Consider the following 238,570-nt stretch of genomic DNA (forward strand, 5'->3'; position numbering starts at 1 on the left):
AGACCTGAATCCAATTGAGCACATCTGGGACATCATGTCTCGTTCCATCCACCAATGCCATGTTGCACCACAGACTGTCCAGGAGTTAGGGGATGCTTTAGTCCAGGTGTGGGAGGATATCCCTCAGGAGACCATCTGCCACCTCATCAGGAGCATGCCCAGGCATTGGAGGGAGGTCATACAGGCACGTGGAGGCCACACACACTACTGAGCCTCATTTTGACTTGTTTTAAGGACATTACATCAAAGTTGGATCAGCCTGTAGTGTTTTTTTCCACTTTAATTTTGAGCGTAACTCCAAATCCAGACCTCCATGGGTTGCTAAATTTGATTTCCATTGATATTTTTTCTGTGATTTTGTTGTCAGCATATTCAACTATGTAATGAACAAAGTATTTAATAAGTATATTTCATTCATTCAGATCTAGGATGTCTTCTTTTTGTGTTTCCCTTTATTTTTTGAGCAGTGTATTATCCCTTTTTCCTCAGAACCAGGGGTGGGATTCTACAGGTTTGCACCTATTCACTAGAACCGGTTGTTAACATTCTAAGCAGTTCGGAGAACCAGTTGTTAGAAGAAATTACTGGCCTAATCCTGTAAGGAAGGCAGGAAGGAAACATTCTGGTGTTGCTTTCAGAAACTGCCTCTCCATTAACTCTTATTACATTCTTGGCAGGACTAGACTTCCTATCTCAGGAACGTCTCTGGAGTCTTTTTCCCCTCCTTTGCTGGTACTTTGCTTGTGTGGAGTGACCATTCAAAGTTACAATGGCACTGAAAAAAGTGACTTATTACTGTTTTTCACACTTACGACTGTTGCAGCATCCCCACAGTCATGAGAGGCCAGGCAAGGAGATGCGTGCCTTGACGTGAGTGATATTGAGTTGGGCAACCAGTCACATGACCACCAAGCCATGCCCACCAACTAAGCCACACCCACAGAACCGGTTGTTAAAAATTTTGAATCCCACCCCTGCTCAGAACTAAAAATCATTCTCAGTTAATTTGAGAATAATTTGAGGCAGTCCTGGCGAAAAACCACTGTGAGAACTATGCAATGTAAGGATAGTTTTAAGCATTGCTAAAAATGTCTCTTGCTAAAACTAATTAATACATTAACTAATTAATGTATATATTGTTGGAAGTTAAAACCCACCCCTCTCGTCGGAAAATGAAATATTTTAGGATATACTAAAAAGGCAGAATATTTCCAGAAAAAAGAGAAGTAGAAACTCAGAAGCAGAAACTCATCTCAGAAGCAGAAGCTTACCCTCACTTTTGTTAATAGGTGGGCAATTAAGGCCTGGGCCAAAGTATTCTCCATAACAAAGCCCTCTACCCATCTCACCACCTGGCCTGGGAAGATTGTATCAGCCAGCACTCAGGTGAAGCCATGTGGTCTAGACAAAGCCTACAAAGTTAGCTAAAAAACCCGCCCTAGGAGTCTGACAGCCAATGGGATACATTTCTTACACAGGAACAGGAAACACTAAGCTGGGGCCCAACAGAAGGCATATAACTAAGGGTCTCTCAGCATCTTGGCCCTTCTTTTCCTTCACCCAACATCTTCAAGCATGTGATCTTACTTTTCACTTTGGAGCTCCAAGCCATGTCGTTCTGTCCACCATTAAACCATCTTTCTAAACAGCCGCCATGTTTCCAGTGTCTTTTTCCCCACTTGAAACTGAACCCAGAAGGATATTTCTTCCAACAATATATATATACTGATGCTGTGGGCTGCTAAAATACACATATTCATTTTCTAACATTCTGTAATTTAACTACTTTTCCTTTCAATAAATCTGACTGGTGAAACACTGTAAGAATCTAAGTTTCTTGGTTGTGAATGACTGCTTGGTTCTTGACACTTTTTTCTGACAGGTAGTTTGCTGCTACTTACAATATAACTAATTTTATGATATGGAATGTGGAGTACAGCAACAGATAACAATACCATCAAAATGGTAATTCAGCTCCAGTTTTAGTTTATAATCTCATACTGAATTCCTCTTAATTGCTTATTTTAGTATGTATGCATTGTATTATTTACTAGGGATTTCAATGTTGTTGTCCTGTCTGCATTTTTTTAGTTCTTGTAGAATTGTTTTTAATTACTAGTAATTGGCTATAACAAAGAATTGTTTTAACTCATTCATTTATATGACACAATGTAGTTTGTATATTCTCACTTCCAAGTACTTATCCTTAAAAAGTACCGTATATCTGCTTTTTTTTTTCCTCCCAGAATTGAGTTGCAAAAAAAGAAAAGAAAATGTGATGTCAAATGTGATAAAATCAAATTATATTTGAAAGCATCGTTGATAAATGAAATAGAAATGCAAGGAAATAATTTTAAAAGTCCACAATTGCAATTTCAGGATGACCTTAGATTGATGAACAGTTAATATTTGGCTGTGCTGATCTATTGGTAATTCATGATGACTATCCTTTTATAAGAACTATTTAAAAATAACAAAAATGTCATCCATTAATTTTCAGATACCCTTGTTCCCAGAAAATGGATTAAATGCCTTCCACTAACCATTCAGAATTTCTGTCCAGTGAGAAAAAATGTTTATAGCAGTAGCATCTATGTAATTGAAAAAAGAAATCCACTAAATTTATGAAACAAAGAAAAATAAAATAATAGGGCCAATCTAAGTTTTTTTTGCTATTTGCAGTAAAACACAAGACCTTTTCACTAAAAATTCTATATTGAATATCAATTGAATCTTGAAATAGGCCCTGAGTATTTGTACAATTATTCTCACAGACTTTTCCCATTGTCAAGACAAGTTATTTGCTTTTCTGGGAAATGCTTTAATTCCTTGTCTAATTTATTACTGCAAAATAAAATGTGGCAGCTAGACTTCTCATTAAATAAAAACTTTCTTTAAGGTTCTATTGTGATGCCAGCCTGCATTCACAAGGATGCCAGTGTGTTCCTCCAACTGGGGATAGACTTTCCCCTGTCTCATAATCAGGATACAAAAAAAAAAAAAGTGGAAAAAGCACCTTGGAGGTGTAGTCCAAACCCCTAATCAAGCAGGACATCATATAACAGGGGTGTCAAACTCAAGGCCTGCAGGCCAGATCCAGCCCATGGAGTGCTTAGATCTGGCCCACAGGGCTGCCTTGGAAACAGCGAAGGCCCCTGGTGCCTCTGCCAGCGAAAACAGAGCTCGGAAGGGCTGCATGCAGTCCTCCCGAGCTCCGTTTTTGTTGGCAGAGAGCTGCAGGAGGATACCCCCATCCCCATTTGGGCCACCACAGGCACCTCTGAAATGAGTGGTGTCGAGCTGGCCAAGCCCCCTGGCCATGCCCCCTGGCCACATCCCCCAAGCCCCCCAAGGTCAAACACAACTCTGATGTGGCCCTCAATAAAATCGAGTTTGACACCCATGCCATATAACATTCAGCATTGGGGAAGACACAACTTTTATCACATAAAAACCAAGCGAGATGCCTCAGTCCTCCCTCTCATAAAGAAAAGTTCTGTTCTTTTAAAACAAGAGAAAGAACTCCAGAGAAATGGAGAAAAAAAGTTCTGAGCTGACTTATACTCTCTCCCGAACAGTTGTGATAAATGGCTGGAATTAAGCCCAGAGGTCCAAGAAAAAAGAAATAGAGAACTTTGCTTCTGGATTTAAATTATGTCTAAGAAATCGGTTAATGGTTAGGCAGAAGCTGCTTTATAGCTTAATTTATTTTTTGTGTGCTTCTTAAATCTTATATTCTTTATACCTCTCTATATAAAAAGTAATAAAGATGATCTTCAGAGAGATAAGCCAAATCTATTAACCAAGAGACTTGGGGAAAACATGGTTTACGCACAAAAGATTTAGGCACGCACTCCCTAATTCACATGGGGGGTGGGGGGGGTGGCTGGAAATAACGCACAGTCAGATTATAGCCAATATTAATAAAAGTAATGTTAGCCTTTGTATGAATTAAATTTCTTGATTTGGTCTGCATGGTTAGGCTGACAGGGTATAAATTGAGCTATTGTACCTACTTTAGTCTTTTATGCATATATCAGATTTTTCCTGGGGATTCTTCCTTTCTTCCAAATCTCTTAAAATGGTAATTTGTCTCTGAGCTCTGTAAAACTCAGAACCTGGAATAATTGTAACAAATTGGTGCCATCTTTTGATCTTTTTAAAAACTTTTTAGGCTAACCCATTTGCCAGCTGCTCTATATTGTTAATTAAGCAGTTGTACAATCTTGCAACACTACACGTTTACTTTATATATTTCTCTGTTGCAATATCACCCAATGATCCAATGATACCATACCTGCCAGGTAACACGTGTAAAGCTATGATTGGTCAACATAGTGAGGCAGGTAACAAAACAACCAACAACATGTGTAAAGCTATGATTGGTCAACATAAGTATTACCTTATATGGTCAGTATGCCTTATATGGTCAGTTTCCTTATATGGTCAAATATGCAAATACATAGCCTTATATGGTCAAATGTACCCAAAAGGAATGTTTCCTCACACACCCTAAACCCCACCCTAAACTTGCACAATAAAAGAGAGGGGCAAAGTTTGCTCTGGGCTTCCTCTCCCAAGAACATGCCTTTGTGTCCTTGTCTTCATTGCCTCTGCGAGAGAAGCCCGTCTGGGCAGTCAGTCCAGGCGTGGGCTACCAGCTGACTCCTCATCCCTGCAGTGGGACCAGCAACTCATCAACTGGTGGCTACCAGCTGACTCCTCATCCCGGCACTGGGACCAGCAACTCATCAACTGGTGGCTACCAGCTGACTCCTCATCCCGGCACTGGGACCAGCAACTCATCATTTCTCTTTCTTTTTCTCTTAAATAATGTTTCATTTTTCTTTATTTCTTGTGAAATGGGTATAATTCCAAATAGTGTAGGGGAGAGGGCTGATCCCTTTAGTCACAAACCTTGACAGAAAATGGCAAGATATTTCAATCAAATAACAGATATTTCACTATTATCTTTTTATTTGCAAGAATGCTCTCTCTTATACTCACTATATAAGGGCACTATATAAGCCCCCCGGAAAATAAATAATATTAGAGGGAAGTATCAAAACCACTATCCTGGGGCATGAGGTCAGGCCAAGATATGAAGCTTCAGAAAGTTTCTGGGAGTGAGTTTACTGCTCAGATTTGCTTGGTTCAGGCTCTGTTTTAAACGATAAATGCAATATTGTGTTTAACTTATAGAGCCAATAATTAGAATAAGAACATAAAATAAAGTAATCCACAAAAGTTTAGGAATTACTTAAAACATTATGAGGTGTTTAGCTATTGTCATTTTATAACATTTGCAATCATACTCTGCTTTCTTTTTATCAGCGATCAACTCAGATTGGTCTTACAAAATAAAAGCTTCTGTTCTGAAACAAAAGTTAACCAAAAGGTAGTTTTTTTCCCCTGAAATGAACTTTAAAGATATGTTTTAAATGATAAATAATTTTTCCTGCAAATGAAAATTCCTTTCCTAGGCATAAATTCTCACGCACTCTGAAGTTTGCCTTTTTGTCCTGAAGTCATCTTATTCCCCATTAATGAGAATAGATGAGCTCCTTAGCAAAATACAGAGATGTGCTTTGTGTTGCCGCTATGATTGATATTACAGCAGCTCCAATCCTATAAATGAGAAAGAGTGATGGGAAAAGTGCCTGCATTGTCCTTTTTGTTATAGATAGGTCTAATTTCTAGCACTATTTGCTCGCAGAATTGCAAGTAAGAGACACCTTTGCTAAACTGAAGCAGCTAAATCTTATGCTATAATGTAAATCCCTGTGCTTCGATGGAGCTGGGGACTTCTATTTTGTTTGTGAAAATTTGCTCCTTCTCACCTTTTAATAGTAGCAATTACCTTTCCAAAATAATTTACATTTTAAAGATTTTATTATTAACCTGTTTATACATTCCACTGCTCCCTGCTCCTCCATTCTCCCCGCTCTCCCCATTGTTAACTTACCATTTTGGGTTTAACTCTTTGTTCTCTTTCTTTTCTTTACCAGGTTGATGTTGCTGGTATCTTAGTAACAGTTAGAACTCCTTAGAACCTTTGGGTTTTTTCAAAGTAAATGTTCTATTGTCTCATGAGAAATGACCAACGTATTTATCTTTACCATATTCTGCATATTCTCGAGGGCCAAGATCATGAAGTGCAGTCAGTTATATCTATATTGAAAGTCTAAATGGTAAAGATTATATGGAAAAATGTGTTACCTTTATATCATTTATTTGTTCAATTTCTATGGCCACCCATCTCAGTCAATGACTCACGGGTAGAACTGCTGTTATTTTTAACTGTAGTTCTGAAGCACTACGTTAGTTGAGGGGTGAACTGGAATACACTACTTGAGACCTATAGGACAAATTACCTATGTGTCAAACTCTTTAGAGTCAACTACACTTCAAAACAAAATTTCAGCAGCATGGAATCATAATTGAATGTACTGTATGTGCATCTATATACAAACAGGGTGGGGCATTGATCAGAATAGTATACTTGTCATTTTGCAGATTTTGACTATATTCTGACTCCTGCAGCTTTTCTAACCTCATTTATTAAAAAAGAAATGAGATTTTCTTCATTTCTAGGTTCCTTCTTATCTATGAATTTGCTATGACAAAGCTTTTCTTCTTTTTTTTTGGTAATGATCCTTTGATGAACTAGAAAGCTAGATATCTATTTTCCAGATGACAGAAAAAACTGCAGATATTCTGAATTTTTCCAAGCCATCCCCTTTTTTTGAGGTGCTAAGAAGGCCATAATAACATGGCAGTCAATGATGGTACAGCTCCAAAGTGAATTTGACCTGTAGTGTTTGATTATCTTTATCAGGTAAATAATTTGGGGTGCTAGAAAAAAATACTAGTAGCATTTTTACAGTCTGGAATAGATAAATTAAAAACAACAGGTTCAAAAGGTAGTACTAAACTATTGAGCAAAATCTTTTTTTAACCAAATGTTAACATTTTGCAAAGTGAGCTGACATTTTCTCAGGTTTTCTATGAAATTTTCTCTTATTAACTGATGTTTTTGGAATCTTTACCTCTGATTTTTAAACATTATACATCACACAATGGAGAGTACTCAACATTCTGCCTGAGAATTCTGAGAAACCAGAATCTGTAATTTGCCTTTGAGGCAAAGTATAACCTGAAAGCTATATAAGTAAATGGAAAAATGAATGAAACAAAGTTCACCTAGGTCATGGTACTGGTCCATTTTTAATTAAGTACCAATTAGAAGTAAAGCCACAACCTGAAATTACCATATAAGTGTAAATACCAGTGGGAGGAGGATTTGTTTTCTGGAATAACGAGGAGAATGGGAAAAAGTTTTTTGAAGTTCAAAAGTTTAGCTTTTGAACTTACATAATAAATTGGGTATAAGTTCTGTGAAGTCCACTCCTACCCCTCTCCTGTCACTTTAGTTTAAAGGACACAGCAAAACACTGAAAGACCATGATCTGCAGTTTAGGGTATAAATTTATCCAGTTTTATTATTAGAGATCCATGTGGCTTCTCATAGCACAGTGATGGATTGCTTTTTTTTCTTGTCTACATAGTGTTAGCCTTGCCATTGATCACATCTTGAAACCTGCAGGGTACACTATACTACACTAAAGTATGACCAACTTGAGTCATTTGGATGAGTAAATGAAAGTGGATACAGATAGTTCTCAACCTATGACCATAATGGAGATTGCCCATTATGGTTGCAATTTTTGCTTTCTTTACCATTATGGTTGTAATGACAACCATTAAGTGGCTTGCTTAATGACCTCCATCCTCTGCTCTCCCTGATGCCACCATTAGATAAACATTTGGCAAGCATGGAATACTTGCTAGGTGAGGGAAGGTTGGCAGGCCTGCCATCTAACTGGGTCCATAAAGGAGGCAGATAAGTAGTAAAAAGCTTTGCAAAGGCAAAAATTGCCCAGCCAAGGGAAAGAACCCAGCTAGATTAGGGCCTAGCACCACATTCCAATGGCAGTGAGGCTTCCAAGCAAACTACCATGCTTGACTGATGAAGCCATTCTTGTGGACTGGGCCTCTACCCCGATCAGCTGGCCTTTGGGAGACTGTAAACTTCTTCTGGTTCTTGCTAGCTTTGGGGATGTCAATCGCCTGCATGCAAAACCTTCCCCAAACCTTTCCTTTAATTAATCCTCTCCCAGCCCCAAAAATCCATATTTTTCAGTAAAGAAAGCAAAAAGCTGGGAGGGATAGACTTCTTAACCTCCACCACTGAATTAAGTGCTGAAACCAAATTCTCTACCTCTGCCCTCCATCACTTTTAATCCCTTCATTTGCTAAATTTATTGCATGCCTAGAAAGATGATGATAAAATATGTAAGTTACTCACCTTGATGAGTCACTGCCAGGCTGAAGACAGAGGAAAGTTAGCAAGCAAGCAAAGAAAATTTTTCTGCAGCTTTGAGGAGCTAAAGAAAAAGTTCAGCTCTAAAGGGAAAGAAGCTACAGCACAAATGTGCACCAAACAGTCACAGCAGAAACTGGGCTCTAAAGGCAGTCAGACAGGCAGTAAAAAAGCAAAACAATTATTAAGTTAGCTAGCAAGAGTCAGTAGAGGTTTTCCATCTCCCACGGGCCAACTGACTGGGGCAAAAAGTTCCAAAAGCAGCCACCATTTCTGCAAGGAAAGGACTACCTCTATGTTGGCTGCCTTGAGTTACTTGTAAAAACAATAAAGGCAGGATATAAATAGACAAACCAAGGCACAGAGGATGTTGACAGAAAAAGGTAGGCCTCAGTTTGTGAATACTTTTTAGGGAAGATAACAGATGCTGCTACCTTCTGAAGACCTCTCTAAGCCTTACAAACAAAAGTATTTATCGTAATTGAAATGTCAGTTATTTTCTAGAACATAAATCCCTCTATGCACAAGGCTTTCTTCGAAGGTCAAGCAGGAGAAGTGGAGACGGAAAGCCAGGTGTAGACTAGGTCTAGATTTCAGGACACTGCCCAATGATAAGGGAACTTCATGAGGGGAATTGATACTGGGCTCTCACCCCAGAAGGGCTCTTGCTTGGCCAAACCATTTCAGAAATAGCAACAGCCAGTAGCGTCTCTTAAGCCCATTTGAGCCTAGCTGTGTCTGGACTTATTACAGATGAACTTTGCTGGTTTTTAATGTATCCAAATGCTCCTTTCGATCATTCTGCCTTGCTGTATGGTTGTCTGACATAGGAACTATTTCTGGTCTGGGTAAAAGGGGCTCTTGATCAAAATCAATTTGTCAGGTCTCGGGTAGACTTCTTTCCATCTTTTTGCTGGGCCATGAGAGCATGGGCTAAGCTTCCTGCTCTTCTTCATTTGAGGATGGTACCTGAGAAGAGATCATCCCAGAACGATTTTTTAAAATCTCTCACTCCATGTAATCAAAGTAAAAAAAAATGAAAAATTGGTTTTACCACTACTGCTTTGATTTCCTTTCAAATAAAATATGAAAAATGGGCTTATTTGGTATTTATGGAAGACTTGCTTTTAAAAGTGGGGGTGAGACTGTTGCGTGGTTAAACTCACTGCCGCCAAAGACCGAATTTCTAGTTCAAGATCCTCCCGGATTTTTCACATCTAGGTAAGGTGCTAGGCTGTTCCTGCGTGTCCAAACGGGAATTGGCAATCGCATCTTTCTCGGACTGTATTTTTGTTCTAGCACGGAAAACAGAAAAGGCGCGGTTGGACGTCACCCGGTTCTCTATAGCCTGAAGTCGCGGCCGGCGAGCAAGATTGAGACGGAGGGGCAGGGCCCAGGACTAGAGGGCGGGGCGTCGCGAGAAGCTGCAAGGAGCCTCTTCTGGAGAGCCGGCTGGCGGGAGCTGAAAGCAGAGTCGTCAGAGCTGCAGGCGTCGAGGCAATTTCTCCGCTGCTTCGGCTCTGGCTTCGCTTCCAGCCGTTTCTCGTTCCCGAAAGTATAGCCGAGCGTCGAAAAACTCCGCACGAGGCTCGGTAACTCCCGGGCGGGCAGCGCGCACCATGAGTGCCAGTTGCAGCAGCTACGTGAACGCCGATAAAGTGCTGGTGGGCTCCTTCAGCTGTCCGCGGGAAGACGGCGAGGCTGACGCGATCTATTGCTGCGGCTTCCAGGATATCAAGTATTGTTGCGACGACCCGAACAGCTTTTTCCCTTATGAGCACAACTACATGTGGTGGCTCAGGTGAGAGTAGGAGAGCGTTTTCCGGCTTGTCCTAACCCAGAAGGTACATCAGTTGAGGCAATGGGGGTGGGGGTGGGGGTTAATGGTTGCTGCTGCTTTAAGATCACGATCCGAACCATCGGGGAATAAAGATGATATTGTTATGCACTCTGCACATGCTCAGGAGGGAGACATTACCTTTGGATCTAGAGTGGACCCCAGAGGGTGCGCTCTACCACCAATGCAAACGTGGGGGTTGCTGATCTCAGTTGCAGAAGGAACAGTGGGTGACAGATCTAATGTTACTGTGTAAAGCAACAAATATAGGGGATCACCCAATCCTCCCTATTCCTGAGGTCAGCTTGGCTTGCCTTTCTGGACCGGTTGGATTCCCATCATCCCAACTCACTAATGAGAATTCTAATTGCAGATAACAGTCATAATCTAACACATTGTGATGCCTGGAGAAGGATTAGGCTTTCTGATCTGATTGCCATGGTTGTTTGGAAATTACTTGAAATAGCTAAATTTTCCTTTTACAGTCTCAGGATGCAAATAGTTTTCAGAAAGTATGGTGAAGTGAAAGGTATCTGGAACAGCATAACATAACAAAACCTAAGATAATTTAATGTAGAATAATTATCCTTTTCCTCTAGAGTTGGAATGTAAGCTTTAAAAAGCCAATGAAACCTGAATATTAACAAGATAGCTAAGGAAATCAGTAATAATCACAGAACAGATAGTTCTGATGTGAAACCATTCCATTTGGAGACAAATATTGTAATGGAGTGCTTGGTACTCTCTGAGCTTAGTCATTTGCTTGCAGACATTTCATTACCCAACTTAGTAATATCATCAATACTAGAATTCATAATGTCACCTCACCTGACATAATAATGAAAAGTTTATAAGCAAATGACCAACAAGCTCAGAGAGCACACAGGACTCCAAAGTTCTTCCCTGAGCTATATCTCTTCTGTTGAACATATTACACTTTTTGGTTCTTCTGTGCTCGAACACCTAAAGGTGATTTATAATTACTCTAGGCAATGCAATGAATAGTTACTTAGAAGACTGCTAATTATAGTATATGGAAAACTGCTTAATTTCAGGACTTGTTCCAGTACTCTAAAAGCAAGAGATCTGATTTAGCTCAATCTGAGAGTAAGTCTGGTGTCATTTAGTAAATGATCAGAATGAGATTCAGAATAACCGAAGCACCTTGTCTCCTGTCATAGATCACCAGAAATACAAATTTGCCTTTTTGTTTTTCCAATCAAGAGGGATAGAATTTTCCTGCAAAGTGGATAGTTATGAAGATATACAATACAGCAAATTTCTTAAGACACTCTTGTAGGGGTTTGGCAAATATATTTTATCAAAAAATATTAAAAAGTCAACAGTTTATAAAATTGATATGAGTACAAGGTGATGCTATCAAACATACTGTCAGCTGTGCATATCGTTTGTGACTAGTTTGGATTAACCAACACAGTCATCTAGCAACCTTGCAAATGTCATGATTAAAGTCAAGAAGTGCAGCACAGCAAATCAGCAAGCCAGCATGATTGATCAGAAGTTTCATTTTAGTGTTTCACTTACACTGTAAAAGAATCAGACATTCTATTCTGCCCTAGCCTGTTATCTGGGAAAATGTGACCATTTCACTTAAGGAGAGGAAAGTCTCTACTTTTCATTGGACAGTTTTCTGATGGTGAATTATTAACTTAGAGGTCTTTATGTGAGTATGTATATATATTAAAAAAATAGAATCAAAGGCAAAAATGGGGAAAAATTAAATAGTCCAATTCTTTGCCCATAATTTCCCTCAGTTGCCCACAATTTCTACAGATCAGTTTATTAAATGTCACTGGTTTTATCTAAAGCAGATAAAAAGTGCATTTCTTTTTATTGTATTTTTTTTCAAAACAATTCTTACAGACGACTAAAGAAAAAAAAAAGCCTCTGTAGGAAACATATCACTTGCACAACTCATAATTCTAATCTAATATATTTAATTTGGCATTGAAGATATGCTTGGTAAAAATAATTCAGAGTCACAACTCTTTCATTCCCCCAAAAGTTCATAATACACTATAGTTTTGCTGGCTTTAAATGATACATATTAATTTTCCCAAGGAGCCTTTCTTTTTAAAAGCAGCCTTATTCCCAACTGACTTGCCCAAATATTGTTGAGAGATTTATCTTTATTGAACAATTCTGAACCCAGCCTTTTACTTGGCTTGAGGGTGTACCAGTCAACAACACAGAATATAGACTCATAAAGCAAGATTCTTGAATAATTGTGGCTCAAATTGTTTTGAATAACAGTAGCCTCTTTTTTGCTTCATGTAAGCACCTTTTATTAAATCTTAAGTAAACCTTCAGCCCAGTTCTCCCTCTAAAGCATTCTGTGATTATACAGAAGCCTAATCACATCAATAGAAATCTGCTTTCTCCATTTGGGCTTCTTTTTCCACAGTTCTAACTTTTTTTTATCTTGATTGCCTTTTTTCATACACATTAACTCAAGACCTTGTTGATGATCCAAACTCTGTCAAGGATCTTGGAGTACTCATTTCTAATGATCTAAGTGCTAGAGCCCACTGTAACTGCATAGCCAAAAAGGCATTAAGAGTTGCTAACCTAATCTTATGTAGCTTTTTCTCTGGTAATACACTAATAACTAGAGCATACAAAACATTTGCTAGACCAATACGCGAATAAAGCTCATCAGTCTGGAACCCACATTACTTATATGTTATTAACACAGTTGAGAAAGTCCAGAAATATTTTACAAGAAGAGTTCTCCACTTCTCTACTCATTGCAGAATACCTTATGCCACCAGACTCAAAATTCTAGACCTAGAAAAGCTAGAACTATGCCACCTTCGGTCCAATCTAAGTATAGTATATAAAATCATACATTGCAATGTCCTACCAGTTAATGAATACTTCAGCTTCAACCATAACAACACAAGAGCAAACAATAGATACAAACTCAAGGTTCATCGCACCAAACTTGATTGCAGGAAATATGACTTCAGCAACAGAGTGGTCAATGTCTGGAATACTCTACCTGACTCTGGTTTTTTTCCTCAAACCCCAAAAACTTTAACCTTAGACTGTCTACTATTGACCTCACCCTTTTCCTAAGAGGTCTGTAGGGGGCGTGCATAAGCGCACCAACGTGCCTACCTTCCCTGTCCTATTGTTTCTTTTCTTTTCTTTTCTTTTTTTCTTTTTCTTATATGTATCCATGTATTCATAACTATATTTTTACTTATACCTATTATCTTGTAAGCAATTGACAAAAATAAATAAATAAAATAAAATAAAATAAATTCTAGGAAATACAAAAACTGGGTTGCTTCCACCTGAGAAATTTGCATCAGATCCATGCACATATAATTTCATTCACAGCCATTTATTCCTGATCACTCTTTTAGAAAAGTGCTATCCGGCCATAATCAGAATATTGGGAGATCAACTGAAAGTCAAGACCATTTGAATTCATTTGAGCAAAATATTTTTGCAAAACTTTCATGAATTTTGACAGATGCCTCAGGAATTAAGGGAGCTTTGTATCTTATTTATTTATTTTATTTATTTGTTTGATTTGTCAATTGCTTACAAGATACAGGTATAATAATAATCATCATCATCATCATCATCATCATCATTATCATCTTATGCACACCTCTTAGACATTTAAGTGAAGCAAGAAGGAGTGAAATGAGCAAGTTTCTTTAAAAGAATATTAATAAGAGTGATTAAATGGATGCTTTCCTGCTGGCAGGTAACAAAACTGGATGCAGAACACAGTGTCCAGTTTTGGTTGCCACAGTGTAAAAAAAAAAAGGATATTAAGACTTTAGAAATAGTGCAGAGAAGAGCAACAAAGATGCTTAGGAGACTGGCGGTTAAAACATAAAGAACTGTTGCTGGAACTGGGTATGTCTAGGAATGACATGACTAAGGGTGACATGATAGTTGTGTTCCAATATCTAAGGGGTTGCTACAAAGAAGAGGGAGTCAACTTATTCTCCAAAACACCTGACGGCGGGACAAGAAGCAATGGATGGAAACCAATAAAGGAGAGAAGCAACCTAGAACTAAGGAGAAAGTTCTTGACAGGACAATTAATCAGTGGAACAAATTGCCCCCAGAAGTTGTGAATGCTCCAACACTGGAAGTTTTTAAGAAGAGATTGGACAACCATTTGTCTGAAGTAGTATAAGGCTTCCTGCCTGAGCAAAGGAATGGACTATAAGACCTCCAAGGTCCCTTCCAACTCTGTTATTCTGTTATTTAGGGGAGGAGAGGGAAACAAATGTGGAAAAATTCATCTATCCCTGTCTTAATATGCTTTTTACACAGTAAATAAGGACAGCATCATTTCATAACATAATATCACCAACAGGTATAAATGGCACCAACATCATTTTCTAATTGTTTAAGGGTTTATGGATAACCCTTTAAATTTAGTCATGAGGAAAAATCCAGTCATATTTCTTCAGAAATGGGAATGATTTAGAATTTTGAGTGTTATCATATTGACAGCTCCTTGAATTGTAATAGTTTCTTGAAATTTTCAGCTGGAAACACTGAAGCTGTTTGGAGCATGACATAGAATTATGGGAGGAGCTGTGTAGAAATGATTATAATGAATTAAAACAAGTAAACATACTTCAGGTAAAAATGCTTTGCCTTACTCTGGCTTGGCTGTGGAACTTTAACTCGCCCTCCCTTGCAGCTCCTAAAAAGAAATGCAGATTAAGGGTGCTTTGTATTTTCCTCTTAGTCATTCAGGTGAAGCAAAGAAGGTGAAATGGGGCAAGATTATTTTTTACAAAAATTCCCTTTTCTTCTAAACAACCAATGTTGCTGTTTAAGATTCCCTCTGTTTTCTTTTCCTTTTTGTATGGTGTATAGGAGAGCATTTTTTTCACTGCATTGCTAAGCAAGTGAGGCAGTGATTTTTGTTCCTTTGAATTTCTCAATCAGCAGGTGTGAAAAATGATTTGGGAATTGAAGAAGTGAGGGTGTATTGCCCTCAAACCGGAATTATATTGTAAGAAAAGCAATGACACTAAAGCAACAGATTGGGACAGTTTATTCTTTACTACACCCCTCCCAAGATTCTGGTAACTGCACCTAGTGTAACTAAGGAGCCCTTTCTTTTCTCCCAGGGATAAAATTGGAAAGAAATCTGGTAAAACAATACTGTTTATGAGAAGGATAAAATCAGACTTCGATCGTGATTGAGTTTGAAAATGGGCTGAATCTAGCAAGGGGTAGATTTCAGTGGTAAATCAGAATGCTCCTGGCTGTTCCATTCCACTCCCTCTCTCCCACATTTCCTGGTCATTGACAATAATCTTAGTAGATCTACAGAATGAGTTAGAATAATTCCATTACATTGGATAGCTGGAAGAAACCCGACAGGTAATAAAAAGCTATTTGGGTACTAATTGCACTATTGCAGGCAAATTTGCAAAGCGTGACTACAAATATGTATGAATGTAGGTCACCCTGGCTGGATCTTTCTTTGCCATAAATTCAGTGAGAGAATGGAGTCGGAGACATCAGGGTTGTGTCTCATTTTTGTATGTTTTGAATTTGCCATGCTGAAAATCTCATGAGAAGAAGGAATACTGGAACAACTGTCACATTTAATGAGGAAAGGCAGAGTTTATGCAGAATTTTAACCAAAGATTCCATGATTACCTGAGTTTAGAATTTCTTCCTTTGAATCCATTATGTAACAACTTCATGAGCAACCCAACAGTATCCTTGTGAATTTTAGCCCATGGTATTTTATGATCAGCATAAAAACAATGTCCATTCTTGCAGGGTCACTGGCAAATGTTTTAGTCTAGTGCAGGTATGTCAAACTCAAGGCCTGCAGGCCATATGTTCAGGTGGGTGTATGCAGCCCTCCCAAGCTCCGTTTTCGGCTGTGCCGGCCTCCTGCAGCTCTATGCCAGCATAAACGGAGCTCTGGAGAGCTGTGTGTGGGCTGCAGGATGTCAAGCTGGCCACGCCTACCCCAGCCATGCCCACTCGGCCTCCCAGGGTCAAACACAACCCTGATGCAGCCCTCAATGAAATCAAGATTGACACCCCTGGTCTACTGCTAAAAGAAAGTGATCCAAAAGTCTAAAGAGGAAATTGGGCATGCTGATCTCAGGAAATTGATTTCAAGGCAAAGATTAAAAAGATCAGGGGTTGGTGGACTATCCTAATCAAGCAGAAAGTCAGCCTTTGCCAGGAAGAGTACAAGAACTCTATATGGCTTGTCTTTAGTTTAAAGTTGCTCACTGGGGAGGTTCAAACCTAGGTAGTTTTTTTTAGTGGATCAGCCAATTTCTCTGGTCTGAGAAGCCTTTCTACCTGCTGTTATCTGACCTGATCTATAAATCTTACCCAAATAATTTCATTCACCTGCATATTGTCCTGTAATGCAGGTAGTAAATTATCTGGATTTGTTTTTCCATTGTTTACCCTTTGCTAGCTTAGAGCAGTAATTCCCAATCCGTGATTTGAAGATGGAATGTGATCAATGAAGTGAATGCTAATAGTCCTTAATTTAGACATTAGAGTCTTTAAATATATATTTAATGGTAAAAAGTTTAAGTTTTCAAGTGCTGCATCTCATGAAGTTGTCTTTGTTGTCTAAATTGCATAAGATTTCTGATAGGAAGATCACAATCTTATGAGACATAGCAATCTCCTAGAGTTCTGGTCATTTATAATATGTACAGTATAAACAAATAATATTTATTGTTATTTAATTTTGAGATCACATACCAATTCCAGGTTTATCTGATATTTTTAAGAAACGATGACAAATATGTTTCCATAAAGTGGAAAATTTTGCCTTAGATTGTGTCAGCAAAACATGTAATTCATTCACATTTTCTGTAGTTCTTGATATGTTGCTGGATTATCTGCCTGAGATGATAACTGGGACACATTTTTAATTTAAGGAGGTTTTTTAATCTATAAATTGGGCAAATCCAGTAGATATTGCTAAGGGACCAAGGTCGGCAGAGTTGTGGTTTGTTTTTGTTTTTTTCTGTCTTATCTGTAGGTTCTCTATTTTCTCCATTATGATTTAACATCTATGTAAAATAGTGGGCAGATTTGTGTGGATGTCTGCAATAAAGTACCATCAGTTTTATTTCTTGTTTACATCATTTGCTGAAAATTTCAGAGATATGTAGAATGCTGAGACATTGGAGTAAACTTTGTACACAGTAGTTGGGATTCCTAATGCCATTTTCAAGTGCTCTTCAACAATAAAACAAACTTTTTTGAAAAATAGATCACATCATTTCATTCATATTGTGGAGAATTTAAGTTTTCAATTCATCTTGCCTGTTATGAACCTTGTAAAGTTATTAATACTATGCTCTTAGGCACTGTGGTTTTTAATTTTGATGAATGGAAACTGTCCAGTGGAACAATATGTAACTTGCTCAGATACAAACTAGACTTGTGAGGTAATCGTACGTGTCATATGATTTACTTGCCCTGTTACGAAGTCAGAAATCTAACCCATACAAAAAAGAAGCATGACGTAAAATCAATATTCCCTGCTTTTCATCATTTCTATGGGGTTTTTTTTGTGCTATGTTTATATGTTTTCCTCCCAAGCGTGGATTGCTCTTGAGAGCAACAAAATAAAAGTGAATGGGTTGTATTCTTCTTCTCGTGACTATTTCTTTTGGTATATAAGTAAACTGTCATCTTGATATATATCCAAACAGGGGACTTCAGAGATATACAGTTCCACCACCTTTATTAGTTTGGCCCATGGATGCAATAGAAATGATGAGATTTTGCATTCAGATTTTCATTTGATTATGATTCCATTGACAAAGTGATGTAAATTATTCTTAGCTTCATTTCTGCTCAGAATTCTACCAACCACATCACTGGGATTTATAAAGAAAACGCATAAAAGATAATCACCACTTTGTCACACCTGTGATACACCAAATCAAAGTTAGAAGTCTCTCTAGACTTATTGAGCAATGCTACTTTCTATTTTCAATTGATTTATCTTGCTTTAGTTTACTATCGATTCTTTGCAAAGTTTAAGGATGTGTATGCAAAAGGGAATCCTTTGCCTATTTGAGATGCTTCAAGAGGGTACAGACATTTCCTCCCTTTATCCAATTATCTGTTGACAGGAGACAAAGATTTAAGAAGGACTTCACTTAAATTGATTTTCCTGGATTTAATTCCATGAGTTTCAAAGAAACGGCTCTTGATTTATACATGTTTAGCCAAGAGCAACATCAAATGCAGTAATTCAAGGAAATACAATAAAAGCAGCACCTTAGATGATGTTTGCTCTACAAGCCTAGTCCAGTCAGAGAAGGCATAATTCAGCTTCTATGAGAACAGTCAAGGGAAATCTATGTCCCCATAGTGCCTAAACATCTGTCTTTTCCCATTAAATATATGCAGTAATGATGCTTTTCAAAGGTTTTGACAATGTCCTTAAATTCATCAGCTCAATGCTCTTTCTTTTTTAGTATTGGAGCGCTTATTGGCTTGTCAGTTGCAGCAATGGTCTTACTGGCCTTTCTCATCACTGTGTGTGTCCTCTGTTACTTGTTTATCAGCAAAAAGCCACACAACAAACTGGATACAGGCTTAACCTTGAGCTTAGAAGCAACAGGTAAGATCTCCCTGTTCTGTGGAGAAAATCCACATATTTCTTCAATTAAAATCATTCAGTGGTTAATCAGTTTTCCATTTCATTTGGATTTTAAAGGGTTTCAACACCCACATGTTTGTTCATGAAAGCACCCAAAGAAGCTTGCAATATTCCAAACAAAGATGCAACATGTGAAACAAACATTAAATTTCAGTAAAATTAAAAATCAATCAACAATTAAAAGCTTAGTAAAATAGACTGTCTTTACTATTTTTCTAAATATTGGTAGAGTAGGAACTAAATGCACCTCCAGAGATAGCATTTCATAGCCAGGAAGCTTCCCTGCTGAATTAAATACAGTTCCTCTGAGCCTCCCCAAAGCAGATGGAATGAAGCAACAAATACGCTTCTTGTAATTGTAGAATATCTTCTCAGTCTGTCATGTTATAGATATTGCAGGGATTGCAAGACTCAGAATTGCCAGCCAGGATGGGAGTTGCAGTCCCAGTGAGTCTGTAGGGCATCATATTGCAGAAGCTTACTGCAGGGAACCAAATTAAAGGCACGGCCAATCATTTAGAAATTTCCAGAAATATCTGACAGGAGAACATGGATCCAATGGTAATTTTCATCCAGTGTCTAAACTTCCCTTTTTAGGGCTCTGGGTGAAGCAGATTATCTGGACACTTTTCAGTCTGGGTTCAGGATGGTGGGACAGCATTGAAAAGACATTGGTCATGCTTGTAGATGTCCTTTGAAGCACTCAGGATAGGAGTGACACAACCATTCTGGTTCTCCTGGATCTTTCAGCTTTCAGTACCATCAACCTTGGTATCTTTCTGGAATGTTGAGGGTTGGAACCACTGCTGCTTTCCTTCCCATGAAAGTCCACTTAGAGTTTGTTACACACAGTCTGAGAGTCCTTCAGGACAGGTGCTTTTTTGCAAACTTTAAGTGGGCTTTCATGTGTTTTATACTAGCCACTCTGCTATAAAGCCCAAATTGACAGAGGGCTGCATTGATGGTTGTCCTTCTGGAACTCTCTCCCATCTCCACACAGGATCTCTGGAGCTCAGTCAGATTGACCATTGGGTTCTTGGTCACCTCTCTTACTAAGGCCCTTCTCCCCTGGTTGCTCAGTTTGATTGGGTGACCAGCTCTTAGAAGAGTCCTGGTTACACCAAACTTATTCCATTTGAGAATTATGGAAGCCACTGTGCTCTTAGGAACCTTCAATGCACAAAAAAAAATATTTTAGCTTTCCCCAGATCTGTGCCTTACAATAATCCTATCTCTGAGCTATGCAGGCAGTTTCTTTGACCTCATGGCTTTTGTTCTGCTACAGTGTGCGTTGTCAAATGTGACACCTTCTATAGAGAGGTGTGTGCCTTTCCAAATCATGTCCAGTTTAATTTACCATAGGGTCAACTCATTCAACCTGTAGAAACATACCAGCAATGATCAAGAGAAATGGGAGGCACCAGAGCTAAATTTCATGTGTTGTTGCAAAGAGCCTGAAAACTTATGCCAATGTGATATTTCAGGGTTTTTTTTAATTTTTAATAAATTTACAGACATTCTAAAAGTTTGTTTTCACTTTGTCATTATGAGATACTGGTTGTAGATCATTGAGAAAAAAATGAATTTAAACATTTGTAGAATGAGACTGCAGCATAACAAAATTGACAAAAGTAAAGGGAATCTGAATATTTTCTGAATGCACTGTAAATCTCTTATTGTATACTGCCTTTATTGACTCATTTACCGTTATCTTTTAAATTATCTTCTATGACGGTTACTATTTTGCCATACATGAATATTACTTTTGATATTGATCTGCTATCTGCTTGTTCATTGTAGCGAGCAACTAGACTTTCATAAAAGCCTGTCCTCTCTTTGCTAGTGAATGAACACTTCTTAGATACTTAGGCATTTTGAAGCAGGGGATGATCTAGATAAATTATGGTACTCAAGATGTGGGCTTCCTCCTAAAATGCTTGGTTGTTTTTGCACACTAACCATGTACCAAAAATTGTAGAAGCACAGATCTGGAAGGATAAGGGAATATATTTATCGCTTTGAAAATTAGACACAAGTTTCCATCCATAACCCCAAATGACTTGATGTGGCTTCAGCTGTAAACAGTTTTAGAAATGTCTGACTATGGTAGGTCATTATCTCACTTTGTTGCAACTAAAGCTTGTTTAAATTATTGAATTATGGAAAATTCCCAGAAGTTTCTACTTCACAATTTTCTACATTGTGATAAATTATATTTTATGATAGAAGCCAGAAATTAATTATAAAAACAGATTCTTGATTTTGTTGCCAATGGTAGGTATCTAAAACTAGGCTTCAAGGAATTAAATAATTGTTTTTTTAGACTGTACAAAGAAGATAAAATTTCCTAACACCAAATTGATCAGAAAGGAAGATTTATTAACTTCTGTTTTGTTTGAAAGATTATTTGAGAACTGTTTTCAAGGCTTTATTGCTATAATTTCTCCTGCATTTGCAGGACATACCTAATAAAATAAATTATATAGACCTTATTTATGTACTAAAAAGTAGTAAAATTTACTTGGAACTTTTTTCTCAATATTCTTATATTCATGCAAATTTTCTGCCCGTAGCTTAAAGCTACAATCCTAAACATACTTACCTAAGTCTCATAGAAAAAGAAATTATTTCTGAATAGAGATCATGGGAATTTTCTTCTTTGATGCCCTTCTTTCTCTGTGTCCTAATCAGTCATTTGTCACTGTGAAAGAAATGCATTGATTAATTTTACTACTATTATATGTAATTCTGTGTAATGGTTTAAATCTATTTATTTTTCACTTTGTGAATTGTATCATTTGTTGCAGAATTATCGACTCATAGATTTGGGAGGAGTCAATTAGATGAAGTTCAGGAATCCAAATCATAACATTCCTGACAAACTGCTGGCTAGCCTTTTTTAGATTGTGAAGGGAAATCCACCACTTCTTAGGGTAACAGTTGGAAAGCTCTTATTTTAAAGAAATCTTTCCTAAATATCCAATTGCAATCCGTCTTTCAATCGCATGCATTCATTGTTTTGTGTTCTGCATTCTGGAGCAATTATGAATAGATCTGTCTGTGTGACTCCTTAAACTATGGCAGTCAAGCTGGAAATATTACTGGGGAGAAGACAGCTCAGGAGGAATTATTGCTTCTCATAATTTGGAAACTGTATTTATGTTGATGTACCCTGATAATGCATTTTCCTTTTTCGCAGCCACGTTATATTGCTGACTCATTTATACTGTAGTTTGCAATTGAACTACAATTCTAAGAACATTTTAAAGCACTATTGTCAAACTTGATGATATCTTCCATCATGTACTTGTGCAATTGATTTCTGTTTCTTATATGAAGTACCTTTCATTTGTCTCTGTTAAATTTTATTCCCACTTCTCAATGACAAATTGAAACGAAGAGGCATCTATCAAGAATATTTTCAATTTTATTTCTGTTTTTCAGTGTTATCATCCAAATATTTTTGTGATGGTATAAATCTAATAAAATTTTCCTCTACCACATCATCCAAATAAATCTTTCCAAGTATACAAGACTTAAGACAATCTTGGACTAGATAACTCATTTGAGTTTGATGAAGAACCATTAATTTTCAAGTCAGTTATGCTTTAATTGTCATGTAATCCCATCCAATCTGTTTAGTAATCAGAACATCATAGAATATTTTGTGAAATACTTGGTTGAAATCAAAGTATATCTACAGCATGGAAATATTCTACAGTATTAGGGAAGTTACCCAACCAATGAATGAGCTAAATTTGGTGTAGCACAATTTATTATTCAGAACTCCATGCTGATGTTTTTGTCACATTATTTTCCAAGTGTTTAGATCAATCTCTTTACAATCTTCTCTAGAATCTTCTCACTTATTGATGTCAGATAGATTTAGATTCTACTTCATTATAATCTTTTTTCTCCCTTTTGAAGATTTGGAAATCTTCCTGTCTGCCTCTTCAGTTATGCTCCAGATTTTCTCAAAGATAATATATATATTGCATTGCACTTGTGCTAATGTATAGAAAGTTAGATCAAATTTCTTGAGAGTGAGCTATTTGAAAAACAGGATCAACGTATAATTTATAGAAAGTAAATAATTATTAATATCAGAAGAGTTGTCATACTAAAAATATTAATCCTGACTCAGGCTATTAAGAAACACATTACTTTAGTCAAGATCATTAGATCATGAAGTAAGAAAGAAATCAGGCTGGCTTACATCAAATTCAATAATATTAGAAAACCACTGAGAAATATTTTCATTTTTCTGTGCATGTGTGATGCAGAATGTGCTCTTATTGCTTGTGTACCAGAGCCAGTATATAACTACTATCAATTATTGGGATTTTAAAACATCAGGCTTTAAGTTTTATTTCTGGATAAAGATTGATAACTAATAATTGATACAACTGGAACATTTTGAAGGAATTATCATTTCTCAACATCTTGTGTGTCAGGAATTAGTGATCAGAGCTGGAATGCAAATGAGTTCATTCAGTCTCTCTAGAAAAGAGTTTTTTTTAACAAATTTAAGGTTGTGGAACCTGTTGATAAAACCCCAAAAATCTTAGAATTCCTGATCACGAAGCCAAGCTCCAATAACAGAAAAGTGGGTCCATCTAAGAGTTTGTTTTGCCCTTGGTCTCTGATCAAATTGAAACACCCTAGTATAAGTCAAAAAAGTTTTCCAGTGTTTGCTGAGTTACTATTCTTATCAAGTTCCCCAGCTCTGGCCTAGCTACTTGCCTATTTTTTCTAAATATTTTAGTCTGTTTATGAAATGTTGATACTTACAAAGATCTGATTTATTCCAGTTCATCTGAGAAATTGTATTTGTATTGTTGTCTTTCAGGCAGAGAAATTAGAAGAAATTCTTCAAGTTGAAGAAAGATATATGGAACAGTTCAACTGAGTTCTGCAAGCAGTTAGGTACAGTGCTCTTTCTATGTATTAACTAGCTGAGATTTGCTTTTGACCCAGGAAAGATGGCATGATCATCCTAAAAATGATACAGTGGGAGGGGATGTTGCAGGAAGAGGATAACGTCAAAAGTTGGATTGTATCATAAGCTTCATTCTTTTTGTATGTACTTGATACTGCATGCTTGTATAAGGCTGCATTGCTTATGTTTCAGTGGTGCAACTTGATCTTCAGCAGTTTGATAATGTCCAAATTAGCACTTCAGCCTTTAATAGTGTAATTACAGTAGGGACATATTTGATTCCTTTTGTTATATTTAAAAAAATGAAATTGCCAGTATGTTCTATTGCTGGTATTTTAAAGAAGAGATTGGATGACCATTTGTCTGAAATGATATAGGGGCTCCTACTGGAGCAGAGAGTTAGATTAGAAAATCTACAAGGTCCCTTCCAAATCTGTTATTCTGTTGTCCTGAGTTGGCAGCAAACAAGTGGATGGATGGATGGATGGATGAAAAGAAAAAGAAAGGAAGGAAGGAAGGCATTACACTTTCCCATGACTTGGAAAACCATCCCTAGCTATTTAAAGATGCTTGATCTTATCCCCATGATCTAGCTTTAACTTTTTGACTTTCTTACAAAAACTATGGTCTTCATTTTATTAATCTATAGCAAATGAGCCTTACAAAAGAGAATCAAAGCCTTTGTCACCTTCCTTAATTATATTGGGATCCAAAGTACAATAGCCATGTAATCTATGCTTAACAAGATTGCTTTCTGTTTATATGCCAACCTTAGGTGTTGCATTTTATTAGTGTTATGCAGCATATTTTAAAAAATTAACATTCAGGCCCAGCTGTCTGCATCACACAGTTGTGATTCAGAGATAGGAAGGTTTAGCCTTTAGAGGGAAGCAGTGCAACTAACCACTGATCCACGTGGACAGAAGATTACTTTTCTAGTGGCATGACTTCGTATCTGAGCTTGGATTTTTCAAAGAAAGGAACACAACCTTGTAGATTGTTCTATAAGGATTTGAAATTTTAAAAAACGACAAGCACTTTTTCTAACAGAAAAACCTGTTCCCGGTCTGTTTTTCAGTTCCTAGCCAAAAATGAAATATGCTGCTTTATGGTCAGATGTTAAATGTTGTGCAATTTCAATCTCTTGCTTTCCTTAACCTTCCCTGCCTGAGTGACCTCCAGATGCTTTGGATTACAGTTTCCTTATTTCCTAACTTAATACAGCATTGACCATGCAAATCAGAACCATGCTAAAGAAGCTTACACTGGAACCAATTGAAACAGGACTGTATCAGATCCATTATGGAAAAATGCCTCTGGTGATATGTGGAGGAATAGAAACTAACTTTTTGTATTCATTTCTGTGAGAACTAAAAACTATATAGGAAAAGAAGACCTTGAATCTTGATTTGCTTCATTTCTGTTCCATTTTGTAACAACAAAGCATCATCGTGGTTATACATTGAGAATATATCTTATATCTAGTGCTACTCAGAAGACTATATCATTCTCCCTCTCAAGATGTTTATTTTGTTGTGGAATACTAGCAGACTAACTAGCCTACCATCCCTGAATAGCATTGATTCACGATTCCCAAGAAAAAGGCAGAATACTTTCTTTCTTCCTTTATCTGCTTGTTTCATTCAAATTAAGACTCAAGTAGATGCAGTGAGGGAATCTGTGAAAAGACTTAATATTTCTGTAGTCTATATATGGTAAACTTCAGTTGTCATAATTCTTACCCATCTGCAAGGCAGCCCATGGGGAAGGTGGTTCGGGGGGAGGGATGTTTAGCAAAAAAAATTTTATTTTTTGTTACAACAAAAATCAATGTATGAACAGTGTGCTTCCATAGTGTCTTACATTTTGATACAAATATGACAATATTCCTTTTACTTAATATAGTTGACAATTTTTCAAATTTGATATTAATACATATAATTATTAAATTATCAATCTTAATTATTCAATATTACAGTATGTTTTTTTATATCAATCTCTATATTCTTAACCTCCCCTTTTACTACCAATTATATATTAATAATCATACTTTCAGTGTTTATCTAATTATATAATTCTAATAGCATTTCACAAATTTATATTAAATTATAAATTTCTATTATCTATCCCCGTATTAATTTCTGAGTATGCCACTAATATATTTAAAAAAGAAAAATTCCCCTTTCTAGTCACATTTTAATACAAATTCAATAACATTCATCATTGTTACATTTCACAATTTATACAGTTCTAATAATACCATTATATTTTCATTAAATTTCACCTTTCATTGTCTTGTATAATACTTCACAATGTTTTTCTTTTTTTTTCTTTTTTTTAAACCATCATTTCTTACTTGCATTAAAGCTTTGGTTTTTCGCTTCTTAGCTTGTCTCCCATATTCTTCTCTCATATTTTCATTTCTTTCTATTTTGCTTTCTTCATGAGAATTTTGCATCAGTTCAGTGCCATCTCTGGACTTATCTGATCATCCAAAGTTGGCTGTTTTTGAGAGCTGCATTGGTTATGAGAGCTGAAAGCTGAAGCTGTTGCAATTTCTTTGAAACATACCTAATATTTTTGTTGACATTTTGTGACACTGTGAAGCTTATCCATGATCCATTTTCCAATTGGCTTTTACAGGAGACAGTTGGTAGTATAGATTCCGCTTTTTTTTTTTTAACAAAGACTTCCTCTGTTTGTGATGTACTTGTGCTTCAGGTAAAGAAGATTGGCTTTAAATTGGTTTGGAAGGATTAGGGAAATGACAACGATTCTGGTGTATAAATGCTGTCTCATCTCAGAAAACTATCAGTCCTATAGGTATCCTTTTAATAAAAAAGAACCCCACAAGAATCTTAATCATGATTTTCCTACATTACACATGATTTGGTCCAGCTGGATTTGTTAATCATATTCGGTGTTTCATCCAGAATTATTTTGTTGATCATTGTTGAGGGTAGGTGGAAATGTGGTAGAAAATGCACGAAGCCATTACTCTAAATAGTTAATTCAGCACCCTCTGCCTTATGATCTACAGGGAGACCATAATTCGCTAAATTTTCAGATAGCCTGCTAATCCTAGAGCATTTGGAGGATACTGGACAAAATGAGGGCAGGACTAAAAGTGTTTCTGGATAAAAAAACATATGGTTCTAAGCCCCTTTCAACCAGTTTATTTCAGTAGGGTTAATGATGAAGTCTCACAGTATTTGTACTTCCTTCATAACACTCTTGTGATTTTTTTTTTAAAAATCCTTGTATGCTCTCCTAAACTCTTTGAAGGAAATATGGTTTGTGTATATGTTTATTGTGCTTTGCGTTTTTTTCCTAGCAAAGAAGTCCATTTGTCCAAAGGCACCAGCAAAGTATTTCAGAAATGAAGGCATTCTCTAACTTCAGACTAGACGGTGAGAATTCAATGCAAAAAGAATGCCAGCATATGTATTCCCATGTGTATGTGTTTGTGTACTCTCTTCTTGTTTTCTTGCCATGCTAATTGTTACTTATGCTCAGAGCCAACCTAAATGTATGCCCGGAAATATAACATACTTATCACTATTAATTTAGAATTTTAGGCCCTAATCTTGTAATCCTGAAAAGGCCTATATATTGTTGTACACAGGAAAAGCTAGAATCTTAACTATTTTTAATAATCTGGTTTTAAATAAGTGATAAAAAAATACTAAACAAAATCATACTGTATGTGTCATTACTTCTGGATCAAAATGTGATGGTGGTTCTTGGATTTATATATTCTGTTGTAAAAAACTACAGATTTGTTTCCTCACGGTTCCAATTCTTTGTAATAAATAAGCAAGCCTAGGCAAAACTAGTTGGGGGCCATTAAGGCAGGCAATTTGTGGAGATCTTCTGCCAATAACGCCTCAGTGATAAATTATATTATTAGACAGTTGAATTAGGATGTTAATCAGATTTGATTCTATTTCATCTACATTTTTAAAAAAAAACTACATTTGCATTTACTCATTTGGCAAAGTTTAAATGTAACATGAAGTCCTGTGGATGTTATACAATACACAGATACTACCACCACCACCCAAAAAATTTACACATCACAATAATTAAGAAAATCATCTTATTTCTTTTCTGGTATTAATTAAATAAAAACAAAGACAGCTAAAATACTTGTTATCAATAAACTTGTTATCAATAATGAGGAGTCTGATAGCATCTTGTCAGACTAACAAATTTTATTACAAAGCATGACTTCCAATTTTTGGCTCTTGTAGACTGACAACATGGTACTTGACTGCAATGCCTCTTGTTAGCAAAGTTATTAACAGAACATAGAATAAAATAAAATAATTATAAAACTATATACACAAACCAGTCCTTGAGAAGGAAAAGGTAATCAAGATGCATAAAAAATGCTTTCGCTCAGCATTAGATCTGTAAAGGCTCCACATTTATAATGTTCAGATTTTTCCCTGAGAACTGTGGCAAACAAGCCCATACTTACTATTTCATATGAGAAAGTTGCCAAAGTAAGAATTATTCAAAAACAGGAATTCTCTTGGGCTCTCCATGCATTTTATATCCTGCAGAATCTTCTACTGGTGTCTTGCTTGATGGATCTGCTGCATAGACATTGTGGAGATTGTTGTATATTTCCAAAGCCTTTTCTCCTATGTAGTAGATCATCCCAGCACTTTTATCATCCTTTGATTTCCTCAGCCATTTATGAATTGTAGATATAATTGCTGTTTCATTTTCCTCGTACCTTTCCTGCCAGATTTAACTAGAGGTGGTTTAATAGGCTCCATTTTTTCTTGCAGCTGTTGGCTAAAGAACTGAAAACTTTTTTTCAGGTAGGCTAAAGAAGAAAAGTTCTGCTTTTTAGACCCCCAAAAAACATTTCTTAGGCATGAGAAATATCAGGGAGAATTTGATTGCTGTGCTTTCAAATTTTCCAGCCAACACTCTGCAGGCCTCAACAGCTTTATAACAAGTTCCTTTATTATTCATTACAGTGCAGTAGATGGAGAACATCCAGTCTCTAAGAAGTTTCAGGCAATACTGCCATGTTCCCAAGCATCTCAAAATGAAATAGGGAAAGGCTTCATGTAGACTCTGGAAGGGAAAATAAGCAGGCTTTCTAATCTGTCTGTACACACATACAAAAGGTTATGCCCACTTTTATTGCCTTGTACCTTGTTAACAATTTAAACGTGACTTAAGCATTATTTACTATATTTCATTAGGGTTAAACATATTAAACATATGTTATGTTAAACATTCCACAATAGGAGATGCCTGACCCAATCCGATGATAAGCTCATGGGTCATTTAGAGAATATAGTTTTCCATTCCTTCTTGACATCCTATTCATGTTCTCACAGTACCTGTTAAAAGATGTTGATGATTTTTATAAATATGTGCTCATCTGTGATGGTTCAATTTCATTCCAGGATATATTGTTTAAAACACCAAAATAAATTACAATTAAGTTACAGAATTGAAGAGACTACTAAATTTGTTGCACAGCTCTGTACAGAAATTCACTTGGCAGTAATGCAGATTTGAGTAGAAATTGTTTAATAAATTATCAGCTAATTTATCAGTTTACAGATGTTTCTACTGATTACCAGATGTGTTTCAAATGGAACATTAACAGATCTTCACCGGATTGTAATTAAATCCAATATAGGAAAGATTATTATGCAGCCTTTTCCATCATGACCAATTTTAAAATGTAGACTTAAATTTCAACAGACAATCTTATTCAAAAGATACAGATGGAATTACAGAATAAAAATAAGCAAATCCAAAAATCAGTTGCCTTACTGTTCAAACTAATTTTGTATTTCAAAAGTATTCTGACATAGAATTTAATTCTATCTGGAAATCATTTTGGGGTTATATCATTATATGCACATTTGCACAACAACTGAAATTTGTGTTCTTACTGGATGCCTTTAATTGCTCAGATAGAAATTAACACAATACTTTATCTCATTTTATGATTTACACTGTGCTACTATTGCTATTGATATTCATGTACTACTTGAGTTTTAACAGTGATTTTGTGATTTTCAAATAAATATTGAACACATTCAATAAAGCTAAATGAAATATTAACATTTTAATTAATATTTAATATAAACTAATCCTAATCCTGTTTATTCATTGTGTGCTTTATTACTTTCTTTTTTTAACCTCTTTTTCTCTTTTATGTGTCTTTATTTTCCTAAACTACTATGAGTGTGTAAATAAAAAAAATGGAAATCGGTAATTGTCTACTAACTTTTTTGCTACTCAGTGTTGAAAAAAATAGCAGAATCAATCTTGAAATATTTATCAATTAACAAACATTATGAATTGGTGGTTTTAAAATGTTGTTGGTGACTTTATGTTCTATATTTGATTTGATTCTGGAATTCTTATGTCTGCCATTAATGATGGGATAGCTTTTAAAATGTGAAAACAAAGCAAGCTAACTAAAACAAACCAATAAATAAACTACCCTTTAATTTTCTCTAAGATTGATATAATATTTATTCTGGAAAGGTATTATATTTGTAGCACTTTCAAGTAATACCCTTTCAGTTTTTATCACTGTGATATAGAGCACCCAAAATGTCTTGTATTGTCTGCATAAGATTTACTTCAGAAATATTAAAACCATATTTTTATTCAGAAAAATGGTGATTGTTACTTTCGCAGACCTATAAAACAGTGCTCATATCCCATAGCAGTGACAGATGAATCTTGTAAAAGTCATTGTAAATATTTGAGTAATGTTTTTTAATTTTCTTGACAAGAGAGGTAAAGATGATTTAAGGAATAATATATGGAAAAAAATAACCCGGTTTTTATAAACAGCTGGGTGTGGTTAATATGAGGAAATTCGCCTTCAGGAGGTCTGGATAATGAAAAGATAAGGCCAGATGATAGGTAGAGGCTGCTGAAGCCAGGAAAAACCAAATGCCAAAGAGACAAACAAAAGGATTTCTTCTCACAGGAAGAAAGGCAGTCTCCGTGTTATCCTTTGTCTTCAAATTTTCTAAGAAAATACCAGAAAGCATTTTCCAGATCAACATGTTCCAGCTTTGTCATCCATCATGTCCATGTATAAACAAAATGTCAGGTTGTCAAATCACAGCATAATTTTTGTACTTACTGTATATTTTATTTCTACAGCATTTATCTCCCAACTATGTATTCTGTTTATATTTTGAATGCACAAAAGTGCCCCCAAAATACAAGAAAGCAGCACATCACAGGATGGGATCATGGAAGAGGAACAACCTAATGGTAAATCAGTAAATTTCAATAACCAACTGAGGTAAAATAAATCAGTGCACCACATAAATATATAACCACCCTGAAATAAGAAAAACCAAATCTTGCACTATAAGCCTCCAAATTGGTAGTGGACTTAGGTAATAGTGCCAACTATAAATGGGAAGTAACATGCATTGTAAAGGATTGAATATTGAATATAAAAAGTATTTATAAAGAAGCTGGATCATAAATATTTTTTCTTGTTAGATTAGACTAGTGGTGTGCAACTCGTACTTACCCATTCCTTCTGAAGCTATGGCTGAGTGGTTGGGACAGAAGTGCTGTTTCCCTGTTGTTGATAATAATGGAAATCTGTAAACTTGAGCAGTCACGGGGAAGGAAGTTTTCAGTTTGTTTGTTTTTTACATCTAGTAAAGGTCCATTTTCTCTTAACTACAAACCTTCTATTTAAACATTTTGCCAACAAAATTGGCAGACCCATAGATTTGTCTATTCCTTTTCAAAAGAAATCTTTGCCATCAGTCGCCAGGTTTCCAAATTTGGCAATGATTTCTAAAAAATATTTCCTTGGTTATTCTGAGGGTATGCTAACCAATAATATGACTGTAAATTGTAATTTTTTTAGGTGAAGAGGAAGAAAAATTATGAATAGAGTTGAGATAATAATTAAAATAATTTCACTCTCTTCACCATGCTTCTTCCTTAGTTAACTTTCTTTTCACATTAGAAAACCAAACATCATTGACTATTCCTTGAAAGAAAAATATGTCATCCTTTCAATAACTTAGTTGCCACTCTATGTATCCTTGGAATTTTGGATAAATAAATGTGTGCATATATTTGTTGATTACTTTTAATATTGTTGAAGAACACAGAAGATGTAGGAAAAGAAGACTCACTAAAAGCTCTTATACCTTATTTGCTACTATTACTCGTACAGTTCAACAATTGCTACGGAGTCATCCAGATATAGGAATTTATTTAGTTGGTATATAAACAGATGTTTAATGAACATTCCTATGAGGGGAAGAATTTTAAAAGAATGGGCACAGCGAAGGAATTGGATCTTCAATAGAAATAAACTTAATATTTAACTATATAAAACATCAAAGAGATCAATAAAGAAATGGCTTTGAATTTAATATGAGTATTTGGCAGGATTAATTGAAAAGACTACACAAAGTTGTAAAAACATCAGTGAGTAACATAAATCTAGGCAACAGGTTTTTGTTTCAATTATTTGGCCAAGGGAAAAAAATCGGAACATTCATTGTAGTGGGAAGATTGTGGTTAGGGCTAGAAAAATAGAAATGGGAATTTTTTTTTTATTAAAAGTCATGAAAATGAAGAAAAAGCATGACAGCTACAATATAGATAATGGATGCTTCTTTTTCACAATCAAGGCTAACCCAAGGAGATACATCATCAAGGTTGGAGTGGAGATTAAGATGATACCTTGGGTTATGACATGCACAACTGTAACAGGTGTAGGAAACTATCCATTTATAAGGTATCTCTTAATGCACTGCATTCCATATAAGAATAGTAAATCCCTTAATTGATTGAATTTGAATCAGTTTTCATAGAAATAAAATGGGAGTAACTTAATAATTCAGTAGAAAAATGCAGGAAATATTATTGAAAACTAGGTAGAAAAATAATTGTTTCTAGAGATAAGATCCTTATTGCTGTTTGTAAAAATATTTTAAGGATTCTAAAACAACCATATATTTCAAATTGGCTGATATATAGCCAACAGATAAATCAGGCAATGCACAATTTTTGTTTTAATTAAGCCATGATAAATTGCTTTATGAAATCGTACTTCATTAGAAAAAAATGCTGGCACTTGCAGGTTACTAATGGTTATTTCTTTTTTATTTAGAGCCCAGAGCTATGTTTTTGAAGGAGTTCTGTGTTTCCACATTATACAAACTCACACTGAAATAAAACGATTACTTCGTTGTACGATCAATATTGCAAAGATCTCCTTATATCTACATTTCTCAGTATATCTAGGCTGTGGAACAATTGGCATGATTAGAAATCCTACTTTGACCTTTATAGTAATGCTTAAAATATTTTCTCCCAATCTATTGCTTTCCAGATGCATTCCCAACAATAGGCAGCCAACATTGGGGAGGAAATTAATTATACCTAGAATAACTTGCCCAACATTTCCTACCAACATTATAGTACTGAATATTGCTCAAGGCTCTTTCTTCTCCATTGCATATTATATGCTACTTTCATTTATTTCAGTAAAGAGACAAAGTTGTACAGCCCTAACATTCAAGGTTTTGTTCTGTGAAAGAGCATGCTATAAAAAATATCGCTGTTTACAGTCTGTTATTAAATGTTCAAAATATTTCCTCACAGGTGCAACATGTGAAATGGGAGGAAATTCATGGCATGATGCCTTAGTGATTTAGCATACATTACTGATGCAAACTTAAATTATGTCCCCATTTGTGGTTTATAGAATCTTTACCACATCACCATCCCTTATTTCTGTTATTTTGATACAGTGATAGCTGCATGAGTCTGGAGGATCTTATGAGTTGCTAGTGGAGAAATGACAAATGTATCAGCAGGAAGGCAGGACCCGAGTCCTTGTTTAATCTCCTCTCGGATTGACAGCTCTTCTCTCATCTGATCATCTGTATACTACTAAAATTCTCTTTGTCTTGACCTTTAATTGGGCAAAACAGTACAACATAGGACAAACATTTTGAACCAAGGTACCTCAAATAGTCTAACTTGCACAATGTGTCCAAAATCCAGGACCCATGACTACTGAGAAGATGGCATTTGAGAAAGTTGTGGCTGCTTCAGTGCTACTGGCTACTATGGCACTGCTGCTGTGGTCATGTGGTCCACATTTTCAATGTTCCATGATAGTTTTCTGGCTAGTCTTGCAACACCTCCCTCCTTCCCTGACCCAGCAGCAGCCACTTACCTGGCGGAAGGGAAGGGAAAATTTCCAAGTTCCCTGACAGATTTCCAGGAAAAAAATGCAGTGGGAAAACCAATAGGAAGTTGGAGATCACTCTTGCTTCTACTTTTTTTTTTTTTTTTGCAAACTGCAAAACTGACCATATGGCCAATGTAGTTCTGTACATTGTACTCTTGTATTCAGAATATCCTATATCCATGAGTTCTGATACTTAGAAAATTTCTTTGGTTTTTATGGTTACAGCAGGCTCTGTTCTCATGAAAATACTGCATTTGAAATCAACATCAAAATGAAACAGGGAAAAGCAGGATAGGAAAACCAATCTGATATCCCAAATCAGCCTTGGATCCAGGAAGAAAGAAAGTGAAAGATGATATATTTCTCATCAATACTTTATTTGGAAGTGATTAAGTCAAACATTTGTAATAATTAGTTAAAAGGAAAGGAAAATTATATTTTCCCCCTACAAAACCCTACAGTATTTTAAAAGCCAGGTAACAGTTTCATTGATCAAACTTAAGGTAGGAATTTAAAAAAAAATCTATTGTTCCTGATGGATCAGCCAAAAACCAGCAGTTTAAAAATTATGGAAATGGATCTGCTACTTAATGAAGTATTACACAGATGGCTGTGTGTAGCCTGGATCCTATGAGAATCAGCAGACTTAATTGCCATTAATGATAACTGTTGCAATTATTCTTTCTGATTTGGATCTTTTGGAGGGTAGCATAACTGATGGCATTACAGGCTCGCAGAATTTCCTTTTCACATTCCAGATAAAAAACCTCTTAGGATAGTAAGATTTTGCAAACAACCTCCTGCTTCTAAATAAATCCATTAACAGCAAAGAGTTGTCTATGCAAATGGCATTCTTGCTCCCCTGAAATCTATGTCAGTAAAAAGAAAAAAAAAGCAGATGTCAGATTATGTGCCAAGAATAATGAAGCTAACAGGTAGTGAGGGATGCTGAGCTTGATCTCGCAATTAAAGCAACTGCCTTATTTCAAACAGTTTCTGTATGTCACTTAAAAGAAGACTGAGATCTAAGAGCTTCTTCGTCTTCTGAATATTTTCGTGTTCAATCAATTGGCAAGACAATCTGGACTTGGAGGACAGAAATGATGAAATACAACAACTCAAGCCAACCTTGAGGTGAACACATTTAAAGCAAAAGGAGATATTACTAATATACATAGAGCATTCAGGAACATGGTGATTTGCATTTCTTACACACTGACACTCTGCATTCCCATTGTACCTAACAGCTGGAAGCAATTGTTGGAAGAAATGTCCATCTGGGTTCAGTTCCAAGTGGGAAGAAAGAAACTGGAAACATGGAGGCTACTTGGAAGGATGATTTAATGGTGAAGCAGAACCACCAAGCACGTGTGATTCTGGGTAGATGACCACATGGAAGAGAGCGCGCAAGAGAGATTTATATCCTATCTTGGGCCTTGTAAAAAATGTATCCTACTGATGGTCAGACTCCCAGGGGGCTATGCAGGGGTCCAGCTAACCTTGTAGGCTGTCTGTGTCTAAGGCTTGGTTGAATCGTGCTGGGTGGTGATATAATTAAGAGGATCGTGTTCTGAAAGGGTGTTGGGCAATTCCTATTATGCTTAATGGCTTTGTCCTGGTTTGCATCTTGAGTGAGGCTACTCCTATCACCCTGGACCTGAAGACCTTTTGTCTTGTACATAGGATGGCCCAGTCTTTCTGGAGCTATTAACAAAGGTGGGGGCTGTTTTCCAAGAGCATGTTTCTCCTTTTCTCATCCAGGGAGGTATAATATTCTGCTTTTTAAATATTTCCTAGAATATTTCATTCTTCTAGGAGAGGGGTGGATGCTAACTTTCTACACTATTTGGGGGGGCAAAGGGGATGTTGATTGGGCTTCACTAACTGTAACCAAAAGCTTACTATGGTTGCTACTTATGTTAGTTTTCTGTTTTCTGTAAAGTTGCAGTTTCCATTAGCAAAGATATTTTTTTACTTTGCTATCAGACACGAAAGTTCCTCTCTGATTTGTATTATTCAGCTCTTAATAATAGATAAGGAATAAATCCAAATGGCAAAATGTTTAGATGCGCAGTATACATTTGAAGTTCAATAGCAGGTAGAGAGAAAAAAACCCTACTTATTATTTCCAAATATAGTTTTCTTGCAGTTTCTGAAATCCATTCTATGATTTCAAATTATTTTGTCAAAGGAACAGTTCAAGAAAAGAATACACTAACTCCAGCAGAACCATAATTTAATCCAGACCAATACTATGGAATAATATTCCCCGATGGTCTGATAGAGCCACAGTAAAATCAAGTATCACTATTCTCATTGTAAGAAGAGAAATATGCAAATATGTCAATACAAATTTTTCTTTCTAAAATACATGCTATTATTTCTGGAATGTATGCTACTATTTTGAACTTGATGAAATATGCATACAGAGTGAAGGCACTACATACAAAACTGTTTCATAGGTATTCTATAATTTTACATTCAACACTTATTTGTATTACTTTGTAGGCAACTTTGAAATACTACAAGCCAGTTTGGTCTAGTGGTTAAAGCACCAGGCTAGAAAGCAGGAAATTGAATTCAAATCCTGCCTTAGCTATGAAAGCCATCTGGTTGACTTATAGCCAGTCACACTCTCTTAGCTCAATCCACCTCACAGGGTTGTTGTTGTGGATAAAATAAGAGGAGGAAGGTGTGTGTTGGATATTTTTTGCTGCCTTGAGTTATTTATAAAAATAATAAAGGCAGATACAAATAAATAAATAAAATTTAGGCTATTTAGTACGTTTATTTAGGTATTTTATTTTTCCAATGTATATAACCACTCATCTCACAAGTGTGATTTTGGGCAATATATAATGCAAGAAAATATAATAACATCTTTTAACAAGTGAATATTAGTTATGGGGAATGTTTATTATATGCTTTTCACTTGTGTATTGCAGGAACCACAGACGTACATTATTTTCATGTTCTGTGTTATATCCTTGATATCAATAGGATAATGAAAAATATAAAATATACCCATGAGCATAGCTGTTTACAAATAGAATAATATATACATTTGCTTAATGTGATATTAGAAAAAGATTACAATGTTTATTTTCTACCTTTCAGCCTCACTATGTTTATAATACAAAAATGGCAATTCCCATCTAATTTGTAAACTGGTTGCAAAAAGTATTGAGGGGTTAGATGTTTGATTTCATGTGTTTTGATAAAACAATGCTATGTATTTATTATAGAATTATAGGGTTGAAGTTCCGCCTCTATCCACCTGCCAGAGAACAGTTGAATTGTGTGGGTGTGGGTGTATGTTGTAAACTGCCATTAGACTTAATGAAATGATGATCTATAAATGCTCAGAATAGGTAATTATACTTCTGCAGTATAAGAAACTATGTGCATTCATCCTTAATTTACAGATCGCTATGGTCTGTTAAATGTGCTGTAGAGAATACATATTTTATGCAGATTGCCTTCTAGCAAGGCTAGAAAATATAGATAAGATTTTGCAGGTAATTAACTTTTATTTAAGTTTTCTAGTAGCCATTCTACTGATTTAAAATACAGGCACACGGATTTATTTTCCAGAAGACAATAAATGTTTTCAGTTAGTACCAGAAAGTATAAAAACATTTTTTTAAAGGGCCAAGAATGCATAGAAGGTGAAATAATTCCCAACTAAACATAAATATTATCAATAAAATACTTTTTAAGTGTCTCACTTTAAAATGATATATAAACACAAGATTATTTCTACTGGCTAATAAGGAAGGCTAATAAGGCTAATAAGGAATTTGGAAGACACAATATCTAAAAAGATAACAGTGACTTTTATAGAATTTGATCAAGCCATAGTTGGAAAGAAATGTATGGAAATTTTGATTGTTGAATATGCTACTATTGGCTTTTATTACATTACACTAAGCGAAACAAAAACAAAAAATAAATGATAGTTTAATGTGAACCTTGATCACAATTTAAAAAAACAAAAAGTTAAATTAAATATGGTATTATTTCATTCTCTTTGCTGGAGTAAAACATTAAACATAAAATGTAATTTTACAAACAAACAAAGTTCCCCAACTTGTCAGAGTTGGACTATATGATCTATATGAGCTTTTCTATCCATGCTCTAAGGTTTTTCTAAGGCTAGAATGAATCTATTCAATTAAAATAATTAATATTAACTCAATTTGTGAATGGAATTTTGATTAAATAAACTTAAAGAGTAGAAATAAATTCCTTAAATGGGAATAACCTGGTCTTTAGTCAGTCAGAACTGAAGAATCTTCTTGGATGAGAAGTGAAATGTTTTCAAGGAAAAAAACTAAGAAAATCAATTGACTTTTGAAAAGAACCTTTGGCACAATCATAACTTGGATGATCAAGAATCTCATAGACATTCAGGTTACCAAAGTATTGTAACACTACTATTCTGAGGCTTGTACAGTATAAAGTTGACCTCCAGATGTAATTGTTATTTTTTAATTTAATTTATTTTAAGAACTTTAATTACAATACTAGATGCAATTCAAGGTATTCGTTGTTACCTTTAAAGGTAGGACCTTGACAGTCCTACCCCATGGAGTATTTTCTGTAGGTAACTCAGTAATTCATTCTCACAATTAAAATCTGTTTCTGCTCTGAAGGAGGCAATTAATCCCTCCTGTAAGGGAAATGTGGTTAACTTAAAGGACATGGGGTATGGCCTTGAAGGCAGGAGAAAGAATGACCACCAAAGACCAGCACAGCTTGAGCCCATTCCAAGAAACTAGCTTTAGTAAAAATCTGATGCATACAATAATGCATACAAAAATGATGTAGGAGTGGCAGAACTTGGGGGGCAGGGTCAAAAGAAGGATCTGTTTGAGGTTGGTCCACTATTGTTCCATGATGGTTTAATTTCTGTTTGTTAATATGATTTTTACAAGGAGTAATATAATTCAAAGAAGTTAATATAATTTTGAACTGCACCCAACATTTGGAATTTAGGATTGTTATGGATTTATCCAGCATGGGGTACAGCAAAAAAGATAATGGAAAGACAATCCACCCCAGGATTGCAAACCTGGATTGATGATACATGTTCACTTTCTCTCTGAACTTTCTATTGGCCGAATGGAAAAGCTGATCAATATTATTCTATGTAGCAAATGTTTAAAATATTATGTTTCATGGATTCCTTTTTCCCCCCTTTCCCCTCTCTTCCAATTTGTTCTTGTATTTTTTATTCTATTTTCTTTTTATGTATATTAAAGGATAAAAATGATTTATAATATAGTAACAGAAAAACAACTTCAGTATATCTAATAAACACAGTAGTTGTGCTGTCCAGACAGTATATAGGTAATGGGAATTGAGTTAGTTAAGTTAGAATTGGGAGCTGTCCCCTTAAGGGAATGCCTCATGGTAAATGTAGCTAATGCATTCTGGGAAATGTGGTCACATCTGTAATCCTGATTGGTCACTGAATTGACCCTTGGTTGGGTTGGGGGAGGTTCCTTCACTCTTGCCTGGACCTCAGCAGCGTGCTGGTGCCTCACCCCCTTGCTCCTTCGTTATGGGATGAAAGATCACTATTCTTTTACACTATGAAGTCAGCTATGCAAAGAATTGGACATTAGATGGATCTTGACATAACCATGAGTTATATTTGAGAATTCCTGGTGACCCAATAAAGAAACTTTGTATGGAAGCCTTTGTAGAGTTCTCTGTCTGTCTGTCTTTATATTCAGCAAGCAGTCTAAAGACAGAACAGTAGCCTTCCACTTCACTACAGAAAATAGAACCCATTTTGTCATCTAATTAATAATCAGTAATGTTTAGTTCTTGATGTTGAAAAAAATGAATAACTAAACTAATAGTTAACAGGAAAGACTTGTAACAAGCAAGATTCGTTATAAAAAGCCTCAAGTGATATTTTCAGTAACCTTGAATTTTCAGACTTCATGTTGATCTCACCCACAAGGCATACAATTATCCTTCTTTTCCTCCATGAAACATTGGGGAAGGGATATATCACTTCATACAAAAAAAGTTTTATGCAGAAATGCTTCTTGTGCATGGAAAATTAAGGGAGGGGGGAGGTTGACATCATGTGAGTTTCCACCTGAGGTTTGAAGCAATTTAGTAATCATAAACTTAAAATTGGTCCTCAAGGGCTTTGTTTAAAAGGAATATAAATACAAAATGAAATTGAAATTACAGGACTGGCTTTTGCAGGGAAGTGTCCTGCAAAACTACTATTTAATGGGGCCCTTTCATTGCCTCTGGGCAATGAAAGTAGACTAGATAGTATCAAAATGCTCCAAATACAGCCAATTACTAAATCCAGCTATCATTTTAATTTCTCACAAACTCTGTAATATTGGGAATATTATGGAACTCAGTTAGCTGCTCTGTAGTATATCAAACTTTATGCTGCATATTTTCAAAAAAGTGGGGAGGGAAGGGCAGGAAAAGTGAAGACAAGACGTGGAAGATAAGGATGCTATCACTGTGGGTGCTAGATGTTGCCAAGCTGGTGACATTAGTAGCCCTATGACATAAGTAGCCCTATGAAGTCAGAATAAAAATACAGATTTGCTGGCAACTTTGATTAAGTGACATCTCTGTTTCTCTTGCATAATAGGCTTTGGATCTAATCAGCATGCTTCTAGATGTCTGAGAGGAAGAATCCTGAACATTTCAGATGATTGCTATTTGGAAAACATTCATAAATATTAATATCAGTTCATTTGTAAAAGTTTTCCAATTACAAAATAAGCACTCGTTTTACTTGGATGTGCTGGAATTTTTAGTGCATTGTTTGATGCAATGAGTCATTTAGTCTTAACTTTTGCAGAATGCTTTCATAAATGTAAAGAAGTCAATGTTTCAAATGTCACAATCTACTCAGCACACATATTTACAGAATCTTACCATAAAAAACAATAGAAAATTAAAATTCTGATCTTCCCACTCCCCTGAACAGTGATTCAAAAACTTGGCTGACAGGAACCATTTTCAGTAAAATTATATTTCTTTTTTCATGCCTTACAAAGGAATAATTTGAAAACATTATCATGAAGAAAAAAAACAACATTTAGCAGTTATCATAGGTTTAAGTAAAGAACATCTTGTTCAGTGTAGTTGAAAGTAATTTTCTATCAATTATGGGGGTTTACTTACTCATCATCGATGCTGGCATTAATGAGATGACATCTCCTGTATATTTGTTAGCATTACCTTCACAGGATTTTCTTTATAAGATTTTACAAAAATATAACCAGATTTGCCAAGTGCTTCATACAGTATTGCTGCTTAGTTGCAACATCACAACAAAAATCCTATCACTCATATTCTTCCTTCCAACGTTGAAATGCAGTTGTGAAAGAATGTGTTAATGTTGGAACATTTGGTCATTTTTCCATAACCATAATAAGAGCCAGAAGACTTTGATTCTCAGTTGTGGTAAAGATGAACCCTATAGTGATCAAATGGTGTTGTGACCCAGATTGCACAGTCACAATATATACTTTTTTTTCCTGCAGGTGAACCGCTCTTTTTTTAGAGTTTATTTTATTTATTTATTTATTAAATTTCTACACCGTTCATCTCATCTAGGTGACTGACGGGTTTACAAAAATCATAGTTATTTGAAAATCCCAGTCTGGTTATCAACTATTGAAGCCTTTTCTTATCCTATAATATATGAGAAGGAACAAACAGTTAGATATGGGGAAATATTGGATGAAAAGAGTGAACTTAAAACAATGCAAAAACTAGAAGAACAAGGCATAAAGATGAATTGGTTTTCATATGCGCAAATACATTCAAGGTATCTTATAGATTCTAAAGCGGAGGGATTTTATGATAAATTGACTGATTTAGACAGGATCTTGACAGGTACATGAAAAAATGATTAAAAAATTATACACTTATTTGTTGGAAATTTTATTAGAGGAGGAACAAGTTAAAGAAACGATGATTGTTTGGGGGAAGAATTTTGGATATGGGATTGATTTGGAGAAATGGGAAAAATTGTGGTCTCAAAATTATAAAATGACAATGTCAACAGCTTATAAAGAAAACTTGTATAAGATGTTTTACAGGTGGCATTTCCCCCCGACAAGAATTGCAAGAATGTTTAAGAACAAATCTGAAAAATGTTGGAAATGTCATCAGATACCTGGCTCATATTACCATATGTGGTGGACTTGTGAGGACGCCAGAAAATATTGGACTAAAATTCGCATATGGTTGGAAAAAATGACAAAGACACCTATAGACTTGAAACCAGATATTTTTTTATTGGGAATCTTACCTGATATGTATAATAAAAATTTGAAGTATTTGATTGTAAATATATTAACAGCGGCTAGGATTGTATTTGTTAAGAACTGGAAGAGTGAGAAAACTCCATCAGAAGAAGAAATTATTAAGAAAATATTGGATTGTGCTGAAATGAGTAAATTGACATTTGAAATCAGAGAACAAGAAGATAAACAATTTTATGAAGTTTGGGATCTTTTTTATCAATGGTTAGATAATAAAACATAATGATAGAATATTCAGATTTAGCATAAAAAAAAATTTTTTTTTCTTGATATTATCTTTATAAAACATTATCAAGGTAGATTTGGTATGATCTTATGATTTATTGCAAAATAAATTAAGCAAACTATAGTTATCTCGTTAAAATATGAATTAACAAAATTATAAATGTTTTTTTTTAGTGATGATATTAGGTTATACAATTATTGATTGATAATATGAGCTATTATGTAATATAATTATACTAGTGACTAGGAAATGGATGCACAAAAAAAGTGGTAAACCAATCGATGCACTGTATGTAAATTTATGAAGAAGGATATTTTTATGTTTTTTGTGTTATGTTTATGTTTATTTTGTTATGTATGCTTATGCTTGTTATTAAAAAATAAAAAAAATTTATATAAAAAAAATCATAGTTATTTATTATTTGATGTATACAACCAACCATCTTTTTTATATGACTCTAGATGGTTTTTATGTGATTCTGGGCAATAAATCAAATGCAATACATAAAATAACAATATAAAAACCAAATGAAAATTAAACAGCAGCTGGGCGTATTCTAATGAATTATCCATACAATCAGGAGAGGGTTGTAACCCACGCCCAGAGCCTCTGGCTTGGGCAGAAAGTTTAGTTTTCAAGGCTTTATGAAAGACCAGCAAGGACAGAGCCAAATTAATCTCAGGGGAAAAATGAGCCAAAAGGTTAGTGTCATGGTATGTCCAAAATTGATAATCTCTGTCTCTATATCCTGTTTGGAACAAAGTAAATAATTCCAGCTGGTTTATGGTTAATTAACTCTGGTCAAATTCACAAATGAATGCTTGGCTTGGAATACATATTATAGTCACAGAATAATAGAGCTGGAGGAGGCCATTTAGGCCATTGAATGCAATCCCTTGCCTAGTGCATAAATTCAAATTAAAGCAACCCTGACAGATAGCTCTCCAGACCCAGCTGAAAAACATCCAGTGAGCCCACCACTTATTTGAGAACTGGTTTCAGTGTTAAAGCTGCTTTTAACAGTTAACAAAAGTTCTTTCTAACATTCATTCAGTCAGAACCTAATTTCCTTGAACTTCAATTCATTATTCTAGTCCTAAATTCTGGAATGAGAAACAATGCATCTTGACCTTCTACATGCATGAAAAGGATCAGAAAAAAGGAAGGACATCTGCTAACAGCCAAAATAGCCCAAGTTAATCTTGGATAATCTTTAAAAAAAAATTTTTTTTATTAATTTTTAAAGACAAACAAAACATAGGACATAAAAGCATAAAACCTCCTTTCTAAAAATTACTTATAAGTTTTAACAAGGCAAATAAAACTTTTTTTTTAAAGCATAGTTCCACATTATCACATTTCCATTTAAGCACATATATATCTTTTCCAAATTTCTCATTATTTCTCCCTTCACGTTTATTCAATTATATTTCTTTCTATCAAGGTTTTATTAATTCTCAATCAAATATAAACACACAAAATACAAGACATAGGACATAAAACTTCTAACAAACAAAGCATAAGACATAAAAACGTAAAACCTCCTTTCTAAAAGCTGCTTATAGATTTTAACAAAGGAAATAAAACATTATTTTATACAGCATAGTTCCAAATTATCACATTTCCATTTAAACACATATATATCTTTTCCGAGTTTTTCATTGTTTCTCCCTTCAGTTTTATTCAATTATATTTCTTTCTATCAAGGTTTTATTAATTCTCAATCCAACCTAAACACACAAAATACAAAACATAAAACAAGACATATAAACATAAAACCTCCTTAATTATCATTTATACATATCTTTTCCAAATTTCTCATTGTTTCTCCCTTTAGTTTTATTCTTCCAAGGTTTTATTAATTCTCAATCAAGCATGGCTAACCAAAACACAAAACATAAAACATAAAACTTCTTTTTGGAAAGTGGCTTAGCCCCGGGTTACATCTTTTTTACAGACCTAAATCAAATTCATGCTTACCTTATATACCATTCTTATCTTATTTACCATTCTATATTTTCTATATAACTTCTCCCTTCTTTTCATTCTCTTAATTATATTTTATTTATTTCATCTTATTTTAAAATCATTATACTAGTTTCTTTTGTCCGTTCTTTTCCAATTATCTATTTATCTCTTCTCTTTAACATAAAATTTCCCCTGTAATCACTTTTAAAGTGTGGCGCCTTGCTATCTTTCTCCTAAATTAACGCTTAAAATAACACATAATTTCCATTCTGATTCTGCTTAGTACATTCTACATGTTGCATTTTAAAATAAAGGAGTAATAAATTTATAATATAGTTAAATATATAATTTCCATTCTAATTCTAATTCTACTTAATACATTATTTTAAAATAAGAAAATGAAATAGTAAATTTATAATAACATTAAGACAAAAACAAATTAAACTATAACTAAACATTGATCATTTTACACATTCTCTTTAATATTTTATTGAATATTGAAATCTATCATTATTAAACATTTTAATATTTTAATAAATCTTATAATATTCCAATACACTATTTCAAAGCAAATACTACAATACTATCTTATGTACTCTTGCAGAATCTTTCTTTAATTATGCTTTACCCTTTATCTCTGAAAAAAATCTGCCTTTTAGCATCTTGTTTCAATCCTTTGTGACTTTTTTTCCCTTTTCCCCTCCCTTTCTTCTCCTGTCTGGCCTTTTGCCCCCCACAGATGGCCCAAAACATCATTGGCTGCTCACTCCCCTCTTTGGAAGAACGGTATAGGAATAGATGTAAGAGGAAGATATTTAATATATTGAATGACTCCTCTCATCCAGGACATCAGCTCTTTGAACTATTACCATCGAGAAGGAGATTCAGGGTATTAAGAACAAGGACGACTAGATTTAAGAACAGTTTTTATCCTAGTGTAGTTTTGAGTTTGAATGCAGGGTCATAAGATTTTGATGGAATTTAATGGCTGAGAGTAATGGGGTATTTACATTTTTAAATTGTATAGAGATTATTGTATGGTCTGTTGTGTTTAATTTTATTTTTCTTTCAATGGTGTTGTCCAGTTTTACTTGTGGAAGAGCACCTCATTTCGTTGCACCCGCTTGCGAGTGTAATGACAAATAAATTCTTATGTCTTATGTCTTATGTCTCTTTCTTGGTTGTTTTGTTAAATCTTAATTTTCCTTCCCTCCTCCTATTTTCTTTCTTAGTTGAACTTTTTTGTCCATTAAAGATGGCTTCCTCCTCCCTCCTCCTCCTCCTCCTCCTCCTCCTCCTCCTCCTCCTCCTCCTCCTCCTCCTCCTCCCTTCTTCTTCTTCTTCTTCTTCTTCTTCTTCTTCTTCTTCTTCTTCTTCTTCTTCTTCTTCTTCTTCTTCTTCTTCTTCTTCTTCTTCTTCTTCTTCTTCTTCTTCTTCTTCTTCTTCTTCTTCTTCTTCTTCTTCTTCTTCTTTCTCCATGTAGTTGCTGGTAAGTAGAAATCGCCATTTCTAAAAAATGGAAGACAGCTCCCAAAGAATCTTTGCCTTCTTGTTCTCCCTCCTTTAATTTTTCATATTCCATTTTTAATTCATCCACAGAAAGTGCCACTGTAAAACTTTTTCTTCTTTTTTTTAAAAAATAACAACCCAAATGTTTTTAACCTTAAAGTAATTTCCAAGCATTCCAAAGTTATCAAGCAGTCCAAACAGACACAAAATATTTCCTCTTCTTCTCTTTACACGTTCTCCTCCTGGGGCAAAATCCCAAAATATATTTTAAAGCCTTATTACAGTTAATTTCTGGTCTTGTAATCTTCAAGGCATCTCCTCCAACAAATTCTTAAAGATTTTTTTGTCCTCTCCCTTCCCACTTATAACAAAGAGCTTATTTTTACCTTCTGTAAAGAAGCAGGTTTTTCAATGTCCGTTTGCTATCTCCGTAAGGAAGGGGAGTGAACTTTCCCTTCAGCACTTTTCTCCGCAGCTTTAATAGCCTCTTTTGGAAACAAATGTATCAATCAAAGAGTCAGATTTCCAGGGTGTTTAAATGTATCTTAATGTCCCGGTTCAGCCAAAAAACTTTCTCTTTCTAATTCTTCCTCCTGCACAGATCTTGTCCTGTTGAAGATCTCTTTGTGGCTGCCATTACTGACAGCCGCTCCACCGCCTCCGGAAAAAGAAGTCTAGCCGGCTGGGGAAAGGGGGTGCGATGTCCCCAGACCCCTGCCTGGATCTCCTCTATCTTCCGCTACCTCTTCGGGGTAGCGACAACCCCCAAATCCTATTGGATCAGGGGTACTTCAGCCGCGAGCGCAGCAGGGACCCACAGAGACACGGATTCCTGCCGCCGCCGAAGCCTTGCAACCGGAAGTTTTCAATCTTGGATAATCTTTGTACTGGAACCAGACTTATAGAGAAACAGAAAGGGTGGTCATTGAGAAGTGACCTTAATATTTAATAAGTTCTACTTCTCTAGCTGCACTTCATTCTTAATGCTTCAAACCTCTTTTACTTTCAAACATGATAAGTTATTTGTAATATTTGCCCTCTACTAAGCCAAATCCTCACACAGCCGTAGAGCTCACTGGAGGAATTTGGGTTATGCACTTCAATATATTGCAGGGTTCTCACAATAATAAAACAAGAAACGTGTGTGTATTGTCTAGAGCATCTGGGAAAAAATGCAACAAAGAAATAAAATAAATATTTATATTCGATTTTAGAGAAAGTTGGAGCTGCTGGTCCAAAATTCATTTTCTAGACTTAAAGAGTTAATTCACAGAGGATGCTATTTGGGACTTATAAGGCAGTTCAACTTTCTAATGTTTTGCCAGGACATGCCTGGAAAAGAAATGTGCCCATTACAGCAAAATGAGGGTAACATTTGGGCTCTAAAGAAAAAATATAAAATAGTTAGATTTTGAGAAGCACTGCCTGTTTCTACATTACAATGGAAGACTGGACTGGACTCCCTGTGTCATTTATTAATTGTTGAAAAGAAAAACAACTGTCTTTACCTGCCCAGTTATGTACTGTGAGAAATATTTTGAGATTTATTTTAAGATAAAACTTCAAAGTTACTCTGAAGCAAAAATTTACTGATTCCTCTATTATTCTACGCAGCAGATCAATGTTCTTCTCCAGGGTGCTCTTTGACATCATAAACTTCTGCTGTAGTCTATCCAGGGGTGGGATTCTACCAGTTCACACCTATTCACAGAACCAGTTGTTAACATTCTAAGCAGTTCAGAGAACCAGTTGTTAGAAGAAATTACTGGCCTAATCCTGTAAGGAAGGCAGGAAGGAAACATTCTGGTGTTGCTTACAAAACTGCCTCTCCATTAACCCTTATTACATTCTTGGCAGGACTAGACTTCCTGTCTCAGGAACTTCTCTGGAGTCTTTTCCCCCTCCTTTGCTGGTACTTTGCTTGTATGGGGTCACCATTCAAAGTTAAAATGGCACTGAAAAAAGTGACTTATGATCATTTTTCACACTTATGACTGTTGCAGCATCCCCACAGTCACGAGAGGCCAGGCGAAGAGATGCGTGCCTTGATGTGAGTGATATTGAGTTGGCCACACCCACCAACTAAGCCACGCCCACAGAACCAGTTGCTAAAAAAATTGAATCCCACCCCTGAGTCTATCTAGCCTATATTAATCATGACTTTTACTAGCAGCAGCGTTATCTATTAAGTTACCTGCAGGAGCAACAAAAAAGACTCTAAGCTCTTATGGCAAGAAACTGCACCAGAGCAGAATTAAGATCAGCTGATGCCCCAAAACACAGCCTAACAACAGAAGGCCCCTCAACTAAAAATATGAAAGGAGGTTATCCAAAGTAGTGAAGAAAGGAGAAAATCAAGTGGTACAGGAAGAGATTTTAGGTCATCATTAGCCATTTGGAAATGGGTCCATTTTGTATACTAATTTTAAAACATTCGCCTAAAACATCTCCAGTTTTATATATTGGTTCTCTATCCCAAATTCACTTTCTCCTTCCTCAGTACTTAATAGCAGATTTTTTCTTAAATTTGTCAATTGCTTACAAGATAATAGGTATAAGTGAAAACATAGTTATGAATACATGGATACATATAAGAAAACTTTAAAAAAATATAAAAGAAACAATAGGACAGGGACGGTAGGCACGCTGGTGCGCTTATGCACGCCCCCTACAGACCTCTTAGGAAAGGGGTGAGGTCAATAGTAGACAGTCTAAGGTTAAAGTTTTTGGGGTTTGGGGAAGAAACCACAGAGTCAGGTAGAGTATTCCAGACATTGACCACTCTGTTGCTGACGTTGTATTTCCTGCAATCAAGTTTGGTGCGATGAACCTTGAGTTTGTATCTATTGTTTGCTCTTGTGTTGTTATGGTTGAAGCTGAAGTATTCATTGACTGGTAGGACATCGCAATGTATGATTTTATATACTATACTTAGATTGGACCGAAGGCTGCTTAGTTCTAGATTTTCTAGGTCTAGAATTTTGAGTCTGGTGGCATAAGGTATTCTGCAACAAGTAGAGGAGTAGAGAACTCTTCTTGTAAAATATTTCTAGACTTTCTCAACTGTGCTAATATCATATAAGTAATGTGGGTTCCAGACTGATGAGCTGTATTCGAGTATTGGTCTAGCAAATATTTTGTATGCTCTAGTTATTAGTGTAATATTACACCAGAGAAAAAGCTATGTAAGATTAGGTTAGCAACTCTTAACGCCTTTTTGGCTATGTAGTTACAGTGGGCTCTAGCATTTAGATCATTAGAAATGAGTACTCCAAGATCCTTGACAGAGTTTGAATCATCAGCAAGGTCTTGACTATTCAGCCTGTATTTTATTTTCTGATTTTTTTTGCCAATATATAGGTCAGAGCATTTATTCGTTGAGATTTGAAGTTGCCATTTGTTTGACCATTCTGATACATGGTCAAGGTCTTTTTGAAGGGTAGCAGTATTGTCTGTGGTGTTGAATAGCTTTACATCATCAGCTAAGAGAACACAATTGCTCTTGATATGATCACAGAGGTCATTTATGTAGAGTATGAAAAGGGTTGGTCCTAGAACACTGCCCTGGGGGACACCACTATTGACAGATACAGAATTTGATAGGACACTCCCAATTTTGACCATTCATTGTCTCTTTGACAGGAATGCTTCTATCCAGTTATGCAGGTGTCCAGAGATACCGTAAGATGGACCCAAATTTCAAAGACAAAGCTAAATGTTTCCATCTATGAACAGCAAAGAACATGACTGTAGAAATGTTGATACATATTGTTGAAGAGTTAATGTGTATGAAAAAAGGCAATCAAGATAAAAAAAGTTAGAACTGTGGAAAAAGAAGCCCAAATGGAGAAAGCAGATTTCTATTGATGTGATTAGGCTTCTGTATAATCACAGAATGCTTTAGAGGGAGAACTGGGCTGAAGGTTTCCTTAAGATTTAATAAAAGGTGCTTACATGAAGCAAAAAAGAGGCTACTGTTATTCAAAACAATTTGAGCCACAATTATTCAAGAATCTTGCTTTATGAGTCTATATTCTGTGTTGTTGACTGGTACACCCTCAAGCCAAGTAAAAGGCTGGGTTCAGAATTGTTCAATAAAGATAAATCTCTCAACAATATTTGGGCAAGCCAGTTGGGAATGAGGCTGCTTTTAAAAAGAAAGGCTCCTTGGGAAAATTAATATGCATCATTTAAAGCCAGTTGTTGACAGGTACAGAATTTGACAGGATGCTCCCAATTTTGACCATTTGTTGGCTGTTTGACAGGAATGCTTCTATCCAGTTATGCAGGTGTCCTGAGATACTGTAAGATTTTAGGAGTAGTTTGTCATGTACCACTGAATCAAAGGCTTTACAGAAGTCTATGTAGATTACATCTATTCCTTTGCCCTGATCGAGTTGTGTAGTCCATATGTTTTTGCTGTGCAAGAGCTGCAGATTACATTATAGTTTTTTCCTAAAACCACATTGTTTATTGAAGAGTAGGTTTTTTGTTTCTAAGTGGAGGATGATGGATTGGTTAATAATTGATTCCATGACTTTACAGGTGATGCAGCATAAAGAGAATGGTCTGTAATTTTCAACTAGGCTGGGGTCTCCCTTTTTGAAGATGGGGATGACCGTGGCTTGTGACCATAGTTTTGGCAAGGAGCTGGTCCTGAAAGATTTTTCAAAGATTATGCTTAGAGGTTCAGCTATGGCAGTGGGTGGCTTTTTAAAGAAGTAGTCACATATTCCGTCCGGTCCAATAGATAGAGATGGTTTTAGATTGCATAGTGCTTTTTCAACATTGTCTTCTGTAAAATCGATATGTATTAGATCATTGTAGTTGTCTGTGGTTCGACTAGGAAATACTGGGCATGATCCATTGCTATTTACAAATACTGAGCCAAAGAATGTGTTAAAGAGGTTGGCTTTAATAGTGTCGTCATTGCAGTCTTTACCATTAGGTCCTTTCAGGGGTGGGATGGACTTTGAATCTTTTAGTTTGTTGTTTACAAAATTGTAGAAAGCGCGGGTGGAATTGGTGCATAGAAGCTTTTCTTCTTGTTTAATGTGATAATTGGTGCATTCAGTTTTTATCTGGTGGCATGAATTTTTGTATCAGCTTTTGAAGTTGGCAATGTGACCAGATTTGTTTTTCCGCCAAAGTGATTTCTTTTTGGATTGAAGCTTCCTTATTGTTTTGGGTAATTTGTTTTTTCTGGTTTTGGGAGTTGTTGTTGGTACATATAGTTTGATGACTCTTTTGACTTCAAGTAAAAATATGTTGTAATGGTCTTCTACAGTATTGCAGTATTGCAGAGAATAGAAATTGCCAATCAAGGGATGAAAGATCATTGTTTATAAGTTCATAGTTGCCTTTTTTGAAGTTATAATTGGAGATTCCATCGTGATGATTTTTGTGTGGACGTATGTTGAGACAAAAGTCAATCATGTTGTGGTCACTGTTGGAAAAGGGTTCTTCAATTTGTGTTCCATAAATTGAATTCAAACTATTGCAGAAGATGAGATCGAGGCAGTTGTTAAGTCTAGTGTTGCTGGTTACTAGTTGTTCTAGTCCCATATTTGTTACTGCATTGTAGAAGGTTGCATGTGTGGGTTCAGTTGTACATTCGTTAAGGGTCCAGTTAATATGAGGTAGATTGAAGTCACCAAGAAAGATAAAAGCGTGTGGGTAGGATGCTGCCCATGTTAGTAGTGTATTTAGCTTGTTTGCATGTTCGATGTCATAATCAGGGGCTCTGTAACATAGTAAGGACCAAAATGTGATATTTAAGGACAGTTCACAGATGATGCTCTCAGGAATAGTAAGTTCCTGGGTAACTTGGATGTTTTTTAGATGTAGGGACTTTTTTATAGAAGATAGCAACACCAGCTCCTCTACGGATTTCATGATCTGATCGGTAAACATGATAGTAGGAGTCAGGGAGAGATGCATTGACCCATGTTTCACAGACAAATATAATGTTGAATTTAGCCATATTTAGTAAGAGGAGAAATTCAGGTATTTTATTTACAAGGCTTCTTGCATTGAGTAGCTTGCATTTAAGGCTAGTTGTGGTTGGAATAGAGGTAGTTAGGGGCCTGCATGCCTAGTTTTGAGTGATGTTGGATTGGTTGGGGTGGGGTTGGATGTGGAGTTGTGGGTTGTGTGACTTTCTTTTGATGCAATCAGCTCTGTAGTCAATGTATAGATCCTTTTCTGCATTGTCTAGACGGTTTTGAGTTCTGCGTGGAGTTCACAGGAGCGGATTCTTTGCAGTATGGATAAGTATGGTCTTGAGTGAATTTTTTTGTGTTTGGGATAAAAACAGATAACAAGCCATTACTCTGTAAATAGCTTTTACAAGTTTGAATAAGGTATGCCAGGAGCCTGTTGACAGCTGCTCCTCACTGAAATAAATTCTAAAGTGCCCTGTTGAAAATGGCTAAAAGGCTGCTATTAAATCATTAAGTAAGTTCAGAAATGAAGGCTGCATTGTTTACAAAAAGTCAAGTGTTTCAATAGATCAATCTACCTATCATGCATACTACAGGAGCCAAGGTACACCAAAGTTTTTCATTAAACTTGAGTATATTACATTATAATTGTAGTTCTAATTAAATTGTCAAGGCAAAGAATTAGTTAGCTGCAGGATGATGACCATGGTGGAGTTAAGCCTCCTGACAGATCAGTCAACCATAGATCAGTAGAGGACTTATACAGTATATTGGCTATTAACTAAGGGCTGAGCCAGACAGCAATAGTCATAATATGTTTCCTTTACATAGGGCTGTCAAACTTGTGGGCCATGGGCTGGATGTGTCACACACTGGCCACACCCATGCCTGGTTTAGCAAAAGGGAAAAAAGTCCCAATACATCATGTGACACTGCCATGATGACGTGAATTTGACATCCCTGCTTTACATCCTTGAGAAGGGAGAAAAGTAGGGTGTCACAAAAAACCTTTCTGAGGCACCCACAGAATTCAAGTGTTTTGACAGAATAGTGTTGCAATGCAAGCTCACCCACCCACTTCTTTATGAGCAACATGTCATCAAAAGGGACAGGGCATGCATCATTGTAATGTCTACATCCTTAGCCTATAAATAATATTGCTGACTTTGTATAATGATTTGGGATAGTTTCAGGATAACAGTTAATGACTTCCTAGCTGGTTGCAAAAAGAAGATTATTCTGTGTATGCAGAGCCTTCCCTGTATTATAGCCACTTCTTTTCTTCCTCTTAAAGCATCTTTATAACATCACCCCATGTAATTGAAATAACACAGTGTTTACTCCTGGCAACTGCCTGGATTAGTCCCTGCAGTTTTCTTGGCAAGATTACAGAAATGATTGGCCATTGCCTGCTTCCTAGGGCTGAGAGAGAATGACTGGCCCAAGGCACCCAGCAGGCTTTGTGCCTAAGTGAACAGAGCAATATGCTCAGATACCTGTTCATTCGATCTATTCCCTTCCGGTTGGTCAAGGCCTTTCGGAGAGTGACATGTAGCTGGCTCCTTTGTAACATATTTTCAGAACCTTTCTGGTTGTATCATTTGTCCCAACAATGAACAACAGAAAGGGATAGTGACCAGCCTGCTTGATTAGTCAGGTTAACTTCCTATCAGGTCCTGAATTTTGGCATATATCCCTTAATATGTTGTCTGGTTTACAAATTGCCATTTTCATTCCTCTCAGTGGTGAGTCACCCATCACTACTACATGCCTTTTCCTCTTTGGGATAGTGGTTAGAGTCCTCACCTCTGGGGTAGCTAAGAATGCAAAATTCAGACCTAAATGAAGAGTTTGGAAGAATCAGTAAGTCCAAGATTCACTGCTTAGTTACATTTTGTAGTCCTTTCGATCTGGCTAGCATTTTAATTGTTGATTGTCTATGGAGTTTCTCACTCAGCATGGTCATGGTTGTCCCAAAGATGATTTTTCAAAAGATAACTGGACTTTTTGTTTATCCTTGAAGACATTTTGCTTGTCATCCAAAAAGCTTCTTCAGTTCTGACTCAAATGTTGTTTATGTTGCTTCACTTTTATATCTATCTTATCTACCTATAAGTGCACACCTTTTGGTTTATACCAATATATTTAATGAGTCCTTTCTCCTCTACAAATAAGATTAAGATTATTTTTTTTCCAAAGGGGTGGTTGACTGTCCTAACAAGGATTGAACAACCATGTGTTTCCAACAAAATAATGGGGGGAAATAAATATAATACAATATGATATACAATTCATATATCATATAGTTATACCTAGAACTGTCTACCCTACTTACGTTAACAAGAACTGTCTCACTTACACTATCATCTCTCTTTCTATCTCTATTTCTCTTTCCTTACTTTTTAGATGCTCTTGCTACTTCAGTTGCTCTGCCTTTATTGCATATATTTTTTTCCCTGCTATAACCACTTTACTTTTGGTCAAAGAATTGGATCAGGCTGGATGAAACTTAGTCTTATTACTGGAGAGCCTAGCAACATCACTTCAAAGGATTTTTGATTGATATGATTCTTATGGTCAATATCCTTCATAGTCTGTTTTACCCACTTAATTATTTTGAGCATTCACTATCATACTTTCCATTAAAAGTCCTCATTTCCTTCCAATGTTCAAGGCTGATATTAATTTATAATTCCATTCAGCTTTCCCAAGAATCACTTTGTTCCTGCTCTGAGGGATCCTAACTCTATAGCCGGACACAACTGCCACTTAAATTACTATTTCCTTGAAGAAAATAACATTTTTCTCAAGTGTTCACAGCAATCAAATGTTCACTCAGAGTCATGGCATGAAATAAAGACAACCCTGACCCTGAAAGCAGGAGGGATTGGTGTAGCTATGAGATTAACTATACAGAAGACATGAAATAAGGTTCTTAGATCAAGCTACAAAAGTTGAAGAAGTTTAAAATCCTCTGGTTTCTGAACTATTTGTGATTCAGTAGTATTGTTCCGATAACTAGCTAATTATTTTTTACTTAGCTTTTTATTTAAACTATAATAGCAATAGCACTTAGACTTATATACTCCTTTACAGTGCTTTACAGCCCGCTCTAAGCCATTTAGAGTCAGCATATTGCCCCCCAACAATTTGGGTCCTCATAACGCTATTCACAGACGGAGTACTGGCTACTGCAATGTTTTGTGTATGTTAACGGATCAAAATTGAAAATTATAGAAATTAGTAAAAAGATTGGTGCAGAAATTGACCTACATTAATTTTAACAAGGAATTTGGCATGCACACAGCTGGAGGCTGTGTGAGTCTAGACTAGGCCTGTCAAACTTGTGGCCTGCAGACTGGATATATCACATGCTGGCCACGTCCATGCCTGGTTTAGTGAAGGGGGGGAAAGTTGTGATACGTCACATGATGCCACTGTGACAATACGAGTTTGACACCCCTGGTTTAGATCAAGGGTCTCCAAATTTGGCAACTTTAAGACTTGTGGATTTCAACTCCCATAGTTGGCTGGGATATTCTGGGAGTTGAAGTCCACAAGCCTTAAAGTTACCAAGTTTGGATATCCTGTGATCAAGACAGGCAGAAGTAGGCTTAGGTTCAACCCTAACAAGACTATATGCTGGGCTTCCTGAGTCTGGAGTGGTTAGATATTCTTTAGCCCTGAATAGGAAGGTACTTCTCCTTATTTAGGACTGTAGCTCAATTACGAGTAGTGGGTGGCTAGAAAGGTTCATTTAATGTATCAGTTATGCCTATATCTGGAACAGAGTTTTTTCCCAGACTGTCACTCAAGCTATGCGAGCTATGGTCATCTTGCATCCATAATATTGCAATATAATCTACATGGGGCTGCCGTTGAAAGTTTCTTAGAAGTAGTAGTCCCAAGATGCAGTACCACAGGCAGCTGTGAGCAGAATATGTTACAGCCATGTAACACCTTTACTTTGTGAGCTATACCTGTTACTAGTAGACTTCAGAATGCAATTACTCTTCATCCCCTATAAAATTCATGACATGGAGCCTGAGCATGTAAGAGATAACCTTTCCTTGTAGCCCATTCCATACATATTGACAGAAATGGTATGTTCTGAATATCTGATTAAATAGTGTCGTCTGATGGGACATAGGAAGAAAGTCTTGTCTGCCCTTGTCTTAGCCTTCGGGAACAATATTTCCTATGGAATTTATGACTCTTCCCAGACCCTATTTAAACAAGCTCTCAAAATCTGAATGTTTTCCCAGGCTTTGGATTAGAATGGATGACAGATCCCTTGTGTGGTGTCTCATTTTTTTTTAAGCTAGTGTTGTTTCTCCATATTTTTCATTTTAAACTATATGCTCTTGTGCAATAGCAATAGTTCCTACCATAGTACTGATGTCACTTTGGTCAAATCTTATCACTCAGTGTTAACAAAAATAAAAACTTCCCTGAGTCAAGTTGTAATCCTGGTGACCACATGGACAGGTCCATGCAATTATCTTGGTGGCAATTTGGAAATATTTTCCCATTTATTTTTTTCCAGAGTCATCCTAAGGGAAGCATTATCTCTGTGCTTCATCCCTGAATCTGTGATGAGAGCATTTACAATGTGTGTTTTGGGGGGAGGGAGCATATGAGCATATCATAAAATGTTTGTATAAATTTCAAATGTTAATATTTTTGTATTAACAAGATGAAAATGTCAATTTCCCCTAGTTATCTTATTAATTTATATAAACTTCTGTATTTCTGAAATCCTATATAGCAGCAAAACTAAAAGCAAGGGGTTGTTGCAAACAAATTGTGCCAGATTAACTTTATCTCTTTTTAAAAAAATAGAATTATTAGCTTAACATCCCATCGATTGAGTGTATCTGAATTGCAGGAAGGATTTCAATAAAGACTCTCATGATATTCTCCTAAAATGGTGGATATGAGTTAGGTGATACTAACGGATTGATGGATCAACACTTGGCTGAGATTTTCTGACCCCCCTCAGAAAATGACATTACTTCATCTTGGAGTTGAAATAACGGCTGGAATGCCACAGATATTTGTCCTGAATCATGAAGGAAGGAAGGAAGGAAGGAAGGAAGGAAGGAAGGAAGGAAGGAAGGAAGGAAGGAAGGAAGGAAGGAAAATACTGATGTTTTCTGACAGATTGCCACAAGGAAACTCAATGAGGAAGCCAAGAGAAAGTTGGAAGCTGTTTCTGCTCCTACTGCTCCCCCCTCACCATCTGTTCATTTCCTTTCTCTGTTTAGCTAAGGAAATATCTCTAAAACGATGACCTAATAGGATACAATTGTCTAGTTATATAATATAGTTAATTCAAAACTGTACAGATTTAAAATATATGAAGAGGCCAAATTCTATTATAGAGAGAACAAAAATGGAATAGTTTAAAAAAGTCTACCAATCAACCTCTTCAGAAGATATGAAAAGAAGCATACCCAATTTCATTATCTTTGTATACTTAATGCCTTGCCATAAAATTTTCTAGTTTCTCTCACGTCTCCCAGAACAGTAAGTTCTGTGATCAGAAGGATCATTATAAAATATTGGGTAATATCATGTACAGCAAGGTATGAGTTTCAAATTTTGAAGGGGAAAATTATTTCTTCTTTATTATTTTTACAATCTTCTAGTAAGATATTGCAGGCTGGCAAAGTTGCCACATAGGATATAGCTGTAATTTGCACTTAGAGCAGGTTCTACTACAATACCCTTTTCCATTTTATTTCTTTTTACATGTTTGAGCAGCACTTCAAGTGTTACCTCTGTCATGAAAAGAATCCAACATTGTAGAAGAGAAATAGGATGAAGCTTTATAACAAAGCAGAACTTGTTCATCGAGCTCATTGTGGCCAACTCACTGCAGGACAACTCGCCATAGCCAACTTGCTGTGGGACAATTCATTGGCTGATATCAAATAAATGGTGGCATAGAATCATTGAAGAAAGGATGCAAAAGGAGGGACAGAATAAAACGTGAATAAATTGCAAGAGAGGTTCTCTCTCTCTCTCTCCTCCCCTCCTCTCTCTTCAGTTAATAGCTCCAGGCAGACAGCCAAGAACCACTTAACAGTTGCAGCTGGAATGTAGCCATACATGCTGAATCAACTCAATAAACAACAGAAACTGACAAGATTGGGGCAGGGAAACCCATCAATCACCCATCTAGGGATGGGATTAACCTCTTCCTTTCAGAAAGAAGAACAAGATTACAAACATTTTCATTATAAATAGTATTAAGTAACACTTCTGTGACCAGCTGATATTCCCTGGAGTTCCCCAAGACCCTTTATAGTTGCTGCAGTGTTGGCTACTTCAATGATGCAGCTTGATCATACAGACCGTGAATTTAATGCATGTGTGGTCCATCCATCTCTATAGTTTCTGCTGTGAAGCACCCAATTTAGAACATAGAGAACATAGAATAATAGAGTTGGGAGGGTTAATGGCTTTTGGCAGCACACCCAGGCTTTCAGTTAGCATGAGCGGCTGCTCTTAGTTTCGCTCTCAGCTGCTGCATTTGCTTTGGGTTGACTTTCTTTAAAAAGGGGAATGGCTGTTTTAAGTTTTCTGCATTGTTTTAGTGGTTCCTGGCACTGTCCTTTTGGGGTGTACTCCCCTCAGTCTTTTTGAAAGCCTCTAGTGATGGGAGCACCCACAACTTCTGAAGACAAGCTATTCCATTGGTTGGTTGGTCTCACCCTTAGGACATTTCTCCTTAGTCCTAGGTTGCTTCTTTCTTTGGTTAATTTTTATCTATTGTTTCTTCTTGTGTCTTTTGGTGCTTTGGAAAATAGATTGACATCCTTATTTTTGTAGGAGCCCCTCAAATATCCCGACAGAACAATTAATTAGTGGAACAACTTACCTCCAGAAGTTGTAAATGCTCAGTACTGGAGGTTTTTAAGAAGAGATTGGATAACTATTTGTCCGAAGTGGTGTAGGGTTTCCTGCCTAAGCAGGGGGTTGGACTAGGGGACCTCCAGGGTCCCTTCCAACTCTGTTATTCTAATCTATTCTATTCTAAATATTGGAACAGGGCTATTTCATTGTGCTATTTTATTATGAGTTGGACTAAGGAGAAATTTCCTAAGGGTGAGACCAATCAAATTGGCCATGCCCATCCAGTTACATGACCACCCAGCCATGCCCACCCAGTCATTAGAGAAGAGAATCAGTTGTTAAATCATTTGAATCCCATCACTGCATGGTGAGTTGGCCATGGCAAGTTGCCCCATTCTGTGCCTGGCCTATACATAAGGTCTCAGAGATTCTCAAGAGACTGCAGAGGTGTCACTGGCTAGGAAATTCTGGGAATTGAAGTTCACACATCTTCAAACTGCCAAGGTTGAGAGATACAGGCCTAGAATCTAAATCTGAGTCTTTTCTCATATAAAACAAAACTACACCTCCAAAATACAGCTATGGAGTAATGAGAAAAGTATTTTGCAGTGGAAATGGAAAAAAATAGACCTACTATTTTTTCAACCTCAACAAGGTTGAAGCTTGTTTCCCTGGCACAGTATTCTCAGCTTAAAAAAAAACATATAATGCTGGTTTTGCATTACTTGAATTTAGTCCTGAACCAATGATTTTGGGATTGGACATATGCCTGGTTGCACATTGAATAAAGTAAGTGTTGATAATGTCAGAGAACAAAATTTACTACATATTTCAGGCAACTGAGCAGTGGTGAGTTTCCAAATTTTTCCCTACCTATTTTACGTGCACGCGTACTCTGCGCGCATGCACAGGGCTCAAATATTGAACTCTGTAAAGGCTGGATAGCTGCCTGAAGTGTTTTTAAGCTCAGCCGAAGCGCGGCAATAGCATGAATCAGGTGAGCTTCGTGTGCGCGCATGCAGCACAAATATGGAGCTCTGTCAACCTGGTGAGCTGCCTGGAAAGTCTTTAAGCTCAGCTGAGGTGTAGCAATCCGCTCTGCTGTGCGAATTAGCTGAGCTAAAAAACAAGGAAATAAAGGAGAGATAACAGCAAGGGTGGGTGGGCAGGGCCAGCCAGAAGTGGTATTTGCCAGTTCTCCAAACCAGTCAAAATTTTTGATACCAGTACACAAAACCGGTCTGAATGCTGAATACCACTTTTGCAACTAAGCAAGCTAAACTCCTAAAATAGATCTACCTGATTTTGAGATACTAGTATACTAAGTCCAGTGATTCTTTTTCAGTTAATAAATTTGGTATTCCAATAATTTGGAATCCTGTGTAGGATTGAAATTTCAATGTTTAATGTTTATTAATTCAGGCAGAAATTAAAGAACTATAAAATATGAAGTGCCATTTTTGAGGGAAACACAAGTTTTAAATCTCATAAATGAATAGTTTTCCGCATTTTGTTTGAGTAGGTAATGCCAGAGTGTCTACCTTGCAAACCACTCCGATGAGACCGGGCAAATTCACAATAATCTTGTGTACAATAAAAGATAAAACATTATTTCCAAGCTGCTACATGTTCTATTGATTTAGTACCAAGGGTTTAGTACCAAGAAAGAAAAGTTGCACTGAGAATGTAAGAGAAAAGAAAATCCATAGCTTTAATGCTATAAATCAGTGTTTTTAAACTTAGCAACTGAAGCCCATATATCTTAAAGCTGAGAAAAACTGCTGTAAATACAGTACATACAAAAATTCTGTACCAGTCCTTAGTAAATTACATTTCTGTTGCAATCAATTTCAGGTCCATACTATTAAAAAATCCTCAGACACCAGGAATCTGGATAACAATTCTGGATAATTACATATTTTTTTCACCCATCCTGGGCAAAACAATAACAAATTATTTTAAAATGATAGCCTTACTCAGCCACTGTCCTGCTTCTATGTTAAAAGTAAGATTTTTTGACTTTAAAAACCTTTCTCTCCTGGTCAATCACCAGAGAAAACATTGAAAAACAGGAATACTTTTCTTACAAAAAGGTCAGCATTTTGCTTTAGGTTCCATTTCTTGAATGCCCAGAGATTCTCCCTTTCTCTTTTTAACAAAAATTGGGAGTCTAATGGTGTACCCTCTTTCTTATAACTGTAGCATCTCTACCTGTTTCTATATTTTGAGGCTTTGCTTTTGCTGTTCACTTCTACTACTCTTTCTAAATCCAGCTTTTACTGATAGCTGTCATATTACTGATTTTTTTTATCACTTCCATTTCCTCGAACAAATGAACTACCTATTTCCTCCTGCAGAGTTTGTTTTTTCATTGTCTCTGATTTGCTTTTCAAGGGACTTGTTGAATTTGCTCCTGTAACCTGCGTCATCCTCTAATCTTCCCTCTTCAGTTGTCAAGAAGAATAATTTACAGGTCACACCGGTAATAGTTTTCCTAATAATGTTGACAAAAACCTACATTACACTTAAATAAAAAAACAAAATGTATATTAATGAAAAAAGAGAATTTAAGAAGTAGAATGCAGAAAAAGGATAGTTTATATATAGGTAGTATGGTTTGTAAATAGTGGGTGTTAATGGATTTATGAAACAGTCCATCAATTACAATACAATGCCTTCATTCCTCCCCGCTGCCCCCTCCCCAGTAGTAAAAGAGTGTAATTTAGAAATCCCCATGGACAAAAACTTGGGATATGAAACTGCTTAAATTAGTTCCTTATTCAAAGTCTTATGATGATAAATTGCAGTAAAAATCATGTTGTAAATTGACTTTTTTCTCCCTTTGGAAATCAGCCTCCTGAGGACTAGCTATGAAGTACAGATTTTAAACCTTGGGTGCCTTCTAGTGACAGAAAAAAAATACAAATACAATTTTTAAAAAAACTATTCATAGAAACAGAAACAAGCCATTTGGGCTGATCCATCCTGCTTGATGCTATTCTAAACAAAACCCAAAAGTTAGCAAATACATCTTAATCTGCAATTCCATTCAGATGCCCTGAAGTTGGGTGGGGGTGCTTCACAGTGGATAGAATATGAGGGTTTTGTTATACCCTGTGGATCACTAATTTTACTATTTAAGCTAACTTTTCAAAATAAGATAACTGAGAAATATATCAGATTGTTTTCTGAAGACTTTTATATATAAGCTGAACTCCTACTGTATTCAAATAAATATTCCAAACTATTGCCAGAGAGAGAATCCTACTTTCCTAACAGGAAAACCCAGATCCTATTTTTTTATATTAGTGCATGCTTGCAGGACCAGTTCATATAATAACCCCTATTATATGAGCTTGCCCTGAATTCTAAAAGCATTCTTATTAGTTTATTTGTCTTGGCAGTTTCTATGTACATCCATATTTTCTGTAGCTAAGGTTGCTCTTTAAAAAAAATCACCCACTTATTAACTGCAAATCTCATCATTTGTCTTAATTTCTTCGGTTATATTTAAAAAAAAAACCCTCCTCTGAACTGAAAGGATTTTAAGGTGAGCTGGGGATGAGTTCTGAAATTGTTTTGCTTGCAACATTACCTCTAGAACACTTTGAACTACTTCCTGTTTGAGGTATTTACTTCCAGAATATGCCAAACTGTCCTTTGTCCCCAAGATGACTTAATCGGGAGGAGGGAACAGCATAATCCAAAAGGAAATAGAACATGCCAGATGTCGAGTGGTTGCTTCCTGAGTTGATGAGCTTTGCACATTCTACATAGGAGATATATACTACATATTTTCTACTGTAGATACTTCTCATAGCATACTTAATGGAGAAAAATATGTCTATTTTCTTACAAAAAAAGGATTATAGTGTAATTCAGTGTAATTCAAAAATATTCATACCACTGCTTCTGATGCTGAAATTACTGCAACACGCTCAATTTTTGTACCAATTGCAGAGCCATTCTATAAGAGCAATCAATTGCAAGAAAAGATCACCAAATATAATCATCTGATTATTGATTGTGGTGCATCAAATTATTTTCATAAATTTTCTCCATATAGGCTAACACACCATTTCCTTCTAGCTTATAGTGCTGATTGTGCTCCACTATAAAATATTTCCTGTGTCCATCTCCTTTCTGTCTTGTCCTAAAGGTGCTTTTTCAGGAGGCAACTGGACTTTCTTGTTTCTTCTTTGAAGACAAAGAAAAAAGGAAAAAGTCCAGTTGCCTCCTGAAAAAGCACCTTTGGGATAACCATAACCTGGATAACTGAGAATCTGTAGTCCTTTCTGTCTTGTGTGGACATGTCTTTCTTTTAAATTAATATGAATTTTTGGACTGAAAAAATTGATTAGAAACTAATCTAATTTTTTAAAAAAGTTCTAATGATCAAACGGGTAATTTTTCCAAGGTAATGCTAAGTTTTGCAAGTGTGCATAGAATAGCAGCCTTTCTTTTTATAAAGCTTCCTTCCTTCTTATAGATGGCATTGTTTAATCAAAAGAATCTGACCCTGCTGGATTGGAGAGGTTGGGCAGATGACAAAGGAGATAACCAGCACTACATCAGGTATGGCTTTATAAGTAATGGCCAGCACCCGCAGAACCAAACTGGCAACTAGTGCAGTTCACATAGAAGCTCTGAAATATTTAGTCTTGTCTATCACCTGCATTCTGGACCAATTAAAGTTTCTGTATGGTCTTCAAGGACAGCACTGTGTAGAGTATGTTGCAGTAGTCAAGCTGGCACATCACACAAACATTTTCTCCTACAAGGATCATTAGGAGGATTTAAGGATTTCAAGAGGACGTTAATTACATCTCTCTCCTACTCAGTGATCCAGAAGCAATTAAGATTTCTGCTCCATGCTGTTTTTTCAGAAATGTGCAAACAAGCACACAGTGGAGCCAAGGATTACCCATGACTTGTCAGATTCCAAGATGTATTCTAAAGTGTTTTGGTGCTGTCCGAAATTGAATAAAAGGCTTTGTTACAGAACAGAGCTGCTACTTGACAGGAATAGGTTCTATTGCCTTGCACACATTTCTGCATCATCACTAAGGTTCATTCTCTGTAAGTAATTTCAAGATGCATTTAAAAACAAGTTCATTGATTCTGTTGTCTTCATAATAGACAAATCTTTACAAATTTATTTCCAATGTTTCACCGGGTTGGAAAGAATAAAAAGTAACATAAATCCAGTTATTTTATTGCCTTATGTAATAAATTATACAAAGTTTCATTTACAAGTTTTGAACATTCAAGGGAATAAACCTGGAGATTAAATACCTGCCCTATTTAACAAAGTATACTTCTTCAAACTAGATTATTTGTTTAGGCTTACTGTCCAAATGTTAAAGTATTTACAGCTGTGTTTTGTTCTTTGTATAAGGTTTCTGCTCTGTTCTTTAAAGTTTCAGCCTTGGCATCATTCTTCTCAACTCCATCCCCCAACTTGTACATTCGGCTAGCATTGGCACATCCCCACATGTGCCCTAAGTCACATGCTTTTAGAGAATACTGCAATGCTTGACTCATATCCTTTGATATGCCAGGAGCTCCTTGAAGATAAATAGTACTAAGGTTGAAACAACTGGGGGCAAAACCACTGTCACAAGCTTTACTATAATAGTCCCTGGCTAAAGGGACATTAGGCTTCTCATCCTCGTTTACTTGTCCATCTTGTACCAGTAGTCCAGCACTGTGACAAGCATTGATGGATTTCTTCCCACCTTTTTCACAAGATTTCAAAAAACATTGGTAAGCAGTTTTCACATCTCTTGGAAGCCCACCTATAGGGAAAAAGCACCAGTTATTGAATGACATTGTAATTGATTAGTTCATATAACACAATAAGCCATCAACCATGGTTTATAAAATACAGTTGGGTGAGTAGACATAAGCCTGCTCACATAATACGTATTTCCTCAACATCTTTATTTGAATTGTCTTTTCTTTTAGAGATATCAGGAACAGGAAAAAGAAACAAGTTATTACCTTTCCCAGTCAAATAGTAATTTCCAAGTTTGTAGCAGCTCTCACTGTGCAGATTATTTTCACAATTTTCCTTTAGAACTTTTGCAGCTCCTTCAAAGTTGACCTTTATTCCAGCTAGATAATCAGCTAAACGATGACAACCTGCAATTTTTCAAGGGAATAAATCTATGATAAATTATGATTATATTACCGTATATTTCTGTTTGCAAGTTGTCCCATCCCTCTTTTTTGCTTTTTTAATTGTATTATATTCAATTAGGACAAGAGTGGATTTATCCTGCTAAAGTGGCCCAAAGAGTAATATACTGTAATCGAGTTCTGAACTGGAGATTAAATCAAATAGTTATGCAATACATGAAAGTTCAAAAGTTAAATCACTTGGGCAGAACAGAAATTAGATAAATAAATTAAAATGCCATTTTAGTATGGCTAATGTTATTTTTTGATTAATAACCTCAGATTTTGTCCATATGTAATGCTTCTTGTCAGAACCTAATCAAAACTCCCATTATATCATACTTCCCTATTCCATGGTTTACTTCCACAGCAGTTTTGGAACAAGCCCACAATTCCCAAGGAAGGTATAGAATTATAAACATATATATTTGGGGTCCCTAAATCCTAATTTGAACTTGTGTAATTATGCCCATGTGGTTTATTTTGTTACTCACTCCATACTAAAGATAATAAGAAAATATAGTTATGCCTGGAGATGGGTACAGAAATTAATACTTATAAAAATACTTAAATTATTTGAATTAGCATGAATAGCAGGTCTGCCTTCCTCCTAGAAGCATTTTCCAGTGGTACATCCCTAAGTTATGCATTCAACAAAATAACAGGAATTCATACTTCACAATAGTGATCCATATATTAGATACCATCATATCTCTATACTCTAGCAAATCTCCTAAGTAAATGGAGTGGAAAATCCATTCCATCCCCAGGAATGCAAATAGACATAGAAAAAAAGGAGAAACCTTTCGTCTATTAAATTCAGCCTGTAATGCTACAGTCTAAGTGAATCGATCTTAAAAGCATTCAGATAATATCTACAGAATTCACTGTATAATTACACTGCAGTCTTCCCGACCATCAAGTTCTAGCGCTGCTCCGACCTTACCGTCAGGATCGTGCTCCTTATAGCACTGGAAACTATATTCTATTCCCAGATTTTCCAAATAAACTTTCACCTCCTCTTCATCTTCGAAATTGACCAGTCCGGACATTTGTTCTTCAGGACAGAAAGATAAATGAGAACGAAAAACACAGCCCGCCTGCGCAATTCGCGCGGGAAAATGGGGTGGGGGGTGGGGAATGAAAGCGTCCTTGAATTCTCGCCGTCCTTTCTTGCTACCCGGAAGAAAATCGGGGGCGGACACAATCGGAAGGGCAACTTCCTCTACATAATTTTACCGGAAGGACTGAGGTTGGAGGGGTCCACAATGAATTGTGGTTGTATAAATTCCACTCGGAAGTAGAAAAATTACCCCGGAAGTGGCAGCGCTGTTGTACCCAAAAATGATTATATCAGGAAGTCAGCTTGTTTCAAAATTAAGTTTTTTATTTCTTCTTAATAAGCCTTTGTCAGGAACACTGCAAAGTGCTGCTGTCAGCGGCAAATTCCCGAGGAATAGTCGTGTCTGACAACGCGATCTTTCATGCTTTCTCAGAAGTAAAATTATTCAGTGGTTACTGGCTTTGTTCGCCCAGGAGAGTGGGAATGAGGCACACACCATTTAAGAACAAGCTCTTTTAAAATGTTGCTTATAATTATCAGAAAGCCTTGAAAATTCTTACATGTAAATATTTTAAAACATTCCGCGATGGTCTTTTTAGTGTAGACTGCCTTTAGGAGAATAGAATAGTAATATTCTGGACACTTCACTGTGATATATAGTTTAGTTATAACAAAAGTATGATACTATGGGGTTTGAATATTTTTTTTCTTTGGTACTGGATTTAACTACTAATTTAGTAAGATCTGAATGTCAAACAAAAAAATGGGAAAGTTATAAGTGTTTTTTCTCTCCTAATGGGACAGAAACATTTGTGATTTGTATTAGTATATTGTGGCTGTTCCATTTGATCTTTTCACAATAGGAATTTGGCTTTGCTTGTTGTCATCATCTATTCCAGTTTGTATTTGTGTTGCAATTAGTAAAATATTACTGATAGCAATACCCATAGGATAATTTTGTGTGTGTATGAAAAGATTACCTAGTAATTGCATTCATGTAAGTTTCATTCTGGTATACATATTTGTTGAAATGGATTATTCTAATTCTGAACTTCTTAGGCTACCAATCAAAAGGCTCAGGCCACAGGGCTGTCCTAGGATTCCCTCCCCCACCCCCAGGAATTCTTTTTTCTCAGCAGCCCTCAGTGGATTTTCAATTTTCACCTTTTATGGTCTTAATCCTATTATGTTCTGATTTTGGAGTTATCCTGTTGTGGGTGATTTGAGCCCTAAATCCTTTTACATAATTTCTTTCCAACATATTTCAAAACATAATTTTATGCATGTTTTTCAGCATGAAGGGTGTGTGTCATATCCTGTGGCATGCAAGTTGCAGGCTACAATGCATCCATTAAAAGTAAGAAATCCTGTAACCAGCTTGATTATTATGCATTGATGCCTACCTTTTGATGCTTTTGATTACTTGAAGTAAATCTAAAAAAGGCCATCAGGTGGCAGCACCTACTTTTGGCTGTCATCTGAAGTTAATCATGAATAATAAATAATGGGACATCCATATGGATTGTAAGGCAAAATTTTTAAAAAATGGCAGAAAACAAAGACAAGACATAATAGTGGTTGTTCGGTGCCCAGGGTTGCTTTTTGTGATATGGGTGACTACTGTATATAAACCTGATTAATAAATAAATAAATATTGCTAAAAAAATTACTTATAGTGTGCTGTGAATTCACCAGGGCAGAGCTTGATGGAAGAATGCTTTGATCTTTAAATTTACAAGTGGCTCTGTTTAGTGATAGGAACCTGTCTGCATGATATTTCTTCCCAAAAGATCAAGGAGACAGCAATATTTTTATTACCTGGAAATACTTCCAGGATTCTATGGTGGTTTTTTTTAAAAAAAAATCTTTTAAATTTAACCATGCTCCTGACCATAGCTACATTTCCATGTGTGCTGCAACTTAATATTGTATGTATTTCAAAATGCATTCACAAGCTACCTGTCTGATGAAAAAAAGAAGCGACCTAAAAACACAATGTGCACAAATAAATTGGAGTGTGCGATTCAGGATACATTTGTGATTTGGGATTCTCCTGCGGTTATGCAGTAGCAAGGAAGACTTGAATACTTACAATATTGACTGTTTCCTAGTCTGATTGATTGCTTATTGTACTCTATGGCTATCATTAAGTGTCGTACCTTATGATTCTCGACTCCTGATGAATGTGTCTTTTCTTTTATGTATACTGAGAGCATTTGCACCAAGACAAATTCCTTGTGTGTCCTATCACTCTTGGCCAATAAAGTATTCTATTCTATTCTATTCTATTCTATTCTACTCTGCACAAATGCCGGGACACTCTTCTTCTCCACGAATGACATCATAAATTCCAGCGTTGAACTGGAGGGGAGAGACTGACAATCATTCCATCTGCAATTTTACATACACACACACCCTCAACTTGGAAACTAAAAACTCAGAGAATTCGGGATAACTTCCTTCGGAGCAGTTTCGTGGTGGCTCCGAAGCTTTTTGTGGGGGAAATTATTGGAGCCTTCCTCCAGCTTCACTTAGCGCGTCTCCTTTAAGGGCAAACAGCAGCCTAGCTTCCCCGAGAGCTTGTGTGTCTGCGTGTGTGTGGATTTAATTAATGCCGGCCCGGCTGAGGCAAAATCACTTCCAGGTCGAGGGTGACAGCTAAGCTGGGGGGGGCCCCGGCTCGCTTCTGCACGGTGGTCGGGGCCCGCCCCACAATAGCACAAACAGGAGGCTAGGAGGACGCGGTTGAGGGGGCCCTGGCGCAGAAATGGTGAGTGGATGGCGGGCGGGGGGGAGAGAATTGCCGCGGCTGCCTGAAAGGGACCGAGAGAGAAAGAGCCACATGGGGAGGGGGGGGAGGGAGAAATGGAAAAACCCCAGAGGGAGTACCCCTCTTTTAGTTTCGGATTTTGGAGTCTGGCGTAACTGCTTTCTTTTTTTGTCCCTCCCGATCTGTCACTAATGCGGATCTTGCCTTATTGGTCTCCAGCAAGCGGGCGAAGATGTCTCTGGGTGTTGTTGGGGAAAGGGACTTTGCTAAGCTTTACTCGACCTAATAGGGTAAACAAATGGTGTTGCGGTACCTGATCCCTCCCTGCCTCTGATGCCCATAAATACGGATCTAGTGGAATGAGGATAGTGGTAGAAATTTGTGGTGGTGGCGGCGGCGGCGGCGGCGGCTTTTAGAAGCGATTGGAATGTGCAGCAGCTATTGGATTCCATTATGGCAAAGCATACATCTATCTATACATCCCGAAATTCTGGATGGCCACTGAAAAGGTGGCAAACGCATCTTACTGTGTCATCTAATGGTAGTTTGGATTTTTGCAGCTGAAATACCATGGCTATACGGAAGATGTATCTCATGCTCAGTCAGGGGAATCTATCCCTGAGCTCTGTTGATGTGTTTGGGCCAGCAGACAGCTCTCTTCCATTACTACATAATTCTATTTACAAATGCTAATGGAATTGGAATCGGAATTTCTCATATAGTCTTGGGTTGAAACTCAAGGGAAGAGACATCAGTTCTTTTTTTCCCCGCTGTGACTCTGAGAACAGGTTGTTAAATTATAAAGAGTGGTATTCTAGATTATTTATATAACATTTAGCTAGGTAGGGTGGCTAGTTTTTGTAAGGTGTAGAAATTGATATAGTATAGTTTTGGTTAATAGGAATCCCTATTCAGTAAGAAAATAACTGTCAGCCTTATTTATGTGTATATAAGAGATATTGACAGAACCCTACAATAGATGGAAAGACAAATAATGGTTCATGCAATATAGAAAATCCAAGGTTTGAAGCTGTAGGGAAACCCTTTGTGTGAAACTCATATAAACCAGTAAGTTGCATACAGTATAACCTACTATATAGTTTAAATTTCATTAGATATAAGGAATAGGGAAAAACTATATAATATTTGTTGAGAGATCTCTTTTTCTGTAATTTCTAAACCTATAAGAACACTGTCCTTTATGGCTGGGTTTTGCCAAGCTATGATGATTTTTCAGTCTAATCCATCCATAATCTGATGTTTGATGTGAATGGTAGTTTGAGTTAGGCTTTGAGCGCTACAAGCTGAGCATTCATAAAGTAAAGCAAAATGCCTCCATTTACTTCAAGGATATCTTGTAAGCTTTCACAACATCTGTCATACCGCTTCTTGGTGAAGGAGAACAGTGAACAATAGAAATCACAACATCGTTTTAGTGTGAGAAAACAAGAATGTTCAATACACATGTCTTAGTATAAAAGATGGATTAATTTTCTGGTGTATGTTTACCTTTAGAATACTTCTTCCAAAGTGATTCTTTGTGTTAAAAAAACTGCAGTATCGTGGCATTATGGAATACAAGCCATTTTATTTACATACCCATTAATATCAAATTGATTCTGGAATAATCTTGTCCAAGAAAAAAGAGTATCCATTGTGTTCTAGAATGAATATATTCATTATTTGCTGAGGTTTATAACCTTTAAAAGGTGTATATAATTGCCTTCCTAAACACTTAAAATACATTCTGTAGTATGTAATAAATAGGCTTTCGGTCTTAAAAGACGTAGGACAGAAAGAAGTATTTTAAAGTTAAGTTAAAATCTTAGCAAATTAAAAAGCTAGAAGAACAGAGGAGTTTCTAGAAAAACACAAAACCTTATTAAAGAGTCTGAAGGCAATGAACTTAGATAAAATGATACAAAAGACTTTAGATAGGGTTAAGACAAAATCCATGCAATTTGTTATCTAATATATTGGAGATTCTGAAAGGAATATAAAGTCTAGTGATAAAAAAGGATTGAAATAGAGAAATGAATACATAAAACAACCACTTGGGTATATGTATAGACATCAGCCCAATATGTACCTCTTTTATTCTAACTTTTGATACAGAGGCCAACTAGGAAGGTGGAGACATACATCTCTCCCATTGGATGTATCTCTTACAACTGGATTTGGAGGCATGTTCCTATCAATCTAGGAGTAACAGGAGTCTTCAACTTATTCTCCAAATCCCATTTTAAGCCGTTTAAGTTACTAGCCATCACTTGTGTCAATAACCTAATTATCTGCTATGAACTTTTATTTTTATTTATCCATTTCTGTTTATTCTAAATTTTCTGCAATCAGTATTAATAAACCCTGGTCCTGGTTTTGAGACACGAACATTTTCTCTTGCCTACCTTTTACATACTCTGCCTATAAAAATATATGATTAGTTGCTGTCCATTGATATTGCATAGCAAATAGTGAGGCAAACAGTTCACATTGAATATTTCCAAAGATTTTGTTCTCAGAACTTTTGTGGAAGTACATTTATCCATTCCAAGACAGCTTTTCCTGCCTGGTTCTATTCATTGTTCTAGAAGAACAATGCTGAGTGTAATTCCAGCATATATGGTAGATGCCAGAAGGAGGGAATAAGTTTTTTAACATCCACCTTGTCTTAGACTGACAAGGTTTCTTTACTGTATTATAGCAACGTAAATTTGTTCTGTGCTTTACATTTTCTTCATGAAATTCTGCTGTAGGACAAGCTCTAAATTTTCTGAAAAATACATTTTCCTAGTTCATTCCCAAGCTACATGATAGAAATGGGCCGAGGATATCTTTTCAGACAGACAGTTATTAATTACCTAGTTTTTGTTGGATTTTTGAGTAAGTAATGAGTAAATGTTATGAGTAAATAATGAATAAATGTTATGAGTAAGACCTGTTGTCAAGGGAGTGGAACTTTTTTCTCTTGATTCACTCTGACAATAACTTTTAATCCATCTTGTTGGCTTTATATTTTATCATTAGGAAAAATACTGATAGGGTTCTACCAACACATATGTTACTGCTTCATAGCTGTTTGGTCTGTAGCAGAGGTGGTATTCAGCAAGTTCTGACCAATTCTGGAGAACTGGTAGCGGAAATTTTGAGTAGTTTGGAGAACCAGCAAATACCACCTCTGACTGGAGATTTTACAGTATCCTTCCCCTGCCACGCCCACCAAGCCACGCCCACAGAACCGGTAGTAAAAAAAAATTGAATCCCACCACTGGTCTGTATGTACAGTCTCCAGATTGCAAGCTGTTTTAATGCCAACTGTGTGCTTCACAATGTTAGTGGCAATAATGCTCATAATTCAAAGTAAGCCATTACTGTACAATTAGCAGGATAGTAATAAGAACTGCATTCTTCCCTTTTTCATATTTTACGCTCTAGTTTCTATTATATATTTTCTAATACATTTTCTAATATTTTCTGGAAGAATGATTAGTCTTTAAGTCTTAAGAATTGGATCTATCAAATTCAATTATAGCTGAGAGAATGAACTGGGTGTTGTATATGCAATTTTTAAATTTTTGCAAAGCCTGGATGCGTTTTATTTTAGCTCATCTGAGTTCCAAGATAAGCTTATATGAGGCAGATAAATGAGACAAAATCTTATATAAAATTTCAAGCTGACATCAAAGAGAAATACTGCTCTTGAGTCAGATTGGTACATTGGCTTGGAATTAAATTTTTTAGTTAAAAGAAATAATTGGTACAGCTATTTTTAAATTTTTCTGTGGGAGTGTACAGCTTGCTTGCTTTTGTCTGCATTGGGTATGAGTCACAATGTTTGTGTTACCCTGTAAACTACTGAAAGCTAAATTATTGAAAATTACAGACTTGTATGTAGATTTAGGAAGAAAACAAAGGGAAAATACCTGGATAATATGAATAAGATGTATCTATGTTTTAGTTCATGAATACTTGGTTATTATAAACTATGAACTGTACACGTTTTGTAATATATTACCGTAACAACATAAACCAGACCAGTGCAGAAGAGACAAGGATAACCCCAAAACAGTTATTGTTCATTGTCCTCCATGTTCACTCTAACATGTTTCTTCAGCATGAGGAAATAAATTATAGGACTCTACCCAAGTCCACAATCTGACACTAAAATCAACTTTGTACTGTGTAATACAAGAAATACAGACTTGAAAAATGATCTGTTAAATCCACCTTAAAAGCATAGTAGTAGTAATGTCGTTGAGCCAGTTTTGTTGAACATATTATTCTTGCTTGATGAGTCAGGATTTTGCTTGATAAGAAAAGGTTACGTTTGTATTACTTTGTATGCTTAAACATCATTTTAGGTGCCACTCTTAAGTATTGGCCAGAGCTAGAGATTATTCATTTGTTGATTCTCTGTTTTTTATATCACACAATAATACCTACATAATTTAGCTTACCTACTTGAAAAAAATTAAATTTAATGAGCTCTTCTCCCTCTAGGTATCAAGCATTTTTGTGGCTGTATGTGTACTACAACATGAATCTCTTTGTGATGGGTGAGGATATAGGAAATAAATGACCTAATACAGAGAAACTACAATTGTTGGGGAACAAAACTGGATTTGAATGGTGTAATGCATGTCAAAAAGGAGAAACTATCACCAAAAAGAGGCCAGAGTATCATCAAATATGGAAGTGATAATATGTGGAGATACAGTTTTGAGACAATTACTGTTATTTAAATAGAAAGGAGGGACCTGTCAAAGGAGATAATGGCTGGTTCACATTTCTGCATTAAGGCATAATCTGATATGCTTGTTTTTAACAGAATACCAGAGTTTGTCTTAGCAGAGTTGCGTGTATTTAGCCACTGAGTGTGGAATCCAGCCAGTGTGGTTTATTTAACGTATCACAATGTATAACATCTAAGCTTATAAATAACTTCTGTATTTTTAATTAGCTGATTCAAGTCAATATTTGCAATAGTGGTGAATATCTGTAGCTAGGGTGTAGGATGAGGGCGAAGCTTGTGAATTGGTTTCCGAATGTTTCGTTCACAGAGTTTAGGGGTCACAAGACCCCATTACAAGATCCCATCACAAGACACCCACTGGTGACTTACCCCTGACCCATCACAAGTCCAACTATAAGACCCTCACTCAACACACTCACACCCATCACAAGAGCCACCACAAGACCCTGACCTGAGGGGACCCTGACCTGATGTGACTTTCCCATCACAAGACCTACTGAGGACACAAAGCCCTTATAAACAGAAGAACACTGACATCCCCTAAACTCTGCTGAAGATGTTACCTAGCCTGGTAATGAAACATTTGGAAACCAACCCACAAGCTCAGAAAATGAACCTTCACCATCACAGATCGTTGTCTGCTATGCTTCCTTAGGGTATTTTAAATGTATTTGGAACAGTCAGTCTTCAAACAGAAAGTAGTCCTTTGTAAAATAGGACATGTGTACACAAACACTCATGCCATCAATATTGCGCTAAGTCTAGTTTCCCTTTTTGTTACATATGTATACTTTAAGATCTGAAACTAAAAGTAAACGGTAGATACTGTATCAGTTTTGAGTACAGGTATGTTCAGTCTTTGGTGCTTGTTTGACCCTGCAACATAGAAATCAGAGTAGGTAATACCACATTTGTAGTTAGAAACAATTCTTTCTTGTTCTCTTCCTTTTTAGGTCTATAATTTGAAAATAAATTACTGTTAAGTCAATGATTTGTAATTACATCATTTCAGCCAGCTAAATACTTATGCAATAGGACACTTATTACAGTACAGAATCAGATTCTCACTACTGGAACAAAACGGCCACTGGTACAACTTCTGTCCTCTAAATTTTATTTTTCATGGTGATGAGAATTGCATTTGCAATTCTCCCTGCTCCCTTGTCAGTTAAACAGTGATAAATGCTGCCTTTTTGAATTTCAAATGTTAGACATTGGACTTCTTTCTGCAGGAAGAGGCTTCACCATACTCTCTGCTTGACATCTGCTTAAACTACCTAACCTCTGACCTTGAGAAGTTTTGTACAGAAAGGCACGATGGGACGTTATGTTTGCAAGAGCCTGGAATATTTCCACAAGAAGTGGCTGACCGATTGCTGCGGACAATGGCATTCCATGGTAAAATAAACCATCCAGATCTGGTAATTGGGGACCCCATTCAAGCAGAGCGTGAGCAATCTTAGTTATTTAAATGAGGGCTTGAATTTCCCTCCATTTGATTATGATCTCCCACTTGATTTGGCCTGGCTATTTTTAGCTGAAGTGATACAAAATTGATGGCATTAAGAAATAAATGGTATTCTGCACCAAGCAAATAGAACAGAATCAGAACGTTCTCTTTCATTAACCACTCTAAATTACAGTACAGCATTTAACGGTATTTGAGGCATGGGTTTTTTATGTGTGCAATTGGAGAATGGAAGTGATACAATAAAAACCCCTTGTATAGAAGTGCTCCGACAATAATACCAGCCAGAACAAGAAAGGTTAAGATGGTATTGTAGTTGTCCAATAAAATCAGCTGGTTAAAATCAACTTATAAGACCCCACTCCGAAAAAATAGCTGGGGATGGGAAGGAAAAAGAGGATGTTTGAAAATAAGGAGTGCAATTGATTCCTACTTTCTCCTTTTCAAACTTGCTTTTTCCTTGTAATCTGGGCCTGAAGTTAAACTTCTCGGAGTTGTAATAGCTGGCATGTTTTTTCAGTTTTAAAGCAGTATATGTGATATGTCTGGTACTCTTCCCTCCCTTTAGGACTGCTTAATGATGCAACAGTGGGGATTTTTCGAGGCAATCAGATGCGTTTGAAAAGAGCCTGCATCCGTAAAGCGAAAATTTCTGCGGTAGCTTTTTGGAAAGCATTTTGCCATCACAAGCTGGTGGAGCTTGATGCTACTGGTGTCAACGCAGACATCACAATCACAGATATCATCAGTGGACTTGGCAGCAATAAATGGATTCAGCAAAATCTCCAATGCCTTGTGCTGAACTCATTGACTCTCTCACTGGAAGATCCCTATGAAAGGTGCTTCAGTCAGCTTACTGGCCTTCGTGCTCTGAGCATCACCAATGTTCTCTTTTACAACGAAGATCTCGCTGACGTGGCTTCGCTTCCAAGACTAGAAAGCCTGGATATCTCCAACACCTCAGTCACCGACATAACCGCAATCCTCGCCTGTAAGGATCGCCTCAAATCGCTTACCATGCACCACCTGAAATGCTTGAAAATGACAACCACTCAGATTTTGGATGTAATACGAGAGTTAAAATTCCTGAATCACCTTGATATTTCAGATGATAAGCAGTTCACATCTGATATTGCACTTCGTTTGCTAGAACAGAAAGACATCTTGCCTAATCTGGTATCTTTGGACATCTCGGGGAGGAAGCATGTCACTGATGAAGCTGTGGAAACATTTGTAAAACAAAGGCCCTTAATGCAGTTTGTTGGGCTTCTCGCTACTGATGCTGGCTATTCATTATTTCTCACGGGAGAAGGGAATTTGAAGGTAGGCGCCTGTTTGTTGAAGTTATGACAGATCTGAATTATCTAATGAAAGCAATCAAACCTTGGTTACTGATGAATGGGCCAACTCTGATGGTTTGGGTTTAGAGAAGACATCGGGATGTACCAAGATAATGGCAACAATAGATACTTATTGATACTTCAAAAGCCACCCTCTTAACTCTAATAATATCTCCTCCAAACTTATAATAGCATGGGGTGCTTTAAAAAAAACTTTTTTTACAATAGTGAAGTCAAACAACTACAACATTAGCAGAAGAAAATTCAGTAGTGGCTGTCCAGTGATCCATTACATACATTGTAACGATTCTAATAAATTAAACATAGCAAAATAAATAGAAACAACTGAAAAAGGTGATGCGTATAGTACCCATTTTTATTAATTCTAGATCATAGGGATCATAGGGTATTGCTTCCCCTTCTCACTTTTTGAGCATAAGGACTTTTCAAGATAGATAACAGATTCACATTCTTGAATCCAATACTTAATATTCAGAGGAGAAAGTTATTTCCATTTACTTTAGCTTATCTTGATAGAATTAAAAGTCCTTCATTAAATGACAAATTCGATATTTTAAGGATGTATAACCACTGTTTGTGGCTGTGTTGCTTAGCAACCCATTTGCAAATGGTAGAAAAATGAATTTTCCAACTGGTGTGTGCTCTCATGACCAAATTTCTATGCCTGACAACAATGCATGTGTTCTGACCAAGGCTTCCGAGACTATAATTACGCACACATTTTAAAAACAAGTCTTGTTTTATGCAACACTGGGAATTATTTTCATTCCCAGTCAGTAACGGATCTGAAACAGTCCCTCAAGATAAACACCAACCTTTTTTTCCTGTGAAGCGCTGCCAATAACAGAAGTGTCAAATAAGTTAGAACAAAAATCAACCGAAATACGAAGAGCTTCAAGAATGAATCTTGAACGAACAACTTTGCTTCCTGCAAAGGTTTTGTCACCTTTGCCTGTCCTTTATACCTTATGGAAGAGGCAATCAACTCCCAGCCTTACTCCTGAGTCGCTCCTTTTGTTTCAGCTGCTCTCACCTTCTAACAGCTCTGTGCACACGCGCACAGGGAATGGGCTCCCCTGGGTCCTCTGCCTCACTGCTGCCAGACTCCGAAGGCTCCGGAGGCAGCACCCTATTCCCAGATCGTCCTGGCCTCACCTCTGCATTGGACGCAGGACTCTCGTCCGAGTCCTCTCTAGACTCCCGGACTGATCCCCTTTCTTCCCCACTGTTCGATTCCGCTGCCATCTGCACAGGCTGCCGGCGAACCACAACAGCATGTGTATATAAGTACATAATAATGCATGTGTAAAAGAAAAGTTTATTTGAATGAGACAGTGATCTTTGCAGCATTTCTCTGTCTCTCTTTATCAGTATCATGTATTCACTTAGCAACCATATAGGACAATGAAGAATCCTTCATAACAGAATGTGCTTGCTAAACACAGGGTGTAGTTTAACATTAGATTTACATCTTTATTATATATTTTTTTCAAAGCCATATTAACTTATGCTTTGATTTGAAACTAAAACAAATGTATGGCTGGACAACAACATGTGTCGTGCACATAATACTAAGATCATTTTTTTACTAGCTATATGGTCCCAATGAGCCTTTTGCATGAAAGAAAAGTAAGGAAAAATAAAAAGGAACCTGCACTCTTAGGATCCTTAAAGGATGGAGCATGGTGAAATCAATACTTTAGTTTTATAAGTTAATTTAAAAAGAGAATAAAAGCTAGCGTTAAATACATACCCAGTACCAGAAAAGACAAAGGGTCTAGATTTTAAGAAACAAAACCTACTTCTTATAATTTAAGAACAAAATTACATTCAGAAAACATTACTTCATGTCTACCAGATCCCACAAAAGTGGTTAAAAAGTACAGCCGATTCTTTTTTTTTTTTTTGGTGGAGCATTATAAAAAAGAAGAAATCGGGTTTTTTTACAACTTTCCTTAGCATTGTTTTTAAAAGGTTGCTATAAAACAATTGGAAAATTGTTTACAGGACTGCTGTAAACATATCTTTTCCGAGCAATTAAAAATTTGAACTGTAAAACTGGACTGGCGTGGAATATCTTTTGCTTAGACGATATTGGAGTTTCCTTAACATTATCTAGGTTTTTTTAGGGAAGATTCAGAAAAATGGAGTGGCTCCAGAGCTAATGTCCCATGATCACCCTTGTATATCACAGCTTGTGAGTGGGTGATCCAAAAACCATGTTTATTTTTTTCTGTGCCTCCATCTGTTACTTGCTTTTTCCTTCAGTGTATACAATAAATCACTTTGCTCTAAAATCCCCAATATTGCAAGAGTGACAATAAGATCACTTTACTTTTTGTGTGGTTAATTTGTTGCTCGGTTGTTGTTCTCATCACTTCCAATGTGCAGAACAATGAGATGTAGGTAGGTGGTGCTGCGTTTCTCTTTGCAAAGAACTGAGAAATCCCTGCCAGCCAAATAATAATAACTACTGTGAAACAGCAGTTCTCTAGTGGGGAATTGGTTTGGAGAGGTGATGGGAATTGCATTTTAGAGGCAGGCTGTGCACTGCAGTTCAGTTACTGTTCATGACTGAGTTCTGCTGCTCTAAATGATAATGTAATTCTTTTGGTTTGGCATTTTGCATACATCAAGCATATTATAGGTCACGGTTTATGGCTTAGTATTTACACAAAAGAATTGTACAATTCTGGTTACTGAAATAAATCATGTCAAACAATTAACTGTACAAACCAGATCACAATGTTCTCTCCTGTTAGTTCTTTAATATTTTCGATATATTACACTGTACAGGTAGTCCTTGACTTACAACAGTTTGCTTAAGGCACTGTTCAAAGTTACAACGGCACTGAAAAAAGTGACTTATGACCGTTTTTCACATTTACAACCGTAGCAGCATCCGCATGGTCACGGGATCAAGATTCAGATGCTTGGCCATCGACTCGTATTTATGACGGTTGCAGTGTCCGGGGGTCATGTGATTACCTTTTGCAACCTTTTGACAAGCAAAGTGAATGGGGAACCATAGTCACTTAACACCCACGTTACTAACTTAAATCCAATGATTCACTTAAGTGTGGCAAGAAAGATCATAAAATGGGGCAAAACTCATTTGACAAATGTCTCACTTAGCAACATAAATGTTGGGCTCAATTGTGGTCATAAGCCGAGGACTACCTGTATATGTTTAGTGTCCTAGAAATGTATATCACTCCTGCTACAAATTTATGTCAAGAGTTAATACCATGAATACCATTCTATAACGCCCTTACTAAGACCACACCTAGAGTACTGCATCCAGTTTTGGTCACTACATTATAAAAAAGATGTTGAGACTCTAAAAAAAGTACAGAGAAGAGCAACCAGGATGATTAGGGGACTGGAGACTAAAATATATGATGAATGGTTACAGGGCATGGCTAATCTAGTGAAGAGAAGGACTAGAGGAGACATGATAGCAGTCTCCCAATATTTGAGGGGCTGCCACAGAGAGGAAGGGGTCAAGCTATTTTCTAAAGTGCCTGTAGGCCAGACAAGGAATAATGGATGGAAACTCAACAAGGAGTGATTTAACCTGGAAATAAGGATAAATTTTCTGACAGTGAGAACAATCAACCAATGGAACAGCTTGCCCTCGAAAGTTGTGGGAGCGCTATCACTTGAGACTTTCAGGAAGAGATTGGACTGCCATTTGTCAGAAATGGTGTAGGGTCTCCCGCTTGGGCGGAGGGTTGGAGTAGATGACCTATAAGGTCCCTTCCAATTCTGATTATCTGTTATCTGAGTTCTTCCTTGTAGGTCAGAATGTTTCAGTTGCAGTTTTTATTAGTATCAAAGATGAGCAAAGTAAGCTTATATAAAGACACATGGAGACTATTTATTAGTCAAATACAATTAACTAAGGAGAAAAAAGATTTGAACTTGTTTACCATATTTAAATTTCAAACTGGATAGAAGGCAATTACCTATTCAGTATAAACTGCGTATACCGTAATGCCAGTTCTGGTGTTATTCAATCTTCTAAAAATCTTTTAAAATAATTTATACTTGTGTTTCAGCACTTTCACAGTTTTTTCTAAACAATGCCTGTATGGGCTAGGTTAGCACAACAAGCTATATTACACCAGATTTGCAAATCACAATTGCTGAATTCACACATGCTAAGCTAATTCCAGACAAATGCAATGTGTGAACCAGGTCATGAGATCATTCCTAAATGTAGCAGATAGGCCAACTCTGCACATCTATTCATAAATAAACTCCAAAGTCTAAGTAAGACTTTTGATGTACATACATCAATCATTGTACTTGTATGTAGATCTGTTTCTATATGTATATATAAAGACACACATATACACAAATGTATATTTCTTTATTGAAATACGTATAGACCACTACTTAGAAAAGCAATTTATTATAGAATTAAAGCATTAGTTGAACTTTTAAAACTCTGAAACAGGTTAACTTTGAGAATGCTTGATCTGATCCAAAAGTACTAATTATTTTGAGATATTCAGTGAGTCTAGTTTTGAATCTGCATTTGTAATGTACTCGCGTACCAGAGTTGTCTACTGGTTTAGAATTTGCAGCATGTTGGAAAGAAGACTTGCCGATAACACTGTTCGTCCAGTTTATAGATAGTGTCATCAATTTGCCTCATTAAGTATGATGATGAAGATGAAACTAGCATGGAAAAATAAATAAAGAGAAAATAAACATAAAAATCGTATAAACGCTGAATATTGCTTGAAAACATTTGATTGTAGTTGAAAATAGCTCAAAGTTTAATTATTTATGAACAATATTAGAGGAGCATATCTAAAAAACCTAATATATTTTGGGAAAATTCTGTCAGCTTAGCTCAGTTGTGTTTTAAGCACTAAAACCAACCTTTTATGCTATGATCCCATGTGCTCTAAAAATCTCAGTTCAGCATATATAGGCTGATCCCCAAGCCCATTTATATATAAAAATAACTCAGAAAAAGTAAGTCAAATCTATAGAATTTTTCAGCAGGGTACATAACTTCCAGACTTTTGTGGTGAAATAAAAATAGAGAATTTGAAAATATTTCTGCTACCTGTATTTTTTTCCCCTAATTGCAAACTGATATGTTGTGTGTTTTGTATTTTGAAGGTTTCTGGAGAAGCAAATGAAACTCAGATTTCAGAAGCTCTGCGGCGTTACAGCGAGCGGGCATTTTTTGTGAGGGAGGCACTGTTTCATCTATTTAGCCTTACGCACTTTATGGAAAATACCAAACCAGAAATTCTGAAGGTAAAACTATTTAAACTGATGGGACAGCTCTCTAATGGAAACACAAAATATGATGGGCTTTAGGAAAGCAGAGATCACGGAAGACTGTGTGCCGTGACAGTTTTGGAGCAGTGAGAGAAAAGTAAAAATCATTATAGCAACAATTCAGAAGCTGTGGTTGTCATGTTTACATAAGTTATGCTAAATTTAGCATAGAAGAAGCAGGAGGCATAACCTACATCCACAAAACAGTGTAGAGCGCATATCTGTATTTGTGGAGTAGGAATCTTATTCGTTCAGTAATAGTCAAATGAAATCATATCCAATTAAATTGACTAGCTTTCCATGTTGTGAACTGGCCAAAATGGTGAATAGGATTAGGGCCTGTCATTATGGGTTGGTACAGCACAGCAGCTAAATAGCCAGCTAAGAAGTGAGTGTTTTTCTGTAGGCATGAAAGGAAAATGTAGGGGAAAGAGCTTACCTTTCAAAAAATAGGAGTGAGCTGTTCAGTCTTCTGATCTCTTCTCCAATGGTTCAGTTTAATAGCTTAAAAAATCAATAAAATCAACATTGTTCATATTATTTATATCATAAAATACAGTATATAGCAGTATACGCAGCTTCAGAAGGGTTTTGGTTTTTTGCACAAATTTATGTGAGACTGTTCAAAGTTGCATTTCATAAGTTTGCCCCAGGCCAGAGAACCAGTTCCCTTTTTCTGCCCACTTTATTCAATATTAAAATAGAAGAAAACAACATGGAGGAGAGCAGAGCCAGGCCTCTAGTCAGGAAAAGAAAAAGTTCGTTATTTCCCTGCCTGCAAATGATCAAGGTAGGTCTGTGAATTGGAGTGTAAGGTACCTGCAAGCTAGTTTAAAGAACTTTGGAAATGCTAAACTAATTCTGCTTTGGATATGGTAGCCTTTTTCATTGTAGATGATAAGCCAGTTCACAATTTCCTCTCTTGATCGTTCATTCCAGCTTGTAGTTGTTGGCATGAGAAATCATCCTCTGAATTTGCCTGTGCAATTAGCAGCAAGTGCCTGTGTGTTTAACCTGACAAAACAAGATTTAGCTGCAGGCATGCCGGTTAGGCTCCTAGCAGATGTTACCCACTTACTCCTTAAAGCCATGGAGCATTTCCCCAACCACCAACAAGTAAGCCTTTCCATTTTTTTTTTTTAGATATTAGACATAGCATTTCAAATGCAAAATCACTGTACTGATTTTTTTTAAAATCCTGTGAGATGAATTTTTAGAATGGGTGCACCAAATGCTTCATATATACTGTTGATTTTGAAGAGAGAGAGAGAGGGGGGGTTGTTAAATGGTTTTTAAAGTGCTTAAATTTTAAAACAGGAATGAATGTGATTGTCTTTTTAAAAAAGTTGAGCTAAGCAGTCTCAGTGTAATATATTATGAAAATAGCCAATATTGACTGATGGAAACAATAGAGAAGAATATTGATAGCTCAGGATTGAAATGAGGGGTCCTTGGTGCTCTCTGGGCTTGGCTGGTTTCTTGCAGGCGTTTCATTACCCAAACTAGGTAACTTCATGAGTGATGATGTTACCTAGTTTGGGTAATGAAACGTCTGCAAGAAAACTACCAAGCTCAGAGAGCAGCAAGGACCCCCTCATGACTAATGGATTTTCCATTCTACTGTTGACATTGCATGTATCATAAAACAGAAGAATTTAAAAAAATAGCATTCAATGGAGATTACGCTAAATGTTGCGAAGTTTGCACCACACCAGAAGCAGACAACTTTTTGATGATTTGGAATCTCACTTCACATTTTTTAGAGAGGAGGGTTCAGGACTCTAAATATAGGGAAGGCTTTAATTTCCCAACAGGTTTTTAACAGGAAGATGGGGTTTTTTTTAAACTTACAAGGGCTACCATTAGTTTTCATTTATGTCCTGTCCCAAAATGACTAGAGGCTGGCCTGCCAATTATTGATAATTCTGGCATTGAAGGCTTTAAGAGAACCTTGAAGTAGAACTTCCACCTACATCTTGTACATTCTTTTCTGTTGTAATGCTTAACTATCCCCTGTTCCTCTGGATTCACATATTCTCTCTTTATTCTTCATCATGGAACATTAATAAGTCAGAAACTTCTCTTTAATATTAACCACAAAGTTAACGTTCATCCAAACCCTAAACTTTGGACAATCCTATGCACTGTATGGTTTGTAGAAATAAAAGAGCTATTAAGGTATCATTTGAACTATCCTTGTCCAGAGTCATTGGCAAATTGTAGGCAATAAAAATTAGAAATTAGGATTCTCAAGATCATTCTTATGGTAATTACTTAGAAGAAACTGCCCTAGCTGCAGTTTAGTGTATCTTATTTAAAGAACCTAGATTGGGCTCATTTTTTTAAACTTTAAAATAAATTCAGTTTACCCTATAAAAGAAACCTCTAACAATCTCTTTTCCTTCTGTTAAGCATATTTTAATGCTTTGTTTCTTGTTACACACTTTTATCCTATAACTTATTTGTACATGACACAATATCTTGCTACAGATGGATATTTATAAACATCCTAAGTGCTGGTGTAGAAAATACAAATAAATACAAATATTTATGAATACATATGCAGTTTTGTATCATTTTTTGCTCAATTTTATTTCAAAATAACATTCATAAATGATAACTCATTAGAGGAAATGACAACTTATCAATATGTTACAAGATTCATTTGGGAGAAATAAAATCCTATCCTGGATATAAAATATTTTTGTTTTGTTTTCTACCTTACAGCTGCAAAAGAACTGTCTTTTATCATTGTGCAGTGATAGGATACTTCAGGATGTTCCATTTAACAGGTTTGTTTTTATTTTTCAAATTGTAAAGACAAGGGATTTGAAGATTGCTGTCTAAATGCAGTTGATCGTTCTTTCTCATTATTGAATAAGTTTAAATGTCCTTATTCATAGCTAATGGATAGAAGGTTTTTCTGTCTATCTGTCTGTGTCTGTCCATCCATCCATCGACCTACCCACCCAATTACTTCTCTACCTACCTAAAATGCCAACATTTTTCTAAGCATATATTGGGACAGAAGTTAGTAATTTATTTATTTATTATTTTTAAATGGTGCATATTCAAGCAATATGCTGACGCAGTCCTAATACCAGGTAAATAAACAATATGATAATTTGCAAAGGAACCTATGAACATAGGTAAAAAACGACTTGGAAACCAGAAAGTGCCGCATATGTTCTCTAATAGACATTGAATAATCTCTTGGCTGTGTTTCGGTGACTGCAGTTTGCTATTGCTTGGACCTAATGCAACCTCTTTCATAAATTATGCTCTGAGTACGTGCATGAGTGCATGTTGTATTGCAGGTTAGAGAAAGTTCATCCTGGAACCACCAGCCAGTGGTGAATTGGCATCTCTAGCAGTCTCTGCCCAGTACTCAAATCTAGATCTTGAAAATAAAAAATGGACAGACAGAAAGACATAGTACTGGCCCAAAGTGGCCGATCTTTCTTAAACCTTGTCAAGAATTAGAGATCATTTTGCTCTGTGTAAGTAGCTGATGCCACCTGTAAGTTTTATTATAGTTCTGTTATACATTGCTATATGTATACATTGCTGTATGAATACATTGTTATACATTCAGCCTTTGAGCTGAAATGTGGTAGCTGGAATTTTTATTTGCTCATTCTCAAAAATTTTTAATTTTATACCTGTGTTTTTTCCCCAGGTTTGAAGCAGCTAAACTTGTCATGCAATGGCTATGTAATCATGAAGATCAAAACATGCAGAGGATGGCAGTGGCTATTATTTCCATTCTTGCTGCAAAGGTGTGAGATTTTGGTGCTTGGCTATTTTAGCCTTAATTACCAAGCGTTACTGACAGTGATCTGACATTTCTCTGTGTTTGTTTTCTCTGTTTGTTTGTTTATTTGTTACTTAAAGCTTTCAACAGAACAAACAGCTCAGCTTGGGGCAGAGCTCTTCATTGTCAGGGTAAGCAGTTAGAACTTGAAATGACTGAAATGCTAAAATTGACTGAGTTGACATAATAGAAGAATGTGGTTTATTTGATTTGGGATAGGATTTTGCATGAACTGTTATACATTCTTTATACAGCTTATAAATTCTATAAATAAATAAACCAGCCACTGTGCCTTTGAAATCGCGTTTTGCCTCAATAATGTGTGAACTCAGTCTTTCTCTGTCACAGTGTTAATGCTTAATGTTAGTGGAAATGCTTAATGTTCCCCTTCTTGAAGGTTTTTTTTTAAATCTGGTTATTTTGGCATGCACAATTATTGTGCCCACTTTCCCCCAAATATTGAAGCATTAATGTGTCCTGTTACTGCTTCAAATTCAAGAGAGGAAAGAAATCTATTTGATTTTTTTTGTTTTTTGATCAGATGTTCTTACACAGCCATCCTAAGTAGTGCATCACAGGTGTATATCACTTATGTACTTCATATACAAAGCATTTAATGATGTTTCAAAAAAATAATAATTAAACTCACTATGATAACAGAATGGATAAAAAGTGGTTATTAGCAAGTTAGTAATGGCCCTTTTTGTTGGAGATCTTTATTTTATTCATTTTAAATAAATAATCAAAGCTCTCTGGGCAATTTGCAATAAAAGATACTTTAGCGATGTTCCTTGTTCGTACTATATGTGAATGCAACACACCTTGTCTAAGTATAAAGTTGAGAGTGATTTAAAAGAAAATATATGCCTGAGAAGACAGTCTAATTCTTAATTTTTTTCACTTCTTTCCCCATCATTTTCTTTTTGAACCATATAACCTGGCCAATTTGATATCCTGCACAGGACTCATTTGAATTTGTCCTATTATAAATTTAATACATAAATAAATAAAAACTGGAGAGTTTTTCTTCTCCATATCTTTTTGTCCAGTGTTTTGATGATGTCATCCTTCAAGAACACTTGCTGGACTTTGATACTAGCAGAAAGTCAGGGTGGAAGAAAAGTAACATTGGGAGAAATCTTATGTCAATATATAATGTATATAGAAGAGAAATTAGCACCACCCCTGCACCTTTATTTGAAAAACAAAGAGAAAGCAACCTTTCTTTCTTTTTTACGCCAGCATTTTTCAAACCTGACTCTCAAGAATTCCCCGGCCGGCATGGTCCACGTGATTTAAATTTGCCAAGTTTTAAAAACACTATTTTTAGGCTATGACAGGAGTGGGTTTAAGGAAATGTTCTCATTGTGACACTTATACGATTAAATATCTGAGATATTAAAAGAGTGATTTAAATAATATCAATTGCTTTATTCCTTTTACCGCACAGCAACTTCTTCAAATTGTGAAGCAAAAAACAAATCAGAATGTAGTGGACACTACACTTAAGTTTACTCTGAGTGCACTTTGGAATCTCACTGATGAGTCTCCAACCACGTGTCGGCACTTTATTGAAAATCAAGGGCTGGAACTCTTCATGAAAGTTTTGGAGGTGGGAACTGAAAGATATAGGTCAACATATGTATAGCTATTATTGTATCTGCTTACTTCAGTTTCCTCACAGAGATAATGAACTTTGTAATTTTGAAGTACTTGAGATAGGCTCCTTATTTTCACAACCAGCAGTCCTCAAACTAATTACAGGTAGTCCTCACATAGGACCACAATTTAGCCCAAATTAGTCCCATTTTACGACCTTTCTTGGCACAATTGTTAAATGAATCATTGCAGTTGTTGAATTAGTTAACAGGGTTGTTAAACCAATCTGGCTTCCCCATAGACTTTGCTTCTCGGAAGGTTGCAAAAGGTAATCACATGACTCCAGAACGTGCAATCACCATAAATATGAGTCAGTTGCCATGCATCTGAATTTTGCTCATGTGACCATGGGATGCTGCAATGGTCGTAAGAGTGAAAAATGGTCATTAGTCACTTTTTCAGTGCTGTTGTAACTTTGAACGGTCACTAAATGAACTGTTGAAAGTCGAGGATTACCTATAACTAAGATTGTCCATAGAAATCTTGTCTCTTCTCTCATCTCAACTCACAAAACCATGTGACCTACCTCTTGTTGAAAGAAGTAAAGTCATTTTGTATACTTCCTCTAACTCAATCCTCCTGCTTTGGATAGCAGTGTGAAAGTTGATCCTATATTGCCAAAAGAATTATTTAATTATTTTTCTAAGATGTCTCAATGTAATCTGCTTGTTATCCAATATAAGCAAATTAGTATCACTTACTAATGGTTGTCTATTGTCTTAATTTACAGTCTTTTCCTTCAGAGTCTTCTATCCAACAGAAAGTTCTTGGCCTTTTGGTAAGATGAAAAGAATATTATTATTTTTTTAACCTGGATGTAGGCGATGTTTGTTTTCCCTATTATCTTCTTTCCTGCTCCCTCTAATACTTTTCACTATTGTACTTGGAATACGTTATCTTTAATTCCATTCTTTTATCATTGGGTCCAGTCAGACCAATCCTGTTCCTTCACAATCTCTATTTGTTTCAGCTTAAGGGTTAGCATTAGACCACTACTCTGTTGACTCAATCAATAGATTAATCTAGACTAACATCCTATTTCCAGCAGTATCAGGGCAACCTTGAGACCAGTCTTCTCCAACCCATTGTCCTCAAAATGCAATAGACTGGAATTTGATTGGCATGTCCAATCTAAATGACTCATATGTTGAGAAAACTATTCTACAAAGTAGGTCAGAAAGTCAAAAGCCATCTCCGCAGCAGTAGTTTTTCAGAAACATCTGGAAAAGCAGCTTAATTAGTTAGGACCATTTGTACTAAAATTTCTTTCTCTTTTTTATTTAGAACAATATTGCAGAAGTTAAAGAACTCCATTCTGAGCTAATGTGGGAAGACTTCATAGACCACATCAGCAAGTTGTTGCACAGTGTTGAGGTGGAAGTCAGTTACTTTGCAGCTGGGATTATTGCTCACTTAATATCCCGAGGAGAACAAGCTTGGACATTAAGTCGAAACCAGAGAGCCTCACTCCTTGATGAACTGGTATAAAAGTGATTGAAAAATATCCTCCTTTTCTCTGAGTTACTTTGTAAACCTTTACAATAACATCTCTTTCTTTGTTTTACAGCATTCTGCCATTTTGAATTGGCCTACACCAGAATGTGAAATGGTGGCATATAGGTAACTATGGATTTGACATAAGTTGTTCAAAAAATATTAATACAAGTTAATATTGACAGCTAGTTTGCTTCATATATAAGACTACTTTTTCCAGAAGTATGTATAGTTGCCTGTCATGACAAAATCACAGTTCTGATTTTCTAAGATAAAATTGAAAAACATTTTAGGTGATAATCCTGTATATTTATTAATGAGTAAATCCACTGAATTCAGGGGGATATTCTTAGTATACATGCATTGGCTTGCTATCTTAGTCTGCCATATTCTAACATGCTCAGTGGACTAAACATTGATATATTCTCCATTTTGAATCTACTGAAGCAAACAATACTGTTGCTAGGAGAGAAAACTGAATCAGTTTTTCAATTAAAAATGATCCAAAAGATGTATTTTCATCCATGTTTAGAATTAGTCTATTGACTCCAGTGCTAAAACAGGTTGAAGCTTTCAGATGGGCAGAATTGCTATGAATAAGTAAGTAGTTATTTCCCATGTTCTGAGTCCTATTTCTGGATGTTGTGCTTCTATCGTTTAATTATCACTTTCTATCCAAACCTCTCCCAATTATGAATAATTTAGATAACTTTTACTTTCTTTCCAAAAATTCTAGCAGACAGAAAACCTGTAGGGCTTGCCGAGGGTCATGGTTTCCTGGTAGGAATTGCTTGTGATTCTACTAAGGAAGAGCTATAATGTCATGATTCATCCTTTTATACTGGGGCTTCAGTTGTATCCTACCAGCTCTAGGAAGCAAGCAATGACAAACCACTTCTGAAAATGATGCAACAGAGCAGCATGGACTTGACTATGTAGTATTCTGGAATCACTTGAAAAGACCAAAATATGTATGTGTGTGTAAATGTTATACTCACAATCAAAATCTCAAAATGATGGATCTTTCCTTTTTCTCTTCATGAATAGGTCATTCAACCCCTTTTTCCCCTTGCTTGGTTGCTTCATGACTCCTGGGGTTCAGCTCTGGGCTGTATGGGCTATGCAGCATGTTTGCAGCAAAAACCGTATGTATTGACACCCCCCCCCCCCAAAAAAGCTCTTTTATATTAAGCAATTCTTTCAATGTGAGAGTAATTAGTAGGCACCAGATAATTCTGTGATAACTAAAAATGCAGATTTGAAATCATTTTGGGGGAAATGGGGAATGGAAACCATCTTGTAGCAATTCTGTGAACCGTTAAAAGGCAAGCTATGTGAGTAGGTAAACTGTAAATGTTTTCAATTTTAGCAGCCAATGATGATGCAGTGGGTGGCATTTTGAAGTTGGAACAGATTGAGCTTGGTCTTTGTTCAACTTTTAAGTCACAGTATATGTCTAACAAATGTAACAAGATATTTGTTATCTTCTTCCTCTTACTTAATTGAAGTGCTCTCCATCCATTTTTGAGTAAACAGAAAGCACTATCAATATAAAATTTGCCTGCCCTCAATGTCAATCTCTATCCTGTCTCCATTGCCTTTTTTTGATGCCTTTCTAAATGGTGCTGCTATGATGAATGTGCAACGCTTGACAGGTAAAATAATTGGCTGAGCCTTCTGGCTTTGCTCTTTGCTGGATTTATTCCTTCAATATCCTTTTAAGCAGAGGTGTCAAACTCAAGGCCTGTGGGCCAGATCTGTCCCATGGGGTGCTTAAATCTGGCCCATAGGGCCAGCCTGGAAATAGCAAAGGACCAGCCCATCGTGCCTCTGGCAGCCAAAATGGGATGCAGGGGGTGTCCCCGTGCCCTGTTTCCAGCCTGGATGGCCTCCTGCAGTACTCTGCCAGCCAAAACAGGGCGTGGGCTGCAGCAGTGCTGCAGTAAGCATCCATCTCATCTCCCCCCATCTGCCCAGCCCAGGGAGAACTACAATGTTGATCTGGCCCTCAAAGAAATCCAGTTTGACACCCCTGCTTTAAAGTCTTGGGTGAAGAAGTACTTATGTGTACATACCATGTAATCTTATGTCCATCATTTCTTCAAGCAAATAGTATAGCAGAGAACTGAGGATGCCTTGTGACAATTACATTTCATAAAGTAATTTTGCTAAATCCATAGGCAGCTTAACCAGAATTTAAATATGTAAAAGTTATATGTGAAACTGGTTGGAAACAGACAGTGAAATTCTAGACTCTTTATTTTATTGAATCTTTCTTTTTTTTTTGTCATTTCAGCTGCCAGGTACTGCAGTATGTTAATTGAAGAAGGTGGATTGCATCATTTGTTTAACATCAAGGAGAACAACCAGACTGATGCAGATGTTCAGCGAATTGCTGTCTCTATCTTAGATAGCTTAGAAAAACATATTTTGCGACACGGGCGGCCACCTCCTTATTAAAAAAACAAATTGAAGATAAGCCAAATTGAATGAAAATGTGTAATGGGGAATTGGTGTGCAAATTATCCTCTCATCATCCCTTACTGAAATGTCTCTGGTTGGAATAATGTTGATAAAAGTGATCGCATTAAGTTTTTGTCAGCTGGTATGGAAGCAGGGCTAGTACATGTTATCTTTAACAGCCTTCGACATTAAGGGATTATCAAAATGATCTGGAAAAAATCCTAACTGGTAATATCTACTGGTATGGCATCTGGTTGTAGAAAAGTGGAAATTGTGCCATTCAAATGCACATTTGAAATTAAACCTGTAGACCGTGTGAGTTCATCAGAAAATTGTTTCTGCTTGCTTCATCCCTTCAAAATAGTTGTGTAGAACTATTCACTGATTCAGTATTTGAAAAAAAAAACTATTTATGCTTGTAATGTCAGCACAATACAGCTCAAAACACTGTCATATATTCACACATTAGAACCCAACAGGTTATGAGTAAGGTGACCAGGGATGTTTGTTCTTCTGTGGATCCTTTAAACTCATGGATTCTTCAGTTTCTACTAATATTTCATATAAGCTCTTTAGCAGAAACATGTTTCAAACCATGGGGTGTTTTTTTTGTTCCATAATATACTTTGATGAAAATATCCATGGAGGAAGAAATGTAAGAATGGAAAAATTGAATCATAATTACAAAAAAAAGTAAGAATATATTATGTTGCTACACTTGTAACTAAGTGTAACTTTGAAACAAGAGTAAAGAAAACTAAAATTTTCTACCGAAAGAATTGCTGGGGAAATTTGCTTAATCTATGGGATTGTACATCTAATCACCTTATTTATGACAGACTGTTAATAGCTTTGTTCTTTCTCATAAATTCCTTGTCAGTATTTGTGCTGTGAGCTTTATGTGGAAGGCAATGCCATACAAAATCTCACCCAACATTTTATGTAAAGTCTGGTGTAAATTACATTCTTGTGTGGTATATTAAAATTTTTTACATAAAACATTCCATGATTAAAAACTTAATAATGCATATGTGTTGATGCTTAATGGAATAAGATGAAAATAGCAACAAAAAGTCCACTCTAAAATAGATGTCAACAATCCATGGTTTGGCTGAGGCTTACTTCCAAAGAAGTGCACTATAATGTGCTTCACCTAGTAGAGGTGTGAGGAAGCTGCACAATGGCTGACGCTATATCATAGTGGGAGCTAATCTGGTTACAAGAGAAATGACAATAGTTTCTATCTCTGAGAAATTAATTATGTGATTTTATGTATATGATTTTCAGAAATACATTTTAAGCTCAGTGAAAGATCTTAGAACATTTGCACAAAATTGTATCTTAAGGCTACAGTCTTGAATTTCAATTATTTGGGAGAAAGCCCCTCAGAATAAAAGAAATGTAACTTCTGAGATAGGTTTATGTGTGAATTATGGCTCCTATCCTGATTTTTCTTATAAATGACATAAAAACCAAAAAGAATGCTTGCTTCCCAACAAGTGTTTAATCTTATAATTTGCCCTGCCTCAAATGTGGATCCAGATGATCCTTCCATTCATAAACCTCCTGTGTATCCCATATTTCTGGGATAAGAAAACTCTTAAAAGGAAAAAAAACCTAGCTACATAATATATCAATATATTAAATCTCATTTCTTTCATTCTGATTTTAATCTCGAATATGGTATGCAATACTCTACCTTTACTAGCTATATTTCTAAAAATCCATGTGACTGAATGAATCCCAGGAATAATTAAGCTGTATTTTTGTACTATTCTTAGACACATAATTATGATCTGGCTCCAAGAATTTGGATAGAATGGGCACAAGATTTTGAAAGAGTTCTTAGGGAGTTGTCTTCTGAAATTCAAACCGGGTATGGTAATTTAATTTTTATCATCGATCTTCAAAATGATATTCATAGACACATTGAAGAGAAATAAAAATGGCTGAGTAGAGCCATTTTAATTAGAATTTTAAAAAGCAAATGGTATAATGACAATGTCTGCCTCTACTGGTCGTCTTCTGTGCCCCAACATGTTTACTGATTTTTTTTAAAAAAATTCTTATTTATTCCCTTTGGTGAATTCAAGCTACATCTGAACTTGAAAGAATGTCAAAAGTGTACCTTATCCAAATGCAACATCAAATTCCTGATTTAGGCCATAAATCTAAACTCAATTGCAGGAAATAAAAGTTCAGCAACAGAGTGTTCAATGTCTGGAATACACTACCTGACTCTATGGTCTCTTCCCCAAACCCCCCAAACTTTAACCTGTCGATTGTTGACCTCACCCCATTTCTAAGAGATCTGTAAGGGGTGTGCATAAGCGCAGCTACCGTCCCTGTCCTAATGTTTCCTTTTTATTTGTATCCATTTCATGAATTAATAATCTTGTTTATACTTATATGTTATCTAAATGCATGCTTGACTAAATAAATAATATAAATATAATAAATAGGTGTTCTGTCTCACCTGTGGCCACGAGGTGAGAGTCCAAATTTCCAAAGGAAAATACACAAACAGACAGGACCAGGAACGACAGAGTTAAATTCCTTTGGCTGAAGCAGTCCTTGGCAGTCTTCCAGAAGCTGCCTGCCAAGTCCGATAACGAGCAGAACCATAAATCAGAGACAAACGCAGCACAGATAATTTGTCCAAACTGCTAACTCAAATAAACAAGTTGACCCGAACGGGGATTCAGAGCTAACACGCCCCCTTATATTCCCTGAGGGGCATGTCAGTCTCTTTTCATGTTGTATTTCATGTTTCTGCCTGCGTCTTTGCCTTGCATCAGACCAACATTTCTCGGCTTGATCCTCAGCCAAGGACTCCAGCACGCTCTCCTGATTATCTGCTGACACCTGAGGCACAACCAGGGAGGAAGATTCTGGGGAGGAAGATGATTCCGAAACTTCCAGCAAAGCAGGCTCAAACCTCAGAGCCAAATCCTCCTCTTCCTCCTGGCTCACGTCTGTGTCTCCCAACAAAGCAGGCTCAAACCTCAATGCCAAATCTTCCTCATCACTCGAGCCTGTGTCTTCTAACAGAGCAGGCTCAAATCTCTGAGTCACAACAAATAGGTATGATAGAATACAACAGGACTTCAAAATTGGCGTGTTCAGGAATGTGCTAAAAAGAAACTGAAGTGATAAAGTCTCATTTCAGTTTTACTTAATTTTAAATTGGCCATCACAGAAGTTTGGATTAAGCAACAGAGCTTCGTCACCTCAATATGTGGAAATGAAGCCATAATGCTTTCTTACTGAGAATGCATATATTCCTGGCACTCTGGCTGCATCGACACAAAACACCGAACCACAAACTTGCCAGCCATCTCTTAACACAGGGATCCCCAAACTTGGCAACTTTGAAGACTTGTGGACTTCAACTCCCAGAATTCCTCAGCCAGCATAGCAACTGTTTATGCAGCATAAAGTTGCCAAGTTTGGAGACCTCTGTCTTAATGTGAGACTCTAGCCTGGTGGGTACTTCAAGTTTCAGGGAATTGTGCACATCTGGGAAACTAGTTTTACTCAAACTAGAACCTCTTATTCAGGTTTAGTTTCCCTCCTGGTAATGTTCGGACTTGTCCGTTTACTTGATAATATGGAAGTATGTTGACATTGCCTGCCTCCAGGATGTTTTTCAACTCCCTCGTCTAGTTTACAGCTTGGAACTTCCTAGTGGTTCCCCCCTATAATCTGGATTAATTCTTTGAAGTCTTCACACCAGACGTCTCCAAATTTATGCTATGCCGGCTGGAGAATTCTGGGAGTTGAAGTCCACAAGTCTTAAAGTTGCAGAATTTGGAGACTCCTGCTTCACGTGGACACGTCCATTCAGTTTTCTTGCCTTTATTCGGCAGTGTTTTGACTTCTTGTTCTATCCTACATTCCATATCCTTGGTATTTCTGTTCATCTACGTTTTAACTAGGTCAGGCTCTGCTTGTTTTCCTGCATCCAGACACGTGCAAAAACAAAAACAAAAAACCCTTATTAAAATCGTTCCTGCATCTTAAAAGAAAAAAAAAACGCACGAAGTAATTCTAACCAAGAAAGATATCTATTTCCTCTCGGCCTAAACCCACCTTAGAAAATACAACACAAAAAGCGAATGTTTGTTTCCACACTACACCAGAGGTCTCCAAATTTGGCAACTTGAAGACTTGTGGACTTCAACTCCCAGAATGTTAGGAGTTGACGTCCACAAGTCTTAAAGTTGCCAGGTTTGGGACCCGCTGCACTACAGCCTTCAACGAAACGAACAGCAGCCTTTCCGGCTTTCTGCGAGAACCAATCTCGTCCATCCGTCGCTCGACACTCGGCTCCGCTTCCCTGGTCAGCGAGACATCCTTTTCCTCAGTAACCGAATAAAGGCGGCCGCGCCCTAGTTCTGGCGGGTAAAAGGTTGTTCTTGTTTCCACTCAGGCCGCTTCCGGTTGTGGGTTGTTGTTGTTTTTTTTCCCCCCTCCCTCCGCTTTCCGGTTTGGGGTCGAGGGGAGAGTGGATGCCGGCTGTTTGCGATGGTTCGCTTCCTGCAGGTCCGCCAACGAGCCCCGCTCCCCGTTTGTGGAAACTGTCCGGCTGTGCAGGTGAGCGGAGCTGGAGGCGGCTTTAAAAGTCCGATCGAGAAGCGAGAGAGGAGGGACGGGAGGAGAAGAGAGCGTGATTAGGGAAAAGCCAGGGAAGCCAAGAAGGGAGGCTGGGGAGGGACGAAAATTTAAAACTTCTGCCTGAAAAATGTGGAGAAAAGGCAATGAATTAACACATAATTTTGTTGCTCAAAACACAGCTCTTCCAGATGGTATTTGAGTCATGATACTATACTGATTTCGTTAGTACTTTGGTACAGTTAATTTTATTTTATTACATTTATACTAGCTTGGAGGCCTTTTAAACTCACAGAATATTTTTGAGATTCTACTAATATTTCATACAAGCTCTTTCGGCAGAAATATCTGAGTTTCAAACCATAAATGGGCAGCTTACAAATATAATGAATAAATGGACAAATAAACTGAGTCAAGAGACACAGACAGTTACACTGATATAAATACAAACAAATTACAAGCAGTTCTTGCTTACCAATGGAAATTGGGACAGGGAATTTTGTCACAAAGTGATGCAGTCGTAAAGTGTGATGTCACATGATTGTACTAACTTATGATGGCAGTTCCAGCAGTCCCAACTGCTGCTAACTTTAGGCAAAAATGGCATGGTCACAGCATTCTGCAGTCATGTGGTTGCCTTTTTTGTGACCTTCCAGCTTCCCATTGACCTTGCTTGTCAGAAATTGGCAGTAAAAGTTGCAGTGGATACAACTACAAGCTCAGTTCCTAAGTCCTCATTCAGCGCTGTCACAACTTTAAGCAGTTGCTGAATAAGCAGTCATTAAACAAAGACCACCTGTAGGTATATGTTCCTGTTGAAGCTGGATAGTTCTTATCTATATCAGGTCTGTTTGAACATCTTGCCTTAGGGTAATATAAACACAACTTGGCAGTGTAATCAATCCTTGGAACATTATTTTCTGATTGATGTCATGATTGCAGGCAGAAGCTTCTCCATATTCTCTAGTTGACATCTGCTTGAATGTCTTGGTTGCTGATCTGGCAAAATTCTGTACGGAAAAGCCTGATGGATCACTGTACTTCAAAGAATCTCAAAGGCTTCCACAAGAAGTAGCTGATCGATTGCTGCAAATAATGGCTTATCAAGGTAAGAGATTTCTGGGCCCGAAGAGACAGAATGTTAACGAAGCAGGGTTCTGAATATGGGATTACTCATAAATTAGAACTCTTAATTCTGTTTATTTCACATGTTGGGGCTCTGAAGGATTCAGGAAAATAGTCCATGATTCAGTAGCATGTATAGTTATGCGTTGCTTAACAATGGCAATCCAGTCCCAATTTTCATCATAACTAGAGGTTAGTTTGGACTACTTTGAAAATACAGGTATCATTTATTAGTAGAGCTTTACCAGCTGGCAGTTCTTAGCTAATCCTGGCTGATTTTGGAAATTGAACATGTTTGGTTGTAGTTAGTGTTTAGATGGGCAACCGCTTGGGAATTTCAGTGCTGTTGGTTTAACCTGTGAAGTTGCAAAAAATATTCTGGAAGAAGGCAGTAGTTAACTACTTCTGTAGTACTGCCAAGGAAGTGACACATATGCATTATCGGGAATCAAGTATAAATTGTGGAAATTTTTATCATTAATAGGCAAATAGGAAACAGTTGGACTGATTTCAGAACTTTACTTGGTCTGATATATATCTTTTTTTTCCCCTTTTACTGCCAGAGTTGTTAAATGATGGTACAGTGGGCATTTTCCAAGGCAGCCAAATTCGTTTGAAGCAAGCTTGCATCCGCAAAGCGAAAATCTCAGCCCAATCCTTCAAGAAGGCCTTTTGCCATCATAAACTAGTACAGCTTGATGCTGCAGGAATGAATGAAACTGTTACCATTGCAGATGTTGTGAGTGGCTTGGGAAGCAATAAATGGATCCAGAACAATCTCCAGTACCTTGTCCTGGACTCTTTAACTCTTTTTCCTACAAATTCGTATGAAAGATTCTTTAGTCAGTTTCACGGTCTTCGGTCTTTGAGTATTACAAATGTGTTGTTCGGGGATGAACATCTAGCAGACGTTGCTACCCTGCCAAGATTAGAAAGCTTGAATATATCCAACACTTCTGTTACAAACATATCTGCACTCCTCGCCTGCAGGAATCGTCTGAAATCTCTAACTATGTACAGTTTGAAATGTTTGAAAATGCCTACCACAAAATTCTTAGATGTCATCAGAGAACTAAAGTATCTGGTTCACCTTGATATCTCAGACAATCAGCATTCTGGATCCGAGATTGCCTTTTGTTTGCTAAGGCAAAAAGACATTCTGCCTAATCTTGTATCATTGGACATTTCAGGGAACAAATCTATTACTGATGAAGCCGTAGAAGCGTTTGTCAGACAGCGGCCGCGAATGCACTTTATAGGTTTGTTAGGTACAGCAGCTGGATTCACAGCGTTCCTTTCAGGACAGGGAAGCTTGAAGGTTGGGACCATTGAAATGCACTGCAGTTAGAGTGATAATTGATAAAATCAGAAGATTGCATGATTTGAAAACCTAACTGTAGCTCTAGTTAATTTATTTGCAGCATAGAACTAATAACGTTGATACTACTAAGGTTTCGGTCTTAAAAATGGTTATATATATATATTTTTTTTAAGATTAAAGAAAGTAACTAAATAACTAACAGCTTTCTTGTACTAACACAAAAGATGTATGACTTTTGCCTATTGTTCTCAAACCAACAGATAAAGCTGTTGCTAGCGGAAAAAATATTTTCCTCCCGTCAACTGAAAAAAGATCTGATTTAATACTAACAAAACCCAAAGTTTGATTTTTACGTCATCATACAAATGCTGGGCCACCCCTGAAGTTCCTCCACAATGTAACAGGCTGACCCAGGTTCACTTTTAATAAAAGCAATAGCTAAGTAAGCCATAGATTTGGTTGGAAAGTAATATATTGTATATCGTAGAATCTTTAGATCATTTTTGTCTAAAGACAGTTTCTTGTCAGCCTTGCTGATTAACTCATAATTCAGTACAGCTTCACTATTTCAGCCTAGCGGAATGGAGAAGAGTGACAAAAGTGATTTTGTGCTTTAAAGCAGGGGTCCCCAACCCATGATCCGTGGACATGGTACTGGGTCGCCGCATGCCAAAAAACTAGGCCATGCGGGCAGAATGTGAAACCATGCCCCCGCTGGTCCCGTAAAAACCTCTCTCTATGGAACCGATCCCTGGTGCCCAAAAGATTGTCTTAAAGTAATAATACTTAATCCTGGCTTAAAGTATTGTTGCAAGACTCATGCTAACTACTAAAATTATTTTGTTCAGAGTTACACTAAAGAAATGAAATCTTCATGTATTGAAAGGTATCAGGAGGAGAAAATGAAATGCAGGTTTTAGAAGCTCTGAAACGCTACAATGAAAGGCCAACATTTGTGAAGGAGGCCTTCTTTCATCTTTTTCTGCAAACCTGTTTTATGAAAATTACAAAGCCTGAAATTTTAAAGGTGAGGGAGTTTAATTTGAAAGAAATAATTGCTTACCAATTGTTGAAGCTTAACCATATTCAGTATGTTTCATTTAAAATGTAAAGATACAAATAGGTTTGTGTCCTTCGATTTTTTTTTTCTTAGAAAACTATATAATGTATTAAAGTTCTCGTTACTGTCTCTTTTCATCTTGTAGCTTGTGATTGTTGGGATGAAGAATCACCCTTTGGATTTGGCAGTACAGTTGACTGCTAGTGCTTGTGTCCTTAATTTAACTAGGCAAGGCCTAGCAGCAGGCGTGCCTGTTCGTCTGCTCTCCAGTGTAATTCAGCTGCTCCTTAAAGCCATGGAAACATTTCCTGAACAACGGCAGGTAAGGATATAGAGTAGGATATCCTGTACAAACACACACACACAAGTTTGCACAAATCACTCCTACTATGTACTTGGTGCGGCTGATTTTGAATTACTTTACTGAGAGGAAAAACAGACCCCTGGAGGTCCTGTTTCATTGCCAGACACAGCGGGCATACATTGGATTTTTTTCACTTACATCGATCTTTTCTTTCCCTGGGAGAAAAATGCAAAGCTTTTGCTTGTGCTTTTCATTCATCAATATGCCGCATAGGATTATGTGGCCTACCCGTTGCTTCTGCCGAGCTGGATTTACACACACCCAGTTGTAGAAGTTGTTTGATATGCCATTCAAAAGCATTAAGTTATTTTATTTAGTAATAATTCCCTTTCCTTTAAGATTCAAAGCACTAAAAGCATACACGTCTTAATTGACCATTTTATGAACAATTAATAATTCAAGTTCTGAATATCACATTTTCGTAATATTGAACTCTTTTTTTCTTCTTTCCACACAGCTCCAGAAGAATTGCCTTCTTTCATTATCTAGTGTCAGGATTCTCCAAGATGTTCCATTTAATAGGTGAGTGACATTCTTTGAATGTTTCACAGTACAAACAGTCAACTGAAAGTGAAGCCTTAATCTGGATGAAAGAGGTTTTCCTTTTTATGCAATAACATTAAGCTATCTTCTTACATACTGTACATCCCATCACCAAATTAAAATTCAGATCTCTGCTTTTTCAAGCACGCATGTTCATGGTTTGTTAATCTCTTTTTGTAATGAAAAGACTGACAATGTTGAGTAGATTCTCTGTTTTAATGCTCAATTTAAATTCAGTTTAAATTCAATTTAGATGTGATGCCAATAAACTAAAACTGTGTTTTGTGGAACTTTGTGAGACATCTCCCCAAAACTTGGTCATCTGAATATGTATCATTGGAATACTAAGAATCTGGATTAAGTGGTTGTCGTATTTACGAGGCCTAATTTCCATACAATTGAAGTACCACATAGAAAAGCTATTTATACTTTGTATGAACATTGTATTTATAATCAGATCTCCCGTATTAGGCCATAGATAGCAGATTGAAACAAATACTGTATCAGTAAAGCATTACTGATGAATTTTTTCTGTAATGGTTCATTCTGCACAAAATTTTAAAAATCCCTTAGCATAGATTTGATAGAGGAGCTGTTGTTCAGGGGTTAAATTTTCTATGCATGCATTATAATTATTGGCATCTATAAATAGTAAAACTTGTGTGCACCAGATCATTAATTCAATTTGTTCTGAAAAAAATGAGTAAAAGGCTATGGAATTGTTAGATTGATTTACAAGTGTCGCGTTGAGCGACCGGTCTGTTGTTTCGCCTTTCTGGTTGATTGCTGAATTCCTCTCAGAGAATAACCCTCGCCAGGGTGAGATTTAAAGTAGCCCTCGCAAGGGCGAGACAGTGGGACCCTCGCAAGGGTGAATTAGTCCTCGCAAGGACGAAGTTTAAAGTAACCCTCTCAAGGGTGAGAAAATAGCCCTCGCAAGGGCGAGATAGAGTGGGACCCTCGCAAGGGTGAGGCTAGGCAAGACTCTCACAAGAGTGATTGCCAAGCAAGCACAAGAAATAAAACACACAAAACACAAGAAATCTTCAAAATGAGGCAGCACTTTGAGCCTGGGGGAGATGGGATTCCCTGGCTGCCCTGGAACAGATGGAAAATGTCCCGGCTCTCTGCTTCTTCTCCTGCTCCTTTCTTCTGCTTCCCAGGCTTTTTGCTGTCCTCTTTTATTGTGCTAATTCAAGGGAGGAGGTGAGGGAGGAAATTTACAGGAAGGCAAAGAGATACAATGTTAATCTTTTCAGACCAGTCTACCTGACATGAGCCACATACTCTATAGCTGCTATAGACAGGCATATCTTATTTGAATACACATTCTTTGTCTCTTTTATTAACTCCCTTCTTGTCAGTGCTTTGCTTTTTAGCAAGATTTCTTCCTGTGGAAAAATACAAGACAGAACCAAGGTAAAATAGTCACATACAAGTGTTCAATTTGCTAATTCAGTCCAAATCAACTATCTGATTCAGGGATTAGATCATTGCTTTGAACTGAACCTCTAAAGTTAATTCTTAGTAGAACATATTAGGTATGCCTATTTAGCAATGTCTTCTTAAGAGAAAAAATTTAAAGCCTATTTTGAACCTAATTCAGCTCAGTTTAAATACAATACCTACCAGAACAAAGTGTTTTGCATATCATATTCCTGGGTTATACATAATTCTTAGAAAATATGGTGTGTATTATATTAAAATTTAGTATTTTATTAACTAGATTTGTAAGACATCCCACCTCAAACAATAATACCAAAAGAGTGTTGCACTTCTAAATATAATAGAAAACATTTTTTTTTGTAGATAAGTAGTTGCTTAAAAATTGTTGGATGTGATGAAAAAATAAAATATTTTTAAATTGTAGGTTTGTGGCTGCCAAATTTGTGGTTCAGTGGCTTTGTAATCAGGAGAATCAACATGTACAAAGAATTGCAGTTAATGTAATCTCTATCCTGGGACTTAAGGTATGTGGCTTTATTTTTTTAATCCAGTATTTTCATTAGCTCTCCAGGGTATTACTTTAAAAGTCTGCTTTGTTTTTAGCTTTCAGATGAGCAAGCAGCACAACTTTCTGCAGAATTCTACATTGTTGTTGGGGTGAGTCCTCTATGTCTCCCGTTTATAATGGTTCAAAGGACAAGGGATTTGTACTTTCCATATTTTTATATTATACTACTTGTAGTGCTATCCTTTTCCTTTATAGAAACTGCTTGAAATAATTGAACAAAAAACAAATCAGACTGAATTAGATGTGACTTTCCACTTTACACTTCGTGCACTTTGGAATCTCACAGATGAAGCTCCAACTCTGTGTGCACACTTTATGGACCACAAAGGATTGGATCTTTTCTTGAGAGTTTTAGAGGTAAACAAGGCAGCTCTGATAGGACACTACATGAGATGATAGATAGAACACAACATACATTTAGTTGGTTTTTTTTCTTTACAGATTTTTTCTTCTGATTCATCTATACAACACAAAGCTCTGGGCCTCCTGGTAAGATCAAAATCAGGTGCGGCATACAAAAAATAATTTCATAAAAATACAAGTAGTCCTCAACTGCCTCATACAGCAACAGTTGTGGCAGTGAGGAAAAAGTGACTTTGCAACCCATCCTCACACTTATGACCTTTGCAGGTCTGTAAAACAAATGAAAGCTGAGGTAAGATCCTAAGCACAGTCAGGGTTTTGCTTAGTGGTCCACTTTGCTTAATGTCTGAGTTGGGGGTCACTAAACAAGGACTACCTATGTAAGTAAATTATCAAATGCTTGCATTCGATTTCAAAATCTTGTTTTCAAAGTTATTTTTTTTCTCTATCCTAATAAGAACAACGTGGCGGAGGTGAGAGAGCTGCATCCCAGGCTAATGCAGAAGGACTTTGTGGATCATGTCAGTGAACTTCTGAATAGTGCTGAGATAGAAGTCAGCTATTTTGCAGCTGGGATTATGGCCAATTTGATATCCAGAGGTGAAGAAGCCTGGACATTGAGTCAAAAACTGAGAAGATCCCTTATTGAAAAGCTGGTATAGTGAATTCAGTACTGTAACTCTCTTGAGCATTTTAAGGTTGCCTGAAGTATTTAAACTTGTATTCTCTGTTAACAGCATTCAACCCTTTTGAAGTGGCCAACACCAGAATGCAAGATGGTGGCACTGCCAGCTTATAGGTACAGTGTTAAATCTTGAACAATTCTGTACTTACTGCTTGCATCCTTGTACGCTGTCTGCTCGCGTGCCAGTGGATTCCTTTCTTGGCATATGCAAACTTCCCACCCACATGAATATTAAAAATATTCCATTAATTAAACATAGTTAAAACAATGAGCATCAAATACACTGAGAACAAGATGTAAAACAGAAAGCTTTAATTCACTTGTGTATTTATTGATCTGCCTCTCATGAACATCATAGATTCTAGAATTTTACTAGATCAAATTAAAAGTCACATTTGTGTACATCTATAAAGCCAAGTGCAGTCAAAGTGCTGGAGATTATTGCTCATGTGCAACTCATTAGAAATAAGCCTGCAAATTTGAGTGCCCGTAACACCTTAGTACAGGTGTTTCCTCTTCCTCTGCTTTCTGTGACATCTTTAATATCAAGCAAGATTTCTTCTTAGAAGCTAGTTGGTTGGTAAACTCAGATTAGCATTATGCCCTACTAATTTGGGTAGCAGTGCAATACTTATATACAATTTCAGAAATATAGGGTGTGAGAAAAGAGAAGTGGATGCTGATATGAGCCATTTTTTAAGATTCTCTTTGGGCTCCCTATGGTGCAGAGGAAGAACCACCTGTTGAGCTTTTTATTCCTTTTTCCTCCATTAATATTACAACACTGGCTCGATATTTTATATTCTTCATATAGCTGATTTAATGGGTGAAGCATTTATGCAGGTCCTGCCATTAACTGTACTAATTCAGGATCGTAGAAGCCCAGACTGCCTCCATCAGCATACTGTGCTGATAGGTAATCACAAAATATCTTAGAAATGCAAAAGGTTGTTGTATTGTGGCTTCATTGATTTCACGATTTAAGAACTTACCAGGATACAAGTGCCTGATAGCACAAAATCAATTAATAATATCTGTTTACATTTATTTTTTATGACTGATAAATTTGAAAAATATTCTTTAATTCTCAGGTCCCTCAAGCCTTTTTACCCATTGCTTGACTGCTTTACATTACCTGGAGTACAGATCTGGGCTGCGTGGGCTATTCTGCATGTCTGCTGCAAAACCCGTAGGTATCCTTCATTAAGCCTTAAAACTTTTATTTTTCAAAGCTTGGTGTTTAACTTCTTAAACTGAAGGTGGAACTATTGCATCAATTTGTAATTACAGTAATGTCAAATTTAACAATCCTGCTACCTGAGTTATACTGGTTGCCAATCAGCTTCTGGTTGTATTTCAAGGTGTTGATTGTCCTTTTAACTGAGGAGTTGATAAAGAAATATACATTATGCCCACCACCCCGGAGATTGAATTTTTTTTTTAAATAGAATGTTTTTTCTTTGAACTTTGTGAAGCTGCCCAGAATGATTTTGAAGTTGGGCAGCTTACATACAAATGAAGAATTAGAGCAATGGAGGAAAGGCATATGTGAATCTGACAGATATTTCCAAATCACTGAAATGTATTTGCCTTATATCTAAATCTTGACTGGAATTGTAAATCAACATGACTTGTAGTTTTAGTGATATTGAAAACAAAGTTGATTATGTTGCAGCAAGCAGTGTTTCCGACATATCCTCACATATTTTACCACTGTCATGTTTATGTTGAAGATGTTAACTAGCGGTCTTATTTCTCCTTAGCTGCCAAATACTGTGCAATGTTAATAGAAGAGAATGGGCTACAGCACTTATATAATATCAAAGAAAATGACCAGAGTGATCCTGATGTCCGGTATCTAATAACCAAGATATTAACTTATGTGGAAACTCATGTGAAGTATTATGGGAAGTCTAAACATCTAAAAGAACTACAAGGCCATTCAGATTCATAACTGAGGTCATCTCTCTACTTCTGCCATATACTGTTGACATCTGTACTGGTGATCTGTTTCACAACCCTTTTTAAAAAAAATCAAGATGGCCCTTCTTGAATCTTTTTCTGTGTTCTTAACTAGCTTTAACTTATGGCTCTTGTATATTGACAAATGGAGCAGAGGACCAACTCCAAAGAAAATTGGGCTTGTTTCTACTAAAAGTATGCAACAAATAATCAGGTCAGTCACAAACCACTGTTGTAAACTTGTGCACGTCCAAAGAAGAGATGCCGGCTTTAGTCTATTGTACATAAATGTTTGCAATGATTGTAAGCATACATCAATTACTGATTTTTTTTCTGGGTATACAAATACATATTTTTCTATGAGTGGGAAAAATCAAGAGACTTTTTAGGCTTTATCTAAAAAAAAAAGATATGTTCATTGATAGTATTTCAAACTGACTGCATGTTTCTGTCTTCAAGAAAATTGGTCGTAATGCAAAATAAAGCTTTCATAAGGTCAAATTCACTAGATGGTAGCTCACTATGCAGAAGTGAATTTTATTTTTGCTGTTCTTATTGGTATCATTGAGTGTAACATTTATATTCTCCCAAAGTGGGTGGCTTGGATTAATCGGTGTGAGAAGAAAAATCAGTAGATGCTGAATTTATCTTATGGAAAGTTGCTAGTACAGTTAAAGCAGTATATCTGAGGAAAATTGGTGGAAGCTAAAACTTATGAGGAAAAATCATAAGTTAAGCTGTCTCACGCACTTTAGAATAGTCTGTGGTAAAATAGGGTACATTTTGATCATAACTCATTAATGGAAAGGGAAAGGTCAGTGTATTTGAATATTTTGATTTTTTTATACTGCTAATTATTAGTCAAAGCTTATTTCAATTAAAGATCAGTATAGAACAAACAATTATTGCAGAATGGAGCCTATTTGCAAACAAGAATTTATGGATTTTGTCCCCTGGTCTCAGAAAGATCTCTAGATCATCTAAGCATAACATTCCTGGATATTTTCACAACTCGTAGGAAAACTACATCCACTCGCTTTCAAAAAATGTCCTTTTCTGTGCTGGTTTACTTAGGAGAAGAAAAATAGCAAATCCCCCCTCTCTCTTCTTTAGCTAAATGAATGGTAAGAGTTGGGGATGTTTATGCTGGGTATATGAGAATGAGGTACTGAGTGGATAATCAATGCTAGGATTATTAGCAATATAAAGGAAAAGAACTATACAGGAGGTAACCAAAATGAGAAAGGGAATGAAATAATTGAAATCTGCTGCGTTTTACTCGGTGCTTCCTCCAGTCAGGGACAAAGAAGGGGGAAATATGTAGGTAGAACAAAAGATAATAAAAGCATTATAACTCAGATAATTTTCTCTCTCACACACACACAAAAATAAGTCAACATTCTAATTTGCTTCTAGCTTCTGCTACTTGCACTTATGTATTTCCTGGATCACCAATTCCAGACTTCTAAGATGCAGGAGGATTTTCTCCTGTGACAGAAAAAAAGGCAAAAAGAGCCAAAAAGGTCTTCTTTTGACATTGACTAAGAAGGGAAATCTTCCTGCTCTTGACTGGCCCTTTAACAGACTTTAACATGCATTCTTGTGACTTTTAACATGCATTCTAAAATTGCCAAGGTTGAGAAACACAGATCAAAGTAAATTAGATTTCAGTGACAGCTCAAACTTTACATCCTACACACCTGGCTATTTGGACATTAAATTTGGGGTGTCTAATATGGTATACTTACCTGTCTTACTTGACCTAACCCCACTCTATTTTATTTTTGATTTTATTAATGTCCATATTTTGTAACTAATATATTTCTTCCTGAACTCCCTTTTCTAGTTTGACAGCAACAAACATGTTTTGTTAATAAGCTCTATAAATAAAAATAACCTTAACAGATCTTACTAAGGCCTATTTTATTTCCCATTTTGCTCCTTACAAAGACCAGGGAGTTACCTTCATGGGATTCACAAATAGGAGGTCGAGACATACCCCACTCCTGCTGCTATTCTCTGCAACTGATATTTGGAGAGATTCTCAGCTCACTCCCAATGAATCTCAAAATTAATAGCCATCAGTAGACCAGTTTTCTATAAATTTATCCAACCCTCTTTTAAATACTTCCAAATTAATATCAGCACAATTTATTTATTAGATTTGTTTGCTGCCCATCCGACCACAAGGCGACTTTTGTGACTTGTTTTACAGGCAAATGGTGCTGCATAAAGCACATTATTTTATCTGTGATAAATTTCCTTTTGATCAATTTCATTGAATGAACCCTGGCCCAGAGAGAAATACCCTTTCTCCTTGCCATTCATCATTCTATGTATTTCAATCATTCTCCTGCTCCTGGTTCTCTTTGTTCTATGCTAACGCATCCCAAACATTTCAGCCTTTTCTTATAAGAAAGTTGTTCAAAAACCATGATCTTTTAGCTGTCCGGTTCTTCATTTTATATATTTTTTTCAAATACAGCCTCCATGACAGTACAGTTTTCTAATTCCCTTGTACAGACCATTACAAGTGTTGGAAGTTTTCTATCCCTTTCCTAATATTTTCTAGCACAGAATTCACATTTTTCACAACTTCAGATATCCATCATATAACCAGAAGACCTTTTCCCTGGTTACTGTATATATTGAAGCTACATGTTTTTTGTCCACCATGCATAACTTTATATTTATTTAAACTGAACATTTGCAATTTGGTTGACAATTGTTTAACCAGATCTTTTGGGAATTCTTCAAGATCATATTGGATTTTTTTGCCGCCATGAATACTTTGTATGATCTACAAATTTCACTAGAACACAATTTAACTCAAAATAAAGTATTTACATGCTACCTTAAAAGGTAGCTACCTGCTCTCTGATTTCAAAAGAACAGTCAATAACAAAAGGTCAGCAAGCAAGTCTGGAGAAATTAGAACTACCCACTATTAATAGATTGAGCAATGTTCTGTTGTAAGGAAATAAAGCAATGGCATACTTACACATTTTCAGTTAAGTATTTTAATCTTGAGCTTTATTCAGAAATATAATTCAGGAATGCAAAGAAAATACATATAGTTTTATATTATTTTATCATAAAATAATTGATGTTCTTAAAATGTTTAAGAAATTATAAGAAATTCTGCATTTGGTAGCCATTAAAAAAATCCCCAAAGGTAACAATATCAAACCACTTCCATCTATACCAAGAAAACTGCATTAGATTGATGCATATAAACTACCAGAAGCTGAACCTGACTCAAAGGAGACTTTATACATTATTGTAAATTTTCTTTGGAATAGAATCTTTTTTTGTGTGTGTGCATTATTTATAAAATCTTAACAAGTACAGCTGGTTGCTTTTTGGGATAATATATAGTTTCTCTTCATTTAGGAAATCTGTTCCTAAGTGAACAATGTGACAGAAAAAGTGACAGAGCAGCAATTGACAGTGTTATTCAGGTACAGAAATTTACTCATAAGTGCATTAAGTGCATGCTTTGGTTGGAAAATGATTTTTTTATCACTGTCATATTTGAATAGTAATACCCTTTACATTATTATGGTTTAGTTCTTGACATCAAAAAGAGATTTCAGGCAAAAAAAAAGTATAAAGCATATAAGGAAAAGCTTTTCAATAAGGCACAGCCTTTTGATCACCTCCTTGTATTCAGGCACTTTCAGAAATGGTGTTTTAGCCTCATTTACCAGTGAATTTTGGAAGTCGTTTCTCACTGAAAGCAGCCATTCCTTCCTGACGGTCTCTAGTAGGGAGATTCTGTGTTTAAAATACAAGTCAATCATTTAATATTTCATCTCTTAATCTTTTCAAAAGTTTTCAAGCCTTTCATTGACACACCAAAACTTCCATCCCCTCAAACTTCTTAAGTTTGTAGGAGTAGGACGATTGGGGTTCTAGCCCAAAACCTATATAGCATAGTCCTAGTTCCCAGCTGTTGTTTGTTTCTCCAGTCAAAACTCTTAATAGATGGTCTCTGTGTCTCATAAATAAATAATAGTCATTGGGTTTTGTAATTGTTTTTATTTGATCTACACTGTCCGGATTCATTTTGGAGCTGGCCTGCCTCCAAATATCATTAAATAAAGAAAAGGCAGTTTAGGATGTACATGTGTATGTGAATACACAAAAACTAATTTGATTTACTGGGGTTTTTAATTCATCTGATGGGTGTGGGTGCATATTTGTATTCAGAACTGAAGAATGGAGAAAAGTATAACAATCTAAATGTCTGAGAAGCAAGAACACACACTGAAGCTAAGAAGAAAAAACATTTTGTCTTTTTACTAATCTTTTTAAATTGTCATACCACAAGATTTGATAAAGTTGGGGGGGGGGGGCACAAGAAACAGATTTTTTTTAAAAAAGAAAATACCTGGGCATAGCACATTCTTTCAATAGCCATTCCTGAAGCAATATCAACCTGAAAAGGAAGGGGAAAAAAAACCTTTTGCCCATCTAAAGGAAAGCAGTACCAAGTTACCAATTCTGAAATAATATATTGAAGTACAGTTTAATGAATTGTAATAAATCATCCTGGACTTCCCCCAAGTTCCATCAGTGACATAAGACAAGGTTCTCTCTACCAAGCAAAGCTTTTGGCACATAAATATTAACAGATTTATTACAGGTGCAGCTACATTAGATACTCAGAGCAGATACATTTGGATTATGCCAGAGGTAGAGAACCTTGTGGGAATTTCAGTATGAAAATGAGTGTTACCTGTGCAATTGCTATATGTGCACATACACACTGACTCCTACAATAAACACTTAACTAAGTTACATTTTAAAGTTACATTTAAGATAACATTTAAGCAGACAACCACTTAAACATGAGCCAGCAGTGTGCTGGCAGCTGCCAAAAAAGCCAACACAGTCCTAGGCTGCGTTAACAGGGATGGAATTAAGCTCATGTGAAGTTTTAGTACCACTTTATAATGCCTTGGTAAGTCCACACTTGGAACACTGCATCCAGTTTTGAAATAAAAATATTGAGACTCTAAAAAGAGTGCAGAGAAGGGCAAGAATATGGATTAGGGGACTGGATGCTAAAATGTGAGGAACAGTTGGTATGTCTAGTCTGTCTAATGAAGAATTGGGGTGACATAACTGTTACCCGTTTGAGGGGCTGCCACAAAGAAGAGGGGGCCAATCTATTTTCCAAAGCACCTAAAGGCAAGACAAGCAATGGATGGAAACTAATAAAGGAGAGATCCAACCTAGAAATAAGAAATTTCCTGACAATTAGAACAATCAATCAGTGGAACGGCTTGCCTTCAGAAGTTGGTGTTCCATTACTGGGGAAGAAACTCAATAGCCATTTGTCTGAAATGGTTTAGTCTTTTGGGAGATTGGACTAGTGGTCTCTTCCAACTCTGTTATTCTGTGAATTGTTCTTCTGCCCTGCCTGACAACTCAGGAGACAGTTCTATAGTAACAGTAGTTGAAGCCTCTGTGTGGAAATGGTGATTTGTTATTATTTCTTCTATTTTTCTATCCTTTTTGTTTCTTGGCTGAGTGTACTATTACTGAAAATGCAGCACTAGAATGAAGAAGCAATGGTCATCTGTACATTTCTTATGTCTTCTTTTGATTCAGACAATGAAATAGATCTGTCATTCATGTCAAATTACTGTATCTGGACTGTAAATGTAGACAGCCACCAAATGGCAGGGAAAAGATATAGACAACTTTTAACTCTTGCCATGATATTAGCGGACTGAATTTCTGCAGGTTAGATCTGGAAGCTCTAAAAAATGTTGTGGGTCTTTTTGGAACATTATTTCTCTACTTTTCTGTAGAACTTTAAATTGAAGAAGCTTGTAATAAATCATTACCTCAATCCCTTTGTTTATAGCCAATTTACTCAGTCTCACAGCTATTGGAGCCTTTGAAAAGAAAAGAAAAAGCATTTTTGTATTGGAAATGTGTTTGTTTGCATGTACACAATGCACACACACACATGCACACACATACCATTAATTCAATCCCACAAGAACTAGTTTGGACAAAGTGCCTCATAAAGGAACTCATAATCAACAAGTGCTAAAGATTGCAATACATCATTTTCACAATGTGGAGTAAATACAAGACTGCCTCTGGTGTATTGCATAAATTTCTAATAAAAAAGGAAGATACTGAAGATGTTGAATTTACAGAACATACACTATTCAGGGAGGCATGAGGAATTTTGAGGAAGTCTTGTTTTAGTTTTAGTTTTATTTTCATAAAAACAAAAACAAAACTCCGTCAAAACTCCTGACGCCAAACAAAGTTGAAACTGTTGTAACCTAAATTGGAAACTACTTTAAAAGAAATGAAATCAAATTATAATTAGCTTTACATACTGTGTTTTCAAAAAACGCCAGTGTTCTAAAAATAAGAACCCAAAGAGCAACTATGTCAAGAAAGATATTGCACAAATTAGGGACGGGCCTCTTTAGCACAGAGCAACTTTAATTTCTAGTCATTTGAGAGTTATTTCAGTTCTCTAAGTGGAACTGACTTAAAAGAAATACTTATTCTTTATTTAGTTATGCAAGTCTCTTTACACCATAAGGCAATGGCCTTAGATGTTATAAATTCTCACAGAGACAAATGAAAAGATAGTTAAATCTTCTATATCAGTTTGGTTCCCCTAGGTGTAATTAATGAAGCAGGAATAGCAAAGTATATATTTTTGGTGCAGTAAAGCCAAATCATTACTGTTTATTCAGGATTTATGAGAATCCAGTTAATTTATCAATGGATGTCTTCTAAACTAAAAAGAATTCTTTGTCACCAAGAAATATATAAATATTTGAGACAGGTTGAACTTAAGACTTAATTTGCCTCTAGAAATTTACAGCACAATAAAAAGTACTCTATTTTTAAAAAGCAGAAACATTGTTTCTTCAGCAATATAGAGAGGAAGGTGAAGAACAGACTAACCTGAGGAACTATTTCTTCAGCTAAAGCCAATGCCTTTCGGTATGCTGCATCCCCTTCCTCATTCTGTGGTACTGTGTGATTAAGTAGCCCCATGGAGAAAGCCTCTTGCCCATCAATCTGTCTGCCAGTGAAAATGAGCTCCTTGGCTAGGCCAAGGCCAATGTAGCGTGATAAGCGCTGGGTTCCACCTAGACAGGGAAAAATGCAAAATTCCTCAATCAGATTTTACAGAAAGCTCTTATATGCCTTGGTTTCCATTTCAATTTCTAGGAGAGAAGTAACATAGAACAAAGGAAAAATTTTCCAAGAGGACAATTAACCAGTAGAAAGGCTTGCCTACAGAAGTTGTGGGTGTTCCATTATTGGAGACTTTTAAAAAAAGAGGACAGCCATTTGTCTAGAATGGTATACTATAGGGTCTCCTGCTTCAGCAGGAATTGGACTAGAAGACCGGTAAGGTCCCTTCCAACTCTGTTATTCTATTCTGTTATTTAATTCCACAAAGAACCATCCATATTGCTAAAGTTAAAAGTAATGATTATGACGTTTCTCCTAAATTCTGCTGATTTACTTGGGTTGAAATCTAGTTGTTACTAGCCTTCTAACATCAAACCAGGTTCTTACAAACCAGCCCTATAAGACAGGCTAGGTCAAGAAACAGGAGCAGTAGGAATTTTAAGGAATGTTTTTCATAGTAAAAATGTAAGATGGTAGAATGAAAACCTGCCCAAGTTTCTCTGTACCTCAAGTGACACTAAACAGAATCAAGGTAGGGTTAGAATTATAACTTCTAAAATTCCTCCTGATTAGTTCTTTCATACTTTTCCCAAAATCATATCTAAATTTCTTTATACTTGTATACATTATATTGGTATAGCGAACCTCATCTTAATAGAATAATTGGTATAAGCAATTTTCTGATATTCTTAATGTCTCTTAATACCAAAGTATGTTATAAAACTGATTTCTGGTAGTTGCTTATTGTACAAGTAATGTAAATGTGATGTATTACAGACTAAGCCCATTGCACTAAGGTGTGATCAGCTGAGATTTCACTGTAATAATTTTCATGAAAAGGTTCTGTTCTTACCTTGCATTAATTTATTTGGATTTAAAGTTTAGCATAACTATGTTTTTCGACATTGCCACCTCAAAACAATTCATTCCCTCAACCAGGAAAGGAAGCTGTTGGAATTTCATTTTTTTCTTCCGTAGCTAATAGGAAGCTAATCTAGCACTACCTTATTTTTTTTCACAGTTGGGGTCCCTTCAATTGGGTGGCAAAAGTAGGACAGTTTTCATGAGCTAATCAGTTCTCTTTCACCTGGCAAATGGAGGGGTTGCATAAATCAAGAGTGGGTTGATTTTCTACCCATTCTTATTTTACATGGATACATTAATTTCCAGAGCAAAGAAAAAGAGATGGGAAACTCCATGCTGGAGAGAGGAGAGTAGCAGATTTACTTTTCTGATTGATAGAGCAGAAAACAACATGTAATGGCAGCTTGATTCCTGGGAAAATTGAGAAACCTGAAGATGATCTTAATTGACAATTCCAGGCATGTGTGCAAACTCTTTGTGAAATCCTCAAGAAAATATGTATCATATTCATTTATGTCATAGTAAACTATTCCCATGTTGGAAAAACAGGAGTTATACAATAGGAATGTATAACAATATAAAATCTGAGAACTTATATTAATAGCTTTTGCTATTTTTAACACATTACAGTACAATTGTATGACAAGGGGCAAGAAAACTGATGATGCAACAACCTTACCTGCCCCAGGGAGAAGTCCTCTGGTAGTTTCAATTAAACCCATTTTAGCCGATGATGCTAATTTGAAAAAAAAAAAAAAAGACATATACAAGATCAAAATAGTAGTATAATAATGATATAAAGGTAGCACACATTTAACAAGTCTTAAAAATACTACAGTTTGGCTGCACCAAGTTTGTAATATAGGAATATAATAATGTCAACAGTTAGCTTATGATTTTTAGATGTTATAGGTTGAATTAAATTAACTTTTCAGAATAGGAACCAAAAGTATTGGTTATACACATAGTCCTCGACTTATGATCACAATTGAGCCCAAAATTTCTGTTGTTCGTGAGACATTAGTTAAGTGAGTTTTACCCCATTTTATGACTTTCCTTGACATAATTGTTAAGCGAATCACTGCAATTGGTAAGTCAGTAACCTGGTTTTTAAGTGAATCTGGCTTCCCCACTGACTTTGCTTTGTCAGAAAGTTGCAAAGCTGATCCCGTGACCCCACGATACTGCAATGGTCATAAGTATGAACCAGTTGCCATGCGTCTGAATTTTGATCACATGAGCATGATGGGGAAGCTGCAAAGGTTGTAACTGTGAAAAATGGTCACAGGTCACTTTTTCCAGTGCCATTGTAACTTTGAACAGTCAGTAAATGTAGTGTTGTAAGTCGAGGACTACCTGTAGTGATATTCTCACCTGCTACTCGAAGATCACAAGCTAGGGCCATTTCCAAGCCGCCACCCAAGGCATAACCATCGATTGCAGCAATAGTCGGCATTGGTAATGCAGCTGCAAATATGACAGAAACAGGATCATCAAGTGTGTTTTTGCCAGAATGGCACAATAAAAGAAAAAGCAACAAGAATCTACTGGAAAATCTACTGGAGAAGGAAAATATAAAGAACAAATGGTAGGAATATACAAGCGGTCCTTGATTTACGACCACAATTGAGCCCAGAATGTATGTTGTTAAGTGAGACAGATGTTACGTGAGCTTTGGCCCATTTTATGATCTTTGTGGCCACAGTTGTTAAGTGAATCAGTGCAGTTATTAAGTTAGTGACACGGTTGTTAAGTGAATCTGGCTTCCCCATTGACTTTGCTTGTCAGAAGGTCGCAAAAAGGGATCAGACGCGAGCCTGAGTCACTGCAACTGTCATAAATGTGAGTCAAGTTGCCAAGCATCTGAATTTCGAGCACGTGGCAACAGTCATAAGTGTGAAAAACGGTCGTAAGTCCTGTTTTTCAGTTCCACTGTGATTCGAACGGTCACGCAATGAATGGTTAGAACTACAGTTTAGAAAAAAGATTCCATGATTGATGAAATGCAAAAGGATTGTCCTTACACACCTAGCATTCTGACAAGTACAAATAATTCTCAACATGTGACATTGGGGAGGATGTGCCAGAGTACACAGAGGTGCACAAGTGCTGGGAGAGGCGTGGCAGAGATGTGCAAGTGGCCAGCATGGCACAAGGGCAGAGGGGCTGGAAGAGAGTTACTCAGTGCCTTTCCTTCTGGTTTCCCTATTGATCATCTGGGAAAGCTGGCAAGGAAGATTACAATTGGCAATCACATGATTGTGGGGCATGGCAATGCAGGATGCAATAGCAAAAGGTTTGCCAAGCACTCAGATTGGGATCGCCTGACTGCGGGGATGTAGGAATGGCTGGAGCTCTGAGGACCACTCATAACCACCATTCCTTCAGCAATGTCATAGCTTTAAACAGTCACTAAACAAATGGTTGTAGGTCACAGGTGTTCCACTTCTTGGATTGCCTGGGCCACATTGAGAGAAGAATTGTCTTGGGACCAGTGCTGGTATTCTATCGGTTCGGCCTGGTTCTGGCGAGCCGGTAGCAGCGATGAGCAGCAGGGACCAAACCGGTTGTCTCAGCTGCTCTGCTGTTGGGCCCACCCGCCCACCTGGGCTCCCATACTCCCCTTTATCCGCTGAATTTGAAGCGCAGTTGCTTTGCGCAGCACAGAATACTGCCGCGTGGCAGCTGCTGAAGCAACTGGGATCGTGCGGGCCTGCAGGTGAGTTATAATGCCTCTGCACCTGCACAAACACCTATGCACCTGCACAAAGTGCGTGTTTGGCATGCGCATGCATGCAAAGCGCGCCCACCAAGCCAAACCCACCAAACTGGTGGCAAAAATATTTCAATCCCACCACAGCTTGGGCCACATATAAAATATATAATATTATAAAATATATAATATGGTTAATGTGTATAGATCACATTAAAATTGTCAAAAGTGTACAATCTTGTGGGATGCATTACTAGCTGTCTGGGGCTATGTGCGGCCTGCAGGCTGTGGGTTAGACACGCCTGTTGTAAGTCAAGGACTACTTGTAAAGTTAAATGGGCCCTAGAAAACATTGCTGAATCATTGAAAATCTTACAGGATGATGTTTAAAGTGCTACTTATAGATTGTAAACACAGCAAAGGTCGAGAGAAGGAAAATATCACTTTATGTTCCAATACCAAAAAGGCAGTGCTAAAGAACGTTCAAACTATCACACAATCGCAGTGATCTCACAGGCTAGTAAGATAATGTCCACGATATTTGGAGTGACGTATAACAAGTTATGTACAAGTTAGATTCAAAACAAGCAGATAGAACATTGCTGATACCTGACAGATAATGGAAAAAACAAGGGAGTTCTCAAAACATTTATTTTTGCTTTACGGATAACACCAAGGCTTCTGACTGTGCTTCATATTAACAAGGCTGATTCACTTGTGAACAAAGGTAGCTTACCAATGTTGTCCATTAAACTTCTGAGCCTCTGAACAAAATGATCAGCTTCAGCATCGCTCATTCGGGCTCGCTCTTTTAAGTCGGCACCTACATTTACAAAACCAAGATATAATTTGGGAAACACGGAAAGAGAAATGCTTGATGGTAATGGATCAATATCTGCTGCATGAACTAGAGAAGAGTCCTATGATAGTAGAAGTATGCTTCATTATCCACAGACTCAAGCAGTATGTGTGTGTGTGTATATATTTGTTTTCTTAAGTTTTCCCGGGTACTTACATGTATGGCATTCAGCTTTGTTCGGGTATTTTCCCACGTCATAGTAGTTGCCAAAACATTGCTACAACTTTAAAAGCACAACTACATGAAGTGGGAAAATACCCGAACAAAGCTGAATTTTATATATATATGTGTGTGTGTGTGTGTGTGTGTGTGTGTGTGTGTTAGTTATTGACAAACACAATACAGAAGCCTGAAGATGGCAGATGAGATTCTGCCGAAACGTTGCTACAACTTTAAAAGCACAACTACAATGACATGGGAAAATACCCGAACAAAGCTGAATGCCATACATGTAAGTACCCGCAAAAACTTAAGAAAACACACACACACATATTATTTAATATTATTGACTACTGTTTAATAAATAGTAGATATTATTAACATTATTTGCATCGGTAAATATTGATGTGTAATACATTTATATCTATAATGCCAGAAGTCACACTCTTAAAACAATCAGAATAGAGCTGTAAAGGACCTTGGAGATATTCTAGTCCAACCTCCTGCTCAAGCAGGAGACCCTATACCAGGGGTGTCAAACTTGCATCTTCACAGAGGTGTCATGTGATGTATCGGGACCTTCCCCTCATTCGCTAAACCGGGCAGGGGTGGGGCCATCATGTGGCACACATCTGGCCCACAGGCCACAAGTTTAACACCCCTGCGCTATACCATTTCAGACAAATGGCTGTCCAGTCTCTTCTTAGAAATCTCCAGTGATGAAGCACCCATACCGTCTGAAGGTAAGGTGTTCCACTGGTTCAGTGGAAGGAAGCTTTAAGGAAGCTCCTCCTTAATTCCAGGTTGCTTCTCTCCTTGATTAGTTTCCAATCCATTGTTTCTTTTCTTGCTTCTGGTGCTTTGGAAAATAAGTTGACCCCCCTCTTCTTTGTGGCAGCCCTTCAAATAGTGGACTGCAGCTATTATGTCATCCCTAGTCCTTCTTTTCTCTAGACTAGCCATATCCAGTTCCTGCAACTGTTCTTCATAAGGTTTAGTTTCCAGGCCTTTAATCATTTTAGTTGCTCTTCTCCGCACTTTTCCCAACATCTCAACATCTTTTTTGTAATGTGGTAATCAAAACTGGAATTGTTTGGGTGACAAAAAAGCAAGGAGGGACGAGAAAATAATCTGTATAAATTGAATTAGTTATTAGAAGCTATCCTGCTCTATGGAGTAGAGAGTTGGGTCTCTGACAGAAAGCTACTTGAAGAGATTAGATAGAAGCATTTGAAACGTGGATTTATAGATGGCTGTTACGTATAAGCTGGGTTGACAAAATCAGAAATGAGGCGATTAAGCTGCCTGAGAAAGCCAAGGGAAATCATCAAAACCATTAAAAAGTGAAAATTAGAATATTTCGGGCATGCGATGCGATACCTGGAAAAATACGGCATCCTCCACTTAATCCTCCAGGGAAAGATTGAAGGCAAACAAGGTCCAGGCAGAAAAAGAACATCATGGCTTCAACATCTAAGAGACTGGTTTGGACAAAATTCAGCAGCACTTTTTCATGCGGCTGTTGATAAAAATAGGATCGCCAACATGATCGCCAATGTCCGATGACAGATATGGCACAAGAAGTTTAGAAGCGATTGTCCATCAAATAAAATAAATAATGAGAGCCAGTTTCGTGTAACGATTAAGGAATCAGGCTAGAAACCGGGAGACGCTGAGTCTTGCCTTAGGCACAGGCACAAAGCCAGGCTTGGGCCAGCCCATGGGATGAGGCAGTAACAAACCATTTCTGAAAAAAATAGTCACTGATATAGGAAATATATTTTATTAAATAACCAAGTGGAAAGGATAGGTTAAGTCAGAGATCTCCAAACTTGGCAACTTTAAGACTTATGGACTTCAACTCCCAAAATTCTACAGCCAGCTATGCTATGTCGGCTGGAGAATTCTGGGAGTAGAAGTCCACAAGTCTTAAAGTTGCCAAGTTTGGGAACCCCTGGGTTAAGTGATGCATTTTCTTCCACTCATTCTAAGTTTTTTTGGCTTTTTCAAATAAAAAAAAACAGCTTTACTTACCAGCACAAAAAACACCCTTTACTTTGCTTTTGATTATTACAGCACGGATACTGTCATCAAAATGAAGAACATCAAGGATTTCATATAGCTAATGAAAGAAGAGAATAAATCCCAACATTCAATTCAATGAAAACTTCCTTTGAGGTCACAGCTATGTATGTGTGATCACGCTTTTTAGGTGATAAAATACATAAGCTGGTATGTGCATAATTTGTTTTTCCATATGTGGCTTCTGCTACAAAATCTGCATTAAGATCTAGGAAAGTACTGTTCATTGACAGTTATGCTTACCTTGGACACCCATATCCTTTCAAACAATATCTATATAAGGGAAAAGTTAAATACAATCACTTACTTCATCCACAAACACTTTCCCCAGGGCATTTCTGGCATGTGGTCTGTTCATCTGAATTTCTGTGATTCCTTTACTCCTCAAAAGAACAATAACATATTTTTTTAAAAAGAGATTTATGTCTTGTTTACTTAATCAAAACAATTCCAGGCCAACATTCAGTTCAAGCTCATAATAAAATATTAGAAAATTCAAACACTGTGCTTCAGGAGGTTTTTTTTTTAAGCACAGTCATCTCAGAGAAGCCTAAAAAGCAAATCTAGGAATAAAAGCAGCAGTAAAACTATTGAATAAATGTGGGCTTAGAAACTAATTAAGGTCAGAGTTGGAGAGCAGTCAGAAAATCATTCCAAAGAAGACTGTGTAACCCAGGTCCGTAGACCGATATCAATCCATAGCATGCCAGAAACCAGGCCACTCAGAGAAGCGAAGTCCCATCTGGGGGATGCTGGCAGCACGCAACCACCACCCCCAACTCTGCGCTACAGAAAAACCTGTCTCCATGGAACCATCCCTGCTGCCCAAAAGGTTGGGGGCCACTGTTGTAAAGCACTTCTAAATTGCAAAAGTCTAAGAAGTTATGAAAGCAAAGCTGCCTTGACTTTTTTTTACTGTATTACATTCTTTCTCTGCATTTACTTCTGAAATAGGATGAGCTGAGTGGAAAGGGGAACTGTGTATCATTTGAGTTATGTGCATTCTGCTTATGCATGGATATTTTAGGGCTTTTTTTGTGTGTGTATGCATGTGTCAGTCTTTATTCTTGTTGATTGCCTAGATCCGTGATGGTGAACCTATGACACGCATGCCAGAAGTGGCACGCAGAGCCACTTCTGCTGGCACGCGAGAGGTCGCCTGGAAGAGCCCCACTGCACATGCACGCACGTTGCCTGCCCGCCAGCTGATTGTCAGGTATCTGGCGCACATGCGCAGGGGTTGTGTGGGAGATGCATGTGCAGAGATGCACAGAAACATGTGGGGGGCTCACATGCACAGAGATGCGCACCACACACATGGAGATCGTGCGCACATGCACAGGAGGCATGGGGGGGCCCTGCACGCATGGCCTTCTGGGTGCTGGCATGTGAGGGTGCACCCGCAATTTTCAGCACGGGAGCCAAAAAAGGTTAGCCACCACTGGCCTAGGTAAATCCTTGCACTCTTCTTGAAAAGATTTCATTAGTGACTTGCCACTTCCTGCTTGCTAAGGCTGAGACAGTGACCAGTCTGGAGTCACTCACGTAGACTTAGGCACAAGTCTTACTGTATAAGTGCAGGTAGTCCTTGACTTAAGACCACAATTGAGCCCAGAATTTATGTCGCTAATTGAGAAATTTGATAAGTGGGCTTTGCCTCATTTTACGACTTCTCTTGCCACATTTGTTAAGTGATTCACTGCAGTTGTCAAACTAGCAACATGGTTAAGTGAATGTGATTCCCCATTGACTTTGCTTATTAGGTCACAAAAGAATATCATATGAACCCGGGACACACTGCAACCGTCATAAATATGAACCAGTTGTCAGGCATTTAAATGTAAATCTGGTGGCCATGGGGATGCTGCAACGGTCATAAGTATGAAAAATGGTCATAAGTCACTTTTTTCACTGCCGTTGGAATTTCAAACAGCCACTAAATGAACTGTTAAGTTGAGGACTACCTGTATACTGCTTCATAGTTACTCTTTATAGCTATACAAACTTTTCAAACTTCTGCCATGGGGCCTTAATTTCCTTACAAGAATCAAGCAATCTCATATGGCCAGAGTAAGTCCAAAGCCAACTTTGTTTGGCTTTGTGGGCTGTTTTCTCCAGGGCCCTCTGACAGCTACAGATGTTCCAAGGGAGAGTTGTTGTGTGTGTCCCCCACACACAAAACTTGGCAACCTTAAGATGTGTGGATTTTGAATCCCAGAATTCCACAGCAAGCTTGCTGAGGCATTCTGGAAGTCCACACCGTCTAAAGCAGGGGTGTCCAACCTTGGCAACTTTAAGGTGTGTGGACTTCAACTCCCAGAATTCCCCAGCCAGCACATGCTGGCTGGGAATTCTGGGAGTTGAATCACACACTATAAAGTGCCAAAAGGTTGGACACCCTGATCTAAAGACAGACGTCTCCAAACTTGGCAACTTTAAGACTTTGTGGACTTCAGCTCCCAGAATTCCCCAGCCAGCTTGAAGCCCACAAGTGTTACAGTTGTCGAAGTTTGGAGACCCCTGTTTCTAAGAAAAAAGAATCCCTTTAATGAACACAATTGCGGCCTCCTCTAAATTCTCCCTTGACGATTGGCGCCTTCCCCGCCCAGCTAATAAAGGGGCGTGTCTCCGAGGTCTTCTACGATTGGCCCACGGCCTGGATCGCCCCAGGAAGAATGCGCGGGCTTTGATCAGGTCGCGTGCGGTGTCTTTTCCCTACCGCTCAGCTGTGGGAAAGGGGAAAAAATTCCTTCCTTCAGTCTAGTCTAGAGGACAGCTGCAAGCATTTTACTGCATGTCCCAGAGGTGCTTTTTCAAGAGGCAACCGGACTCTCTGGTTTTTCTTTCAATTTCTTTGTTCAGAGAAAAACCAGAAAGTCTGACTGCCTCTTGAAAAAGCACCTTTGGGGCAACCTTGATCCCGATGACTGAGAATCTCTCCCTCAGAATCTCCTGAGACATGTATCTCACAACTGGTTTCTGTAGCCTTGGGCCTTCGGGAGGGCTCCGGGAGTCACTTACCGCAGCCTGCCTTTCCGTGCACGTGTAACAGGATCTCTTTTTTCTTCTCTCCGGACGAGGGTCTTCTCGGGGAGATGCCTACAGTCCCCAGGCAGCTCTCCGTAGAAAGTAATCGCAACACAGCGGTTGCTTGGCCCAGGCGGAGCATTTTATAGGACGCAGCAGCTGGGCCGAGAATTAAACTTAACAAATTCAGGCAAAGCGAGGCTCTGCTATTAACGAAGAAAGGACGGAGGGCAAGCGAATTCCGGTTCGGTTCAAATAGCACGGATCTCTTTAATGGAAGTTGAAACAAACAAGTTTCGGAGCAATCGAAGTACAATACTTTAGGGAAACGGCAGTAGCGCCCTCTTTTGAGCACGAAATCTCTTTTATTCCAAAAATACAATCAAAAGCTTCCTTAGCGTTAAGACCAGAGGTACCAAACTTGGCAACTTTAAGACTTGTGGACTTCAACTCCCAGAAGTCTCCAGCTAGCGTAGCTGGGAGCTGGGAGTCCACAAGTTTTAAAGTTGCCAAGTTTGGGGACCTCTGGTTAAGACCGCCTGCTGATGATCTTACGCACAAGTCCGTACACTTTCCCCAGCAACTAATGCAAAAAATAAATTGCCAGCTTGAGGATTTTCTGGTGGTCTCACGTCCGAGTACTACCCAAACCCGAGTTTAATTCCAGTAGCTTTTGAATCTAGAGAGAAAGGATAGTGGAAGGCACTACTACCAGCTGCTAAGGCTTTCTTTTTTTTATAACAGGTGGGAAGGAGGCTTGTTCAATAACTTTGATCTGACTGTAACCAAGAGATTGTAAAGTGGCATGACACCAATGCAGCCATGGTCCTGTTCTTTACAACGTAATCCAGTTTTCCCAAACTTGCCAACTTTAAGACATGTGGACTTCAACTTCCAGAATTTCCTATGCCCCCCCCTCCCCGGATTTCTGGGAGTTGAAGTCCACATGTCTTAAAGATGCCAGGTTTGCAGAAACACTGATTTAAGGCAATGCTGGCTTTGAGATTCATTGCTATTATAGTACCAATAAAGGAGAACATATGTAGCTCAGGGTTGAAATGAGGGGTCCTACATAGTGCAACAAACACGCAGAAGACTGTCAGAATGCATCCATGAATACCCACTGGTAGAAGACATGATGAAAATTCTTTAATTTCACAATATATATAGAGATTTAACTCTAGTTTCAATTGGGAAAATATAACACTCCTAGACTAAGCCAAGTCCAAAAATGCCAGGGAATTTCTAGAAGCCTGGCACTCTGACAAATCAGCCATCAATAGATGTTAACAACATCCATAGAATATACAAAAGAGACAATCAATCAGCCCAAAAGAGAAAAAGACTCCAGCACCTCTCCACCATCAGATCAGCATAGATTAATTCCAAAGTCAATTTTGAACCAACCATCAAGCAAGCAATTCCACAATCAAGAAACTGCCAAAGAACCAACAGTAAACAGCCCAACCAAAGAATCTCTAAAACCGTCCCCCCACCCACACAGACAGGCACAGAATATAAAGCAAACAGCACTCCTTACTACCACTGTTCCTTGGTAATGAAACGTCTGGAAGAAAACTAGCCATCTCAGAAAGCACCAAGGACCCCTCTTTGCTGTTATGGTTGTATAGACTACCCAAAGTCATTATTGTGTGTGATAGGTGGCTATTTAAATTTGATAAATAAGAAGCGAATGCACCTTTCCTTCTAATCTCTGCTCTTTGACAGCTGCTCTTATTTTAAACAAAGTTTGGGGAACTAAAGCATTCTGCAATACTCAGAGATAGGCTCGCTCAGCCTGTTATTTCCGACTCATGAATTCAGGCTGGATTTTCAGAGTACCAAAGACTCATGCTACCGCTTTAAGAGGGTGGAGAGAGATCGAGAGTCGGCACCGCCTCGTCTTTCGATCTTTATTTGGAGGTGTTGTCAAAAGCCCGCGCGGGGAGGAAAGTCGCAGCGACTGTTCATTTTTTTCCCCCGTGCGTTTGGTGCTGCGGCTACGCAAGATCCTGGGCGCATCATGGGCAAAAGCAGCAGCAACCTGGTCCCGATCCATGTAGGGAAAAGGGTTTTTGTCATCGGAGTTGGTATGACCAAGGTAACTGGACTGGGCCGGGATACTTGGGAGTTCCGGGTTCTAGAGTGGAAATGCAATTGCTATCATCCGTGGTCACGTCTGGAAAGCAGAGCAGGTTGCTTCAAAGGGTTGGTGAAGTTGGCGTGGGAAAATGGTAAGGGGGGGTGGTTCTCTTTCTCGGCGGGGTCTTATCCATTGGGCACTTGATAAACTCAGTATTCCTCCAAGAGACACGGTCCTGCCTCCCAAACCCCTCATTTCTCAGTGCCTTCGAGTTTCGCGATTGCCTGTACCAGTCCCTGCAGTTTTCTTGTCAACATTTAGGAAGGGCTTTACCACTGCCTTCTTCCTAGGGCTGAGAAAGAGTGAGTGGCTTAAGGTCACTCAGTGGCTTAGTGGGCAAGCCTGGAACTCATGGTCTTCTGGTTTATTGCTGATGCCTTAATAGTTAAACCAAGGTTGACTCTCTTTTATAGTTATACTGTTAGCTATACTTTATAGCTATTCAGACCTTTAAAATTACCTGTGTTGCAATACCTCTCTGCAGTGGGCCATTGGTTTCTTTAAAAGAATCATTCTCATGTGGCCAGGATCAGTCCAAGGATGGGGCAACCTTGTTTGGCTTTGCAGATTATTCTCTGCAGGCCTTCACAGCTACAGATGTTCTAAGGCAGTGTATATTTGTTAAGTTTAAGATGTGTTGAAAGTTGCCAAATTGGAAAAACACCATTCTGAGGGAAAGGTTGGGGAACCACTTAATACAGTTCTGAACACAGAGGTGGTATTCAGCAGGTTCTGACCAGTTCTGGAGAATCAATAGTGGAGAACCAGCAAATACCACCTCTGACTGGAGATTTTACAGCAGGGGTCTTCAAATTTGACAGCTTTAAGACTTGTGGACTTTAACTCCCAGAATTTCTCCTCCAGTCATGTTAGCTCAGGAATTCTGGGAGTTGAAGTCCACAAGTCTTAAACTTGCCAAGTTTGAAGACCCTTGTTTTATACTATCCTTCCCCTGGCACGACCAAGTCATGCCCACAGAACTGGTAGTTGAATCCCACCACTGTCTGAATACCTCTTAATTCTCCAGTGACAATTGGTGCTTTTTTACCTTTTTAATACCCCCTCCCCCTTTTCACCCTTTTGTTTAAAAAAAAGGGATAAGCAGAGTGCCTAAGACTCCCTGTCTCCCAGTTTCTAGTTTGGTGCTTTTACCATTTCACCAAACTGGTTCTATCTTTACCCAAATGTAAAATCCTCTTGCTTCTTTGTGGCTTGTTTATAGCTTTATCCTTAGAATAGCTTTGTGAGGTAGATTAGGATGAGAGAGGGCAGTGGCCAATCCAAGGCCATCCAAAGGTCAGGTTTACTGTAACTGTTCTGGTGTTGGGGGGGGGGGTTGGCAGAGATTTTAATAAGATTTCTTAATAAGATTATTAAGATTTCTTAATAATTTGAAGGATGATTTGGATTCCCTTTCAAGATCACATCTGGATGGGAGAAATTGCACTTCTTTATCATTCCCAAGCTATTATAAATGTTAACGGTTTTGTTCCCTTTTGAGAGTCCTTGGCATCATGTTGTATAAACATTTCTGACAAGTGCCCTGTAAGAAAAGTCCAACTTGTTCCTGTACTACAAAGGGAAACTGAAGTTAGAGTCAAAGCTCCATCTTGCTGTGACTTTTAATGCCACCTCTTCTGAAGCACTCAGAGCTCTCCATGTTAATATTTAATTTATTGTGCAACTTGGAGAAACAGGTTTTTAATCCTTGTTGCCTAAGATTTATGGACTGTTCCAAATTACAGATTACATTAATTAACTGAGGAGAGAGACAGAGAATTTGATGTACAATTGTGTACAGTGTTCAAACATCCCTTAAAAGACAGCCCTTTACAGGTAGTCCTTGACTTACAACAGTTCATTTGGTGTTACAACGGTTCAAAGTTACAATGGCACTGAAAAAAGTTACTGTCAGTTTTGCACAGTTACGAACTTTGCAGTATCCTATAGTCATGTGATCAAAATTCGGGTGCTGGGCAACTGGTTCTTTTTTTGACCATTGCTTTGTCCCAAGCTTATGTGATCATAATTTGTGACTTCCTGACAAGCCAAATCAATGGGCAAACCAGAGTCACTTAAGAACCAGGTTACTAACTTTTCAATTGCAGTGATTAACTTAACAACTGTGACAAGATAGGTCATAAAATGGGGCAAACAAATGTCTCACTTAACAATGGAAATTTTGGGCTCCACTATGATCATAAGTCAAGGACTACCTGTATTTCAGAAAGCTGTCCTTTAGATGTATTTAATTTAATTATTTGTTTTCTTGGTTTTGGTCTTGAATTTTCCTGTATCAGCAGGAGACAGTGAGTTCTAATCTTGCTCTAGGCATGAAAGCTGAATGGGTGACTTGGGGCCAGTCGCTCTCACTCAGCCCAAGCCAACTCACAGGATTATTGTGGGGAAAATAGGAGGCAGGTCTCAAATCACTCTGATAAGTCACCCCCCAATTTCTTGGACACAGTGCTGTGCCCTTCTTCCTAGCGCATACTCTGTGTCCTCCATCACTGGGCTTCCTTGGTCTCATCCCTTCCTAAGTTGTGCATGGTTGCGTCAGGTTGCCCAGGATCTCCCACAGCACCCCTGTGCTCCTTAAAATAGGAGGTGGCAGGATTATTCGGTATGCTCATCACCTTGAGTTATATATAAAAAGCAGGATAAAAATCTAGCAATAATTTAGACCTGAAGTTCTTTTTTTGGTCATAAGCATCTTCAACATTTGCTTTTTTTTCTAACAGTTTGAAAAACCTGGCCACCGTAAAAATTTTGATTATCCAGATATGGCAAAGGAAGCAGGTAACATACTGAATATTATACTTAACACTTGGGCACAGCTAGTGACAGATGTGCTATTTGCTTGGTGCTCCAAGCACATAGCTAGTGGCATAAACAGTCAAGTAGTATTGTATTACCAGTAGCCATGGTTTTCAAATCATGGGGCTTGAGGTTCATCTGTTTATGCTAGAGAGGTATGAAAATATAATTATCTGCAGAAGAGTAAGAAAAGCAATAGAAGAAATTCTGTGTGTGTGAACGTTAACTAAGTTATCTTCATTTTATAATGTTCCCTTTCAGTTCGGGCCTCTGCTTCAGAAGAGTAGGCAGGATACAATAAAAACCTCTGTAAAATACTTACTTAAAAATATAACATTAATGTAAACATATTTTAAACATTGCTGATTCCCTTAAATGCATTTACAGCTGTTTGCACCATCCTGTGGTCATGTGACTGAATTTATCATGCTATTTTCTTGGAAACCAGGTCTTATTTCCAGTTTCCAGAAAAATGATCTATTGGAAACAGTGGCTTTGCTTAATGATTGTGTTGTTCACTTAATGACTGCTATATTCACTTTAGGCCATTGCATTCCCTTAACAACCATGGCAAAAAGTCATAATACCAGATGCGGTCACACATTGACCTGCTTAACAACCAGCATGACTTACAATTGTAATTCTGGACTCAATTGCAGTCATTAATCAAGGACTACCTGTAACCAGAAGTTATGGTAACAACAGACGCCTTGTCTGGATTGACACACAGTTTTGAAACTAGCAGTTTACTTAATCTGCCCAAGAGTGGGTAAGTGTGCTTGCACACTCTTCACTGTCTATGCAGGCTTGTTACAGTCAGTTTCTAATCAAGATTTTGTAACGTGTTTTTTTAACCTTGTTCAGGTCAAAATGCTCTTGCTGATGCAGGCATTCCATACTCCTCTATAGAGCAGGCCTGTATAGGCTATGTATATGGTAAGTGAAGCCCACATTTTATCCTGATTCTTCTTTGCCCTTTTTAAGCTTGTGTCCTCCTTGAAGCAGAGCTTATAAAACACATGTCTAAATATTCTAGTAATCTTGAGGGTTTAGGGCTTTTTTCTAATAAGAGGCAAAGTCCAAGGAGAAACTTTTAAAGTTTTGTACTTCTGTATTTTTCAACATGTTGCAGAGCAAGCTCTCTGTAGTGCTAGAATTGCTGACAACCTTTAACTTTTCCATCTGTACATTTGATTGTAAAATAGATAATGGAGGAGAAACCATTTTTATTGCAGGAAAGTTCATTTAACCCTGCAGGCTTGAATTTTTATTGTTGCATAGTTTAAAATTTACTGAAGAAAAGATACTTGATTAAGATGCAGATAATTGTGAATTGAACATATTTTTTTTAAATCTATCTGTGAATCTGAATGTTTCTCTACAGTTTGGGATAAGAACCTTTTTGTCCCACCAAAAAGGCCTTGACTAATTTATATTTCATATTAAACCAGGGCAACCATAGTAGAAAAAATTGCAGGAGGTTGAAATCATACAGCTTTCTAAGTCATAAACTCTGGCAGACCACAACACCGGCATTCCTGCATCACGTCATGCTAAAAATTAATGAATACTTTAGATGTTAACATGAAGACGTTTAACAACTTTAGAAAGAAACTAGAGAACGTGTTGGTATTTTACCAAAACTGACTCTGCATGTCTTTTTTTTATTCTAAAGGTGACTCAACCTCTGGGCAGCGGGCTATTTATCACAGTTTGGGTCTAACAGGTATCCCTATTATAAACGTTAACAACAATTGTGCTACTGGTTCAACAGCTTTGTTTGTAGCAGGACAATTAATAAAAGGAGGTAAGTTACATCTGCTAACCCCCCGCAAATACAGTTGTATTTAACCCCTGGTCAGTAGAAATACTGGCACATTCTCTAACATATACTGAATTAAACATGGCATTTTTCTGCATTTTGAATGCATACTTACTATTCATGTACAATCTTTACAGATGCTGACAACCTTAGTAAGAATATGGTATGTGCAGACTTATAGGCATCTTTTCAGTCAGTGCTTTGTAACAGCTCCTTTGGCAGAAATAACTGCTTCTAAATGTTTCCAGGAGACCTTTCATTCTTGCTTTGGGAAATGATTCCCACTTTTCCTTGCAGAACTTTTCCTTCTTAGAAATAATGTTAGATCTCCTTGCTTGTTTGAAATCTCACACATTTTCAGTAATATTCTCGTCCAAAAGCTGAGAGGAAAATATTAACAATCTGGTTTCAATCAACATCCATCTAGATAATAAGGATATACTGTATATATTTGTGGATAAACCAAGAATTTTAGATACCAAAATACATCCAGAAAATTGGCTTATTTGCAATTATATACAGTAATCTGTATTACTAAAACTCTTAAAGTTTTAAAGTTAAAGATTGGGAAAAATAGGGCAACTATTTTTGAACCAGTGTACCTTAAATGGACTAACTTAAAGAATGTGTCCAAAATTTGAGATCCATGACCCCCAAAAGAATACAATTTGAGAAAGTTGTGCTGCTTCATTACTACTGGCTGCTGCTAGGTTGCGGTTGTGGTAATATCATCTTCAATTTCAACATGCTGTGACAGTTTCCCAGCCAGTCTTGCAATCCCTTGCTTCATTCTTCCATCAACAGCAGCCACTTAATTGCCTTTTGGAAAGAGAAAAGGAGATTTCTTTCTTAGCCACAGATTGGCTTACATACAAGTATCTATGGATATAGTCTATATAATTAACCTGCCCAGTGGTTCTAAAGCTCTCCCCTAAAAGTTATGCGTGTCCCAAGCTGTCCAAATTTAGCCACCCTGTGTCATAACTTGTGGCATCATTTGTTTATTATTAGTGCCCTGGTACTTCCCAAGTAGAGCAAGAGATACAGTATCTTCAACATTTCAAGGCTAATAGAGATTTGGAGATATCTTGCAGGTGCCACCGCAAAATGATTGGATATGGCTACTTGTGACATACATATTTCACAGAACCAGGAGGCTAAAAAAATGAGACAGAGATGGGCTATAAAGACCATAAGCCCATCCCTTTTTTCCCTGATCTGCCGCGGCCAATGACACTGCTTTGAATCCCCCGCGATCAATTTCCACCAATCGCGGGCGATTCACAGCGGGCCAATTGCTGCGGCTCACTCAGCCAATCTGAGCGCCGTGCGTCCTGGCCAATCAGGACGAGGGGTTACAAGAATGTTAATGAGGCAATACAGAACACCTTCAACATTGCCTCCCTTTTTTAATGTGCTCCCAGAACACAACAGCCCCTAATCTCACTCACTTGCTTCCCAACTGATACACTTTCCCATGCTTGTTGCCACAGAAGCTATAGGTTTCCATTTTTTTCTTCCCTCAGGCTTTTCCCTGTAAGCTTGTGTAATCCCTTCCTTGATCTCCCTGATAGTTTTCTCAGGGTTGTCCCTCTCTTCATTTGTGAAAAACAACTTTGAGTGACAGACTCAACCAGGGAAGTGGGTTAATAAGAGCTTTCAAGCAAAAAGGCCTGATCTCTGATGGTTACTGAACTTTATTTCTAAGAACATTCTTGTTCTAGTTTGGACCTGGAGATATTTAAGGGAGTTGAAAAGGTGGGTCACTGGAAACCAGACGTTTGCTTCAAACTGAAAGTCAATTGAACTGGTTTAAGAGAGACCAGTTGTCATATTGTCTTCTCACAGCATCACTTTAATACACATAATTCTGAGCTTTGAATTTGTTTTGAGGGGGTCACAGTGAATGGAACTCCAAATTCTTCTGCCCAAAAATCCACTCCTGGTCATCCATTTTTGCTCCCTACAGTTAGATTTTGGGCATCAGGGAAAGAAAAAGGTGATTAATCCTTGTCTATCTCCTACCAATTATTTAGAGAGCTACCAATAGATCTAACATCTGTTGAACTCTATATTGAAGCTTAAAATATAATTATCCAATAATTTTTGTATTTAAGGTTTGGCTAACTGTGTGTTGGCTCTTGGGTTTGAAAAGATGGCATCGGGGTCCCTTGCAACCTCTCAAGTGAGTGTTCAACTCTTTGCTCTACAGGAAAAGAACATTTTGTATAGCTTGGAGTATTTGAAAGATGGATGAGTGTGTTTCATCTATCAACATCCTTTAGCAAATGCATGTTGTTTCTGTGATTTCTGAATACTTCTCCAATAACCCAAAGCTGTGGAGCCCTTTCCCTTCCATCTTTAGTTAGGACCTCAGGTTCCACATTGCCTTAGCAATGTAATCCTTGAGAAGATTCTCCTCAGATTTTTTTTTTTTTTTAGCAATCCTAGTTACTCGTCCAGGCAAGTGGCACAGAGGCCTGGCCTTTTGGAGCAGAAAGCAGCTATGGCTCAAGCTGAAAGGGGCAGAAAGAAGGCAATTTTTTTCTGGTCTACTGGAATCCTCCTTCATTGAAGCCTCAAGACTTCTAGGAAAACAGTGGTCTAGAATTTCTCTCAAGGCTTTCAGTCTATATCTGGTTTTTTCTGGAAGGATTGGGAAATCGGGTGGGAGGAGACAAAGCAATAGCATTCTGAAACATTGACCTCTGTCGGCTAAAAATATGGGGTTGAATGCCAAAGCACTGTATAAATGGCATTTGTAGAGTTAGAATAAAGAGAATGGTGAAAGAAGAGAAAATTAATGCCTTAAAAATATTTGCTCTTCCTTACTGGGAAGCCAACTTTTGAGTGGGCCTGGCTCATGATCAGGGGTCTTGATAATGCTGATAATGATCAGACTGATGAGGCAGGGGGGTTTCCTGAGGATATGTTTCTCACAGCTTGGTATTCACATTACATATTCACATATTAAGATTTGTTCATTCCCCCCCCCCCGCTTTCCTAAAAATATATATTTTAACCATTTTAAGTCCCCTCCAAAATAGGATGAAATGCTCTTCCCCAAACAGGTTTCTTTATTTTGAGTGTTCATTCCAAGTTTCCTTTTCACTTTCTGACTATCCCTTTCCAGAAGCATTTTTGAATTTTGAAGCCACCTGTTAAAGCCTCACATTTTTTACATCTTCTTCAGAAAGGGCTACCTTGCATCAACTTGAATGATCACTGTGGATACAAAAGTAGAAAAAATATAGGGTAGAATATATTAAGATAAAAATTTAAATCCAAATCAAGAGACTCAAAAGCAAGAATTAGAGAATGGTAGTCAAGTGAAAAATAATTGTGCATATTATTTTGAAGTTGTGGCTTATAGATTTCTCTGGTTTTTTGAAAGACCCTTTCCTTATTTGAGCCATTTGTACTCAGTTGCTAGTTTGCCCAGTATATGTATATATGTTTATTTATTATAGGTTGGTATGGTATTGTTTCTTTGAAACCCCTAACATGATACTGTCTCAACTTTTACCTGAAAATGAACATTATAAGGGTAGACCTTGACTTACAGCAGTTCATTTAGTGACCGTTTGAAGTTACAGCAGCACTGAAAAAAAGTAACTTGACAATTTTTCACACTCATGACTCTTACAGTATCCCATGGTCATGTGAATTACATTCAGATGCTTGACAGCTGACTCACATTTATGACAGTTGCAGTGTCCTGGGATCATGTGATCTACTTTTGCGATCTCTGACAAGCACAGTCAATGGGGAAACCAGATTCCCTTAACAAGTGTGTTACTAACTTAACAACTGTAGTGAATGTGGCAAGAATAGTTGTAAAATGGGGGAAAACTCACTTAACAAATTTCTCACTTAACAACATAAATTTTGGTCTCAATTGTGCTTGTAAGTTTAGGACTACTGTGAATTGTGCTCACTTATAAGTTGCACACTGAATTCTGCAGCAGAAAATTAATATATTTAATTTGTATAAATTGTTGGATATGTCTGTCGGCCTGAATGTTTAGTTTAGAAGCAAATGAGTCTGAAAAGAGTATATATGGCTGATGAACAAGAGAATTTTGATAGTGTCTTTTCCTTTCTATGTGTGTTCAATGTAAGACTGTTGGCGTATTCATAATATATATTTTGTGTCTTTCAGTTTACTGATCGGGTGAATCCAGGAGACAAGCATTTTGAAGTTATGATAAATAAATATGGCCTAGAAACAGCCCCAATTGCTCCACAACTTTTTGGAAATGCTGGCAAAGAACACATGGAGAAATATGGTATGTTAAAATATTACTGTCCTAAAAACATACAATGAAAACATTGTATATTGTTATTGATGTGCCATACCACTGTGAAGATCTTCGTGCCAAAATATCTGATTTCTAAGGGGGCACAGTTTTGCTGGAATTCTATTAATCGTTTTATCTTTTGTGTCTTGAAACATGATTCTTATCTAATTTCTATTGAGCCTCTGAGATCATGAGATCACAATAAGCATAGCATATTTTCTTAAACTGTGTTATATCAACTAATGAAGTCATCCTTTTTAATATACATTTCATATGCTTTTGATTATTTTAGGGACAAAGGTTGAACACTTTGCAAAAATTGCCTGGAAGAATCATAAGCATTCAGTGAACAATCCGTAAGTACAGTGTTTTAGGTAAAGTGTTAGAATGCAGGCTAAAAAAAACATGTATTGTGTGTTTTATTGGAAAAAAATGCAAAGAAGTATTTAAAATGGGGGAAGGGTGTTTTAAAGGTGGCTAATAGATTAAAAATTTCCAAGTTCAAAAAAAGAGATAAAATTATGAAGGATTAGGATATACAGTAAGCACCAGATACCTATAAGCTCTAAATAAACAGCTTCTGAACAGAGCCAATATTTCTATGAATATGAATATATATCAAAAGGGAGTTATACTTTTATTGTATTTCCTTGGGAAGAACAACAAAAATTAACCTCCTACTTTTAGCAGTGTTATGGTACGTAGTCCTGAGCAAAGCTGCTTTTTGTAACTATATTGTTCAAATGAAATTTCAAAAAAGTTTCTAAACTTGTGGAAGGAGCTGGCAAAAGCACCATCAGGAGATATCCACTGCAAAATTATGTGATGATTTGACCTGTTGTGGGAAATACTTTTTAAGATTTTGAAGAGTAAAAGCAATAGTTCACTGCCACTGTTGTTGAATTGTTCTGATTGCATTCATCTCCCCTGTTTTCTGTAGAAATTCCCAGTTTCAAAAAGAGTACAGTTTAGATGAAGTGTTACAATCTCGTAAGGTTTTTGACTTCTTGACAGTCTTACAGTGTTGGTAAGAATCCAGCTCTATAGTGCTTTTGTGACTTCATTTCTCCTTTTCAAAAAAGCTTATTCTCTTTCTAGATTTTATTTCTCTTGTCTGTTCTCTTCTGTTTCTTTGGAGCGTTTCCTTTTTGTTAGATATTATTATTAATAATAATATTTAAGACTTTGCACTAAGCATAATATTAACCACTGATCTATGAGTCTTACCCAAACATGTTCACTTCAAAAGTTACAGAACTGGTTAGTGATAACATACTGAACATGTTCACTTCAAAAGTTACAGAACTGGTTACATGATAGTGAAATCTGAAATTGCAGATTTCTTATGCAGTAATATACAAAATAGTACATTTACACATTTCTGCTATATAATTGCTTTACAACTCATTAAGCAGTCTTAAGCCTCGTAATTTCAGTAGTATAAAAGTAGTATTTGACGATTGGTCAAATTCTCATCTGCCATTGTAAACGTTTTAAACATTTAAGGGGAAATACTTGCATGGGTAGAGTATTTTTTTAGCTAGATAATGTGGTGGGACCCCTTAATCAGAAATGGAAATCTTAGCTTGAAACCAGCTTTTGATTCTTTCCCTTACTGCCCCAACCCCCATCGTGATCTCAGAAATTCACAGCTTGATCTTCAACCTGAAAAATAGTAAAGCTATTGGAAATTAGTTGATAAAAGCAGAGTAAAATCCAGAGGCATGGTCCCTATGTTGCTGTCTATTTTTACACATATAAATTGTTCAGGGAGTAGAATAGTCCATAATCAACCCTTATTGTGTGTTTTAAGTCCAACATCTGATGGTGCAGCAGCTGTAGTCCTTGCTAGTGAAGAATTTGTGAAGAAGAACGGATTGGAGTCGAAATCAGTCGAAATTTTGGCCCAAGAGATGCGGACCGACTTTCCGAGCTCATTTGACCAAAGCAGCTGCATTAAAATGGCAAGCCTGACCTTTTAATGTATAAAATGTATACATGAATATTCCTGTGAAATACTGAAAATAGTTTAAGGATTTGACACAAACTGAAATGATAACATAACTCCTGCTTGCTATAATATAAAGCAGAGGTCTCCAAACTTGGCAACTTTAAGACTTGTGGACTTTAACTCCCAGAATTCTCCAGCTTTAAGCATAGTTGGCTGGAGAATTCTGGGAGATGAAGTTCACAAGTCTTAAAGTTGCTAAGTTTGGAGACCTCTGTTATAAAGAATATATTTCAAAGGGAAAAAGAAGTAAGGAAGACAACAAGCAAGCAAATGTGGGAGCTAGGACTCTTGTCTTTGGCAACCAGCTCCCCAGGAGAAGAGCAAGAGATTTCTAAGCAGAAAGAGTACATTATGGGATAAAAAGAGGCATCATGGCTCAGTAGTTAAAGATGCTGAATTTGTCATCTGGAAGGCTGACAACCCATGTTTGAGACCCGAGACCTGAGCTTCCGTTATTTATCCCAGCTAGCAGTTCCAAAGCACACAAATATGAGTAGATAAATAGGTACCACTTCGGTGGGAAGGTAATAGCCTTCTGTGTACTTTGGTGTATAATTATGCTGGCCATATGAGCCCAGAAAATGTCTTTGGACAATGGTGTCTCCCTCAGCTAAGAAACAGGGATGAACAGTGCTCCCTACAGTCAGATCCAACTGGACAGGGAAACCTTTACCTTTTATGGGATAAGTGATCCATGGAGAAAACAGGAAGCTTTCAGTTTAAATCCCATGCTCCAAATCTAATTAAAGAATGCAGAGTTGCTGAAAGAGCACCTTTTGTTGGGTATGAATGGATCATAGAGCAAGAATAAACAGGTATAAAATGATTCACTCATTACTTTTGAAAAAAGTAATTTCATAATTCCATTAATATATTTAATATAATTCTTGGTAGACCATCCTAATTTGTTTCAGCCATGCCTAAAATTAACCTTTCCCTGGGCATATAAGAGTGTAGTTTAATTCAGAAGAAAAGTACCCAATTTTCTTGAAATAGCTGGATGTATATTTTTATTTTGCTGCTGTTGCTTTCAGTGCATTTATGTATATGTTACCTTTTGATGTATATTAATTGGAAAATACATATAAAGTGATCAGGAAGTCTGTTTATTATTCACGAACTTTAAGTGCATATTAACATAGCATATTTAATTTCTGTGTGTGTGTATGGTTTCTCAAAAGTAGTGCTTCTTGATGGGTGCAGGCAGTGTCTATATATTATCAATCCCTGCATATGCAGTCAATTCATATTTGTCCATTTAGTTATAATATTCCAAATGGTTAATTAGTAGTGTTTGTGTGTATGTGCCCATACACATATTCCAATTTTTAAAAAGCCATTAATCAGGACAATTAAATGGAGTTCAGAAAACAGAAACATTCAATGAAATGCATTCTGGTTATATTTTATTGCTTTTAGATTGGTTATGATATGATAAAGGAAGCTGCAAAAAATTGTTTTTTGAAAACTGGCCTAACACCAGAAGATGTGGACGTGATTGAACTTCATGACTGCTTTTCTGCTAATGAATTAATTACATATGAAGCTCTGGGCCTCTGTCCTGAAGGTATTCCTTCAATATTAGAACTACTAAACAGCTTGGTCACAGCCAGCACATAATTAAGTGCATTTTTCCCTTTGTTTAACTCTTCAGAATTGATATCTGGAGGCAAAATGATTGCTAGAAAGTTCTCCCTCTCTGATGCCTTTCTACCATCATGCAGATAAAAAGAGTACAGAGTTGGAAGGGACCTTGGAGGTCTTATAGTCCAACCACCTGCTTAGACAGGAAAAGCTATACCATTTCAGACAAATGATTGCCCAATCTATTTTTAAAAACTTCCTGTGTTGGAGCATTCACAACTTCTGTAGGCATTTGATTAATCGTTCTAACCGTGACCTCCTCCTCTTTGTTAGCACTGCTTTTGAAGACAGATCTAGCCTTTAAGATTTCGAAGGAATAGGTTTAATTAACAGGAGACTGTATCACTGTCTTCCAAGTCTAGTAGCAAAGGGTCATTAAGTGAAACCACAACTGTGCTTATCATCTTGCTTCAGTTTTCTTTTGCTTGATGGAAAAATTGTAAATGCAAAGGATTGATAGTAAAGTGATTTTTCATCACTGTGTAATGGCAAATGGTCACTGTACGAGGTAGTTGGTAAATGAGAACTATCTATTACACTGCTATGGTAAGGATACGAGGTTAGTTGTGGAAGGGCTGTCTGAAATTAGACTGAAATTAGATGGTGAGCATTGAGTAAAGACCATTTGAAAACAATGCCTATCGTTTGTGGATAGGAATTAAAAATATTTTTACATATACCGTGTTTCTCATATAATAAGGCCGGGTCTTATTTTTTTTTTGAGCCCCCAAAAAACAGGCCGTCTTTTGGGGGGTGACTTAATCCCCCCCCTTGCATCCTCGGGCGGGAAGCGACGGCTTGGATGTTGACCTTGGCATTGGTGGTGCACTTCGTATCGGGAGACCTTCCGCCACCATTGCTTTCCCTTCTCCCCATGCTGCCGTGGCATTTGGAGCAACACCGTGGCGTTTGGCGCAGCCATCCGGCATTTGGCGCAGCCACTCGGGGTCGGCCAGTGCTCCTCCCTGCAACCGGATCCCGGCGGAGACACTCGGCTTCAGGTGCTCCTGTCGGGCGGGCTGGGCAGAGCCGGGAAAGCAAGCTGCGGGTGCGCGCCTGCCTGCCAAGCGAAAGAGCCAGTCTGACCTGAGCTTGGCTTCCTTCCCAAGTCCCTCCAGCCTGACCCTAAAGGGGCCACCGGGAGAGGCCGCCTGAGGCAGTGATAGTGCCCACCCATCTGAGGACAGGGAGGCAAGGCAATGGCCCGCGCTGCGTCCTCCATGCTGAGCCCCAACGAGTGAACGCTTCTGCTCAATGCCAATGCCGCTGCAGCGTTTGGAGATGCGTGGGGATGGGGATGGGATGGGCAAGGGGTGGAAAGGACGGGTGGCTTTGGGCTCTCTCTGCCAGACCCGCCAGCCAAGGAAGCAGCGCTGCTGTCACCTCACCTCCCTGTCCGCGAACAGGTGGGCATTATCACTGCCTTGGGCAGCCTCTCCCAGTGGCCCTTTCGGGATCGGGCTGGAGGGACTTGGGAAGCCAAGCTCAGGTCGGCCTGGCTCATTCGCTTGGCAGATGGGTGCACAACCGTGGTGCGTTTTACCGACACGGCCCTGGCAGGATGAGTGGAGGGCCCAGTGGGGAGGTGCTCGCTGCCTTCGCCAGAGCTCTGCCGCCGGGCAGGAGGACCTGCCTGTCAGCTCTACTGGGTGCTCCAGGTGAAGCTCTTCGCACTCTTCCTGGCGCCAGGCAGGGATGGCAGCTGGGCACTTCTCCCAGGGTGGGCCAATCCTGCACTGCGGCCCTGAGAGATTTGCCTCCTCACTCGGGGTTGGGCTGCCCTCTCGGGCAGGGGAGGCTTTGTTATACCGGTAGTAGGGCATCGGTTTTAAAAGAACGGGCTTTGCCTTCGAACAATGCTCGTGAAGGCGGAGACAGGAGCACCTGAAGCTAAGTGTCATCGCCAGGCTCCTGTTGCAGGGAGGAGCCCTGGCTGGCCACGTGTGGCTGCGCCAAATGCCACATGGCTGTGCCAAACGCTGCAGTGTTGCTCCAAATGCCGCAGCAGCACGGGGAGAAGGGAAAGCAACGGTGGCAGAAGGTCTCCTGATACGAGGTGCTCCACCAATGCCGAGGTCAACGCAGGCAGCACCATATCCGGGTGTGCAACAAAAGTACTTCCTAATGGCAAGCCCCCCCGCCATTTCCCCCCATTTCGCATGTTTTAATATAGGCCTTAATTTGTGGGGAGGGGCTTAATTTCATTTCATGCCTATAAAACATGCTGGGACTTCCTATTGGGGGAGGCCATATTGTTGGAGAAACACGGTATTAACTATTTATTTAATACTGTCTTGTACATCCGTTGAAGGGTGGTCTTAGAAAAGCTATATAACACCCTCAATATTTTTGAAGGGGAAATGTAGCAATATGAGTTATTGTTTTATGGCAGGGGTGTCAAACTCAAGGGGGCCAGATCTGGCCAGTGGGGTGTTTAGAACTGGCCCACGGGGCTGCCTTGGAAACAGCGAAAGACCGGCCTGCGATGCCTCTGCCAGCTAAAACAGAACTTAGGACGTCCATGTGTGGCCCTTGCGGTCTCCATTTTCGCTGGCAGAGAGTTGCAGGAGGCCATCCCAGCCAAAAATAGAGCTCGGGAAAATGGAGCTTGGAGATATGAGTGATGTTGAACTGGCCACACCCCCTTGCCCCCACCCTGATAAAATGTCCTCAGTGAAATTGACTTTGACACCCCTGCTTTATGGGTAGTAGTTAAGCACTGGCTTGGAAACCAGGAGACTGTGAAAACCTCACAGGGTTGTTGTTGCAGGGAAAACTGGAAGAGGAAGAAGTATTAGACATGTTCACTGCCTTGAGATTTATAAGTAGTAAAGGTACGATAAAAATATAATAAAGAATTTATTCCTATGAACTTAAGGATATAGAAATCATTACACAGATATTGTTGTGCTGTCCCTGTTAAATGAATTACCGTTCTGCACTATTAATGTCAAGTTGATGTCATAGATATCAGAAATTTTATTTAGAAGTGGGGGATATTATATGCATTAATAATTTCCTTTGTTTTTTCCTTTAAGGAAGAGCTGGTGAGCTGATTGACAGAGGAGACACAACATACGGTGGAAAATGGGTTGTAAATCCCAGCGGTGGTTTGATTTCGAAAGGGCACCCACTGGGTGCAACAGGTAATTCAGTCATCTATATAAGACTTTTAAGCATCTTTATGGAGGAAACATGCAATTTATTTAAAGAAAAGGCTAAGCTAGTTCTTCTCTGTTGCAATCAGCCATCAGTAATTAACCCCATAGACCTGTTACTTTGATGAGAAGGTATAGTAGTAATATTCATTTATTCTATGCTGATTTATCTGGCAGGAAATCCTACTGAATGCCTTGTTAAGATGAAATGTCCATAAATCCTTTAAACACAAGCACATATTTCTAGTCATTTCAAGAGATAATTTCTGGCCAGCTGGAATATTTGGCAAGGAAATTGTCAGCCTGGTCACATTCCACTGGATTTGCTAAGCCGCTCTTGGAATTGTCCAAACTATCTTCACACTTTTAGTATGAAGGTAGTTTCTTTATGTAGAAAAAACTAATACATGCAACTAATACTTATTACAAATAAACTGGTTTAAACTGAATTTGATTCCAAGCCTATGCATGGGTAGGGTAGATAAATATTTATAATCCCTAAATGGAATGGTGTTGGTTAATATTTTTGTTAGAAATATTACATTAAAGCTTATGATAACAGAAACAGCAGAAATTAAAAATAGCAGAAATTCATTTATTTAAAGTCATTCATGAACTGCCTAGAACTGTTATTCATAATCGGTAAAATGGAACAACTTGTTTAATTTATTGTTCTTAACAATAATTAAATTATAATTATAATTAATAATAAATAATTATTAATAATATAATTATTATTAATAATAATAATAATTGTGTTCTTCGGCATATTTGTTATGCTCTTCAGCGAAAAGACAACTTTAATCTGGCTGTTGAGAGCTCAAATATTAAGAGGTGGAGATACAGAAAATGCTGTCCTAATACTGAAAGCTATTTTTTAGTCTGTCACTCTGTGCAAATATCCTGACATTCTCTTTGATTTCAGGAGTGCAAGTGTTCTTTGAACAAGGTGATGAAATCTTTTTATTTGAGCTTATATCAGCGTTTCAGTTTTTTTAGAATGATTGCTCTCTACCTATCTGCTGGCAATATTTCAGAGAGGGCCTCTAAGAAGAAAGGGAAGCTACATTTGCCCTTTGTTTTATAACGTAGCCTAACTTCTAGATTGCATAGCAGGTTATTTATTTTATTTATTTATTTTATTTATTTTGATTTGTCAATCACTTATAAGATAATGAGTATAAGTATATACATAGTTATGAATACATGAAATGGGTACATATAAGAAAAATAAAAGAAACTATAGGACAGGGACTGTAGGCATGTTGGTGCGCTTATGCACGCCCCCTACAGACCTCTTAGGAAAGGGGTGAGGTCAATAGCAGACAGTCTAAGGTTAAAGTTTTTGGGGTTTGGGGAAGAAACCACAGTCAGAGTATTCCAGACATTGACCACCCTGTTGCTGAAGTTGTATTTCCTGAATTAACATATATTATATTATATTATATTATATTATATTATATTATATTATATTATATTATATTATATTATATTATATTATATTATATTATATTATATTATATTATATTATATTATATTATATTATATTATATTATATATAATATAATATAACATATATTATATATTATATGACATATTGCATTAACATATTAGGGGGGAAATGTTGATCAAGTCTTGCATAACTTAGAGCAGTGTTTCTCAATTCTGGGAGTTGAAGGAGTTCTGGGAGTTGAAGTCCACATATCTTAATATTGCCAAGGTTAGAAGCCTTATAGGAAGATAGATTCTGTTTAAATGTTGTGGGGGGGGGGAATCTATAGGAGAACCAATTCTTTGGGAAGTGATGAATTCCCCACACTGGATGTCTTCTTGCAAAGGCTGGAGAGCTTTGTCTAGAATGCTATAAGTTGGCCATTGGCTAGAGAGAAGTTAGCTTTGGTGTTTTGTGATAAGATCATAAAATTGGAACCTTTCCAATTTTGTGATCTTATCAGGAAAATATGGCTTTTGTTGTCAGTTTAATAAAGCACTTTTAAAGATAAATGTAAGAGGGATTACTTAGACCCATATCTAATTGGTTTTAATGTGTACTTTACCTTTAATAATTAACTATGAAAATGAGTTTGCATGGTAAAAAAGCTAAACCTCCTTAGCTCACTCCATGGCATGCAAGCAGGTCGTAACATGCATACATGCAGATTAAACTAATGCCTGCTTGCTTGCTTAATTGTGTACAGGTAGTTCATTTAATAATAGTTCAAAGTTACAGTGGCTTCAGAAAAAAATGTCCAGTTCTTCAAGTTAGGATTATTGCACCACCCCTGCAGTTAAGGAACTTGGCAACTGGCTCACATTTATGATGGTTGCATCTTGACAGTCCCATAATTGTAATTTGTGACCTTCCCAGCTGGCTTCCAACAAGCAAAGTCAAGAAACCAGATTTGCCTAATGATTGCATGCTTCACTTAATAACAGTGTGATTTGCTTAACAACTGTGGTAAAAATGGTGATAAAATTGGATCTGCTCATACCTATAATGGCTGGCTTAACAACTATCACTTAGTGACTAAAACTCTAGTCCCAGTTATGTTTGTAACTCAAGGCTCACCTATACTGCTTTTACCCCTGCACAAAATATGTATGTCAGCTTTTGTGGAAGTAAGCTTATATTATTTTTATTGCAAGAACAATATAGTAGAACTGAAGAATCCATCACCTTGGGAAACTGTAACTCTATTTTATATAGTTCCTACACCTGGATTTTTATTTTTATTTTATTTGTTGGACATCTCACCACAAGGTGAATCTCTGTAGCAAAATAGTAATGTGGTGGTTGTGCTGCATTTTTTTTTAAATCAGAAGGCTTCATCTTGGATTTCAAACACGCCTCTTTCCTTTCCTTTCTAATTGGCTGTGCATGAGCTCTTGTAATACAGCTTGATCGACTACAGTCTCTGTGTTTGATGCATTAGGTCTGGCTCAGTGTGCTGAACTTTGCTGGCAGCTAAGAGGAGAAGCCGGAAAGAGGCAGGTGCCCGGTGCAAAGCTAGCTTTGCAACATAATTTGGGCCTTGGTGGTGCAGTTGTAGTCTCTCTCTATAGAATGGGCTTTCCAGAAGCTGCACGGTGAGTGCCGAGTCCTCCTTTGATGCATTCATTTCTTTCCCTATGTAATTTTCTTCCTTGCCGCTGTAGGAATTTCAGCGACTTCGTTTCTGCTTTGAATCTAAAAGTGCCTGCTGTAAATAACCAGATTAAGCTGCTTGTTGTAAATCAGATTAATGTGCCTGCTGTAAATAACGTATTTTGCTATTATTTCCCACTCTAATTTTTGCATAATTAAAGTGGTCAGTTGGAAATCATCCTGCTTACAACAGAAAAATTATTGGGCTATGGATGAAAATTCTTGGCTCAGAATCGGTTCTTTGAAAGATTTGTTTTGTCAGATGCTAGAAGCTTTGTTTGTTTTGCCCATGGATCAAAGAGTTCTAACTTAATTATGTTTTCCAAATATGGTCCCTTATTTTTTTCTTTTAAAAAGCTTTTAAAAACTGTAAAGTTGAAAGCATGTTCAGAACAAGTTTTAAGTTGCCTAGAAGAGATGAGGGCCAATTTTGTACCCGTAATACTGTAAGAAAAATTAAGATTGCTCGTGTATTATATAACCTATGGATTTTTTAAGGCAACAGTTAAAAGTATCCAAATCATTTTGTAAGGTTATGATAAAGAGCAAGGAAATTTAGATTGCAAAAACTTATTTAAGCAGTTAACTACTTATTTCCTGGATCCTGTGCTTACTTACATGTTGATTTTCTGCATTTTCTCATATGTGAAAGAGAACTCTGTGCATGCTTTAATAGTTTTTCTAAGGTGGGCAGTGCACATTTCTTTGTATAAATAATGGTTTGTTTGTTTGTCAGATTTATCTCCTATATTCCCAGCTCCACAATATTTTTTCCACACCATAATGTTGCAAAATTAGATGGACAGAGAGAGTGATTGACCAAAATCACCCATTTTACAAATGAGCATAGCCTTGAAGCATGATCTCTGGTCATACTCCAACATTTTTAACTATTACATCAAGTACCAATTCAGTACACAAGATAGAGGTCCCATAACAATCTTTCCAGTTAATAAGTAGCTTTAGCTTAATGTACATAATGATAAAATTATTTACAAAGAGCAGATTATGATGAACTAAGTAAAACATGCGTGGGGGCTTTTGAGATTTAAAAAAGACTACTTAGGTTCCCAGTATGGAAAACCTAATGGAAATAGTTGGCAGTTTTAAACCAGCCTGGATTTCTTATGATAAGATGGCTACAAAATAATTTTGCCTAAATTTTCCTCTGACCCATTTTACACTAAACAAAATCAGGCTAGGGATTTTGTGCTTTTATATCCAACTTCCCTCTTTCTCAGGATTATTATTTTTTCTAGAAAATAATTGCTTTAGATTAGACATTAATTGAACTAATAATATCTGAAATTTATATTCTTTCTCAAGGTGAATTCATTTTTCTTCACATTGCCGTATTAAGTAATTATCTTGTTCAACTGGAAAATGAAGCATTTCAGCTTTTAAATCACATCCCAGCAGGGTCTTAACATAGATTGCATCATTTATAACATAAATTTTATATCTTTACCCTATTTCATCTTTACAGTAATATGTGGAGGAGGTTAATCTGAGATTTTGCTCATGGCAATTTTGGGAGGGTGGAGGTAAAATTGGGTTCAAACAGAAATTATTCCTAATACTTTTCAAAGAATATGTAAATTTTACTTACATTGTGAATTTATTTTTTATGCTGGGCATATGTGCGTAGCAAAATTATATTGCTAAAATTTTACACGATCAGTCAACAAAGATTTGGAACATTAGGATTAGGTATTGAGGGAAAATTAGGGAAAAGGTAAGCTTGTTTCATCATTTCCATTTTACAGTTTCATAACTATTGTTCACGCCTGATTACCAGGAGATGTTTTGACCAATTTAACTATAGCAATTATTAATGTAAAATGTTGCCTTTTTTCATGTTGATTATTGTTTCTACCCAGGTTCACATCTTAATTCTGATAAGATTTTTTTCTCAGGAATACTGGAGTAGAACATTAAGTAGAATATTTCGACTTAAAACAGGAAAACGCACAAAATATTTCTCTCCCCCCTCCCCCTCCTTGTAGAGATTGTTTGATTTTGGCTTAGTGCATTTGAGGAATTGTACTTTGTATTATGGCTTAACATGTGTGACACATGCAAACACTATAATTAGGTTGTATGGAAAATTGCTTGTTGGAATCTGCTTATTTCACTGATACTTTTTCCCATTTCAGAAATCAGAGTATCCAGGCCATTCCAACCAGAGCAATAGTTGATGGATTTAAATCAGCACTTGTATTCAAAGAAATTGAAAAGAAACTTCAAGAGGTTTGTACAGTAAATATGCTTATAAAACACATTGCCAAAGACTAATTTATGTACCGGCCAGTATAGAAATATTTAAGTACACAAATGATTATTTTCTTTGAATATGGCTGGTCTGCCAAAAGTAAATCTTTTTGATTATCAGATTAATTTTCCATGTAATGAGTCTTTTTTCTCTTACAAAATAAAGACAAAAAAGGTCAGAATCAAGAGACAGAACAGTATAATTATTTTTGTCTTTGTCTTAATAATAGCTATAATAAATTTCTCAAATACAAATTGCACTTTGAAAAAAAAAATTAAAATGGATCATTAATATGGAACAATGTGCCTTGTGTTATTAATATATCTTTCTGTGTTGAGTAACCTTGGAACTAGAAAAACCTGATCATGTTTTGGTGATAATACTAATATAATAGGAACTATTGGATTGTTAAGAGTGCCACTTCAAACTGGAGTAATATGCTTAAATGATCTCTCACGTGGGGGGAAAAAGACATTGCATGTAGCAAAATGTTCACAGAAAATCTAATTTTTTCTGTTTGCCTTGCCTCCCTGAAATTGCTTCAGCTCGTTTCTAGTCAGAGAATGAAATCTAGGACAGGACAAGATTCAACTTGGCAAAATAATTAGCTACCACGTTATAGATTATGGAGATAAGTATTTGGTAACTCAGATAATTATGTCCATATGCTTGGCATTGTAACCTGAAACAATTCACTCCAAATGAAGCCACCTCAAGTTTCATGGGTATTACTTCCCTGGACATTGGTTAGGGTTGAAGAGCTACTTATTCTCCCTAAAGAACATTTTTCAGGAAAGAGTGTTTGTGCAGCATTAAAGAAAGAGCTACAGTTCAAAAACTTGCATTCTTTCATACAACCTGCAAGAACCCTAGAGTTGATGTTATTGCAACGAACAAATCTGACCCTATTGCTCAACATACCAGTTTAAGCATCTCCAACTTTTTCTTCCAGAAAAGATGACCTCATGATCTCCCTTGGAAATCAATTCCATTCTGAGACTATTCTTTCTATTAGCAAGGTTTTTCTCAACATTTAACTGGAATATTTTTGCCTATAACTAAAACCATTAGTCCACATACTCTATGATAACTGAGAAGAGGAAATGAACTTCTGTGTGCCTCATTCTTCTCAATTCTTCACTAAAATAATTCTCACATATCCTCCTCCAAGTGTATTATTAAGGCTAAATACACCTCATTGAACTTAATTTCTAGACTTCTGATCAGAGGTGCTATTCAACAGATTCTGACCAGTTCTGGAGAACAGGTAGCGGAAATTTTGAGTAGTTCAGAGAACCGGCAAATACCACCTCTGACTGGAGATTTTACAGTATCCTTCCCTTGCCACAACCCACAGAACCGGTAGTAAAAAAAATTGAATCCCACCACTGCTTCTGATCTTTTTCATTGCTCTTCATTGCCCAAATATCAGTGTTTGAAAATCTTTATAAAATGGTGATAGAAAGAACTGAGAACAATTCTTAGTGGGACATCTGATCTCTATAAATTGCAGTGTGACTATTCCAGGGTCTGCCCTTTGGCAGCCGCAAAACTGCAGCATGAAACTCCATTTTGGATTATAATTCTGTTTTTTCACATGTATCATTCATATATAGTTCATCCTCTGCTTGTTTTAAATAAAACACATTTTATTTAATTTGTTTTGGTTAAAAAACTTTTTAACTGCTACAATTCATTTTGTTATTTTTACCCAACTTCTATAAACTGTCACGGTTATTCTTAACTTTGTTTCTGATTTCTTCATTATTAGTTATCCTGCCCTATTTAGTGTCAGCAAATTTAAGTTCTTCATTTTTTTCCATGTTGTAATTGTTTGTGATAGTTATTTTAATGCCTTTTAAAAAAATTATTCTCATCCACCTTGGACGACTTGGAAAGCAGCGGTGCCCAACCTTTTGAGCACCAGCGACTGGTTCCATGGAGAGAGGCTTTTCCACAGACTAGAGGGGGCATGGTTTCACATGCATCCCACGGATGGGGCATCACTTGTTTGTGTGGCCCAGTTTCTGGCATACCATGGTCCGGTGCTGGTCCATGGACTGGGGTTGGGGATCCCCATTCTAAAGAAATAAAATTATCACTACCATTGGCAATGGGGTATGCTAAACCTTGGCAACAACCCCATTACGTTCTTGATCTGTAATCTAGAAAGATATGATATATTATGAGTAGAGGGTCTAGAACGTACACATTCATTCTGTTCTTCCTATTAGGAAGTCAGTTATTATTAGAATTTTGTTTTTTGCCTTCTTCAGATAGTAATTATGGCCGTTATGCTTTTCAAGGCCCCAATTTCTTGTCTTTCGTTCAGTGTGATCTTACAAACAGCATGTAGAAGCTATTTCTTCATTTCAGCGGTACTCAAGGTTTTCTTAATCACTCATTTACTGGGCTGACTCCCTCTTCCTGTTTCTTCCTCGCACAGCAAATCCTTTAATCCAAGAAATTTTCATCCTCTTAAGTGTTTCCACATGCTCCTGCAAGTCTTTAACTCAAAATAGCGATACCATATTTGCTAATGGATTCTTAGGATTGCTAATCAGGTGAGCTGTGTGTCTCCCCTGGCTTTGAAAACAGGCGCCACCCAAACTGATAGAAAACCATGAGTAGTGTCACCGAAGGACATGGTGACTATACTGTGCTTCCAGACTGGGGTTGTAGAGCTCACAAATGAACTGTACCATAGTGCATCTTCAGACCCAAAGGACTGCCGTTTATAATGTTGGGAATCATTCACTCAGATTAATGAGGAATGTCTGCAAGGCTTTTAGAATGTGGAAAATATGTCGCACACGCCCAATTTAAGATCGTCTTTTTAATTGATTGTAATTTTTACATTATGTTTACAGGAAGGAGAAGAGTATGTCAAGAAAATTGGTGGCATTTTTGCCTTTAAAATAAAAGATGGTCCTGAGGGGAAAGAAGCTACTTGGGTAGTTGATGTGAAAAATGGTAAAGGCTGTGTGGATAATAACTCTGGTGAGTGTCTTTTTAAAAAAAAATTATTAGGTTGTTGGATTAAAAGAGTAGCAAATTATATACTGTGGGCGTGAATGAAGTATAGGAATGGGCATAATTAGAGAACGTATCATTAGATCTGCAAGTAAATGAATGTATTATGATGCACTTTTTAATAAACATGAAAAATAATATAAGCTACACATTCTTGTTGTGACACTTTCTTGCAAGTTGCCAATTTTAAAACACTTGCATTTGAAATGTAGGACAGAAGCAAATGTTTGAAATATTTTAGTTATGTACCCCTTTTCCTTTCACTTCTGGATACAGCATTGTTGGCTTTTCTGCCTGTTAGGTGGCTGTGTTATGAAAAGTACTATTGATTATAATGCTGCCAGTTTTCATGCAAAGATAAAGTAGGCAACCAACATTTTAAAATGAAGACCAGCAAACTTTTGTGGTGGTCACCTATCCTTACTAAAAAATTCTATTGGTTTATAATTTTGTAGGTGATAGAAAAAGAAAATTATTAATACACAAAGAATTGTCATATGAACTGCAGCGCATATTTGAATTTCATCATATTTAAATTTAATTTTTTATTTTGTTCTGACCCCGCTTACTTTTTTGAGTATAACTGCTGCTATAACACTAAAAATCAGATATAGGCATAAGTCCTAAAAAGTTATATTTTCAGTCTAGAATCACTCTTGCTGTTATTAGTCACTAGAATGTTATATGATCAATCACTAGAATGTTATATGATCAATTTATTATATGTCATCAAATCATTCTTGACTCCTAGCAACTGTGTGGATTTTTTCCATGATAATCTGCTCCTAAGCTGGTCTTTCAGGTCTTTCAATACAATATATAAATCACAGTTTTTATCCAAAGTTATTCTATACATTGAGTAATACGACCTGGATAATACATAACCCAGACTCCATCAGTGGTTATTTTTTTTACTACAGGTAGTCCTCGAGTTATGATCACAATGGAGCCCAATTTTTTTGTTGTTAAGTGAAACAGTTGTTAAGTAGGTTTTGCCCATTTTACAATCTTTTTTTGCCACAGCTGTTAAGTGAACCACTGTAGTTGTTAACGTTAGTAAAAGATTGTTAAATGAATCTGGCTTCTCCATTGACTTTGCCAGAAGTTCTCAAAAGTTGATCATGTGACCGCAGGTTACTGCAACCGTCAAAAATACGAACAAGTTGCCAAGCATCTGAATTTTGTTCACGTGACCACAGGGATATGGCAATGGTTGTATCTATGAAAAACGGTCATAAGTAACTTTTTTCAGTGCTGTTGTAACTTCAAATTGGTCACTAAGCAAATGGTTGTAAGTCAAAGACTATCCACAACAACTTTTCTGTCATAATGTCATCAGCTATATTTTTGACTTGTCTGCCATCAGTCTTTGTGAACTTTTGATATCCTACTTTTACTGAGTCACCCATAATTTGAAAGTAGAATATCCTCAAGTACAAAGATCATGTTTTAGTAATTAGTGCCCTGTTCAATACTTCAAATATTCTTTTTCTGGCCACTATAGATAAGAAAGCCGACTGCACAATTGCAATGAGTGATGATGATTTGCTGCAACTGATGACGGGCAAGATGAATCCTCAGACTGTAAGTAAAAAGCCAAATAAATCATAGCACCTTCAATACCTCTTTTACTTTATTTCAGAGGAGTAACAAAAACAGTTTGCCCTAGTTCCTCCTCTCAATTATTTTAGGTTAAATGACAGTTAAATTAATTCTAGATGTTATAAGTACATACTTATTTATTTTATTTGCTTTTCACATTTCTGTATCACCTTCACTGAGGGACTCGAGCTTAGTTCAACTTTGCTTAAATGTGGTCCACAGAAGCTACTTCCATAAATACATTTTGCTTTTTTTTAAAACAGTGATTTTATTGAAGGTTACAATTGCAAAGGTTAAAAACTAAAAAATAAGAGAATTTTAAAAATAGAAGGTATAGAAAAGAAATAGAAAGAACAAAAATGTCTACTTCACCGTTTTTCCCTGGAAGTCTCAATCAATCCATTTTTCAAAGTAATTTCAAGTTGGCAAAAAGTTTAGAGTAGATTGAATTTTCGTTATCCTGAACAAAAAATGTTTTTTAAATCCCCCTGCTGTCAGTTATGATTTTAGATTAATTATGGTCAAAATGGATTTTGTATCAAGACATCCCTGAAAAATTATTTTGCCTAAAGAAGTAAAAAGGTTTTCCTTTTTGAACAAATTATTTGCTTCATCTCCCTTCATCTTTAAATAAATTAGATCTGTAGACTTGATTTATACACACTTGAAAAAAAATATCTTAAATAAAATATCCTACTGAGTCTCAAATTATTTGGCTTCCACCTTGAAAGTTGTGATCTTAGAAGACATTTCATTTGGAATTGAATACATAAACAAACATGTGAAATGTAATTCTGATTTTCTTTTGTATTTTAATCTAGGCTTTCTTTCAAGGGAAATTGAAAATTTCTGGGAATATGGGCATGGCTATGAAGCTACAGAATCTACAGCTCCAACCAGGCAAAGCTAAGCTTTGAGCTATTCTGACTTCGAGATGGAATGAAATTTGGGAAACAAGTTCCTTAAGAACTAGGCTGAAACTACATGTTGGAAGTAGCATGTTCTCCAAATACGTGTATTTGATTTTAGCTTTCCTGAGCATTTGTTTAATTGAAATTTTGGCATTGCCTTCCATAAAACCATTACAAAGTTGGTAAAATATTAACATTAATGTATCCAAGACCATGTGGTATATAACAGACTCTAATGTAAATTCATCTAAAATTACTTTTCAATGTGCAAAATGAGAGATCAGTGGGCCACAATTTTTTATACAATTTTTAACAAGAAAAGCAGCAGGAAAGACAATGTGGTTTGTTGGCAAAAATGTCTCCACAGTTTCATTTTTATTTTTTTATACTTTTCATAGCTGATTAAGAAAAACTCTTGTATTTTGGCTGGAATCTACTAAGCTATTTTAGGTAAGGCCAAATAGGGGGATTTCCCCTCCCTTTTGGCAGATATATACATATATTTGTATATACAATTCCACTGACATATCACAAATGGCTTTGCATAACCCATTCCAAAGGTGATTTGGAATTGTCAGGAAAGTATTGAAGAAATCCAAAGTTCCCACAGTTGAACAGAAATAAATATACTTTTCTTTTGATATTACTATCTAAAACGATTTGCTGCTTCCTAACTTAACTTGCAAGGATTGGATTAGAAGTCAATTTGTTTTCATTGATGGAGCTAAATAAGACAGCACTAATTGTAATTAATATTAATGTAGTGCTTTTCTGCATATTTATAAAGACAAAGATAAATACTTTTTAAACACTTAATTGGTTTAATTATGATATACTTAGATAAGGAAACTGGCGGTTCTTTAATAAATTCCTTTATAATATACTATTTTTTAAATCCATTCTGATTGGAGGTAATGTATTCGGTTCTGCAACTTTCTTAGTAAATTTAAATCAAATCTTCTGTTTGCATCTGTGATTTTTTGTGTGTGTCATATTCATTATAATAAACACTCAGAAGTAGTATAACTTAGTCATGTTAAGCATGAAAGCAACACTGAAAAAGGTTGTTTTGCATATTGAAATAAAAATAATTATTTTGATAGGTTAAAAGGACTTGTGTTACAATTCATGGGGTATCCAGCTTAAAACAACTAATATAGGCTTTTAAGACAAAGTAATGAAGAGTCAGGATTAAAAAGTACATATAAAACCTTTCACACTTTATATATCTCTGTACATTTAATAACACTTCTACCAAAATAATTTCATAGGCTACTCCTGTGACTGGTATGAGATCTCTATTTTTCTTTGAATATTTTTATAGTATGCTGTAGTAGGTTTGGAAATATATATTAATAATAATATATTAAATAAGATATATAGATGATTATGGTTGAGAAACACTACGTTTGACCAGTGGTCCCCAACCTTTTGGGCACCAGGGACTGGTTCTGTGGAAGGCAGTTTTTCACAGACTGGGGGGGCAGGGGGGGCGCAGAGAGGAGCTGGTTTGGGGATTGGGGACCCCTGCATTTGACTATAACTTTCATCAACACTAGTCATCCTACCTGGAAAAAGATAGAGTGGAGTTTAATAATCTTCCAGGCACAGATTAAGCAAGAATTATCCATATATAGTTAACTTGCAATGTATCTACTGTAAATATTTAATGTGATGGAATCATGATTTTATGAAATTGTGGATCAAAATCATGGAAGGCTAACATAGAAAGATGCTGAAGTACTTGCCCAAGACTAAGTGCTGGAGATCCCTTGCTGCCTGATACCCTCCATAGCATGGGAGCATCTAATGCTAATATTAAAAATATTTATTTTATTTATTTATTTTTGTCAATACTATGTTTTTTCATTTTGCTTAAACTTTAAAGTTTGCTAAATTGTTTTTTTCTGATCAAAATCTAGAGCAAATTGCCCATGGGTTAAAAATGTATTAAACTATGATCAGGATAATGACTTCTAATGTTTCTTATTAATCTTAGGAACACTGTTATTTCCTGAAACATGCTGTAAATATAACATTTCTTTGTCTAAAGCAGGGGTCTCAAACACAATTTACCTGGGGGCCGCTGGAGGCAGAGTCTGGGTGAGGCTGGGCCGCATAATATACTTTATATTATACTTTATATTTATATTATACACTAATATTATACTTTCATATCACGGTGGGGGCCACAGGATATCGTCCTGCAGGCCGCAATTGGCCCACCGGCTGCGAGAATGAGACCTCTGATCTAAAGTAATTCCACCAAAGATACTTAGTATGAAGCTATATCTCTAGGTGGCGCTAACTCACCTTTAGATAGTTTTATTAGCAAAAATAGTTATATGTGCAAGAAGTTCTTTCTTGAATAACTCTGGAATTTTGCCATTTTTAATTTAAGCAAATTAATTTATGTTTTGTTTTTTATCATTGTTGATCCCAGTTATAAATGGTTTAACTCACATATTCTTCATTCCAAGTTGGCTTTCACTTAATCACCATTGACCAATGAATCAGGATCAGGTTTTGTCTAGTCCTGAGATCCCCAATGCCCAGGCTACGGCCCACTACCGGGCCTTTGGAATCGGGCCATGGAAGTGGTTGGGGGAGTGTGCGTACGCATCCCACTTGTGCAAGCAGCGGGCAAGTGTGTGTGCACACTGCATTTTTGTACAAGTGGCAAGTATGTATGCTGCCACTCGTGCAAATTGAGCTGCATGTATGTGCTTGCCTGCCGCTCTTGATGACCCATCCCCTTTGGAATGCCAATTGTACTAAGGGATAAATTGCTTCTCACAATTTTTTATAAAAATATATATTCTAGTCTTTCCCAATCAAGGAATCCTCCAGACTTCAATTCCCAGAATTCTGAGAATTAACAAAGGATCACCTTGATTAATGAATTCTGGGAACTGAAACCAACATATATAGAGGATGTCTAGGTTATATGCAGGGTTGGGATGCTACCAGTTCTGCCCGGCTCTATAGAACCGATAGCTCTGAAGAGTAGCAGACACCAAACCGGTTCTGTGTTTGCTGCTGTTTGGCCCACCCGCCCACCTGCGCGGCACAGCTGAGGTTGAAAAAGCGGGAAAGTGGCTTTTCAAATGCTGCGCAGCTGTGCGCAGCACTTTTCAGCTGTATGGGCGGCACAGGTTAAGGTTTTTTACACACGCACGTGACAAAATGAACTGGTAGTAACACCCCTGGTTGTATGTATAAATGTACTATATGTGTGTACTATATATAGTAGTACATAGTAGTACACACTATATATACCAGACCCAGATAAAGGGAGAGTTCCTGCTGGAAGTTTCATAGCTATTCGGAGTACAACAGGAGGGCACATAGATTGCCTTTCTTAGTAGCTGCTCCTCTCAGATAACTTTTGTTGTATATCTTTCTGGAGCTTTCTAATTTCTGGAGCTTTCTAATTAAGCAGCTGGAGGAATATCTTTGCCATTCCTGTTATTGATTGATTGATGTATTGTTACTCTGTTCTGCATTCTGATTATGAACATCGCTTAGAGCTTCTGGAATGTGGAGGTTGATATACCTTGTAAATAATAAATGGGAATATACGAAATAAAAATAAACCAGATCATAAACTTGCTCTTTGTGTGATGCACATTCCCTGCCAAAGAGAAAGGGAAGAACTTAGCACCAAATTCCCTTCTTCTCCCTTAGATTTTAGGCCAAGCTTTTCCTTGTTGCCCATTGCAGTTTGAAGGGAAATGAATTGGCTCAGCTGTTGAAGAAAAAGTACAGTATGATATCACAGGATGCAAAACCAATCCAGAAGCAGCTCAAACTTCTTGCACAGAAAAGCTCTTTCTCTCACATCATCAGATCCTTGAGATTTTTATTATTTATTTGATTGATTGAGTTCTATAGCCATCTCAGCAAATGACTCTGGATGGCAGAGATCAATTGGTAGATCTGATTTCCCCGCATAATTCAAGCTAATCTTAAGGCTTCCTCACTGTCTCCTCTTTTTTTGTATGGTTCTCCAAAGATAGCAAAATAAAACTCAGTTCACTTTGTTATTCTTCCCTTATCTTTTCATTCCCCCACAAACCATTTTGATCAAAACTTTTAGAAGTACATGGTTTCAGCTCTCATAACTCCCAGCTAGCATCCTATCTGGAGAACGCCAGTAAAAAGACTGACAAAGTATTTTGTGTGCTAATTTTTCCTGTCATTCTCAAATTTCAATTCAAAATAGAATTTTAAGGTGAATTTTTTTAAAAAAGAAACCCATAGCTTTGTTGATCCACTGGAAAAAATCCAAAACCCATCATTGGATAACATCCATATTATGACTAGCTTCAGTAGACAAAAGGGGTGTGTAAGTTTTCAAGTTCCCTTAGTTCTAAAATAATGCCCCGAAATATTTTTTTTCTCTTTCTTTTCCATCAGTTGCTTTTGAAGGTAGCATAATACTTGCTTTGTTTATGGAGATTCTCAGTCATCCAGGTCATGGATGTCCCAAAGATGTATTTTCAAAAGGCAAGTTTTCCTTCAAAAACAAGGAAACAAGGAAAAACAAAGTCCAGCTGCCTTTTGAAAAAGCACCATTGGGACAATGCTCACTTTGAATGCTGGTGGGCAGAAATAAGTTATAACAACTTACAGTTTTTTTTGAAACTACCATCAATGAACACAAACAAATCATAACATGAGAAATAAAGTATATGTCATATTTGGAGAACTGAGGTACTGGAAAAAAAAGTCTACTGGTTAAGATTTCATGATTTGATGAAAAGTTTCCCACTTCCCAAAACCCAGGACTTTTCTGAACCTTGAAATAAATGCATTTATTCTGCTTTCTGAAATCTATGCTGCATGTATGATCCTGGATTCCAGCCTGTAGATGTACAGAATAAAAAAGTGCAAAATACATTTTCCATACTGAGTAGCTTTGCATTTGATGCAAGCATTCTTTTTGCTCTTGTCTTTTGGGAATCATATATTTCCAATCCAGTGAAAGTAAACCAAAATCTAGAAGTGGTGGTGGAGTTGAAACAACATAAATTTAAACACAGCCAAATAAACACAGTGAATTTCAGAAAAAAAAAAAAACAGTTGCAAAATCTCAGGCTTAGTATCTGAGGTAAGAATTTGCATAGGTATCTTGCCAGTCAATTCAAGGGCATTTGTTTAAGTTGTTGACTTATTTTAAAGCTGGCCTTAAAGAAATTATTTCACTCCCCCCTTGCACTTCATCTGGAAGTGTTTGAAATGACAGCAGCTGACTCAGTTCCATGAAGAAATTGAGTACTTCCTTGAGAAAAAAAAAGGTGAATAAGACAGTATGCTCTTTGTTCATATCCCATACATGTGAAATATGTGAGCCTGCCACTGAGGAGAATATCAAGTGGAGTGGAAAACCCCAAACAATAGGTGCGAACTGGTAGAATCCCACCCCTGGTATCAGTGGGAATCAAGTTTGAGATTTAGAAATCAGAAAATATTCAAATGGCAATACTATTAGGAAAAGGCAAGGGTTTTTCTTCACTTTTTAGGCTGCTTAGGATAAATTGGCTGCTCTCTCTTTCACTTTGCCTGTTATTCGCACAGCTTCTGCTGATAAAAATGGTTGGGAATGCGCAAGCCACTGAATACATATCACAGCTACGAATTTCTCTCATATTTTATCTCCCACATTCTTTAGCCTGTTCACTTGCATTTTCCCATATGGTGACTTTGGAAAATTCCTTCCTGCATAGAAAAGGACAGGAAATTCTCTTTGGTGGAGAAGTTGCTTTCTCTCTCTCTCTCTCTCTCTTTCCTCTCTCTCTCTCCCCTTCCTTTCTAGTTGTGCTGATCACATCTGGAAAGCCTCTGATTCGGGAAAGGGGGAAAGTGTTCGGCACTCGACGTGTATAATGGCCATGGCATGAGCAAACGGAGCCTTTGGTGGGGGGGACCAGAGAGACAATTTTTTTCCCAGACATTTCCATCACTGTCCAGAAAGTTGAGGTGAGTTTATTTCTGAACTTTTAACTTTTTAGTTGCCTGGTTGTTGTAAATGGTAAATAGCAAGGGCTCTTTGGAAAATCATTCTGAACACCCAAAGCTGCATAACCCAATAATGCTGAACAAGTAATACAGGAAACAATAAGGGGCAAAGCAGAGGCCTAAAGGTACCAGGGTCATTGACTGTTTATTTTCTGTGCATGTCCAATTGCTTCCCCCACCCCCAGGAGATAACTTTCAAACAATTCCTTGCCTATTCAAGCACTCTAGAGACATCGTTCCTAGCCACAGTGATACAGAGATTCTATGACTTGATTGGTGGAGGTTCTGTTTTAGATCCTGGAAAAAAAAAACTTCCAAAAAGTTGTACCCATCAAATTAGTAACGTTATACTGTGCTTGGTAGAGTGTCACAGGATCTTAGCCAACCTTTGGTGAGGTCTTGGCAGCGGCTTGAAGTGAGGACAAGCTTTGAATAAGGCACTTTATATAAACCGAGGTTTTTGAAAAGCAAAGTGCCTCGAGATTTTCTTTGAGCTAAAACAGGAATTGGAATAACTTGCCTGATGCTATTACCTGCTTTGTGAAATCTAGCAGATGTTTCTTTATCCCAAGCATGTCCCAGGGGTATCTGAGCTGCTGTTGCTTCAGAGGAGGGAAAGATTGATGCCAAAAGCATGGGGATTTTGGTCCTTGCAAGCAGAACCAGGAGACATGCTCTTAATCCAGCAACTCTTATTTTGTTATGTTTTTTAAAATCTAGGTAACCTATCATGTGACTTTTCATTTCAACACTGCAACCATTTATATTGATTTCTCTCTCTGTGTTTTTGGGTATGTGTGCACTTAGGATGTATATTCATATGTACTTGTTCTTTATACAGACTGCATATATGTGCATGTGTAGGATATGTGTGTATACGCATATGTGAGAGACAGAGATAAAAGAAAAACAAAAATACTCATCATCCTTTAAGTAAGATATATAATATGCCAGAAATTTTATTGATAATGGAAGTCATTTAAGATCTGATGATTGAAATTGGAGTCTGGACAACAAATAGCTTGGACCAGCTTCTGACACTGAACTTAGAATATGGAGATCTTATGGAGATTTCTGGGAAAACTCACTAATGTGGAACATAAACTTAAATATCAAAAAACTTGTATGTTTTGAGGCAATAATATTCTGTTTGAAGCAGAATATTACACATTTATGAACTTTGGAACTTGCTCATTTGCAAGCATGCCCTTGGAAACAATTATGTTTTAATATTCATTTTTCTGCCATGAGGTGGTTTTATCTTGTCTCCAGCCTCTGAGGGAAAATTCAGTTATCCTTAGCTAAACTAGTGTTGAGTAAGACTTTCTCCTACATTCTGATTTCATCCAAGGGGAACCTCAAGGTGTGTACTATTTGTTAAGTTTTTTATGTTAAGTTATTATTACTTTGGAAGGAAATCAGGGGACTGCAGTGACTGAAAACAGGCAATAGAGGCAGGTTAGATTTTTAACAAGGGAGAGAGCAAATATCATGGTAGTTTAGTTTTTTGCCTACTCAGAGGGGTGGGAAGCCCTTCAACTAGGCAGATTGGAAAAGAATTAAGTCTGCCAAAGATTGTATCCATTGACTGGCTTTCAACACAGTAAATTAAATGACTTGTTTTGTTTTTGAAAAATTGTTATTCTTTGGTTTGTTCGTAGTGGTCAAACTCTGAAAAATTAAACACTGAGAAAAATGTTGAGTTAAAGAAGTAGTGTGGTGGAAAACTTCTCCAAAGAAATGGAAAGGATACAAACAATTATTTTATTAATATAACAGGTTGTTAGACCCTAAGTCTTGGGAGTGAAAAATCTTCCCTTTAGGGTTATTATGAATACATATGTAGCAATACACATTCAGTATACATGAAATGCATAATAATACTATTAAGTATAAGATACCGATATAGATCAAGGGTGGACAACTATGGTCCTTTACGACCTATGGACTTCAACTCCCAGAATTCCTGAGTCAGCATTCCTGAGTCCAATAATTTAATGTTCTAAATAATTATTGTTTATATGGCATTCATAAACAATAAAAACTTCCATACTGGGAAAGAGGCTGCAGGTAACCCCATCTGAAATTAAAGCAGTTGCTCTAGAGAGCAGCTATTCCAGTCATTTAGAATTAAAATAAGGACCCCATAGTTCAACGGTTAAAGAAGCTGAGCTTATCAGCTGGAGAGCTAACAGTCCAGTTTGGACACCTGAACTCAACACAATGGGGTAAGTAAGCTTCCTTTGCTTTGCCCCAGCTCTAACAGTTCAAAAGCATGCAAATGAAAGTAGATTAATAGGTATCACTTCAGTGGGAAGGTAACAGCATTCTGTGCACCTTTTGTGTCTAGCCATGTTGGCTACATGACCATGGAAATTGGTAATGCTGGCTCCTTCAGCCAAGAAATCGATATGAGTATTGTGCCCTGTTGGACAAGTCTGAGAGGGAAACCTTTACCTTTTAGAATGAAATAAGTAAACAATGGGTTGTGCCTATAGTGGAAATCACATTATGGGCATTCTGGTTGCCACAGTGGTAGTGACTGAGTGCTTATCCACTTAGAAAATGGCTGCCATAGTGTAATCAGAATGGTAAAAATGTTGTGGGGCAAGGAGTTGGACACTGGGGAAACTAAGTTCAAGTCCACTCTCCTCCATCAAAACTCATTGGTGACTTTGGGACAATGCTCTCTTAGCTACCCCACTTCATAGGACTGTTGTTATGGGGAAAATGGGAACAGTTCACGAGAGAAAGGCAGATAATTAATTATTCATTCATTAATTAAATTTAAATAGATCAGCAGTGATTATTAAAAGCATACCAGGTAAGAAAGACTTAACAAATTTGGTTATGAACCACTGTAGCATTGTGCTGTAAGATGAAGAAAAGGTTTATCAGCGATTTTTTTCTTGGTTTACACAAATACTAAGATAATGACGATTGATCTTCTGTTACAATATTTACTTTTAGAAATAGGATTTTGGGGCTGATGGACATATTTGGAAAGTTCAGGTTATGTTGTGAATACTTGTCAAAAATGGCTGCTCTGTTGATCATTATTAATCGCAAACTGCCATGTATCAGCTGATATTCTAGTCAAGTTTTTCCATGGATCCATAATCTATTATTTTTTCAGGGTTGATGGGCTACTTCCAAGCAAACTCTAGGTACAGCAACCTACCATTATTTTTCTAAGAATACCTATGGAGATACATATGACCCAGATGCATTATTATAAATAAAAGCTGATTCTTCCTTTTGTACGATGCCATTTTTATATATATTTTTAAATTAAAATAATCTAAAAGAAATAAATCAAGAGTACAGGAATAGGAGCCAAAAGACCATAAAGGAGCTTTACAAAGGTTCCACGGTGCCCACAAGATACACTTTTCCCCCCTATTTTTGAAAAGCTCTACATTTGATTAGCAGATTTTGTAGTCATCTTATAGAACTTTGATTGGTTATACTTGAGAGTAAATAAGGTTTACCCACTTGTTTTTCTGGGGTTTTTGTGTGTGTATGAAAATGTGTTTCCATTATGGAAGAGTGTGCTTATTTATGAAAAATAGCTAGCATCAATCCACAATACTCTGTATTATTTCCTTGCTTTCAGTGGAAATGTACCTGAACTTCCTATTCCTGTTTCCGGTGCTGTGGCTATTGATGCTTAACTCCAGTGGGATTCAAGGCCAGGACAACGAAGACAGTAACGAATTCCCAGACCATTCTCCTAAGCTACTCAATCATCAAGATATTTCCTTGGCTCAAGATTGCCCGAAAAAATGCACCTGCACCTCAGAAGGAATTGTGGATTGTGGTGGATTTTCACTGAAAGAATTTCCCATGAATGTCCCAGAAATGACAAGCCACCTTTCTTTACAGGTATAGGAACACTAAACAAAGTCTGACAATTCTTAGATGAGGCAAGCTCCCTTACCCCCTAGTCCCCTTGTAATATTTGTTCACTGCAAAGCTTGTAACTGAGTTTTTAAAACTGATTAGTGGGAAAGAGGTAGAGATAGCCCTTGTTTAGTGACCACAGTTGGGTCAATCGTGATCTCAATAGAGGTAGTCCTTGTTTAGTGACCACAATTGGGACCAGCAATTTGGTCACTAATGGAAATCATGATTATGCTTATGATCTTACCTCAGCTTTTGTTTACTTTATCTTCTGAACAACGTAAATACAAGGATTGATTGCAAAGTTACTTTTCCATCACTGATATAACTGGGTTTGGTGGTCGCTCAATGAGGCAGTGGCTAAAAAGGATTAGTTGTAATTACTGTTAAATCCTCGACTTACAACAGTTTGTTTAGTGACTGTTCTCAGTTACAACATCACTGTAAAAAGTGATTAATGAGTAGTTTTTACCTCACAACTGTTGTAGCACGCCCATGGTCATGTGATCAAAATTCAGATGCTTGGTAATTGACTCATATTTATGTCCATTGCAGTGTCCCGGGGTCTTGGGATTCCCTTTTGCAAACTTTTGACAAAGTCAATAGGGAAGCCAGGTTCACTTAACAAATGTTTCACTTAGCTTAGCTTAGTTTGACTAATTTAACAACTACAGTGATTCACTTAACAATTGTGAGAAGAGCATTTGTAAAATGGAGCAAACTCACTCAACAAATGTTTCACTTAGCAACATAAATGTTCGGCTCTATTGTGATCATAAGTTGAGAGTCTATTTACCTGGTTCAGTGCACTTTAATCTAAGATAAAAGTTGTTGTTTTCATATCATTTACACAAAAAGCTGGGGTAGAAGAGCACTTGCCCAATCCTGGGGAAAATTTCAGAGTTAGGGAACTGGAAATTGGTGCTATGTTTCACCCTCACATACTCCAAAGCATTTTTTTAACCTTCCTATCCAAACGGCTGCAAATCACTAGGAATAACAACAATAGCAACATAATTAATGGTTATACCTAAGCTTTTGAGTGGATTCAGAGGAATTCTTTTAGTCCTGGTTCTATTTTAATAGGCCTACTGTAGACTCAGCCAAAATTAAACAAATGTCCTCAACTTACCACCACAATGAACTCAAAATTTCCATTATTAAGCAAAGCAGTTGTTAAGTGAGTTTTGCCCCATTTTATGACCATTTCTGCCAATTTTTTTAAAGCTAATCACTGCAATTGTTAAGTGAATTGTGATTATTAAGGGAATCTGACTTCTCCCAATTATTGACTTTGCTTGTCGGAAGTTGGCTGGGAAGGTTGGCCAGAGGGACCCTAGACAGTGCAACTGTCATAAATACATCCCAGTTGCCAAGCGGCCAAATTTTGATCATGCGACTATGAAGATGCTGCAACAGTCGTAAATGTGAAAACCGATCATAAGTTACTTTTTTTCAGTGCCATTGTAACTTCAAACCATCACTAAACAAATCATTGTAAGTTGAAGACTACTTGTATCACTGCATAAGCACATTCAAGAGTGGTCTCTTTGCCAGTCAGTTGATCCTGTTGTTTGAAAAGAAAACTTGTGCAATGAAGTTAACTAGGGATCAAATGCTTTCAACTAATATATTTTATTTTTAATACATCTTTTCTTTTAGAACAACCAGATAGAAACAATCATTCCAGAACAGCTTGCACGCCTCCCCTGGCTAGAAACATTGAATCTACAAAACAACAGACTCACATCCAAAGGTAAGCTGGAAAATCCAAAATAGCTTAAAAGTAAATATAATAGCCAGCAAAGACAATATTACAGGAAAAAATGACCATATTTCATATCCTAGACCTGTTTTTTTTTTCCTGGCAAATGATTAGGTTCCTGGGGAGCTTTACTGTGGTCTGAACTATCAGTTTGATGGATGCATTTTCTAAATCTGAAGGACTTATTTGTGTATCAGAAAAAAGGGAGGGCAGTCTTAAAAGAGAATAAAACCCCACCACTCTTGGCACAAAATTAGCAAAAGAATCATTTCTGTATAAATGCAAAATTGGAAGAAAATGTTGCACTTTAAATAAAAAATATCTCCTCAGCATTGGGAAGACAGTATTTATCTAACATTCTTAGTATTTATTTATTTATTTATTTATTTAGTCAAAAGCTTACAATACAATAGAAATAAAAATAAGCATACGTTTAAATATAAATAGGAACTAATAATTGGGGACAATTATTCTTAGGAATGGGGTGAGGTCAATAGAGATCATCTGCTTTAATGTACCTAATTGTGAGGCAGATAACTTCAAAAATTCCTCTTTATCTTTAATCTAGATTGCCTTTAAATGGATGATAATCCTCTGTTCCTATTCTGCCACAATCTATACTGTTGGAACCATTTGGATATGCATGTAGGACTCACTTACTAACCAGAATAGGAACCAGGTTGCTAAGCAGTATGGTTGTTAAGTGTGATGTCATGTGACTGCACCATTTTACTTCATCAGTTCCAGCTGCAGTTATTAAGTAAATCACTGTAGGTCATCAAACGTAATGTCACATGACCATAGCTTGTGACTTTCTTCTGGCTTCCCATTGACTTTGCTTGCTTGTTATGAAGGTTGCAAATGCCAATAATGTGTCCACATAATGCTGCAACTGTCTTAGTGGCACACCAGCTGCCAAGCCCCTAGATTGCAATCACTTAACCATGGGAATTGCTGCAATGGCCACAGTTTCGAGGACCGGTCACAACTCTCTATTTTCACTGCTGCTGTAAGTTTGAGCAATTGCTGAACAAATAGTTGATAAGTAAGGACTAGGACTATGGTTACTATTATCCTGATCGGAATAATAGTCTATAGTTCTACACAACTCACCAATATCAATTGAAGCAGGAATTCGCTGTTCAAAATAGTCAATGTACCAGGAGTTTCTGCTTGGATGATCCCAAAGTATATAATTAAAACCATCTTTTAAAAAATTGAATCTGTATTTTGGGGAATTTTCAAATAGCACCAGCAGCAACCAATATGATAACACACATAAAATATTTTATGAGGTAAAAATGGCAGTGGTTACAACCAGTGAGATACTAATTGTCAAAATACTGTATTCATATTTTTAAGGGCTTCCAGAGAATACATTTGACCAGCTGGAGAATTTGAATTACCTGTACCTTGCAAATAACCAGGTTAGCAAATGTTTCAAGAGTTGCTATTTCTCCCCACTTGGTGTCCTCTAATATGTAGCCCTATGATTCCCATATTTCCCAGCCAGAATAAAAGGAAGTAAACTGGGATATAATACCTTGGCAGGTAAAACTTTGTGGGTTTGAAGTTTGAGGAAATAAGGGAAACCACCACAGTAGTTAGATGAGAGCTCGGCAACAGAGGCAACATAACAATGCTATGAAAATCATTAATAATATAAAGAGATTTAAGGGCTATTTAGATATACATAAAAGAACAAACCTGAACACAGCCACATTTTTATATATTATCAGTAAAACTGTATGTACCTTTCCCTGTAAGAACCATATCAGTTGCAGATTTTTCTTCAAATAGTTCTCTAAACTCATGAGGATATGATAAAAGGCAAATATTTTCTTTCTCTTATTAAAATCTTAACTTTTCTTTAAATGTACTGTATGTGACATTGAAATGAAATTTATATTACCTTTCAGAAGGAAAGTCATTTATTTAATATTGTTCCTCCTGTATTTGAGGATCTTCATGAATTTGTTATATATAAAAACGAATGAGAACACTAGAGAATGGATTAGATCAGGAGTGTCAAACTAAAGGCCCATGGGCCTTATCCAGTCCCCAGGGTGCTTAGACCTGGCCTGCAAGCCCGCCCTGGAAACAGCAAAGGACTGGTCCGCGGTGCCTCTGTCAGTGAGAACGGACGCGGTGCCTCTGTCAGTGAGAACGGAGCTCAGGAAGGCCAGGCGTATCCTCCACGAGCTCCCTTTTTGCTGGCAAAGGGTTGCAGGAGTCCATTGCGGCTGAAAACAGAGCCCTGGCATGCCTCTCACACCCACTCTGAGCTCCGTTTTCACTGGCAGAGGGCTGCAGGGGGCTGTCGTGGCCGAAAACAGAGCCTTAATGTATGACATTGAGCTGGCTCCCATCCTGGCCATGCCCCCCCAGCCCAGTGAGGTCAAACACAACCCTGTTGTAGCCCTCAATGAAATCAAGTTTGATACCCCTGGATTAGATCAAGTTAGATCAAATATCTTAGGTATTTATATGGTGGATTCAAATAATTATCTAACAATTGTTGCAATTTTGGAACATAATTTGTGTTGCCGGGTTCACTGACAACAAAATATTCCCTAAATTTTATAGCATAATAGATATAATCAACAGGCCCATCTAGACATTTAAATCCAACCCTTTCCTGACTACAAGAATCTGATTAAAAGCATTTCCAGCAGATGACTATTCACAAGTGTCTAGGGAATTTCAAGAAAGGGGAGAAAACTGTTGCCTTATTTGAAATGTCTGGGAAATGAAGTTACATAAACACTGATATTTGAATCATATGATTTAATCTTAGATCAGGATACAGCTAGCGTATCTCCACCAAAGTTGCTCTATGAGGAGAAAATATTTAATTACAATAATGCGGCAAAACAAGTGTCATATTGAAAGTTCAGGACCTAAAATCTGGTTTTTCTGTTTCTAATATTCTATAATTTTCTATCATTAGCACTAAGTTCTTGCATTATCACTTGCTTAATGAATATATACATTAAATATTTTCTTTCTTCCTCACTAGATAATTTCCTGCCAGTCTCCATTAGAGCCCTGCATTGGCCAAGTCTCCTTACTCTAGCCCAAGGGTTTTGTTTTATTTATTAATGTTATTTAACTGGTTTATGTACTGGTCTGGTCAGTAAATAACTCAGTGATAAGTGAAAGGGACATTCTTAATTTTGGAGTTCAGTTATGAAAGTTTCCATAACTCTTTGGAAATCCCACTGCTCCATAGTATTTGCTGGTAGCTGATAATTAAGAATTTGGATAGCCATCATCGTATAAAGGAAAAGTTCAGCAACTTGGTTTTTTTTTTTCAGACAATGTGCACTGTTATTGTTGAATTGCTATATCAAACTGCTTATCCAGTAACATCGTGTCCTTTCCTTCATATACAACAATTTTCCATGTAACACTTTTGGCAGTGAAGAGGGGTTCATAAAAACTAAATCCAAGCCAGGCTATGACTAATATTCCAGAACTTTTGTGTCCAATTTTTTTTTCCTATGAGGTAGAATTGCTATCATTGGTCTTTCCTGGTGCCACAAAAGCAAACTGCATCCAAATAATAAAAGCAAACCGGTTTAAAAGAGAATTCGATGAAATGTCAGAGACACCCAAAAAATATGGTTTTACATATTCAGGACTAAGAGACTGAAGTATATTTTCAAGCTTTAGCTGAAATTCACCTTCAGCAGAGCAACAGGGATAGGCTGGAGTTATTGCCCTCCCAGGTGAAACATTACATGCCTAGCCTTGGATATAAAACCCCAGAAAAGGCTTTATAACAATGTGCATTTAGGTGTCACAGTAAAATAAAAATATTTAGATTAAATTGAAAAAGCTGCATCAGGAATTTTAAACAGATAAAAAAATGTAGCATAGGGGAATAAGGATATGTACAAGTAGTACTTTTCAACATTTTCATGAATAACTTGGATAAAGAATCTCTCAGACTATATGACTCAAAATTGTAGAGATCCCCTTTGTATTGCCTTTTCTTCCAGTTTTTTCATTTAAAAAAAATATTAAGACCAGAACAGGACACCATATACTATGTGGAGTCTTCTTCTAGCTTTAACTCAGGGGTGGGATTCTACCAGTTTGCACCTATTCGCTAGAACCGGTTGTTAACATTCTGAGCAGTTCGGAGAACCGGTTGTTAGAAGAAATTACTGGCATAATCCTGTAAGGAAGGCAGGAAGGAAACATTCTGGTGTTGCTTACAGAAACTGCCTCTCTGTTAACCCTTATTACATTCTTGGCAGGACTAGACTTCCTGTCTCAGGAACCTCTCTGGAGTTTTTTCGTCTCCTTTGCTGGTACTTTGCTCATGTGAAGTGACCATTCAAAATTACAATGGCACTGAAAAAAGTGATTTATGACCATTTTTCACACTTACGACTGTTGCAGCATCCCCAGAGTCATGAGAGGCCAGGCAAGGAGATGCGTGCCTCAATGTGAGTGATATTGAGTTGGCCACGCCCAGCCAATAACATAACTACCAAGCCACATTCACCCAGTCACATGACCACCAAGCCACACCCACAACCTAAGCCATGCCCACAGAACCGGTTGTTAAAAAAATTGAATACCACCCCTGCTTTAACTGGCACATAATGTATATTTGTTCAAGTAGAGAACAAATAATCACCTGTCAAGAATAGTAAATACTGTAAATTGGATTCCAAAATTGAACCTTGAACTTAATTACCTATATCAGGGGTCCCCAAATTTGGGAAGTTTAAGACTTGTGGACTTCAATTCCCAGAATTCTCCAGCCAGCTGGTTGGAGAATTCTGGGAGTTGAAGTCCACAAGTCTTAAAGTTGCCAAGTTTGGAGACCTCTGGCCTAAATGGTCTTGAGTTGGTCTCACTGGCCTCTTCCAAGTATGGGATTTTCTAACTGTGGTAGAGCTAGCAGCAAAATGTTGGTCGGTGAAATGCTCAAATACAGTTTTAGCCAGCTCAACCCTCCCTTGGGCTGTCCCCTTCCCATTTCCTAATTTTATTTCCACCAATTATCACATTCCTTCAATCTGTGATAATTGTTGGATGCATTTTGAAGTTAATTAAATATTTCCCTATGAAATGTTATGTAAATAGTTATCAACTTAAAATCAACCAGTCAACCCTTAGGAATATTGCAAGACGACCATATTAGAAGAACGCTTTCCTTTTTTAGAATAGATCTTGGCAAGAAAAATAATACTAAAAGGCCATTCTGTATATGCAAAACATTTCTTTTATCATTTTTGTTTCCGCCCATCCAATGTTCAGTGCACAACTATTAACATAACATTAACATAATAAATGTTAAATGGTCATCATAGCTTCCCTATTACATCTCCACATGGTTACAACAGAGTCAGAAACACCTCGGTGGTTCTCAAAGGTAACCAGAAAAACAGTCTTCTACAAAAAAAAATTGTGGTTTATTTATATTGCATTCTGCTGGGGATTGTGGAATTAATGTTTTGGAGAATTCGTTCCCAAGCTTTTGGTTTTGTTGGGACTTGCCCAAGAAAGAAGACTCAACTATTTTTGGAAGGACACAAAAACTGCAAAATATATTTGTTCTCTCAAATCTGTGCTTCCTATAGATCTGTTGAGTCCAATAAGCACGGCTTTCCACGTGAAAGCTTAAATGCATTCCATGCTGGTATTTATTAGCATTAGAGAGGAAGATAGAAATTCTTGATCCTGAGAGATCTGAAGCAATTTTATGGTATCTGTCATAAAACCTTTCCTCACTTTCCTCAAAAAATAGCTGTTTAATATTCTGAAGAAAACTCAAGGATGAGTGTGCTTGAAGCCTTGACATATTTAACAACGATTTCCTTCTCTGTCCTTGTTTCTCTTTTTTCCAGCTCACAATAGCTCCGAAGTTCCTTCCACAGACTTTGATCAGTGTGGATTTTGCTGCCAATAATCTCACCAAAATTTATGATCTCACTTTTGGACAAAAACCAAACCTGAGGTAAAAAAAAAAAGGTTTTGAGGCAAAAGAAAAGAAAAAAAAAGAAGGGGGTTTAATGGACCCTGTTCCTGCAGAATCATCATCAGCAGAAGCAGAAGCAGAAGCAGCTTGTCAAGCTGTACAATGAATGTTTGTAAGAATACTTTTCTTCAGGAGGAAGAGATCCAAACAAACAAATCTGTGATAGCATCTTGACTGGATGTTGCTTGCTTACATGCAGATTGTAACTGCACTAGGAAATCTCTCTGAAAACCGGCCTGTTAATTAAAACTTTGCTAGTTCTGGGATTTATTATGAACATGAGATGCTATTTTTTTCTTTTTAACTTTTTCTTAAAGGATATATTTCAATAGCAAGAATAATATAGGTCAAAGAAGAAAGATGAATAATTGCACGCTCTCTGTTTCTCTGGGAGGTGAAAAATTCTAGGAACACAGTATTCATTCATTTTTTAAATTTATTTATCAACTTTATTTGCTACCCGTGCTTCAAATGACTCTGAACGGATATTGGATTTCTTTAGAAAGGAAAGCTTGTAAATACACTGCAATATTTGGTCTTCTTATACAAATATGCTACTCTAGGTTGGATGGATTAATAAATTAAAATCAGGAGCCAGAGATATTTCAGGCCTTTAAACTATTGTTTAATTTTGCATGGTGTTGACACTATTAATACATATGTAATTAGAAGGACTGACATCGTGTAATATATCCTGCAAGAATACCGAAATCTTGCAAAGTTTAATTACATTTGCTTTCACAATGGTTTGTTTGTTTGTTTGGCTTAAATGCTTCAATGGTTTTCACATCACAGATCCAGGAAACACTTGAAGGTGAACAGAAACTCAACCCCTACCTCCCTCTCCATCTCTAAATGTAGGGAATTCTCTTCCCCATATTAAATTTCCCCATTTATGCATTTCAGCATTACATTCACTGGCTGCCAAGGATTCTTGCCTTCAGTTGTCTGTGACTGAAACTGGGCTTTCTGTGGGTCTGTCACTGAGCTTATCTTCTGTGTCAAAGTGTCCCAAATTATGCAGTCCTTTGGTTATTTTCACAATCAAACATCTGCATTACCACATATTTCACTGGGAAGGGTGAGACTGATTGTTTTACTAGTCAGAAAATTCCAAAATAGTTTTGTGTCAAGGAAGAATTTGTTATTTAATCCCCACAGTAACATTTGATTCCCATGCACTTGACCCATTCACCTTTTTGTTTTAATCTGATCTCAAGGCTCATAATAACTTAAGACAATACCCTGGGGAGAACAACATAGAAAAATAATTCTCTAATATAGGGGCAAGATGAGGTAATTAATCCAGCAGGGTAAGAGAAGGAATTCCAGACATGAAGGAATGGCAGTAACTCAACCCAGTTGGGAGGATGCCAGGAATGCAGATAACCAAAGTCAACATAAGATAAACTCACATTTGTTCCCAGCAGACGCTGCACTCAGCTTGCATCTCTTTTAAACTATCTTCCAAGGTGTGGCTAATGAAGGGAATCAGGGCCCTTTCCTCCCCCATAAGCCATGCAACCCACGTTGCTCTCTTCTCTGTTCATGCCTTAGGATGAAGAGGGAGTGAGCCTGGATCTTCCTCTGAATTCCCTCTCCCTTGTTCTATCTCTTCCCTGCTCTGCCCAGCCAGACTTTGCCTTTCACCAGTTTCCTCCCCAGCCAACGGAGCCACACTCCCACTCCCTGTCAGCTGTTCATCTTCATCCTCAGATTCAGATTCCGACAGATGTATGACATAATCATTGATCCATACTCTGCACTGTTGGCCTCTTCCCAGCCACTGTCTAAGTTTCCTTCCTGACATAAAGGCTCATGAGTGAAAAACTCCAAATAGATTTTATGAATTTGGAGAGTGCCCTTGATGGAGTAAGGGGGAAATGCTATTTCAACCACAGTACAGTTAAAGACAACATCAGGCTGTCTTCTTGCTCCTGGGTGAAGATGCAATGGAGACAGTATCAAAAGAAACCAGGAAGGAAAAAGGTTTCCAGGAGATGTTGGTCCCAAGGTTAGGACCAATTAGGAGAAGCCCTTAGAATAGAGCTAGAAAAAATGAAGCAAAGAACAACTGAGCTGTTTCGATAGCAATCAGCTACGAAGAAACACTGCAATAATTTGAATATTTTAGTTCTAAAAGAGGAAAGTGGGAGCATGTTAGAGTTGCATAGAATTATTTCTGGTGGGAAGAATGTGGATAGCTCCTGACATAACTAGACTGAGTAGTTGATATAAGAAAGTTCTCATTTTCAGAAAACTTAGTGGGATAGCAATCAAGCAGTAAATACCTGATTCCTAACCTTGTCTCTGTTTATCTCTGTCTCCTCCTCTCTTCCCTTCCCCAACCACCATCTTTTTTCTTCTTTTAGGTCAGTCTATCTTCACAACAATAAGCTTGATGATGCCGGACTACCAGAAAACATGTTCAACGGTTCTGACAATGTGGAAATCTTGATCATGTCCAGCAACTTCTTAAAATATGTTCCAAAGAATCTACCACGAGCATTGTATAAGCTACATCTTAAGGTAGAATATCAGTTCCAGTGCATATCAAAACCTCAGCCTTTATAAAGCTTATTTTTCTGAATTATTGAATACATTGAATGCTTAGCTATTGCATTTATAGATCATACTGTTTACCCAAGAACAATCCATAAAAGGATTAAAAAAGAAAATCACCTGATAAAGTCTTCAAAAAGTAGTGGCAACATCAAAGTTGCATTCTAAGCAGTAGCCAAACTATACCAGCACAAACCAAAAAACCTCAGGAGGTGAGTCAGACTTTGATCTTCTTCTGGCTGATACCCCTGAGAACGATATTCTACAGTAGAAGTGTCAACTCATAAAGCATTCCTGGCTTAGATGCACCATAAATTATATGAGGCAAAACTGGCTTCATTAGGATAAGTGCCAACATGTTGCTCCTAATAAATAATTGGATTTCTTTTGAATTTTGGCTCAAGGCTCATGATTTCATTAGAGCTTCTGTCGGAACCCTGACAAGAAGCACTAGAACAGAAAAAAATCTGGCAGGAAATTCTGGAGATTGTCTTCTTATATTCATTGAAGGTCATCCAAGTGGGGAAACATTGCCTTAGGATCATATTTGGCTTTTTCTCTGGCCTTTTCCTGTCACCACAACCATCTTAGAACATCCCTCTTATACTCTGAGGAGTGAAGTTTGAGTGAAGAGATACATACTCTTTTCCCTTTGTCTCTGGACAGAATAACAAATTGGAGAAGATTCCTACAGGAGCTTTCAATGAACTGTCAGATCTTCGAGAGTTATATTTGCAGAACAATAAATTAAACAATGAGGGGATGGACAATGAAACCTTTTGGTGAGTTTGTTGGTTTTTAATGGATGCATACTTAGTGGATAATAGCAGCTGAATCACTTTGCATGGTCCCAAACAACCATGGAGCTCTTCTTCTAAGCATACTCAAGTGTTAAAGGGTTAGGAATCAATTTTTATTTTCTTTTATTGTAAGACACAATTGACTATTTTTGACTCCCTTTTTGTCCCATCTTTTGATTAAGATGCTCAACTGGAAATTGGAGTTGATTTAGTTTTTGACAAGCTTGGTTACATGTTTATCTTGTTCTTCGGTAGATTAAAATGGCAGCTTACAAGAGAAGGCTTCTTCACGTGTCTGCAAGGTGCAGTCAAAAAATTCAAGCTGAAGGTCAGAATGGTGTGACCCAGAGGTTTTGATAACATTGTCATGGCTGCCAGGTTGACTTATTTTCACCACTCCCTGTTTGTCCGTTTTAAAGGGGCAATCATTAGGTGTGGATTCTTGAACTGGGGTTTATTATTCATGAACTGTTATAGGTAGCAACAGCTTTTTATGTACATATGAAAAAAAACATCTGGCAGAATTGCAGGTATAGTAATCCCAATTGTTACAGTGATGAGGAACAGAGGCAAAACCTATTCTTTTCCCCTCTACTAACACTGTGTGTTTGGCTGCTTAAACACTTAAAAGATTTCCTTTTTTCCCTGCAGGAAACTCTCAAGCCTCGAGTACCTGGATTTGTCTAGCAATAATCTTTCCCAGATTCCACCCGGTTTGCCTCGAAACATTGTCCTTCTCCACTTAGAGAAGAACGCAATAAGATCAATTGGCAATGACGTCTTGACCCAAATCAAACACCTGGAATATCTTCTGCTTCACAATAACAAGCTCAAGGCCCGAGAGATCCATCCACTGGCTTTTCATGGTTTGAAGAAATTGCACACCGTTCATTTGTATAACAACCTGCTGGAAAAAATCCCCAGTGGGCTGCCCAGACGAGTAAAAACACTTATGATTCTCTACAATCAGATTTCAGAAATTGGCAGGGAGGATTTTGCTACCACTTATTTCATGGAGGAACTCAACCTGAGCTACAATAAGATCACCAGCTCACAGATTCATCGGGAGTCTTTCCGTAAACTGAAACTACTGAAGTCCTTGGATTTTTCAGGCAATAAACTCCGTACCATGCCTTACGGCTTCCCCAAGAATTTGCAAAGCCTCAAGTTAAAAATGAATTTGATCAGTTCCATTCCCAAAGGCACACTCTCTGGAATGACAAAGCTACAGGAGCTGTATCTCAGCGCCAACAAATTGAAAAACAATTTAATTCACAGTGGATCATGGAGAGATCTCACCAGTCTTAAGGTACAAACAGGCAGAGATCTAGACCCAGAGATGCATCTAAATGATATCAAAAATAGTATGTAATTCTTTCATATTGGCAGATCTATGGGAGAAAAATTAAAGTGCATGTTCTGAGAAAAACACAGCTACTATAGATATAAAATGAAAGAATGATGCAAAGCACACAATATGAAAAAAAAATATTATGCTAGTTTACAATAGAATCTGAAGCGCTGTAGACAGTATGAAAAAAAAACAGGAGGAGAAGGGGGGTAAATCCAAAACAGGTATATTGAGAGAGGTGGAATATTCAGGAATCAAAGACATTTCTATCTCTAACCATGGAATTAATATGCCCTGCTATGCATTTCTAAAGTCCTTGTGACAGTGCATTTGACTCATTACTGATTAAGAAAAAATGTAGCAGTTTTTAATGGCAATGTTTAATATATTGTGGGGTGGTCATGTAATCATCTTTTGTGACCTTTTGACAAGCAAAGTCAATGAGAAAGCAAGTTTCACTTAACAACTGTATGATTAAGTTAAAGAGGTGCAGTAGTTCACTTAACAATTGTGTCAAGAAAGGTTGTAAAATGGGGCAAAATTCACTTTTGTAATCTCTTGGAGGCTGTATACGAGGCTGAGTTGAAGAAAATTCTCTCCCCACCCGTGTGTGTGTGTGTGTGTGTGTGTGTGTGTGAGAGAGAGAGAGAGAGAGAGAGAGAGAGAGAGAGAGAGAGAGAGAGAGAGAGAAGAGCTAAAATTGTATAATACCCATTATCCCCCAATCTCTATTTTTCCCCTTTCCTTTCTAAAACCTTAAATTTTCTCTTCTGAGGAAAATGTAGGAAAGGGAGGGACAGATAATTCTTAAATATTTGAACATATCACTCATTGTAAGTTTTGAAATTGGGCCACAGGCTGGGAAGAGATGAGAGCCTGTAATCAGCAATTGTGCACTGATGATTACAGTATTGTGGATATCTCACAACCTAGCATCTACAAAATACAGATTTGAGTGAATTATAGGATGTGGGATTTATAGTAATTTACTCTTTTCATGTAAATCAGAATGACTATTGTTAATTAGTTAAATTGTTCCCTTCTGGATCCTTTTCCAGATACTGGACATGGCTGCCAATCATCTGACTTCTATTCCATCTGGTTTACCAGAAACTCTAGAATATTTGTATCTCCAGAGCAACAAGATCAGCATTGTGCCAGAGGATGCCTTTGATTCCACCCCCAATATCAAGGGAATTTATCTCAGGTGTGTAGCCAGGAAAAAGACTCTCAGAAAAAAATATTAATGGCTTCCCAAATGTAAAAAATACCATTTCCTTTTATGTTTGAACTCTATACTGTACTTCAAGCACGTGTCACTATGTGTGCTAATTGTTTGTGGACAAGAAATTGTGTATTCATTGTGCTTATAAATCCCTGTCACATTAAATGTAGCCCATGACTTATAACCGCTCATTTCAAGTTACAGCCTCACTGAAAAAAACACACACCATTTTCACACCATTGCAGCATGATCAAAACACCATTGTTACATGATCAAAATTCAAATGCTTGGCAACTGATTCATATTTATGACAGTTGCAGTATCCCGGGATCATATGGGATCACTTTTTGTGATTTTCTGACAAGCTAAGCCAATGGGAAGCCACATTCACTTAACAACTGTAGTGATGTATTTAACAACTCTGTCAAGAAAGATCATAAAATGGGACAACATTCACTTCACAAATGTTTCATTTAGCAACAGAAATGTTGGACTCAATTGTGATCATAAGGTGAGAACTACCTGTATCTAGATCTTTCTAACTTTATGCATATGAAAATATCCTGGAATTGTAAGACATCAGTTGTAAGGATGAAGAGAGGTAGAATGGGTGGAGAAGGAATCTCAAAACTGAAATGTGAGCAAAAAATGGAGAGAAACAGACTAACCTCCTTTCTCTTTACAAAAAGCCATTTTGTGGTATCTTCCTCTTAGTATAGAACTTATAGGACAAGGAAGGACATTGTAATAAAGTATTGGGAGGTGATTCTATTCATTTTCTTTCCTTTAAATTTCAAGGTTTAACAAGATTGCATTCAATGCTGTGAAAGAGAGCACCTTCCAAAGACTGAAGCATCTGCAAGTGCTGGACATTGAAGGAAATTTTGAATTCAGTGACCCCTTGAAAAATGAGGATCACTCGCAGGAGGAAATGGAGGAAGAGGACTAACGGGAAGTGGCATTTACCTGAAAACAAATCTTTGCTGACCCAAGCATATCACATGGTAGAAGGTTAAGTTAAATGCTTTTCTAAGCGCACACATAAATTATCTCTTTTACACAACCCACGCATCTGTGACAAAAACAAAGCTCTTTATGGCCCTATCCCATGAATTGCTAAGTTAGCATACAAACATATAGTTCACAAGTCTACATCATTATAATTGGTAATATCACAGATAAACAAGTGATAAGGTTAGTATATCTGCATTGGCCAGCAGTATCACATCCATTATGGCTTTCAGGTACCTCCTACCATAGTGATTCTGCACTGATTGGCTCTGAATTTTGTGGCTCAGATATATCAGATATACTTGATAGGAAGACAAAGTGTGTGTGTTTTTCATCTGAATAATTACCTGTATATTGGAATGGAGGATGTCTTAGCATAGAGGTTCTCCTTTAAAAGCAGCAAACAATGAGATGAAATTGGCAGTAACAGAGAATTAATCTCATTTCACCCTCTTGTCAATCCTGCAAAATATATATATATATATATATTCTCTATTCTTATAGGAAAAATAATTCCCCATCCCTCTGAAAAATCTGGTGACATCACCATCTCATTGTGGCCTCCCAGGATGAAAAATGCTGTCCCTGTCTAGCAAGTCACTTAGACAATTTTTAAAGAATCAGATCAATGACCAAACTTCAGAAATAGACAACAGTGGGCCTCTCTATACTGCTAAATTAAAATATTGTATGATTTACCATCTGCCACCTTAGTTAAGGCAATAGAAATTGCAATTCATTGTCATCCAGAGAGCCATGTTGACCATTGCTTTAGCTATAAAATGGTTAAATATTTGAGTTACTTTGGCTATGTGCATTTCAAAGTATTGTTCACTCTGAGTCACTGAGTAGTTCTGGCTTTATAAAATTTAAACAAATTTCTAGCTCAGTCAGCTTTCAAGTGTCTGATTCTTATCTGCAACCTGAAATTCTCCTTTGGCAGATTGTATTTTGACTGGTAGCCACTGATTGTATGGATTGTGATAAAGGTGAAATAAACTATTTCCTCCCTACAGAGCAACAAATCATTAATAACAGTCACTAGTGAGCAAATGGCCAAATAAATTCTAGAGTGGGATAAATGGTAATGATTACATAAATAACATTTTGATTTCATATTCATCAGGAACTTATTCAGCAAAACGGAATGTCTCTTTGGACTGTCTATCTGCCTCAGTCTGATTTGTCTTGATGGTCCATAAAGATACAAAGCACTTAAGAGGAAATGCAGCATATCTTATGAAAGTATTCAGTTTTTCTAATCCTTTGCCAAAACAGCCTGCTAATAACAGAGCAGTGGGTGAGCCTCCTCTTTTTAAAAAAGTGTTTCTTGGGTCATTGTGATGTTGTGAGAATTTACAAAAGCTGGCTTTTGTTTACTTAAAAAACACTTCTCATTTTTACTTGTTAATAAAAGGTAGACTCTTTAGAGTTAAGGCCCCCATCCAAGGTTACTGAGTCAATGCATTTCATCAAACAGCTATATTCATCCATGTAAGATGGGAGAACATGTTCTATAGCTTCATTGTAAGTCCAGTGTGAGGCATCTCAGCCCTTAAGTGGTACCACAGTCAACACAGCCACATTGGACACTTGCTCAGTATGTATATATTTGGATTTAAAAAAAAGAAATTCTATTATGGCTGGATCCCATTGTTTTAATTTATCCCCATTCTCAAAGCCAGAAATACAACTCCCACCAACTTATTCTGTTTTGTGAAAATTAAAGTATACGTTTGCCTTGGAGTGATTTGTCAAATTTATTTTATATGTGCGTGTGAGGTCCTTTGCTAAGGACATATGAATCTGACATTCATCTAGTATTAGATTTAACTTGATTTACTACATTTGAACAATATATGTATGAGATTTTGGGCCAGACGTAGCTATTAATCACTGTTTTTCTAGAAGCTTGGCTTCATATTCAACGATTCGCTAACAGAAATTTAGACACTGATAGATATACTGTTTTATGGCAATCGAAAAATCCATATATGTGCAGAGAATTTGCTTGCTGCACACCCAATAGTCCCAACTTTTGACTTGTTTCCAATTGTTTCCTGTTAGTTGATTATTTATTGCTTTTCCTCCCCAACCATAAGATTATAGTGAATCTGAGCTGACCATTGTTATACAAAAGGCTTTCTCTGCTCTGAATCCTCATCTGTCATCTTCAGCCCTTACAAATTCCATTAGTCAAAAATATGCATTCAACTTTCTCTGCAGGTAATAAAATCGTATGAAAAGTTCCATAATTTCTTCTAGTTTTTGAGTTGGATCTATCATAGTTTTAAAGAGAGATGAGAAAAGGTATATATGTGGATCGACATATATATTTTTTGCTTTCCAAAGGATACAGTATTATAATATGCCTCTGTTTTTCTAGGCAAATAGATGTTGTAAATACAAAGCCCTAATTCTGTTTACCATAGAAAAAAAGTTAGATATGTCTATGGAACACAAGTCATAATTCATAATTCTAAACCTGATTGCAAGTCTTAATTTCTTTTCCGTGGAACTACAAAATGTCAGGAAGAAGAATACTGGGGAGCAGTTGCTTTGTATTATCATAGAAAATATTAGGATTTTTAAACGCGAGTTCATGCTGCAAGTTAGAGTGCCCACTTACTCTTATCCACAAAGAAAAAGAAATATAATGTGTTAATTAAGAAGGCCCAGATTTTTCTAAATTTTCATATACTAATGTAGGATCATGGCAGCAGCTCAGAGTGGCTTGTTATTTCAGAATCCTGGTTTCTGCACTCGCAGTATTACACCTAATAACAGTTCTTTAAAATCGGGGGCGGGGGGGGAGAGGGAGGGTACAACTTGGTCTAAAATCCTAGTTTATTACGGAGGGAAAGATATGTTTAAGGCCCTTCTCTTCCTTGGTGCTATAAAGCAGGCCACTTGGTCATGCTATCAGCCATGCTTTGCCAGGCCTATTAGGTTGCTCTTTCTTACCTGCTGACTAACTGGAGGCATCTTAAAGTAGTTCTCTAGCTACAGCTATGTGGAAATCCAGTTTTGACAGTTTGCTTTTATTTATATATCAAACTTCTTAACCACTTATCTCCCTCATAGAGATAAAGTTCACACTGCAAAACACCAGCAATCACTCATAACTTTACTTGAAGTTCCTGCACATAGTTTTTTTTAAATAGCTTTTTATTAAGTTCCTCTCATTTGTAAACAACTTTTAACTATGCACTCCCCTTATTAGGGAATAGCTCTGCTTTTACAAAGAACTTGGCAGAAGTAGAGCAGTTGCAATCCAGTTTTTAACTGTAGATCAGTAGGGAAAACACCTGATAACTATCTATGCCAACCAAATTTGCCAAGAAACGTTGAGCCATTTACATCCTGTTTGCAGTCTCCAAACAATTGCATTATTGCACAATATAAATCCAGCTGTTATACCACCAAGGACAGGAACTGGGGAGAGAAGGTTTTAGACAGATTTTACAAAAGTAAGAGCTTCTGTTATGGTGAAATTACATCTTTTAATTATTTTTCTATACATTGCAATAATTTGTGGGGATAGCTTGATATTTTCAAGCAGCATAGTTTCCTCTTGAAATCTGGGAATAATTTATAAAATGATGCTGCCAAAGCAGTATTTTTCAGAGGCCTGTTTTATATCTAATGTGTAATTAAAAGTTGTAATTCCCTTTGTCACACATTTGTATCTACAATGTAGCATGCACCACATATTAAAATTACACCCAGTAGTAAGATTTCAGCCACGTATTTCTTAAGTATCTGGGGACAAAGAAACCCAAATAAATATTACAGCTGAATAAAATAATTTGTCTCTATTTAGTTAGCTTTATCCAAATCAAAACATTATCTAAAATAACCAGACATTTGCGTCAATCTTCCTTCTCCTCCACTACCAGGACTGTACACTATGAAACAAGATAAAGTTAATCATATTGGATATTGATATTGGATACTTAAGATGTAAAATATTTAGTATTCCTATATTTGTTGTTATTGAGAGTTCAGTGGTGATGTTCTTACACTGCCTCCTATATAAAACTAGGAAAGGCGCATATAATACCACTCTGCTATTATTAGTAAAAATTCTATATTTTACAAACAAATTAAAATAACTCCTCTAGGAATATGCTTTGTCCTCTTATATCTTGGGGGTTGGAAATCAAATGAGAAATTGAATGTCCTACATTGGAAGCCTAGTCTGAGTAAAATTCTCTATTATTCCATTTTCTATGAGCAGAAAATTTCTCATTTTTTCTGCTTCTGAGGGAGATCACAGGAGTATAAGATGAATTCTACTGATCTGGATCAACCTAGCCCAACTTTATCTTCCATTAATAGCCAAGTAAATAAAAAGGTCAAAGTCATGATGTCAGTAGCTCCTGCTTGCTGATATTATCTTGTAAATGGTATTAAATGAATTCATTATTTCTAATGAAAAGGAGAATAGTCAGTGAAGAAATCTACTAAGCTAGTTTGTTGGTTTTCCAGCAAGCATAATTATGTTGGCTACACTTTGAGGTGTTGAACGATGAAACACAAATCCACAATTAGCTATATGTACCTTCCCCTATTTTTTTTGATTTTGTAAAAATTCACTTGTCCTAATAAAAATGTTCTATTTTTTCCCCTCAGCCAGTATGAATACTAAGCTATTTAGAAGAAAAAATATACATTTATTTCACGTAGTCTTAAGTGCTCACCCTGCTGTAAAATCTTTAAAGGAATATATTTGGTTATTAGGAAATGCATTCATATATAGAAATATGCTAATTAAGCAACATATCAGTTCAGCCATAAAGAATTCTGGTCTTTATGCACAAATTATAATTTGGAAGTTATGCCAGTAAACAGATGGGTGGAAAATGTTGCTTATTTGAATATTCATTTAATTTTCAAGTGCTCGATAAAAATATCATGATTCTTATAACATTATTGTTCAGTATTGCAGGTCAACTGTTTTAAATAAGAACATTTCAAAAGTTATTTATAAAGTGCAATGATAAAATTTTAATAATTCATTCTAGATTCAAAGTGCCCCCCCAGGAAACACAGTATGTATTCTCTAAGAAGGTTTGTATATTTTAGGAGTAAAACCTTTGTATCTATAAGAGCTTCAGTGGCATAGTGGTTAGAGTGCAGTACTGCAAACTACTTCTATTTCTACTTCAGATTGAATCCCACCAGGCTCAAGGTTGACTCAGCCTTCCATTCTTCCGAGGTGGGTAAAATGAGGACCCAGATTGTTGGGGGCAATATGCTGACTCTGTAAACCACTTAGAGAGGGCTGTAAAGCACTATAAAGCGGTATATAAGTCTAAGTGCTATTGCTAGTATTAACAACACATTATTTTTCATTGGGAGAGGACAATTAGATGTCAGGCATAAACCTGATAGTCAAGCAACTTGATAAATGAGAAAGCAAAGGAACAATTGCCTATTACAATTACAATCCCGACCTACATAATAATAATGCCTCATGTGGGGCGCCGAAAAGAGCCTGTAACTTGTGTGGCTGGTTGGTGCCCTGAGAGTTGTCCCTTCACTTTTTAAATTATTTTAACATAATTAAATAATTTAATTATTTTAATTAATTTTTTAAAAATTATTTATTGTTGCCTCCCTCTAAAAAATAATTTCAAAATTGTAATTTTAACATTTTAATTTTATATACTGTTTTTATATTTTGACATTTTGTTGTGGACTGCCCAGAGTCCTTCTCTGAGTGAATTGGGCAGTTCAGAAATGTAACAATAAATAACACCTGCTCTGCTCTGTCTGAGGGAGCATGCATTCTTTGATGCTAATCAGCATTCAAGAATGCCCAAGAACTCCAGTGCTTCACTGTCCATACTCTAAATTTGCATGGGATTAGCAAGACAAAGGGTTGTGTGGAATTCAGGTGGACGAATATTACTTTCAGCATATAATTGGAGAATTTAATTCTACTATTTGGTTTTGCAAAATCCAACCCTAAGATATTTTTAACCATTAAGCAACATGAATCTTCAGTCTGCATAGTCCTAAAACTAATTTGATGTGTAATATATGACTTCAAATGATTGGCAATATGCAGAGGTATTCAATATTTGGCTATTTATTATTGTTGGAATGCAATGGTTCTAATTAGAAAGCGTTTTCTCATACGTCATACTAACCTGCATAGGCCACAAATATAGATAGTGGTCAGTTTACCAGACTTCATATCCAATAAAGTAGTTGAGAATTGCACACAAAATTAAAATTTTGAAGAGGAAATGTCAAGAGGATTTAAAATTAAATTTGATAATATGTCCCCATTCACATGCAGTTTTGAATTCTGAATCCCCCAAATATCTATTAAAAGAATGTTATACTTTGTGAGGACATAATCTTCTCAGAATATAATCTCTACAAAATATAATCCTTCCATATTTTTGTCAAGAAAACTACATGGATATGTTCATTAATTCACCAGGAGTCAGGTCGATTTGAAGGAGATTTTATCTTTTATGGTAAAACAGAAAATTGTTAAATAGGTGTACTTTTAAAAAAGAAATAAGTTTAGTGTAATAATACAGACAATCTCTTTTTCACAATGACTTGTTTATTAAAAACATTTTTGCTGGAAGCAATTTTAATATACATGGTTCATTTGAAATCACTAGATGGTATTTTATGAGGCAAAGGATACGAGAAAGAAATGGAGAGTAAAGAAAGAGAACAAGCAAATTCCCATTTAAAAATACAATTTTAGGATTAGTTCACAAACAAATTTCCTTCCCAAATGGTTCCATCTCTCTTCCTCAACAAATTAGACAAATATGAAACTTCTTTTTCTCTCCATTAAGGAATAAGGCAGGGATAAAATGTTTGGAAGAATAATAAATGATCAGTGGAAATAAACATTCAAAACATAAAAGATAGAATAGTGAAGAAGAGAGAGTAAAAGAGGTCACGCGAGGACTTGTAAGCTAAAATTTCACAAAAACCCTTCTTCCATGACAGGCACTGAGAAAGAGAAGATTAATAATTGTTTCCAGCTGTAGAAGGAGCCAGATTTCTTTGAACACAGCACAAAATGGCAATTTCTTTACAAGTTTGCCTTATGGGACATATACAGCTCCAGAATCTCCACCCCTCCCTGGTCATTGCCAACCTAGTGAAGGCCACTGCTGATGTTTCCACAGAGCTATATTGCATGTAGAGTGTCCAAAGGTAAAAGAAAAGAAAAAACTGCTTTGGACACTTCTGCCAAAGGAAAGGCATGCTTAAAAAAAGAAAGAAAGAAACAAGTTACAAAATTGGCAGATATATCTCGTCCTAAGGGAGAAAAAGCTGCGGCTGCCAAAATCTAAACTGATTGCATGCTATTTTATTTTCCCTTGCAAACAGCACTGGTGATAAACACCATATTCCTCTATTTTTGTTATCCCGATATTTTTGTGTCATGAATGACAATATTTGATTCACTTTCAGGCGATGAGCTTCATACTCTTTTTGGTGAGAGATTCAGACGTCTAGCCCAAGTGTTAAAGCTATAAAAGCAGTAATTCCCTTTTAGCCCCTTTCCATCTAATAGGCTGTAGGAATGTTGCAGCAATTCAAAAGCCACAGCTTTGCTTCTTGTCTCAGATTTTCTCTAAACTGCTCCAAATGGAAGCCATTGCTAAATTAAAAGCATAAGACTGTTAGAATTGGACATTGGAACTGACTGGGAAGAAAGTCATCCAAAATACTTACATAGCATGTTTGTGTGCTTGGTGGAGGAGGGAGGGGACAAGTTCAATCATTTGCATTTATAGACAGCAATCATAGGATCATTATTAATCTGAATATATCATTACAATGAAACTATGCCACAATTGCATATGCTAAATTCTAGCTTATGTTTTTGAGAACACTCAGACCACAAGGGATTTGGGCCCAAACTATCACATACAGAAATTATAAAATTACAGAACATTGTGTAGTCTTTTTTAGCACCAGTTATTTTGGTTAGGGATTTTTATAATTAAACTAGTGTATTTCCCCCAACCATGGCAATTTAAAGATGTGTGGACTTGAAATCCTAGAATTGCCCAGCCAGCATTCCATACCTGTACATCTGAAAGTTGCCACAGTTGTAAAACACAAATTTAGTCACTGTGGACTTTACCAAATTAGAGGTGGAAGAAAAGGAGATGCAAAAGAGAAGGAAGTAATTGGGAGACTAATATGATAGGGAATGTTTAGAATGGGGCTTGATAGTTTATTTTTAGGGATCTTAAAAATAACACTCCCCTTCTCTCTCACCTCATTAAACAAAACATAATATTTCTCAGTTCAAAAATATACTATTATAATATATACATTGTAAACCTTAGAAAATAATATGTAACAAACAGTATTAGTTGCAATTTATCTCTCCAAATAATTCAAAGTAAAAATGAAAGGGCTCTGAAAATCTTTAATATGGAATTTCTATATATGATCATTATATGTTGCTACTATGATAGTCAAAAGGCCATCTAAACTACTATTAGAAGTTTACTAGATGAAATTCTATGAGGTGGTGGATATAAAGATTGCACTGGTCTATTCATTCATTCCTTAAATTTATATAGTGCCATGTCAAAAAAACTCATGGAGGATTCATACAACTGTAAAATGCAACACTAAAACTTCCACAATAACTTAAAATTAAATTTAAGTTACATTAAAATTAGAATTACTTATCAGCTCCAGTGTTACCACACTTCATCCCAAGTCCCCAGTTTTAACTAGCTTCTAGATTTTAACTAGCTTCTAGAAGGCTTTATTGATGGAGCCAATCTTGTCTCCAGGAAGGCCATTCTATATAACAGGGGCCATCATAGAGAAACAGCACCTCTGGGCCTCAGTTCCCCTCCCCTCTCAAAGTGGTGTTGGGGAGCAGTATTAACAGTATTAGCAGTTTCTCCTGGGACAGACAGGTCTCACTGGCTTGAAGGAGGCAGTCCCAAAGTTACTTAGGTGTCAAGCCATATAGGGTGTTATAAATTAAAACCATTACTTTGGCATGCAATCAGAAAGCTACTACAGTATTCACTCAAAACATTGAAGACAGCAGAATGAAGCGGCAAACAAGAATAATTTGTTAAACAATTTGAACCCAAGTCTCATGTAACACCAATTTATTCACTGCTCTCTCCACTTTCATCTTTGCAAGGAAAGCAAACCCATTTCCATTTTAAACTAACCACTGCTTATGATTGCAGTGTATCCAAATCAGCAGGTTAATAACAATGCTTTATTCACATAACACGGGCTCAGTAACCAGGACCTGATCCCCTCCACAGTTTATCTTTAATCCATTGGCTAGTTAGTAATACATTTTTAAACTAAGGATCATAGAACAGTAATGAATTTCTGGTATATTCATTGTAATTAGAAAAACAAAGACAAGGTGATTTATTAGAAATCATTTCAATGGATCAATGGATCAGAAGGTTTCTTCTTAGAAACATCACCATATTTGTTTGCCCAGCATAAACAGAATTTGTCCAGTGATTCATTCCTTTCTACTAAACCATCCAACCAATGGAAACCATCTTCCATGAAGCCTTCTGTCTTCACAGATGTCCACAGCTATCTTATAACTTCAGTTCAGGAATAACAGTCATTGCATGCCTTGCCATTGAAGAAGCAGGTCATGTCCCAGCTTCATTTACAGGATATTCTTTTGTTTTCAGATACTTTTAGGACTTTTAACTGTACTTACACATTTGTTTCCAATTCACTGATTTCAATAGTACAGTGGTCTTTATTGTTGGGTTTCTCTGTGTAATGTTCTGAGTGATTCTCTTCTTGTTCCACTTGAATAGGTAAGTGATGCAGTGTTGTTTTGACTGCTTCAGGTCCACGCATTTTATTTATGGATTTCACACAGCCATTCTTCTGATAAGCAATGATTTTGTGGATACTAACAGGTTTTGTTTCTCCAATCAAGGGCATCTATGGATAGAACAAGGGGTTCATACTATTACTACTCTTCGTTAATCTAGAACACTTTTCTAAGCTTATATTTCATTGTAGCATGCAAAATTATAGATTGCATCACACTCATGTTGGAAGCACCAAGGCACTCTGGATTGAAAGAATTAGCTGGTGACATCACCATTGTGAGAGAATCAATTAAGGGGCACCTTTCATGTCCTGTGCAGGAGCTGGAGCAAAGGATGGGAGCTCACTCTACCCTATGGCAGCAGATCTCGAATGCAGGCTTGGTAACTTCCAACCCAGCATCCTAACCATGCAAGCCATAGTGCTCCAACAAAATTATAGATAGAACACACTGTTACACAGAATGTCGCTAAAAGAGAGACCTAATTATCTCTGTTTGGTAAAGTGTGACCTCAAAGTATCACATCAGTTTTCTCCTACCTCAGATCTTTCTGCAGTGAATTCTTTTCTGCAAATATGTGCCATTATTCCAGCAGCAAGAGCATCACCCAGGACATTGATCATTGTCCGAAATCTGTCTCTGAGGACAAAATTAAGGCATTAAAACAGTTTCCTTTTCCTTGTTATGTAAATTGTTCATCAATCTACATAGTTATTTGTACACAACATAACAGTACCTGCACACAAGCTGATGTTATTTTACTTGATATAGCACAGGGCTAGGAATAAAAATACCCAATTAATTTAAATGTGTAGGCCATCACACTATGTCAGATCAAATTGCTCCAATATTGAAATCCCATGGACTGATTTTATGGTATGAAAGCATAATACCAACAAGAAATAAAAAAACATTCCATGAACCTATTCCTAATCTGTTTCATAAATGCCATTTTTTTTATGTTGACTCTGGTATTTGATTTTTCCATTTTTACAAAATTAAGCAAAATAACAACTGGAGAAAGAAAAGCTTTCATGGATTTTACATTGTCCACTGTTTACTTTCCTAGGTACGATTTAAAACAAGAAATAATTGAGAAAAGTATTTTTGTGATAAATAAATAACTGAATTTCCCTAAACTGAATCCTCAAATCCAAGCAGCATTGTGCTTCTGGTCGCCAGAATTGTGATACAATTGGTACCAGGAATCACCAAGAGCTGGAATTAATTATAAAAGAGTCTGGTGCAAGAACTTTAAAGAGAAAGAGAGAGAGAGAGACGGAGGGAGGGAGGGAGGGAGGGGGAGGAAGGGAGGGAGGGAGGAAATCATAAACAATGAAGCAAACAATCTTAAAAGTCAAATATTAAATGTTAATAGAATAGAATAGAATTCTTTATTGGCCAATGATTGGGCACACAAGGAATTTATCTTGATACAAATGCTCTCAGTGTACATAAAAGAAAAGATACATTCATTAAGAATCAAGAATCATAAGGTACTTTGTAAATAGTTGGACAGTGTTGAGGCAATTATTTGTTTAGCAAAGTGATGGCGTTCGGGGAAAAACGGTCCTTGTGTCTAGCTGTTCTGGTGTGCAATCACACAAGAATTATAAAATTGGAAAATGCTTTTAGAAGAAAACAGAAGAACAAGAAGGTAGACTAGACCACTTAGGATTTTTTTTAAAGGAAAGAAAATAAGCCAAAGACACAAGCAAGGTGGACTTAAGCCACTCCAAATGGAAACTAGAAAACATTTGGATTTCAACTGGAAAAACAATAAGACTTGGACATTTATAGCTGAAGGATATATAGAAGAATGTAGGAAAACTGAGGAATAAATTGTCAGAAGACAAATAGAGAACAGAATGTCATCAGAATGTCTAATTTTAGATTAATCTCTCTCCAGTGTTTGCATTTGCTGTTATGTCAGCTTTTCGTAACTTTTTTAAAAAATAAATGCACAGTTGGTTTTAAAACTGTAAGGAAAAATTAATTCTATTCTGACTTGTGATTCTCACAAATCAATACTGAGAAAAAACTTCTTGCCAAGTACAGTTTTAAATTGGCTTAAAGTTAAAGTTAAAGTTAGAGGAAATAGCAGGTGTATTAGCCGGAATTACTTTTAGTGCATTGTTTGAAGCTGACTAAATTCATTTGGCAGGTACATTAAATCTGAAATGCATCATATGGTTTCTTCATTCTTTTTCAGCACAATGAGCCCATCTGAGAAGTCAATCACAATGGTTATTATATTGATGTGGGTCATAAAACTAAAATTCAGGAACATCCAGATGTTTGGCTTAGAAAAGAGTAACATGATCCAAAATCAGCAATTGTCAGAGTTTGACTTCTTTAGCATAAAACTGAGTTCAAACAGAAGGATTTTTATTTGCCACTTATGTAGGTGAAAATAAACATATGGATCTGTTTATTTTAACATTTTGTGCCCTTCATTCCCATTAATGCTTTGCTAAAACCTGCTCTGCAATCTCTCATAAGTTTGCTTCCTCTGTAAAGGATGCTTCTGTTTTTGTACTGCATTGTACCCTTTGGTTTCCTGAGAATTTATTTTGAATTTCTCCTAGTAGGTGTTTTGTTGTTTCAGCCATTTCTTAATGCTAGGGATTTTAGAGGGATAGTTATGTTACTCTTTTTCAGTCTCATGATTTTGAAAACTAGCAAATGATTCATTGACAATCTCTCTGGATCACAATCTAGCATGTCCACCCAAAGAATTAAAAATAAAGAGATCTTCAAGGTATAGGAGTCCCCAGCAATATTTCACATGTATTTTGCATCCAGTTGTATGCAAAAAAGTGGTGTTTGTCCTTTGCAATTTTGCTTTTAAAAATTTCTAGATCACTCGACATCAAAAGACATATAGGAAACTTAAAACAATTAAAAGCTTCACACAACAAAATTTACAAATAAAAGAAGCACACAAAATTAAATAAAAGCACTACAGATGTATGGAACTCAACATCACTCCCCAGTTTTGTTGTTGTTCAGTTGATAAGTCGGAACCGACTCTTTGCAACTCTGTAGATCACAGCACTCCAGGGCCCCCTGCCTCTACTGTCTCCCTGAGTTTGCTATATAATCTATATAATCATCTCATCCTCTGCCATCCTTCCTCCTTTTGGCTTCAATCTTTCCCAACATCAGGGTCTTTGCCAATGGGTCTTCTCTTCTCACTTGATTGTCAAAGTATTTGAGCTTTGGCTTCAGTATCTGTCCTTCCAAAAAGACAGTCAGGGTTGATATCCCTTAGGACACCCTGCAATTAAAAGGATCCAAAATATACAACCTCTTTTCAGCTTTAATTTCATCACTGATCATGGGACAGAAACTTGTTCTCTGACCTTATGCGCAAAATTGTCATTTTAAATATACACAGGTGCACCTTGATAAGCCTAAAATGTTTCAGAATGAAGTACTTTGGACTGATAAATTGCTTTGGACTCAGAGTCATCATGAGTGAATTGGTTGCCATATACATTTTCTGAATAAACAAACAAACAATAAATAAAGAAAGAAATAACTGAAAGGTTATCAAAATTTTGCATGTACTATATTCACCTGTCCATTATAATTATAACTTGTGTGAATCATAAAAGGTTATCATTTGACCAGCCTGATTTTATTACCTTTTTTGCAGCAGTTGTTAAGCAGATATCATGGTCATTGAATGAATCCATGGTTGTTGATCCATTCTTCACTATGGGGATTTTTTTGCTGAAAATTTGAAATAAATGCCAGTTTTCAGCAAAACATAATAATTTGTGGTCATGTGATTGCCTAGTGCTACAAATGCATTGTCAAGCATCTGTAATGCAGTCACATGACTATGGGTGGGGAGACTGTCCTTCAGAATTTCAGTTCTGAGCTGTAAATATTTTTTGGGGGGGGAGGTCGTTGGAATTTTGAATAGTCACTAAGTGTCCAAGCTGTAAATCAAGAATTACCTATACACTGAAAAGACAACTTTGGGCTTGCATCTGGAAGGATAATTATTCTATTTTCATTTTGCAGATGAAAAACTGACCCAAACAGAAAGTAAAACCATGAATGAGCTGTGCTATCCTTTGACATGACCATGTACTCAACATCAACAATGTCAACCTCAAAGGGAGTGGTATCTCCCTATAAACGGAATCATTCAATCCTCATGCATCTAATTAGAAAATTTAGAAAAGAAAAATTTTGCTCCACTTACAGAGCCCAATCAACTGCAATTATTAGAGTGATGTCATCTGTAGGCAGCCCCACTGATGTCAAAACGATGACCATGGTCACAAGGCCAGCCTGTGGGATTCCAGCAGCTCCTATGCTGGCAGCTGTTGCCGTAATGCTTTTACAAACAAGCAGAAAGGTCATAATGATGTTACACAGAAGAGCATCCAAAACTGGATAACTTGATCATTAATATGAACTAATGTACTTGGCATAAGAATCAAATACATTTCACCCTGCATTCAGTTGCATAGAATATCCCTGAATAAGGTAAATAAAACACAGGACTGCCCAATATAAGTAAGATCAACTTTGCATCAAGCCAGAGTTTAACTAGTAGAGTTGGGCCCAGGTTATTAGTTCATTGTTTTGAACCATGGGAAATAAAATCAAGGAAAAGCAGCAAGATTGACATTTCACAGGCCGAAATTTAAAGGGTCTGCCACCAGCTGTGAAGTTAGGTTAAAATAAATTGGCCTTAATTTTATCACAGTAGTTTACATACATTTTTTGTAGAACAGCCTGAGGGATCATGAAGCTGAAGAGAAGTTTTCTCTTTCTATTCTGCCACCATCTCTCTTTCTCAGACTATTAACTTGTCTTTTGAGAGAATTTTTCTCTGACATCAACAGGAATGTTTCCCAAATGCAGCATCACAGAGGAAAACCATCCCAAATAGAATCAATGGACTACCATTTTATACTAATCATAATTTTATCTCTTCCTCTTCAAATGCAGATCATTATAAGAAGGGAGTGGTACATTCACATATATTTCCTGTCCCAAGATTCTCCACACTGGCTGTTATTTTTTCCGTTTTAAGTGAACCTAAACAATACTTTTGACTGCCTAAATCCAACTTTTTGTCAGTTTGCTGAAAATTTATTGAAATGGTAAAATCATCAGGTTGAAATTGCCCCAGAGTGGTACTTGTCTTCTAGAGGTGGTAATTAATTAAAAAAATGGGTCTCTGCAGATGGCAGGAGAAACAACCATATTCATGAGCAATAAATTAATCCAGCAGAATTAAGCACTCCTAAATCCACTAAAATAAATGGGTTTTACTTACTGAACGTTGGATTGGATTGCAGGCTTCGGTATGATTACAATTCTCTTAAATCTTTGAGACCCAACAGGCTTTAAAGATATTGTATATGAAATAATTCAGTTATTGGAATGAATGAAATTATTGTTTTGAAGGCTGTTGCAGAGATGGAATTGAGTCTTGATCTTTCGCTAAATTCTTGTCAACTTCTGTGTGATCAAGGTGATATAGCCATCAGCTACGATATAAATTGAGACTTACCAAAGCTGCTAGATTGTACAGTTATTTGATCTGTGATCGCAAGTAATTCAAGTCTTCTTTAATATGCTGTTTAGTAAAGAACAAGGCAATCATCTTGATCTAATAGCAGGAATTTCCCTGTTCTTAGCAATAAATCCCAGCATGGGGCAGAATTGAAATCAGAGCTACAAAAGCATGGATCAATATAGAGCTGAATAGGCTGAACTGGGATAAAGTAACAATATGTCTGATCCAGCAGCACTGCAGTCACATACTTAGACATTTTGCGAAAGAGTTTTGTTTTGATCTGATAATATGGAAACCTGTCAAGTTTGTACAGATCGCAACTTCTTAATGTTTTATGCTAAGCAGTAGAGTATTACTAGTAAATATTCTCCAGATGGATCTGCTCTTCCCCCTCATTTTTTTTGTATTTACAAATACAAAGAAAGCTAAAACAGTATTTACAAAAGAAAAAGGATTGTTTAAGTTATACATTCCTTAGTTGTTCATTTCAATCTCTGAAGCTTTTGAAATGTACAGAGCCTAATACAAAAATCTCAAAAATGGCTCAAAAAGTTGGTCATGATATCAGGACTCAATGCTGGTAAATGCTAAGTAATAAGAAAAGGAAGAATACCTTGTGTAACATGTACAGAGCTTCCTTCTTTAATTTCTCTGGCACCTCTTAAATCGTATAATAAAAACTCGGGAAGAAATTTGATTTGTAAAGTTCATGTCCTCCCTTGTTTATATATTAATACTCAGAGAATGGAAAATAAACCAGATGAGTTTGAGGTCCCAGTATAGGAAAACAAATATGATTCAGTATTTGAACTGAGATTTGGTGGGATGGTTTTCAGAACAGGACTACAATAATTGAAAAAGAAAAGTTATTCAGAAGGAGCAGATGCAGCACAAAAAGGAATTGAATTATATGCTACAATATCCCCATCTGTATAGAAATCCAAAGGCAAGGGTAAGATGAATCCAAGGGTAAGGTAAGTAAAGTGGCTTTCTTAAAATCCTTTGGTAAAATAAGTTTATTATTTTAAAACTTATTTTAAAACACTAAACTTATTTATTATTTTAGCTCAATAAACTAGTACCATATTTGGATACTAATCCACTAATATTTAAACAATTAAAGATAAGCTGTGGATATGTTTTCCACAAGAAAACTGCATATCTTTAAAAAGCAGGACTGGGTGGTTTCAATTTCTCTGATATCTGTTGAGAGAACAACTCTTCCAAAAATGTCTTTCCAGGAAATTCCTTATCAGTCTTGCTGACAACTTTTCCTTCAGCTGGAGAAGCATGCTTTATTTAGACAAAGGACTGTCAGTTAAAAGCAAAAAATCATTTATATGCATATCTTGTAAAGCTCCAGAGTCAGTTTTGGAGTTTTGGGTTTTGACACTTTTGTATGCAAATAATCAATAAAAGCAGCCTTCCCATTTGTGATGGGGAAATGCAGCAAATATTCAGGACAAAATGTTTTTGATTGGGAGGAACTCTTGCTTGAAGTAATATTCAACTGTTGTAGCTTTTTGTTTACAGGCTAAGGAAAGGGGGATTCACAGATCATCACCCCTAGCAACCAACCACATTTGTTTTATCCACAACCAGACAAAAGTGCACCTTTCTTCTGATTCCACTTTCAAATGCAACCAGAGAGCTTTGTTTAGCTTCCCAGAGTGCAAACAACTCATTGAATAGGTATTTCAGATTGTGAATGGATGAGTGTTAGAGATTTTCTTTATTTCTTTTTTTGTGTGAAGTTAGGGAAGGGATTTATTTTCTTCAGGAATTGCACATCTTCTTCATCATCATCATCGTTGTAGCATTTTTCCCGCAGGTGCAGAATCTGCTTTTCAGGTCAACAAGCGTGATTTTGCATGATCAAACACAGCATCAGTGTCCAACAGGGCATTTTTCATGCCTGCATTTATTGTCTAGCCATCTTTCTTTCAGCCTTCCACACGGGCGCTTGCCATCTACATTAAAATGGAAGGGATGTAGGCAACAATATGGGGAGTTGCTTGTAGAACATGGCCGTATCACTGTAGGCATTTCTCCTGCGTTTTCTCTGATGTTGGCATGGTGCCCATTTGCTTCTGAACAGTATCATTGCTGACATAGTCAGGGAGAGAAATGCCTAACAACCAACAAAGCATGAAATCTTCACGGAGTGTACAAGTACTCAATGCATTTGGTCACTGGCCATTTCCTTTCTTCAGGAACTGCTGACATTTTTAACCAGCAGTTAATCAGATGCTTAAGATTTTCCATCTGCACTGTTAATATGTATGATACATTTTATTAGTTCTGAAAATCATTTCATACAATTTTAGATTATTATCTGCTATGCTGGACATTGAAGACCAGGACATTGTTTTTTTCTGCAGAAGCCTATGAATCAGGGATTCTGCCCCCTCCCATTTTACCTTATGGTAATGATCTGTCCAAAATCAAGTTCATAGTTGTTTACTTGGGCGATGAAAATAGCTGCTACTGCTTCATAAAGGGCTGTTCCGTCCATGTTGATTGTAGCCCCTACTGGGAGCACAAACCTAGCAACCCTCCGGTCCACATGATTATTCTCTAATAAGCACTTAAAAGTTATAGGTAAAGTGGCAGAACTGCAAAACAACAACAACAACAAAAAAAAAGGGGTAGTTTAGACTGAAGTTAGCAGAATAATGTAGTTTAGAAATTTGCTTACATAAGCAAATTTAAGGCAAAGTTATTTGCACCTATGCATTATTGGGTAAAAACTATTACATAAATGTCCTGATTCATTCAATATCTTAACTGATAATAACAAAGCTATAAAAATGAATTATATTATTTAAAGAAAAAAGTGCAAAAGCTATGACCCATCATAATATTGGAAATGTCTCATTATCATTTTCCATTATCATTTTTTTTGTTACTAACGAATTATCCTCCCGAATTTGATTCTATCTCTTTGTTTTTTCTATTGCTTTGTCCCAATACCTGAAAATTGTATTTGTATTAGCATATAACATAACATATTTTGGATCTTTTGCTTTTCCCCCATGCTTTTTATTTATTTTTAAATCTGAGAATGAAATAAATACAAGGGAATGGGAATAATTATAAATGTGCCTGTAAGAAAATGTTTCATTTCCCGTTTGGAACCAGGGCGAGTGCATGCGCAGCTCCACTTGAATGAGAAGCTCATGCTCACAGCGGTCCATATGCACCTCCCCTCTGCCAAGCTGGAAAGGTTGGGGACCGCTGATCTAAGGACAGAAATTGGAAGGATTAAATCCAGAAAAAGAACAGTATTCCAAGTTTGCTGTGAGAATGGATTTTTCAATTTTTTTCTTCAGCAACCTGCAGCACCTAACTGATCTTTGCTAGTCATGCAGTGTTGGGCCAAGGTAACAGGCAGAGTCAATAACCACCAGCAAATTGTAGGACTATTGACTAGACCAGGAATTGTAACAATACAGTGGCAAATTACTGCCATATTAGTGCTAAGAAAATTGCATGAGTGTGACCGTAATATCGTCGGAATTGAAACATGACTTGAGAGAAACATCTTTTTTTTTTCTTAAAAATTAAGAAAGCATTGCTCCACAACTTTAATCATTGCAGCATGTACCTGGATGATGTGGCCAGAGCAATAAGCAGTGCTTGAAGAATGCCTCTGATAAAGACAATGGGGTTCTTCTTGGTGATGAAGAAATACAACATTGGCAAAATAACGAGTCCGTGAACGACTAATCCACAAAGTACTGTAACAGCATAAAATCCTAGTTTCTTCCCAATGGCTGTGGGATCATCCATTTCCAAAATCTTACCAGCAATAAGAAACACTATTCCAAATGGAAAATACCTAAGAAGGAATAAAGAGATATTCTGTGCAAAGAATACATCCATATAAAAATAGGGGGAAAAACCAAATGAATGGAAAGTGCAATATTTTGGTGAAAGTATTGCAGCTGGATTACAGAGACCTAGGCTTCAAGTCCCATCTGACCAAAGTGCTTGCTTGAAGACTTTATCCAGCTCTATTCTCTCAATCCAATCTTCCCTATAGAGTTGTTATTATGGGGATAAAATATAAAGAAATATCTATATATTACCTTGGCTCTCCAATGGAACAATAAATAGAAATGCAGCAAATAGATGCAGCAAATAAATGCATCCTTGAAGTACCACAGATATTATTGTAAGACAAAATGGGTCTTATTCTGCAAGATATTTTTGCAATACAATTTGGCCTCTACAAGTGTACAGGTGAATCTCCCTTTTGACAGAAGTGCTAAAGGTGTATGTCCTTATGGTAGGAACTCAACTCGTAGATAGGTTAGGAAGAACTGGTTTTGGAACTCTAATTATTATTTCTTTCTTGGATAGTTTTCCTCTTAGTATAAGCAGAAGCCCAGCCCATTGCAATCTCATATAGTGAGGCACAAGAAATATCAAGACAATATTCATGTGGAATTTGATTTCTGCCTGAAAACATCCTACAAGCCAATGTTTACAAATATCCTTTTAAAAGGAGAATGCACGCAACCCTGTACATGTTTTTTAGATCACTCAGCAACCCACACAGTTTATGTAAGCTGATTTTATTGCTGATTACATACTTTTACTTGTTAATATTTATTTCTCCTGACATTTACTTACCATACAGTCACAGCCACTATCTTCATGACCGATTCGTTTAAACACTGGCAAAAACTCACCAAGGGAACTCCACTGGTACCCATTCTCCCCAGCATTATACCTACAAATATATAAATGTCTTAGTTGCTTCTTATTTATATTCATTTAAACTTCTATAATATACTTTGAGCCTTTCCTCACTTGCCCCTAACCATGATAAAAACATGTCCTAGCAAAAAAAATTTCTGCTCTATTCCTATAACGTTCTTTTTTATCTCAATCCCTGAGCATGAATGAGACAAGTTTAAAGTCAATCTTGGCTATATTTGTGTTGAAGTAGCATTGCCCCTATTCTTCTTTAAGAGCAGCCTTGAGTATAAAATCAATTAAGATTTGTTGTTAGGGAGAGAAATTAGGTGAGCAACTGTGACTGAGAACAGAGACATGGGATAAACAAGGATGTTCCCCAATGGGACCATTAAATTCCATGCTAGTTTATTTACTACTTTTTCAAGGGTGAAAGGAGAGCAAATTCAGTTAAGCCTTGATCACCTTCACTGCGATCTGGAAATATATCTGAAATTTGAATTACCAGATAATTGTATGGCTGGTAATGAGTCACATTTTTGAGTAATGTATGTTAGGAATTACATATTTTGAACAACACAGGCTCCATCATTATGTGTCATAACTGTGAGCATAAGGACATAACTGATCTCTGCTAGATCTGGTCCATCTAATCCAGCATCTTGTTCTCCCAGTGATCAACCCCTTCACAAGGAAGCTCCATAGACCCCTCATCAGAGGGAGTTGCTGCATCACTCTAATTCATGGGTATTTGAGACAAATTTGGCAAAATGTATGTTATGACAAGTGGATCCTAGCAAAGAAAACTAATCTCATCCAGAACCATCAACGTTATTGACCTAGAAAAGCCGTAGTTATCTCTGGACTGAGGACAGTTTTCTTCCAAGTACCAGTTCAGGGGAACAAGATGAAAAAAGGCTATGACTTGCCAGAACTCCAGAGTAATCTTGTTGGCCACTATATACTTCAATATATACTCGTTGGCACAGTGGTTAGAGTGTAGTACTTACTGCAAGCTACTCCTACTGCAATTTGGCAGATCGAATCCCACCAGGCTCGATTGACTCAGTGTTCCATCCTTCCGAGGTGGGTAAAATGAGGACGCAAATTGTTGGGGGCAATAGGCTGACTCTGTAAAGCCCTTTGAGAGGGCTTGTAAAGCACTATAAAGTGGTATATAAGTCTAAGTGCTATTGCTATATAAAAGGAAGACAGTTTCTTCCAACACTGTGGGGTGGTACTAGAATGATAGGCTTCTTAAAAATTATAGATGTAAAAGAACCCTGAATCACTTTGCTCATTAGATACAGGGCAGTTGTCATTTAGTGGCTGCCTCACTTGGCAACAGTTACAACAGTGACAAAAAAGTAAGTTTACAAACAATCCTTGCATTTACAACCTTTAAGGGTCTTAAAAACAAAAGAAATTGAACTAAAATCATAAGCACACTTATGTGTTAAGCACACTTAACAGCTTTACTTAACAACTGAGTCACTGGTCCCAATTGTGGTTGCTAAATGAGGACAACCTGTAAAAAAGCTCTGTTAAGCCTATTTCTTCACTTTAAAAAGGAATTGAAAATCTTTGTCCTGTCTTCAAACTAGAAACAAACCAAACTGGTTATAAATTGTGCTAAGCTAGTCAAACATTCCAGACTGCTCTCTAGAGGACATTTTAAAAATTGCTGGACTGATTCTCCTGGAGTCATTCATTACCGTTCTGTTTAAAACAGACTGGAAAAGTTGTTTCAGAGTTTCATGTCAATATTCAAAAACTGGCAATACAGAAAAAGTTAGACTCAGTGTGGTTAAATTATAGAAGTGCCTAATAAAAGTCCACAGCTGTTCCTTTTGCCTCCAGTCCTGTCATACAAGGAGATCTATCCTCTCTTTTAATGTGAACTCTAATATTTAAAAAAATCTCTAAAATTTAGAATTAGTGGAGTGGGATTAAATCAGGGGTGGGATTCTACCAGTTTGCACCTATTTGCTAGAACCGGTTGTTAACATTCTAAGCAGTTCGGAGAACCGGTTGTTAGAAGGAATTACTGGCCTAATCCTGTAAGGAAGGCAGGAAGGAAACATTCTGGTATTGCTTACAGAAACTGCCTCTCCGTTAACCCTTATTACATCCTTGGCAAGACTAGACTTCCTGTCTCAGGAACGTCTCTGGAGTTTTTTCCCCCTCCTTTGCTGGTACTTTGGCTGTGTAGAGTGACCATTCAAAGTTACAAAGGCACTGAAAAAAGTGACTTATGACCGTTTTTCACGCTTACGACTGTTGCAACATCCCCACAGTCACGAGAGGCCAGGCGAGGAGATGCGTGCCTCAATGTGAGTGATGTTGAGTAGGCCATGCCCAGCCAGTAACATGACCACCAAGCCATGTCCACCCAGTCACATAACCACCAAGCCAGGCCCACCACCTAAGCCACGCCCACAGAACCGATTGCTAAAAAATGTGAATCCCACCCCTGGATTAGATGGAAGTACTTACTCCCTGACAAAGAAGTTCTAGAGAATAAAGTCATAATTAATTTACTGACTACATGCTATCTTTCTTTTAATGTGCATGTCTCCACAGTCCTTAAATTATATATTCAGAATTGTGAAATGTATTTTCCAAGCTAAAATGTTAGGGATTCTACAAAAAGCAATTAATTGGGGCACCTTCTAAATATCCTAGACTTCAATTCATGAAACCCAATTAGCATAAATAACTGAAATAGGTTGCTCAACTTGTCTGAAAAGCATTAGATAGCACATGACTAGTCTATTTCATGCAACAACTTCATTTGACATGCTATTTAAAAACAACAACTTACTTACTTACCCATGGTAGCAGAGAATATTACAATTCCCAACACATTCATGCCTTCACTAGTTCCTGGCTCTGATTTATAAGTCACTTCTGGTGGTGGTGTAATATCCAAAGCAAAATTCTGGATGTTGGATCCATTTTCATCTTGCACACCATAGATTATAATTCGGCGACTAATACTTTCAGATGGTGTTTTGCTCACTTTGACAATTGGAATGCTTTTGGTTTGATACTGAAAGAACATAGGTCATCTGGGTTATGTGCAAAAGGATATTCTATTGCTGTGTTTCTCATTCTTGGCAACTTTGAAACATGTGGACTTTAACTCCCAGAATACTCCAGACAGCAGGGGAATTCTGGGATTTAAGTCCACACATCTTAAAGTTCCTGAGGCTGTGAAACACTACTCTTATCACTTGAAATTTAAAATTATTTTCAAATTTTCAAATCTCAAATGAAGAAAACAATACAATTGAAAAACAACATTTATTTATTTTATTTATTTTTATTTGTCAATTGCGTACAAGATAATAGGTATAAGTAAAAACATAGCTATGAATACATGGATACATATAAGAAAAATAAAAAAATATATAAAAGAAACAATAGGACAGGGACCGTAGGCAGGTTGGTGCGCTTATGCATGCCCCCTACAGACCTCTTAGGAAAGGGGTGAGGTCAATAGTAGACAGTCTAAGGTAAAAGTTTTTGGGGTTTGGGGGAAAAACCACACAGTCAGGTAGAGTATTCCAGACATTGACCACTCTGTTGCTGAAGTCGTATTTTCTGCAATCAATTAACCTTGTTTACTCTTGTGTTGTTATGGTTGAAGCTGAAGTATTCATTGACAGGTAGGACATTGCAATGTATGATTTTATATACTATACTTAGATTGGACCGAAGGTGCCGTAGTTCTAGGTTTTCTAGGTCTAGAATTTCAAGTCTGGTGGCATAAGGTATTCTGCAATGAGTAGAGGAGTGGAGAACTCTTCTTGTAAAATATTTCTGGACTTTCTCAACTGTGTTAATATCAGATACGTAATGTGGGTTCCAGACTGATGAGCTGTATTCGAGTATTGGTCTAGCAAATGTTTTGTATGCTCTAGTTATTAGTGTAATATTACCAGAGAAAAAGCTACGTAAGATTAGGTTAACAACTCTTAACACCTTTTTGGCTATGTAGTTACAGTGGGCTCTAGCCTTAGGTCATTAGAGATGAATGCTCCAAGTTCCTTGACAGAGTTTGGATCATCAACAAGGTCTTGACTATTCAGCCTGTATTTTATTTTCTGATATATATTTTTTGCCAATATATAGGTCAGAGCATTTATTTGTTGAGATTTGAAGTTGCCATTTGTTTGACCATTCTGATACATAGTCAAGGTCTTTTTGAAGGGTATCAATATTGTCTGTGGTGTTGAATAGCTTTACATCATCAGCGAAGAGAACGCATTTGCTCTTGATATGATCACAGAGGTCATTTATGTAGAGTATGAAAAGAGTTGGTCCTAGAACACTGCCTTGGGGGACACCACTGTTGACAGGTACAGAATTTGATAGGACACTCCCAATTTTGACCATTTGTTGTCTGTTTGAGAGGAATGCTTCTGTCTAGTCATGCAGGTGTCCAACGGATGCAATTATAGAAAAAGCATTTATATCCCAAAATATTCAAAACTTTTCTATGAAGTTAGCATATTAAATATATTTTTAAATACGCAAATTTCAAATAAATGCAAAACAGTAATATTGCGGCTCCTCACATCTTATCCAATAACATTTCCTGGGTCTCCAACTCAAAAACAGATTTTTATGGGAGAATGAGATCTAAAGAGGGACAGAACAGGCAGAAAACTTCATTGTGCTGTTTATGGGAACAAAGTTAGGATCCCATCTCCAATTTGTCCTTCTGGATAAACCATATCACCCAACAGGGAAATATTTTATGTAGAAAACTGATGCCATTCTCCTCCATTAGTATCACCTCTCTCTTTTCCTATCACTTTTCTGTCATGTCTCTTTTCACAGAAGCTGGAGGAAATGGAATTTATGTATTAATGGCTTTAGCAGTTATTACAAGCTCTCCATCTGGAAGCATACATATATTTTGGCCTGGGAATCATTGCCATTTATTATTGCAAAGATTAAGAAAATACTGGTTTTTCCAAGGGGGGATTTGAGAGCTGTGGCTATCAATTTACTCTCTACACCAGAACAAACAATTCAGAGAGTACTTTTATATGGGATGGAAGAATAGATAGATGATTCATGGCTCGGTTAATCAATTGATTAATAGATACGGTGTTTTTATGAAGTCTAATAGGCTGCCATGTATGGCTTCGAACTACATTTAAAAATTACACGAAACTATTTGCTACCAGATATTAGACCCACATAATGGTAATAATAGTGAAAGGAACATATTCCTATCATAACAAATCTATTTCAATATTATCTACAGAAACCTTCTTCAAGAGTTACCTTCCAGATGCCTTGGGGTTTGCACTGATAATATATCTAGACTCCTATAGGAGAGAAAGCTGGAGCAGCAATAATTACCACCACTTTTCTCCAAATATATTCCTCCAAATACCTTAAATTGCATTCTGTCTTTGAGGAACACCAGGTTGGAGAAACTGTTTTATACACTACCAAGGAACAGCTTTTAAGGATTGTAGATGAGATCAGCCTGACAGCAACTGGATATACAACTGATATACTATATATTTTCCATGCAATGCCTAATACATAGGCAACTTGGCATTCCCCACATTTTTACATTCCATTGTCATCATGAGAAGCAACTGTGAAAGTTATTGTCCATAATATTTCAAGCTACCTAACCTGCATTTTTTAAAAAATCAAGACGATATTTCACTTATGGGACTTTGAATAGTTTAGAAGTCTACTGTAGGTATTTCTGCCTTCTGCTAATTTTCGTTTTACTTAACATTTGCTATTAGGAGTAAATCATGAACTGATGATGCTGATGGGTGATGCTAATGTTATCCATTCAATCATGTCTGACTCTTAGCAATTCTATGGACCAGAATCTCTCCTCTACCTCTTTGAGATTTTCTATACTGTGGCTGGTGTCTGCTTTGATGGAGTCCAGTCACTGTGTTCTTTGGTGGCCTTGTTTCCTTTTACCATTTGCTCTTCACAACATAAGCAATAGAATAACAGAATTGGAAGAGACCTTGGAGGTCTTCTAGTCCAACCCTCTGCTCAATCAGGAAACCTTATACCATTTCAGAAAAATGGTTGTCCAATCTCATCTTTAAAATTTCCAGTGTTGAAGCAGCCACAGCTTCTGGAGGCAAGTCATTCCACTGATTACTTGTTCTAACTGTGAGGAAATTTCTGCTTAGTTCTAGGTTGGTTGTCTCATTGGCTAGCTTCCCCTTGAATAATTGCTTTCTCCAGTGAGAATTTTTAATTTTTGTGACTATTAGGAAGAGTTCCTCACCAAAACTTAGTCAACATCTTTATTAAACTAAATAATGCAAGTGCTGGTGATTTTAGAGGTTCTCATGGGTTATTTGATGAACTGTATATGGCTCATCTAGTTTTTTTCTTATGAATTGCAAAGAAATATTTTAGCATTCAAAGAGCCAGATTCCCACCTGTTTAAAAGTGGCTTCCACAAGGTTGGCAGGAAACATGTTCCTGAAAAAAACAAAACAAATAAAACTAATCAAGGAATTAAATAGAATTTTAAACACAAAGCTTTGCAAGCTATAAATAAGCTGTCATTTACAATATAAAACATATTATGTGGCTAAAAAAATAACTTCAGGTACTTCATGGTAAGTGATTTTCCTATTTTTCCTCTTTTAAAACTTGGGGGAAATTGGAACAACGTGATATTCTGTTAATTTAAGTTTTTTTAAATTAATATTTCTAAACATTTATAGTAAATACCAGGCAAACATCCTGGCATTAAAAGTTAGGAGCTTGAAAACCATGAGATACAATACTTCTATGCCACCACAGTAATTTCTAAGTTTATCTCGCAACAATGCACCTGTAACTATTTGGAAATTCATCCAAGGCTTGTCATTACAAGGCTAGTACTGTATGTGCAAGTAGATTAGTTTGGTTCAATCAAGCATGATCTGTACAGATTCATTGTTGGGTAAGGAGACAGATTGCACCTAACATCAAATAAATCCAAACAATTCACATCACGCATGAATCTGGCAATGCATTTTTCTCACACTTTCAATTAAAAAATAAATTCTGAATCAGCATGTAATGAGAAAGACATTTTACCAGAAAAAAAGTTGTAATTTGAGTGATGGAAACATGATTATATCTCAGTAAATGTTTCATTTTTATGAAAAGCTTTTAGTTTTCCCCATGTTATTGGACACATATCTTCAAGTTATCCAAGAGATCTAAAATTATTCCCTTTTAATTACCTTTTAAAGTTCCAAGGGATCCTGATTCTTCCATACAGTCAAATCATCTGGGGTCATAGGTTGTATCCATGTACATTAGGAATTTGATTAATTCTGTTTGTGATGTGATTTGGATGAAAGGTGCTACAGACATGCAAAGGATTACTTTGCTGATTAAACGATAGACTAGCCGTTTATGATGGATAATTAATCTGAAGCAACTGTTTGGGGGGATGTTACATTCAGATTGAAGAGGAACAATGAGGTATGTGTGTCTTAGCAACCTTTGAACTTGTGCCTCACTTCTAGCTGCACTGACATGCAATTAGGATTATATGGAAGAAGAAACATCTGTCAGATGGTCATTAGTGATCTAATGTCAAAAAAAGTGTTAATGATTTTAGCATGTTGCTGTTTTCATTATTCTTTCTCTTGCAGGAATTAGGACTGTTCCTTTTAATAGATACTAAAGGACACCAACCCTGACTGTCCTTTGGAAGGACAGATACTGAAGCTGAAGCTCAAATACTTTGGTCGCCAAATGAGAAGACCCATTGGAAAAGACTCTGGTGTTGGGAAAGATTGAAGGCTAAAGGAGAAGGGGATGGCAGAAGATAGGATGGTTAGATAGTGTCATCAACATAATGAACATGAATTTGGGCAAAATCTAGGAAACAGTAGATGAAAAGGGAGCCTGCGTGCTGTGATCCATGGGATCACAAAGAGTCGGACACAATTTAGCGACTGAACAACAACATTTTAATAGAAGTGACTGGAACTCTTCCAATATATTTTCAATGGACTGTGGTTTTCCATGGTAAATCATTCTTCAAAATTAACTTTGTTGAAATGGCCAGAAGGTAAGTGAACAGGAGTTTAGGGTCACATCAGTTCTAGTAGAGTACAGGCCATGACAGACAATCTTGATATGCCACTAAAAAAATGAGTCTGTGCATGGTGGCAAGAGTTGTGTTGTGGAGGAGATGCAATTGGTCTGGAGCCTTTCTCCACTTTATAGAAACACAACTGTGAGAAAAAAAAAGCCATATAAAACTGAGCAAGTATTTTTATTAATTCCATCATGTTCTTGGAAAAACTTCAAACTACTGATTTTGAAATACCAGATTTCAAAAAACGATTTCTGCTCCTTTTGAAGTTACGCTATTGAATATGAGATTTGTGCTTCTGAAGTTCTCATTAGTCCTGTTGTACAATACTTCGATTGCTTTATTGGAGATGGGACCTTGGTACTGAAGACTTTCAAACTCTCTCAGCAGATTTTAATTTATAGTTATATTTATTTATATTTATAATTATTTTCAAATGGACACATTGATCTCAAAGATTATGGTGATGGTACTTTTTTTTAACAGGACTGTTTGAGCAGCACAGAGACCCTTTTCTTTATATTCAGATTCTTCTGGAAGATATGCTGCTCTTAAATATTCCTCTCATAGTGATGCTCTTATACTTCTTCATCTCTTTCATATTCTCTCTTAATCAAATGGAACAAATAAGCTGCTAAGACAATATCACTATTTAATTCTGTAAAGCTATTAACTGAATACTGCTGATCGTAGTTCTGCCTTAGCTTGTCTATAGCAGCTGGAAAGAATATTTCATTACCAGCAAAGTCCCATCATGTTTCAAAGAAATGCCATGATTTTCTTTCTTTTCCACCTGCTGAGCCTTCAAGCTTTTTTGTGCAACAGCTTTAAGCTACTTGTCTCCTGAGCCAAAACAACTGGGAATAAAGCTGGTTTCAGACATGTCTGTTAAGATTCCATTTTCAGCTTTGATAACAATGCTAGCCAAGTATACTATCTGACGAGTTATATGCTCCTCACTAACTGGTCAGTTTCTGTGATTCTTTACCCTCCTACCTACATGCTGGGGAAAACAACCTGGATCTCTTTTGTTTCTGTTTTTTTAAAACAGAGTTACCTTGAGGTAAGATGGGCTGCTAATAAATTTTACTAATAAAATAAATAAATGGCCCAATGTTTCATCAGTCCACCAGTCCATTGTTTACAATACAGTCCTTTCAGCAGTTTCAAGTCAGTTCTGCATTCATTTGCACTATTCAGTTGATCCTGAGGACACACATAAACCTCCAAGTTGCCTCAATGACTCCCAGAGAGTGCTAACTACCAGATGATTGTAAGGAATATAATTCCTTCCATTTTCCACCATTCAGTCAGAACTGAAGAATCTTCTTGGATGAGAAGCTAAATATCTTCAAGGAAAAAACAAATAAAGTCTAGCTGCCTTTTGAAAAAGCACCTCTGGGACAACCATGACCTGCATCATTAAGAATCTCCATAGACAATCCACCATTCATTTGCTCTCTTTGACCAGCTCACACTCTAATAGCTGAATATATGGATAGGAACCAAGAACTAATGGTTATTGGAGATACAGAAGGAATGTGCCTGGCTTACCAAGCATATAGAAATCAGGCCTCATGTAGACGTGTTCCTCTTCTTGGGTATAGATATTGCCCAAACGGGCTTGGAGGGCAGCAAACTGTAACAAAAAAAAGGATGGGAGAGGCTGGCCACTCCATACAGCAAGCAGTAGATTTACAGAAGTTGTCTAGAATGAATTAAAGAACAGCAAGTAATGGCAGTGTGAGTTGGAAAACACTACTTTGGAAGAAGATAAGGAAAGCATGCCTGCAACCTGTCCCTGTATTGAGATTGGGCAAATGAAACCATCCATCCAAGAACTCTCAATAGGATTTGTGAAGCATCACCCAACTTCAGAAGAGTCCTACTCCTAGGTCTATGGTAAGCCCATCCATTTCCTCTCAAATCCTCAGTTTGCTGTTCTGATCACAAAATACAATTCAAGATGAGTATGCTTTGTAATAAGGCTGCATGGCATTGTTCTTAGGTTTTCTGTTTCCAATCATTAAGTCTGAAAAAATTCTACAACTTCATTAAACCTCTCTGAAACATTAGCCAGGCAGATCATGGTTATCTTTGCAATATGTAACTACATTTGGCTGCCAGTGAAGATATATAGACATGTCCATGCCTGCTATCTATGTTTAATTACCTACCACTAATTAACATGGGAAGGAGAGCATATTCAAGAACATACAGTTAACACGCATGCCAGCTGCATGCATACTATGCAGATTGCTCAGGGCCGTAAAAAAGACTGACTCACTGCTTAAATCTAATGGCTTCAGTTATATTTCCACTTAGCTCTGCTTCCTGCTATAAACAGCTTTAAGTTTGATTTCCAGGTCTTTGCAAGCTGAACCAACAAGCATGACACACATGCTCGCTGTCAACACTGAGAATCCAAGGTTTCTTCTGAGGATAGAAATACATTTATGTTCAGTTTATAGACTCATAGTCTGCAAGAGAGAAAAAAGAAGCCAAAAATAAAAGAACCCAAAGAACTAATTAAGGAGCTTTCATCAGATAATTTTATATGAGGGAAGAATCAAATACAGGTGAAAAGATCATAATTGAGTAGCAGATGTTTTCTATGGACAAGTCTCAGCTTCTATTTCTAGCTCCTTCAATTGAAAAGATCAAATAGCAGGTAATAGGAAATGCCTCCGTCTGAGACTAGAGACCAGTCAATATATGAAATTAGATATACAAATAATCCAAAGTCCCAGGAAGAATTTGGGGGAAAATATTCGCAAATGCAATCATCTTAATGTGCACGTGATTTAATGTGATTCCATTACTTAAAACAATATTGTTAGAAATGAAAAGAAAATGGATTTCTTTATACTAAATAAGTGCCGATGATGAGTTCAGCATACAAAAAGCAGCCTGCAATGTGTCATGCCTCTTTTTTAAGATACTCTCTTCATGCTTCACACATACGCATATATGAACGCATATATATTATAACTTGCCATGAGAAAAAGAATTTGTTTTCTGTGGGTAGGTGTACAAAATAAACACCCCTACGGCAGGGGTATCAAACTCGTGGCCCATGGGCCAGATGCATCACGTGCTGGCCCCGCCCCCACCCATTTTAGCGAAGGGGAAAAAAGTCACGACACGACATGTCACGCTGCCGTGATGATGCAAATTTGACACCCTGCCCTATGGTTTCATAATAGAGAAATTTGAAGCAAAGCCAGCATTATCTCTGTGTTTAATAAACCATTTTGTTTGTTTTTCATGCATACTTTCAGTTTCCAATGGGCTCAGGCAGTATTCTGTTTTTGATGTCAAAGATGAAGCTGGCAAGATTTATGTACTTTTCAGAACAGGTTTTGATTGATTTGATATTTGTTCATTAATGGACACCATATTTTTCTCCTTCTACCAGCTATGACCATCTGGTTGCACAGATTACAATTTAGGTAATACTTGTAATTTTCTTCTGAGTGTATACATACATTGCATTAGAATTCAGGCCAAATGCTTATTCTTCTCCTTAGGCCTCCTTTACCTTTTTTTAAGTATTAGGGGAAATGGTAGCAAGAAAGGATAAATTTGTACATGCTAAAATGTTTTTCAGTTTGGGGAGTAGAAGGTAGTTCTACTTAAGTTTTAGGTTCTTTTAAATGAATTCATCACTGACCTTTGGTATTCATGGGTTTTAAAACATACATTTTAAAATGTGATTACTCAACACAGTTTAGCTTCACCGCTAGGCCATCACACAGTATCACTGAATATGTAAAATCTGAACCTTCATAAAATTAGTGAGAATGTTGTTACCGAATTAGATCCAGCAATGCATCTGCAGAACTCATTATTGGCTTCGCACCTTCTTGGGTGTCTTTTTTCTGAGCTGCCCCACCAGGATGGATAATAGAGACCATAATTATTCCCACAATCACAGCCACAAATGTAGTCCACAGATAGTAAGTGACTGTAATGATGCCTAATCGACTAGATGTTTTAGCATCCAGAGCTGCTAGTCCTGACATCAGGCTGTTGAAAGAAAACACAAAGTACCATAAGTCTTTTTTTCCTCCCTCTTCCTTCTTTTTTTCCTTCTTATTCAATTAGCTCTATTACTATATCCAGGGAAAGGACAACAAATTTCAATCTAACATCTCTTTGAGCAAATATAATTTTTAAAAGACTTGCTTTAGTCGTCTTTTGCAGGAGACTATAGGAAGGAGCTGACCAGGAAAGAATTAGCAGAAAACCTTATGTGAAGCCTAAATGGAAGATTCAATATTCACAATGTATGTGGCTAATTCATACTTTGTATTCAGGTTTAAAGGTTTAGGTTAAACTAAAATAGAGGAATCACATTGACTCATCTCTAAAGGTTGACACATTGAACAAGAATGTACTCTAATTTGTTTTGAAATAGAGAACATCATATATCTTTTTAGCCTCCAAAAAAGCTGCATACTTAATGAATCTAGCTATAACATTATGTCAGAAAGAAGTCACTAAACTTTAATGATCTTTAGTTCTAACAGGCAGCATCATAATCCAGAAATTAACTGAACTCTAAAGTCATGCAAGCAATCAAAACATGCATATAAATGGCAAACCATATATAATTTGAAGCATTTTAACTGTGTAAACCATTTCTTCTGGTACAGAATTATTATTTAAGTAAACAATTGTATTAATCTCTTCCAATCCCACCCCAACATTTTCTTCATTTAACTTTTTCATTATTAGATAAGCATACAAAATGGACTGATATGTGTGAGTGAAGCCAAACAACACATATATTCTCCATGTAATGCAGATTACCTCACATCTAAGAAAAAATACCTTTTCCAACCATTAAGTGCCTCTAAGACCTGATCCTGCTGACAAATGAACTTTACACTTTATAGCTATTTCATCTGCTTGACCTTTGCAGAAAAATGGAGGTGTCACAGGACAGTCACATATGAAAGAGAATGACATTGTAACATTAGATGAATGACCATAAGTTTATAAATTGCTAAAGCACTATTCATGTTATGTATCAATTGTATTTTATTTATTTTTTTGTATAGTTATAATTTTTTTCAGATTTGGAAAGTCATAAGAATCCACGTCAGTCCAATATGATGGTGCAGTTTTATAATATATACAAACTGAGATTAAAATGATTGGGATGCTGAATTTTTTAATAAAATAATTAAAATAACAATTGGATTTCAAATTTAAGAACTCTAAATCAGGCAAAATAATTAGACACTTCTGGCCATGGTTGTACCAGGTGAAATCCTTAGACAGAAATTAAACAGGGTCTTCTGTTAAGCAGAGATAAGATCTAGGCCAGGGGTCCACAACTCCCAGTCGGTGGACTGGCACCAGGCCCTGGCATGCCAGAAACCAGGCCATGCAAACAAGCGAAGCCCCATCCATGGGATGCAGGCGGTACACAAAACCATACCCCCTCTGGTCCGGGGAAAAACCTCTCTCCACAGAATCAGTCCCTGGTGCCCAAAAGGTTGGGGGCCACTATTTATCTTCTCATAGAAATAGCAACACTCTTGGATGTCTCCAAGTATAGCTTTTCAGTGAGGCATCTAGATGTCAAAAGACAACCCAGTTGTTTTTTACAGTTCAACTTGCAGAATATCTGAGATGAAATCAGGATTAGGAAAGCTTTCAACACACCTTATTAACCATAGCCAAGCTAACAATTATTAGTGTTTTTTTTATAATGTAGTAAATATCATTTATTGAAGTCATGTTGAAGTAGACTTTATCCTGCAGCATAAAATAATGTAAACCTTGTGTCCTGATAATTATACTACATACATACATACATACATACATACATACATACATACATACATACTTGTCAGTTTCAATATTCCAAATTTTGTTTTTTGATCAGTGTAAATAAATATATGCGAGATTTTATTGTATTTAGTTTCATTGTATATCAGAATAAGCCCTCTTTTCTAGAATCTTTATTAATATCAGATACTAGAAAATTATTCATGATCACATTTACAATATAACTTCCCAGATGTTGGGAATACTAAAGTACTCTTTCAAGTAATGAGAAAATAATAGTTGATCCCTAAGAGAAGGCAAACCACATTTAATATTTTCAACTTGCTTTGCAAACTAGATAGTCTTATACTCCCAAAGGTATAATGTACAATTCAGATGTGGCTACTAGCACTGCACAAGGCAAATTATTTCCTTTGTTAAGTTAAACTATGGAATTTGCTGGCATCTGAAGTAGTGATCTGTCTCATTGTAAATAGATTTAAGAGAGGATTAGACAAACTCAGGGAAGGATTAGACAAATTCATCTGTCCTCTGGAACATCTTGCCCCCCTGACCCGCTGACCTTTTGTAAGGGCCTAAAGACCTCGTTCTGCCATTTGGCTTGTAGTCTCAATGGCTGGAACATCATAGTGAAGGTGATAGATTGTCTAACAACAGATCCCACCTCACCCCCATCCTGCCCTCGCTCTCCCCATCTATAATTGATTGATGGGTGGCCAATAAACAAACAAACAAACAAACAAACAAATTTATTTTATAAAGTAAAGGCATAAAGCTCGATGAGGTTTCAAATGCTGTGGTCAGCGGCTTCTGGGATTTTTTTTTAAATTACTGAGCCTTTAATTACTGAGCCTTGTCTACAATCCTGGAATTTCCTGATGAACTTGTATTTACTCTTTTCCAAGTTCAGTTAAGGCCTGTCACTTCTTATGACAGGTATTTTATACTGAACAACAAAGATAAATAATGAAACCTATTGCGAAAGATAGAAATTTTGTCTACCACATACATTACAAAATTTACTTCTTACAGTGCCTAGAATTATACACAGACAATACTAGCATAAAGAAGAAATGATCTACATTAAACTCTGGAAGTCAAGTAGAAGCTATTGCCCCATAGTTTCCCCTTTTGTTTCAAGTAGTTATTGAAAAGATGGAAGTGGAGCTGAACCCACACAAGACTTCATAAAGATAAGCTCAATACTTTCAGCATGTCAGCTAGCAAGAAGTTATTAAAATGGTGATAATATGCCTGTCTAAGCCATAAGGCTAAATAAGGTGTCTGGAACTTGGCAAGTGAAAATATCAACCAAATGTCAGTTTGAACCATTTTCCAGAGCAGCCATCATTAAGACAACTTAATTCAGTTGCCTTCAACTGTTCCATTCTTTATGAATAGTGGCAAGGAAACTAGCTAAAAGATTCACAAACCTAATATGTACATGTACATGAAATTTAGGTTTATCTGAATTCATCTGTGCTGATAGCTTTCTACTTAATTCATTGTCTCAATTTCTGAATGGTGGAAGCCTCAAATGTAATAACTCTGGAAAAGGGAAACATAAGGAGCTGACCATAAACCGATTCAGCTCATTCCTCTCCAGCTTGTTCTGTTCCATCCCCCATCAAGAGCCATCTGGATATTGCTTTGAAATGGATGGATTATAGATGGACCTATCAGAGGGGATTAGAGTGATTAGAAAGACACTAATCCTGTCAAGAAGTAATGGTCAAGCATTACCAACCAGCAGTTGCTAGAGCATACAGGCTTGTTTTCATTCATTCACCTCTTGATTATATTTTCATTGAATTTCTCTTCATAATTGCTTGCCATGTAAAAGCCTCTCTCGAATAAATTGGTACCTTCTTTGTTAAAACAAAGTGGTATTAGATGTAGCCTGATTGTGAGTTGGCAGAACAAAAATACCAGCTCCTATGTTACAACGTAATTATCAGTTTAGCAACTCTCATAAATAAAACTGGATGTTACAACACTGAACTGTGTACTAATATTAAAGAAATTAATCCCTTTCTTATCCCAGCCTTTGTTTCAACAAACAAAAGATGCTTGAAACCTGTTAGGGATACACCCTAGCAGAATCTGCACGGCAGTCAGGCAGGCAGGCAAAAAATGTGAGATAAACGTTTTTGTAGCTTACACTCAGTAAAACAGATACACTGTGCTAGTTAAATAGTTTATTCCAGTAAGAGTTATAGCATAGTCAAACAGTCCATATATCATTCACTAATTCAGTCCGTCCGGGGATTATTCAATTGCAAATTCCAGTGTCGAAAAAGAGAGGTCAATAAACATACAAATATCAGTCCAGTAATATATCTCCTCGCAGTAGAGATATGAAGAAGTCAAACCTCCCTTCTTCCTCCAACGTTCAAAAATTCAGCAGTAGGAAACACCCAGTTAGCAAATCATCAATCCATCAAACCAGCAATCGTCAGGAATCGTCAGCAATCCAACAGGTTCTCTTGCTCCCTCTTATGGCGGTTCAACACCGCACCCAAAATTACATGCTTTGCAGTTTAAAGTGACACACACTTAAACTTACTATCATAGTTTATATATATTATTTTTACCCAAACTACGTTAGGTAACCTTGTTATTCCTAACAAAACCTTTATTCTAAAAATAAAAAAATAGAAACAGAATTAGGAAATGAATGAAACACTTTATGGCTGACTAGACAATTCTACTCATTTTGGCTCTTGCTGCTATCAACCTCAAGATTCTATATTTTAAAAAATGAGAATTAGATAATTATTGTTTTGTTTCCAAAGCAAACTCATAGTAGGTCAAATTAACATAGGAGGCTGTGCTGAAATAAATGCAGAAAGATGCATTAAAAACTTTAATACCTATACAAAGATACAAAGATATAATTGGAATCTGGAGCCTTTCTACTAGACTTCTGATCCTGATCTCTATTTAAACCTTTCTAAACAGGCAGATGAAACTGTTTCTTAGGCACTAGGCTGGGTTGATCCATGACAGAGCTGTAATCAACCATGTTTTAACCAGTCCAAGAAACAAAACAAAAAGCAGAAGAAAACAACAACTTGTAGTGCAACAGGGAAAATCAGCTGAAGGAGTCCAACCATGAAAAAGGGCAGTTCTACAACTTCATTCAGCTCTGAATCTGTCTGACAAGATGATTATTTCAAGAGCCAAGTCATCTTTTTTTCTAACTCTGATCTTTTCTTAGCAAACCTGGAGTTTCTGGGTGGTCCCTTTTCTTACTTCTGGTTCCAAAGTTTTAGCGTCCAGGAAACCACTCCACTTCAAAGCAGTCAGTTGAAAAAACAAAGCAAAAACTATATACCTTAAGCCTCAGCAGGCTAGTCTTCTGCTGAAGAGAAGGGAAAACAGGTGAACTCTTGTTCCATGAAGACCCTGATAGTCTTCTGAAAATTGGTCAAAATGGAGCTTTCCAGGGGGCTTTTAATTATAGTAATTAGTTAAGAAAGCATAAATGGTTAATTCTTAATTAGAATGCTGATGGTTTAAATTAATCTCAAAGTTTGTTCCATTTTATTAGAGTTGTCATATTGGCACATCTGGGAAAACCTGAATCTGAGAGTAATATGGCTTCCAAAGCAGACAGTTGCATTGTGAATGTTTTTAGTTCTGTGAACCACTAAGATTCACAAGATTGTACTTGTTTAAAAAAAAATCCAATTAATAAATAAACCAAATTCTTCATTTCACTCCAGCTTCACTACCTACTTTGGAGAGAAATGAATTTTGTTAATTAAAAAAAACAGCCAGATCACCTGTAGCTGTCCTTAATATAGCATCTGTTTGCACTGCTCAGGACTAATTTTCTTTACTCTGCTTTTACATCCACTATCTCAACATGCAATCATGGTTAAAGAGATTGGGAAAAGCATCTCCTAACAATAATTGCTACAATATCATTACACCTTCAGAACATTTATATTCAAAGTAGTTTAGGCTGTTACAGGAGTCAACACTGACTTGAAGGCCAAAAATAAAGTTATGGTGAAGATAGACTTTTATCAAATATATGTCTCTGGACTATTTTCTGCAATACACAAATAAACAAATACTATTTTGACTCATTTTTGAGGGGGCTTTGGGACTTGTTAGAGAATATATCACATTTTATGTGATATTTTATGAAAAATATTGAAAATTCAAAAGGTTCACAAACTATTAAGCATCATTGTATATAGTGAAAACAAGCAACAAGCAAAAATTAAAATGCTACAACTATAATAGAAGTGAATTCATGTAGATATTTTAAGACCGTTGTTAATTTTAAGTCTCTTTATTTATTGATTTGATTTGTCAATCGCTTACAAAATAATAGGTATAAGTATATACATAGTTATGAATACATGAAATGGGTACATATAAGAAAAATAAAAGAAACAATAGGACAGGTACGGTAGGAACATTGGTGCGCTTATGCACCAACAAAGATGCATAAACATCTTTGTGATTGTGCAATTGTGAATAGTCAGCTAAGCTGTTTCTCACAATTACAAAACTCCCACACAATAAAGCCTGGCTGAGATCTGTCATCAGTGCCAATCTCAATGAAGAAAGGAATTTGTAAAATAGTCTAAAGCCATTCTCAGAAATAAGAATTATAGCAAAATTACACCAGAACACAAATTACACAACTATGCACCAAAATCACAATTTTAAAAAAAAGGATTCCATTGGAAAAAAACCCAAGATAAGTTGTGGTGGGTATCATGTACTGTGGGGAGTGAGCCAAACCTTTAAAAGCCCTTCTTAATGGATCAAAAGATAATATTGATTCTTCATTAAGCTTTGGGGACATGTATCCTGCCCAAGGAAGTTTCTGAATATATGGCACTATGTCAGATTATATGGTCTATTTCAGCATAATGCTGGTCTAGCTCAGATGATTATATTAGAGTTTTAGGACTTGGCTAGCCTAAGTCCTAAAATTCTGTACATAACAGGTGGAATTGAAAGGTGCTATTAAATACGGACTTTAAATGCTCTCTAAAGAATCTCATGTGTTTTTCCTAATGAGCTACAGAGCTGTTAGTTTATTCAAGGCAGATTGTATCTGGAATATATTTTGTTTTTGTTTTAAATTTAAACATTTAAAAACAGCATAAATAACTACAAAAAGAAGACAATAAAATAAATAAAATATAAAATATCAGTAAATAAACAGTGGGTTTTCAATGGCCACAATAACTAATTTGATTGTATAGAACTGAGTGTGTTTTACCAGAATGCTAAAAATTCTGAACAAAATATTAATATCATTATTTAGTACTATTCCAAAGATAGATGTACATATTATAATCATATAATAAAAGAAAGTAAAAACAGAAAAAAACCAATAAAAATATAATTAGAAAACCATCTGCTTTCAATTTTTCTAACATTGTACTCTTACTGATATCTGTAATCAGCATGTACAAACTTTTAAAGTGGTTTTTCATTGCAGTCCTTACAACAGTTGTCTTCCTGTAGAAATCTTATTCTACCTTTCTACCTTTGCCTTATTGTGTGATGTATCATACACTGGGGAACCATTTCTGCTTAACTTTCATCCTCCCATAGTTACACTGTAATTGTGTCTTTATAATTTTGCATCTACTTTATAATGCATTTTTACTATTCTATCTCTGTGTCATATTTTAATAGCAGCTTGTATATATGTCCTAGGACAAAGGCAAGTATTTTTAATTATATTTCTTTCACATTTCTATTTTAAGAGGAAAGAAACACTTTCAATCAATAACTTTTGAGAGGAATCAAAGGTAGATCATAACAAACAGAAAGTCTTATCTTCTTAATTTTAAACATTTCTTAGCACTAAACAATAAAACAGATAGCTGCAGTAGCAGTTTTATTCCATAATAAAAATAAGAAAAGCAGAGAGTGCTAAAACCAGTGTAGTAGACCACATGTGAAATGCAATTTGCAAGTAGAGAGCTTAGAGCAGTGTTTTTTAAACTTGGCCATTTTAAATTGTATGGACTTCTAGAATTCCCTAGCTAGTATGCTGAAGTTGAAGTTCACACATCCTAAAGTTTCCAAATTTGAAAAACACTAGCTTAGGGTATTCTAGAACTACGGTACAGTTTTGGAAGCAAAATTAATTATCTCTAATAATGTGCTAGCTCCTTTAAGTCTGTCTGGTTCAATATATTTTCCTTGCATATTTGTAGGAAAAGTCACTAGGAAGTGGAGGAGGAGGAGGAGAAGGAGAAGGAGAAGGAGAAGGAGGAGGAGGAGGAGGAGGAGGAGGAGGAGGAGACAACCTTCATGAACTTGTCACCACTGGAACTGGGGAATGCAATGCAATATATTTCATATATGTTGAAATTCAGGACATGTTAGTGCAGGAGCCAGGATAATATCTCCGCACACAAGAGAAACAGTAATCTCTCATTTAAACATGGCTTGTGGCTATTATCACCCATCCTTAAAAGGCCTATCCAAAAGCAAGTCTCACTGAATTTAATCAAACCTACTCTGAGAAAGTTGATATAAGACTAAAACCACAGAGGAATGTCAGCAGAGACGCGCCAGTTCTTAAAAACTTTAGACTTGAGCAATAAACAGCCTAAATGTACTGTACAAGTTTACAAATCTATTTTTAAACATACTGGTAGAAAAACCAATGGCTTTCTAAAAGTCATCTGTCAACATAGTAATCTCTTTTTTGTACAAATCCTTTCAAAAGAGAGGTTAATTTTTGTTTCATTAAAAAAAATAACTACAACTTAGGAACCTGCTACTACAGGAAGAATGAGTGTGAAATAGGAGTTGAGAGACAGGGAATGACACTGTTTAGCATAGAAAGCCACACAAAGTTTAATGGAGTTGGGCAGCTTCTAAATTACATGAATGAAGCAAGCAGGCAGGCAGGCAAGCAGTAAAAAAATCACAACGAAGCTCAGGAAAGACATGCTGGAATATACCTCCCAACCAATGTAGAAGGAAAATGAAAAAAAAAATGGTTGATTTCATGAGGTTGCTGAGCAGCTACACCTGGGGGAAACTCACTTAACACCTGCTTTAATTAGCAATGGAAGTTTTGATCTCAATTATGGTTATAAGTTGAAGACTATATTCATTCACATATGCATGCACTCATATATAAGGAGATCTTCTGCATGAAGATCTCCTTATATATCTTTTTTGGGTTTTTTTTGTCAGCCACACTGTTTAGCTGCAAACCACCAGTCCAGTTTTGTGTAATGTAGACCTTTAAAAGGAGCTAGCAACACTCCTGACTTGGGCCCTATGTAGATCTGGTTGTGACTGGGGCATGAGTGACTGTATACCTGTTAGAAATCATCAGGTTACTTCTATGTCAAAACTTATATTTTAAGCATAATTGTAACACTAATAATTAACATACATCCACTTCACTTGTTTACATGGCCCGGTTTCTGGCATGCTGTGGCCCAGTGCCAGTCCATGGACTAGTCACTAGGGGTTGGAGACTCCTGGTCTAAAGTACAGTACTTCCTCCATTGAGAAGCCCTTGGTGCTCTCTGAGCTTGGTTGTTTTCTTGCATGTTTCATTACCCAAATTTGGTAACATTACCAGTGCTAATATTTATTTCAGCCCTGAGCTACAAATATTCTGCTTTATTGGTACTTCCTCCATTATTTAATTCCATTAGATATTTTCTTTCATTTCAAAATGTAGAGAACCATTTCTATAAAAGACGGATGTCACAATGGGAAAACTTTAAAATAATGTTGAATCACGTACAAAATCTGAATTTTGAAAAATTATCCGTCATTAAATAAAGCCCATTAAGATTCATTCATTAAGAAGTTTAGTTCATTTAAAAAAGTAATACAAATATGGAATTCATTTGGGCTCATGGAATCTGAGTGAGTGAATAGAATTCTCGTGACAGAAGAGAACATTTGTAGCTCGGGGTTGAACAGTGGGGTCCTTGTTGTTCTCTGAGCTTGGTTGTTTTCTTGCAGACATTTCATTACCCAATAGATAACTGCCAATAGGTAACTGTGCACTGATCATATTACCTAGTTGAGTAATGAAATGTCTGCAATTACAACAACCAACTCAGAGAGTACCAAGGACACCACAGAATAGAGTTTTCTATAGCAGGGCTCACCAAACTTTTGGACCTCAGGGACCACCAAAGTTATAATTTTAAATCCCAGAGACCACTAACCGTTTTGTGGGTGTGGCCTAATTTGTGGGTGTGGCTTGATGACTGGCTGGGCACGGCTTATATGTAAATATTATAAATATTTATATAAATATTGATTTTTTTTATTAAAAAAGAGCAACTTTTACCCAAAATCAGGCAAAGCAGACAGGCAGATTGAGTTGCTCACAGAATCATTCAATTTATCTGTCATTGACTACCTGAGTCTGTCACATAAAATTTCCTTTCCATGAGTCTGCACTGATTAATAGAACCTTCAGTCCTAAGGGAGGTTCGGCTGTGCTTAAAAGCAGAGCCGAAATTCTAAAGACTATAAAGCAAGAAATGCAATGATTTCCTGCTTCCTAGCTAATCTAAATCTCCCGGCACAGCAGAACAGATGATGGTCAGAAAAAGGAAAAATAGCAATTTAGCAGGCAAGTTTGCTGGATAAGGAGTGAGTGGGTGGGGAGGCAATGTGGGCAGCGCAGCCTTTGTGTTTCTGCACAGCCTGGATTAATTGCTTTGGTGGGGTGCTCTGGAGGTGAGATTTCTCTGTGGCCCACCAAAATTTTCTCACGACCGCTGCTCTATAGTGTGCTGTCCAGACAGTATATAGTTAATTGGGAATTGAGATAGTTAAGTGGGAATTGGGAGCTGTCCCCTTAAGGGAATGCCTCATGGTAAATGTAGTTAATGCATCATGGGAAATGTAGTTCATATCATGTGATCACATCTGTAATCCTCATTGGTCACTGAATTGACCCTTGGTCGGGTTGGGGGGGTTTCCTTTACTCTTGCTTGGACCCCAGCATCGTGCTGGTGTCTCACGCTTTGCTCCATCGTTATGGGATGAAGATCACTATACTTTCACACTATGAAGTCAACTATGCAAAGATTTGGACATTAAGATGAATCTCAACATAATTGTGTATTATACCTTGAGGATTCCTTGTGATTCCAATAAAGGAACTTTGTATGGAAGCCTTTGTAGAGTTTGCCTGACTGTCTTTATATTCAGTCAGCAATTTAAAGACAGAACATATAGTATGAACCCATGCCACTCATAGTTCCTTTTGGCAGTGAAGGTGAACATGATTGACTGCATCTGAGAAGTAGTCAATGCTTCTTGAAGATGTTTGTGATGCCACCTGCCTCAAAAAAAAATAGCAGTAAGTCCTCCCTTGATCCAGCCTTGCTGAAGAACTATTACCGTCTCCAGCCACGCCTTGTGAAGGTTCATCTACAGGGAGTCTTTTTGAAGCAAGTCATCTGCATCCATTTCAGTCTGGATTCAGAGATGCAGGGGTTAGATGCTACCTGCTGATCGTGTGACTGCCGACCTGTATTTAGGTCTATTTTTATATTAGTGTTGCTTGGTGTTTTTAGATTTCTAAAATATATTTTATATTTTTATATTTTATAGCCACCCAGAGTCACTTTTGAGAATGAGACGGGCATACATCAAATAAATATGATAGATAGAAGAGAGAGAGGGAGGAAGGGAGGGAAAAAAGAGTCAGGGGTCATACCTTACTAAGTACATTTACCATACTTATTTTTAAATCCTAGAAAAATATCAAAAATTTTGAAATTGTTTTTTTAAAAAATATCATAAAATCCTCACCCAAGTCCTTTCTACATTTTAACTTCCTATTCTGCTTTTCTCATCAACATAAAACATGAAGTTGCAGAGGTGATCCAACGTTATTGTTGGCAGACTCTACTTGTGATTCACTGTTTTCTGATTAGTATACAGCAAGTTAACTAAACCATAACTCATAAAACTTAAATGTTTACTGTTGTAATGTGTTGTAGCAAGTGATGAACTAGGATGATTTAGTTATCAGATTTGCACACTGTTTAAGATTCCAAAATTGTTTTACATTTAAATCAATTCACCTTGATTCTAACATTTTTTTTCATCATCCTAGCTTCTGAAAACTTTTATAGGAAAGGCACCTTAAAGAAAATTACCATATCTATTATTATAATACTATATCTGATATATATGCCATTGTAAATGTGAACTTTGTAATTATAGAAATAGAATATAACGGTATTATTGTTTCTGTGCAGCCTTAAATGTATCTGATATTTTTCTATAAATTCTTATATGTACATCATGCATGGAAAAACAGAGAAAGTTTCCCAAATTATTTTGCAGTATAAAAACAGGGTCATTAATTGTTGTAATATCTCTTATAAAAGGGATCAAAAGGGTTTTGCTTATGAAACTTTTTCAGTTCCTCCAAATATATATTATCTGGATTAAACAGGAAAACTAGTCACTGTTTCTGCCAAAATAATATTCACACAATGTTATTTGGAATGGATCATCTAAAAAGAAAACTATACAAAAAACAATTGGACTGATATAGGCTAACTTACCTTGAAACAACCAGAGGCAGAATCAACATTTTCAACATTCTCATCAATAATTCTCCAGGAAATTGGAAATAACTAATTTCCTAAGGAAATAAGGAAATGGATGAATTGATTTTTTAAAAAAGCATTTATCTCAAAATAGTGTTAAGATGCTTTGATATCTACATTATTCTTTTTTCTTCAATACAACAGCATAAGAAACAAAGAATGGAATTATGATAAAATGAACATATATTGAGGGTATTAATAATTGGTTTTCTTTGAAATGGTGATTTTAATACTCATTGGATTCTCAAATGAATTATATATATTTAGTATAAAAATGACGCACCTAGGAAAGAATTTAGTTTAGCTATTGTTTGGGGGAGGGGTAACACTAAATTCACAAAATGCCAGACTTACCTGTCTATATCTCAGTTAAAACAAACTGAAGCAATATAATTCATGAGAAGACATCAGAACCTTGAAGTACTCATAGCTTATTAAAAACTCATCAGGGATGAATAAAGCAGGTGTGAAGTTCATAGTTTGGATGCTATAGAAGAATCTCTCCTATGCTCCTAGTTTTTCTTGGTTCTGGGACATGCCTCAGAAGTTGGCAAAGAACATAAATTATGAACACATTCATACAAGAGGCCCTGCTCATTCAGATACCTTGACCATAGACATTTTAAGGTTTTCTAGGTCAAAACTTGCAATATTCAAGGAACTTCATTTTGTGTCTAGCTTTTCACAGTGTTAACCTCCCAAGTCATCTCTCCATTCACAGATCAACTTGAATGCAACTAGTTCAGAACTATACTAGCTAAGATGGCAAACCAGAAGAATTTTTATGCTGTCATATTGCCTGCTTTCCTGATGTGTACTTATAGATTTTGCCATGCGAAACAATTCCCTTACAAAGTGAATGCATCCATGATGAAGATTGTGATTCTATTTTACTCACAATAGGGAGACAAATTCATATTTCTCATCTTCAGCCAGCATCTTTGGGGCAAACATTGTACAACTTTTTGTCTTTGTTGTTTCAAAAAGAGAAAATTCCTATTATTTCTAAAAATAGGTAATAAACCATTTCTAGATAGCTTACCCAGCATGAAATGTAAACTATGGAAGTAGGTAAAGTGGAAGGAAGCACAAACAGATGAATCCCTCAGGTTTTCCTAAAACATACTTTCTAAAATAAATTCACTGCTAACAAGTAAATAATAATAATGGAGACCTTTCTCTGGAAATCTATTAAGATCAACAAAACCACTTTAAAATAAATGGCTTGTGGAATGTAAGTATGTAAGTATTAGAAAAAAACACACGTTAGCTTCACTGGGAATAGTATATTCAGACATACCAGAAATTCACAACTATGCAAGATTTTTTTTAAAGGTTCCTGCCATTGGAACATCTTCAGTATTTAACATTTTATACATTTCATTTTGCAATGGCTCAACTTTTCAATGATTAAAATATATATATATCTAGAGACAGCTTTCGTTTTCAGAACAAGATGTCTTGTTCTGCAACATATCAGTTCATCAAAATGTCCTTCATGACAGCACCAGTTTTATTTTATGAATTGTTTGTTCCTCAGTGATGCTATACCTGCTCAGATCACTAACCTGGGAAGAAAGGTGCCTTGTCCTCAGAAAGAATCCAAGAAGACATCCCACTATGACAGATAACACTGAGAGAATGAGTAAACCATTCCTTTTGCAAACATCCTTGACCCGACCTAGCATTGTTTTGAAAGTCACTGCCATGGTGTCCTCAGTGATCTCCGGAGGGGAAACAGCATCCCATAGACACAGAGATCTTTAATGCATGTGTTGTGTTCGAATAGCAGGCATAGATTAGATGAAAGCATTCGTGGGACTGCTTAGCTGACATGCAAGGTCGCTCTTCTGCCAGTAGCCATCAAGCATGTATTTCCAAATTAATACTCACAATCCTATTAGTGACTACATCAATATGAACCTCAAGGAAGATTAAGAACTCTGGAAAATGAGAACAGAGTGGAATGGTATTTTAGAAACCACAGTGATCTTGGAGCAAAGGAGTGCCTAGTATGAAAATAAAATAATTGTGCATTGTTCAGCTGTTGTAAACAGAGGATCCTTAATAATGGTGGCATAGAGGAATGCCATGCATACAGTAGATACCTTCTGTTTTCATTCAAAGTGTAGGTGATTAACACTAATTGAGCACAAGATTAAACTTTAAGTAATGGTGGCTTACTTTTCACTACTAGCAATACATATAATCTGGAAATATTGGAAGCATATGGAAAACGCCTTGCCCCTGTCAACATTTCTTTCAGGTAAAACTTATCCCCCCCCTCCCCCACTACCAGTGAATTAAACTACATGCATTTGTATGATTTATAAATGTATTATGTATAACTTGCTTTGGTCATAAATGAATGTTTGCTATAAGAAAATTTAAAAATATAGTTTATTCAATTGACTAATGTAGCTCTTTATTTTCATCTGCTAAGTAGAAGCAGGTAGCCAAAAAATGGCAGTTGGAAAACTAAAAAAACCATTAACATTGAAATGAAACATTTCCTTTGCAATGTAGCAAGTATAGAAAACATTTTTTGAAAAAGATGTGGGTTCAAGACTCAGAATACACATTTTGCTAAATTAATAACCATTGGTTATTATTTAATGACACTCATTTTCTTAATCACATGTGCTATCCTTCATCAGTTCAATATTTTTGAAGTTTCACTTATATTGTCATAAAATGTTCCACTCTATTTTTAATTGGTTTATATCTTCATTTTGATGTATTTTTTTAAAAAGCAGCCATTATATTTATTTATTCAACTACAGTGCCCACCCAATTTGAGATCCAAATCCACACTTACCCTGGGCAGTTAGAAAAGTAAAAAGCATAACATAAATAAAATCAGAAACATAAAAATGCAGAAAACTAAACAAAATGGAAAACCAAGACAACTAAGATAAAAACAGATGCAATATATGTCAAACATAACTAAAGGGGATTCCATACATTCTATCTCAAGGCCTAGGAGAAAGCTGTTTGTTTCCTTTTCTTTTTTTAACTTTAAAATAAATTGTTTGGATTATAACATATTTCCCATTTGGGAGTAGATCTTTGAAGGAGAGGAAATATTATATTTTTATTTTACTAATGAATCACTTGATCGTTAGACAGGTGACCACATAAATATGACAAATACATAAACAACATCTACTCCAGGGGCATTTAATATAAAAAGTGTACATTCATTAAAGTAAATATAAAAGAAAAACTAATATAAAAAAAAATCCATGTAATATCAGCTTGGTATCACTATAATGATTAATTCATTCCTTAAATATCTAATTGAAGGTAGATATTTTTCTGGAATGTTTCTAGAGATTGTGGTGACATAGACATCTTGAATCACTATTGGTTTTATAGTGATGTAGGAAGTTAGCACCTACCCCTCTCCTAGAAAAATGAAATATCCTATGAAATATTAAAAAGGCAGAATATTTCTCCTAAAAAGAGTAGAAACTCAGAAGCAGAAAATCACCCCCCCTCACACACACACACCTTTGCTGATGGACCATTACTCTGGCCTGGGCCAGAATATTTTACATAACAAAGATCTACTCCAGGTAAAGTTATAATAGGAATTGCCCAAAGCCCTTTTCATTACATCATCATCCACAAAGCTCAACCAAGCCTGGAACTCAGGACAGCCTACAGAGTTTCCCCTGCATGGCCCCATGGGAGGCTGACAACCAATCAGAATACAAGCTCAAATTCAAATCCCAACAGAGGGTATAAAATCCAGACACACTCAGCATCTCAGCCCTTCCTTCTCTTTTCCTTCATCTTGAAGCATGTGATCGTTCATTTCACTTTGGAGCTCCAAGCCATGTGGTCTTGTCCACCATTAAACCATCTTTCCAAACAGCCTCCATTTTTCTAGTGTTTTTTTCCCCACTTGGAACTGAACCCAGAAGGATGATTTTTTCAACAGTGACAAGCAGACAAGCCATAAATGTGTAATTAATTTGTGAATCACACACATACCTTTCTTGTGCCCTTTTTTATATATTTGCAGGGATTATCAGCTATTTACAGGGGTGTCAAACTGGCCGGATGCACCATGTCCACCCCAGCTCCGTGATGAGGAAAAACATCGTGAAACATCACATGATGGCAACATGATGCTGCAAGTTTGACACCCATGAACTATTGGGACATTTCTTCTTTCTTTAGCAACTGTTTTTATTTTAAAAATACTGAAAACTCTTCTAAAAATAACTATTTACAAATTGTAAAAATATTTGCCATCAAATATTTTGCAAATTACAAAAATAATCACATTTCTAAACACACTTTAAAGTAAAAGTAAAGGTTAGGATGCTACACTGAAAGCAGGACTGGATATTGTACAAAATACCAGTTCATCCCAAGCATTATCATTTGTATTGAAGTGCTCCTGAAAGTCATATTAAAGATGATGTCTAGGATCCAGAGATTATGCTTATGCTGATTATTTCTTAAATGATTATTTTGAAAGTTAATCAGCCAGAACAAGAGCAGAAGAAACTCAAGACAAATGCTCAGATAAAAAACCACAAAAACAGACATGGGAAAAATAGCAGTGTGTGTTGAAATGTACAGCTACAGGTGTTAAGAACAGATGGCAGCAGCTGGTCTCAGAATGCTAAACAGAGCTGAATTTATGTGGGTTTTTGGATAGGGAAGTGCCAGGTGATCCTAGAACTCAAATCTTGACTACAAAATAACAACAGCAACCACAATTTAGATATGAAAGGCAGCTGGGTGATTTTGGACCAGTCACTCTTTCTCAACCCAGGGTTGTTGTGGGGAATATAGGGAGAGTTATTCATAAAAATCACAAACAAGGACAATGTGGTAAAAGGCAAAAGCAACCCATTTGTGGCTTGCTACCCAAATCCAATAGGGATGTGTAACTGTATAATCGACATACCTTGGAGTTATTTTCAGGGAGCCTTTTTTTTTTTATGCATAAATGCTGTTCTACATGCTACCTTTGTCACAAGTGTGGCATAAGCAGATCTTTTATTTTATTTATTTATTTATTTTTATTTGATTTGTCAATTGCTTACAAGATAATAGGTATAAGGAGAAACATAGTTATGATTACAAGAAATGAGTCCATATAAGAAAAATAAAAGAAACAATAGGACAGGGACGGTAGGCACACTGGTGCGCTTATGCCCCCTACAGACCTCTTAGGAAAGGAGTGAGATCAATAGTAGACAGTATAAGGTTAAAGTTTTTGGGGATTGGGGAAAACACCACAGAATCAGGTAGAGTATTCCAGACATTGACCACACTGTTGCTGAAGTCGTATTTCCTGCAGTCAAGTTTGATGTGGTTAACCTTGAGTTTGTATCTATTGTTTGCTCTTGTATTGTTATGGTTGAAGCTGAAGTATTCATTGACAGGTAGGAAATTGCAATGTATGATTTTATATACTATACTTAGATCAGACTGAAGACAGTGTAGTTCTAGGTTTTCTAGGTCTAGAATTTCGAGTCTGGTGGCATAAGGTATTCCACAATGAGTAGAGGAGTGGAGAACCCTTCTTGTGAAATTGCAGACTTTCTCAACTGTGTTAATATCAGATACGTAATGTGGGTTCTAGACTGATCTTGAATGTATTTATTCAATGAAACATTGCATTTTATTTAATATTCTCTTCTTCCAAAATACCTGTATATAGTTGCAAACAAAACTCAATAGCTTTTTGCTAATAATTTAAAAACAGAAAGCAATTTGATGGAAATTCCTTCCTTTGATCCTTTCATAGTATGTGGCCCAATTTTTTTTGAGCAAACGAACATATATCTCCTTTAAACTGCAGATTCCTCTCAGATTTCCTGCCTCAACAGTTGTGTTTATTATGGACAGACACAGATGCATAGGAATGGCTGGATTTCTTTGCATTTTATAAAATATATTGAATGCTACAAAGTGACAAAAAGCACTATGATGAAAGTACTGCAAAGCTGAACCGAACTAAATAGCTACACCCCTATTTATTAACTGATGGTAGATTCTGCCCCATGTGCTTGAAAGAAAACATCACCAAATAATTATTCAGTGTAACTCTTGAGGCAGCAAACACACATTTTTAATTATGATTTCCATACAAGGGATTTTCATATAATTCTTACATAGATGTTTAGAGGTGTTTAGAGACCATATGCAACCTGTGGCTATTCACTACTGATATAATGATATATGTTAATTGATACAGTATTCAGTTCAATGAATTTCGGGGCAGTTTTGCAATGCATAAAAGCAGTTGTATTAAAAAGGAAATTAGTACTTCAAACATGCCAACAAAGCTACAGTATATTTATATTTACAGTATATAGCAAGAACTGAGTATTATTTATATATTGCTTGAAGGGGTGAAGAGTGAATGCTTTTAAAAACTCATGTAAACTATAACACTCACTTATAGATCACCAAACAATTATAAAGATGTGAAATATAATATATGCAAGACAATACTCTTGAAATGAAATCAAAACCAAGAATATTTAAATGATTTTTACAGCAATGTTACTCAAACTACAAGATTCTTCTAAAAGGTTTCATTTAAGTCAGGTTGAGCACAATATAACTTACTCCTAGGAAAGGGTCCACAGGACTGTGACACAAGGTTATCATCCCATATTTACTTTTGTGGAAGTAATGCCTCTCGAATTCCACAAAAAAATGTGCTTTTTCTAGCATTAGAGAAAAAGGGAGAAACTTGGTTTCCTTAGAGATTAGGCCAGCATTAAGAAAATGGGAAGAAGACTTTGGTAATGTTGGAAGAAATATCCTTCTGGGTTCAGTTCCAAGTGGGGAAAAAGACACTGGAAACATGGAGTCTGTTTGGAAAGATGGTTTAATGGTGGACAAGACCACATGGCTTGGAGCTCCAAAGTGAAATGAATGATCACATGCTTCAAGATGAAGGAAAAGAAAGGGCTGAGATGCTGAGTGTGTCTGGATTTTATACCCTCTGTTGGGATTTGAATTTGAGCTTGTATTCTGATTGGTTGTCAGCCTCCCATGGGGCCATACAGGGGCAACTTGTAGGCTGCCCTGAGTTCCACGCTTGGTTGAGCCTTGCAGATGATGATAGAATGAAAAGGGCTTTGGGCAATTCCTATTATAGCTTTACCTGGAGTAGATCTTTGTTATGTAAAATACGCTGGCCTAGGCCAGAGTAATGGTCCATTAGCAAAGGTGGGGGGGGGGCTGAGTTTCTGCTTCTGAGGTGAGTTTCTGCTTCTGAGTTTCTACTCTTTTTAGGGGAAATATTCTGCCTTTTTAAATATTTCATAGGATGTTTCATTTTTCTAGGAGAGGGGTGGGTGATAACTTCCTACAGTAGGAAAATTAGGGAAGAAATACAAAGGAAAAGAAAACTGAGAAAAATTGCACACCTTAACCCTAACCACCACCACCCCTCCCAAGAAGCGCGACTCTCTGCCCTCTGGTGTTTGTCTTGGCGTTTGATAGGCCATTTAATTTCCCCATAGGCTGCTTGCTGCAAGCAGAATTCGTGCTTCTGTCACAAAGAAAGGAAGGATGAATCTTTCTCGCCCGCGCGGCTCCCGAATTACCAGTCAAAGAAGCTGCCCCTTTTTTTCTATATAAACCTCTGCAGCTCGGAGCTCGGGTTACGAGGCTCTCTCCCCCCCTCCCCTCCCCCGCTTTGGTCTCAGAAGAAACAGTTTCTGAGGGGAAACAACTTCTGCCTCGGTTTCTCGCCCCGACCAGTTAAACCAGCGTCTCCTGTTTGGCACCGTCCAGGTGTCTTGGCTTAAAGCTCCATAAAAGGGCGCTCCAGGTTGGAGAACCGGAGTTGAGGGAAACACTGCAGAATGTCCCGCCCATTCCTACCACTGGCTTGTACAGTTTAGGGGGGGGGGAGGTGGGAAGGTGTTCTCCAAACTTGGCAAGTTTTAAACCAGTTGGACTTCAATTCCCAGCATTCTCCCCAGCCACCCACAGCCTCCTTTCTATTCTGGGAGGTAAAGTCTACAAATCCTACAAGTGGCCAAGTTTGGAGAACTCTGGCTTTAGAGGGAACGCGGGCTGGGTACCGTCACTTCAAAGAGATCGGCTAATTTGTTGCTAAATGTCAATGGAGAGTCTCAGTCACCTAGATCGTGGTTGTCCCAAAGGTGCTTCCCCCCCACCCCCCAGACGGCGACTGGACTTTCTGGTTTTTCTTTGAAGACGTTTTCTTTCTCATCCAAGAAGCTTCTTCAGCTCTGACTGGATGGTGGGGAACTGAAGGATTTATACTCCTCGCAGACAGCTAGTCCTATTCTTTTACTCAAGGGTCTTCAAACTTGGCAAGTTTAAGACTTGTGGACTTCAACTCCCAGAATTGCAGAGCTAACATGACTGGAGGAGGAATTCTGGGAAGTCTTAAACTTGCCCAGTGTGAAGACCCCACCCCCTTTTTAGCTAAAGTCCAGTTGCCCCTTGAAAAAACACTTTTGGGACGCTGGTTAGCTAGATAGGCTAGTTAGCTAGATAGGACACTGTAACCATGTTGCTTGTATCTTTACAATGTATATTTTTATTTGATTTGATTTGTCAATCGCTTACACGATAATAGGTATAAGGATAAATATGAGTAAGAACACAGGAAATAGGTACGAATAAATGGAGACAATAGGACAGGCACAATGGTGCACTTATGCACACCCCTTACAGACCTCTTAGGAATGGGGTGAGGTCAATAGTGGATAGTTTGAGGTTCAAGTTTTGGGGGTTAGAGGATGTAACAGAGTCAGGTAGTGCATTCCCAGGCATTGACCACTCTGTTGCTGAAGTCGTACTTTCTGCAATCAAGTTTGGAGCGGTTAACGTTTGAGTTTGTATTGTTTTTATCTGTTTCCTAGTACGATTTGATTGCTTATTAGTAACCTTTGACTATCACTAAGTGTTATATCTTATGATTCTTGATGAACAGCAACAGAGTGGTCAATGTCTGGAATACTCTACCCAACTCTGTAGTTTCTTCCCCAAACCCCAAAAACTTTAACCTTAGACTGTCTACTATTGACCTCACCCCTTTCCTAAGAGGTCTCTAGGGGGTGTGCATAAGTGCACCAACGTGCCTACCGTCCCTGTCCTATTGTTTCTTTTATTTTTCTTTTATTTTTCTTATATGTACCCATTTCATGTGTTCATAACTATGTATACACTTATACTTATTATCTTGTAAACAATTGACAAATCAAATCAAAGCAAAGCAAATCAAATCAAATAAATAAATAAATAATAAATAAATAAATAAATAAATAAACAAAACGTAATTTCCTTGCTTTATGTACACCGAGAGCATATACACCAAAGACAAATTCCTTGTGTGTCCAGTCACACTTGCCCAATAAAGAATTCTATCCTACTCTCGCCTCGTCTATTCTCGGGATCCAGACTGCCGTGCCAACTTTCACTAACTACGAGGAGTTAGCCACAAAAAAAGCGCCGAGCTCCCACCCACCCACCCACCCCACTCCCTCCCTCCTTCTCTCTCCTTCCCTCTCCTTGACTGAAACCCAGCCACTCGGCCACTAAAGAGGGGTCTCCAACCTTGGCAACTTGAAGCCTGGAGGACCAACTCTCAGAATTCTGGAAGCTGAAGACGTGGCACGGCTCCGGCGGCAGATCGCGCACTCTGGACTGCTTTAGTGCAGTCCGGCCTCCGGCTTCAAGTTGCCAAGGTTGGAGACCCCTCCACTAAAGCAGTCCAGAGTGCGCGATCTGCCGCCGGAGCTGTCCCACGGTCTTCTGATTTGAAGTAACTCCTCCCAGGAGGGGCGGGCACCGGCGGATGGCTGGCTGGCTCTCCTTTTCCGCCACCGGGAAGTGAAGGTATCTAGACCGTCATGGTGACCGGGGCGCTGCTCTTTTCTTCCTTCTCCCGCTTCCGGAGGGCTTGGCTCCCGCCTCTTCTCCTCGGACCCCGAAGGAGCTACAGCCAAGAAGACGATGCGCTCTCCCAGTACTTGCACCGTAGCATCGTCCCCACTATGCATTATCAGAAGAGCCTGCCCCGGTAAGGAAGCGCCTCTCCTTGGAGACTGGGGTGAAATAGCAGGAGTGCTTGGTCTCTGGTCCCCCGGGGCTATCCTCCTGTGGCCCGTCGGCTTCGATCCCCTCCCCTCCCCCAGCTTTGCTTGTTGCTGTCCTTCGATTGCCCATCTGAAGTGGCCTTTGATCCTCGCGTCCAGGTCCCTCCCCTCTTTCAAATAGGAAGTTATGGCACAAGTCAGTTGTGCTTCCCTCACTCAGAACAGAAGCTTGTATAGGCTTGAGTCGCACGCGAAAGCTCCCTATATCCAATTAAGACAGGGGTCTTCAAACTTGACAGCTTTAAGACTTCAACTCCCAGAATTCCTCCTCCAGTCATGTTAGTTCAGGAATTCTGGGAGTTGAAGTCCACCAGTCTTAAACTTGCTTAAGTTTGAAGACCCTTGAATTAAGATTTCCTTAGAAATTCATTGACACAAACTCCTCAAAGAGCAGCCATCACCTTGTCCCAAAGGTGCTTTTTTTTTTTTTTTTTAACAAAAGGTAAACTGGACTTTCCCTGACTTTTGTCTTTCCTTTGAAAACGTTTGGCTTCTTGTCCACTCTTTCTATTCCCCATCCAAGCTTCTTGGATGAGAAACGTTTTCAAAGGAAAAGGGAAACCCACCCACCCACCCACCCCTGCCCCGAAAGTCCAGTTATCTCTTGGAAGCAGCACCCCTTTCCGTCTTCAAAGAACGCATCATTGGTTCCATTCCATAACTGGTCTCTGTGGGGAAGCAGGCTTGTGGTTCATAAGAGTCTGCTGGAAAAGTGCAGTGATTTGATGGATTTCTTCCTTTGGGAATCAAGGAGCATTGGCCAATTGCCTTCTTAAGGTGAACTTGGAGAGGAGAGAAGTTTGGACAAATGGATTTAGCCATCATCTGAACTTGATCTGTAGGATAAGTGGGGCTTTTTGTTTTTGCCTTATTAGGAAGCCCCTGCCCACCTTGTGGCTCATCCTATGGTCTGATATGTTGGATGACTGATGAAGATTGCCCTCCACTTTAGGGAACAGCTTCTGTCACCCCACCTAATGGATCAGGTAGTGTTCCCAATAACATAGGAGAGTCCCTACTTTGATCCACTGTAGAGCTTGATTCATGGCTGCAGATTGTTGAATAAAGGTGATCTGCTTACCAGCTGAGCAAGGCAGTGTAGAAAGAAAAATCTCTCCCCTAATAGGTAAATTGCTGTGCGGGATGGTATAGTTGCCTTCACCCTCCTTCCATGTAAACAGTTGATAGCAGCCAATAGGATCCCAGTCCTTGCTGAGTCACCATTATACTCCCTGCTAAAGTGCTGCATTCATGTATACTATACAGTAAAAGCCTTTGAACAAGATGGTGCTCTGCAGAAATCCATAAGGAATACCTCTTTGCAGAACACTATTTACATGGAAATTAGTCATGCTTATGTTTTCTGAACTTAAGTATAAATGTAAAACTACATGTATATCATTTTTGAACCCAGAAGTCTGATAAGTTGCCAGGAATTCAAAGCTGCACAGGATGCCAGTTCATCAGGGGCAGTGGACACGTTCTAAGTATTTGTGTGTTAGCTGTTTATCCTCATTATGGATAAGTTTGGACATAAATAAATAAATCCATCCATTCTTGTTTACTCATACTTATAACTCATACAAATTATTTTTTGAAGTTATTAATCTGAGGCAGCAATATTAAACTTTTGTAAATACAGTCTAAATAACGTGTGACCTCAGAACAAATATTTAATTTGTCTAAATAGCTGGATTGTGCTGATGCTAAGATATTCTGTAAACTCATGAGAGGACAGGAATTAATTTCATTTTTGCACAACAAACTCTAGACATGCCAAGAGGTAGTATGGATCTCTCGTTTAATTCCATTCCAGATTAAGAGAATGTTCAGCAATTGGATTGCTCACAAGAATATTTTAGGATGGTGAATTGAGAGTTACTATATCCTAAATTACAGCACAAGAAAGAGCTCAAAATGAGAAAGGGAAAATGCAAGAGCTTCATTACAGTTGGTAATGAAAGAAGACCAGAATAAAATATGGTATGTGGGTGAAAGGGTAGTGCTAAAAGCAGGACATGATTCTCATCATTGCTATTCAGAGTTAAATATGTATACATTTTTAAAAAATTTGTTGTGCTTTCAAGCCAGTTTTTCACTCCTGGCAACTGCCCAGACTAGTCCCTAGGTTTTCAAGAACTGACTCTATGTATCTATGTAATTGTTACTTAATGCCTTTGTACCTATTTGGTTGACTTTATGCATTGTTCATTTCTAAATCGAGAGCCAGTTTGTAGAGATTAATGCACCAAGCTAGAAACCAGGAGCTCTGAGTTTCTAGTCCTGCCTTAGCGGCAGTTGGTGGCAGCAGTTGGGTGACCTTGAGACAGTCACTCTTTCTCAGCTCTAGGAAGGAGGCAATGGCAAAACCACTACCAAAAATGTTGCCAAGAAAATTTCAGGGACTAGTCCAAGCAGTCACCAAGAGTGAACAATAACTTGAAGGGGAAACCTTTAAAAATCAGCTGATTTAGGATTATTCTATTAAGGTCAAAGTGTACTATTTAGTTGTCTAAATAACAGTGAATTCAACCATGCATACTTTGTAACTTTTTTTTGTTTGTTTACTGCTCCTGCTAACCTACATATAGGTTACAGTGGCAAAAGAGATAGAGATCATCCAATATGCCTTAAATATTAACTTAAATGTTGATCTGGAAGCATTTGAGCCAGGTGTACAGTATTAATTTCCCTCCTCCTATTTTCCATTCCCCAGTTGTTAATACACAACAGTATGCAACTGTTTTTGTTTAGTTACCATGCTCAATGCTCACTGGTTTATTTGGGGGATTGGAGTTTATTTATGCATTGTACTTCTGCAGAAATATTGAAACAATTATTTTAAGTCTGAAGGGCATTTTTCCATGTAAGAATTTCTTTATTACAGGTTCTGGTTAATAGAATCTCTCTTTAACTTTCTGTATTAATTTGCTTGTTTCAGAATAGCTGAATGCTTGATACAAAAATGCCTTGACTTACATTTTACCTAAGGCTTAATCTATCTGAGGGTTGTATTAACAAATTATGCATAGATATAAAGTCAGAGTAAATGTCAGAGCTACTTTGGGGCTTGTGTTTAACTTAAAAACTGCTTGACCATTTAATCTATCAATATGTTTTTCTTGGCAGTTTGTGATAATATATTTTAACCTCACAGATTCAATATTTTATTCCTCTTGTTATTAGTTTGCCCATTCCAAAACTTGAAGATACAATTAGAAGATACCTGAGTGCTCAGAAACCTCTTTTGGATGATGATCAATTCAGGTAGGATCAAGCTTTCGCCTCTCTGATATCATGTCCAGGTACCTTTCTCAGCCTGGTTGCCCTGCAGATGGGCTGCATTATAGCTCCCATTCTCGTGACTATTGTTTGCTGACTGTACTATCTAGGCCAGGGTTATCAAACTCAATTTCATGGAGGGCCGCATCGGAGTTGTGTTTGACCTCGAGGGGTGGCATTGAGGGCATGGTTGGGGGCATGGCCATGGTTGATGTGGCCAGCTCGATATCACTCATCAAGATTTCTTTTTTCAGCCATGACAGCCTCCTGCAGCCCTTTGCCAGTGAAAACGGAGCTGCCCAAGCTTCATTTTTGCTGGCAGTGGCACCATGGGTTGGTCCTTCGTTGTTTCCCAGGTGGCCCTCTCCGCCAGTTCGAAGCACCCCTTGGGTCAGATCTGGCCTGCAGGCCTTGAGTTTGACACCCCCCCTCCCCGATCCAGGCAGTCTCAAGAAAGCCTCCTAGATAATGCTGAAGGAAACTTCTCTTTTCAGAACAGTTAACTCAAATGCAGATCGAAATAGCACTTATACTTTTATATCACCCAATAGTACTTTAGAGCACTCTCCGGCCATTTTACGATGTCAGCATATTGCCCCCAAGAAACTGGGTTCTCATTTTATTGACCGGAAGGATGGAAGGCTGAGTCAACCTTGATCAAATTCCAGGCTGCGGGCAGATAGAATGCCTGCAATGCTGCATTCTAACCATTATGCCACCAAGGCTCCTGCAATGTGGAAGCGATGACACTTTTTAATTACCATACATAGGTAGGAATTTCACAGGGATACAGGAGGAAGGGAGTGGGGTCACAGTCATACCTACTGAGTAGGCCAGACCAGAAATTCCAATTCCACCAGAAGGCTAAAACCACATTGATTGAGATTGGCCCTAGTAACAGACTCTAGCAAATCTGATTGTGCTCTTCCTCTTCCTCTTCCTTTTACTAGAATTTGGACACATCTGGCTGAGCCTTTTCAAAATGTCCTCATGGTTCTGGATTTAAAACATGTTTTAGCCTCCTTTGCCTAGACAATAGTTGCTGCATTTCATAGTCAAGGTCATCTTCTTTATTCTCTACAATAGATCAGGTTAGCAGAGCCTTATTATTCGGCAGCATACTTCATATTTTCACCCAAGGAGTTGTATATATCAGAGAGATACACTAAAATTCTTTCTCTGTTTCTTTTTTAAATTTAGGAAAACCGAACAACTTGCTGGCAATTTTGAAAATGGCATTGGTAGAGAATTGAACAATCATTTGGTTGCAAAGGACAAACAAAACAAACATACAAGCTATATTTCAGGTAGGAAAATTCTTGTGAAATATTGCTTACATTCCTGCTGCCTTTTCCTCAAACTGCTCAATTAAGAATCGGTTCTAACCTGACAGGGAGCAGAAAATGGGTCTTCCTTTTCATTAACTTGGGCTGAAGCCACAGGTCCAGAAGTGGCTTTTTTTTTAAACAAATTTTATTAATTTTCAAAGAGAGTACACAAACAAAACATAAGACATAAGAACATAAAACATCTTTTCTAACAACTACTTAACAAAACAAATAAGACATCTCATTTAAGTACAATATAGTTCCAAATTATCACGTTTCCACACACAATTTAATATGCATCTTATATATTCAACTTCATATCTTATTACTGTTTTCCATCTTCTCACTGTTTCTTCCTTTATTTCTGCAGAACTGGCTTTGATGTTTGTTTACATCTTTAAACGGTTAATGTTTCCTTTAGGAGTGTGCATGACATGGAAAGTATGCTTCTTTTCAAACCAGGAACAAATATGTGTGTTCCAAAACTTTTGTTGAGCTCTTTCAGTTCATCCAGTTCAGCAAAACCAACAGCTGAAAGGTTTTGGTTCTTCCAGGTTTCAAGACAAAACTAAATCTGGAGGGATCCTGGAGCAATTTAGTGCAGTGAATAGACCAAATTATACAGATTACCTCTTCTCTCCATTCCTTGCCTTAATAGCTCACAGGATGCCATATTCTCCTGGCACGCCCCGTTTCCCCTTCCCTCCCTCCCTCCTCTCCTTTCACGCACTTCATAACCTATCTTGCTCACTGTGGTCTTCCCAGTTTCTTTTCTCCCCTCACCAATGCTGATGTCCTTGGATGTTCCTCACTGTTACCTCCTCTAACCTTTTCTACACAGAACAATCATATTTATAGTCTGGACAAAACATTCAAAGCATTCGTCTCAGTTTGGGCTGTCAGAAACATCTGTTCCACACATAAAATTTGTTGAGTCGAAGCTGAATGTGTGTCCTCACAAGGGTTGGGTTGGAATTCGTCTTATGCCGCAAGCCTGGACCCACAAAATAATTTCCAAGAGGACCTATAAGATACATTAGATTTCTTGTTCTGAATTTAGAGAATGGAAGAGAATACAGTGGATTGATAGAACAAGTGTCTCTTTTCCATATAGAATGTGCCAGGTTCAACTCTTAGCATCTCTAGGGTGATCTAATTAATTACCACAGTTACCTTTTATTTACTTGACTACTCTTCAAGTAGTGAAGGAAGAAATGAGAAGGAAAGGGTTTTTTTTTTACTGCAGATAAAAATGTTATTTTATTGATTATAGTAGTGGTTTTAAAAGTGGAGGGAATTTGGACCTAGCTTGGGGCTAATGGAACAATTTGTAACTGCTTGGGAGTTGAGAATCCAGGCTGCTGCTGCAAAGATGCTTGTATAAAACAATAGAACCTTGGCTTTGTGTGTGTGTGTGTGTGTGTGTTTCTGTGGGCAGTGAAATTATTTGAGGTAAGAAAATTGAGAAATTGGCTCAAACAATTGATGAACCACTGTATAATTTTCACGTATTGCCAATTCCATATGCTATTCTGAGAAATAAAATATACCGTCTGTAGCAAAAGAGTGATCATAGTGACTTAATGACCATTACCAACAAAATATTAATCTATTGCAGGCTGCTAAACTTTTATGGTTTGGGAAAAAAGAACAGTCAGGATGAGTTAAAGAAAAGGAAACTTACTTCAGCAGATGGAAGAATACCAGAACATAAAGAAAGGAGACAGCAAAAATAAGACAAAAATAAAATAAAATAGAAGAACAGCAAGGAAGAGAACATTTATAGAATTTAGATTAGTGAACTTAATTTACAGGTAATTCTTGACTTATGACTGTTTTTTTAACAAGGGCTCAAAGTTACGACGGCCTTGGAAAAAGTGACTAATGACCTGTACTTGCACTTACAAACCTTGCACGACCCCTTGGTCACGAGATTGCAACTTCAGCACTTGGCAACAGGCTCACATTTATGACCGACTGCAGAGTCCTGCAGTGTCATGAACAGGATTTGTAACCTTCCCAGATAGCTTTTGATAAGCAAAGTCAAGTGGGAAAACCAGATTTCCTTAACAACTGATCATGGGATCATATGATTATGTGATCATGAATTGTGATTTTTCTTTTTGCTGATTTCTGGCCAAAAATGCCCATCGGATTTGCTTAACAACTGCATGATCTATTTAATGACTGCCATAAAAATTATCGTAAAATTGGGTCTAACTTGACGCATGACTCCAGTGACTTAGAATGGAAATTCAGGTCTCAATTACAGTTGTATTTATTCAGCCTCTCTGCCTCCTATGTTTTCCTCTTCTTACATGTATGATGTTGGCATCTGAAAATATACCGGTACTCCTTGAGTTATGAGAGGAATGAAGAGGCTCATAATGGTCATGTGCTCAATCCAATTTTACAATCTTTTTTGCAATGGTTTGTTAAGAGAATGCTATGGTCATTAAAGGGGGACGCAGTGTTTCAGTGGCTAAGAGGCTGAGCTTGTCGATCAGAAAGGTTGGCAATTCAGCAGTTCGAATCCCTAGCACCGCGTAATGGAGCGAGCTTCTGTTACTTGTCCCAGCTTCTGCCAACCTAGCAGTTTGAAAGCACATAAAAAATGCAAGTAGAAAAATAGGGACCAATTTGGTGGGAAGGTAACCGTGCTTCATGAACCTTCGGCATTTAGTCATGCTGGCCACAAGACCATGGAGATGTCTTCAGACAGCGCTGGCTCTTCAGCTTTGTAATGGAGATGAGCACCACCCCCTAGAGCTGGAAATGACTAGCACATATGTGTAATGACTAGCACATATGTGCATATGTGCTTTACCTTTATGGTCATTAAGCAAACCCTCGAGCCTAGGATAGCAGAATGTTTTTGTATACCACACACCCGTAATTGGTATAAAACTCACCATACTCGACTCTATTCTATTTCTCAGTTCTTGCTGAATCCATTAGTAAAATAGTGACTCATTACACAGAACATAATCAAGACTCTGAATTAAATCATTGTGAATTTAAAATGCTATCTACCTCATGCTCTTTGCTTGAATAGACTGAGAAATGATTAGGCATTAAAACTTAGCCAAATTATAATCTTTCCTCTGAGTGAAAGAACAAAATGTGCAGAAGCAAAATATGCATGCTACTGAAGTCATATAGAAACAGAGAGAATTATACCATTGTTTCCCTCCCCATGTGGCCTATTTTTCTTCTATCTGAAATATGCTGAACGATTTGTTATTTGTTTAAATGAAATTTAGGAAGATAGTAGTGAAGTAGCTCTCCGTTGTTTCTGTGGACAATTAATAAAATCAGCCTAGTAATGTTGATTGAGAGTAGATGGTTACTTACAAGTGGAATATAAGTGGAAAATCCAACCTAATTCTTTCAAATCAAAATCATACAAACTTGCTCGGTTCTGTTTCATAGTGCTAATTCTGTCTGTTCTAAATTGGAGCAGATGTTTCTCTCCCAGGAAAAAAATATCTGTTGCAAACTGCCTGGCATTATGAAGGACAGTAAACAATCAGCTCCATCCAGTAGCCCCGACTCTA

General features: G+C 36.9%; 9 protein-coding genes and 1 long non-coding RNA gene across 19 annotated transcripts in view; 6 read left to right on the plus strand and 4 right to left on the minus strand.

The window, feature by feature from the left end:
• The first annotated feature begins 9,829 nt into the window (after positions 1–9,829).
• On the plus strand, positions 9,830–30,920 carry SHISAL2A (shisa like 2A). 2 transcript variants are annotated; one of them, XM_087929925.1, is made up of 4 exons: positions 9,830–10,184; positions 18,713–18,858; positions 23,747–23,823; positions 27,171–30,920. In XM_087929925.1, the coding sequence occupies exons 1-3, from the start codon at positions 10,003–10,005 to the stop codon at positions 23,776–23,778; spliced, it is 360 nt and encodes a 119-aa protein (XP_087786051.1). In that variant the 5' UTR covers positions 9,830–10,002; the 3' UTR covers positions 23,779–23,823; positions 27,171–30,920. The 2 variants fall into 2 exon arrangements, with proteins under 2 accessions (XP_087786051.1, XP_087786050.1); XM_087929924.1 differs by lacking the exons at positions 23,747–23,823; positions 27,171–30,920 and adding an exon at positions 21,705–21,792.
• Positions 30,921–64,108: 33,188 nt separating this feature from the next.
• Positions 64,109–66,314, minus strand: COA7 (cytochrome c oxidase assembly factor 7). Its single transcript, XM_026707105.2, has 3 exons — positions 66,036–66,314; positions 64,913–65,053; positions 64,109–64,707 (listed from the first exon to the last, which is right to left on the minus strand). Exons 1-3 carry the CDS (start codon positions 66,139–66,141, stop codon positions 64,256–64,258), a joined length of 699 nt encoding a protein of 232 aa, XP_026562890.1. The 5' UTR covers positions 66,142–66,314; the 3' UTR covers positions 64,109–64,255.
• Positions 66,315–68,794: 2,480 nt separating this feature from the next.
• On the plus strand, positions 68,795–92,261 carry ZYG11B (zyg-11 family member B, cell cycle regulator). 2 transcript variants are annotated; one of them, XM_087929926.1, is made up of 14 exons: positions 68,795–68,922; positions 74,905–75,121; positions 75,709–76,463; positions 81,641–81,781; positions 82,745–82,921; positions 84,533–84,597; positions 85,485–85,584; positions 85,700–85,750; positions 87,070–87,231; positions 88,009–88,056; positions 88,563–88,760; positions 88,846–88,898; positions 89,820–89,917; positions 91,069–92,261. In XM_087929926.1, exons 1-14 carry the CDS (start codon positions 68,920–68,922, stop codon positions 91,230–91,232), a joined length of 2,232 nt encoding a protein of 743 aa, XP_087786052.1. In that variant the 5' UTR covers positions 68,795–68,919; the 3' UTR covers positions 91,233–92,261. The 2 variants fall into 2 exon arrangements, with proteins under 2 accessions (XP_087786052.1, XP_026562888.1); XM_026707103.2 differs by having other exon boundaries at positions 74,905–75,070.
• Positions 80,858–95,521, minus strand: LOC148126138 (uncharacterized). Of its 2 annotated transcripts, XR_015742875.1 has the most exons (5): positions 95,328–95,521; positions 95,092–95,193; positions 93,712–93,831; positions 82,245–82,309; positions 80,858–81,187 (listed from the first exon to the last, which is right to left on the minus strand). It is a non-coding gene; the product is annotated as an uncharacterized LOC148126138 (long non-coding RNA). The 2 variants fall into 2 exon arrangements; XR_015742876.1 differs by lacking the exon at positions 95,092–95,193.
• A 62-nt stretch (positions 95,522–95,583) lies between these two features.
• Positions 95,584–105,787, plus strand: LOC113440608 (protein zyg-11 homolog B-like). Its single transcript, XM_026707107.2, has 14 exons — positions 95,584–95,831; positions 96,792–96,957; positions 97,538–98,292; positions 99,182–99,322; positions 99,501–99,677; positions 100,177–100,241; positions 102,133–102,232; positions 102,312–102,365; positions 102,472–102,633; positions 102,718–102,765; positions 103,098–103,295; positions 103,377–103,438; positions 104,416–104,513; positions 105,088–105,787. The coding sequence occupies exons 1-14, from the start codon at positions 95,763–95,765 to the stop codon at positions 105,276–105,278; spliced, it is 2,286 nt and encodes a 761-aa protein (XP_026562892.2). The 5' UTR covers positions 95,584–95,762; the 3' UTR covers positions 105,279–105,787.
• Positions 105,788–108,286: 2,499 nt separating this feature from the next.
• Positions 108,287–123,979, minus strand: ECHDC2 (enoyl-CoA hydratase domain containing 2). Of its 2 annotated transcripts, XM_087929933.1 has the most exons (11): positions 123,878–123,979; positions 122,173–122,446; positions 119,459–119,526; positions 119,104–119,191; positions 116,788–116,874; positions 114,713–114,805; positions 114,018–114,074; positions 112,238–112,425; positions 111,145–111,195; positions 109,680–109,727; positions 108,287–109,063 (listed from the first exon to the last, which is right to left on the minus strand). In XM_087929933.1, exons 2-11 carry the CDS (start codon positions 122,318–122,320, stop codon positions 108,986–108,988), a joined length of 906 nt encoding a protein of 301 aa, XP_087786059.1. In that variant the 5' UTR covers positions 122,321–122,446; positions 123,878–123,979; the 3' UTR covers positions 108,287–108,985. The 2 variants fall into 2 exon arrangements, with proteins under 2 accessions (XP_087786059.1, XP_026562896.1); XM_026707111.2 differs by lacking the exon at positions 123,878–123,979 and having other exon boundaries at positions 122,173–122,576.
• A 94-nt stretch (positions 123,980–124,073) lies between these two features.
• Positions 124,074–151,998, plus strand: SCP2 (sterol carrier protein 2). Its single transcript, XM_026707110.2, has 16 exons — positions 124,074–124,279; positions 127,063–127,120; positions 128,003–128,074; positions 128,814–128,945; positions 131,078–131,145; positions 133,123–133,249; positions 133,554–133,617; positions 134,202–134,288; positions 135,075–135,225; positions 136,692–136,839; positions 139,955–140,062; positions 143,008–143,161; positions 145,376–145,469; positions 148,362–148,491; positions 150,029–150,108; positions 150,948–151,998. Exons 1-16 carry the CDS (start codon positions 124,202–124,204, stop codon positions 151,041–151,043), a joined length of 1,647 nt encoding a protein of 548 aa, XP_026562895.2. The 5' UTR covers positions 124,074–124,201; the 3' UTR covers positions 151,044–151,998.
• Positions 151,999–156,836: 4,838 nt separating this feature from the next.
• On the plus strand, positions 156,837–177,419 carry PODN (podocan). The gene is made up of 10 exons (XM_026707250.2): positions 156,837–157,019; positions 160,675–160,943; positions 162,624–162,717; positions 164,089–164,153; positions 168,594–168,703; positions 171,097–171,253; positions 171,953–172,068; positions 172,738–173,395; positions 174,496–174,644; positions 175,461–177,419. The coding sequence occupies exons 2-10, from the start codon at positions 160,680–160,682 to the stop codon at positions 175,609–175,611; spliced, it is 1,764 nt and encodes a 587-aa protein (XP_026563035.1). The 5' UTR covers positions 156,837–157,019; positions 160,675–160,679; the 3' UTR covers positions 175,612–177,419.
• A 5,159-nt stretch (positions 177,420–182,578) lies between these two features.
• Positions 182,579–222,228, minus strand: SLC1A7 (solute carrier family 1 member 7). Of its 6 annotated transcripts, XM_087929928.1 has the most exons (12): positions 221,854–222,227; positions 220,241–220,320; positions 207,693–207,908; positions 202,216–202,258; positions 198,602–198,821; positions 195,704–195,803; positions 194,673–194,906; positions 193,486–193,680; positions 189,737–189,871; positions 186,057–186,156; positions 185,395–185,627; positions 182,579–182,922 (listed from the first exon to the last, which is right to left on the minus strand). In XM_087929928.1, exons 1-12 carry the CDS (start codon positions 221,992–221,994, stop codon positions 182,679–182,681), a joined length of 1,941 nt encoding a protein of 646 aa, XP_087786054.1. In that variant the 5' UTR covers positions 221,995–222,227; the 3' UTR covers positions 182,579–182,678. The 6 variants fall into 6 exon arrangements, with proteins under 6 accessions (XP_087786054.1, XP_087786055.1, XP_087786056.1 ...); XM_087929929.1 differs by lacking the exon at positions 207,693–207,908; XM_026707157.2 differs by lacking the exon at positions 182,579–182,922 and having other exon boundaries at positions 184,653–185,627; positions 221,854–222,228.
• Positions 222,229–230,082: 7,854 nt separating this feature from the next.
• Positions 230,083–238,570, plus strand: part of CPT2 (carnitine palmitoyltransferase 2) — a 14,054-nt gene continuing 5,566 nt past the window's right edge. The window contains 3 exon segments of the mRNA XM_026707112.2: positions 230,083–230,327; positions 233,590–233,670; positions 234,886–234,992. Of these exon segments, the coding sequence (XP_026562897.2) occupies positions 230,158–230,327; positions 233,590–233,670; positions 234,886–234,992 (358 nt within the window). The 5' untranslated portion in view covers positions 230,083–230,157.

This window comes from Pseudonaja textilis, chromosome 3 (assembly GCF_049901715.1).
Source record: "Pseudonaja textilis isolate UNSWEBS1 chromosome 3, rPseTex1.2, whole genome shotgun sequence".
Classification (NCBI taxonomy): Eukaryota; Metazoa; Chordata; class Lepidosauria; order Squamata; family Elapidae; genus Pseudonaja; species Pseudonaja textilis.

What these genes read in the sequence shown, in the direction of transcription:
- SHISAL2A (XM_087929924.1), top strand. Translation starts at nt 10,003, where the DNA reads ATGAGTGCCAGTTGCAGCAGCTACGTGAACGCCGATAAAGTGCTGGTG. An exon ending in AACTACATGTGGTGGCTCAG is followed by an intron (nt 10,185 to 18,712) that starts GTGAGAGTAGGA and finishes TTTCTTTTTTAG; the next exon opens with TATTGGAGCGCTTATTGGCT. An exon ending in CTTGAGCTTAGAAGCAACAG is followed by an intron (nt 18,859 to 21,704) that starts GTAAGATCTCCC and finishes CATTTGTTGCAG; the next exon opens with AATTATCGACTCATAGATTT.
- COA7 (XM_026707105.2), bottom strand. Translation starts at nt 66,141, where the DNA reads ATGTCCGGACTGGTCAATTTCGAAGATGAAGAGGAGGTGAAAGTTTAT. An exon ending in TAAGGAGCACGATCCTGACG is followed by an intron (nt 65,054 to 66,035) that starts GTAAGGTCGGAG and finishes GAAAAATTGCAG; the next exon opens with GTTGTCATCGTTTAGCTGAT. An exon ending in TTACTATTTGACTGGGAAAG is followed by an intron (nt 64,708 to 64,912) that starts GTAATAACTTGT and finishes TTTTCCCTATAG; the next exon opens with GTGGGCTTCCAAGAGATGTG.
- ZYG11B (XM_087929926.1), top strand. An exon ending in TCTTCATGAAAGTTTTGGAG is followed by an intron (nt 87,232 to 88,008) that starts GTGGGAACTGAA and finishes CTTAATTTACAG; the next exon opens with TCTTTTCCTTCAGAGTCTTC. An exon ending in GCATGTTTGCAGCAAAAACC is followed by an intron (nt 89,918 to 91,068) that starts GTATGTATTGAC and finishes TTGTCATTTCAG; the next exon opens with CTGCCAGGTACTGCAGTATG.
- LOC113440608 (XM_026707107.2), top strand. Translation starts at nt 95,763, where the DNA reads ATGGTTCGCTTCCTGCAGGTCCGCCAACGAGCCCCGCTCCCCGTTTGT. An exon ending in CAGGACAGGGAAGCTTGAAG is followed by an intron (nt 98,293 to 99,181) that starts GTTGGGACCATT and finishes ATGTATTGAAAG; the next exon opens with GTATCAGGAGGAGAAAATGA. An exon ending in GATCCCTTATTGAAAAGCTG is followed by an intron (nt 103,296 to 103,376) that starts GTATAGTGAATT and finishes CTCTGTTAACAG; the next exon opens with CATTCAACCCTTTTGAAGTG.
- ECHDC2 (XM_087929933.1), bottom strand. Translation starts at nt 122,320, where the DNA reads ATGCTCCGCCTGGGCCAAGCAACCGCTGTGTTGCGATTACTTTCTACG. An exon ending in GCACGGAAAGGCAGGCTGCG is followed by an intron (nt 119,527 to 122,172) that starts GTAAGTGACTCC and finishes TGAGGAGTAAAG; the next exon opens with GAATCACAGAAATTCAGATG. An exon ending in AAAGGGTGTTTTTTGTGCTG is followed by an intron (nt 116,875 to 119,103) that starts GTAAGTAAAGCT and finishes TTGTAAATGTAG; the next exon opens with GTGCCGACTTAAAAGAGCGA.
- SCP2 (XM_026707110.2), top strand. Translation starts at nt 124,202, where the DNA reads ATGGGCAAAAGCAGCAGCAACCTGGTCCCGATCCATGTAGGGAAAAGG. An exon ending in CTGTATAGGCTATGTATATG is followed by an intron (nt 128,075 to 128,813) that starts GTAAGTGAAGCC and finishes TTTATTCTAAAG; the next exon opens with GTGACTCAACCTCTGGGCAG. An exon ending in GCAAGATGAATCCTCAGACT is followed by an intron (nt 150,109 to 150,947) that starts GTAAGTAAAAAG and finishes ATTTTAATCTAG; the next exon opens with GCTTTCTTTCAAGGGAAATT.
- PODN (XM_026707250.2), top strand. Translation starts at nt 160,680, where the DNA reads ATGTACCTGAACTTCCTATTCCTGTTTCCGGTGCTGTGGCTATTGATG. An exon ending in CAAGCCACCTTTCTTTACAG is followed by an intron (nt 160,944 to 162,623) that starts GTATAGGAACAC and finishes CTTTTCTTTTAG; the next exon opens with AACAACCAGATAGAAACAAT. An exon ending in ATGGACAATGAAACCTTTTG is followed by an intron (nt 172,069 to 172,737) that starts GTGAGTTTGTTG and finishes TTTTCCCTGCAG; the next exon opens with GAAACTCTCAAGCCTCGAGT.
- SLC1A7 (XM_087929928.1), bottom strand. Translation starts at nt 221,994, where the DNA reads ATGGCAGTGACTTTCAAAACAATGCTAGGTCGGGTCAAGGATGTTTGC. An exon ending in ATAGTGGCTGTGACTGTATG is followed by an intron (nt 194,907 to 195,703) that starts GTAAGTAAATGT and finishes ATTCCTTCTTAG; the next exon opens with GTATTTTCCATTTGGAATAG. An exon ending in TCACTGCAGAAAGATCTGAG is followed by an intron (nt 185,628 to 186,056) that starts GTAGGAGAAAAC and finishes TTCTATCCATAG; the next exon opens with ATGCCCTTGATTGGAGAAAC.